Source organism: Mustela lutreola, chromosome 9, assembly GCF_030435805.1.
Source record: "Mustela lutreola isolate mMusLut2 chromosome 9, mMusLut2.pri, whole genome shotgun sequence".
NCBI lineage: Eukaryota > Metazoa > Chordata > Mammalia > Carnivora > Mustelidae > Mustela > Mustela lutreola.
Window position 1 is genome coordinate 121780926 of NC_081298.1, and position 286632 is coordinate 122067557.

General features: G+C 46.9%; 4 protein-coding genes, 3 long non-coding RNA genes and 3 pseudogenes across 14 annotated transcripts in view; 4 read left to right on the top strand and 6 right to left on the bottom strand.

The window, feature by feature from the left end:
- Nucleotides 1-482: 482 nt before the first annotated feature.
- Nucleotides 483-18767, bottom strand: LOC131840576 (uncharacterized). Of its 2 annotated transcripts, XR_009357406.1 has the most exons (5): nt 18635-18767; nt 11038-11145; nt 6626-6770; nt 3402-3555; nt 483-2823 (listed from the first exon to the last, which is right to left on the bottom strand). It is a non-coding gene; the product is annotated as an uncharacterized LOC131840576 (long non-coding RNA). The 2 variants fall into 2 exon arrangements; XR_009357405.1 differs by having other exon boundaries at nt 483-3555.
- A 1889-nt stretch (nt 18768-20656) lies between these two features.
- LOC131840574 (uncharacterized) lies at nt 20657-84126 on the bottom strand. 4 transcript variants are annotated; one of them, XR_009357403.1, is made up of 6 exons: nt 81273-84126; nt 52229-52327; nt 41864-41970; nt 22558-23275; nt 22123-22230; nt 20726-21613 (listed from the first exon to the last, which is right to left on the bottom strand). It is a non-coding gene; the product is annotated as an uncharacterized LOC131840574 (long non-coding RNA). The 4 variants fall into 4 exon arrangements; XR_009357402.1 differs by having other exon boundaries at nt 20724-22230; XR_009357401.1 differs by having other exon boundaries at nt 20724-21613; nt 22123-23275.
- On the top strand, nt 78974-84207 carry LOC131840575 (uncharacterized). Its single transcript, XR_009357404.1, has 4 exons — nt 78974-79226; nt 81175-81229; nt 82487-82600; nt 84121-84207. It is a non-coding gene; the product is annotated as an uncharacterized LOC131840575 (long non-coding RNA).
- A 2773-nt stretch (nt 84208-86980) lies between these two features.
- On the bottom strand, nt 86981-118410 carry LBH (LBH regulator of WNT signaling pathway). Of its 2 annotated transcripts, XM_059188704.1 has the most exons (5): nt 118284-118410; nt 118003-118156; nt 117532-117582; nt 109832-109934; nt 86981-88872 (listed from the first exon to the last, which is right to left on the bottom strand). In XM_059188704.1, the coding sequence occupies exons 4-5, from the start codon at nt 109907-109909 to the stop codon at nt 88684-88686; spliced, it is 267 nt and encodes an 88-aa protein (XP_059044687.1). In that variant the 5' UTR covers nt 109910-109934; nt 117532-117582; nt 118003-118156; nt 118284-118410; the 3' UTR covers nt 86981-88683. The 2 variants fall into 2 exon arrangements, with proteins under 2 accessions (XP_059044687.1, XP_059044686.1); XM_059188703.1 differs by lacking the exons at nt 117532-117582; nt 118003-118156; nt 118284-118410 and adding an exon at nt 112551-112798.
- A 3826-nt stretch (nt 118411-122236) lies between these two features.
- Nucleotides 122237-179630, top strand: LOC131840580 (glucokinase regulatory protein-like). Of its 2 annotated transcripts, none has more exons than XM_059188707.1 (5): nt 122237-122644; nt 170829-170925; nt 171108-171205; nt 171303-171385; nt 179391-179630. In XM_059188707.1, exons 1-5 carry the CDS (start codon nt 122618-122620, stop codon nt 179455-179457), a joined length of 372 nt encoding a protein of 123 aa, XP_059044690.1. In that variant the 5' UTR covers nt 122237-122617; the 3' UTR covers nt 179458-179630. The 2 variants fall into 2 exon arrangements, with proteins under 2 accessions (XP_059044690.1, XP_059044691.1); XM_059188708.1 differs by lacking the exon at nt 179391-179630 and adding an exon at nt 176957-177083.
- Nucleotides 179631-195975: 16345 nt separating this feature from the next.
- Nucleotides 195976-223647, bottom strand: LOC131840581 (intraflagellar transport protein 172 homolog; annotated as a pseudogene).
- Nucleotides 223648-234598: 10951 nt separating this feature from the next.
- Nucleotides 234599-252893, top strand: LOC131840578 (glucokinase regulatory protein-like; annotated as a pseudogene).
- Nucleotides 252740-268654, top strand: LOC131840577 (uncharacterized). Its single transcript, XM_059188706.1, has one exon. The coding sequence runs from the start codon at nt 253057-253059 to the stop codon at nt 268447-268449; it is 15393 nt and encodes a 5130-aa protein (XP_059044689.1). The 5' UTR covers nt 252740-253056; the 3' UTR covers nt 268450-268654.
- A 7713-nt stretch (nt 268655-276367) lies between these two features.
- On the bottom strand, nt 276368-284392 carry LOC131840579 (intraflagellar transport protein 172 homolog; annotated as a pseudogene).
- Nucleotides 284393-286286: 1894 nt separating this feature from the next.
- LOC131840582 (fibronectin type III domain-containing protein 4-like) overlaps nt 286287-286632 on the bottom strand; it is a 3139-nt gene continuing 2793 nt past the window's right edge. For both annotated transcript variants that reach the window (XR_009357407.1, XM_059188710.1), the window contains one exon: nt 286287-286632. This exon is cut by the window's right edge. The gene's annotated coding sequence lies outside the window, so the exon portion shown is untranslated.

Consider the following 286632-nt stretch of genomic DNA (forward strand, 5'->3'; position numbering starts at 1 on the left):
AGCTGTCACTCATCAGTTATGTGGCTTTGGGCAGATGGCCTCAACTTTACAGAACTTTGGTTTTTGGTTTTTGGTTTTTTTCATCGATGCAGAGAGGGTTGGTCAAGTCACATCGATTCCCTAAACTTGGGTGGATTTGTTCCATTCTTTGTTTAAAGGGAATCAATCACCTGTGGCATATTCTGGGCAGGCCCAGTTTGGAGCTTAAAGCGTCAAGTTTGAAAGGAAGGGGGTTGGACGTCCTTCCTCCATCAGTTTAGTCCTGGTTTTGTGAGGTCTTGAGCTCTGGAAGTGGAAAGATCCATCCCCAGCTCCCCAGGGGTCAGTGGTATAGCTGCCTGAACCTCTCTGTGTCTCAGTTTCCTCCTCTGTAGACAAGGATGACACTATCTCACGGGGCTATTTGGGGGTTAATAGGATGACAGTGAAATGCTCTCCCTTCCTCCCCTTCCTCCCTCCCGCTCCTCCCCTCCCCGCTCAGATTTACTAAACTTCCTTGTGGAGCTCCTTCATCAACACCACTTCCTGCCCCCAGAGCTGCAGAGAGGTGCCCCGCACTGTCCCCTTGGTCCTCCCAAGAACCTTGTGGCTTGGTTGGGTAGGGATATTGCCCATTTTATTGATCAGAAAAAGATTGTAAAGTGACCTGCTCAAGGTCACTCAAATAGTAGAGGCCATAGGCTCAGGGCTTCTTCTGGCTGATCAAGGTGTGCCCAGCAAATCTGTTAATTTCATGTAGCTGTGGGGAGAGCCCTTGACCTGGGAAAGGGCCACAGGCGTGATTCCATGGGCAACTAGATACGATCACAGGTACTTGATTTTACACACAGATGTTAGTTGTTTTTGTGGACAAGCACCCTAAATCGCTGACAATAAGCATAGAAAAAGTTTGACTCATTTTGACCTTTACTATTGTTTCGAATCATCATATCTGTTCATTCACTTGTTTTTCTCTTTTTCCCTTTCCCGAACGTACAATCCATCTAGACAAGGACCATGTTTGCTTAGTCATCATTGTATCCCCAACACCCAGCATGGTGTCTGGCAAAATAAACATTTATTGCTTGAAAAATATTTGTTGAGTAAATGACTAAACATGCCACTTGTGGAGAGACTGGGCTGGGGACCTCTATGTTTACACAGCTTATTTCATATCTGTGCTCTTTGACCTGGATGATATTAATGTTATGTCTTAGACACACAACAGGAGCAGGGAAACGGAAGTGACGACGTGGGTCATTGGAGCAAGATGGGCCATCCACCTGAACCTTGACGACCTGGTTATTCCAGGTATGTAGAAGGAGTCTCAAACCCAAAGAACTGAAATAATGGCCTAATTTCTCCATTGCACTTAATTCTTGCAGTCCTACTGCAGACAGATGTGGAATGGCTTCCTCATTAAGAATGACCCAACGGCAGGCACAGAACATGAGGCGTGCGCTCACACACGGGAGTGGGAAGGGGAACAGGAGTTTGAGAGAGAGATGGGAAAGGGAATCTAGGAAGCTCGCCTTCCGGCAGGAGAAAGCCTCCATGCCCGGCCCTCCTGCACAGCTCAGTTTCCTCCCCCAAGTGTGCATTGCGGGATCCCAGGTAAAGACTCCTTGACCTTGGCAAACGAGACTAGCTCCAAGCCGGACCCTCATGGACAGAAAGGACCGGGCTGACAGGCAGAGTTCTAAGGAGATATATTTTTCAACTTTGGATTTAAAAAAAGAACAGAAAAAATTCAAGCCTAAGCCAAGAAGTTTGGCTTTGTCACGTCAATAGTATTTAAAGATGTTATTTGGCCGGACCTGGAAACTGCAAATGAAAAACAACTTGGCCTCCTCTCTCCTCTCCCGTCCTGCCCTCTCCCTGTTGGTTCCCAGCTGTCCTAGCTCCCCACTGAAGCCCCATCGCCTGAAGTAGTCTAAAGGTGCTTGGAAAAGGAACAGGAGGAGACAGAGTTGTCACTGCCTACTGTGCACGAGGTCAGTCCCAGCCCGTTGCTTTAGGGGATGACGGACTTGAAGCTCAGATGAGGCTGGGAGATGGCTATTGTGGGTGGGGCCATCCCCATTTTACTATCGAGAACACTGAAGCTCAGTGGTTAAGAGATTTACCGAAGGTCACAATGTTTAGTTCGTGGCCACATCTTTGGAATTCCAAAACCCACGCTCTTTCCAGCAATTACAAGGAAGGGACTGGCGCTAAGTCACTTTTTGAGGAAAGTAACAAAACGTAATCCCGCCTCCCTTCGCCCCTGCCTGCCAGCCTTTGCCTTCCATCAACCCTCCACACGTCTCTCAGGCCGAGTTCATGTCTTCCTGCCTTCGCAAAGCTTCCCTCGCTTCTCCAAGCCAGAATTAATCTCTTGCTCTGTCCACACAGGGGGTCTGTTTAATGACTCCTGTGCCAAAGCGTCTGTGTGGATCTGCCTGGTGCTGTGGTTGCTGGGGATGGAGGGTGCTGCTTCGCGACGCGTGGACATCCTAACCAAGCCTGGCGTCAGCTTGAGAAGGCACAGGATGGAGACAAGGTGTGGAGCACAGGAGGCAAAGGAGACTCTTCTCAGTTCCCAGGCTGCAAACCCGCCCTCCGCTGGAATTTGCCACACTCCCATCACGCTCAGATTTCCCGAGAAGGCCTCCTCCATCTTGCTGAGAAATGCGGAGTACAAGAAACATTCGGGGGAAGACTGGGATATAAGCTCTGAGCACCCCCAAAGCAGGATACAGTAGATCTGCTTCAGGAATGGTTGTTAGGTGAATGAATGACTCACTTAATGAGTCAATGTTGCTACCCTCAGGAGCCACCCAGCTTGGTCCTCGGTCAAGACAGCTGGGGGAAGAGAATGGTAAGTATCACTCCCAAGTGCTTCTGGTTTTAGCCCAACCATGCAGATATGACCTGGGTACTGGCTGGTCTTCCAGCTTCTTCCCAGGCTGAGCCTGGCATTTTGCTCTCTTGGGAGCTTCTTGGGGTGTGGAAAGCCAAGGCTCCACACCCCTGCCTCCTGCCATGCCTCAGGGCAGGTCCCCACCCTCCTCCTCTCTGCTGTACCCTCCGTGGTCCCACTCTCCACCTCACCACTGGAATGGTGCAGAGACCCGACCAGAGAGTGGCCCTGGGCCTCAGTCCTTCTCTCAACCTAATGGAAGTGGCCAAGAGGTGCCCAAGCCTGGAGCCCAAGTCCGTGGCTTCCCACAAAGACCAGCTCCTTCTAACCAGGGCTCCGGGAAGAAAATGTGTGTGAGCCATTGTGCACACATGGGAGTGGGCACATGTGTGTGTGTGCAGAGGTGGTTTCTCAGCCTCAGGAGATCTAGAGACACTGGGTTGTTCTTGGAATTTGAAGTTTAGCCCATCCAATCCCTTCATTGTATAAATAGCTTATTTGGGTTAATAGGAGTTTTTACCTGAAATGTGGGCCATCAGACGTATGTGGGCAGAACTCATGGCCACCCAGGAAGAGGGACAGATACCTGCTCATTCTGACCGCCCTCTTCCACCACCCTGTGTTCTAGACCCTTCTTCTTATAGGGAGCTCCTCTCTTTTCCTCAGGCTCTTTACTGGAAACAAAACAAGCAGAAGACATTGTTGAGGAAGCCAGGATCCTTTTCATTGTCTGGGGCCCCCACCTGTCCTTCCCTGCCCTGCCCCCTGTAGCTCAGGCTCCCCAGCACAGGCCACCCTCCAGGACACACGTTTGTACCTTTTGTCCCTTTTTTCTTGTAACCTTGCAACAACCTTGCGAGCACGGTGTTAATATCCTACTTGACAGGTGAGAAGACGAAGCCTGGAGAAGTCCATGGGCTCGTCCGTAGCACTCCGCTGTCACCCGGCTAGGAGAGGGACGGGAACCTCCGCCTTCAGGCCCCCAAGTTTGTTCTCTCCACCGGCAGACCCCGAGACGGCTCCACCGGCAGACCCCGAGACGGCTCTGGGGCGCGTGCCCAGTGTCCCATGACTCTCAGGGGCCTCTGGGCCGCAGAACTGCCTGGGAGGAAGCCTGCTTCTCTCCCTCCACCCTCTTGCCACACTCGGGAAGCACTCAGTCTCAGCTGCTGTGTGTGGCAGGTGCCTGCGAAGTGGCTCTGACACTGTGGGAGTCCTCAGTGAGGACAGCCGCTTGGTGTCTGCAGAGTCTGGAACAACCCTCCCCCATCACTGTATCCCCCGAAGCGCCCCTCTTGTGCTAGGACCACTGGTTCCCCACACAGAGAACGGCCTCAGAGGCCTGCCTCCCAGCAGTCAGCAGCGGCCCTCCTCAGGAGCTAAGCCCTGGCACTTCCCAGGCCTGCACTAAGCCAAGATTCCCTCCCAGAGAAATACTTCATCTGCCTTCCAGCCTTGTCCCCTGTCCAGTGTCTTCATAGTTCGGATTCCTGTGACGATGAAGAGGCTGGCACCCACGAGCCGGCCTCCTTCCAGCTGAGCTCCATGAGACAGGTGATGTCTTGTCCATGAAATGCCAGGCTCTCTACCCCTTTTGGCCATTAAGGGATTAGAAGACCCCCCGCCAAATTCTGGTGGCCTCTGACCCAACCCAGATACTCCAGGGGTCCCCTGTGATGGAACATTTGGCTTACTGTCACAGGCAAGTCCTGGGGTTGGGTCACGACTTGGGGACGAGGGTCTGGAGTTGGATAGAGGACAAAGGTTGGCAGCAAATGCAGCAGAAGTTGGGGGAGGGGGCCCTGCAACTTCCGGGGCGTCACATTTTAGGGTTCCTCTCGAAAATCGGTGCACAAGGAGAGACCATGCGTGGCCAAAAGCCCCTTGAGGCCTCCTTTTGAAGGCACCAGGTCGGAGACTGTCAAATTGTCTTCCATTTGGTTTGCCAGCTGCTGTTTCCGTCAGCATGGGACCAGATGGGACTTTGGCTGAGCACGCACCGAGGTGGCTGGCTTACATTTGGGGACCGCATCGTATGCAAAGTGTGTACTTGGAGCACTAGACCCATGCTCTCAAGGGACTCAGGCAGACTCACACCTTCTGGCGCCCGGGGTGTACGCTCCTGACATGGACAGCCGGCCCAGTGCCCCCTCAACTGCCCCCAAACTAACACGATGTGATCTCACAGCGCTCCACGCATCTCCACGCAGGGCTGTGTCTGGTTGGGCAAAGCAGCAGGACCAGGGTAAACAACACTGAGAAGCCAGGAGACCCTCCCCCCACCCCCCAGAGGCTTGAACCCTGTGCACCAAGCCTGCCTTCACTTTGCTTTTCAGGAAGTTGCTATTTTGAAGTGTTCCCTACTGCTGTCTCCTCATGACATCACCCGTCGGGACAGCCAGGCTCGGGGCCACGCTGGGGTACAGAACAGTAATGTTTCTCTAGCACAGTCATATTTTTGGAGCCTCTTCCTCCTTCCCCCTCCTGCCCTGAGAACTATCATTTGGTGGAGGGGTGATCCGTCCTACACACTGGAGGCAGGAGTCTTCTCGCCACTGAGGCACGAGAAGGGACAAGTGTGAGTCTCCAATGTGACTGTTGCCAACAGAGCACCAAGCGTAGGATGGATAGAAAGGCAGGGGGTGGTTTGGACAGCAGAGCAATAGTAGGGACAGAAGCTGATCAGGTCTGAAATGCTTCCTGCCCAGGAAGCTAAGGAAACTGGCCTTGAAAACAGCTAGGGTAAGGGAGAGGACACCAATCATGCCTCGGTTGCATTAATTTAAAAAATCTTCCTCCAAAGGGCTGTTGTTCCCCAAAAGTCCATTTGAAAGCGCGGGTAGCCGGTTATCTGCAAATATTGATGCAGGATCCCCCCCCCACCCCCCGTTGTCTGACAGCAGAACCTTCGTATGAAACCTTTCTACGATGCGCTGGTAGGAGAGCAAAGAAACCACGACCATTCTGTAAAAGCGAAAACCCTCTTCGCAGTTCTTTCAGTTAGGAAAAACAGGTACCAGCACAGCTCTTTCGTAAAGTGGAGTGGCGTAACGTGGGCTTTCGAAAAGCGGGGGGTTCTTATACCAGCGTTTAAAACTTCGTTATTTATTGTAACAGAGGTAGTGCCATGGTCGTTGCAGGAAAGCTAAATGCCAGAGAAACGGATGACCAGGAAAGTGAAAGCCCCCATCAGTGCCCTGTACTGGAGATCAACACCGCGAACGGTTTAGGATATCGACTCTCGGGTTTTAGTCAACCAGTATTCAGAGAGCTAAGGCGCCTACAGGAGGAGAAGCACGTGTTTTACATTGCCTTTCAGCTGTCCCCAGCCTGAGAGCACCTAAGACCAAGCCCCTTTGTCCACCTGGTGGCACCACCTGCATTTCCTGGTAGGAGGAGAGGGCTCTGGGCAGACTTTCCAGCCAGGTGGCAGCCACCTCGTCCGGCTGCCTCCTCCCTCTCCCTTCCCTGCTGATCCGTCTGGCATCTGGGTCCCTCCCCAGGACTCCTGGGCGCAGGCAACACCTCCACAGCCGGCACCCGAAGTCCTGCCCTGTCCTCAAGGCTCAAGGATGGTCAGATTCTCGACGCTACCTTTGCGCACCTATTTCTCTGTCCTTTGTTCTACAGTAGAAGGTAGGATTGGAGGTTAGGGCTGGGGCGGGAGAACACTTGAGCTCCCTGAACACTCGTTGCACCTAAAGCATTTAAGTCTTTCATCATGAGGATAAATGACTGACTTACGGTTACGCAGCTAGTCGTTGGGAAAGGTGGCTGGAAAAGCCCGTCCTGGCTGGTGGAGAAAGAGAAGACCTTGCTTGGGGTCCTTGCTGGTGTGATGGGCTGCACAAGCATGGGAAAGCTGCTTCACCGGACTCAGTGTCCCCATCTGCAGAACAAGGAGACTGGTGTTTTGACTGTGCATTGGAAGCACCTGGGAATCTTTAACAAACGGATTCCTGGGCTCCATCTGGGGATGCAGAGGTCACCCATACAGTATGGGTCTGAGTATCTCGCTTTCTGTGGGTCCTTGGGGCCCTGGTGTGGCAGGGCCAGAGCTGGACCGCCCTTCACAGGTGATGGGTATTGCTTACCCCCACTTTATTTTTCTCTGCCTATGTCTGCTTCCCCAGACTCAAAGTGCTCCCGCCTGAGACAGTGTCAGAGTCCAAAAGCTGCGGGTTCATGTCCCAGTTCTCTCCTGGGTGGTAGTGGTCTTTCCTGACCTGTAAAATGAGGAAGAAAATAGTGCTTGCCTCTCGGGACTTCTGGGAAGATGGGATGAAATGGGCCAAGCCCCTTCAGCCGGCCCAGAGCCTCAGCTCAACAGGATGACCCCCATTCTACAAGTTAACTATAAGGTCTGAGTTCGAAGGAGCACACTGAAGAGTCTTGAATGTCCCAAAGAAGGGAAAGCAGGAGAAGGTCCAGAGGGAAGGCAGGTAGAAGTCCCCGAGGGAGATGAACCTATTCTTCGGGGGCTCGGGGTGGGGGAGGGGGAGTTGCTTTTGTGACCTTCCTCATCCTCGGGGGACCGCTCCCTGCTGCGTTCAGCCTTTGGCAAAAGCTGGAGGAGTCACTTCTTCAAGATCCAAGGAAGCCCCTTAGCGTCTGAGCTCTTTTGCCAGGCAGCAGGCAGCTCCTCAGTGTCTGCCTCCCAGAGAGGCCGTCCTGGCCACCCCCTCACCCCCACACCCTGCCCTTTTTTCCTCTCAAGTGTTGGCTTCCGACTCACTGTTTTTTTGTGACCCTGTGGTTGGGTTTTCCAAAGTTTGTCTGCGGGGAGGCCTGGGTCCTCCCTCAGGACTCACCCTTCGGAAAATCTCCGGACTCATCCCTGCTTGGTGTAGCAGGAGCTCCGCCTCCAGAGAGGGAGGGAGCCCCGCGCTGCAGCTGGACCCACCTGTGTTCCCTCCTCCCCTCACCCCTTGTCAGCTCTGTGATCTCAGGCCTCTCGAGAGGGGTCTGAACACGAGTTAGCCTGTGTGATTCCATCTCCTCCTGTCGTGCTTGATCCTGGAGCACAGTGACTGACTTTTCCCACAGGGGAAAGAGAGCTGAGGAGGCAAAAGGGTCACAACTGGAGTTTCATCTGCGACCCTCCCAGCCCAGGACCTTGGAAACAGCTGCCCAGGAGCTCAGACTGTGAGCCTGACGGTGGCCCCGCCCAGCCACCAGCGGACTGCCACCTCCTGCAAATCGAAGGCTTCTCCTCACCGCATGCACACAGCTGTGGTAGAAAGCCGTTGCTTTACATCAGTCATTCCCAAAGTGAATTACACTAGTTTTTCAAGCTGTCTCTCCAAAAAAACAAAACAAAACAAAACAAAAAAAAACTCAAGGTCAAATAAACTTGAGGACTACTGTAAACTCTGCTTCCCAATTAGAACATCGTAAGACACACATCAACCTGTTAAAGACACTAAGAGAACCAACAACAAAGAGGCAGGTTTGGCTTGATTCGACTCACGTTTTCCTAAACTCCTTTGACCACGAAACTTTCACATTCCTGTGAACACCTTGGAGCACTAGTGGTTGGAGAAGACCACGTGAGAAAGGATGGTCTCAGCAGGAGCCGGAGCCGGGCAGCTCCAACCGGAAGGTGCAGACAGAACCCCAGAGGCTCGTGTTGAAAGGCAGATTTTAACTCAGTGGGTGTGGTGGGGCTTTAAGCCTGCAAGCTCCCAGGTGACGCACATCACCTCTCGAGCCCCTGAGGACAGATTCCCAAGGAGTTTTCAGCTCCGTATTGGAAGTGATGCAGACATGGTGACTGAGGGACCCTAGGCTCAGTCTAGAGACCTGGGTTAGGGTCCTGGGGCCATGACTTTGCAGCAATGTGACCTTGAACAGGACTCTTTCCCACACTGAGCATTAGTTTTCTCATCTGTGAAGCTTCGATATAAATAGCACCGGCTCCATAGGATTGTTTGAGGATTAAATAAGACTGTTCAAATAGAACACGTTCGCCAGACCGAACCAGTGATAGGAGCAAACTGCATACTGGCTGTCATTAATTCAGTAGCGTCTGCGAGGGTTGCCTGGGTGGCGCGGTCAGTTGGGCATCCGACTCTTGGTCCAGTTGTGATCTCAGGGTTGTGAGACCAAGCCCTGTGTCTCGCTCTTTGATCAGTGGAAAATGCTTAAGACTCTCTCTCTCTCTCCCCCTCTTCTTTCCCCTCCCCCCTCAAATAAATAAATAAATCTTAATTTTAAAAAAAGTCCACGAGACTGTCCTGACCCATAGGCTATTACCATTTTGACTTGCACAGCTTGCTATTGCCCCCAGACCGCTCTTCTCCCAGCATAATGGCACTGCTATCTGCCTATGGACCTTTGCATGACCTCTCTTCTCTAGCACATTCTAGTAACTTCTCTGGCTTTCAGGGCATCAGATGAGCAGAGAGACAGTGGCTCTCCTCAGGGGACTATAGGCAAACTGTGCCAACAGGCCACTAGGAACAGCACAACACACTCCAGCAAAAGCAGAAGCAGGGTGACAGGTTTTTCATGACCCTGTCCAAAAGGGTCCTCATTGATGGGAGAAGCATTGTCCCTTCCCGCTATCCTGGGCCTGGCCCCTGCTGACTGTCTGGAATTTGTGTGTCACATGGACAGCTGTGCGAGAACAACCCTCCTCATACTCATTGTATTCACGTCCGTGTTCCTTGATAGGCGCTTTTGCAACTGAATCACATGAAAACCTCTCTATAAATATGTCCTCATGCACTAGCAAGGCCAGTGTTTGGGCTCTATGCAACTGCTTTCTTGTGTGTAGACAGTGCCTTAGGACCCCATTACCCTGGCTGCCCAGATCTTTCCCCGTCTTGGAAGCTAAGGAAGGAAGAGGCAAGAAGGATCACCACTGAATGATCACCTTTCCGTAATGGGATCCTGGTGTACATCCTCATTTAAGCCTTGCAGCAACTCTACATGGTAGGTATCATTGTTCTTATCGGGCTCAGAGAGGCTAAGTAATTTGCTCAAAGACACACAGCCAGTAAGTAATGGAGCAGGGATTACAGTTCAGGATGATCTGACTTCATTCTCACGTTGCTTTCTCTGCTCCCAATCCTCATGGCTGAGGATGACTACCCATGTCTTCCAAGTTTTACCTGTATGGGAACATCTGGAAAGGAAGTAAGTCCTCTCACAATTTGATCCCTGTCTGAGGTCAAGTTCTGTATCCGGATCACCAGAGGGACAGTGCCACACTGTGCAGACATGGCAGCTTCTGTTCTGACCAGGTGGGCAGGAGTAGGGGTAGAGGAGAGAGGGTTGGTCCGTGCCTAGAACAGGGTGCTAGGCAGGGTCCACTCTAGTGTGCCAGTCTATGAAATACCTCTTATTAAGGGTAGTCACTGGAAACAGTAGCATTTAAAAGGCAGATGAAAGGGAAATCTCACCTTGAGCAGATCCAGGCATCATGCTGGTCATCGTCTGACATTGATGTGGGTCAACATGGCCAGCCACGTCCCCTGCAGCGGCTTTGTCCCCAGAGGGCCCCAGGGGGAGAAGTAAATCACATCCTCATGCCCGACCTCCGGCACACTCCTAAGTCATGCCTCTACCTGGTCACAGAGACTGGTGTGTAAAGAGGTGTGCCAGGCTGGCCACACACAGTTGCACACATCTGGGAGGTTCTGGACCTCAGGATCCCTGTCACACTGTGTCCCATGCTTTGTTTCTCTGGCTCTCAATGTATCTAGTGATGGAACGGGGAGTGAGCACCTCGATGTGTCCGGTGATGGAAGGAGGAGTGAGCATACGACCCATGTCACGGGCTCAGGGGAGAAACCAGCGATGCCAAGACTTTCTGGAATCTCCCTGGAGTTGCAGGGTAAAACCAGGTAAATCACAAGTTGTTTGCCAACCCCTCCTCCAGACTCTAGAAAACGGACTTTGGAGAGCCTCTCTGACCCCCATGGCCAACAAGTCATAGAGATGCACAAACACTATTCAAAGCTGACAGCTACCAACTTGACAATTGTCCTTGACCCCACGCAAATGTGAGTGCGCGTAATTAATAACCTGGATGCCCTGTCTGCTCTGTGCTCAGGAAGCTCAGTGCCTTTTTCTCGGTAACCGCTGCCAGCTGATTTTTCATTATCTTTTGGGACTGTCACCTCTTGGGACTCTGGGAGGGAAATGCTAACCCCAGCTGGGTGGGGGCCAGGCCTGTTGGAGAACACTGTCCTCCTCCACGTCCGTTCTGTTTAGCTCTGGGCTGGAACGCCAGCCCTCAGAAGGAGAGGAGTGCGGTCCTGCAAACCAAGAGGGAGAAGCAGTCTGGTGCCTGGCCCGGTGCTTCTGTGGGCTGCCAAGCTAGCAGGATGCAAGATTCCAATCTCTTTTTAACCAGTTAAAACTGGGCCTCTAGGAGTGCGCCCTTGACCAAGGCAGCTGGGGTCTTTTATTTATTTATTTATTTATTTATTTATTAAGATTTATTTATTTATTTATTTGTCATAGAGAGAGAAGCGAGAGCAAGCACAGGCAGAGTGGCAGGCAGAGGCAGAGGGAGAAGGAGAAGCAGGCTCCCTGCCAAGCAAGGAGCCCGATGTGGGACTCGATCCCAGGACGCTGGGATCATGACCTGAGCCGAAGGCAGCCGCTTAACCAACTGAGCCACCCAGGTGTCCCAAGGGGTCTTTTATTACTTTTGTTAATCACCACCGATTTGATTGGGTTTTCTTTCCCAAGAGTGGTCAGTGTTCACTGAGCGCCCACCCTGCGACAGGCACCGTGTTTCATGTGCATTGCCTTAGTGAAGACTTGCAACTGGGTGAGGAGGGTGCATTTGCTACCCCCACTTTAGAGAGGAGGGAACAGAGGCTCAGAGAGGGTGAGCCCCGCCCTCCCCGTCCCGGGATTGCACACAGTGGCAAGAAGATAGTACTGGGATGGGAGCCCAGGTAGTCAGGCTCCAGAGCTGACCCTTTAGCTTGGAATTGGGTATATGCTCAGCACTGTGGACCTGGAAACAGATGATGGGAAAACACCTCAAACACCCCAAGCTTCTGCTTGATAACTTCAACCTAGTCCATCCCAGCAGCCTGCACACACGTGCTGCTCAGTAACGGAAGGGCTGTATAAGGTCAAGGTGCCATTTTCTCCCCAGAGCAGTGAGGGCTGAGGTTCAAGGTCTCAGGAGACAGACACAGAGACAGATGTCTGTTTCCAGGACAAGGTGGCCAAGGTCCTGGGCTTCTAGGCTCCTGGATGTTCTCCAGCCAGCTGCATGGGGTGTCTTAGGAAAGAGATGGTTCCTTTTGTCTTCATCCAGAGCATAAGAGTCTGGGATACTGCAAAGAGGGAAGGAGTGAGACGTTGGGTGGGTGGGGGGGTGAGGGACTCCGGATGGAAGGCTTTTCTGCCTTCTGCTCTTTGTTGTTTTTCCACTACACTGACCCTGGGGTCTGCAACCCTGCCCCTTACCTTCTCTTTGACCTTCGTCTCTAGCATGTTGAAAGTCACAAAGCTGACAAGCCAGAATTTTAAAAAAGTAGTCCCAGGACAAGTATAGTAGGTTGAATTGAGTCTCCTGAAAAGATATGTGCGTGTCCTAAGTCCTGTCACCAAGGAACGTGACTTGATTTGGAATTAAGGGGATTAATTAAGTTATGGATCTCAAGGGTGGGCCCTCACTCCAGTGATGGTGTCCTTATGAAAGAAAGGGGAGGAAGCTTTGAGACATAGAGACACACGAAGAGGAAGAAAGAGAGAATGTGTCACTCCTATGAAGGCAGGGAGACAGGAATTAGAGATATGTCATCATGAGCCAAGAACTGCCTGGAGGATCTGAGGAAGCGTTCTCCTCTAGAGCCTTCAGAGGGCACGTGGCCCTGCAGAACACCTTGATTTTGAACTTCTAGCCTCTAGAGCGTGAAAGAGCTCAAAATACAGTTTTGTCGTTTTTACACCAGCCAGTTTGTGGCAATTTGTTCTTGTGGCCCTAGGAAACGAACATACCAAGGCAAGAGTTTCAGTCACTGTCTGGGTTGCTGGGAGGGACCTGTAGAGCAGTGCCCACCCCCTGTGACAGAAATGGGGCTCGCTTAGCCCATAGTCAGCTGCCGGGGTATATGTGTCTGAGGACAGGGACCGGGGTCAATGGCTGGAAAGGGGCGTTTGAGCCCGCTGACCAGTCAGAACTTCCCCGGAAAACAAGGGTCTGTTCGGAAATCAACCATCTCTCCCACTTTCCCTCACCCCGACCCCCCCCCCCCCAACCCCACCCAAATCAGGCACAGCCTGTCCCCTGGCTGGGTAGAAGAAGGTTGGAGAAAAAAAATGGGCTACGTGACTCTGTATAATACCATGACAGAAATGTGTGAAGGACCCTTGGATTGTCCAAGGGAAAGAGGCTTGGGCCTCCTCTGAGAGCTGGCAGAGTCTGGAAGAGGAGAGGGAGGGGATAGTTTTTTGGCAAAACGGCATCATGGGTGGAGCCACGAGGACCCGAAGGGCTGGCTGGTGAGAAGTTCCCTGACTCCGGATTGGCCAAGGGACCTGCCTCCATCTTTTTTTTTTTTTTTTTTTTTAAAGATTATTTATTTATTTGACAGAGACAGAGGTCACAAGTAGACAGAGAGGCAGGCAGAGAGAGAGAGGAGGAAGCGGCCTCCCCGCTGAGCAGAGAGCCTGATGCGGGGCTCGATCCCAGGACTCTGAGATCATGACCTGAGCCGAAGGCAGAGGCTTTAATCCACTGAGCCACCCAGGCACCCCATCCTCCATTTTAAGCTTGTCTTTCTCCTCTGTTCTGTCGCCTTCCCCCACATTTCTACCGAACAGCAGAAGTCAGTTACGCCAGCTGTCCTGTGCTTCCTTGGCCAATGCAGGCCGAGGGATGTGAAGCCACGTGGAGAGCAGGTGGTGGCTACTGAGGACAGACCTGTGCGGGTCAAGAATCTGGAAACAAACTTCACTGAGAGACATATACTTGCAGGATCCCCAGGAACTGGACAGAGAGAATGGAGAAAGGCTTGAAATTCTGACTGCCCGTGGGATCCGAGAGGCAGGCAGGTGATCTGGACATTGGAGGGAAAGGTGAGCCACTCTTGGTCAACTCAGCTCCTCTCCCCCTACAGGACTAGCAAGGTGTGTGGCACAGCGCAGAGTCTCAATCAACCCCTCATAAATGTACCTTGCAGCGTCCATCCAGAACCAGAATACTATAGACTATGCACGGGGAGCTCCTATGCTGCAAAGCAAAATCAGACTATGCACGGGGAGCTCCCAGGGATATGGCCTTCTGTTCTGTCCCTCCTGGATCTGGAATTTCTTTCTTTTTCTCTTCCCCTAAACAAATTCTCCCCCGTGATTCAATCTGTAAACTTTCTCCTCCCCTCCCCCCACCATGATTTTTCCCTACACTCTAGAATTCTCATCCAGCAAGTCATCTGTGATTTCTTCTTTTCCTTCACAGTAAATTCTATTCCTTTCCACATCCTGGACTTGAGGCATCTCTCTCGTTCTCTTCCCCTCTCAACAGCTTTATTGAGATATGATTTACCTATCACAACATTCAGCCTTTTAAAGTGTACATTTCAGTCGTTTTCAAACAATGTAGAATTGTACAACTATCACCGCTATATAAATCCAAAATGTTTTCACTGGCCCCCAAGGAGGAGCCCACACCTACCAGCCGTCACGCCCCATCTCCTGTCCCCTGAGTCCCTACAAACCACTAATCTACTTCCTGTCTCTATGGATTTGCTAATTCGGGACATTTGACATAAACTGAACCATCCACATCGTAGCATACCCTGGTACTTTCTTTTTCTGGTGAATGAGTACTATTCCATTGTATGGATGTACCACTTCTGTTTATCCATTCATGAGTTGATGGACATGGGGTTGTTTCCATTTATTAATCATTAGGAATAATGCTGCTACAGGCATTCCCAGAAAAGTGTTCATGTGGGCACCCATTTTCATTACCTGTGGGTAGGTGCTTGGAGTGGAATTGCCGGGTCACATGTAACCTCATCTGTCGCATTTCAAAAAGCTTCTAGACTGTTTGCCCCAGTGGCTGCTCCAGCTGACATTTCTACCAGCAGCATAAGATGGTTCTGATAGCTCTGCATCTTTACGAACACTTGTCTGGCTTTTCCGTTTTAGCTCCAAACCTCCTTCAAAAGTTGCTCTCCTCTTGTTTACTCTTCCTCTCTGGCTTTTTGACCAAAGGATTGTCATACAAGCCAAGAGTTGAAACACTTCCCCTTGAAATCAATGTCAACATATCTAAGCTTTCATTTACAGTACAGGGAATCCTGTTTGCTCCAGCCATGCACAGACTCAGACCTATTTCAGAAAGGCGTTTCCCTCCACCTTGGTGGGAAAGAGAATAAGGAGCACATGCTTCTTCTCTGGGTTCCTAGAGAAGCTACACACATGAGGTGGGTGTGTTCCCTGATCCTTTAAGAAGTTGAAAAAGGACGATCACTGGTTATATGGTCCTAACTAGTGCCTTGGAGATCATGCAGAGATAGCCAGTATCGCACATCTCATGGTTCCATCATTTTATTTGCCTTCTTGTTTCTTAGAGAAACCCTGGGGCAACCATTATGAATCTGTCCATCTTCTGGATGGCCACCCAGCTAACGGATGGTGGAATGGAAGCTCCAGCTCAGGCTACGTTGTGCTCCTCTCTTACTTGAAGGCTGTTCGAAGGATCTATCCATCTTGTCATGGACTCGTTGGGAACATCTAAGGGACCCTTTCCTCTAGCTCACATTTCCTGCTGGTCAACCAGAGACCTACAACCTCAATCTTTTGCAGGACTGACCTGGGCTTCCAGGGCCTGCCCAGGCTGCATAGGGCTGGTTTGGCAACAACTGGGCTTCTGGAGTTTGCTTTAGCTGTTTTCTTTTCCACTTCATTGTTTCCATAGGATGTCTGCCTTCCCAAAATAGCACCGGGGCATTCCAGGTAAACTCAACATCCGACCAAAATCCCCTTTGAGCGGCAAGTCTGAAGGGTTCTGGCTTGCCACGGTTTTCTCGCTTCTTTTGATCACTGTGGCCCCAGAGGAGTAAGTCTGGGGCTCACCATGGGGTCTGGACAAAGAAGGAAGGGGGAGGAGGGGAGGAGGGCCTGGCCAAGCTCTCTCAGGAGCTAGTCAGCTGACACTCCAGCCTTCTGCCCCAGCACTAGAGGGTGACCATGCCCCTGGCCTGGGAAAACGGAGGAAAAAACAGGGCAGGGTCATGTGGCAGAGAAAGAAAACAACCAATGTGGACCCAGATTTCTTCTCTGATTCCTGGAGGCGCATGGCACAATGAAGAAACACTAACTTTGGATTAAGACAGAGCTGAAACCTGGAGCTAGGGCTTACCAGCTGCAAGGCATAAGGCAGCTATAAGTTACATTAGAAACTCCCTTACCACTCTGAGCCTCTCATTCCTCATCGGTAAGATGGAGATTATAGTGCTCATCATCAGCAATGAAGACTGATGGCTGCAAAGCCCCTAATGGGGGCCAGGTTTTGGTAGGTATTCAATCAATATAGATTAGTCTCTTACCAACTTCCTGGAGTTCAGTGGGGGGAAGTTACTTTTTCATTGGCTTTTTTTTTTTTAAAGCTTTTATTTATTTGTTTGTTTGAGACAGAGAGAAGGAGCATGAGTGAGGGGGGAAGGGCAGAAGGAGAGGAAGAAGCAGACTCCCTTCTCAGCGGGGAGCAGAGAGCCTGAACTAGGGCTCTGGTCAGGACCTGGGGATCATGACCTGAGTCAAAGGCAGATGCTTAACTGACTGAGCCACCCAGGCGCCCCTACATTGTTTTTTGTTTTGTTTTTTTTACCTTTTGCTTTCGCTAGTGAGAACACTAAAGCTCTCTTTTAGCAAATTTCAACGATACATAACTGTATCATTAACTACAGTCACCATCTCTATGTGAGATCCCCAGGACTTACACATAACTGAAAAATTTACCAATGTCCCCTCAACACCTGACCCACATCTTCATTGCCTTTTCATGTAATTATTACCCAAGTTTTGAGAAGGTCCTAGGGGCCAGTTTAGAGAAGTAAAAAATAGCACAAAATTTCCTCAGACTGTCAGGGGCCGCAGCCTTCAACTTTTCTTGCTCATTTAGGTACCCCCAAAATAACTTCCTAAAACCATCCACTCCCTGCCTCCAGCACATTTTAAAAATGAAATCTCAAAATTGTTTATCTAAGCTTACATAGCTGCAAAGAGTGTGATTTCTGGTGTGTTGTGAATATTGATAATTAAAACTAACTGTTACATCACACTTTTAAACTTATCCAGTGAAATAGAACATCTATGATCTCATACCATCTATGATCCATTTAAAAATGTATAAAAATGTACTTAAAAAAATCTCATTTATCATTTAGAACGTTTACATCCTTTTACCTCCTTGAACGTGTGTTACTATTCCTACTTCCTCTACAGACTTCTGTCCCGTTATATTTTTAATGCTTCAGAGTATTTTCTTGATTACATTTAAGTAGGTGGAGAAAGCCATTTTAACAATGAAGACTTTTCTCTTTCCCCCTATAGGACTCTCCCTCAGGAGTGTGCATTCTTTGATGAAAGCAGGAGGAAAGAACAAAGTTATTAAATGAAAATTGTTATTCCTCCCACCAGCAGTACAGGAGGGCAGCAGACCCTGCGGGGATGGAATTCTCCAGGCAACTCTCCGCCAGGTTGGGTCCCTCTTCTTTTGTAAATTGGAGGGGGAAGCTCTAGTGTGTGAATTCTCTTGTTCGCAAGCAACTCTATTTTAGGAAAGAGGGCTTGTGGAAGCAGAGGGTCTGGAAAGTGGTTTCCTGATTCCTATTTTTGCCTGATGACCCCCTGGAATGTCCCATGGATCCCAGTTAGCGGACAGCTCAGTTCAAATTTGAAACTCAGCTTTGCCACTTAAAAGGGTCAAGGAACCCTAGACTAATTAACAAACTTGGGTTTCCCCAGAGGATTTTTTGATTAAAACGAGATTTAAAAAAATTAGGTGACAAAGTAGGATCTCAATACATAACATAGGTTCTCAGGGGCCGACTTTTTTTTTTTTTTTTTAACCATTTAGTGTTGATGACGTTTGGATATATATTATAATCACATTGTACAGTTGATGGGATACAGTTTCCCCCAACTCAGTTATAAAATGAATGGCCATGTCTTGCAGGTGATGTCCACTCAGAAGTCAAGGTCTGGGGCAGTCTGCAAACTTTCAGCTTGTTCTCAGCCTGACTTCTTTTGGGTTGCCGATGCTTTCCCTGCTAACATTTGGATTGGGCTTTACAGGGTCCAGAACTGACTCTGCAGCAACAGTATGGGACACCTGCTGGACCCGGGCTGTCACTGTGACTCAGAGCTCATCAGCTTGGAAGTTCTGTGGGTCTATTTGTCTATTTTCTTTTGGGCCACCAGTCCCAACAATGAAGACACTGAGTTACATCTGATGTCTGTTTCTCCCTCCACAGCTTTGTACACAGTTTCGGCAATTTTCCTCGATCGGTTTGACAGATCATCGTCCTGGGAGATTTTGGGTTCCTCCAAGCCAGAGACATCACTGTGCCCTCCTGATCCTTTACAAGAAACAAATATGGGGCACCAGCATGGCTCACTCAGGGGAGCATGTGACTCCAGCTCTCGTGGTCTTAACTTCGAGCCCCACATTAGGTGTAGAGATTACTTAAAAATTTAAAAAAAAAAAATCTGTAAAAAAAATTTTAAAAATGAAAGAAAAGTCAACTAAGAAGAGATCTTAACACTGACCTCTGTGATAGGTGACTGTAAATTGCTCCCAAAGGTCCCTCTGTCCCTGCTTTTGCGGCTCCACCCTGAGGGGATCACTGCTCAGCACGAAACGTCCTCTTCGGTCACATAGTAGGCGCTTGGCAAATGTTGTCAAATGAACGAATGAATGTCACCGAAATTCATTTGAACAAAAGCATTTTATAACGGAAGGTTTCAAATGAATACAGAAGTAAACAGCATCGTGCTTCCCAAACCCCAGTCCCAGAAGATGCCCAGAAACTCATTTTCAAGAAACATCCCCAACGCCTTTGATGCACCCCGGGGAACCACACTTTGAGAAATGCCGGCTAAGCCAGTGGGAGCATCTGTCCTCTCCCCTGTCTCTTGTTTCAGCCCTTGGCCTTGCCTCTCCCCGCGCCCCACCTTGTCCTCTGACCCAGTTGCTCTGAATTGATTTCAGGTCTTTGGATGCATCCTGTTCTCTCTCAATCTCTCTCTCTCTCTCACTCTTTAGATGATGCATGGCTATTTTTCTTTTTTACTGAAGTTCAGCTGACACCCCATGTTGGATTAATTTCAGGTGTATGACAGTGAGTTGACAGCTCTACTCACAAGTGTAGCTACTACTGTCTGTCACCATGCAACACTGTCACAATCCCATTGACTCAATTCCCTAAGCTGCACCTCTCATTTCCTGACTTACTCATCCCATAACTGGAAGGCTATGCCTCCCCCTCCCCATGCCCATTTTGCCCATCCCTCCTTTCTGGCAACCACCAGTTTGTTCCCTGAATTTGTGGGTCTGTTGCTGCTTTGCTTGTCTGTTCACTTTTTTTTTTTTTTTTAAGATTTTATTTATTTCTTTGACAGACAGGGATTACAAGTAGGCAGAGAGGCAGGCAGCAAGAAATGGGGAAGCAGGCTCCCCACTGAGCAGAGAGGCTGATCCCAGAACACTGAGATCATGACCTGAGCCGAAGGCAGTGGCTTAACCCACTGAGCCACACAGGCGCCCCTGTTCACTTTGTTTTCTAATACCACATAGAAATGAAAGGTGCCATGCCCTCTTCATCTAGCCTTTGCATAGGCTTTGCTTTTGCCTACGTCATACCTGGGCTCTGTTGTGCGCCCTCACCCCTTTGTCACTTAATTTACTCTTATTCATGGTTGGGGTCCCAGTACAGCCTCTCTTCTTCCCTGCTGCATTCCCTAACCTTCAATTCCAGGGCAGGTATCCTTCCTACCTGCTCTGCCAGTGCCCCACCCTTCCCATCATACTGATTTGTCATTCCATATGAATGACTGGTCTTGTTCTCCAACCAGACTGCCGGCTCCCTGAGAGTAGACAACCATTTTGTCTACTGCTATAGTCCCAGCACTCAGCATGTGCCTGGCATGGACTTAGCAAGTCACTGAAACTAAATTCGACGAAAGTTTGTTTCAACCACACAGATGAGAGGAACAATTTTAACAGTAGAAAATACCCACATTTGATTAGTATGCAACATAGAACCTTCAGGCATTAGCATGCACTTGCAAGATACAAACTAGTTATGAATACCTATTTGTGATGTATTTTCTATAACATTTGTTTGCTACGTGCTCACTGTATTTTTGGTCAGCACTTGTTGCTAGATATATCAAAGAATTGAGATTATCAAAGAATTGGGACGAATGAGGAAATGACCACCACTTACTTAGTTCTGTCCTCTTACTGAGAAAAGATGGTCTTTATCCATATTTTTGTTCATCTTGAGGAACGCCAGCCAAGTTTTGAGGGCACTCTCTTCTTTACACTCTCATTCATTCCCAAGGCAACATACCATCCATTTCTCCACTGCCCAGTGGGGTAGCCGTTGGCCACAAGTGGCTATTAAGCACTTGAAATGTGGCTAGAGCCAATTGAGATGTGCTCTAAGTATAAAATACACGTTGTATTTCAAGGACTCAATATGAAAACAAGAATGTAAAATATGCCATGAAAATTTTTAATACAGATTACATGTTAAAATTAATACTTGTTATATCTTAAACTATATTAATTAATAAAAATATTATTAAAGTAAATTTCACCTGTTTCTTCTTGTGTTTTTAACAAGGTTGCAAGAAAATTTAAAACTACATATGTGACTTGCATTATGTTTCTCCTGGAAAGCACTCATCAACCCAGCTATTTAAACTCTAACATGGTTTTTTCATCTGTGAAACAGGAATAGCCATAATATCTTCCTCATAGGATCATTTTGAGGATAAGCTAAATTAATATCTGCAAGACACATAGAACAATATCTAGCATGTAACAAGTGCTTTGGATATGTCCATAAAATAAAGAAGTGATGCTTACCATATTTGGCATCTAAACCCCTTATGTTACCCCAGCCCCCTACAAAAGAAAATTTGAGGCAAAGCTCAGGGGCTAATGTTTTATTGGAGGATAGAATCCCAGGGAAGGTGGACTGAGGGAAAGGGGGAATGAAGCAGGGAAGGAAGGAAGTACAAGGTGGCATCTTGTATTGTGGAGATGACTACGTCTCAGAAATGTCAGAGGAGGGAAGGTAAACAGTGTATCTGCCAGTTCCTTCCCTGCTCTTTTTCACTTGGTCAAAGTTTGCCTCTTGCAGTACGAAGTCCTTTGTGCTCTCTGGTTATGTCACTGGGCCCCTCCAGGAGGACTCCAGGGGTCTAGGTGGGCTGGACCGAAACTCTGGAGCCACTGTCGTCCCTGGCATGGCAGGTGTCATGGAAGTCAGTCTTGATGGAGCCTGACCCTTATCCCTGGAGGGTCTTTGAGCAGCATCAGGTGACGCAACAACAGTGACAGCCTTTATGATGGAGTGGAGGTCATCCTGTGGTTGGGGCTGGGTCAGCTAGGAGTCAGGACAAGAACCAAAGCCCAGGGTAGAGAGGTCCAAGTGGAATGAGGGAAGGAGGCGTGTTGTCTCAACTTCTCCTCTGGGATCCTGACATACCTACTATTGGTCTTCTCACCTGGAAAGACTGACAAGCATCTCAAGTTTGCATATTTGAGATTAAACTCTTGATCTCCAGCCTTGGATGGATGCCCTGACTCCAGACCCTCCATTCCCATCTTCTACAGCCCAGTAGACTCACCCACTTGCTCCAGCCTTAAACTCGGGCCCTGTACTTGAGGTCTTCCCACTCTCCAGCCCCACATACCTCCATCTGCAAATCCTGTTGATTCTACCTCTGAATCACATCTCAAAGCCCCCCGTGTCTCCTCACCCTGACCCGGAGGCCAGGCCGCCCACACCTCTCCCGCCACCTATTGCAGTAGAGGGGAAGTGGGTCTTCCTGCTTCCTGTCTTTCCGCTGGCCAGTTCTTTCTCCTCTCTCCACACAGCAGCTAGAGTAATCTTGTGAAGGTGTGAACACAATCCTGTCCTTTGACTGCTTTAAAAACCTCCCCTGGCTTTCCACGGTGTTTAGAATCTGGCCCAAACTCCTTACACCCTCCGCACCCCACCTTTGTTTCGTCATCTCCTTACCTGGAGACACTTCCCTCCTGGTTCCTCCGAGGCTAGCCTCATTCTTTCCTGACATGCTCCCAGTGGTTTCTTGTTTTAGGGCACAAATTGGCAGAATACTTCCCGCGTCTATTTTGTAAATAAAGTTTTATTAGAACATCAACAATACAGAGACTTATGGACAGTGAAGCCTTACCTGTGTGGAATCTGACCCTTTACAGAAAAAGTATGCTGACCCCTGTTTTAAGGCCTTTGACCTTGCCTAGGGCTCTTTCCCCAGCATCTTGCCCAACTGGTTCATCGCCTTTTAACTCAAATAAAGCTTCCTTGACAATCTTGCTTTTACTAGAAGCTTCTTCCTGAAACCCACCCCCACCACACACCCCTTTATTCTCTGTCACCCCACTCTGCTTTTTGCCTTTCTAGTTCTTTCCCAAGTTGAGATTACATATTTACCAGTTTACTTGTTTATAGTCTCTTTCCTCGCCTTTCCATGCAAAGCTCCATTGGGGCAAGGGCCATGGCTGCCTCGTTTGTATGGTATCCCTCACACCTCCAAGTGCCTACTTTCATGGAAAAACTATTAGACTAAATGGCCCCTTTGGGGCGGTTCCTACCCTCCTCCTCCCCACCACCCTGATCTGCGTGGACCCAGCAACTCTGCTACTGCTGAGAACAGCTTGGGGGTGGCCGACGCTTCGAGAACACTTAAGCGTTGACTCTGAGCAGCGGTGTTGGAATTCCTGACAATTCTCACCCATCCGGGAGCTGTGATTCCACTTCACTGTGCGATTTCTTTTTTTAACAACTCTACCATTTCCACGCTGTTTCATGCACATCAGAAGATTAAAAATGAGCACAGGGCAGTGTGCATTTACCTTGTCATTAAAGCAGCCTGAGAGTTCCCTTATTGGGGGACACCTACCTGCTCGAGAGGGCAGCTGGAGGCAGTCACCAACCTCCGCCAAGGCACCAAGGCATCGGGGGTTACCTCCTCCACAGCCACCAGGGGGCTGTGCCACCTTCCAGCATCTGGATTATGTACCCAGCGCCCCAGACAGGTAGGACAGGTGCCTCTGAGCTGGGGACACTGGCAAACAGCAACAGGGCAGGGGCTGGAGGAAGCAGGCCTGGTGTCCTTCACCAGGGACAGGCCAAGCATGGGCAGGAAGAGCTGTGGACACATCGACACACCAGACTGAGACCCAGGACCAAGCACAGCTGGCTTCAGATATGCACAGGCAGTCATGGGGTGGAGGGGGCAGGGCAGGAAGTGGCTCAGGGGGCCACTCCCTCTTCTTTACACATCAGAACACCGACATCTAGAGAAAGAAGCTGCTAAAATTAGAAGCAACTAGAACTCAGATCTCCCCGTTCTCTTAAAATCTCCCTCTGTCAGCTATCTGGTGCTGCCAGGCTGTCTTACCAGGCAGTATCTAGAATGGCTGAACACAGGAACGATTTCTCTGGAAAGCTGTCATGAAGAAGGCTTGAAAGATGGACCCAGGCCCGAATCCGGGCTACCCAATAGCTATGATGCCACAGCAAAGGCCCCAGACCTCTTTGGGTCTCAGTTCCATGCCCATAAATTGGGACAAGAGTCCCTGCATGGCCGGGCAGTTTTGAGGATTCAATGGAAAACGCCCGAGGTGTGCTGAACCAGCAGCAGACACAGAGCAGACGTGTGGGCGTTCAGTCGATGCTCGTTGAATTCTGAGCAGCCCAACCTGGCAGAGGAGAGGGCAGAGGCAAGAGTTCAACTCTCCATGGCTTATAAACAGCCTTTGTAACAACTATGAACCCCCTTGCAGAAGGAAGAATCCATAGCAGAGGCACCTTCCCCAGCCCCTCCCTTCTGATCTCCCAGAAAGCCTGTATGGCGAGGGATTCTGGGCCACATTTACTAAGCGAAAGAAATGCACAAGCGTTTCACTCCTGCTAGGGCAAACCTTCCTGTTCAGCAGCTGTGGAGGTGATGCTGTCCCCTCTGCATGTCTGCCGAGTCAGGCTGTGTTCTCATCACATTTTACTTTCTGGGATCCAGGCTTCAGTATTTTCCAACCTCGCTCTAGCCTTTGGAACTGTTCTTAAGAAAGGCATTGCACCTGCTCTAGGCCATTTTATGAGTATCCAGCAAAACAATGCTATCATGAGTGTGATTTTCGACTTTCCTGGAAGTCCTGAAACAAATGTGTATCCACAAAATGTTACCATGGTCTAAAGGGATGCCTGGCTGCCTAGCCTGGGGGGTAGAGTATAGCAATGGATGCGAGGTTATGGGTTTGGTCCCTTTTATGCAGATTATGCTCTCCACCACCCCCTCATGCCCCGCGCCCTTCCTCAGCCAGGTAACCAGGTGGGAATAAGGTAAGAGGGGCTTGTGTAAATCCATTAGTCCTTCTGGGAGAAAAGCCTCAACGCATGGGCCATTGGTGGTGGGTCATTAACTCCCTCTGTGGGATGAAGGGCACCATTTGTTCTAATATGGGACATTTATTCAGAGGCCCCTGAGATCTCACAGTATCTTGCTTCTTTCGAATGGAGGAATTCTAAGGAATTCTGGGTCTTCAGCACCCACCAAACTCCCTCCAGAGAAGTCTTGCTTTTTTGCACATCTTTGTAAGATTGCATTTGAACTAAAATTTTGGCAGCTAAAAACCAGTTTGAAAACCATTGCATTAGAGTCTTAAAATTATGGGTACCAGGCTCTGTTCTGGGGGATCTACATATGTCATCTTGTGACATACACTTCTTAAAGCCATTTCAGTAGGTGGTGGCAGCCCCATTTCCTTGGCAAGGAAACCAAGGCTCAGAGAAAGCTAAGGAAGGGAGGAGCCCAGTCCCTGAACCCAGGTCTGCCTGGATAGAAGCCAATGTCTCCAGATCCTGTGGAATAGCAGTGTATGCAATGACACAGGATTTCTAGCTGGAGATCTGGATTCAAGGTTGGCTTCTGCCTCTCCTTACCCGAGAGGTCCCTGATTGGACACTTTATGTTTTCTGAGCCTCATCTTTCTCCTCCACAAAATGAGCATGAGAATAACCCCAGGGAGGAGATGCACATACCACATCAGATCCTAGGGGTGCTATTTGTGTGGAGTCTCAGGAAATAGACCAGAGCGCCTCCCCCAGGACGCCCTGCACCCCCAGTTGGAGGATTTATGGCACTATAACCAGCAGACCACATGATTCCCAAAGACCCCAGGTTTGGGGGTGCTGAGCTACAAGGTCGGGGTGTCCCTCGGGGACCAGAAGCCCGCAGTTGCCCTTGGTCTGGGGCTCTGGACCCAGGCTCAGGATCAAAGCAAGTGCTCTGTTCACCAGGGCAAGACACACACCCCTTCCCCCCGGCAGTCCTCTTTAATTAACTGGGAGCCTTGGAGCAATACCTTTTTTGGGTGCTTATCAGTGTATCCTGATAAAATAATTAATGGGTTTCTCTTCTCCGCTGAGCATCCTCCTGCCCCAAGAGGGCTGTGCTTGGAAGGAAGGTGCTAATTAGTTCCTGTGTGATTATCTGGTTGAAGACACTGCTCCAAGTCTCTGCAAATCATCCTCAGCCCTCCCCCTCCCCTGGGGGAGACTTGAGCTCTCTGTTTATTCCTTTTGCTGGGTGCCGGCTCTGCCCACAAAGCTCAGCCCCTTCCGCAGACAGCCTCTCTCTCTCTGACCTCAGTGTCTGCAGGTGGCAACCTGGTGCCCAGGGCCCCGCCTTGAGCCTGTGAGCCATCACCAGGAAGCTCTCAGGGAGGTTCCTGGAAACACTTCAGAGCAAGTCCAGACTTTCTAAGCCTGCTTCAGTGGAAAGAGCAAGAACAGCAGAGTGTCGTGGAAAGAGCCCTTTGCTAGGGCCGGAGGATGGATTCTAGACTGAGCTGTGTGGCCTGGCCTAAATTGTGCTTTCTCTCCTTGTCTCAGTTTCCTTAGCTGTACAAAAGGAGCTGGTCTACAAACAGAAGCAGCAAATGTGTGGTTTTGCCAACTGTGATGAACAGGTCACAGCTCCGCACTGCACCAAGATCGTGGAGCCACGGCCAACTTCCGTGGGATGACTGAGCTGCAGAGGTTGATCAGTGATGTTGGTCATGGTTGATGCAGGTGCTGTGGTTCCCAAAGTGGCGCTGATGGCATTCAGCTGAGGACAGTCCTCACCGTGTTTAACTGTGCTGTGCCTTTCAGGATGCTCAGTGTCCTTGTCAACACTCACTAAATGGCAAACACTCCACACATTTCCAGACATTCTGTGGGGGGCAACGCCATCCCTGGCTAAGAACCACAGGTAGGGAAGTAGAAATAACAGTTGGGATGCTTTTGGCTGCAAGAAAACAAAGGCGATTCTTAAAGTATCTTAGCTAAAATGGAAGTCTATTTGTTTATGTGACAGAGAAACAACGGGAGTGGCTTGGGCCGCCACCTTTCTCCATCCAACAAAGAGCTCCCCTCCAAGGGAATCTATAGGAGGGCAGGTTTTTCTGTGTTTGCTTCCACCAGCTCCTTTCTATTTGGGGGGAAATAATGAAACAGATGAGCAGCAAGGCCCTTTCAACTATGGAAGCCAAAGGGTGGGGGGGAGTGAGCTCTTCTTCTCACCTGTGGCATCTAGATTATTAGCAAGGGCTTAAGCACAGCCAACTGCAGGTGCCTGGCTGGGACTTAGAATCCAGAGAGGCCACACAGAGTCTCAAGGGTCCATCAGGGATAATATGTGCTAATGGTGCTGAGGCTGGGGTTTCTAGGTGTCCAGGGGGTGATGCGCGCCAGCAGGGCTGCAGGGGGTCAGTGGCAATGATGGCTCAGACATCATCCCAGGCTCACTGCTCCAGTAATGGGCTTGACTGAGCCTTTGCTATCCTCGGCTCCTGCCTCTGCTCTGTTCTTCAGCCTTCCTATAGATTCTGTGAATGACCCACTACCCTTTCAGTAAATGACTTTCCCTACTAAGTTGGCTGGAGTTGATTTCCATTGCTTACAACCCAAACTCTCACTAATATAGTTGGAATGGAGAATCTAGGTAGGATGGAAAACCAGAAAGCAAGTGGGATGCTTCGAAGTCTCAGGGCACTTGGAAAAGGCAGCTGGGAATCAAAAGCCAACAGGACCCAGGGGCCACCAAGGCAATTTTCCATGATGGTGCCCGTGCCAGTGATCTTGTTGAAGACTGCGAATTCCTTCCCACAGGGGCAGTGCTCACCACCCATGATGCCCCTTTCTTTGCCACATAGGGTTAAACAGACAGGTGACTCCAAGCTTGTCACCACCAGTTCTAGAAAACAGCACTTGTTTGAACTTGAAAAAGCAACAACACCAATGCCTGAGTCTTTCCCTCCTCCCTGATCCACAAAGACACACAAAAGAAGGGCCAGTGTTGTTGCCATGGACTCTGTGGGTAAGGAGAGCCCCCTTGGCAGCAGAGGTGATTACTATACCCTCCTCCTCTTCTTCTAGCAGGAAATGGCCAAAGGTAAAAGCTTTGATGGGGGCAGGAATCCAGTAGAAGCTGTAGGAGGAACAAGAGAAGCATCCTCTGTTGGAGCAGCAAAGGGAAGGAACCTAGCTGTGAAGCTAGTTGCTTTCCTTGGAGACCTTCTGCTTCATGGTTGGACTTGGGAGTGGCTCTTGAAGTTTCCTAGTTAGTTGTTTACCCCTCCTCCACCCCTACCTCCCTGCCCCACCTCCTAAGTGCCTGGAAGGTAGAAGCCTTCAAGAGGCAGAGACTGGGGGTGGAGGGGTGGAGATCATGAGCTCTGGACCCGGAGTCGAATTTCCTGGGTCCAAATTCCAGCTCTGTCCAAAGCTGTGTATATATATGGGCAAGTTATTAAATGACTGTTCCTCAGTTTTCTCCCTTAGAATGATAAAAATAGTGAGAGCTACCTCACAAGATTACTCTGAAGATTAAATGAGTAGGGGCGCCTGGGTGGCTCAGTTGGTTGAACGTCTGACTCTTGGTTCAGCTAAGGTCCAGATCTCAGTGTTGTGAGATTGAGTCCTGGGTTGGGCTCCATACTCAGCACAGAATCTACTTAAGACTCTTGCCCTCCAACTGGACAGCCACATTCAGAAGAATGAAACTGGACCATTTCCCTATACTATACACAAAAATAGACTCAAAATGGAAGATAAATGTGAGTTAAAAATCATCAAAATCTCAGAGGAGAACACAAACAGCAACCTCTTCAACCTCGGATTCAGCAACTTCTTGCTAGACACGTCTCCAAAGGCAAGGGAAACAAAGGCAAAAATGAACTATTGGGACTTCATCAGGATAAAAAGGTTTGCACAGCAAAGGAAGCAGTTGACAAAACCAAAAGACAACCGACAGAATGGGAGAAGATATTTGCAAATGACACATCAGAATAAGGACTAGTATGTAAAATCTATAAAGAACTTATTAAACTCAATACCCAAAGAACAAATAATCCAATTGAGAAATGGGCAGAAGACATGAACAGACATTTCTGCGAAGAAATCATCCAGATGGCCAACAGACAATGAAAAATGCTCCACATCATTCGGCATCAGGAAATACAAATCAAAACCTCAGTGAGATACCACCTCACCTACCAGTCAGAATGACTAAAATTAACAAGTCAGGAAACAACAGATGTTGGTGAGGTTGCAGAGAAAGGGGAACCCTCCTACACTGTTGTTGAGAATGCAAGCTGGTGCAGCCACTCAACACACACAACAGTGTGGCGTTTCCTCAGAAAGTTGAAAATAGAGCTACTGTATGATCCAGCAATTGTATTACTAGGTATTTACCCCAAAGATACAAATGTAGTGATCTGAAGGGGCACCTGTACCCCAATGTATATAGCAGCAATGTCCACAATAGCCCAACTACGGAAAAGGTCCAGATGTCCATTGACAGATAAATGGATAAAGAAGATGTGGCGCACACACACACACACACACAGAGGAATATTACGCAGCATCAAAAAATGAAATCTTGCCATTTGCCATGATGTGGATGGAACTTGAGGGTATTATGCTAAGTGAAATAAGTCAATCAGAGAATGACAACTATCATATAAGCTCACTGATATGCGTAATTTAAGAAACAAAACAGGATAATCAGGAAAGAGGAAAAAATAAAACAAGGTGAAACCAGAGAGGGAGACAAACCCTAAGAGACTCTAAGTCATAGGAAATAAACTGAGGGTTGCTGGAGGGGGTGTGAAGGGCTGGGGTAACTGGGTGATGGACATTAAGGAGGGCGTGTAATGTAACGAGCATTGGTGGGTGTTACATTAAGACTGATGAATCACAGACCTGTACCTCTGAAACACGAATACATTACATATTAATTAATTGAATTAAAATACTTTAAAAAATAAATCTTACCCTTTGCCGCTCTCCCCAGCGCGCGCGCTCTCTCTCTCTCTCTCTCTCTCTCTCAAATAAATAAATAACTTTTAAAAAAAGATTAAATGAATTATAAATACAATGTGCTCAGAATGGGGCCTGGCACAGAGTAGGATCTCAGTACATGTAAAGTAAAAGTCTTAGTTCCTCTGGGTGGCGCCTGGCACCAGGTTGGGTCTTCCGACCTGTTGAATAAAGGATCCAGTTCTCCAAAGAGTCCTGAACGGAACCAGGAAGTTAGGAAGAACAAGGTCATCACAGTCTGGGAGGGCCCCAGATTAATGTTTGCTCCTTAAAACCAGAGAGATAACCTATCTCTCTTATCAGAGAGATAAGTCCAGCACCGCAGGAACTCTGCAACAGGCCCGCAGCATACGCACACAGGCATGCCCGCACAAACACGCGTGCGCGCACACACACGCACAGGCTCACACACACACAGGCGCACAGCCGGCCTCATGCAGCCCAGCCTCCAGCACCCAGCACCTTCCTTACATCCCCAACAGCTCCTTGCCCCCTTTGACCTACTTTCCCAGGCATGGGATTCCACCAGTCACTTTTCTCAGCCTACAGTCCACTTCTGTACCCTCAGTGTTCAAGATCCAGGCCCTCCTGGAAGAGGGAAAGAGGACCTGGAAAACCCAGCGCTCCTAAGCTCCTCCTGCCATGAACCCTCTGGCTTTCTCTTCTCAACGTTCCTAACACAGAGTTGGAAATCTGCAGAGCTATTGACTTCTCTGTAGGTCTGGGAGCAGACAACCGCGCCCTTGACCCAACTTCTCTTTTCAGGCCAGATAATACCTTTAGTGACAATACTATGACTACTGGTACTGCTGCTAGTGACAATAGTACAACTACTGCTGCTGCTGGTACTTAAAACGTGCTAAGTACTCTTCTGTACCCCTTTTGGATAGTAACTCTTTATCATCCTCTTAACAATCTTGTGAAGAGGTAAGTACTATAATCATCATTCCATTTTACAGATGGGGAAACTGAGTAAAAAAAAAGTGGTGGCTAGCCCAAGGCCATGCAACTAGTAAGAGGCAACCAATCTGTCCCCAGTGTCTGAAGCATTAACCACTGCAAGAACTTTACTTTGAGCCCTGAAAGGCTTGTAGCACCCCCATCCCCACTCACACATGTAGTTCAAAGCAAATCTAGGACTCCATCATAAAACAACGTGAGAAGGTACAGCAGAGTTCTGACTGTTTTCCCTAGTGGCTACTTCAGCGCTTTAAAAAATAATCGTTCCAGACATACATTTTTCCCCCCTTGTCTTGTTCCCCCAGACATACATGTTTTCCCCCTGGTGCCGTAAGCATACGTTGCTCAGCCAGCCACACAGGTAATCCAAGCATTGGTTTCTCCTCCCTCTGACCAGAGCAGCCTCTACCTGAGAAGTTCAAGGTTGGTCAAGCCTGGGATGGGTTGCTGCCCCCTGGGAGGCATGGAAAGTGCTTCTCGGTTGGAAGGGGATTGACTTTGCACCCCCCTCCCCGCCCCCCCATCTGTAAATGGCTGGAGGGGCTGGCTGCCCTGGAGGACAGCCTTGTGTGAATTGAGGAGTGTCCCTTGGGAGATGAAGGGGACTGCCAGGGCTCTGTGTTTGTGTGTGTGTGTTTGTGTGTGTGTGTGTGTGTTGACGGGGGTATCTTAGAGCCGCTCCCTGGTCGCCTTGACCCACTGACTCTTCTAGTCACGGAGGAGATTTCTGGCCCCCATTCCAGTAGTGGCAAGTAGGCCGTAGTGTGTTCTTGGTCAACGGTTGTCCCTGAAAGAATGCCCCCCCCCCAAACCCTTCCTTTCATTTCAGTCAGTTCTGTGACAGAATACTAACAGAACTGCAGATTTTGCAGCCTCCAATTTACTGCCTCTCCCTCATTCAGCATGCAGCAAGGACCACCCCCACCCCCAACACATACACACCTAGTTCCAGGGCCGGGACTAGGTTGAAAAGGTGAGTAAAACTCACAGGGCCAGCGATCACACATGCTCAGAGTCGGGGGGACTTCATGCCTCATTTCCTTGCGGTACTCCCCCCCCCCCACCCATCTGTCTGCCACCACACTGCGGGACAGAGATAGGGTTTCACGTTTCTTCAAAGCCCCAACAACAATGGGACCCACAACAGTCCCATTGCCTAGCTCAAAGCCTTGAGGTCCATAGTCCCCCATACGTGTTTGACAATCTGAGTCTGGAAGCCGGGGAGACCTGAAAATTTATTTAGCCCCATGGTTCTCCAAGGGGTAATACTTCCTCCCTAAGGAGTGTTTTGAAAATTTGTGGAGCACTTTTGTTCGCTGGGAGGAGAGAGTCACAGCAGCTACATGTCTTGCAATGCAGGGGACAGTCCTATAGAATGCCCTGTCCTCCCTCCCACCTGTCTCTCCAGTGTTTCCTCCAGACATTCGTGCACTGAAAACCCGAGTCATCATTTCCAGAGCCTGGAAACTCTAATTCCATATCACCTAGAAACCACGCTTTTGCGTGGTTTTTAACGTATAGGGAATATTCTAGATATACCACTTCTCTGAACATCAAGGGAAAACTGTGCTTGATTTTAGCCTTCACTTTCCCAAGCGTTGTTGGCTGCTGTGGAAAATCACTTCACCGATGGTGGCACCTGCTCTTGGTAGTGGAATTGCCAAGAAGACAACATGTGGATATCGGTTTGCATGGGCGCTGCGGCTGTCAAGTTGAATCTACATGGGGACTCAAACATTTCTCATTGAGTCTTTCCGTGTAATGGGGGTTTGGCATTTCCATATTGAATAGGTCACTGAATGTAGGTATGGACGTGTCTGTCTATCCTCTTACTTCTCCTAGTGGTTTATTACTAGGGCATTAAATGGAATTTAAATTAAATTTTGAAATGTTGAGGGTGGTCAACATTTTTAGGAATTTCATTTCAGGATAATATAGGGGGTGTTACATTTGTTACAAAAGGGGGCCATGGAGTCTGATGAGGGGAAGGACCCTGGAGCGAGTTCAATCCCACAGCTTTGGTCTCAGCTGTCCCCAGTGGATGCAACCCTACCGAAATTTTAAAGTTTTCCAGAATACAAGTTTACGCTATCCTCCACAGCAAACCATTTATTAAATTATTCATGTTGTGAGTCTCTGAAATGATGGTGTGCTTGGGACCACAATGAATATCAGTCCCTTCTAAACTCCTTTTCTTGCCTTGAGAAGGACCTTGATCCAGGGGGAACCTTGATCCAGGCAGTGGGAAGGGAGAAGGGCTGGGAAGGCTGGAAACAGAGACACTTTGGAGATAAGAGGCTGGGTTGTAGGCACTGTGTGGACAACAATCTGGGAATGTCTCTGGGTCTCATGCGCAAAATGAGGCATCTGGGCTGGGTCGATCTAGTGCTGTGGCAAACTGTGACTCTGTCTGGTTCTTTGGTTCTGCAGGATGGCTCAGAGTGGGCGTAGCAGGTAAAGAGACGGTCTTTAAAGTCAGTCAGGTCTCTGAATCCTGCCCTTCCACTCAATAGCAGGTGACCTTCTGCAAATGACTTAACCTATCTGAGGCTCAGTGACCTCACCTATAATAAGAGGATCAAAAAGCACCCATCTGGTAGGGTGTTTGTGCACGCTAAGACAAAGGACACAGGAATCCTGGCACGTGTTAAATATGCTTGCTACCACGCCGTTGCCTTGCCCTGTGCCAAAGACTTGCCCCTTACCTGGCGGATATATTTCTGTTGTCTTCTGATGTGTGCTGTGATAGGATGTGAGGACCCCACTGATACACTGTGGTGCCACATCCCAGAGGGTTTCACCTCACCCCAATACCAAGCAGCCTAGTCTGATGTTGCTGATTTCAATAGCCAGCCCTGACCAAAGCTAAAATCTTGTGCTCCAGGCCATGGAGGCCCAAACAACACCAAGATAAAATCATCAGTTTAATAATAGGATGATATGAACTTGTTGTTTACTCACTTAACAAATAAGCAGAGCAGAAATTGTTACGCAAGTCGGTAGAGCAGTGTTACTAGTCTGCCTCACTGGCTCTCCACACTGTGTGGGGCAGTTTGGGTGGAACACAACCTCTTGCCTACACTAATAAAAGCATGCTATTCCCGAATCAAAATAACAGTAGCCTCCTCTAGGGTTCCCGACCAAGATAAACGTTGTTGGAATAGTTAGGGTGCTATGCCTCTATTCCCCTGGCAAGTTTGGCTCAGTAGATGTCAGAAGGTGAGGAGGAAAGAGCCCAAGGTGATGACACTCTCAGGAAGCAAGTGGATCTAGCAGACATGCAGACTGACCTAGCTTTGCCCCAGATGGAGGTTTCTACTGGATCAGTAGGCTCATCAAGGCAACAGGCTTGATGCTTTCTCTGCCTGAAGGCAGGGGGCTGGGTGGGAAGGCCCTCTCTGGTCACATTTCTCTCTGAGCCTCAATTATGAGTCTGTGACTCAGAGCCTCTCCATGGCTGAGAGGTGCTAATTGGTTCACATGCTGCTTTCCAAGATGTGAGCTGGGAAGGGCTAGCTGTTTTGGTGCAGCCCATTCCAGAATATTCCCTAGGGTTCTCTGTGATCCTGGGGCAGGACATGGGGGAGGGGTGGTAAAGAGGAGAGAAGTGCTGGAAAATTCGATCAAGGAGTAGAAATGATAAATCCGTTGGCTCCAGAATTATGTCGGCTGAAGGTAGCAGACGACTTCAAGGATGAAAATTCTAGGGATTTTTCCCACCAATCTGTAAGCAAGTAGATGTACCTGGTGGGATTACACACAAGTCCCTGTGGTTTAAGCTCTGAAGGGTCATAGAGGATAAATGCAAAAACATGGTTACCTCTGACCAAGTCCTCGAAAGTCTCTAAGACCATATACATAACCATTTGTTCTTGTGCTTTCTTCCCTTACTGGGACCAACAAGGAGTTAGAGGTAAGTCAGTGCCAACAAGACCTGATAGACAAAACATTGTGTGTTTGTGTGCGTGCGTGTGTAATTGTGTGTGTATGTGTGTGTGTGCTGGGAGGAGTTTGCAAAATGAATAGGGTCTGGGGCACATTTTATCGGGTAAATTGGGGACTTCCCAAGAATGAACATGCTTGGCCATGAGCTGGCCTGGCCTGCTTCTTTGGATAAGAGGGCCGAGGCACACATGGCTTTATTAATAGCCCCAGCATCCCAGAATCCTTTTTCCCTAAACTAGTTCCATTTGTGGTTCCAATGGGGTTTTGTGCTTGGTTCTCATGAGTTATTTTCTGTCCTCTGCCCTCTGCCCTCTGCCCTTCTGCAGTGGGTCAGCCAGGGGAGCTGAGCTAGGGGCCCGACTGGTGGCACGGGGGCCAGTCCTCCAAGAAGAAAGAAAGGCTATGGGGGTGGGGTGGGGCCTTCCAGAGAAAGTCCCCACCAAGTGCTTTGTGAGGACTCCAAGGTTACTGCTGCAGAGAACGGACACTGATGGGAGCAAACTAGGCATTTAGGAAAAAAAAAAAAAAATCCAAGTGGAGGTGCTTCTGAGGACTACCAAGGCCTAAGGCTCACCCCTAAAGGAAGGGATAAACATGTTCCCTGTGCACAAGGACTGAATTCTCCAAAATTTGCAGCCCAGAATTCCCTGAATAAGTGCTAAGGCCACAAATACAAGCTCGGCTCCTTGTTCCCATCTTCCTTCTTGCTGGGAGCCAGGGTTTGCAGTAGTAACAAAAGACTCCATTGCACTGACAAGACACTTCATGCCCAGCATCACAACCCAACACCTTTCCAAGTTAGGTCAATTTTGTTAAGAAAAAGAGAGCATCTTGTGGCACAATAACTGTCATTATTTGAAGACTAGTGGCGCTGTTCATCACACCTGTTCCTTACTACCCTCCAGGGATACTGGACAGATAATTAAGTTTATCATCACACTTTGGAAGAAAGAGCAGTGCAGCTGGCTGTAGGACCTCTGGGAGCGGGGGGCAGTGGCTCCAGCAACTTGGGGCTGGGGCATGGACATTTGGGAGAAAAGTCCACCCTTGATTTGCAGATTTGGGGCTGAATGACTCACTATTCATTGAAGCTTGAAGTGGTGGATGTGGGTGAGAAGAAACAGAAGAGTGAAAGTGAAAAGGAGAGTAAGGATGAAAGCCAGGGGTAGTTCACCTCGAGGGGAAGTAAAGGAGGGAAGAAAGGAGGGAAAAATCACGCTCAAGCCAACTTTGTGTTTCTTAAGTCATTCTTGTGCCTAGAACGTGCTTAAGGAAGGAAAGAGAGAAGGAGGAAGGTGGCAAGCCACCAGAATGACAAGGGAACGAATATTTATCCAGCACCTTCTCTGTGTCTCATACTTTGGTTGTTGTTGTAGAGTGTGTGTGTGTGTGTGTGTGTGTGTGTGCGTGCGTCTGGTGTACTTGGAATATATCACCACACTCGATTATTCACCTATTCTCGTGTCCCAGATGAAGGTCAGCAGTTCAGAGACAGGTACCCAAAGGCCCACAGGTAGAAAGTCATAGAGATCCGATGGGATCCCAGCCTGTTTGACTCCGCCCACACTTACCTTTCACAGTAAGGTAGGAAGAAAACCAACTACAGTCGGTCAGAGTGCAAAGGTAGAGAGAATTAGTAGTTCCAAGGGGAGGCAAGAGCAGACCAAAGTTTATTCAAGAAAGGGGAGATCTGGGGCACCTGGGTGGTTCAGTGAGTTGAGCCTCTGCCTTCGACTCAGGTCATGATCTCAGGGTCCTGGGAGGGAGCCCCGCATTGGGCTCTCTGCTCAGCAGGGAGCCTATTTCCCCCTCTCTCTGCCTGCCTCTCTGCCTGCTTGTGATCTCTCTCTGTCAAATAAATAAATAAACAAAATCTTTAAAAAAGAAGATAGGGGAGATCTGAGCGTTCCTTTAGACAAAGTGGATGGAGCACCAAGATTGGAAGAAACGAAAGATCCTGAATGGGATGTGGTGGGGTGGGGAGTGGACCTGAGGACAAATGGCCTCTACAGATAATGTGGGCAATAAAGAGAACACCCCGGAGGGGAAGGCCGGGGCTCGGGGAAGTCTGCAGAAATTGGAACCTAATGGAAAATAAGAGTTCACTAGAAGAAAAAGAGAAGGACATTTAAGGCAGGGGAAGTCAAATGGACAATGTGAGGAGGGCTACAACACATGAACTGTGTATCAGTTAAGATTGTTTGGCAGAGAGTAGCAGAAAACCCTCACCTAGTGGCTTAAATGAGTAAGGGGTTCATCTTTCTCATACAACTGGGAGACTAGAGGGAGATAGCCCAGGTCTGGTATGGCAGTTTAATGAGGCCCTTGGAGACTCAACTTCTTCTGTCCTCCTGTTCTGACATCCCCAACTCAAAGCTTCTGTCCTGTTCCTCACAAAGGGGTTGCTGCACCACCAAACATTGTGTCTGAGATCAAGGAAGGAAGAGGGAGGAAGTGATGGACTTGGTGGGAAGCTATTCTCCAGGATTTCTGCCTACCTTGGGCCAGCTAGAATGGTATCATCAACCTGGTACCTTACCTGCAAGACAGGGTGGGAATTTGAGTATTTCTCTTTCCACCCTCTGTACTATATATGGGACACAAGGTAGAAGAGTATCAGAACGGAGGTTGACCAAACCAAGCTATGGAATCTGCCACAGTGTGTTTAGCAAAATTGTGAATGGTCCAGATTAGATGAAGATGAAGGAGGGACTGCAGAGAGGGTTGGTAGGTGGAGCTGAATTGTGAGTGTCCTTTCTCACCAGGCTTGGCTATAACTACTTAGAAGAATCCAGACCCCAGGGGACTGTCAGTCCTTTAGTTGTGACCCAGGGTTTGGTCATTGGCAAGCAGGTGACTATATCTTTCCAAAATGGTCTACTCTTAGTTTTCAGAAGAATGTCATAGATAAACATGATTCCTTTTCCCATCAAATTCCTTCTTTATTCCATCCATCCATCCATCCATCCATCCATCCATCCATCTGGTGTCAAAGAAGCATTTATTATCTTCACACCAGATGTTGTGCTAAGCTTGTTCTCCCCCTGCCCTTCTCTCAGTCTCTCCTTTTTAATCTCTCCTTCTCTTCCCCAGGCTGGGCCAAGACCTTTTGCAAACGTGGGAGCCTGAGGATGAAGAGTTATCTAAGACAGTTGCTATTTCAGTCCCGAACTTGAAGCTAAAAATGTTCAAATGGAAAAAAAAAAAAGTTTAAAAATATAGATGTGTATTTTTCTAAAACCCCATTAAGCTGTCAAGGGCCCTCAGTGTGTGTTTCCTTTCCCATCGTTGCTAATCAGCAAGGTATGTGTGTGCCCCAAACAGAGGAGTAGCCAGCCAGCCTCCTCCTCCTACTTTTTCTCCCCCAACCTCTTTCTGCTGTTGCTGGCACCAGAGCTGTTCCCCAGGCTTGGGAACCTGGGAACTGGGCCTCCACTCCCCAGGGAGACTGCTGGATGGACCAGCACCCCAGCCCCTCCATAGCAGCTGGAAAACCAGCTCTGCCTTTCCCAATGGCACATTTGGACTGTCTGGGCTCAAATCCTGGCTGCACCCCTTACTAGATGTGTAACTTTAAGTGCTTTATTATTTCTGCATCTCAGCTTCCTCATCTGTAAAATGGGGATAGATAACATTAGGCATGTCTTAGTGTCACTGCGACATTAGCATTTAGAATAGGGACCGTGTTCACAGAACTCAGTGTACGCTGTCCGTTATCACTGTTACTGTTTCCAGAAATGCTATTGCCTCATTGCGCTCCATTCCTTTCCCCACCTTTAGACCGTCTTAGAACACAAGAGATGAAAAACAGACCCTGAGATCCCCTTATCCCATCACACGACACCTGTCATACCAGCCACGCAGACAGAAGCCTGAGGAGGAGGGGCTCGGAAGAGAGACTCTGACGGTGGGGAGGCACGGGCCAGTCCCAGGCAGGGGGACCGCACTCCCAGCCCAGATTCAAGGCAACCCCTTGGGACACCCCCTCACCTTCGATGTCTCTTTTGGCTCAACAGGTGACTGCCTCAAAGGAGGTATTTACAAGAGGAGGTTTGAGGAAGTCAGAAGGAGCACTTTCTAGCTCTGGAATCAATGATTCTGATACTTATTTACATAAATAGTCAGCACCATGGCCAGCCAGTGAATAAGAGGTACGGAGCCCCGGGTCTGGGGGGATTGTGAACATTCCCATCTATTGACCTGGGTGATTTAGGACTAGCCCTTCTAGAAGGAGAAGTGCGTGTGTGTGTATATATGTACATGTACATACATATACCATGTTAATGGTTTATTTGTTTCTATGTATTATTAATGTTTTAACATCTTAAAAACCTTTCTGGCTGGGGAGAAATGCTCATCCCAAGGCTAGCCAATCATTAGGCAGAGCAGAGAACTCAGCTAAGCACGTGTCTTTGCGGTACAAACTAAGCAGTCCAGAGCCACACACCTCCACTATCCTAGCCACTGCAGAAGGCAATATGCCCCTGCTTTTATCACACAGGGTCAGGTACCAGGCACTAGAGACCATTTCTACAGCCAAAGTCTATCGAAATTATTCCAACTAGTCAATCCTAAGCTGTTGACCCTGCTCTGACTTGCCTTTCCCCCAGCAACCCCAATAAAGACTGTGACCTAAACCTTCTCTTTGCTCCTGTCTTTTGCCTCCCGACCACCCTGGTGTCTTCCCATGTGACTCTGCGTGGAGCCCCTTGCCTTCTGTGTTTAGCACCCGTGAATGCAATAAATTTGGGTTTTTTTGAGCTTTTGTCTCCTCTCATGACAGCACCTGGATGACCATTACGTGAAAGATCCCAGAACCAGGTGCAAAAGTTCCCCAAATATCTCCCCGGCCGATGACATTTTTGCAGTCTTTTCACTACATCTGCTGATTAGAAATGAAGTTAACTGTTTGTTGGGTGTCCCGCATGCATAACGGGGTCCAACACAGGTATGTCAGGACCCCAGCTTTCCAGAAGCTTGCAATTTAGTTGGGAAGATAAGTTATGAACAGGTGAATTGTTCAATGACAACAGATTCAAATGACAGTTTGAGTCCGCCCGGGTTAGCTCAGGATGAGGAGCAATAAATGATAGCCCCAGGGTCCTGGGAAAGGACTCTGTGTGGGGGTCAGGAGACAAAGGCTCTGCTCCCAGCACTACCAACATCTTGCTCTTACCGGAGTCATCTTTGACCTCTTTGGAGGTGAGTGGTTGGCCTGGACCCCTAGCTCCCTGTATTCACCCCTCCGGGCCTCAGTCTCCTCATTTTATAAATATGGTGGGACTGGGTGCTCCTTCTCTAGGTTGGTGTCCCCCTCCTGTCCGTGGGTCTTAGAGTAACTGCTACCTACATTCGGGGCCGGGACCAGACTTGTGCTGGCAGACACGCAGCCTGGCCTGTCCTCACACCTTACCCTCCTGCTTCTGGGGGGAGAAGTACCCCCGATCCGCCCTGGACAGCAGGTGGGCCAGGGAGAAGCAGGGTCTGGGGGAAGCCCCACATGGGGTTTTCTGCCCCAGGAGCGCATAACCTCAGCGTCTGATTCACTGTGTAAGACACCCAGAGAGCGAGAACTAAGGTACTTTTATTTGGGGGAACAGTTATCATCGTCCCTCATTTGCTTTATATGACACAAGGGTTCAAATTCTAGCACTTTCCTGTGGACCACTGGCCTGAAGGAGACCTCGCCATGTGGCTACAGTGGTGACTTCTCAGCACAGCTTTCCCTGGCGTCCTTCTCAGATGCCTGGACCACATCCCTTATTCATGTCCAGATGCTTGCGAGCCCAGCACACTAACGTCCTCTCTGTCCTTCTTGTTCAAGCCTGCCTCCGTAAAATGTGCCATGGGGAGAAACAACTTCTTTCGTAGCAGTAGAAACCTTACTTAACAGCTAGAAGGTTTTAGGCTGCAAGGTCTACAATATCCTACTGAGAGTGGCTTCAAACATACCAACATCCACTATTGTATTTAATAGAACATCTGGAAACAGGCAGGGGTTAGGACCGTTTAATGGCCCAGTGATTTCAGCAGGGCCTAGGCTTTTCCTGTCTTTTCTCTCTACTGTTCTCACGGATAAAAGATGGCAGCCCTAGTTCCAAGTGGCAAGTTCTCACCTGGGAGACCATAACTGGAAGTGGGTAGTGACTAAAGGCCATTTCTCTTCCCATGTCTCTTTAATCAAGGAGGAAAGTCTTTCCCAAACAGGATTCCTTCATGTTTCACCTGCCAGAACTGGATCAGATGCCCACTCCAGACCAGTCACCGGCAAAAGTCCTTCTTTGTTGACTAAGACCATGCATTGTCAAAGGGGGTGATGTCACCCTCCAGGGGGTGAAAATTGGTTTCAGGGAGCAAAAATTCTTACTCTTTTTATGTATAAAGCAGAGATACACATACAGCATATAAACATACACAGTATATCTATGGTGTTAAAATTTCGTGGGAGGCTACTAGGGGGAAGAAAGTCTAAAAAGATTCCATAGGGTGATAAAAATAACAATGTTATTATTATAATAATAACAATTTTTTTTAAAAAGCTTGATCAGCACAAGTGCCCACATAGGGATGTTCATGGCAGTTTTATTCATAACAGCCCAAACTCGGAAGCAACCAAGATGTCTTTCTGTAGGTGAATGGGTAGATAAACCACGGGTCCCTCTAGACAATGGAATTTCATTCAGCGTCAAGAAGAAATGAGCTAGTCAAACCATGAAAAGACATGGAGGAAACTTAAATGCATATTACTAAAGGAAATAAGCCAATCTGAAAATGTTACACACTGTAGGATTCCAACTCTATGACATTCTAGAAAAGGTAAAACTGTAAGACAGTAAAAAGATCAGTGGTTGCCAGCAGTTAGTGGGGAGGGATGAGTAGAGCACAGGGGATTTTTAGATCAGTGAAATTGAATATCTGATATGATATATATAATATGATCGATCACAATGCTGTATGATGTTATTATGCTGGAAACACGTCATTGTATATTCATCCAAACCAGTAGAATACACACCAGCAAGAGTGAACCCTGATGTATACTCTGGGCTCTGGGTGATGATGACATGTGGGTGCAAGTTCATCCTTGGTCACATAGGCACCATTCTGGTGGGGGATGGAGATAATGGGGGGCGGAATACTATACATGTGTGGGAGCAGGGAGAATTTGGGGAAACTCTGTCTCTTCCCCATCAATGTCACTTTGAACCTAAGACTGCTCTAAAAATATAGTCTTGAACAACAACAACAACAAAGAACCATTGGCCTGGACCAGTTACAACACTTTGCCAGGCCCCGGGGATATTTCCCTTGGCCAGAAAGTCTGGGGAATGATGGCCAAATAGGCACCAACAATGTTTGCCACATCCTGCCTAGAAAGAACCGTGCTTTGTGGGGTGAATGCTCTGTGGGTGTGCGTAGGTGTGAAACTTTCAGGGCACGCCGCCTTCGGTGTGTACTCATCACTCACCTGCTTGCAAAGATGGGCAGGGTTGGTGAGCTCCACGCTTGAGTTGGGTTTGTAAGCTGAGGGCCAGAGCTGAATTTCTGGGGATAGTGATGAGACTAAGCCAAGGACTGTGGGGGAAAGAACAGAGACATTGAAAGGAGCTTTTTATGGAGTTTGGCGGCGTGGTGAGAGACTGTGTTAAATGATTCAAAATATGTATTTTTTTTTCTCTCCGTGTACGGCTCCAACAACATAAAGTCTGTAGCTCGAGATCGTTAGCATTCTATCCCAACGAGTGCAGACCACCATGACCAGTGAAAAAATCGAGGGGACCAATCTTGTTGCGCAGTTGACTAACTCCAGGCATTATGAGGAAGACAAAGGAATAAGGTGTCTTGCATTCCTCCATTCCTAGAATTCAACTCTAATCATGCAGAGAAGTTAATAAGGTTGGGATTATTCAAGTCCATTTCAGTGTAAAGAAGATCTGTGTTTTGACTAAGGAAGGACACATTGATGCCTCTGTGAAGATTAGGACACTGAGAAACACAAAGGAATGTAAAGCTGTGTAGTTTTACTTTTTTACGAAACTGCATCAGTTTAGCACTTACTGGATGACGACATCCAGTAGGGTCCCTTTTATGGGGGGGGGGGCATATGAAGACACACCCATACCATCTGCCCTCCCAGAACTCAAGGAAATCAAACACATCTGCATAGGCTGGACCAGAAAAGAGACACCTCTGGCTCACCCCATGCGTGAAAGTCATTCTTTTTTTTTTTTTTAAAGGTTTTTATTTATTTATTTATTTGACAGAGAGAGATCACAAGTAGGCAGAAAGGCAGGCAGAGAGAGAGGAGGAAGCAGGCTCCCTTCTGAGCAGAGAGTCCAACGCGGGACTCGATCCCAGGACCCTGAGATCATGACCTGAGCCGAAGGCAGCGGCTTAACCCACTGAGCCACCCAGGCGCCCGTGAAAGTCATTCTTCTCTTTCCCTTGAACTTGTTAGAAAGATCCAGTTCACAATGACCTTGGTCTTTGTCTTAGAGGAAACTGAGCAGCATTTTGGATCTAGCCTCTGGAAAGACAAGCAACTGCCTCAGTTGGGGTGCTCCCTGAAGTCAACCCCCGCCCCCATGGAGCTCTTTGCCAGAGGCTTCCACTCATTACCCACTTGCCTCTCAACCTCCCAGCTCCCTCTCTCCCCAGCTCCCCCACTTGCTTGGGCTGTCACTCTCCACCTGAGTCCTCTTTCTGCTCTTCTGTGGCCCATTGGGCCCCTGAGTTCCTTGGTTAGGGCCCACCCATCTTTTCCCTTACCCCGGTTGGCCCACCTTCACTGATGCACCCTGGTTTCCTCACCCCACTAGCCCCTGCTCAAAGCCCACCCTGCCAGCCTGGAGCAGCACTGGTGGGACATTACTCCTCACTCTTACACTCCCCACTTGGGTGACTGCAAGCACTGTCACCTTTCCTTCTCTTTTAAATCAATTTCATCGTGATAGAACTTACAAGAAATGCACCCATTTAAGGGTTCAGTGCAATGGGTTCTCAACAATGTATACACCCCTGCAGATGCCTCCCCCTCTGTAAAGCATTTTTATACCCAAGGCCCTTCCCCCAACAACTCTCAGGAAACCGCTGATCACTTTTTAGTTCTATGTCTTCTAGAATTTGATATAAAAGGAGTCAAACAGCACGTTCCTTTTTCTCAGCAGGCTTTTGAGACTGATCTGTGTCATTGCCTATAGGCATAGTTCCTGTCTTTTTACTGATGAGTCATATGTCATTGTATGCTTGTGCCACCCAACTTTTACCTGCTCACCCACTGATGGATGTTGGTTTCTTTTCCTGCCCTGCGGCTATAATAAATAAAGCTGTGATGGGTACATGTGCACTTGCTTCTGTATGGACAGATATTTTTCATGTCTCACAGGCAAATACCTAGGACTAGAATTCCTGACTCACTTGGCAAGAGTCTGTTTAACTTTATAGCTAAAAAGCCCAAACGGTAAGAACCTGCCCAGCTTCTCCAAAGTGAAGGTGCCAGCTCCCACTTCACCACTACAATATGAACATTCCAGTTGCTGTCTGCCCTCACCAACACTTGGTGCTGTCAGTCTTTTAAATTTTAGCCACTTTGGTGGGGAGTCGCAGTAGCTCACAGTGGTTATCCGTTGTATTTCTGTAATGACTAACGATGTCGAGCCTCCTTTCCTGTGCTGATCTAACCTTTCATACATCAAGGAGGTTACTTTTAACTTTTCAGGGTCTGTTTCCTTGTCTACAATGGGGATGACTCTCCCTAACCCTCTTCCATAGGGTGATCGTGGCAGAGATGAGAAGTTTTTTGTTTTTTGTTTTAAACTCTGAAGATTCACATAATGGGAAAATATTCTATTTCTTCCAAGTGAGGAACTTCTTAGGCAATAGGCTCTGGAAGTACTCACAAGATTGGTTTTTCTCAGATATCACTTTGTCATCCTCTCCAAGTCAAGAAAAGTCACTGGGTCTCTCTTTCTTATTTTAGGAGATCTAAGCTCCTCATTCCAAGTCTAAATCCCTTTAGCAGCATTGTTTCCACCCTGACCTTGGCCGAGCCTCACCCGGAAGTTTGTCTCCTTGTCTGTAATAGGTTAGTTCTCCCCAGCAGCTATGAGTCTGACCTCTGTCCCTTTCTGGCCTTTGCACCGGCATTTCCTATTCCATGTGACCCTCCTTGTTTCTCTCCATGGCATTTCCTTTTTGAAACTCTCTTTCCTGCTCACCTCTTGCAGGAAGCTCTTCATGTAGCCCATCCAGTCTTCTCTTTGGATCCCTTTAGCACTGAAGCCGCTGGACTGTAATATAGGGACTTTCTCTTGAGTCCCTCCAAGTTCCATGTTTCCAACTTGGAAGTTCCCATCTGAAAGTTCCATAGGCACCTCAAACCCATAAGACCCCAGAGCTTACCACCTATTTGCCCCCTGTGGCCCCCCTCCCATTTCTGCTTACACATCACACTATCCTAGTTGCCCTGGCTCAAAGGCCCTCTGGATGCTCTGCAGCCCCTCCCTTTCCCCAAGCCCTCGTCAGTTACCAAACCCTGCCAATTCTACCTCCACAGTACCTCTTTCACTCTCTTCCTCTTCTCCCTCCTCTTGACCATGGTCCTGGCCTTCATCTTTGGAGGTCCATACTTGGTCTATTTGTAACCAGTACTCATGGCTGGCTGCCTTACCCACGGCCCTTCCCCAGCAGCCCCCTTCCCCACAGGCAGACCCCACTCATCATTGAAAGACAGAGCAAATCCAGCTGCTTACTTTCCCAGACTTCCTTATGGCCAGGCATGGCCACGTGACCTGGTTCTGATCCATCAGGTAGCAAGGGAGGTCTTCTGGAATGATTTTCCTCCCACCTTTCAGTTGTCTTCTGCCCCTGGAGACTCCTTGCTGCTCTTAATTCCCTCCCACTTCTATCCTTCCATGCTAATTCTCTCCCTGCATGTCTGCAAGATCACCTCTCAGAAACATAGATTTTGGATCAGGTTACATACATCTCTTCTCTGAAATGTTCAACAGCTCCCCATCAGATGCTGGTGAAAGCCTAGAAGCCCATAGCCTAGCATATAAGGCCTTTCAGCATTTAGTTCTAATGTGTCTTTCTTATTTTCTGCCTGGTGATTTGCTTTCCTATCATCAAGCCTGGCCAAAAGGGGATACATGCATTCCCCTGTGAATTAGCTAGGGTTCTCCAGAGCTTAGAAGGAGAGGTGGTCAGAATGGTGAGACTGACCTTCACTGCCCTGTCCTATCACCCTGTTCAAGATGGCCTCGGAGCAGGCATGTGGCATGGCTGCCCACCATCACGGTGTGACTTGATTCAAGAAGGCCAAGGTCTCAGATAACTTGGTTCTTCCAGGTGCCATGGAGTCTGGAATACCATCATTTGCAGAACCATAAAAGCAGGGGGGCTTATTGTCTGTGCTGTCCTCTAAAGCCAGGATATGTATGATGGCATAGGCTAGAAACAAGCAAGGTTTCCCACATCCTCAAATAAAGGTCTTCCCATCTAAGATCAGGTGGATTCAGAAAAAGAGCAGGTGAATTCCAGCAATCAGTATGGGGAGAGGAGAGAAAGGTGGGAATGCCAAGGGAAATGGAGACACATGATATACCAAAGCCTACATTTCTCACTGAGCTACACACCATGCTCCAGGGTCATTGAATTTAATGTCCCCCTTGGTTCTGCTTCCTGAAAATAATCATCATAAAAACACCTAATATTTATGGGGCATTTCAGATGCCTGATCTCATTTAATCCTCATACAACCCCATGACAGGAGTACTGTTGGTACTACTGTTTTTTAGTTCCGTGCTCCAGGTTTGGAGCAGGTGACAGAGCAGAGGACAGAATTCCAAAGGTTCTGTAGGCCCTGCTGACATTTTCATTCATTCATTCATTCATTCATGCATGCATGCATGCATGCATTCCTTTACCAACCATTTTGGGAGTCAGGGATTGTACCAGGGATCCAAAGATAAATAAGGCATAACTCCTGCCCCCAAGGAACTCACCAGCTACTGAATCACTTGTAGAAGCTAATACTCATAACTGTATCAGTGTGAGTACTACAGTAGGAGTGTGGGCAACTTACTCATCTTGCCTTTGACGTGTAACAAACTCCTGAGAGTTCGCCCTTCCTCGTCCAACCTCTGTCTCTTGCCACATCTTTTGTTATCCTCCAGGATGCTGACATCTGTGTCTGTGACTTCATCTGATACCCTCTGGCATGCTTGTTCTTGTCTTTCTAGACTTGGCCGTCCTCCAGCTCCATTTAGCACTGGCTACACAACATCCTGTCAGGTCTGAGGGGGTGAAGGTAGGGGCCTAAGACCAGTCTAGGGAACCAGTTCTCCTCATGTGCCTGGAAGCAAGTCTTTGGATAAGTCACTGAAGGCTAGGGGGCCTCATTTTCCACCATTTGTAGAAGACAGTGTAGGACTAGATGCTCTTTGGTACTAACTTTAGGTAGTTATGAGCTGAGCCCAACTTTCCAGCATGGTGTCAGAATAGAAGGGGAAGGGGTGAGTGGTACCATTGCCCTGAACTTTCTAATAAGCTCACCCTCTCTTTTTCCCCCATCCTAGGCCTCACTCGTAGTAAACCTACCTGACTTCACTGATAGGCCACTCCTTTCTAACAGGCACCCCCCTCACTAGGTGAGCTGGGGCCCCTGGTTCTATCCTGGGTCATAATCCAATGACTTCTGACCCTGAATGGCTTTCAATGTCTATGGCACCCACACCTGGGTTCCAAATGACTGATCCAGACCCATGTCACCTGTGGAAGCAGAGGAAATCCAGGATTCCCAGCGGCTGGCCCGGGCTCAGAGCCACTTGAGTGAACCGGCTGCTTCCCTGTCCTGAGGTCTAAGACTTCCTTCCTTGCCAAGAGACGATCACAGGCCAACAAGGGAGGCTCTGCCAGCTGCCACCAGACTCATGCTTTCTCTCTGTTGTCAGCCCAGAGTCTACTACTGAACTATAGCACCCCAGGAAACTGCACTGTGGGCACTTTCTCTACAAAAGAACATTTCAGGCATGTTTGTGGCTCAGGTTGTTCCTTCTACCCTGCTTCTCCAAACCAGCCACATGTAGGAAACTAGTGGCCAGGCTAACCTACCAGCTCGGCACTCTCTCCCAATGGTGCCAAAATAACATAACCATAGAATCCCGAGATTTATAGAGAGGAAGTATCAGACCTCAGATGATCTCGCTCACAGTGGGCCTGGCCCAGACCAGAGCCCCCACTGCCCTCAGGCTCTCCAGTGAGCACACATGCCTTGTATCCTGGATGCACGGTCACCCTTTGCTCTTCCCCACCCAGGTCCAAGTACAAAAAGACCCACCATCCCTTCCATAGTGGACTGTCATAGCAGGAGGATTTTGAGTGGAGATCTTGGTGTGAAATGAATTGTTCTGCTCTGGAAGGTGGCATCTGAAATGCTTCAGAGACTGAGCCCTGGGCTTTGCTTCCTTTGTGTTCCTGCCATTTGCTGTTATAAACACCCTCTCTCTCAATAGAAAGACCATATAGCTGAAGGCACAGCTGTCTCCCAAATATCGATATTCCTTCTTCCCAGGACATCTGTCCCACTGAATCACCCTTCTAAAGAAGGAGCCAGTGTTGACCTTTGCAGGATTCTCAAGCATTGACTGAGCACCTGCTATGCCCCATGCTATACAGCAGGCCCCCCATAACATAAAAAGAGTTTCCTTCAGTAAATACTTATACACACTTAGCAGGTGCAGAGAATGTGGCTGTGAATAAGAGGCAAGTCCTTGACCTCTTCAGGCTTACATTCTAGCAGCATGTGAACCTATAAGGATCTGAAATATGTAAACATGAAAAGAATGTATACCTTATCCTTAAGGAGCTATAATCAACTAGAGAAAAATAAAACGTGGTGATCAGTCAGTAATACTGATCTAAAAGCCAAGGTCAATATCCAGGCCACCCACCCCTTTGCTGTTGGGAAGAGCATGGCCCCTGTTTCCATCATCCGTACTGACAAGGACTTGTGGTGGAGACAGCTCTGGGTTTGGACAGCCTACCCAGCTGGGTTCCAGACTCAGCTATGTACTGACTGAGAAGCCTAAAGCAAGTCCCTTAACTTCTCTGGGTCTTAGGCTTTTCATCTTCAAAAGGGTTTGCCTTGCTTTCTTGCTGGTTGTTTTGAGACAGGTAAGTTAATATACAAGAAAACTTTTACAAACTCTAAATTGCACCAAAACATTTTTATTTTTTAGATCAAAGGCCAGTGTTTAAAAAAAATAAAATGCTGGGCACCTGGGTGGCTCAGTTGGTTAAGCAACTACTTGACTCAAGTCATGATCCTGGAGTCCCAGGTTTGAGTCCTGTGTCAGGCTCCTCACTCTGCAGGGAGTTTGCTTCTCCCTTGACCCTCCCCCTTCTCATGCTCTCTCTCTCTCTCTCTCTCTCTCAAATAAATAAACTGAATCTAAAAATAAAATAAAATGTTCCAAGTGACATATTTGCTATCTTAGGATTCCCAAGGACTAGAGTGACAAGTGCACTCAGGTGCATCTGTGTCAAAGAGATTTTCTAGCCCTGACCTTCAACAAGACCAGGGTCAGTTCTCAATGAAATTTGCTACCACTTACGTGGGGGTGATTTCCAAGCTGGCTGCTGGCGTTTGAAATTTATAATCAGAATGTCATCATTTTAAGGTTAAGCTAAATGGGGTTTTGTCATGTGTTGAATGAAAATACTCTGCCTCAGTGAGAATGAATTTATAATCTTGGGCACAAGTTCTGATAAGGTGATTCATTCAACAAGCGTCTACTCTGTGCTGGGAAGATATTCAATCTAGGAAGACAATGGTGGTCAAGACACGCATGTCCCCTGGGCTCACAGAGCACTGTCCAGTGGAGACCTTAAGGGTAAGTACAGTGACAGGGGTGGTCAGGCGAAACATGGATGCACCAGGCAGGTACAGCTCACCCAGATTCGGGGTTGGGAGTAGGGGCTGTGAAACACTTTGGTGAAGAAATGCTGTTGAAGCTGTTAGCTGGAGGATGAGTTGGGAATAAGGTGTTCAGGGGGGGTGGGGGGGGGTGGGTAGAGAAGTTCCTGGAAGAGGAACAGCATATGCAAAGGTGTAGAGGGGAAAGAGTGGGCTGGAAAAGAAATGTGGGGCCAAGAGGGTGGAAGACAGGGCCAGTGTGTCCAGACATGAGGCCACAACGCCAGCAGGGGCTTAGCATGAGTGATCCCGTGTAACAAGGAAAGCAGCTGGGACTCTGTCCTTGGGAAAATGACCAGCTTTGCCAGGGACAGTCATGGCTCGTGCCTATTGCCTCAGGAGAGTCACACATAGGCCCATTTCCCTTCCCTCTCCAGAGATACCTCAGTTGGATGATAACTGACATGGTCACCTATCCTTAGGGAGGTGGGAAGGTAGCAGGGGGCAGTAACTGGGAAGGTGTGGGGACAGAAGACATTCAGTGCCTTTCAATGATGTGGGGGAATGTGGGCACCGACTGACATGTCTCAAAACATTAATGGGGACATTTCCTCCTTTAAGGCAACTATTTTTTTTAAAAGATTTATTTATTTATTTGAGAGAGAGAGAGAGAGTGAGGGGAGGGGCCGAGGGAGAGAATCTCAAGCAGACTCCCTACTGAGCACAGAGTCCCACACAGGGCTCCATCTAAGGACCCTGAGATCATGACCTGAGCCGAAACCAAGAGTTGGATGCTTAACCAATTGAACGACCCAGGAGTCCCTAAGGTAACCATTTCTTAAATACCAAAAGGGATGATTGAGTTCTCACTCCATCTCACAGATTTCTTTGGTCACCCAAAAAAGTTTGAGGATAGGATAGCTTGGCTCTAAAGGATCAGTGAGGAAGGACCCTGGTACCAGGAGAGGGGAACAGAACAGCACTTCCTTCTGGAGAGAATAGGGAAGCAAGCAGCTTCTTCCTTCAGCTCTCATTGGGGAAGGAAAGGGTCTAAAATCACCTAATTAGGCACCACCCAAACCCGCAGTTCCCAGCTGGTGTGGGGTGGGGACTGACTCTGCAGGGGGACACTGGGGCCTATTCTCCTGCCTCCTCACCCTAGAAACCAGCCATGCTCAGTTGCCCTGAACCAAAGGTCTCCTGGAAGACCAGCTCCCTTCCATGCTGTTCGCAGCAGAGTAGGCCTGTCATCAGAGTTAATGTGAGTTACTCATGGTTTAAGTGCCATTTCTGACCTAAAGTTGGCATTTCTTCTCTGGTTCTGCCTCTCCACCATAATTAACTAATTAACTATCAACAAGGGGTGACACAGTTATGACACAGAGAGCCTGGCTCTGTGGCGTCTCACCCAGAGAACCCCCTGTGCCCTCAAGGATCAAAAGGTACTGGCCTGATTTAAACAGGGTGCCCTGAGGCCCCAGTGTTGGTCACTCAGCCAGTGTTCAAGGCCACTCCCTTCCTGGGTTCCAGAGGCCAAGCTGGGGCTGGAGCTGCTCTGATGGTGAACACGGGACTCTCAACAAACCGAGTAGCTACCAGCCACTGTGTGCCCTTAGGAAGTGCCCACTGCTGTGGCCCAGGCATTGTCACTGAGTCTCCCTGAGCTTCTATCCCTCATCAGTCAACAGACATAACAAAAGCTTCATGTTACAGAATGTAGAAGTGCACTACGCCATCCCTCCTTGTATGGATGGACAAACTGAGACCAGGGCCTTTAAGTCTCTTGCCTGGGACCACTAGCGGGCAAGTGGCACTTGGGTCCAAATCCGGGGTCCTGCGCCCAGCCAGCCTGGCCTAGAACAGCTCTCTGAAGAGCAGCTCTCAGGGCAGCTGACCCACCAGAGGGGTGGGAGACTTTACCCCCTCTACCCCAGCTTCCAAAGATGGTGGATCAGGAGCTCCAGAAGTCAGAGTCCCCAGCAGGAGTCTGGGGGAACTCCACAAGGCACACCTGAAGGGGATTCAGTCTATCACATGGCCCCAGGAGTCTTGGAGGCCCAAAGCCATTGAACTGGGGCTGAGGCCTGAGCTGGTGGGCTTCCAGCTAGCCCAAACTTTGTTTTATCATGTGACTCCAGCATCCATGAGATGCCTGGGAGAGCTGTTCTGTAGAAGCCCCTCTCAAACCAGATTCCTGATGCTTCGACTTGGAAGCTTGAGGCGGAATAACTGTGGAAGGAGCCTCCAGTCAGAATTCACTCACAGTCTTGTGTTTGGTGATAGATTCCCAGCTCGGCTGTGAGGTCCTCCTGGGGCAAGCCTCAGGCCACAAGCTTCTCTGAATCTCCCAGAGCACTTACCACAGTGCCTCAGCCGAACAGCTGCTCAATTATACTCATATTATCAATCACAGACTGTTTGCATTACCAGTAATTTCTTTCCAAATCCTGTCAATGTAATTTCTAAACATGTTAGCATTACTGTAATGGTATGCAAGTGCTATTTGATTCCCAACATTTTTTATTTGACATTATTTTATCTATTGCACACTTCAATGCATAATCCACATACTTGTCATTGTTAATGGCTACACCAGATTCCAGGGTCCCGATGTCCCATACTTTGTTTAAGCGTTCCCTGATGGCTGGGCAGTTGGGTTGCCTCCAATGTTTGAGCACTATAAATAGTGCTGCTCAGTCACCGGGCTTTTCTCCCCATCGCCTGGACATGAGAATAGGGTGGGATGGGGGTAAGAAGCTCTTCTCTTGTGCATTCCTGGAAAGGCCTACTCTTCATGCTACTTTCCTAAACTGGGGGTAACATAAACCCACATCTGCTGCTCTGTCCCAGATGGGCTGTCACTGGGGGACTTCTTACCTGGCCTCTGGTGTTCTAGGAATGAGAAAGAGTCCTCACCTCTGAGGTCTTGAATCAGCAGGTCTCCCACATTAAATAATTTGCTTTGGAGCTGGCCTTTGGGTACAGTGGCCTTTGGATCATCTCATCAGACATGCCCTGAGGGGAGACCCAATAACATATTGCTTATGTTCTGGAAGGTCAGTTCAAGGTTACACTGGGAATCACAGAATGTCTGAACTGAAAAGGGGACTTTCAGTTGATCTAATCTAACCTTTCCATTTCATGGCTGAAGAACTCTAGAGCCAGAGAGGGGAAGTGACTTTTCCAAGATCACCCAACTTGGCAGATTTGGGTCCAGAGCCAGGATGCTCTTATAATCTTAACATTCTCCAGCCTCCTCACTGGAGCATGTCAATGGATTGGAATACTCACCATGGTTAACATGCTAATTCTCTACACATTGACCTATAGGCCTTCCCAATCAAAACCACAGCAAGAGTCTTTGGAGGTATGGACAAGAGGACTCTAAAATTTGTATGGGAAGGTAAGCCAAAGCCTTTTTGGAAAAAGAAGAACAAATTTGGAGACTCACACTACCTGGCATTAAGACATACTGTAAAGTGACAGTCCTCAAGACAGTGTGGTTTTGGTGAGAGGACGATCCAGAAATAGGCCCCCACAAGTATGGGCACTTGATTTCTGGAAAAGTTGGAAAAGGCAATTCAATAGAGAGAGGAGAGTTCTTTCAACAAATGGTGCCCAAACAAGTAGACAACCCACACAAGAACAATAAACACTGACCTATTCCTCATACCTCATACAAAGATGAACTAAAAATAGGTCATAGACTTAAACGGAAAAATGTATAACTATAAAACTCTTAGAAAGGGTACCTGGGTGGCTCAGTCGTTAAGCATGTGCCTTCGGCTGAGGTCAGGACCGCAGGGTCCTGGAATTGAGCCCTGCGTCAGGCTCACTACTCAGTGGGGAGCCTGTTTCTCCCTCTCCCTTCCCCCTTGCTTGCGTTCCCTCTCTGGCTGTCTCTCTCTCTGTCAAATAAATAAAATCTTAAAAATAAAGAAATAAAACTTTTAGAAGAAAACATAGAAATTCTTTGTGAGTTCTTAGGTACAATAACAAATGTATGATCTATAGAGGAAAAAATAATTAGATTTGATCAAAATTAAACACATTTACTCTTGTGAGAGACACTTTAAAGAGAATGAGTATAAACCTGACAGATTGGGAGAAAATATTTGTAAATCAGAGATCAGACAGCAGATTTATACCCAGAATATACCAAAAAAAAACCTCCTGAAATTCAGGAAGACTCAAATTTTTTGAGTGGGTGGGCAAAGATTTGAGAAGGTGCCTTACCAAATAAGACAGACAGGTGACAAATAAATACATGAAAAGATCTCCAGCATCATTAGTCATTGAGGAAATGCAGATTAAAACCAGAGTGAAATATCATCACATCCTATAAGAATAACTAAAAATACTGACAATACCAAATGAAGAATGAAGCAACTGGAACTCTCATCATACATTACTAATGGGAATGCAAAATGGAGCAGCCACTGTGGAAAACAATTTGGCTATTTCTTCTGAAGCTAAACATATATTTACCATATGACCTGGCAATACCACTTCTAGGTATTTATACTAGAGAAATGAAAACCTATGTTAATACAAAAACCTGTACTTGGATGTGTATAAGAGCATTATCTACAGTTGCCAAAATCTAGAAACAACTCAAATATCTCTCATTGGGTGAATGTATAAACAGACAGTGGTACAACCACGAAACAGGATATGATACTACTGGGTAATAAAGAACAGTAAACATCAATGCATACAACTTGGATGAATCTCGCACACATGCTGCTTGGTGGGAGAAGCCAGTCTCAAGGGTTACTGCACGGGAGGAAAAATTATTTTCCCTTCACCCTCCTGAGTTCTTGGCTGAGACCCCCTATCATAAAAGATTAACAAGAAAAAAATGAACAGAAGTGTATTAATATATACCTCATATATGTATGAGAGATACCCAGAAAAACTGAGTAACTCTCTGAGGTGGTCCAAGCCACCACCTTAAATACCATCTTCAGCTAAAGACATAAGAAAGAAGTTTGGGGCATGGGTGGAAGGAAGCTGGCTATGGGAAATTACTAGGAAATGCAGGGCAAATAGGGTAAGATTTTGTTATGCAGATTGAAGACTGTGCCTTCTCCCCTGATAAGTCTGGAGGTTTAGAGTCTCCCTTTTCTTCCTGGTACAAAGAAGGAGACATCTTTGCAATTGAAGACTTCCTTTTTGAATGTAAATATCCCTTACAAAAGGGTAACTTCTACTCTGTTTTTAAAACTTCTGTGTCTACTGTTTCTTAAAATAATCAGCTCAAAATGATTTTCATGCCAAAGAAGCATATTTTGGGGTGGCATACATTTCATTATATACTGTATAATTTCATTATATGGTGTTCTGGAAAAGGCAAAACTGTGGGGACAGAGAATAGATCAGAGGTTTCCAGGGTGGGGGAAGAGTCTGAGTAAAAGGGTAGATGAGGGAGTTCTTTATAGTGTTAGAATTGTTCTTTATCTTGTCTGTGGTGACACTTACATGAACTTGCATATGTTAAAACCCAGGCAACTGTATGTAAATTTAAGATACAAAGACACTTCTACTGTAAATTAAAAAATACAAAAAGCAAAAGTGACAAGGCACTTTTGTATCATTAACTCATCTGAGTCTTTTAACAGCCCAGTAGTGGATCCATGAGCACGTCTGAAGAAGGAATAGATTCTTTAAGAAATATTTAGGGGCCATTGCTATGGGAACTGTTCTAGGTACAGGCTCAAGGCAAAGTCTTGACCTCAGAGAGTCAGGTCAAATACCACCATTCCAGCAGACAATTCTGAAGAGTGCCTTGCCTGTGATGGAGTAAACTGCCATCTCAATTCTGGTTTCCCTGGGGAAAATCACCCCTCCTAGGGCAAGTGCTATGGTCTTTGTAAGGCAACCCCAGGGCCCTGGGAGGCTGCACCAGGCAGGAGGAACTTTGGCAAAAGCAGCATTCCCAGGCATCTGGGACACAGATGGCCCAGGCCACCCACTGCAGGGGCTGCATTTGGCCCAACTTTTCCAACATAGAAAAGAGACCCCTCCACCTTGGCATGGCCCACCTTCTCAGGTTCACACCAGTTCTGCTGTGAATTCCTCCTTTTCTCTCATGATTAAAATCAACCCAATATGGGTAGGGAAGGTTGAGGGGGAGGAATGTAAGAGCAAGAGAGTAGGTAAATGAGCTAGAGCAGTGGGTGGGGAAGCAACAGTAAGTCATGCCCAGTGACACTCTAGTCCACTGTTCACATGCCATTCTTTGAGTCCTCAACAGTCTGTGTGTGTGTGTGTGTGTATATAATTTATACATAAATTATATATATATATATAAAATTTATTTATTTGACAGAGAGAGAGAGATCACAAGTAGGCAGAGAGGCAGGCAGAGAGAGGGGGAAGCAAGCTTCCTGCTGAGCAGAGAGCCTGATCTGGAGCTCCATCCCAGGACCCTGAGATCATGACCTGAACTGAAGGCAGAGTCTTAACCCACTGAGCCACCAAGTCGCCCCAGAGTCCTCAACAATCTTATAAAGCAGATACTTCTCCCCTATACAGAGGTGACATAAATGAGCCCTGGGGAGATTAAATGACTTGCCTGGGTCCCACGACTAGGAAACAACTGGACCAGGCTTCTAACTCCTCTTTGGGATTCCACTAACCTTGACAGAATAAATAGGATAGACTAATGATTCTCAAACTTGACTGAGTGTCAGAGAATCATGTGGTGGGGGTTTGTCCAACCAGTTTGCTGCTTCCCACCCCTGGAATTTCTGAGTCTGTAGCTCTGGGGTGGGTTCTGAGAATTTGCATTTCCAACAAGTTCCCAGATGTTGCTGGGGCGGTTGGCCCGGAGATCTTTGAGAATCATTGATATAAACCCTGAGTTTGTGTGCTCTTGAGCTACACACTTTCGAGTGGGGGGAAATTCTGGTTTCACCACTTTTCTAGCTCTGGACTCTGAACAGGTAACACATCACAGTTCTTCACCTAGAAAGTGAGGAGAATTGTACCTTAGGATTGTTGTAGGGTGCTACAAAGATGAATGAGTTAGTAAATAAAAAAAGTTTTTATAAAACTGCCCGATCAAATGTAATCACTCAAAAATGTCAGCTCTCAGTACATGCTGGACTCTTTTAAAATACATCCTCTCATTTAGTTTCAAAAGATCTTTAGAAGTTAATAGCATCATTTCCAACATTTTCATTTTACAGTTGGTCAGGAAGATGAGGGACACCATGCAACTCATCACGACCCAAGCAAGGATCTGAATCCAGGTTTTCTGGCTCATCATTAGGGCTCATAACAAATTAGGTCTCACTGCTTCCTGGAGTCTGGTCCCCTTTCTTTAAACTCCAAGCCCTGGACTGTGGATGATTGGACCCTTAAGGCTGAGTGCACACCTAATTAGCTGAGAGTGGGTGAGACTGAGTAAGCGAGAAAGGAAGAGGGAACAGGAGGCTTCAGGAGGATGTTTGTCTGAGAACCTGGCACGGAGTCACTAGGGATGCCTGGAGTGGGCATTTTTTTGTCTTCAGAGGGCAGATAACACAGGGTGACTCAATATCTTGCCCACACATTCCCTCTTTTCTCTTGGCTGCTGTAACTGATTGAAGTCATCAGTGAATGATGTGACAGGTGCAAACGGATCACCCACTGATGGTTTACACAGCACCAGAGGACACCCCTACTCTCAGCCTAATATGGACAGAAAATCCAGCTACTGGACTCAAGCATCAGCACACACTGAAACCCTTCCCAGGATGAATCAGAGCATCCCACTCACCCACACTGAACACAATGTTCCATGAGAAGTAAGGATCAACCGCAGCAAGCCCTTCTGTGGTGGGCAGGGAGGTCTTGGTATCCCCCAGTCCTATTTGCAGTGGTTTCCCTGCATTAAATGTTTATGAACATCAGTGGTGGCATGGTCTAGGGTAAGCCCAATCACTCTTTCGCTGCAAAGGAAACTCTGACCCGTGCCTGGCACTCGAAGGGTTTATAAATGGATGACTCCCATTTTTTTTTTTTTTTGGTAGTTTATTTATTTATTTATTAAAAAATTTTTAAAAAATTTTTTTTAATTTTTTATTTTTTATAAACATATATTTTTATCTCCAGGGACTCCCATTTGAAATTGGGAAGCCTGATTTCTTCCCTGAATTCCAGACTCTTCCATCTGCTGATTTAGGAGAGATATCTACCTGGGAGCCTCCCATATTCACCATGTCCAAACCTTCTCTCAATATCTTCTTCCCCCATAAGTTTGCTCTTTCTCTTGTCTTCACTATCTCGATTGGTGATAATGGCCAAGGAGCACCTAAGCCAGAGGCTCAGAAAGGACCCGAGGTGCACATCCTGATGCAAAATCCACTCTGAAAGCTTCCAGTGGCCCTAAAGTGGGGGACACTCTGTGAAGGGCACTCAGGACATCTTTGGCAGTTGCCTTGCCATGCTTGCCCTAGGAATGTCCATCCCTTCTGGCTGGTTCCCAGTTGCCTGGGCCCTGACTTGCTTCTTCTGGAGAGGAACTCTGTATGGTGTGTAGGTTAACCCTTATCTTAAATGCCAAGCTAGAGGAATCACCTCACACACATTTGGGGGTGATCTGAGATGCAGATCAGTTACAGTAGGTTATACTGCAAGTCTTGTTTCTTGACCATGGTGCCTGCAATTCATTCTCAACTTGCTCCTTGTCAACTTCTTCTACTCACTTAGTTTCCAACAGCAGGGTCTCCATCACTGGCCCTGGATTTGGGGGAGAGAACAAAAAGTGGGGAGGCAGCAGAGACAAGGGATAGCTGGAATCCTAAACAGCAGCCTTCAGTCAGCTGTCCATTTGATCTTGAAGTCCCCTACTAGAGGGCTCCCTCCCCTCTCTCTCCTACCCTAGAGATTTCCAGAGCTGGGGGAGGGGGATGGGAAGAAAGACAAAGCACACCAGGAACTGAGGAGTTAAACCATCCTCTATTTTTCACATTCCCACAGCTGAAGACTTGGGTCAGCCTTGAGGCTCAGATGCTGAAACAGTTAACTGTAGAGGGAACAACGGAGTGATTTGGAATGTTTCCACTTATTACAGGGAAAAGGAACACATTGTTCAGATTTCTTAGCCTTTTTTTTTTAATTTAAGATGTGGGCTATTAAAATATTTCCTCCAAAAATAAAAAGCCTTTTGAAAGTTCCATGAAGGTAGCCACATTTCAGTTTCATTTATTACAACTAGATTCAGACATATACTTGGTGTACTGCTGGGTTTAATGTAAAGCCAGGGATCAACATTCTGAACTCATCCCCAGAAAAATACACTTTGATTATACATGTAAACTTTGCATGCCTGGTGGGGGTGGGGAAACTTGTCACAAACTGTAGATTGTCCATAGTCATCTAGGTAGATTCCACTAGGCTCATGAACTTTAAAGAACCAAGCTCATGGCCACGGAGAAGTTGAGAGACCTCAATCAAATCCCAGCCCAGGGTCTCAGCCTAGACCACAAGATGAAGAAGGCCTCTTCTGGCCTTCATATTCTGATTCTATACTAGAGCTAGTGTGCGTGTGTGCGTGTGTGTGCATACACGCAGATGACCAAATGTAATAAATAATAAAATTACTAGTCTGTGTCTCTTGTTTTCTGACTCAACCCTTGTTGGAGGAGTTCCTACTGACACCCCACCCTGCCTCTGTATGGGTTTAACCACTCTGTGACACCGTCCTCTCTGGGAAGGGGTGTTCCTCCCACCAAGAACCCAACTTCCCCTTAGCAGACTTTTATGAATATTGTAGAAACAATTTTTTGTTTCAGTGGAAAACTATGCATGTCTAGAACACACCCTCCCTGGTTATCAGATTCTCCTGTTGTACTGTCTTTAAGCTATTTTGCAATGCCCTGGAAATTATAACTGATTAGATATGTAAATCATAACTGATAGGTGTGTAAATTATGTCCTGATAGAGATTTAATTGACTTCCTCAACCCAGTTTTATCTCCATTTATCTCCAATTCATCTCAACATTATTTACTCAGTATCCACTTGAATGTTTCTGACTTTTCCTTTGAATATCTGCCTGGTTCCCTCATTTCATGAGGAAAATAAATACCTGAACATGCACATTTTTAAATCTGTGTGCCAGTCAGGATTTTACCTTTTTGTGAAAATTATCTTTTAATAATATGTTGTTTCTTCCTTCCCTTTTAGGAGACTGTTTCTATTTTTAGCCCATTATTTGAATTCAGGTTCACTTCACGGCTCTCCTGTCCTCACCAATTACCCGCTCACCTCCTCCTTACCCCACTCCGTGCATTCCACCTTCTAGAGTCTTCTATTCTTTTACCCTGGACTTGTACAGAATCAGGCTTGAACATATCCAGGCACTGCTGGAAACCAAATGTTTTGGGGGTTTGTTATGTGGGAAATTTCAACTTCAGTGCTTTAGAAACACAGCCTGGGCATGTTTTGGTATTTGGGATCATTTAAGAGCTGCCTGTTTGGTGCCAGGAGACAGACACCATAGTTAGCCTTTTCTTAGCTTTGGAAGACAGAGCTGGGGCCTGCGTCTTTTCAGACAATTTGTATGACATTAACTATGCAAATAATTTAACCCTTCATTCCAGATTTTTTTTTTCCCTTTGCAATAGAAGGGGTATAATACTGAGGGCGAGTTCTGTTACCTTTGGTTAATGTTTTTGTTTTCTTAATGGCTTCAGTTAACAGTTGGGGGGTTTTTGTTTGTTTGTTTGTTTGTTTTTAATGGCTTTAAGAACTACAACAGACCCTGAATGCGACTTTGCCTATACGTTTAGCTGGCTTATTTGGGTGTGCACATATGTGTGAAACACAGGAGAGGGAGGAAATGAGAGAATGCCCCAACAATTTGCGAAGTGTATGAACTGCGATACTTACGTTTATAATTTCCGTTTTCTTCAGCTGTCAGGTTGGGGCCCCAAACAATGATTATCCTGGGGGAAACAAGAGCCTTTGCAGGCAGCCCAAGTTCATGGCTTTTCTGGGCCCTTAACAGGGTGGGGGGTACTTTGTTCCTTGGACAAGCTAATTAGAGACACTTCATTTACTCTTGGTCAAATTTACAGCCAGGGAGGAAGGAGAGAGAGGAAGTGAATGGGTCTCACTTCTTAACTTTTTTTTTTTTTAACCTTAACTCTTCCTTTACCCCGGTGTAGACAAAGTACATTTTAATCCCCAAAGTCATGGTTCCCAGCACATACTTGATTAATGCTCTCAGATGTCTTGCCAGAAAACATGTTGCTGCATCAAAGAAAGGGGGAAATTTATACATGTGGTACGTAGCTTATGGAGGAACATTTTCTGAAAATAGGCATAGAGGATGGATCACAGATTGGGACTAAACATAGACTCTGTGGGCCTTGAGGAAATTTCTCTGAATAGTTCAGTGAGAACAGGGGAGCCCATTTCAACATTTTATGAATGAAATTCTTCATTAACATTTTTTCATTAGAGAGTGGCAGACTTAATCCTAGGCTAATATAATTGTCGCACCAGAGATATTAATGTAATTTAAATATCACATTATAAAAAGTCAGTACTATAAAAGCCTCTAATTTGCCAAGCTCCTCTGGTACCAGATGGTACACTTACACAGAAAAATCTTCTCTTTAAACAGGAGAAAGTCTGTGAGGTTATAGGCAGAGAAGTCATGGATGCTTAGGATCTTAATTTGGATACTGGTATTCTTTGGAGCCTCCAGAGGAAAAGGCCCATCAGATACCCAGAGCAGGGGTCTAGGTTGTTTGGGTCCTAACTCTGCCTCCTTCTTGGAATTGGATTTCTGCTTGTAGACAAAGAAATTCAACACAGAGTGATTGGAAATTCTTGGCCTCTGGAAACCCCACTAAGGGCTTCACATGGATCTCATTTCCTCTGAATCCACCAGAAGCCCAAATGAGAAACCTTGGATCATTTCAGACTCAGTCTTCTTCCTCTTGCTTGGCCCACACAAAGCACCACTGACTCCAACCCTATTTCCAACCCCTGCACTGGCTATTGCCTGAACAGTCTTCTCCATTCCCTTGTCTGGATAAGCAGTAGGTGCTGCTTGGGGTCTCTCTGCTGTCCCATCCTTTCCCTTCTATCTTCTTCATTCTGCCAGAGTGGTTTCATTAATTGCAAATCCTATTGTGACCCTCTCTTACTTACAAATCACTACCTGCCCCAGTAATGGGAAAATTGGGTCCTTAACTACAGGTTATGTGGGTCCTATCTAAGAAACTTGAAAGCAAGTCTCAAAAGATCAAATTGCGGGGCGCCTGGGTGGCTCAGTGGGTTAAAGCCTCTGCCTTCAGCTCAGGTCATGATCCCAGGGTGCTGGGATTGAGCCCCGCATCGGGCTCTCTGCTCAGCATGGAGCCTGCTTCCCTTCCTCTCTCTCTGCCTGCCTCTCTGCCGACTTGTGATCTCTGTCTGTCAAATAAATGAATAAAATATTTTTTTAAAAAAGATCAAATTGCTTCCAGGTAACTTAACTGAGTTTCAGAATAAAACTCAAAAATATTTAAATTTAAAAATATCCCACATTTAACAATGTAAAATTCATATTACCTGTCATTCAATTAAAAATTATCAAGCACAGGGGTACATGGGTGGTTCATTTGGTTAAGCATCTACCTTCTGGCTCAGGTCATGATCTCAGGGTCCTGAGATCAAGCCCTCCATCAGGCTTCCTGCTCAATGGGGACCCTGCATCTCCCTCTCCTCCACCTGCCATTCCTACTATTTGTGCTCTGTCTCTCTTTAATAAAAAATTTTTAAAAAATTATCAGGCATCAAAGAACAAGGAAATAAAATCCATAATGGGAAAAAAAATCAATTGATAGAGATAGATATAGAAATGACACCAATGATAGAAATAGCAGACAAGAACATTTTTTTAAAAAGTTATTATAAATACATTCCACATGTTCAAGAAGATAGAGGAAAGCATGGACATGCTAGGAAAAATATAAAAGATTTTTTTTTTTTTTCAAAAGAACCAAATCAAATTTCTAGGGATAAGAAAACTAAATGTCTAAGATGGAAAACATATCAGATGGGACTAACCATAGATTAAACACTGACTTAAGGATAAAAACAGAGCATGTAGGACAATGAGCTGTAGGACAACTTCAAGCACATAATAGAGGAATAATTGCAGCCCCAAAGGAGAGTAGAGAGATAAAGAAAAGGAAGAGCTGAAAATTTTCCCTATTTTGATAAAAGGAACCAAGAAACTCAACTGACTCCCAAACACAAGAAACATGAAGAAAATGACACCAATACATATAGTCAAATTGCTTAAGAAGTAATAAAGAAAGGGGCGCCTGGGTGGCTCAGTCAGTTAAGTGTCTGCCTTCCACTTGCGTCATGGTCCCTGGGCCCTGGGATCAAGCCCCACATCAGGCTCCCTGTTCAATAGAAAACCTGCTTCTCCCTCTCCTCCCCACTCATGCTTTCTCAGGCTATCTCTGTCTCTCTCAAATAAATAAATAAAATATATATATTTTTTAAAGTAATAAAGAGAAAAATCTTGAAGGCAGCCAGAGAACAGCCAGGAAGAACAAAGAACAGGAAGAACAGCCAGGAAGAACAAAGAGAAGAATGACAGCAGACCCATGGTTGGAGGCAATGCCATCCAGAGGACAGTTGAGCAACTTCTTTTAAGTTGTATGAAAATGTATAGAGTGGTATACAAAGCAAAAAAAAAATCTTGCAAAACTGAAATGAAATGAAGATTTGTTTCAGACATCCACCAGCCAAAAGAACTGATCACAAGTCCTATGAGAAAGTTAAAGGAGGAACTTTGTGCTGAAGGAAAATGAAATCAAATAGGAATCTGATTCCACACAAAGGAATGAAGAGATGGTAAGTGCTAAATATGTGGGAAAATATAAAAAAAAAAAAAAAAAACTTTTGAATTTAAGATTTTGAATTTAAGATATTTAAGATATCTTTAAAAGATAATTGATTGTTTAGAGTAAAAATAATAACAATATATTATGGGATTTATATTATATGTACAAACAAAATATTTGACAAGAGTAACACAAAAGTTTGGGGAGAGGAATGAAGAGGGAGTATACTATAAAGTTCTATGTTATATGTGAGTTGGCATAATATTACTTGAAGGTAAACTGTGACAAATTAAAGATGAATGTATATTATAAGCAGTAAGGAAACAATCCAAACCAAACCAAACCAAAAAGGTATCAGTAATAAGCCAATATGAGAAAGAAAATAGAATTATAAAAAATATAATCTAATGTAAAAATGAAAACAAAGAAGGTAGGGAAAAAACAGATGGGACTAATGGGAAATAGAGGAAAAGACCATATAAATTTAGAGTTAATTATAGCAATAATGACATTAAATGTAAATTATATATATAGTTCCATTTAAAAGGCAGAAATTGTCAGACTAGATTTTTTAAAAGGTAAATTCTAATCACATTTTGTCTATCAGAAACCAAACTGAAATATGAAGACACATATAGGTTTAAAAAAAAAAAAAGGGATGGAGGGGGCCCCTGGGTGGCTCAGTTGGTTAAGTGTCTGCCTTCAGCTCAGGTCATGATCTCGGGGCCCTGGGACTGAGCCCTGCATTGGGCATTGGGCTTTCTGCTTGGCAGGGAACCTACTCCCCCCTTCCCCCCCTACCCCGCCTGCCCCTCTGCCTACTTGTGATCTCTGTCAAATAAATAAAATATTTTCTTTTAAAAAAGATGGAAAAAGACATGTCATGATCACATCAATCAGAAAATCTCTCCTCTAACCATGGAGATTAGAAGCCTGAGGGTTGGGAAGGGATGTACAGAAAAAAAGGCATCAGTAGTGTTCCTCCCACACCTTCCCTTGCTGGGAAAACTGAATATCCTCTTCTATGAACTGCTATCAAGTGGGCATCAGTAGCCTCAGTGGTCATTGTGCACAGACAATGGGGAAAGGGGAGGAGAGAAGGAATCTGGGTGAGAGACTGGTTTTGTCTTCGTGTCCAGGCAGGAGCAGCTGCTAGAAAAGTGCCCATAGGAAGAGCTATGGGTGGAGTGACCAGAAAATGTGCCAAGTCATCATGGCTCCCAAGCCAGGGGCAGACGTGAGAGCTGAGTACAGGGTAGGGCCCCCTTAAGTGACAAGGATGTTGGTATTATTATTATTATTATTATTATTTATTGAACCTTTTTTATGCTGCTGGGTGAAGGATGCTAGCCAAGTTGGGAGTGCTGGGGCATCCTCAGGTCCTGGTGTGAATTCAGCCCCAGTGGAGTGCAATTCTGCCTACTTCATTCAAACTGAGTTAACCCTTCCTCCAACGTGATTTGGCTATCCACGCAAAATCAAAACCTACTCCCTGGAACTTCCTGCCATAGCTGCTGGCAATTACCTTTGCATCAGTGGAAACCACCATGATTATGAGGGAGCATCCATGGTGCTTGCGGATGAGTACCTGAGTAGAGTCAGACAGATAGGGAAGCAGGACAGCTAAATACCTAAGGGATGAGGTCAAGGTCAATGGTATAGGGCTGAACCAAGGAAGCTCTACCAGGCTCAAACTATTAGGTAGTCGCATGGGACAGTCCTTTCTATGGGGAGGAACAAAGAGCTAAGACTGTTCCGTTCTGGGGGCAAAGAGCTCTGGTCTCAGAGCAGAACTTCTGAAGCATTTAGCCATTTTAGGCAATGTTTTCCCAGAATTGAATTTCAGAGTCGCACATCAGAGACACCAGTCTCTAACGCCCTGCCCTTGACAAAGCATGGAACTCTCCATGGAGGTGACTGATAATGGCGTTCAAGGGGCTCAGAGACACTCTCTCAAGGGATAAGTGAGGCTCCACAGCAGGGGCTCATCTCTTTCCCTCACCCACTGTTTCTTCCAAAGAAAGGGTGGTCACCCACAGGCCACCAGACAAGTAAGCACACAAGTAAGAGTTGCCTGAGTTCAGCCCAGCACCTCCCAGACCTGTGTGCCTGCCGCCACCCAGAGTATATCTGAGCCTGCATTTTTTCACCATTCCCCCCATCCCCCACCAGGCTGCAAAAGTTATCTTCCTGCAAATTACAGCTCCCTCTTATCACAGAAAAAAATCCACATCCTCCAGCCTGGAACTCTCCACAACCTCTATTCCGTCCTTAGCATAAATGATGTGCATTCATGTCTGTTTTCCCAGAAGCTTGCCTTAGCCTGGGTACCCCAGAAAGCAGAGCTCAAGGCACAAGAAGATACGCTATTGCCTTATTATGGTGTGCAGTTCTTGAGAAACAAGAACAAATGAAAAGGGGGCGAGGCAGGAAGCCAGGGGAGCCAACATGCCGTGTGCTACTGAGCTGGCTCTCACTTACGTGAAATCAACTGATTGTTTGGTATCATGGGGCCATCTTCCAAGAAGCTGTATGAAACTCTGAGTCTCAGCACGGCCCAGCCAAAGCGAAGGATGCAGAAAGAATGTGTGTACTGTCTCCATTGGCCAAAGATCTGCCCAACCTCCTGCTTTGGGGTTGTGTGTATGAGACCTGAAAGTGGCACCTCCTATCTCAGAGGCAACATGGAAGCCCAGAGGTAGGAAGAAGAGGTGTACAGTGTGCAGATGAGCTGAGGGGCTGGCAAGATGGTGCCCCTGGGTGTTGGCTGGAGCTGAGGCACAGAAGCAGCTGAAGTACCAGCAGCAGCCAGGGACCCAGAAACGGTGAGGCCGAGGGTGAAGGTGCTTTAGAAGAGTGTCTCATGGACACATGAGTCTTGTATCTGCCACTTGCAGAGGGTTCTTGAAGAACATTTGAAAAGGAGAGGTGCTTCAATAGAACAACTCTAACAATCTGTGTCAGGTGTTTACTTGGCCTGGTGATTTGGAAGTGCTCAGTAAACAAGAGCCACTATTATTACTATCATCGTCCATGATATCAGCCCTGCTCCACCTCTCTGACCCGGAAAAAGTGTTTCTTGCCCACCCCACTGGCAGTGTTGCTAACACACAGCAGGGGGATCTTTCCCAAAGGCCATTCCCAGACATCGCACAGCTCATTCTGGCAGCTGGTGGAGCTGAGCTGCGCAAGAGAAGAGCAAGTGGGCCTGAGGGCAGACAGGGTGGGGCTGTGCTGGGAGGGGTCCCTCAGCTGCATCTCCCCAGATGACTTCTGCCCAGCCCCGCTTCTGCTTCTCTCCACTTGGTCAGCAGACATGAACCAACACAGCAGGCCTCCTACCCAGCTGCCCAGGGCCGGGACCCAGGGATGTACTGGAGCAGTTCTGCAGGGGCAAGGGCTCTTTCCTAGGCTGAGCACCTTGGGAAGGAGGGAGCAGCTGTTGGAAAATACCAGGAACTCCCATTTGAAGGTGGTGAGAGGCTGGGCCATGAAGCATTTCTTCCTCATTCCCTCATCCTGATGCAGACCTTATCCTCGCTCCATCGTCATGGTCATGGTCTCTCCTTATCACTCTTAGTCTGGAACTAAGGCCTATTGGCTTTGAGCAATTCAGTGGTTCCATGTGACACCAAAAGCAGAGTCAGGCTCCCCCAGGAAAACAGCTCAGTGGTAATGGGGAAAGGGGCCCGAGCTGGGACTCTATCTCACCCTCTAGAAGCAGAATCCCAAGTCCCTCCCCGTTATAGGAACTCACCCAGTAGCTTGCATCAAAGAAGTCCTCTGGACCCAGCTGGAGAGACCCAAGAGGAACATCAGGAAAGCTCTGCTAGAGGGATGCAGCACCAGAGCTCGACACGTGACCCAAGAGTTTAGCATATATGGTGGGGGCTAAGTCATACCTATGTTCCTCAGTTTAAAGTTACGATTAAGTGATGTGATCTCATTAGCTTATTTTTTCATTCATCCAGCAAATGAGTTATTAGCATGAGAATGAGGGACATGATCATGAAGTCCAGCCACAGCTGGAAGAAGGTTCACAAGCAAGTTAATGAAATTATGACAGAGGGAAAGAAAAGGCTATTAGCTTACACAGAAGGAGAAACTAACTTTGCCTTAAGGAACCAGGAAGGAATTGCCAAGAAGGATTTTTAAAACCAGGTCAGGAAGGAAGAATAGGAGTCTTCCAGGAGGAAAAGTGAGGAGGCGTTGGACAGGGCTGGTGCATTCCAGAGAGTCAGAAAACTGTACTAAATTATGGGGATATGAAGAAACATGTATTTATTATCATTCTGTGAATTTTTACCTAAACTTTACTAGGTTCTAGGTAAATGGGTTCCGTGTCAGGAGAGCAGAAAATAATAAGGCAGAAATGACCCTTCTCTCTTTCTAGTGGAAAAACAGGAATTAAACAAACAAAATTCACACAGATAAGTATACAGTTGTGCCAAGTTTGTGAAGGGGAAGAGGAGCTATGGGAACATGAATGGGGTGAGAGGGGCCCTCTTGATCTGGGAACCAGGAAATGCTTCCCTGCGGAAGACAAGTTGAGCTGATCAGTCAGACAAAACATTCCCAGGAAAACGGAACAGTATGCATGACAGTTCTGGAGTAGAAAAAGCATAGGTTCAAGAACATCTGAAGGTAGTACTGAATGGAAGACTGGACAGTAGAGCACCCTGGCTTATGGGATGAAGGCAAAGTGAGATGACACAGGGCCAGAAGGCTTCATCCTTTATCTTAAGAGCAAGAGGGGTGACATAATGAGATTTGTCTGCCCCTGACCACCCCCACAGAAAACAGAGTGGAGAAGTAATGGATGTGGGGAAACCAGTTAAACCAGTGTGTCTTGATCATAAGTATAAGTTAGAGCTCACTGTGAAAGTTGTAATAAGGAAAGTAATCTCCCACTACCAGAGATTTTTTTTTTTTTTAATTGGTCTGGGATGTAGTTTTGGCATTAGTGCATTTTTAAAGTCCTGCTTGCATATCTAGGGGTGACAAGCCTGGAGTATGAGGATATCTCTTTGAAGAAGAGGAAGAGGAACAGGGTGTCATCTCTCCACTGCAGGTGACCGAATGGTAGCTCGGCGTAATGGTGATGGAAGGCAAACAATGGGTACTTTTAGGAGGTAGAAGAGAGAAGTAACCAAGAAGTACTACCTTCCAGAGTTTGGGTTATTGCAATTCACTGAGAACTGAAACACTGGGGAAGTGCCAATCGTGGGGTCATGACATAAATTCCAGTCTGGATTTGTTGGATGTAAGAGCTGCAGCCATCTGAGTGGATGGCAGGCAGTTGGTTCCATAGACCTGGAGCTCAGAGAAGCCTGGGCTGGGTGCAAATTTGAGAGTCATGAATGTAGAGGTGGTATTTGAGATGCAGCTGGGATGGCCTAGTAAAAGGAAAATATTGGGGCTGAGAGGAGAGAAGAGGACCTGGGATGAAGGTTGAGGGACTCCTAAGCTGGAGGTTGAGGAGTGACAACAAAATCTATAAATAAGAGGCCGGAGACAGTTGAAGCCCAAAGTCAACATTTCAGGGTTCCCGAAGTTCAAAAAACTTTGATTGGATTTGGCAACCTCTGGGTCATGGATGACTTTGGAGAGAGATGTTTTGGTAGAGCAATGAGGGGAAAAGCCAGACTGGAGAGAATGAGAAGGAAGGAAATGTAGAAGACACCACAAGAGTTTGGTTGTAGAAGGAAGAAGGAGAGGGTGGAAGTTGCTGGAGAGTGTTTTGGAATCAAGGAAATATTTGCTAAAATGGAAGAGAACTGAGTGATCTGGAATATTATTGGGAAGGAGAGGGAGGGAGTCCAGATACCAGAGAAAGATGGGATCATTGCAAATGTAGAGGGGTGCAGTGGGACTGAGAGCCCTGGCAGAGGAATTGGGATCAGTGATACGGAGTCACCCTCTATCGTAGGAAGACTGAGCAATGAATGGTTGGTCACTGAAGTGAACAGCTTTGTCCCTTTAGGGTGGAAAGGGAAGAGACACCCCATCTAATAGCTTTCATACTCTCCATAAATATGTGTACTGGGAGCAAGGGGTGTGTGTATTGGGAAGGACTCTTCAAAGGTGGGTGTTAGGAGGCCAAGAAATCTGAAGAGAGTTGGTATTGTGGAGAGACAATGGTTGAGGTGACCAGAGAAACATTAGAATGTGGGGCTGTAGGACAGATCTGTGGAAATGCCAATTAAGAATTTATAGTAGTATGAAATTCTAGAGTGGCTTTCTAAAACCGGGCGGGACTGTATTATGTTGATTATTTATTACTGTTCATCAAGTTATCTCAAAACTTGTTAAAGTTTTGTTTACTATCTCAGTTTTGGGTTAGGAATTTGAGTACAGCTTAGCTGGGTGATCTGTTTCAAAGCCTCTCACACAGTTCCAGAGTGCAGCCCAGGGCTGGGGTCTCCTTGGAAGACTCCACTTGGGAAAGATCAGCGTCAAGCTGTTGGTGAGATTCCAGTTTCTCACAGGTTACTGGGCTGAGGGCTTCAGCTTCTCCCTGGCACTTGACCTATAGCTTCCTTCAGTTCTTTACCTTGTGGGTTTCTCTGGAGAGCAGCTCACAACATGGCAGTTGGCCTCCCTCAGGGCAAGTGGGAGTGAGGAAGGTTGTGCAAGAGAGAAGCCATTGTCTTTTGGGACTTAATCTCAGAACTGATAGCCCATTGTTCCTGCCTTACTCTGACGGTAAAAGCAAACCACCATGGCCTGCAACTCTCAAGAGAAGGGGATTACACACAAGTCAGGAGATTGGGTTGACTGGGGGCTGCCTGCCACATTGCACGGAGCAGGCCGAATGGGAGAGGCCAGGGAAGGGATATGGTCAAGTTGTGTAGGGCCATGGATGCCAGAGAAGAGATTAGAGTTTCATTCCCATAGACTACTATCAGTCAGGAGCAATTCTGAGGCAGAACGGGGTTAGATGAGTTTTTTAAAGTTTTACTCTGAGGACAAGGAGATGTCAGAAGAGGTTCAGGAAGAGCCAGGAGCCCATGGCAATCATCTCCTGAGTGACTGGGGACTTCAGTTGGAGCCTGAGAGTGGTTATGGGGAAGAAAAAATGGATTCCAGGGATAGCTGAGCAATATTACATGGTTCTCAGCCAGCCCATTGTCTGTCACCCCAATGAGGAGTCAAGGGGTTCTTTAAATGTTGGGACGAAGGACAATGTAGAAACTTCCAGCATGAAGCAGTATCTGTTTTTGTCTTGGTGACACCAACAGGCCCAGGGTTGGGGTAGCCTCCAAGGGCTATAGATGAGCCACATCATTCAGGGAAGGTGGGGACTTTCATAAAGCAAAGGAGCTTTAGGAAAAATGCAGATTTTTGAGAAGCTAGTGGAGGATGGGCTGATTCAGAGTCACCAACTCAATAGGAAAACACATGGGGTAAGAGAAGGAGGAAACAGGAAGGAGCGCTGCTAGGTGGAACCCGGCTGGGTGGACTGAGGTGGGGGCTGAGCCACCCAGCTGAGGCATGGCACCAGGCCAGGAAAGCCAGCCACGTGGCTCCGCAACAACACAGTGGGTTCTAACCACATGCCCTTCCACAGCATTTGATAGCCCACAGGACCCTTCCATGTGGGTTCCACTGTACTTTCACAACAGTGTAGAGAGGTGAGAAGGGCAGGGTGGATAGTGTCCACAGGAGAGGTGGAGAGAGAGAGCCTTTGGGCCCTCGGATGATTTGTTCAAGGTCATGTGGCTAGTACTTGGCTGAGCTGGAGGGTAAACCCGAGCCCTGGAGTTCACGCCCAGAGCTCTCTGCCTCACAGCACTACCTGAAACAATCAGTACTCCCCCAACCCTGCCACCCCTCCATCGATGCCCCCCCCACCCTGCACAGAAGTTGCCACTCCTCTAGGGATGCAGATGGCAAAAGGCAGGGCAATAGAGCAACACAAAGAATCCCAGAGTTTGGGCTCTGGGGCTCACTTAGGAGAAAGGGAGGAAGAGGTGGGAGTAATGGCAGAGATACAGGTAGATTCCCTTGGTAGAACCTGGGGAGCCTCTCCAGGAGGTATGGGAATCAGGAACCCACAGCTGTTAGGAACCCTAAAAACAGTCTGTCTCCCTCTCTCCCAGTCTCCAGCTTCCCACTTTCTATCTTTGTGTCCATTTCTCTGGTCTCTCCCTCTGTCCATGTGCACCCCTGTCTCTGGGCCTTCCTCTTTCCTCCTGCCCGCGCATCTGCTTTACCATCTCATCACCAACAGTTTTCTCTGCTTCTGTGCATGAATGTGATGCTGAGGGAGGAGGGTACAAATGGGCTCACCCCATGGCTCTTGAGGCCATGGCACAGCTCCACAACCAGACCACTAACAGAACCTCCTGGAACACAGGATCTAATACGGCCAGCCTGGTGACTCTTAGAAAAATGGGTCCCTGTGAGCTGGGACCTGAGCATGGGGGTCCTCAGGAGGGACCCTGGTTTGATGCTGTACCAAAGAAACAACCCCTGGGGCCATGATAGTGACTGCCATCAACCAGGTATCCTCCAACCCCAGGGCCTTTGTACATCCAGTTTTTTGCTTCCTGGAATGCATTTCCTAGATATTCATATAGTGGGGTCCCTCATATTGCCCCAGTCTTTGCTAACATGGAAGTTGCCAATGAGATCTCTTCTGATCACGTGATCTACAACCACGCTGCCTTTCCCTCCCCGTATTCCTTACTCCCGGCTTCCTCTCCCTCCATTATACATCACCATCAGGCTCACTATAGGTTTGTCATTTATTTTTTTGTTTCCTCTATCCTCCTCTTGCAATGTAAGCACCACAGAGGCCAGGAGTTTTTACTGTCTTGTTCACTTTCCTGTCCCCAGGGCTGAAGCACAGAGTGGGTGCTCAGTGAAGATTTGCCAAATGTCCTCTGCCCACAACAGTGGATGTGAAGCAATGGTCTTGTGAAGTGGGGGTTGCGTGGGCTCCCTCGAATGGATGAGAAAATGATTACGAATCCAGAGGTAGACCTTTACAAAAGATATCTTTCCTTCTCTAGTGCTTATGGGTTGGCAGAATGAGCTAATGGTTTGGGAATTAACACAAATACAGACTCTCTAGGTAAGATAACTACAGAAGTGACAAACCCTACGAAATGGAGTGAATGTTGTAAACGTTAGTGAAGGGCGCCATGGTGTGGGGTTCCTCGTGGCCGGACACCTAGCCTTTAAATGACTAAGGCTGGCTTCCCTGGCCTTGTTCCTGCCCTAAGTAACACAAGTGTGCTACCAAGTGAGGAAGCCTTGGCCAGAGATGTTGTTGCCCAGAGTGCCAGGAGCAACCATCCAGTTTGGTGTAGACCCAGGTGGGGCAAGGCTTCTGATGAGGCAAGCCAAGTGCTTAAGGTGCAAAATTTAAGGAGGTATACACTCTGGGGTTAGTGACGGATAGGATTGGTCCTTGCATGATACTAAAGCTAAGAGCCTCCTTAAATTCTGTGTCCTTCATAGGACCCTTCATAGCTCTCAGAATGGGAACCATGAAGACTTACAGGGCCCTATGCACTGTTGCCTTTGTGGACCCCTTCCTTCCTAAAAAATATGTATCAAAACTTATATTTTCAAACTGTGCTAATAAAAAGACTAATGTAATCCAAGCTGGATTCTATTCACATTTTTCTTCTGATTTTAAAGATTTTCATTTATTTATTTGAGAGGGAGAGAGGGTTTGAGAGAATGGGTGGGAGGAGGGGCAGAGGGAGAAGCAGAGTCCCCAAAGAGTGGGGAGCCCGATGCGGGACTCAATCCCAGGACCCTGGGATCATGACCTGAGACTAAGGCAGATGGTTAATCAACTAATCCACCCAAGTGCCCTCTTCTGATTTTAAAATAAAACATTGTAATGGCCCCTAAAATTATCCTGGGCCCTAGGCACTGTGTTTGGTGACAAAGCTGCCCATGGCAAAGGGTTGTGTTGCTTAGGACTGAGTTCTTCTGAATTCTGCACCTTAGATGGCTTATTTGCCTCCCCCTAGTCACAACCCCAGACACAAGAGTATTTACCATCCCGAAGTTAAAACCTCTTTCAAGTGATTTTATCTCCTTCCCTTCTCTGAGCTTCAGTACCCTCATGTCTCAAACAGTTATAATCAAGTAAGAGATGTTCATTGCAATATAAATAGGAGAATCTACTAAAATCACCACGTGACCCAGCAATTCCGCTCCTATGTAACACCCACAAGAACTGAAAGCAGCCACCCAGATACTCCTTCACCTATGTTCACAGTGTCCCTGGGGGAAACAGAGGGAGACACAAAATTTGATGCACACACACTGTGGAATATTATTCATCCAGAAAATGGAGGGAAGTGCTGATGCAGGCTGCAGGGATGAATCTGAAAACATCCGGCTAAGCGAAATAAACCAGACACAAAAGGACAAATGCTGGAGGATCCCACTCATATGAAATTATCTAGAATAGGCAGATCCATAGAGACTGAAAATGGTACGGAATTTCTGTTTGTGACGATGAAGTAGTTCTGGAAATAGATAGTAGGGATGGTTGCTCAATACAACGAAAGTACTTAGAGCCATTGACTGAGATATTTAAAAATGATTAAGATGGCACATTTTATGTCTATTTTACCACAATAAAAGAATATATACCCAAGTGCTTCACACAGGGTAAAAAGTGTCACACAAAAGTAAGACATCGTTATATTATTGTTATTGATAATTACTACAGCGCTGTGGTTGAGGAGCGTTCCAAAGTTCACAGACAGACAGGCAGACATAAAACTGCTTTGTAAACACAACCTTCTCCAGCCCAGACCTGTTGCTCCCCGCCCACTGTAGCCACAGATTTAATGCCCAAGTCAAATAATGCATGGATGGTAGCCAAGATTCTAGAAGCCTTGGGTATGGCAGAGTGTACACTTTCACTCGTGAGACTTGCCATTCCCTGCCTTCCAATAGCATTTCCTTGGGGGGTGGGGGACATGGGCTTGGCTAAGGGTTCGAAGACAGTCTTGGTGTTGGTGGTGTGAGGAGTGACCCATGAGAGGTCAGGTTGCCCACAGGGCCCAGATGGTGGGTGCTTTGTGCTGAGCTTGGCCTGACCCTGTCTCCTCATTTGGAAAGAAGGTCTTGGTATCTGAGCTGAAAAAAGAGCTCTGGGGACATTCCAGAACTTCTCCAGAACCTGGGAGGGGGGGGGCCCATGGGCCTCCGTGTGGGAGCCACTTCTCCTTCCATGAGCAAACCCTATTTGCCAAGATGAATCTTCCAAAACACACGAAAGGGGGTGAGGTGGGATGAGGGAGCTCAATACAGAAGGACACTTTGCAAAGAGATTCCCCACACAGTTTCTTCAGATAACAAGTCTATCCAGGGGCAGCTGGGTGGCTCAGTTGGTTTAGCATCTGCCTTTATTCAGCTCAGGTCATGATCCCAGGGTCCTGGGATCAAGCCCTGCATGGGGCTCCCTGCTCAGTGGGAAGCCGGCTTCTCCCTCTCCCTCTCCCTCTCCTATTTCCCCTGCTTGTGTTCTCTCTCTCTCTCCCTCCCACATAAATAAATAAAATCTTAAAACAAACAAAAAAAAACCCACAAAAACCTAAGTCTATCCTATCCTGTACAATTTTGGTTCCCAGGACACCCTGCCTCTTAGGGAAGCCTGTGAATTCCCTAGAATTGGCAAGCAGTATGCTGATGTTTGTGGGGGAAAAGCTTAGAGGTCCCATCAGATTTCCAAAGAAGTGCATGAGCCCCCCAAAATGCTTTTAAAACCACTGTTCCTGTGAATCTAAGGACCAGTATTTGACCTACACTCAGTTTCCAGCAAACATACAGATGGCTTCCAACTGTGTGTTGGGCTGCACGCCTCTGGCAGGAGAGAGACGAAACTTTGGGAAGGGACACTGTACAATCCTCCTACCTTCTCAAGTGAAGCATTTGCTTTTCTAAACATGCAAGCTTTACATCTGGACATGAAGCCTGGCACCAGGTGACAGCACATCAACCTGTGGGCTGTGGTCCCTCCTCCTTCCTTTCAGCTTCAATGAGACGCCCAAGTCACCAGTGAGCCCAGAGCACTGAGCCCATAGAAGAATGACCCCCACAAGCCTGACTGATCCCAGTCTGTTTTAAGCCCCACACAGAGCCCTAGACAATCTGCAGGGACTTCAGGCCAGCTGGCCTGGCCCCGTGCTTCCCTGCACAGAAGACAGCAAGAAGAAGGGTCATAACGCATGGGTGATTTAAAGGCTCTGAAGAGTGACTCAGACATTCCAATGGGGCTTTTCTTTTTCCTTTTTGTTGATGTGTAAAATGTAATTGTAGTCATTTTTTCCGATGAGTTGATAAATGGTGATTGTCCGTGTCAGCTTGCAAGTTAGGGCCATCGGGAACAACTCCAGATGCCAACGTTTTTCTCTCTCCCACCCCCAACACCTAAGATAAACTCCCCAAGGCCAAGGGTAGAGGCTTCTTGGTCCTAGAAATCGCATCAAAGGAACAGGTGCAAATGGTCCCAGGAGGTTGTCCAGGAAGGGGGGTCCCACGGAGGGGTGGGAAGCCTGTGAGGTCAGGCCGACCACGGCCCGTCCCACCCCCAACTCCTCCGTTCCCTGGCATGAAGGAAGAGCAGAGAAATGGCTCATTACACCTCAGAGAAATGCTCATCGAGAACGGGAAAGACCCATCATATGGGGTGAGCACCGTCTCGGGGCCAGGAGCCGAGGTAACTGCGCCCTTCTTTCCATGGGTAACATTTCATGTCGCCCTCATAACAGTAAGGACTGTTTGAGCCTGAACGTGTACTTAGTGTCAGCGACGGCACATACCCCATCTTTAGGGCAATTGCTCTGGTTCGTTATGGCCTTCTTCCAGTTCACCAAGGAGAAAACCGAAGCTCGACTTCAGTCCCATGGTCAGCTATGGTGTGGTGGGAGGATAGGAGTATTGAACCCGGTGTGACTTTGAAATTCCATCTGTCGCCGCCACACAGGGGTGCCTCCCATCAGAGAGCTGTCCGTGCAGGACCCCACTGGGGCCACGGAGTTGAGCTTTCCACGGATTTCACAGGCTCACCAGCCATAGAGATCCAAGCTCCCGAAGAGAACTGCTCTGCGCATCAGCTCGTTCCTCACTAACAGACACGCCAGGGAAGGACAGTGGACAAGAGGAGCTGGGGCCGTGGGTCCTGCTGGGTATCATTGCTGTTCGCTGTAAAATCTGCCTTCCTCCAGGCAAGGGGACAGGAGGACAGACCCTTCGATCGGCATTGCGCTATAGCATAGCCCTCACCTCTGTGGGGAGACTCTCTTTGGTGGCAGGACTGTTGGGGGACCTCCCCACAACCTGCCACCCAGGACTCCAGAGCCTAAACCTAGCTAGTAGTATTGGGTAAAGGACAGAAAAACAGGGCAGGACTGGGTGGCTCTTTTGTGCACTGCTTAAGGACATTCTAGCCGGGCTGCACCTCTCACATTTGGGGAGAAGCCCCCCCATAGTGCGGGGCCATGGCGGTGGGGTCGGGCCAGGGTGGAGTAGTGACAGAGGTGAGAGAGCAAAGGGGTGTTTGGGAAGGAAGTTCTGGTGTCTGACTGGGCAGGGCAGAATCTGAGGACTCAGATGTGAACAAGAGATAGGAAGTGAGATTTTCAAAATGGACCTTTCTCTGGTTCAGTTTGTACTAGACACTGGGTGAGGTTTGCAACCCCTAAGATCAGTTTTCTTCAGACCCAAAAGTTTAGAAGTCACAATTTTAAAAGGAAGTGGTGAGAGAGGGATGGATGCCTTACCCCAAAGAGCCTTGGTGTCTCAGAATTAAAACAGCCACTAAGAGTACGGGACTCGGAGCTACTCTCTCCTTAAGGTGGGGGCTACCCCTCTTCGGAGTTGGTTTTGTTTTGAGTACGGGGAGGGAGTTTGGAGCCACTTGAATATTAAATTCCCTGAAGTTAATCATCTTTTTCTTTCTGGCTGCTTTTAGGATTTCCTTCTTGTCTCAGTTGTTCTAGATGTTAATTTGTTGCATTTAGCTGTGTATCTCCATCTTTTGAAGGGGGCATTTCTGTGGCCTTCTCAAATCCATGGGATGTTGTAGCTAATCTCTTATGACAAATTCTCATCCATTTCTTTGTTCATTTTTTTCCCATCTGCTTCCGAAGCCCCAACTGGATGCGTACTAGATATTCATCTCTGCTCTGTCTCTACTGGGTGTTTTCATATTTTTCACCTGTGTATCCCCAAAGTTCTTAAGGAAGATGTTTGGCACGTGAGAAATCATTGCAGCCTTTTCTGGTAAAGGTAGGTAAACATAGTTATATGGCAGGGGGATAGGGGAGTAAGTCTTCTATTTAAAAGACAAACTGAAAAACGCATTGCTACAAAATAGATTTATATGCAGAAGAGCTAAGATGCAGAATGGCCCTCTCTGTCTTTGCTACTCAAGGCCTTTTTTCTGGACTGGTAGCCCTGGTCCTACTCAGCAGCTTGTTAGAAATGAAGAGGCTGGGGCACCTGGGTGGCTCAGTGGGTTAAAGCCTCTGCCTTCAGCTCGGGTCATGATCTCAGGATGCTGGGATTGAGCCCCACATCAGGCTCTCTGCTCGGCAGTGAGCCTGCTTCCCTTCCTCTCTCTCTGCTTGCCTCTTTGCCTACTTGTGATCTCTGTCTGTCAAATAAATAATAAATAAAATCTTAAAAAGAAGAAGAAGAAGAAGAAGAAGAAATGCAGAGGCTTAGGGCACTCCAGCCCTCTTGAATTAGAATCTGCATTTTAACAAGAGCTCCAGAAAGTTCATACACACTGTAAAGTCTGAGAAGAGCTTCTTCCTCACAAACCTGCCTGAGAATATTAGCATTGCCTGAGGAATTTCTAAAAATACTGGCACCTGGGTGTTCATTCCCAGCGACACTGAGTTCATGGGTCTGGGGTGAGGCCTGGGCATCCAAAGGGTTTTGTGGGGTTTTTTTAAGCTCCCCTGGAGATTCTAACATGCAGCGAGCACGGAGGCAGTCAGGTGGGACGGGTGTCTGGGCAGGGGGAGAAACAGAAGAAACAGAGGAGGCAGGCTCAGCCAGTGGGAGCCAGTCCTGGCTTTTTCCCAAAGGCGGCCATCGGGCTTACAGGAAGAAAGTTACTCTCAGATCCTTGGTCCTTACCCTCGTTCTGCCTCCCCTCCACGGGCTGTGATCCTGATCCCAGTCACTGCCCATCAGGTGAAGGGCTAAGTGAACCATCCCTCTTTGATTCCTGGTGTCCTTCCTGGAAAACAAGGTTACTTATTCCCTCTAGCCATAAGGCCTGATATTTTCCCTACAGGCTCTCTACCGCCCCACCTTGCTTTGTGGTCCTTCCGAAAGGGGGGCTCTCCCAGCACTGGTCCCCTGAGCAGTTTCAATAGGGCAGGTGTGTCCCTAATGTGTACAGAGTGCAAGATTCCCTTGAAAGTGGCAGTGGTCAGAACAACAGTTACCCTTTAGAGTAAGGCACAGCAAAGGGACACTCAGAAGCCTTCTGGGGCGTGCTAGCACTCTAGATCTAGACCTGGCGGCTGGTTTTGTGGGTGTATACCTCACTGAGCTATTCACCTGGGAATTGAGCACTTTATGTAAATTATACCCCAATTAAAAACAAAGAGCCAGTGGTGCTCGCAGCAGGCCCCAGGGGAATGAGACGTTCAGCAGGAGCTGGGGGAGCACGGAGGGTGCTAAAGGAAAAATGGGGTGGAGGGGGAGAGAAGGAGAGCCGGAAACCCAGATAGACACACGCAGATTAAGGTGGTCAGAGAAGGTGTTTACGGGAAAAAGTCGACCCGAATTCCAGGCAGTTGAATTAGTCCTAGGAGGAAAGGGTGGGGTTTGGCTTCCAAGTAGGGTAACCAGTTTGCCCAGGACTCTTGCTTTGGGCACCAAAGGTTCTGTATTCTGGGAAACGTCTCAGGCCAAGGCAGTGGGACAGCTCAGCTTTCTGCTCCCAAGGCCTGGCGCTGGGCAGGGGTGGGGAGGAATGGAGTGGACCCAGGAAGTAATAGCCACCACCTTTGAGACCCTCCTGTTTCTCCAACAGCCTTCTGTCCAGTCTCCACCTTCACAGCGCCCATCAGGTTAGTGCACAGTTGTTGATTTGCTTATTGGTATTTTCTTGGCTCTGAGCCCCTGGGGGTATGAGCGAGGCTTCCTTGCCTTTGCACACTATTTTAGCTTTGCTCCGTGCCCCTGCACCAGTGCTGGGGGGTGGGCGCGGGTTTCTTGATCTTTTTGTGCCACAGAGCCTCCCGGCAGCCTGAAGACGCCTCAGAAGAATGCTTTCCATGCACAGGATCAGATGGGGAGGGTCACACAGAACATCTATGACGCGGAGAGACTGCTGGCAAAAGATTTTTGTATGGGCATTTGCTATCAAATCACAAACGTCCTCCTCCACGAATGCTTTACCTACTGGAACCCAGCAGCGTGAAGGGTGCCAGAGTGCTCAGGACGATGAATGGCCGTTCGTGACCCCGCAGCAACCGCACCACGGAAGGGGGACTGCCTGCGATATCCGCTGGTGGCCGTCCCAGGTGCCACTGAGTTTGCTGTGGCGGGCGGCCCCCACTCCCACCAGGAGGGAATGCTGAGTTTCACTTAGTAGTTCATGAAAATAGAGGGGTAATTTCTGACCCATCCAAGTTCACCCATACGCGTGAATTCTACCCATGTACTGCAGGCGGAAAAGCACTGTGTAAGTGTAGGAAAGGCGGGGGCAAACTGTAGAGTGCAGGGCCCTGGGAGTGCTCTGAGCCCTTGAGGGACATGGGTGCTTCTGGGATGGGCACAGGAGGCTGAGAAGCAGGCTCAAACCGGATTATTAGCCGGCAAACCTTGAGGCCAGAAGCAAACAGGGGAGCCCAGTCTCTGTATCTCAGAGCTGGCTGCCGGTTCTCAATAACAGGCTTCATGCTAATAAAAATAACATTTGGCGTGACCCTGGCCTCCTTCCTCCATTGCCGTGTGTGGGAGGATAGACGGCTGGCAGAGTGCAGGCCCAGGGCAGCCGGGGAGCCAGGGCTCTGCAGCCTGGAGAGAGTTCTTTGGGGACCAGGGGGAGGAGCCTTGGGGTCAGCCCACCAGCTGGCCAAGGGAGAGGCTTTGAGGGCCGCTTGGCAACCTCATCCCTGAGGCCTCCCTGAAGAGACCCCGTGGAAGACCAGCTTCAGGGAAGCCCCCCTAAGAGAGACTCCCCCTGGGAGAGGTGGTACAGTCAGGCCTCCACATCTTAGCAGGAGGTGATTATTTTTTATATATCTCACCCTGTGCACGAGTACAGGAGACCAGAGACCCTGGGGGAGGGAGGGGTTTGCTGGCCCAGCCCAAGTGACCTCCAGCTGGAGAACTGCCTTCTAATTAGCAATCAGGAAATCAAGGCCTAGCACGGCGCCAAGCAGCGTGACCCCAGCCGTAGCCTGGTGACATCTCCACCCTCTAGACAGCATGCCCTGCGCTGCACATCAGGGCTGCAGACCCCACGGGTTATTTTTATCTAATGGTGCTATTGTTGGTCGTTGAGTAGCTGCTGCGGTGGGTTCCAGCAGCCGTGAGCTCGCAGGGACGGTTTCCTGCGTCGCTTCCTCTCGCAAGGTTCCCTCCCTCCACCAGGGCTCACAGGCAGGCCACCCCCAAGGGCTTCTGGAGCCTGGCCCTGGCCTCGGAGGCAGCCAAGGGCCTTCCCTGGCTCGTGCCCCCTCCTCCCCACCACAAGAGTACCCCAGCCTCTCTCCCTGTGCAGAGAATGGGGGCAAAGCTAGTTCTTTTAGGTGCCTCTCTCACACACCAAGGCTCTAGGAGATAAAAGCACTGCTTTCTAGCAAGCTAGCTACACCAAGCCAGTGGCTCTCCCACTGTTTAGACTGTGACTGGCAGCAAGAAAAAGGTCTTTGTTTTTCCTAACCGGGGACACACATCATACCTCCGTAGGAATGAAAGGTTCCAAGGAAGAACCATCTTCCCGTGTCTGGGAAAAAACAACTCTGATTTTTTTTTTTTTTTTTTTTTTACCCCTCTGTTCTATTCTAGTTTTTCCTGTTTGAAGATTCTGGTTGCAACCCAACTAAGTCAATTTCACAACCCAGTAAGGATTCATGATTCAGTTTGAAAAATATGGTACAAGATACCTCTTTCTGGAGCTGGTTCTCTTTTCTGAATGAAGGGCGCTGGGGGTTCTGGAGGTCCTCTGAACCAGGCACTGCCCTGGTTTGGAGTTCTGTTCGTTTTGCAGAAAAGGAAGTTGAGACTCCCCAAGCCTGAGTGGCTTGCCCATGAATCAGCCCCCGGGGGGGGGGGGGACATTTACAGCATGGAAGACAGCAAATGCTGCAAATCAGGGCTTCCCCCCGTCTCCGCCCTTGGAAAACCAGCCCTTAACACACTTACTGTGCACTGGTGCTTCCCACCCTGCTCTTTCTGGTTCCACAGTCAGTATATCTTGAAGCCTTCTGACCTCAGCTTCCTCATCTGTAAATAACATTAAAAAATGCCCACTTCATGGGAAAAATTCTATTCACTGAAGACAGTCTGGTAAGAGGGACAATGACTGGAAGGAAACAAAAATGCAAATAATTATTTGCCTCTGTGATGGGGTTTGAAATGGGGTCCCAAACGCCACTATCTTGTGTTATTTCCATCACTGCTAAATGGAATTTGTGCAGGGGGGAAAAAAAAAACACACAAATACAAAAAACAAAAAACACTTTGCAAAACTATTGAGAATTAGAATAAAGGCAGCCTATAGCCCAGCTATGAGCGGTGTAAACGGAAGAGGGAATTCGTGTTTTTTCTAATTGGAAATAGCAAAGAAAGTATTGCAAATGGATTGCATTTCAAAGCATGACTGTCTATGCAGACAGAAGAGAGAAAGGAGTATTTTGATAAATATTCTGATTCCTAGACTATACTGACAAATATATCCTACACTAATCACTAATTTTCAAAATTCTAGAATAAGGGCTTTACAGCTTCAAATTTATCCAGTCCAGTGCAATGGTTGCCCCCCTCCCCGTCTGACGGATTCCTCAGCCTGGGGACCCCCCGGAGTAGAGTCTGACTGGAACCTTCTCCCGTTCGTGGCCGCCCTGCTCTCTGAGGCCACACAGGAGTCTGTATCCTCATCCTCGCCATATTTATAATAATAATGGCTGTATTCATTTCCCACGGTGGCTGTCACAAATTACTACTAATTTTATGACTTACCACAAACTTAGTATTTTCTCGCGTTAGAAGTCAGAAGTCTGGAATGGGTGTTGCTCAGCTAATATCAAGGTGCTGGCAGGGCTATGTGCTTTCTGGAAGCTTCAGGGAGAATCTTTTCCTGGTCTTTCCCATTTTCCAGGGGCACCCACATTTCGTGGTTAGTTGACTTTCCTCCATCCTCAAAGCCAGCAGCATTTCACGGAGGAACCTCTCTCTGACTGGGACACTCACGCTTCTGCTTCCCTGTTTTGTGGTAAGGACCGTTGCAATTCGATTGGGCTCAATTGGATAATCCAAGCCAGTCAGCTGATTAGCAGCCTTAATTCCACCTGCAACCTTAATTACCACTTTTACCATGAAACACAGCACATTCGCAGGTTCCTGAGATTAGGATGTGGGCATCTTTATTCTGCCTACCACAATGGTTAACATTTTGAGTGCTTCCTATGTACCTGGTAGAGTTCTAGGCATGTTACTTATAAAGATGTGTTTAAATCTCACCACAGCTCTGTGAAGTAGGAATTGATTTCATAGAGGAGGAAAGTGAGGCCCGGAGAGGAAAACCAAATTGCCCAAGGTCACACAGCTAGTAAGAGGCAGGGCTGAGCTACAGATTCAGGAATCCAATCTCCAAGCCCATTCTCTGAAGCCATAATCACATTTTAGTAACTGAAGGATAGATGTACAAATAAAATTCTACTTAGCTTAATCCTCACTTGATGATCTAGAAACCCCTACAGGATGTGACAATGCCTCAGGTCAATTAATAATAACTGTAATTTGCCACTGATCAGACAACTTTGGATGGGCTGACCGGTAGATTTCCAGGAGCTAGGATGTCCTATAAGTCTGCTTCCTTCCCCAGTGGGCTTCTCACAATGGGCAATAGTGATTCTCCACTCTGCTCTGTGGTATCTGACCTCAGCTACTTCTCTTTCCCTCTATTCCAGCCATGCTAGCTTCACAGACATCCCTCAAAAAATCAATTTAATTTCTACCACAGGACCTTTGCACTCACTATCACCCCCACCTGGAATCTCTCCCCAGTGTACATAAAGCTCAACCATCACTTCAAATAGGTCTCTGACCAAGAATCACCTCTTTAAAAAGGAGCTAGAAAACAGGCCCATCTTGGTGGGCGGTGTCTCCCTCTTCCCTCTCCAATATTTTGGTGGAAAGAAGACAAGACATTAACATTCTCTTCTTTTTCCTGCTTTCTCTCCCTCATGGTGATGAACATGGAATTGCATTTGCAGGAAAGGAGGGGTCTTCACCTTGAGGTTTTCCTTGACTGTATGTGTACAAATGATCCTGAGCAAATAGCAGGGGACAGAAGGCAGGGACTAGTTTCTTAACTGCCAGATCTTTAAAGGGAAGAGAAAAAAAATCTTGACTTATGGAGCACCTACTGAGTGCTCAAAATTTCCTAGTACTAGGAAAAGAATGCTGTGGTTGCTAGATGTTAAGAAATTGGTCCAGGGGCGCCTGGGTGGCTCAGTGGGTTAAAGCCTCTGCCTTCGGCTCAGGTCGTGATCCCAGGGTCCTGGGATCGAGCCCCGCATCGGGCTCTCTGCTCCGCAGGGAGCCTGCTTCCTCCCCTCTCTCTCTGCCTGCCTCTCTGCCTGCTTGTGATCTCTGTCTGTCAAATAAATAAATAAAATCTTTAAAAAAAAAAAAAAAAAGAAATTGGTCCAGATTACATGTGGAGGGACTGAGTAAACCTTGAATGCAAGTCAGCCTGAATAACACATCAAGGTTCCTCTTCCTTTACAGAGAGAAGAAGTGAACTGGGATAAAGCAGGGACTGCATTGAAGCAATTGGCCATAGGGGAGGAAATTTTTTTTTTCTCTAAATGAGTAATTATTCTATTTAGAAACTCACATGGAGACAATGGGAAACAGAAGTGAAGACTTTGTTTCTATCCCCAGGAGATATTTGCATATGATACACAACTGTTTTAGCACCACATGTAGAAAAGACTTCTTTCTCCACTGAGTTGCCTTGGCACTTTTTGTCAAAATCAATGCACTATATTTGTGTCTATTTCTGGACTGTCTGGTCTGTTCCACAGATCAATTTGTCTGTCTTGATGCAAGTACCAAACTGTTTTGATTACCGTAGCTTCATAATAGGTTTGACAATGAGATTTGGGTCCTCTAACTTTGTTCTTTTTCAAAGTTGTTGTTTTGGCTATTCTAAGTCTTTTGTGTTTCCATATGAATTTCGGAATCAGATTCTCAATTTCTGCCAAAAAAAAAAAAAAAAAAAAAAAAGCTAGCTGGATTTTGACTTGAATTTATAGATCAATTTGGAGACAACTGCCATCTTAACAACAGCTAATCTTCAGATTCATGAACATGGTATACCTGTTTATGTAAGTTTAATTTTTCTCAACAGTGTTTTGTAGTTTTCACTGAACAGATTATGCACATCTTTTGTCAGATTTATCCCTATACCTCATATTTTTTATGCTCATGTAAGTGATAATTTAAATTTCAATTTTTAACTGTCCATTGCTAGTATATAGAAGATAGCTGAGTTTTGTACATTGATCTTGGATCCTACAACCATGCTGAACTCATTTTGTCAGTTCTGGTAGGTTTTTTGGGTTTTTTTGTTTGTTTTGGGGAGGGTTTTTTGGTGGATTTTTGGTGGGGTTTTGGTGGATTTATTTTCCTATATAGATGATGTTATCTGTGAATAAAGACCATTTTATGAGGGGCTATCTCTAAGAAGGCTGTGTTCTAATAAACTCCATCCTCAAGCTGTTGGAAGGAAATAGAGGGACAATCCAGGATGAGAATGACACAAGGCTGCAAGTTATTCTTAGGGCAGCAGATCTGTAAATCTGATAGTTTTATTTAAGCTAATGTTAAAATGGACTCATATTCTATTAATCCTGGGAGATATCCTCAGCACAGATCACTTGATTATCTATACTCACTAGTTATGAACCCAGATATGGGCTAAGTAAAGGCAAAAATATCCAGCCTTCGGTTGGAAAATGTTAGAAAACCCTTTCCACAAAGCACCATCTCTTTTACTCCCACCTTCATGAGGCCTCCTTCTTGAACTCTGGGCCTTCCATCTTGTCCCCTCCAATCCCATCTCCACAGAGATGGCATTAAAAAAAAAAAAAAAATGTAAATGATACCATTCTATGCCCTGCACCTAGAATAAAATCCAAACTCTTCACCCAGGCATTAGCAGCCCTCCTGCCACTCCTTCCCCACCCCCACTAGCTAAGCTCATCCCCAGCCTCTCTGCTATTAGCGCTCTCTCTGTGCACCTCACCCCCTTCTTCAGAGGTCCATCTTGGCCCTTCCAACAGATACTCTCAGGGCATTCTATTTTTCCTGTGTGGCCCTTACCATCCTTGTCATTTACACTAAAGCAACACAGTGAGGGCTGGGACCACGGTTAATGGTGTTTATCTCAATCTGTGAATGATGCCTGACAAATCATAGGCACTCAGTAAATGTTCTGAGTGGCTACGAGAGCTCTTGTTAGCTGTATACAAGCCCATCCACTACTCCCCAAGAGTCTTGGTGAATGACCTTTTAAGATATCATGGGTGTTTGTCTTCCCTAAGAAAGGTGACTTAAAACTATGGCTGGGTGTTGAAAGCTTCCCATGATTCTAAAGAAAAAATAATAATAATTAGTGCTCAGCCCATATCCTAGCCCATTGAAATCCAAGTCTCTGGGGGTAGAATCCAGATAGCTGTACTTCTTAAAAAGCTTTCCTGGTGATTCTGATGTACATCTAGGGTTGAAAAGTGCTGGCACAGAAGGGAAGTCTGCTTTCATTCAGCCAAGTAACTAAAACCCATGGATGGACTCACCCCGGAAGGGCCAACAGGCAAGATACATCCAGAACCTCACTTGGATCTTCTCCTGACTCAGCCTCCATGAACAAGGCATCTCAGGGCTGTGCTCTGCCACTTCCAGCAGAGGTGGAAGAAAGAAGGGAACTAGACCAGAATGGAAAGCATTTTCAAACTTTATTTACAACTGTCACAGTGACAAAAAGTAGTTTGGAAAAAAAAAAAAAAATGCTAGTTTCTCCCTGAGCCTCAAAAAAGAACAGATAGAAGTTACAGGAGGTTCATCTTACAACAGGCATTTTTACTGAAATACTATTTTTTTTATATGATCAGTTAGAAATACACACAAGTTACTTAAAAAAAAAGAGGCCAGACAGGAGCTCAGCCACTTGTCCAGGAGTGGCTGGGTCCCTCCCACAGGCTCGCTGCTGCAGGTCCGGACTCGAGCTGTCAGCCCCCCGCCTGCTCGGACTCCAAAGGGTCATACGAAGGTGTCTAGCGACCGACAAAATAACAAGTCACCCCCATAAACACACATATACACGAAGTAGATTTGTTATGCAGTTTACAAGCACGTTCCCATCACACGGCAAGACCAGGACAGATGAAAGGGACACAGAAACACAGGATTTTAAAAGGCAAGAGTCCATCCACGAAGGGAGGCAGGTGCAGAAGAAATGCTGCTGCGAGGGCATGAGCAAGGAGGGAGGAGTCTGCGCAGCCAGAACAGGACCAGCGGGAGCAGGGAGAGACACCCAGGCGGAGCAGGCTGCAGGCCTCTCCCAGCCCCAAGGAGCTGGAAGAAGTTATTGCCATCGGTGTGTGTAACACAAGCAAACAACACGGGTGGGAGGGGGGCGGGGAGGGGCGAGCGTCAGCTTCCCAGAACCAAATCCTGCCGCGATGTCAATCACACACCCTCCTCCTGCCCCAGATCCCCCCAACCACACCAACCTTGAGGTATTAAATACAGCTCTATACACAAGTCCCAAACTGGGGTCAACCCAGACCCACGGGAGAGCTGCCAGCGTGCCTCCGTGGGCCCAGTTCAGCCTCCGGGAGGCTCTGGAGCTCAGCTCTCAGCTGCACACTCGTGCTGAAAGCTAGAGAAGGTTCCAAGAGTGTGTCCTGCAACCGGCTGCTCCAGATGGTTCTTAACTATAAGAAGCTATAAGTCCAAGGCTAGCTTTCTCGTGCAGCTGTGCCCTTGCAGGGGACAAGTGAGGGGCGGAGAGGGATGCGGACCAATGCTCAGTGCTCCCTGACCATGCTGTCCATCTACCTACGTCCAGAGCACAAGGAGAAACCAGGGGGATCTCATGACCCCTTCAGTTTCACACTCAGTCCCCAGGCTGCTGCATGAGAGCCCTGTTACCCCCATCAGATAATTCCCAGATCTAGGACCTCCCTTAAAGCTCAGCTTCCCAACAAGAAACAGAAAGAGTCTCCACTTCTCTCCCCTCAGCTCCCACCAGAAAAAGGGACCGGGAGCCCATGCGGGGGTAGGCACCACCGCAGGGCAGGCTGGGAGTCGCCTCCGCCTGACTGCTCGGCCCAGGGGCTACAGAGATGGTGCTAAGGAGAAGGAGGGCCGGCCTGGTAGAGCCAGGGCTCTGTGCCTCTGCTCGGAACAGAGCAAGCCTGGGGGAGCAGGGGGGAGGGGTCTTCGTGTCCAGCGTCCACCTCGGTGTCCCGACCAGAGTGGGAAGTGCTCCCGTTCCTCCTAAAGGGCTGGGGGAGGGCGAAAGAATAAATCAGGAGAGAGAAGCTCAAGAGTGCTGCCTCTTAAGAAACCTCCAGAACCTGCCACAGCTGGAGCAGAGGCTGGAGGAGGAGCAGGGAGTCCCCCTTTCCCACGCTTGCCTCCGGCCGGCTTTGCAGACACCGGTTTCTGCGGCTCTTCTTTCCCAGCCTCCCGTGAACAGACCAACATAGCTGACATAAAAGCAAAGGCTGGTGGTGGGCAGAGCTGGAGAGAGTGAGGAACGCGTTGTTTTCGGATACCCCAGCAGCCGCTGGCGGGCAACTTCCCAGAGGCCCTCCTCTGCTCAAGGCTTCCTTTCAAACGGGTATTTTATCTTCCGTCTCCTGTCTCCCATGGGTTCTCTTAACCTGAATGTTTCTTACGGGCGATGCACAACTCCCTACCCCCCTCCCCAGCCCCCCAGGGCCCCCTGGAATCCCGCGCTGCTAGCCTGCGCCGGTTCAGATACCCATCTCAAAGACGCACCACCTCCCACCCCCACCCACCCACCCCTGCTCTAAGCGGCTTCCTTTCTCAGAAGGCCTTGCAAATGGTCGCAGAGGGCTCCACTGCCCAGCACGTTTCAAAAAAAGAAAAGAAAAGAAAAGAAAACCAACTCGGTGATTTGCAGGTGCAAAACGGAAGCCATCATTTGACATTTTCAGAACGACTGTGGCTCACTCCCTTCTTCCATCACAATGGGAAAGAACACAGTTCAGGGACAGATGCCGTCTGGTGTGGCCCCCGAGGGAGTCGACAGGGACTCTATTGCTCCTTGTTGTCTTTCTCTGTCTCTTCACAGTTGTCCGGCTCATCCTCCTGGACCAAGAACTCCTCGGGGGGCCACCGGAGCTCCCCGCTCTCCACCTCGCCCTCCGTGGGCTCCACCACGATGGACGGCAGACGGTCCTTGAGCTTGCAGCAGCGGTCAAAGTCCGACGGGTCGGGGAAGATCTAAAAGAAAAGCAGAGCGAGTCCCCATCACCTACAGTCCCCGAAAAGAGAAATCCCGTTCCTCTGTTGCACACACACGGGGAGGACTGAGCGGGAGCCAGGGAACACACACTTTCTGGGGCCCAGGAAACCATCCCCCAGCAGACTTTAATCCTGAAGCTGCAAGTTTCCAGAGCAGTGCCCCCAAATCTGTGGGGTGGCTCTGTTCGTAGCTTTTCTTGTCTTTTACTTGCAGATAAAAGAACTTAAAATCACGTCAACCATAGTACGCCGCACCTGCCTGCAGCCAGCACGTGACCCTGGCAGCCAAAAGCATGGCCACAAGTACCTTAGCACTGGCGCCCCCCACTCCCCAGGGTGACCATCAGTGACTAGGAGGAGCCAGTTTCCAGGTGCTCTACATACATCGTTGTGAACCAGTACAGTCGTGCTGAAAACACCTGTTCCTAATACTCTCTTAAAGACTCTCGGGTTTGAAGAAGGAGGTGGCCCAAACCATACAGCCTGGAAATGAGTGGTAGAGGAATGGATTCAAACCCAGGTCCGTCGGAGCCCCGTGCACATGGCCTGCTAACACCCCGCCCCTCACACAGATGGGTCCTGATCTTGCTGCAACTCTTAAGTCAAGGCCAAATCAGGGTTGATCAGGGACATGTGCTTGCATAGCCGCAGTCACAGTGAAGCCATGAACAGAATTTTTCAGCTGTGAACAGCTCTTGGCTCCTTGGCAGTTCTACCCCTGGAAGTCTTTTCAGAGTCCCGTCAGCGAGACTGTTTTTGTTTTTTTTTTTTTTAACACCTACTGTGTGTCCCGCCCAGCGCTGGGAGAAACCCCGCACCAGGCCATAAAATCAAGGGCCATGAGGGGCTCTGCGGATTCCCTGCATACACACTGCCCTGTGACTGCAGCTGACCCAATTCTTGGCCCAGCAGCTTAAATACTTAATCCGATGGGCTGCTGGTCCCTTGCCATCCACAGCCCTCGGTGACAGACCCAAGAGCGGGAGAGAGGAGCCTCTGTCTGTCTGTCTGGGACACTGAGGCTCACAGGACACAGACATTGAGAGCCACGTGGCACCTTCAAGGCCATCTCTTCCAATGTCTCCATTTGGTAGATGAGGAAACCAATGGCCAGAGGGGACAGGAGGTTTGCTCAAGGTCACACAGCCTGTTAATGTCAAAAGAAAGGAAAGCAAAGTCGGGAGTGGGGGGAGACAACATTTGCAAGTGAGCCTGGGCATTGCCTGAACAAGGCCACGATCAAGACAGGCCCCCAGCAATGGGCAAGTGTCCTGTATTCTCAGGAGGGAGAAGGAATGTCTCCTACAAACTCAGGCCTTCGCAGCTCCTGTGGTGCCCGATCTCCCTGCACCCCAGCCCCGAGCAGTGCTGGCTCAGCCACAGACCACGTCACAGGCCATGTCACAGGCCACATGGGGCTTTCGGGAGTCACGGGCCTCAACAAACCTCCCCAATCCCTGTGGACAAGTGATTATTAACCATTTATCCAATAAAGCCCTATTGCTGGGATTAAGCCTTAAGCCAGCTGCACAACCCAGCATCATTAAAGACTTAACAGGCTCATAAAAAGTATGGTAATGGCAGCCGGGAGGAAAATGAACCAGAGGAGGGGCTAGACGAGTTGGGGCAAAAGTAGACCCCCACTCCAACCTTTCTCTTCCTGATGCAGCCGACCTCCTGGTTCTGCCCTGGATCTATGCTGGGCACACATATCTGATGCGCTGAGCAGGGAGAGGGTCAAGTCGTCTATTTGGCCTGTCCTCACTGCTCCTCACTGGACCTGGAGCCCCTCCATGGGGGTGAAACACAGGTACCCTCCACGCACGAGCTTTGGGAGTGAGGAAGGGGAAACCCAGCAAGGGGAAAGCACACTACAGTTTGCAAAGCTCTTTCAGACCTCACCTCACATAGGCCTGACCACACCTGAGAAGCAGTGAGATCCTGGGCTCTGAGGGAAACATGGAAGGGCCAGGATTCAAACCTAGATCTGCTGTTTTCAGGGCCTCGGCCTTTTGAAAAGTGAATGGATGCCCATTTTACAGATTGAAAACTGACCAGGGAGAGTGGGCAAGACTTGGCGTCAACTGCCGTCCAGCTCAGGTGCCAGGATGACCTCTGGGCAGCTCAGCCTAAAAGATGTGCTTCCTGGTCTAGAAGATAAGATTCCTGGTCTAGAGAGTTGTTCTAAATCTTCCAGACCTGCAAAAGAGCTATGAAATGTCAAAAGGAGTTGGGACACCTGGCTCAGCGCAGACCTTGGCCCCTGCCTCTACCCTCTGACCTACCTGCCTCTACCCTCTGACCCACCTGTGACGTCCCAACAACCGGATTCTAACTATGATCACCCGAGCCAAGGAAGAGCAAAAGGGACAAGACACAGGGAGACCAGCTGTAGGAAGATGAGAAGCATGGTGGGAGTGGAGAGCGTGTAATTTTGTTTCAGGCTGGGAATAGGTCTTTAACTAAAATTAGGGGGTTAGAATGTTAAAAAGATGATGGTGCTGACAGAAGAGAAGCCAGGCACATTTGTTGGGCAGAAGCTCAACCTTCACAATAATCCTATTAAGTATTTAGTAGTGTGAGCCCTATTCTACAGAAGGGAAAACTGAAGCACAGAGAAAGCAAGCAACTTATTCAAGGCCACACAGCTAGGAAGTGGCTGAATGGGGACCTGCCCTCAGACCTGCAGGACTTCAGATGAGGTGCTCATTGGATAACACACTGCGTAGAGCCACAGACCCCAGGTCCTCACTGTGTCCTTGACATCACTTCCATAACCCCAGTCAAGTCCTCTCAACCGCCCGTGACTCAGTTTCTCCTTTTGAAAAGCAAAGCGACCTTCGCGTCTCACCAGATGGGTACAAATTCTTGGCAGACACAGAGATGAGAAAATGCTTTGAGGACATATGCTGAATTAAAATCGGAATGTCCTCTTTGGAGCTGTATCAACAAGATGACAGTAAGTATGCATTCAGTAAGCAAGAGGTGGCAATTCTCACATGGTAATTAAAATAACTCCAAACAATGCCTTCCCTACCAGGAGCTGCACAATTAAGTCTCTTAAGTCCTTGGGGGGAAGGCTGGGCATTGAATTTCTGATACTGCTCAGTTGCCAGAGAACTTTGCTCCCTGAATTGCTCAAAGCAGGTGCCGTTAAAAAACAAACAAACAAACAAACAACTCTTTTTTTTCTTGACAAAGTCTGCTCCCTGAATTTTAAAAAAAGCACTCTAATATTCTCACCTTTCCATCAACGATTTTAATTTTGTATCCAATAATACCAATTGATGCCTCTGAAAACTGGAGCTCTCTCCCAAGACAAACAACACGCACCCGGAACCGATCAGCTTCTCATTTCCTCCCGTGCAGACAGAAAGCCTTGCAAAGTGTGGCTGAGTATTCTGCCGGCACAATCTTATCTCCAACAGCTGCTTAAGAGGCTGACCCTAAGGAGGTTGAGATTTTTCCACTAAGTCATGCTTTTTAATCATCTAGGCAGCAGAAAAATGAGAGGTTGCAACTGCAGTGTGACGGGGTGGAAAAAAGGACTCAAGTCAGACTTGCCAAGCACATGACAGGTAGGGCTGGGGCGCCAGGCCAGCCTGGCGTGCTTTCTGCCTGCAGGAGCTGGCAGGGAGTAACGAACTGCCCCCGGTCCAAAGAGACACTGCTTCTGGTTAAACCTCTCACTCCAATGTGCCCCTTCTCTCTACAGTGGGGAAGGGCAAGCAAAAAATAAATAAATAAATAAAAGAAGAAGAAGGAAAAAAAAAAGAATCCTTTTCCCCTCCCTCTGCAGCCAAGACTCCCCTCCAAGAGGTCCAGAAAGGAAGTGGAGAGGCTCTGAGAAGCATTTTCCACCCTAACCCCCACCGAGGGCAGGGCAGGTCTGGAAGCATCCATCCCCAGCTGTGGTTTTCTCAGCCTACCCTGCCCTCCTTCTGCCAACACTGGATTCCACATCCAGCCACCCAGCTGTCCTATGCGGCTGCCAGGGCTGAGGGCTTGGATGAAACTCATGGACGCCCAGTTCCTTCCTTTACAAAGGGAGTGAAGTCTCAAAGATCCTACACACCGTTCTGGCTGGGTCCTGCGTGACCCACTGCGTGGAGACGGCAGGCACGCAAACATGGCGCTCGGGAATCTTACAGAGGACATGTCTTCGGAGGCATCCTTGGCCAGGGGGGCCTCTAACCCCAACAGGCCCTGACATTTTGGGAACTCACATGGGTTCATTTGAAAGGTCAAGGGAGCTTTAGGACCTTCCATGAGAGAGAGATGGTCCATGAGATGGAACTGCGGCTGCCAATATACTGGCATTTCTGGCTGTGTGGGTTAGAGCCGTCCACTAGAACTTTCTATGACAGTGGAAATGTTCTTTAGCTGCACAAGCAGTAGCCAGTGGCCACAGATGGCTACTGAGCACTTGAAACAACAAGATAAACTGTTAATTTTTTCTCTAACTTGTATTAATATAAATTTATCTGATATACGTAAATACAAAATAAATTTAAGTGTAAATAGTTGCGTGTGGCCAGTGGCCGCTGCATTGGTCGGTGCAAACATAAACAGTTAAATATGAGGACCATGAAAAGAGAGTTGTCCAGAAAAACCGTCAGGAGGTTTGGTCAATGGGCCCTCATGGGCAGAGCCTCATGGCAGAAAAAAGTCGAGCTGGGGGGGGTGGTGAGGAATTAGTCAGAAACCTTTTTGCTTAAGTGTAAGAGCTGCTGGTCAGTCAGCTCCTATTTCACCCGTGGAGGGGGAATTGAAAGGTAATAGCAGATCTTCAAAGGCCTGAAATTTGGGGGCCTAGCTATCAACTGTCTGCCTCTAAGCCAGGTGACCTAACCCTCACTGCTTCTGCGGTGGGGAGAGAAGAGAGATGTCTGGCACCTGGGATGGAAAATGTGAGCAATTCTGGTTGAAGCGGCCCTCCCCTGAGTGCACATATCCCTCAGCCATCATCCCTGACAAACAACTCGAGCTGGCCACAAACTGGGCGGAGTGCTCAGCAAAGAGCTGAGAGATGCTAATAGGGAAAGCGGACACCAGCGGGAGCAGGAGATGAAAGGTGGCAAACTGGACACACAAAGGGCTCATTACCAGCTCTGCAAGCTGAGACCTCTGGAGCGTGGGCAGCTCGCTCCTCTTTGCCGGGCTCCAACAGAGGGATGAGGTGTACTGGGGTAGGGTAGAGAGAGGAGATGGGGCAGAGGGCCTGAGGTGGATAACCAGGCAGTCCCCAAGGCACTGGGAGGGACCTGCCTCGAACACAAAACCATGCAGTGAGCCTCTCCCCTCTCTGATCCCAGAGGGGGAATAATCAACCTCAAGCCTGTGATGGAAACTTGCCACGCCCACTGGTGGTAGACCAGGAGTCTGAAAGATTGGGCTTTAACTTTGCCCCCATGTCTTCTTTATTATCTCTGTGACCTTGGTCCAGTTATTGTAACTTCTCTGAGCTTCAGTAGCCTCCTGAGTGAAACAAGGAAGGGATTTCTACTTTATAGGATTGATTACACGTTCCTGCATGTTGAGTCCCAGCATAGGACCCAAAGGCTCGAAGCTGCGGTGGCCCATTTCCCTCCTGTCTTCATCTACAGGTTGGGATTAATGTTAATTCCCAACTCATAGGGCTTCGGAGAGGATCCAACATAGGTATGTGTGAACATGTTCTGTAAACTTTAAATTCTTAATGATGGCTCTCATTAAGTAACACTGGGGTCCCCAAGGAGAGTTAGAGTGAGGTCCCAATGGCTTGGACCAGGAGCAAGTAAGCAGCACTCCTGGGCTTGGGGTCAACAATTCTAGATCAGGTCCTTTGGAGAAATGTATTAGACTTCATTCACTTCTCTCCTGGTGTTTCTGTTTTTCCAGGGCATGGGTTAGGCCAAGCGGAACAAAAAGCACTGTCTTGTCCAGATCCTGGTCTTCCGTAGAAGCCCCTGTGGCTAGCAATCTTTCCCTTGTGCACCTCCACACCCCCGCCCCCCTCTCAGCCCACTCCAGCAGTCGACTGCCCGGGCCATCAGACCCCTCCTGCCGCTCAGCTTCCCAAAGTCTGGGTTTCTTATTTTTCCTGCAGAACAACAATGGATTGGCCATGTGTGTTTATTCCTTCCTAGGAGTGGCTGGTTTCTAACAATGGGCAGATCTCCACCAGCATCCTGCTCTGCCAAGGGAGCAGTGAATCCAAACAAAAGTCACCCTGCTGTTTGTCCCCTAACAACATGTGAAGGCAAGGAATATATGTATGTTCTTCGAAATACTTGCCTCCTGCTATTTTACCATCATCACCACCATCATCACTATTTGCATTTTACTGACTTTTCAAAGTGCAATGTGGTTAGTAAGAACAGAAAGAACCAGAGAAAACAGCAGAGGGGCTCCTAACTGGATTCAGGGAGGAAGAACAGTCTCATCTCCAGTCGGATGCAAGTCACCTCATTTCCCATCCCTGATGCTCTCGCTCTGCTCAAATCCCTCTGGTCTGGGGCTTTGGAACATCCACCCTACTCTCTCCTACCCTTCTCTGGTGTCTCTAATCCTATGAGGAGACTTGAGGAAAGATTTCAGGCTTTGTAACAACTGTGGGTTCTCCTTCCTTTGGATTAGAGATGCTTAAGCCTCCAGCCCTGAAACTTAAAAGAAAAGGAAATCCTCCAGATAAACACCATCCTTCATAAACATCTCTCAAACACACACCCATCCTGCAGGTCAAGAGTTCCAAATTCCAATTAATTAGCACTAATTGCTACTGATAACTCTGGGCCCAGTGAGCTGATGGGGATTTTGGAAGGTTAAAGAACATTTCTCAAAGCTCTCCAGAGCAGCAAGAGAAAGAGCGCCATTATCCGGCATAGATGATTTCAAATACCCACATCCTATTGACTATATTATCATTGCCCTTTAGAAAAAGACATGCCTCCCAATCACCTCTGGGCCCCTAGGGATGACAGATCCCTTTCTCCATCCTCCTCCATTAATACTGGCCAAATGTCCCAAAGCATACCTCCTCTCATTCAGAAAGCCCAAAATGGCAAAGCTACCATTTCCAACCATTCTCTCATTCTTGGTTTTGGAGACAAAAATCTTGAATGTTTGGCCTAGTCCCACAGACCTCCCGTCATTGTCTGGATTCCCCTTCCTGACCCCTAACCACTTGACTTCCAAACACGTCCCTGCATGGAAACAGCCCCTTCAAGTCTCTGAGGACTTCTTTACAGTCCTGCCCCATGGCCTTTGCCTGGCTTTCACTCAACACCACCTCTGCAGCACCCCACCAGGCCATTCAGCCTGCTTCAGGCTTCACGGTCTCTCCTGATTCATATGCCCCTGCCCTGGCTCATCTACCTTTATCTTACCTAGACAAATGCCCTCCCTAGACTAGGTGTCATCCTAGGCTTCTCTTCAGACTCTGCTTCCTGGCTTCACCTGTCCATCACAGGCAGAGGATTTCCCAATCTACAGCTGCACTTCCCTCCTCCCACCTTCCATGAAACATCTCCACTTAGATAACATACATCATCTCCAACTCACTTGTCCCAAAGTGGGGTCATCAGCTAATGGACCCATCTTCCTTTAAGTTAAAAACTTTTTTTTTTTCTTCCCAAACAGGAAGCCTTGCTTGATAGTAGGCGCTATAAGAGAGGTCTGGAGATTTTACTTGGTCAGAACTGCAGTACTGATGCTACAACACTGAAACGAACAAGGCTGTACTCCTAGAAGCTGTCTATACTAGCAAGGAGGCAATGGCCCTGTTGTCCTCTGATCAGACCTATTCTTTCTGTTCAGTCTAGAGCAGTGGTTCTCAAAGCTCAGATCCCAAGCTCCTTTCCTGGAAGGAGTGTCCACAGAGTTAAAATACTTTCTTTCTTTCTTTTTTTTTTTTAGATTTTATTTATTTATTTGATAGAGATCACAAGTAGGCAGAAAGGCAGGCAGAGAGGGAGAAAGGAGGAAGCAGGCTCGCCGCTGAGCAGAGAGCCTAATGCGGGGCTCGATCCCAGGACCCTGAGATCATGACCTGAGCTGAAGGCAGAGGCTTTAACCCACTGAGCCACCCAGGCACCCCTAAAATACTTTCTTAATAGTACAAAGATGTCATTTGCCTTTCTCCCTGTGTTGACCCTGGCACTAATGGCATACAAAACACTGGGGGGTGAAATTGCTGACACCTTGGCAGAATTAATGAATGCAGCAGCAGCAAACTGTACCTGTAGTCATTATAGTCTTTACCACCTCCAACTCACAATAAAAAAAAAAAAAAAAGAAAAAAAGAAAAGAGAAAAGGAAAAAAGAAAAGAAAAAAAGACCTAATATCCTTGATAAAGCAGTCAAAATGAATTTTCATTAAATAATGCCTCTTAAGTACATGTTATTTTAGTACTGTATGTGATAAAATGGAAAGCCAGCAGCAGACAGCACTCTGCTGCATCCCAAAGTACAACAGTCATCTCAAGAAAAAGCACTCATGTGATGCAGTTACCAGCTCAACTAGCCACTTCCCCCATGGAACACTGTGTCTACTTGAAAACATGACTGCCCAATAAACCATGGTTGTTTTGACTTGGGTATTCGGGGGACATGTCCTCAAAAGTGAGCAAAATAAGCACATCACTTTGTGGAAAATGACTAACAATATTTGGTCCCAATGATAAAAAATCAAGCTTTCAAGCATAAATCGTATCAGCCACTGTAAACATGTCTGTTCCCTAATACTTGAAGGTTTTTTGATGAGACCGGTAAAGACATGCATAAATGTGACTTTCTGATGTTTTAGGATGCAATGTGTCCATATTTGGAAGCTCTGTCTTACTCATCGAACAGGTATTTTCCAAATGATCAACACATCACATTACAAAACCAAAAGTGGAGAAAGGACCCATTCAAAGTGTCAGACAGACTGCTGCTGGATTTGAATGGAAGAGTACAAAAACCTCACTGATAAGGTTTCAGATTCCACGTTGCTGCTAGCCTTTCAGAAACCACCACTTGTTGAATTTTCATGAAACAGCAAAGAAAAAATACCTGAATAAGGCTATGAAGATATTTCTTCCTTTTCTTAACTTTTCTAACAGATCTTGCATGGCCCAGATTGTCTTCATTTACTTCAACCAACACGTATGGCAACAAATTGAATGCAGAAGCAGGTATGAGAGTCTAGCCATTTTCTATTAAGCCAGACATTAAACAGATTTGCCAAAAAAAATATGTGAAACAATGCCTTTCTTCTCACTAAACTTTGGTCTGGGTTTGGTTTTTAAAAACATAATTATCTTTATTAAAAACCGTTATTTATATTAACATGTAATGGTTTTACTGCTATTTTAAAGGGATTAAAACATGAAAATTTTAAACATTCTGTTTTAATATCAAAAGACAGAGCCCACATAAACAAAGAACTCTGGGGGTCCTAAATAATTTTTAAGAATGTGAAAGGGGCTGAGATCAAAACATTTGAGAACTGCTGGCCTAGAGAAAAAAACACCCTCCAGAGGATGACCACATTAAGTCAAGGTTGAAGGAAGAAGGTATGTTTTAAAACTGGAGAAGACTGGAGAGGAACACAAAGTTGCCTTCAAACAGCTAGAAGGCTGACATGAAGAAAAGAGCAGATTTCTTTCTAACTCCAGTGGGTGGAGCTAGGATCAGGACGGAGGATTTCACCTCATTACACAACCTTCTAACAAAGGTGAGAGAATCCACTCTGTCCCGTAGAGTTGGGGAAATCAAGGCCAAAAGAAGTGATGTGAGTTTCCTCCTGAGATGACAGAGTTCTGTAGGAGCAAAGCCAAGATTAGAAACCAGTTATCCAGATTTGTAGCCCATCATCCCCTGTGCTGAGATGTTCTGAAATGCCATCGCTGGTTATGTCCAAAGAACACCTAAGTGACCCAAGACCACACTGCAGTCACGTGTACTCCCCCGTCTGAGTGGCTCTAGTGCCAGTTTGAGTCCACCTGCTTATCTACTCTCTGAAAGAATTTGGAAAAACTCTGTGTCCTTCCACATGTTCTTAAACTGACATCTAAAACTCCTGATATATTACAAACATGAACATTTTCTTTTCTTTTTTTCTTTTAAGATTTTATTTATTTATTTGACAGAGAGAGATCACAAGTAGGCAGAGAGGCAGGCAGAGAGAAAGAGGGAAGCAGGCTCCTTGCTGAGCGGAGAGCCCGATGCGGGGCTCCATCCCAGGACCCTGAGATCATGACCTGAGCCGAAGGCAGAGGCTTTAACCCACTGAGCCACCCAGGCGCCCACAAACATTAACATTTGAAAATGGAATTTTTATACCACTCTTTTAAATGTACCCAATGTCTCATAAATTCCAAAGTAACTTGGTATCAACTATCACCCATGAAAAAACTCATGAACAGGACACCTGGGTGGCTCAGTCGCTTAAGCATCTGCCATCACTTCAGGTCATGATCCCAGGGTCCTGGGATAGAGCCCCATGTCTGGCTCCCTGTTCCACAGGGAGTCTGCTTTTGCCTCTGCCCTTCCCTCCCCAACCCCCCTAACTCATGCACTCTCTCTCAAATAAATAAAATATTTAAATATTTAAATAAAATATTTAAAAAGATAAAAAACAAACTCATAAACAAGCTCTAAAATCTTATTCTTTTCTCTGCTTGAAACTGTATCTCCATCCTACTGTTCATTGGAATTTTAATATAAGTTTTTAGTCATTAGCTTTTTTCATACTTCTCTGCAATAGACAGTCACATATACAAATGGACAGTTAATATTTTTATGTCAAATGACCCTAAGGCCTGTTAGCAACAACAAATCTGGACTGGCTCATGGCAGCTATGTAACTGATCAATAAACATACCGCAAGTAATTGTTCCACACAAAGGTAATCTTTTTTATTGGTTTCTTCATGTGATAGATCGGCGGGATTTTATGGAACTTCCTAGGCAGTAGCATTTTGAATGGCCCATTTGTCTGATGACCTTCTGGTTTCTACACCCTAGGGAAAGTCACCTTAAAAGACTCAGGAGCAAGAAGCAGTTCCTTCTCTTATAAAGGGGGTGGGGGGGACGGAAGGGCAAGCTTGACAAGAAAGTAGGCAAAGAACCTGGGGAAGCCCGGGTTCAGGAAACGGGATTTTCAAACAGCAACACAGGGAGGCTAAAGATGTGGGACTAGGTTTCGCGAAAATACTCTCTGCTGTCACATCCCTTCGAAAATTTCCGTGAACCCCAGGGGCAGCTGTCCTCTGGTTTTAACACTTTGTTAAAACATCAAGTAGTATATACACGGAGCATTATTAACAAGTAATTTGGCCTGAGAACCTCTGATCTCAGGCTGCCGAGGAAAACAGCCAGAAAAGATACTAAGGCTTCAACTGCCACATGTGAGGGGCAAATGACCAAAGAATCACAGGAATCATGATTGAGTGTTAGCTGATCTTTAGGAATGCTTTCATCTAGAGGATACGAGAGTCGGAGAGAAGAAATTCCTTCATGATAACAATAGTGATGCCAGTCTCCGGAAGTTGGACACCATGGTAATTAACGCCTACTTGTCCACATACACAGGATGGCTCAATTATCTTACTTACTTGTTTAAACACATAAAAATAAAACTCTGTATCACTACATAGATGGAAAACTAGTATTACTTGTCATAAGCAGTAACCATAAAAATATACTGCCATTTCTAAAGTTTGTGTTAACACCTGAACGCACTTTGTAAACCACCAGGAATCTGCGGACCCTACTGGAACACTGGCTTGGGCTGCTTACTTGTTGCAAAGAACCTGAGGTTTGCATAGTTGTTAGGTAAAAGGCACCTGAGTTCTGGGCCCAAAACTTCTATAATGCTCAGATCTGCTTCTAAGAGCCCAGTCCATCCTGGATTCCAGAGAAGCCATATTTCTAAACCATGACCATTCCATGAGCCACACGTGGCACCCCAAGAGAGCATGATGGCTTAGGGGACCATATTTGCATCTGTCCAAACGTCATGGGTCTCCAGGCAGAGATGATATCACTGGTCTTCCTCAAGGTCACTTGGTGTTCCATTGTCATTAACAGAATAAAGGAGACAAGTAGGACAGTTGCCGACCCACATGCATCTGTAATCCAGAGTGTGTCATTATACCCAGGAAGGGACAAAAATATGATCACCAGCTATTTTGCAAGGCTGGCTAAGTGCTGCCTAACCATCATTAGTTGTTATCGTCTCTGCTCAAAATACACAAGGAACAAACTACAAGAAGATGTACAACATCGCCTAAACACTCTGAAATAAACCAAACACCTTTCTGACTTTTGCCACAGAGCGCTTTCATGATCTCATCTCTATAGCTTTTATACCCCTGAAGTTCTAGGTGCTAGAGCTTTCCAGGTGAGAAGATTCTCTTCTAATAAACCCTTCTATTTGTTTTCTGTCTTTAAAGTAATATATAATCAAGAAGCTTAATGATGTTGAATCTCTTTGAATTAGTACTTCCAAGAATTTATTCCAAGGAAAGAAATCAAGTCTATGCAGAGATTCATGTAAAATAATGTTCAGAGCAGTGTTCTTTGCAGGAACAAAATATGGCATAACCTAAAAAGATTTGGCAGTAAGAAGTAACATGTAACAAAACGAAAGGCCTTTTTCCAAAGAAAAACAAATGGACAGAGTCACAAAATTATAGTAAGTGAAAAAAAATTTACTAGAGCATACACATATTTATCCCAATTTTATTTTTTTAAACATAAATGTATAAAAAATACTAGAAGTTGGGTGCCTGGGTGGCTCAGTGGGTTAAAGCCTCTGCCTTCAGCTCAGGTCATGATCTCAGGGTCCTGGGATCAAGACCCGCATAGGGCTCTCTGCTCAGCGGGGAGCCTGCTTCCTCCTCTCTCTGCTTGCCTCTCTGCCTACTTGTAATCTCTGTTCTGCCTACTTGTAATCTGTCACATAAATAAATAAAATCTTTTAAAAAAAATACTAGAAGTAAACATACCAAAATATTTCAGTGACAGAAATATGGGTGGGTTTTTGTATTTTAAATTCTTCTAAATTTCTAAAAGAAACCAGTATTATCTTTATAGTTATAACACACACCACTCACACACACAACTTTTGACTTAGAAACTGTCCTAAGACTCTACTCTGAGAAAAATGTATCAACTATGGACAGACTGATATATAAAGTTATATATAAATCATCACATAATTTGTAAGAGGAAAAATAGAGATAATCTAAAAGTTTTCAACAACTGGAGAATGGGAAAAAGAATCATGTTTTAGGGGCGCCTGGGTGGCTCAGTGGATTAAGCCGCTGCCTTTGGCTCAGGTCATGATCTCAGGGTCCTGAGATTGAGTCCCGCATCGGGCTCTCTGCTCAGCGGGGAGCCTGCTTCCCTCTCTTTCTCTCTGCTTGCCTCTCTACCTACTTGTGATCTCTCTCTGTCAAATAAATAAATAAAAATCTTAAAAAGAAAAAAAAAAGAATCGTGTTTTTTTTTTTTTTTAAGATTTTATTTATTTATTTGACAGAGAGAGATGAAAAGCAGGCAGAGAGGCAGGCAGAGAGAGAGGAGGAAGCAGGCTCCCCGCTGAGCAGAGAGCCCCATGCGGGGCTCGATCCCAGGACCCTGAGATCATGACCTGAGCCGAAGGCAGCGGCCCAACCCACTGAGCCACCCAGGCGCCCCAAGAATCGTGTTTTAACTTTAGGATCTAATACTGTACACTTATTAAAAATTCTGGCTTTGAAGCATTTTTAAGATAAGTTGAAATGATGAGATGCTGACGACTTCCACACTGGTAAGTAAAAAAAAAAAAAAAGCAGAACGCAGCTCTGCAATTTTGGCTATGTGAAAATATTAAGGGCGCTGGAAAAGATGCTAAAATGTGAACAGCTGTGATTTGGGCAAGGTGAGATCACGGTGATTTAGAAAACAAAAAGGTTAAAGAAAATTAAAATTCCATCCTGGGCAGAGGTTATGAAGACATGGCCAGTGTCTTCACAGTTTGGGAAGTAACTTTGAGAAGTAAGCAAGAGGACAATAAAATACATACTCTTCAATGAAAATGTGAAATTACTGGGAAAAGGAAGAGAAAATTTTCCTATCATCTCAGCACTCCATTCTAAAACAACCCCTATTAACATTCCACCAGCGGCCCTTTGGTCATAAGTGAGTGGGTGTGTATACATGTGTGCACGTGTGTGCATGCGTGGGTGTTCGTGTGAGTGTCTACAAGTGTGTGTGTATGAGTCTGAGTCTTCAGCAGGCACCTGGGGCTCTGTCCACAGACATCAGTGGCTGAGCTCAGTGCTGCCCACACACTTTGGGCTAATAGTGACCTACTAAATCAGAGCTTGTATGCAGGTGTATGTCTGGAAAAAAACATTCGGGAATTTGGAAAGTCAAGGATGCTTCTGAAATCCACAGGGTGGACCAGTGTTCTACAAAGTAAAGGCAGGACCCAAGATCAAGGTATATTATTAATTCCGTCTGAGAACCACCTTCAGATTCAAGTTAGGTTAAGGTCAGACCTAGAAGTCAACCACCTCTGAACTTAGATTTGTGAATGCCCTTCAGGCTCAGGCCAATTCTACTTCGGGTGAGAGATCCAGAACCTTCCTTCCTGTTGGTTCCAATAATATCTGTGGCTGAGAAGCAAGCAGTCAATGCTGCTTCAGCTAAATGCTTGGGTGCCTCTTCTCTATAGTTTGCCTAAAAAAGGAGTTTCTGACAGTGCAGGCACCTAATGCTAGCAGTCAGGGGGCCAAAGGAGCTCCCAAACTTCCTTTAAATATAAAATGCTAGCTGAACAGTAGTCTGGAGAAACTTCTGGCAAATTAATTTTCTTCTAAGAAGATCTGTGCAATAAGGGACCTCCCCCAGCCAAGGAATGAAGCAGCAGACACGAGATCTGATTTGCTGATCAAGAATCCCCCTGGGGTGGGCAGGCCACAGGTGGCAGAGGCAGTCCAGCGTCTCTGAACTGGAAAGGAGTGAAGGCTTGGCAACGCTGAGCCCCATGTGAATGAGGGCCTGTCTTCATATGCTCCCAAGATTATTTCAGGACTTGGACCTGAAAGATCATTTCAGGACATTCACTAGACACCCAGGAATAGCTCTTGGCTCCGGTCACAAGATTCGCCACCCAAACTCATCCCTTTCCCCAATGGTACAATCCTCCTTTCTATTCAACTTCGAAGTCTGGGCCGATGTCAAGAAGACGCTGATGCTTTAAAAATCTCTGCCGTGGCATGGCTGTGGGATGGCCTCGGTAGAGGGATAGCTCTGTGTGCGGGAAACGGACAGGGGAAGGGTCCAGTGGACCCCTGCGAGCTCAGGACACAGGGGCGCAGGAACAGAGCAGTCTCAGACACAGCCCCTGGCTCCGGGCAGTGAGGATCGCGCCACCACTGGACAGGCGTCAGGCCTAACACAGGCCCTTTGAGAGAAGGCTGGGCTGCTCGGTTCTAGCGTGCAACACGTTGGCCGGGGAAGTGAAGAAAGCTTGTTCTCTCCCTGGCCATGCGACAGACTGTTGTGACCACAACGTGTGAGCTGTTGGGGGGGCTGGGGGCTCCCCAGGGGGCTGATTCCAGCCTCCTGCAGGCCCTCACCCCCTGGGGCACTCTAAAACAGTGAACAAGATGTTTGTGTCAAGGCTTTGGGCCTAAGAAGGAAGGCACTGGGTCTCTCAAAGGAGAGCTGATCTGAACGAGGTAGGCACGGACTTAGAGGCCACGTGTGTAGACACATGCCCACTCAGAAACGAGGCGCTCCTTGGGCTTTGGCCCCAGGTGACCCGAACTGCCTGTTTTGCCTCACCTCGTTATGAGCTGTACCAGGGAGGGAGCGGAGCGGAGGGGGTGGGGAGAGGAGAAACAAAACTTGCTGCAATTCCAGTAACACGTCGTGGCCACAGCTGGACGTGTCCTGCCAAGTGCTCGGCAATTTTAGCTTTATTTCCCTCCAGGGACAACAGAGGCTTTTCAAGTCTGATGTTGTAGAAGATGATTTCCTAGTGACCGTGGGACTTCCGTGAGGCCACGCGGCAGAGCCTCCCAAATTCTTGAGAACATGTGGGGTACCACCCCTGGGCCTCACCAGGCAGTGGATGGGTCCCCCCCGGGAATGGCCTCCTGAGCAGGGCTTGTCGGGGAGGGAGCTCAAACCTCTCTGAGCGCTGAACCCTGGCCGGAAGCTCGACCTGTCATGTATTTCAGCACATGCATTTGCACCGGTGGGAGCATCCAGGGGGAGCCAGACTCGGGGGTCTTCCTAAAGAAAGGCTCCACACAGAGGGGTTTCCAAACCGAGGCCTAACTTTAGAGATTAACCCGAGCCTGTTCGCTGAGACAGGACTTGCGCTTCTGATAAAGGGAGGCAGCAAGAGGGGGACGGGGGATCCCACTGCTGTCGGGCCTTGCAGAGAGAGGAGACTGAGAGATCCCATCGGGGTGGGGGACAGCTCTCAGCCGGCCTAGTGCTCTACCCCGGTCCTGAACGCCCAGCTCCGACTCAGGCTCTCAGACTGCAAGAAGCAAAGGACAGAACTGTGGCAAGAGGTCAGCCCCCACCCCCCACTCTCCCTCCTCCCTCTGGTGCAAAAGCCAGGCTATCCCTCCTCCAGTCTTAGGAAGAAGGGGAGGAGGCAGGGAAGTCCTGAGCTCTGCAGATCAAAGGCAAGGCACAGGACACAGAAGGCTGCGAAGAGCAGAGCGAGCTCCTTCTCCGGTGCCTCCTCCCTGCCTTCCCCCGCTGCCTGTCGGACTGCCGAAGGGATGTCAGGGGGCAGGAGTACGTGACCAAGAACAGCAGAGGGGATAAGGAACAGCCAGAGATGCGCCAGCTGATCAGAGAGGAATTTAAAGAGCCTAGAGAAGGACAGAGCTATCAGATCTCCATCCAGATGCTAGAGAAGGGACAATTTTAAATGCAAACCTAGAAGCCATACCTCTCTCTAGAACTTAGTGAGAATGGTAAGACTGCTGAAGGCTCACTGTGCTGTGCCGGGGGCAAGTCAGGGAGCAAGGCCAGATTGCCGAGAGCCCTTGGGTCCGGGCCATGCTGGCATCTACAGACAAACGCTCAGGATCCTTCCCCACGCAGGACCCAGGCCAGGTCAGCTGCAGCAGGAAAAGAGACCCCATCAGAGAGGCGAGGCACTCCAAAATGCTTCCCTCTTAGATCCTCCGGAGCCAATGGAGGGCCCCACAAGGCAGCCGCTGACCAGTGCTTCCTTAAGTTGGAGCCAAGGAAGAAGGTGTCAGCAGGAGATGCTTTGGTGCCACGAGTGGGGGTACCATGGGAGGCCCACAGACTCCATGAGGGGAGGGAGCTGCCACCATCGGGGATCTGAATGTCCTCATGGGGACCCTCCCACTCAGTCCAAGTGACCCGGCGACTCCCCACAGCCCACCCAGAATGTCCTCAAACTTTCATGTAACTGTTTACTCACACCCTCAGCAAGGTGCCATAATTCATGCCTAGCAGGTGTGCAGACATGGAGTTCCCATACCGAGCTGACTCTCCAAATAAATGCTAAGATGAAACCAGGCACTGGCTCTGTTGACTTTTATAGATGCTCACAAAACAACACTAACTCCCAAGCACGAAAGGTAGGGCTGACCCAAATTTTCCAGGGGATAAAGATATTTATCCAAAGCCTTGGTAGGCCTGAGCTGGAAAGACCCTTTAAAAATCCTAAAGCAGAGGGGTGCCTGGGTGGCTCAGTGGGTTGGGCCTCTGCCTTCGGCTCAGGTCATGATCTTGGGGTCCTGGGATCAAGCCCTGCATCGGGCTCCTTGCTCAGCGGGGAGCCTGCATCTCCCTCTCTCTCTCTGCCTACCTCTCTGCCTACTTGTGATCTCTCTGTCAAACAAATAAATAAATTCGTTTTAAAAAAGAAAACGAAACAAAACCCTAAAGCAGAAGCAAAGATGGCCAGCTTTCAGATCATCAAACTCAACCTCACCAAAACAACCACCATTCACTTGGCACCTGTCTGGAAAGGCCTGGAACCAGCAAGCATCTTGGGCTGGGGAGGCTGATGGGCACAAAGAAGGAAAGAAGGCCTCCCCTGCCCTCAGAGCCTTGGGCAGGACCCGCAACCACAAAGGGCAGGGCGGCATTACTTCAGAACACAAATGCCACAGGTGTTGAAAGAAGAAAGAGGTCACATCTGGGGCAGAGAAATGAGGAAAGCTTCCTTCTTGGGTATATCTGGAAGGTGGGGGAATGACTGACAAAGTCCAGGGTGCCTATCCATTTTACAACCTTGTCTCAAGGTCAAATCACAAGCCTGAGGTTCTTTTTTATCTGCCAAGTTGGGATTGATGTCTCCTTCCCACTTTCAGTTCCTTGGAAAAGCAGGGCCTGGTGAAAGCCATGTACTATTATTACTGTCTCGGGAAGGATGCCAAGAGCAGAGTTCTGAGATGTCCCGCCCCAGATCTGAGCCCAGCCCGAGCATGCACTGGGGATGGGCTTGGGCCCGCGTAGTCCCGGCCAGTCCCCAGAGCTCCAGCGGGAATGTGTTTAATTGCATGACACGAGCTCTGAGTGGGCCCAGAGGATATTGGTCATATAACAATTGTTGGATCAGCCGGCTGCAGAGCCCAGCAGCTGGCATAAACCGGGGCAAGCCAAGGGGTATCTGGGTGTGCAAGAAAATTAGATTACAGATGGAGTTGCTCTCTCCCGGTCCTAATATTCTCTCAGGGCCCAGCCCCAGTCTGACTGGCCAAGCCTTCTCACGGCCGTCTGTACCTGGACTGACCATGGCCTTGCGCCGCTGCCCCAGACGGCCTGTGTTCTGGGTATTATGCCCATGTTGCTCTCCCCGGGAGCCCTGGGCCCTCCACCAAGCGCCCACCGCAGCATAGTGCAGACAGCAAGCACCCAGGACAAATGATGCTCTCCCCCTTCCTCTTCAGCAGGCAACCAGAAGACCTTCCTGAAATCTGGTGACAAGAGCGCTTTGAAGCTCCAGGTAAGGTATTTTGGAAGTGGACAGTAGCCCTCGCCCGGGCAGCAGGAACGGATTTCCCAAGGGGCCAGACTCTTAGGCCAGCTCCACTAGGAAGAGTTAGGGCCCTTTCTCAGGTGGCATCATGACATCTGGGGAGCCCGGAGGCGATCGGATGGTCGCTGCTGCGACCACAAGTCAGCCTCCCCCCACCAATGGCGGTACGTTCCACGCCCTTCACCTGTCCCGGCCCTCACTCCCGCAGGGTGGCCCGAAGGTGGAGACAATGGCGCGGCAGGATGTGGCACCTTGATCCCGGAAAATGTTCAAAAGGAGAACACAGAAAGCACACACAAGCTATACTGAGACTGTGTTTGGAAGCGTTCTGTGATGGAACGCTAAAACCCAGAACTGAGAGAAAACCTCACCTGTAACCACAAAGAGATTCGGTCTGATTCAGAGGCTTGGAAACTGGTATCCAAAAACACCCTCACTGGTGGGCCAGGAAACTTCTACCCTCCCACAGGCTTTGGGGCCTTCGATGGTCTCTCTCAGACCCACTCTGGGGGCAGAGGGTAGAAAACCAATCAGGAAAGGGTATTCCCCCCCACTTCCCTCATCTCCTCAGGCCACATGAATACTTCTTTCCAGCCAGCCAAAGGGGCTCGGCCAGACCCTGACACCGAACAGAGGTGCCTTCCTGAGCCTCCCCGTCTGAGGTGACCCTGCTGTCAACTACCAAGTTACCTCACACGAACTCAGCTTTCACCTCAGCTCTCTGATCAACCTTCCCTGAGTCACACACCCACAGCTCTCTGTTTCTTCCTTTACAAAATAAATGCCCTGGAATGGTTCTACAGAACGACTAGCCAGAGCCAGTCTAGATTCTAAGCAAGAACCAGCTCGAGGTCCGGACCCATGACACACCGGAAGAGCGAGGCTTTGCAGTTTGGGACTACAACAGTGTGAGCCTGTTTCTTCATCTGTTATACAGAGCAAGAGCTCCCGCCTCAGAGCTCTGGTTGAGAGTAAATGAGCACCATCTGGAAAGCGCCCGGCTCACCGCAGACATTTAGTTAGTATCTGCTGAATGGGCCCACGAGCCCATTCATCTTCCTTCCCCAAGCCAAGCACCGTTTGCACACAATTTCCCTAGCTCCAAGGTCTTCCCTTAAAAATAGACTCCTTCCCCTCCCACATGTAAGAACCTCGGGACTCTCCTTGGAAATATGAGCAGTTCACGTCTCCAGAGACAGTAAGGTGTCGTGTAGCTAGCTGGGGGGCAGCAGACGAGCGCACTGCAGGTGAGGAAGAGCACTGTTTCAAGAGTCTGAAGGTCACATTGAGGGCACTTTTTGAGGTCCTCCTGTATTTTGGATCCATCACATAGGACAATGTCTAATCTAGACGCCAGAAATCACACCCCTGAGACAGCTTGCCTCTGGGGAAAGGGCTCCTCAATTCTACGTACTCTGAACATTAACTCTGTGGGCCTCAGTGGGTCAACCATCACCTGAGGAAGAAAGCAGCATTCCACTCCACCAAATAACCTCTCCCCATAAGCTACCCTTCGAGGTGATGTTTCTAGTGCCCAAGGCATGGCTGTGAAGGGAAGCGCTGGTCTGGACTGACTGCTCAAATCACATCTGCCCCCCTTGCTGCTGCCAGTGTGAGAGGCCACAGCAGCCAGGATGACTAATGAGTGACATCGGTTCACGCCTGCCGAACCCTGACTGTGTCCCAGGCACCGTGAATGCCTTCCACACAGCATCTCCTCAGGTTGAATCTTTACCACAGTCTCCTGAGGTAATGACTATTGTTGCCCCATTTTACAGACAAAGAAACTGAGGCTCACTGGCATGAAGGGAGTTTCCCAAGGTCGCACAGCTGTTCCAGGTGGCACTGGGATGCAGAACCACATCTGCCTCCAGCCCCAGCGAAAGTCACCAGGCTCTGAAGTGCCGGAAGGACCCCGGGATAGGAAAGGACTCACCTGATAGGAAAGGCCGTCCTTTCGGGGGCTGAGGCCAATCTCCTCCATGGATGGGGTGTTCATCATCACTTCAGTCATCTCGGCGGATCTCAGATAGTCGGGGCTGCCAAGAAACCCAGACCAAAAGTCAACAAACATGCGCGCTTTCACATTCCTATCCTTGGTGCTTTCTGCTGTTAGATCAGGGGACTGTCTGGAGGCAGGATGAGAGGTGTTCAAAACAGAACTCACAGAAAAACAAGCTCACACCCTGAGGAAGTGCCTGGTAAGCCACGGCATCAGGGCTCTCAGCCTCCCCCAACAAAGCCCTGAAACTGCTTGGAAACCTCTCTGGCAAACCTCTCTTCCCTCCTCTCCTGTGCAAGTCCCCACTGGCACAGAGAGACTCTGGATTTTCTTTTAAGTGACAGAACTAGAAAAAACCGAAACAGTAGGTAGCTGAGTCCATCTGTCTATATTAAAACCAATTCAACCCGTCTCTAGGGGAACTGCATATTATTATTACATAATGATAACAAGTCCGTCTCAGGGAAACCAAGTCCAATAATGCTGCCTTCCCAAATTCCTCTCTCTCTTTCTCTCTCTCTCTGGTGTTCGTTTTTGCAAAATGTCCCACTTAAAGCCCCAAGGGGTCAGCTTTCTGCAAGCTTCACATCTGCCATCCAACCCCCTTCTCTAGGCTGGCCACAGCAGCTGCAAGCTCGAAGCCTGAAAAACATCCCCTGGATTAAAAGCCTTAAGGATGCCCAGACTCTGATTGCAAAGGAAATTTCCAGAGGGGCCAAGCTGGCCCACCAATGGCTGACATGTGAAAGTGCTTTGTACTCTGTAAGCAGGATACAAATGTTCCATTATCCTCACACAAACCACGGGCACATACAGGGTCCGGAATGCATAATGCCAAATAGTACATACCAAAGTCAGTGTACTCCCTACACAACACCCAATATTTTCACCATCATGCCTTTACACACAGTTACAAAAAAAGAAGAAAAATGTGGGCAAGGCTTTAGGCAGACTGCATCTAAGGAAACAGGGGTTTCCTTGGATTCTTCTTCATTTCATGCTTACTACAACGAGTAGAAACAGCACTGGATTTGGAAACAGAAGCATTAGGTCTGGTGCAAGCTCTGCCATTCAAGAGCTGTGTGATCTTGAACAAGCAATACAACCTCTCTGAGCCACAGGTGCCCTGTTTCTTACCATAACGCTAATAATGCATATATCAGTTATGCTAAATGGCTAATCTCGGGTGGAAAAACCATGGCAAGCTATTAAGTACTAACCAACTATAAAATAATTCCCAATTATTTTCTTCCCCTTACTTTCTCAAGGGATAGTAACTCTGATGGGCCCTAACACCCACCTTGGCAAATCTGGGGTGGCCACTAGCACAAATCTTCCAGTAGCCTTCCAAGTCTTACCCCACATGGCACCTGGCTGCTCACTCGCCAGGGAGGTGGGAGGGGAGGGGCGCCCCCAAGGAGGGGGTACGCAAGCCTCACGGGTAGGGGAATTTTTACTTTGTTCTGAGAGTTCATTTCTCTAAACAGAGCCAAGGTGGGGGAGGAGAGACAGATGCTGGGCTTCCGGCAAGGGTTAGCGTCAGGAAGGGGGGGGGGGCGGTGGGAAGGGGACTCCAAAGGGATCCCGGGTCATGGAAAGGCTGCCCAACCGACCCGCAAAGAAACGGGCCAGAAGAGCGCCTAGAGGCTCTCGCCCGGTTCTTCGCCTGGTGTAGGGGCGCTCGCTCCTCGCTCCGGGCTGTGGCGCGGGCCCCAAAAGTTGAAGCGAGACGCATGAACTTTCCGGTTCCTGGGCTGAGCAGGACAGCGCGGAGCTGGAACCTGCGGGTCCCGCCCGCCCTGCCAGCACCTGAGGGCGCCCTCCTGCGCCGCCAATGCTCCCCCCGGCCGCTCCTCCTCTTCCCGGGCGCAGGAAGGAAGCGGCAGCCGGCGCGGCCCCGGGCCTCGCTCCGCAACGAGCGCGGCGTCCGCGGCGCATCCCTCCCGGCCCGGATCCCGGGTCCGCACGAACCTCCTCCGCCTCTGGCCCGGCCCGGGATTCTTCCACCCCGGCCGGCGAGGGCGGCTCCCCGGCCCCAGCCCGGGCCCCCACAAAGGCGCATCGGGTTTTTGAAGAGGAATGAAATCGAGAGGGTGCGGCGTGTGCTTCTGCTGCTGCTTGTGGCTTTAACCGGGTTCCGTGTGGGGAGAGCGTTTTTCCCCACCCCTGGACGCTCTGCAAAAGCCTCCTTTGCATCAGCTCAGCCCCGCTGCCGCCGGCCTCGACGCCGAGACTTGCATGCAAACAAAAAGAAAAAGGGGAGGGGGCGGGGGAGAGCTGGATCCCCCTGCGCCAGCCGGGGCGCGTGCCTCCCGCAGCCCTCCGCATTGGGGGTTTTATTAGCGGGATTCGGGCTTGATCCCAGGTTCTCCCCCCGCCTCCCCACCTCACCACCAGCACATACACACCCTCCCAGCCGTCACTTAAGTGAGGGCTTTGAGTTCACTCCCTTTGTCTGGATGCTCTCGGCACCACCTCCCCCCACCCCCACCTTTGCAACCTTGACGTTGACTCCTGCACGGGCTGGGGCGGCGGGTGAGTGCCGGCGTCCGCGCCGCCTGCTGCCCTCGCACCCGAGCCCGCAGGAGCGGGCGCCCGGGCCCCGCAGCCATGGCCGCGAGACGGATGCCCGCCGAGGGCGCAGGGTACTCACCAGTGAATGGGGAAATATACAGACATGAAGTCCTAGGGGAGGCTGACCCACGCCCTTGTGATTTAAAAACGGTCACCGCGTCCCGAGTAAGGATGTCAGGGGCGCAGACAGAAGCGGCAGGCGGCGGGGTGCGGGCACTAGGCGTTCGCCGGTCCGCCTTCCGGAGACAACCCCACTGCCAGGGCGTCTGCAGCACACACGGAGCTCGCGGTTCTCCACCGAGCTCGCGGCCCCACAAAGAGCCGGGGAAGCTGTATTTATAGGGGCGGGGGCGGGGCTCGGCCCCGGGAGGCCCCGCCCCCCTCTCGCCCACTCCTGGAATAACGTCACCAAAATCATGAATGGCTTCAGCGCTCGCAGCTCCTGCAGGCGGCGGCTCGGGGGCGCGCTCGGCTCAGCTCCCCGAAGGCCGTGGTTTGCTTCCAGCCGGGCTCCCTCCCCAAGACTCACACACGCAGACACGCGCGTGGATACACGCGAGCGCGCGCACACACACGCACGCACCAGTTCAATGTCAACGCCGCTTCCTGGTGACAAACCCTCCCGCGCCCGCGGCCTCCTCCTTCCACACACCCCCTGGGCACCCGGGGCGGAGGATCGTAGGCTTGAGAAGGGCACGGGACCCGCTCCGGACGTGACCGCTCGGCCGCCGCGCTGCGCGGTAGGAGGGCGCTATCCCTCGACCCCGAATGCCAGACGCCGGCGCCCTCTCGCCGTCCCCGACTCATAACTCGGGGCCCCTCTTCAGAGTTCATCCCCCAAACCAGGCCCGAGGCGCGTCCCTTCCATCTCCAGCAAGCTGTGTGAGAACCGGAGCATCGCTAAAAAAGAGGCAGTGGGAGGGAGGGAGGGAGCGCGAAGCCGGGGAGACCGAGTACCCGTGGGGATCGCGTTAGCTTGCAAGGGACTGGTCTGCAGCCCGCGGATCCGTGGAGGGTTTTATTTGTGTGTGAAAGGATGTGGTATCGTCGAAGGGTTTTTCCACTGGACACCTACACAACGGCGGCACGGGGCAGGGGGTGCAGGTGGGCACCCCAACCAGCCTTGACTCGGGATCTGAAACAAAGAGCTTGGGCCAAACCCCTCCCACACCGCCCGGGAATTACAACTCCAGGGTCTGTCCTGGTGGTCAGGCTTCGCAGCCCCCAGAGCCAGGCTGGGAGTCTGCCCCTCTGTGGCGGGAGCGCGTTGCTTCACACCTCTGCTTCAAAAACTCCTGTAAAATGGCTTTATAACCCTGATCTATGTGTGTACTGGGGATTGAGGAAGTGTGTGTGTGTGCAGGAGAGGAAGGGGGAGCTTTCAAAAACTTGGCAAAATTAAATGGGCTTTGAAGTCAATCAGCTCTTTGAAAGGTAGTGAATGTCTTGAATCCATATATAGGCTTAAAAGAGGAAATACCTAAGCGGAACTGGGGTGAGGAGCTATAGGATTCATGGTAATGTCGGTTGAACTGGGGCAGGACCATGAGGAGGCCCTCATAATTTTCATGAGCCCTCCCAAGCTAACCCAAATAAAAATAACGACAAGGATTAAATAAAAACAACCTTGCTATTTTTGGTCATTCATACATGTCCCGCCTGAGTAATAAACAGTGTACTTCCTATGAAAACACCGCTCCAAGACAACCCCTCACTCCCTGATCGCCACCCCCAAGTTGATCCTTCCAACTAGAGAAATTCAGGAGCTTCTGCTCACCCCCACCCCACCGCATACCATAAATGAGAAATTGATTCATGCTTCCAAGTGCCACTCTGTGGTGTTCCTTGGGGAGATGGCGAACTGATGGGGGCACCAGAGCTCCTGTGGACCCATGCTAAGGGGATTACTTAGCAGTACGGGATTACTGCTAACAGGGTTGTTTGTGCCTTTTGCAAGGGGGGGAGAAGTTCTCAAAAGGTTGGTTGGGACATGTAGTCATCTAGGGAGTCAAAGGAGATGCCCATGCTCGGAAAGCTGGATTACACACTGTGGCTTTCCAGGGACTAACGCCGGCCCTGGGAGAGCAGGGCTCGTGTCTTCTGCCATTTCTCCCCAGTAGCAATCCCTGGCAAGGCCTGGGATGAAAGACTGACTCACCATTTTCATATACCAATACCGCCCCCCAGTTACATATTGATGATTACTACTTGCAAAACTTTCTAGACTCAGAAAGCTATCCCCTACTCCTGCAACACACACACCCTTAAAATGGCCTCATTTTGAAGAGGATGGGATGTAAGGTCTCCACCCGCAGATGTCTGGGCTCCTGAAAAATCCCCTGCATTGGAGAACCTTGGGGTAACTCCCTGATGCCTGCTTTTTTTTTTTTTTTTTTTTTTAAGATTTTATATATTTACTTGACAGAGAGAGACAGCAAGAGAGGGAATACAAGCAGGGAGACTGGGAGAGGCAGAAGCAGGCTATCTGCTGAGCAGGCAGCCCGATGCGGGACTCCATCCATGGACCCTGAGGTCATGACCTGAGCTAAAAGCAGACACTTAACAACTGAATCACCCAGGTGCCCCCAGATGCCTGCTCTTGAGGAAACTTTATATTAATGCCCATTTTAACTGAAATTTACTTCTTGTCAATAAGTTGGAGTGGAAAGCAAGCCTTAGGTTAGAACCCAAATGTACACTTTGTTTTCTGAAACCATGGCGACACATTCATTCATATGAAAATAGGGGAGGCACGGGGCTACACTTTGATGTCACTATAACAACTATGCCATTTCACAATCATAATACTTGATGTAGTGCCTTGCCGTTTTCAAAGCATTTTCATGATCTCAGCTTTCCTAAGAATGTAATAAGAGTCCCATAGCACAATATGTGGTCCCTGGCCCAGAGTGTGCAAACAGAGTCTGAAATAAATTAGGGCACTTGCCGGAGATCATGCAGCTACTCTGCTACATGGCTGTGATCATACCTGTAAAGACACAGGGTATTTAAACATGCAGACTGACCACGGCTTCCCAAATATCCTATGAGATAGGTTTCTATCCCTATTGCTTTCAAATAAAGAAACAGAAACACCACTGAGTGAAGTGAACATAGAGCCCCAGAACCTTAGAGCTGAAAAAGACTTTCCAAATCACCGAATCCAGTCTCCTCATTTTACAGGTGAGAAGACATCTAAGAGATTAAATGGCACATCCAAGGTCACCAGGCTATTAAATGGTGTAGATGGAACCTGAACGCAGGCCTTCAGACCACTGGTCAAATGTTCTTTCCACTACAGTGCTATGCCTCTGCCAAGAAGTCAGCAGCGAAAGTCAAACTCGTGATCTGGACTCTCCGAACCCTATCAGCCCACCACTGGGATTTCCTGAGCACCTACTGTGTACCGCTCAGGGATCTAAACAGCCCTCTGCACCTCTCCCTCTGCCGCCTTTGCTTCAGGGACTCAAGAGTCGAGTTGCAATTCTGCTTCAACAAAAATCCAAGTGTAATCAGAACTGCCTTGCTTTCCAACATCGCCTAAATCCAGTTTCCCAGCTCCTTTTCTCTTGCACCTAAAATAAGAATTAAAAAAAATAATAAAAGGTACTCAGTTACCCGTGGCATCCCTGTGCAGGTATGCAGGCCGTGTAGCTAATTATTCATTGAGTAAAAAAGTCTCCATCTAAATTCCTTTGCAGTGTATTTCCATGCTTTATCTCCCTCCAGCCTTGCAAAAAGACAGCATTCCTTTTAACCTGCCTAGCAGTGGTGACGTCGGTGCTGTGTTCAGCTCCAAGGGACTTCACAAAGTAGCTGTTGCCTAAGGTGCGCTTGCATCTGCTAGCATGTTTACCCCTCATGATGACTTTAAGACATAGGCACTATTGTCCCATTTGTCAGATGGAGAGAGAGAGGTTCTGAGAGGTTGAGTAACTGGGCCAGGGCCACATAGTTCTCAAATGGCTGAACTAGAATTTGACTCTGGGTCTTTGTTCTAAAGCCTCTGTTTTCCCCACAGTCCTAGGCTTATCCTAGCCCTTGTGCCTTTATTTGTTTTAACAGATCAACTACAAGCTGAATATAAAATGTTAGCTCCAGGGACAGCTGGGTGGCTCTGTGTCAGGTAAGCATCCAACTCTTGATTTGGCTCAGGTCATGATCTCAGGATTGTGAGATGGAGCCCCTTCCCATCCCCCCCATGCCATCATCACTGTCGCTGTCGGCATTGTCATCGTCACTATCATCATCATCATCATCATCATCATCATCGTGGGGCGGTGTCCGTGCTCAGAAGGGAGCCTGCTCCTCTCCCTCTCCCTGCTCACTCTCTCTCTTTCAAACAAATAAGTGTTTTGTTTTTTAATGTTAGTTCCAATAGCAAAGACCAGAACTACTGGACACCACCCAGTCGGCTAGGGCTGGCAGAATAAATAAGTTTCCCACCCTGGGAATCTGGGAGCTTCTTAAAGATATCAGTCAAAGTCTTGGGGTTTAAAAAAAAAAAATGAGTAGAAGAAGGGGAGTTTCTAGCCAATTTTTTTCAAGGAAACTCATTTGAGTACATAAGAAATCTGAAAGGCAAGAATGTGTGTGGGTTGATGTGAGGATGAAATGAGAGAGTGTTATGAAAACACTTGGTAAGCTGGAAAGCACTGAGCAGATGCGGGGCTTGTTTTTAAGGTGTTTTGGGGGAAAAGATGGGGTTCAGCAGAGCTGATTGTATCTGCTTTGGTTTTTCACTCAGTTCAGCCACAGACCGCCCCATTTTCCCCTGGAGTCCCTTGACTGAAGTTTCCAGTGCTGGGTGGGGGAGGGGGAGTGCCAGACATGAGAGGCAAGTAGCAGAGCTCTGCCCAGTGGGTGCTCCCAGTGTCCCCACATCACCCCTCACCCTCTACGAGTTCGTCTTTGGTGCCTCACAGCAAGTGTCCACCTGGGTTCTGGACACATGGCCAATGCCTGTTTGTGGGCTGCTTTCCCACGTAAGCCATCAGGTGACTAGTCCTCACACAAAACCACCAAACCTACCAGACAAAATCCTCTAGCCTTTGACTTACTTTGCTGTGAGTTCTCAGGCCTGTGGCATGGCTTCTCTGTGCTGCAGACTCCTAAAGCAATAAAGGAGGCAAGAGGAATCTTTTGAGTTCTCAGAACACTCAGAAGGCTAAGAGAAATTTCTTCTATCAATGCTCGAGGGGAGAGTGCTTTGCATCCTCCCATCCAGGCTCTGAGACCCGACAGACAGCCTGTGGGCACTCTTGCCCTGTACCGTCTTAGGAGGGGTCTCCTTCTCTCCACCCAATACCTCCTCACCCCGCAAAGAAGCCTGCGATCTGGAATCTTGCCTTCCCAAATATCAAAGAGATTCAGCCCTGGCTTTTTCTTTATTTCTATCAAGGGGCCTTTGAACCAAAGGGATTTTGTGAGAAAGAAAACTCTACGGAATCTTTGGGGTCCAGGCTCTTGAAAGAAAACACCCAAACTGGAACCAGTTCAAGGCTCTCGTGTCCAATTAAGGAAATACTCACATTCCTATCCTAGCTCCGGCTCCGGCATGCTTTCTCTCTTTCCACATCTACACAGGAATGCACGTTAACAGCCAGAAGAGAGGTTCCTATCACCAGGACCCTATCATATAGCGCGGGGCTCCTCGGGGTGGGCTCCAGCTGGCTGACACCTTCCCTGAGTTAGACAAAGAACACGCACCACGGAACAATCCAAATTCCCTTCATACCTCTCTGGCTCCCCCTCCCCCTACCACCCCCCGCCCCCGCCCCCTCAGCCTGGGACCAGAGGAACTCTGTCATACCTGTGGGTTATGAAAAAAGAGGAAAACACAATAGTTTCTTGTGAAGAAAGGCACTTTCAGTTTTCTTTTCAAGTATACAGGATGTCGCCCTGCTTCCTCCAGGGGCAGCTGCGTCCCTCCTGGCTTCATCCCCAGGGCTCCGAGGAGGAGGAGTGAGCCGGGGAGCAGCTCCTTCAGAGGGCCTCTGCCAATGGTAACCTGAGCTCACACCAGCTCGCTGGAGTCCCAAGTGTGCTTCACACCCACACAGTGCCCGGCCCTGGGATCAGATGGCCGGGTCCATGTTACACTTTCCTGCCTGTTCAGCAACAGTCCCACCGGGTCCTGGGCAGCTACAATGGACCTGACTGGGGTGGCTCCCAAGAAATCACCTGAGGGGAACTTAAGCTCTCCTAAATCCATCACCCCCAATCCATCCCAAATAAACACACCCCGAGGGATATAACCCTGTGTCTACCGGGATAACACGGCTTTAGGATAGATTCCCCAAACTGCTTTAGTGATCCCTTATGCAATACTAAGGCCGAGTAAAAATAGCACACGTGCTGTGCGTACAAGTTTTGCATATGAGTTTGCATGTAAGATCTCTCACCTCTGGGCGCCTGGGTGGTTCAGTCTTTAAGCATCTGCCTTTGGCTCAGGTTATGATCCCACGGTCCTGGGATCCAGCCTGGCATCAGTCTCTCTGCTCCGTGGGAGGCCAACTTCTCCCTCTCCCACTCCCCCTGCTTGTGTTCTCTCTGTGTGTGTCTCTCTCTGTCAAATAAATAAAATCTTAAAAAAAAAAAAAAAAAAAAAAAAGACCGCTTGCCTCTAGGATGCCTGGGTGGCTAGGTGGGTTAAGTCTTTGACTCAGATAATGATCCCGGGATCCTGGGATAGAGCCCCTCACTGGGCTCCTTGCTCAGTGGGGACCCTGCTTCTCCTTCCGCTTGCTGCTCCCCCTGATTTTGCTCTCTGTCTCTCTTTCTCTCTGACAAATAAATAAATAAAATCGTAAAAAAAAAAAAAAAAAAAAAAAGAAAAAACAAAACAAAAAAACCCCCTTACCTCTCCCTTTCCTACCAGATGTGCTCTCCTTAATTCCTTGTATAATGAAATCAAGGGGTGCCTGGGTGGCTCAGTGGGTTAAGCCTCTGCCTTCAGTTCAGGTCATGATTCCTAGGATCCAGCCCCATTGGCTCTCTGCTTAGCAGGGGGCCTGCTTCCCCCTTCCCCTCTGTCTGCCTCTCTGCTTACTTGTGATCTCTCTCTGTCAAATAAATAAATAAAATCTTTAAAAAAAAAAAAAATAAAGAAATCAAGGGCTGCTTCCGGTGCTTGGCATGGGGTACATCACAGAGGAGACTGGGAGGACCAGATGCCAGCCCCTTCTAAGACCATAGGATAACTACTGCAGTTCGGACATGTGACCTTGGGGGGTGGCGTGATTATTTTTGTCTTGGGAAGAAGGGTGCTGACTACCAGAATACAAGCTCCATAAGGGTAAGGGCTGAGTCTCTCTGTTTTGTTTACTGCTGGACTTCATCAGCTGGAAGACTGCCTCGTACTTAGTGGGCACTCGGGAAACATTTGCTGAAGGACTGAATGAATGAATGAATGGATGGTATCAAGAAAAGCTAAAGAGAAAAGACACCATCGAGCGGGCCTCAAAGGATGGGTAGAAGCCAGAGAAAGCCAGTCCTTAGGACAAGAACAGCAAAAGCAAAGGCGCAGGGGTGAGAAAGTGCCAGGGGTGTGCTGGGAATGACGAGTGAGCAGAAGAATCTTGATCCTGGGAGGGAGCGCGGGAGGCCCCCACCCCCTGGCAAGTCCAAGTTTGCATGCTGAACAGAATGCCTGTTTGTTAGCAAAGGTCCTTGAACTCTGCAGAACGGATTGTGCACAGAATTTCTAGCAGAAAAAAAAAAGTCGGTCAGTTCTGTCCGCCAAAGCCATCCAGTCACCCTCACCTCTTCATTATTTGAGTGAATATCAGCATTTCTTTTCCAGTTAGGTGGCGCCCAAGCAGAAATGTGAAGTAGGTCAGATGGAGTTGATGTGAACTGCGTCTTCTGAGACTTCCCCTTTCCACTCCTCCCGTTTCACACCTCTCTCTGGCCTGCCCACTGATCTGAAGAAACCCGGGCTCCCTTCATCACAGCCTTGCAAGTTCCAAAGCCACGCTTTGCTTTCCCACGCGAGAGTCCATGCTTCCTCTTCCCGATCCCACGCAGCTGCTAGACAAGCACACTTGATCGGATGCATAAATTCACACTATGGTGAGAGAGACACGCTTGTGATACACCCGTGGCCTCCGTCGAACGATGGCATTTCAGGCCGGGTAAGTGGGTGAGAAGAACGAGCTCTGTGGTCACAGGGGTGATGATGGTTGGTGGCAGAAATCTGAGGGGAAACCAGGCCATGGTAAGACAGAGCAAGAAGTGAACCCCCCGGAAGGGCTGGGGTAGCTGCAACCAGTGGGCCTGCCTTCTGGAGGGATCTGATTAGAATCCTTGTCCCCAACTGCGATCTGGCCACAGCCCTCGAGTGGATTAAGTCCACTGATCAGTGGTGGGGGAGAGTCTCAGCAGACCCTTTTTACTAAGAAGGTACAGAGTTTTAGGGGTGCCTGCTTGGCTCAGTGGGTTACAGCCTCTGCCTTCGGCTCAGGTCGTGATCCCAGGGTGCTGGGATCGAGCCCTGCATTGGGCTCTCTGCTCAGTGGGAAGCCTGCTTCCTCCTCTCTCTCTCTCTGCCTGCTTCTCTGCCTCCTTGCGCTCTCTCTCAGTCAAATAAGTAAATAAACTCTAAAAAAAACCAAAAAACAAAAAATAAAGAAACAAACAAAAAGAAGGTATAGAGTTTCAGACTGAAGGGGACTCCTCTGAGTGGGCCCAGGGCCTGGGTGCACCTGTCCAGGCCCAGGCCAGGCCCAGCAGCCCAGGTGCACCCCGGGAGAGAGGTCTTGCCCCCGCCTGAGCCTTGGACAAGCCCAGACAGTGAGAAAGACCATATGCCTTTTCACAGGCTTAATGAGGCCCTCAGGGCACAGAGGCTCCCACCCAGGGCTTCTAAGGCTCTTGAGCAGATGGAGTGGTACAATCTAGCTTCAGGCAGGAGCGTGGCCAGCTCCTGGGGGCAGTGGGGTGGCTGGAGCCTGCAGCACCGCAGAACCTTGCCCTGTCCTCCCCACCTGCCCTCTGAGTGGGCCCCTGTCTTCTACCTTTTCATCCAGGCCTCCTCTTACAAACAAAACCCAGACCAGTGGAAGGAGTTTCACCTGAGGCTGCCATCTAGCTTTATGCTTTAGTGTCTCTGATGCTACTGATGAGAAAAGCTAGCATCCTGTGCGCTTGAGTCTTTCTGGAGGTTGGGGGTGTTCCTTGCTCTGGCCACCTGCTCATTGGAATTTCGGAATTTCAGAGTGGTTGGGGAGGGTGCCGATGGGAACTTCGGCTCACTTTCCTTCCAGTTCCACCCCAGCGAGGGTCCCCTTCACACATACTCCCCAGGGTCATTCTCATTTTTATTCCCTTCATGTGCAGGACATAATCTTCCACAATGCTTATCCATTTCTCGATTTGTAAAGAAGAAAATATAGGGGTGCCTGGGTGGCTCTGCTGGTTAAGAAGAAGAAAATATAAAGATTAACGAATTACACCCCAGATTATGATTTTGTCTGACATCCTTAGCAAGAGAATGGACAGGTCTCTTGGCCTCACTCTACTCATCTGTAAAATGGGCCTGATGTTCCTTGGCCTCAGCTCACGGCACAGTAAGGATGCAAGAGGGGCAAGCACTCAGCTTCCTTGGCAGACAAGGGCGGTATTAAATTATCCTCCACGGGATCTGCTTGAAAATGAATAGCTCAAAGAAGGGAAAGTGAAACTCACAGCAATTACTTTGTTTTGTTGCTTATTAACAGGAAAATACAGCAAGAGTAGCAAGCCTCTCTTGGTTTCTGAGAAAGCCAGGCCAAGCCAGTTCTCTTAGAAGAGAAGGATAACATCCCATCTCTCGCTTTTTCCAGCACTTTCTCGAAGTATCTGCACTGACTCTCGCACCTGCCGACACCCTAGCTAGAAGCACACAGGTGTGCAGCTACGGCTTAGCGGCGGCAGCCCAGGGAGGTTATACCAGACTTCTCCGGGCAGGTCTAGGTCTCCCACACGCACAGCTGCCCGTCTACACATGGGGGCGCGGGCATTTTAAAGCTATTTGTATTACAGAGTATTTCTCAATCCCCTGGTGTCGAGTGCCAGCAAATCGCCCAGCGCTTCTGTTCTTGGGACTCTACACGCCCGCACAGGCAGGCACAGGTGCTTAGCAGCAAGCGACGTCTCCGCCGCTGAATGAGCGCTCAGTCTTCGGAGTCCGAGGTAAGGGAATAACGCGGAATCCATATGGAAGCAGAAACTTCTCATCCGATTCACCTTGTTTTACCACCTTTGTTTTTATTGGGGCATTTGTCTCAAGCAGCAACGAACACCCCCCACCCAGTGCCGGGGGGCGGGGGGAGCAGGTGTAGGGGACTGGGGTGATTCCTGCACGTCCAGCATTCCCTTCCTCCTTCAGAGCAATGAGGGGGAGCAGAGGGGGGCATCCCAGGGGTAGGAGCCTGCACTGGGATAGCCATCTGACAATCAGAAAGGAGGGGCGAAAAGGAGAGGGAGGTCTGCAGGGGGCTGTGGCAGTGGCCCAAGCGGGAGGCCGCACTGAGCCCAGAGGCAGGTGGTGGCAGGAGGCGGGGCAGAGGCAGAGCCTCCCGAACCCAGTACTTGCTTGGCTGTGGGAGCAGAGGAGAAAGGCAACTGGAGAAGCCTTGGATGTCTTGAGCCAGAACTGCAAAACTGGCACCACCTACTGGAAAAGCCAAGTGCAGAGGAGCTGGTCTGAGGGGAAGGGAGTCCTGCCTTTTAGGGATCTGGGCTCGCATGGGAGGACAACCCCAAGTTGTAGCTTTGGCCACACGTGCTGTCCTAGCCACTACGCCGGTTGTTTCTCTCACTCTTGGGTCCGTGGTGGCCGGGTTTCAGATCTGAAGGTGAGGTGCCTGGCCACTCTGGGGGTGCCTGGATGCTGTGGCGGATGGGTTCTTCAGAGGCAGATGTGGCAACAGGGTTTGGGACCAATACCCAGGAATGGCAGGAGAAGCGGGAGTGGGCCCAGAAGGAAGTCTCATGGAGAGGCGGGCTCCGCCTATCTTGGCCAGTCCTACGGGGAGCTGGGGAGCAAATCCTACCTGTTGGAGTGGACAAAATTCCAGGGCCTGCCTTTCCTGGCTCTGCTAGGCCCACAGTGTGAGCTGTCCTGGGGTAGGACACGGTCTTGGAAGAGGTGGCTCTCTTTGGCTTGTGCCAACCCGAAAGGAGTTGATGGCTAGAGGCCATCTTCCGACCCCACTACCACAGCTGGGCAGTGGGTCCTCCTGTGACAGGGGATCCAGGTGGCACATTTCTCTCTCTACCACAGACCCAAAGCTTGCAACTCTGCGTTATGGCCTCTCTTCACGTTGTCATGCACAGCAGAGGGTGGCAGCTTGGGGAATCCTCAGGGAGGGACGCATGGAACACTAGCCCATGCCCCCCATTTTGCAGGCAACAGAACTGAGGCGCTGAGAGAGGAATTGCCTTTCCTTAGCTCTGACAGTCCGTGAGTAAACTCAGGACGAGCACTTGGTCTGGTCCTCCAGTCCCTTGACTTGTGCTTATCCCAAGAAAGGAGACCGCTCTGTGCCCAGAGGCTCAGGGCAGGAAGACCATTGCTCCCAGTCTGTGGATGGTCTGCACGTTGTGATCCCAGTTTGCCCATCCGTGTCCGCAGGTTGGCTGGGAGCACAAGGGGCTCACTCCCCAAAGCCCTGAGTGAGGACGGCACCAGGCCCGGGGGAAGGAATGAATTCAGATTTCCAGAGAGGCCGGGCCCAGAAGGCCTATGAAGACGGCCCTTCAGGGTCCCAAAGCAGTGCCCATAGAGTAGCGTGGGGGACGAGCTTTAGGACTTCCCCCTTAAGGTATCAGGACTTCTGATTCTCCCCTATGGGGAGCCTCAGTACCAGGAATGGACTGGATATGCACATGTCCCTGAAGCTTCTGCTTCTTTCTTGTACCTCGTGGGTGCAGGGAGCACCGGGTGGATTTAGGTCCCAAGTATATGGGACCAAGTATATGGGAAAGTGTTACCCCCATTAGATCCTCTTTTCTCTTAATCTTCCTCCCCCTCGTATTCTCTCATATATTTTTTTTTTAACTTTGCTCTATTTTATGTAGTGTCTGTAAACTCCCTCAGATGCCTCCTAGAATGATCTTATAGGTAAACAACTGGGATGTATAAGCCGGGATGGCTCCCTGGGAGGGTCTGAACCTGGCCCTCCCCACTCCTCAGTGCACATCGCGGTCCCATCTCTGAACCGCTCTGGGTGAGGTTCAAATGCTGATGGTGTCCCCACCTGTTGCGGGACCACCCTCCACCCCCGGACTCCAGTCTCCCACAGGTCCGCAGGGGGGCGTCTCTCGTTCCCCAGGCCGCACCCCAGTGTGGGGTGGCTGCTGCGCTTGGTGAGATCTGGACATGATGCAAGTTCATGGCTGGAGGCAGTCTGGGTTTTGCAAGAGCACATCACAGTTCTTCGAGGCATTTAAAGATCTCCGGGTCAGTCGGTCCAGTTATAATTGCCTTCGCTTTGGTGTTCCCACAAGCTGGGGCGGTTTTGTCTTCCGAATGGCCCTAAGAGGCATTCTTTCCGAGCTGACGCATCAAAGCATCTGCTCTAGGTATGAAGAGTTTCAGATGGTATGTCCTGTGGGCGAAGATGTCAGCGCCAGAGGGATGGAAAATGGGGCTTGTCCACCTTTCTGAAGAGCTGCCTCGATCGAGGCCAGGAATTACGGGGCCCCAGGTTGATTCTAGGGTTCCTGAATTCCTATGCTTGGCCCTGATGATTCCATACAAAAGACATTGCTCATTCTCGGCGATCAAGAGGGCAAATGGGCAGGGGCACAGTCACCGCCCCCGCCTCGACTGCAGGCTGCTTATCATCCGTTGGCCTTGGTTTATTTCAGTTCAAGGAAGATCAGGAAGGTAGGAATGAAATCTCTTGGCAATGATACGTACATCACATGAATTAACCTCTCCTAGCCTCTAGTTCCTTGCCCATCAAGGAGAGGGCAGGCGTAATAACCCCCACCTTGCAGAGCTGGTATATTGAGTAAGAGCTAGATGGCAGAAAACACCTGTACAGCACCTGACAGAGTCAAGACACAGCTCCTCAAATGGCTACTATTTCGACTGTGTAGCAGGCCCACAGTCATCTGAACGTGGAGCCTGTTCACTCAGTGTGGTCGGTGGGCCAGCACCGACAGGCAGCACCCCTTGCCCCTCAAGCTTGTTAGAAATGCGATTTCTAATGAGACCTCCCAGGTGACGACATATGCATTACAGTTGGAGAATCATGGAATTCAGGGACATCAATGCTACCTTTTAATCTGGTGGCTTTGATGGCATTTCTCTTGGCAACCGTCGGAGTCCGTAATGAGTCCGTCAATCAAATCGAGGCAATAATTACCTACTGTGGTCTGCACCCCCACCCCCACTCACCCCTGCCCCCCACCCCGGGCCAGTCTGGCTCTGGGGCTCTGGCCAGGCCGCTGCTCTGCTCACCCCATTCACCTGCCTCCTGCGGTCACCTGTGCGGTGGCCAAGGCTCCGGGGAGATGAGGGCTCCTTGTTTACCGGGCAAGCTCAGATAAGGTTTCTCACAGCCCCACCTGAGCGCCAGTGCCAAGGTAAACTTGCTCTCCACAACTGCTCCCTGACTGGAAAATGTGTCAGTCTATTTACTTCTCACTCCCACTGGAAAAAAAGGTGGGGGGGGGGGCAGGGAGTGGTTGGCCATGATATCATTCTTTCCACGGAACTTCTCAAAGGCATCGCCTTTCACGGTGACTTCCAGGCCGCGCTTGCCTTTCGCTGCGCCTCGAGGAACAGAGCTGGCCAGGGGCACAAGCTTCTCTTCCTTCTCCACTGCCCTCTGCCCTCTCTCCTCCCCCACCTCTCTCTGGAGTCTTGCAGGCAGCCCTGGAAAGGAACCTGGAAGCCAGCAGGTGGGGGAGAGAGTTTTCCTAGCATTTCTAGCAGAGGTGACCGGCCTCTGGGGACAGGGTGGAGGGCTGCTTGGGATGGAGGGCAGGTGCTGACTCAAAGGGGCCAGGAAAGGGACTTCCTGGGGGCAAGGCTGGTGTTTTCCGACACATCAGAGAACTGGAAACGAAGAGCAAAACCAGTTTTCTCAAAGCCCTACAAAGAGTCAGCAACAGTTGGGGGCCACTGCATTCATCACAGTTCTTGTTTCTGCTTCTCTGGAGAAGAGCTAAGACTTTCTGACTGGGTTTCAGGTGCCCCCCAGCCGCCGAGAGACACTGCAGGCTAGCGTACAGCAGCTGGACTCAGGCAGGGAGGGCTAGCCCATCACTCACTCCTCTTAGCAAGATCTCCTGCAGGTCAACATTGCTTCCATCTTGGGTCTGAGGTACTTATAAGAAAATAAGAATTAGGGGCACCTGGGTAGCTCAGTGGGTTAAAGCCTCTGCCTTCGGCTCAGATCATGATCCCAGGGTCCTGGGATGGAGCCCCGCATCGGGTTCTCTCTCAGCAGGGAGCCCCCCCCTCCCCGCCTGCCTCTCTGCCTACTTGTGAATCTCTGTCTGTCAAATAAATAAATAAAATCTTTTTAAAAAAATTAATAAAACGAGAGTAGGGCCTTGCACAGACCAGTACGGATAATGTGCTACAGACTGAGGAATAGGATTAACCCAGTCAAAATGAAGAACTTTTAAATTTTTATTTGTAATTTTTTAATATGCAGATAAGATCAGAGACTAATAATACAGGGAACCCCTGTGGACTAACTTTCCAGCTGTATCCATCAGGAAAGACTTGGCTGTGCTGTGCTGTGCTGTGCTAACGAACATCCCCAAATCTCCATGACTGAGAGCAACAAAGTTCATGTGTTACCCATCCACCTGCCCCCCACTGGCTGCCTGGAGACGTTGTGTCTGCTCAGGGACTGGGGAAGAGAGAAGGTTTGACTCGGCATGGCCATGTTGGCCAAAGCTTTGGTCAGAACCAGAAGTCACGGGACACCTGGGTGGCTCAGTTGGTTAAGCAGCTGCCTTCGGCTCAGGTCATGATCCCAGCGTCCTGGGATCGAGTCCCACATCGGGCTCCTTGCTCCGCAGGGAGCCTGCTTCTCCCTCTGACTCTGCCTTCCACTGTGTCTGCCTATGCTCGCTCTCGCTCGCTCTCTCTCTGACAAATAAATAAATAAAATCTTTAAAAAAAAAAAAAAAAAAAAAAAGAACCAGAAGTCACTTCCACTCCAGCCCACTGGCCAGAATAAGTCTGTAGGCCACCCCTAACTTCAGAGTGGAAAATGCAATCCTACCATGGGCCTGGGAGGCAGAGAGCCAGATACATTCGGTGGGCAGTGCTAATGATGACCGCATCAGCTTCAGCAAATATTAGTATATTGTCTTATTTGCTTCAGGTCTTTCTACTTCAAAGAAAGTAAATATTAGAGATACAATGGATTTCCCCTCTGTACTCCTCTCCAGCCCATCTCCTCCCTCACTTCCCAGAGCTAAGCACTGTGTTGAATTCAGTGTTAGTCCTCTTCATGCATGTTTTTATATTTTTTATGATTTTTATTGCATTTTTATGTATCCATAGCATTATAAAGTATTACTTATTACTCCCTGCCAGCTTTTAAGCTACATATGTGTCTATATACAGTATCAGAATCTTCTGCTGTGTTCATTTCTCCCTTAGCATTATAACTGTGAGATTTTTATCTATGTCAATACATGCTGTACTGTACTCCTTTGTAGAACTATACTACGACTCAGCTATCCATTTTCTTGTTGATGGACATTTAGGTGGTTTCCAAGCTACAGCAAACATCTTAGTACACGTCTCCTTGTGCCCACATACAAGACTAGATGCCTAGGAGCAGAACTTCTGGACATGACCACCTACGACTTTACTAGCTATTGCCAAATTGCTCTCCAAAGTACTTGTACCAACTTACAATCCCACTAGGAGGGAGTGTGTTTCCATGATTTAACAGCTCTGCCAACACTTGGCATTGGCTGGCTTAAATTTTTGCTGATTTAATAGGTGTGAATGATATTTTACTGTTGCTTTGTTTGTATTTCTTTGCTTAATAGTGGAAGCAAGCATCTTTTTGTATTTCTATTGACCTTCTGGGGTTCCTCTTCTACAAATTATCTACAAATTGATAGTTGATATTCTTTGCCCATTTCTTCCCAAGTGCTGTTTATCTTTTTCTAATTAATTTGAGGGATTTCTTTATGTGTTACACTCATTGCATGTATCTTCTCTCAGGCTATCGCTTGTTTTTCACTTTGTCATTATGGCCTTTGGTTATGGAGAAGTTAATTTTTATGAAGTCAAAATTATCGATTTTTCTATGTTCTCTTTTTTGTTGGTTTGCTTTCTTAAAGAGAAATTATTCTTTATGTTAGGATCACAAAGAATTTTTCTGGGGGCTCCTGGGAGGCTCAGTCATTGGGTGTCTGCCTTCGGCTTGGGTCATGATCCCAGGGTCTTGGAATCGAGCCCCGCATCTGACTCTCTGCTCCGAGGGAAGCCTGCTTCTCCCTCTCCCACTCCCCCTGCTTGTGTTCCCTCTCTTGATGTCTCTCTCTCTGTCAAATAAATAAATAAAATCTTTAAAGAAAAGAAAAAAATTTTTCTGTATTTTCACTCTGTGCTTTAAAATTTTGCTTTTTATTTTTAGTTCTTCAATCTACGAAAAGTTGATCTAAGGGAGAAGTCTAATTCTGTATTTTCCATATGGATAGTCATTTCTAGGATTCATTTATTAAATAGATTACCCTCTCCCCACGCATTGTAATATCATCTCTGCTTGGTATTGTTTCCAAACATGGGTGGGCCCGTGGCTAGGCTTTCCATTCTGTTCTAAGGTTTATCCTTTTGCCCAAACTCTGTTGTCTTCATTACGAAATATTTTGATAATAAATCTTGATATCTGGTAGGGCAAGTTCTTCCATGTTCTCCTTTTTCAAAATTGTTTCTCAGTTATTCTTGGCCCTTTGCTCTTCCAAATCCATTTTGAGAAATCAATTTCTTCCAAATCAGATTGTCTAGTTCCAAACAAAACAAAACAAAACACCCTGTTAGGCTTCAAATAAAATTCTGTTGATGAATTTGACAACTTTATGATTTGGAGTGTTCCTCTTCATATTCTTTTATATGGCATGTGCTTATGATTTCGCAGCCCTCAGTAGACCCTCATTTCCTCCTCTGCTCCCCTCTCCAACCCTTCTGACCTTGACCTTCAAACTTTGCTTACTTCCTCTTTCTTATTGTGGCTTCAGTATCTTTACTTCCAATACTTGCCTCTTTCAAAGGTCTCCTAATTCTTCTTTTCCGTGTGCAACAGGTAACACCCAGACACACAGTACAATGATAAGGGGCTAGAGGAGAGGTTCTCATAGTCTCCTGGGATGAGATGTGACAGCATAATTACCTATGAAGGGGTGCACGGTAATCTTTTCTGAGCTTCAGGAGGTAGCATGCATAGTCGTTAAGAGGCCAGACTGCTAAGTTTGAATCCTAGCTCTATCATTTACTGACTCTGATCTTGGGCAAATTGCTTAGTATCTCTGTGCCTCAGTTGTCCCTTCTGTCATGTAGGAGTAAAAGTATTAATTATGTCATAATATCATTATGGGAAATAAACAAGTTAATGTATTTAAAGAGCTTGGGACAATACTTGTATACTGTGTGTCATCTATTACTGTCATTACTAAGATAGGATTTCCCAAACACATTGGAAAAATATGACTAGATGGAATGTTCAAACTAGATGATGTTGTAATTCATTAATCTTAACACGGAAGGAAGAAGTTGCTGGTTAGCACTGTATCTTCTCAGTAAGCTGAGAAACCTTAACTGAAGGTTTAATCATTAGTGATCCTCAGTAGTGCTAGTTCAGTGTTAACTACATTATAAATTTCATGGAATTAAATGAGTTGAGAGTTGGATGGTGTCCAAGATAATCCAATCCAATTTCCCACCTCATACCTGAAGCTGCTCCAAATAAAGCTATACAAAAGGAAGACTTTTATGAAAGATCAGAAAAGCGGGAATATTGAAAGGACATCAACCCTACTTAAAAAGTAAAAAAGAGGAGATGGTAGAAAATCTCATGAATCGATAAAGGTTCAAAGGTTGATCAGAGTGGCCATTAAGAGAAGCCAAAAGTGAAATGGTATTGTCTAAGAGCTGATAGCCTAGGTAGAGGAGAGCCAATCTTATCCAGAAAAATGTCTGTGCCTTGGAAACCAATGGGGCCTTTTTCTATATTACTGCCTATGTGGGCTATTTGAGGGGTTTGGAAGATGTCCTTCCCCTGCCCTGACACCAGGGTCCAGGGGACCTGACATTTCCCACCACTGGTACACATTTTGGGTTAAGACTTTGGGTACTCTATTGAAAGTATATATTTCTTCTAATGTGTATATAGTGAGAGCACTCATGAGAAGTAAACTCTTATCAGCTAGGAGACCCTTAGACTGAATTCCTTAGCACAGGCCTAGCTGAGAACAGGGTCATAAGGTTCAAATGCAGTGAAGGAAGTTCTGCTGGGCAGAGAGGAAGGGAAAAGCTCAGAGTGTGGGGCCCTCTTACAAGCAGGGGAGACCAGAATGGGAACTCAATGAAACCAAAGAAGGGGAGGGTGAAGGGGGAAGAGTGGGGAAATACAGTACGAAGTTGTGGTTGAGCATGTGGGAGGGGAGAGCAAGGAATTACCAGCCTAGAACTGCTGCTCCATCTGGAAGCTGGCTCTGGCTCCTGGAAGTCTCTTCCCAATGATCTGGAGAGACACAGACCTGTGGGGCGTCATGGCCATCTCTAAGGAAGCAGGATTTAAATCTAGGACTCCACATTACCATGGGGTAACCTCCCTTCAGAACTCAGACCCAAGGGCTAGATGTTCTTAGGTACACTGTGATGTGTCCGTGATGAGAGTGGCACCCTGTACAAAGCACTTAAACATCTCTTTTGCTGCTCTATACACCCTTACAAGCTGGACAAGGCAATGTCATCATCCCCACATTATAAAAGAGAAAACCGAGGGTCAAAGAGCAGGACAACTTGCCATACATCTCATAGCTGGACAGAAAAATGTCAGGCCAGCTTCACCTTGGGATCCCCACCACTGCCAGAACAGAGCTTGAGGCCAGAACCGTTTGTGGATATGGCAGTCACTATCTCAGAGCATGGCTGGGCCAGGCTGGCTGTCCCAGCTGCTTATTCCCACAGGGTTGGATCTGCTAAAGGGGCTGCTTCCCTCCATAGAGGTCATGCATCTCAGTGTGGGCACACAGTATTGTCATGAAGCTTGGTTGCTGCCCTGACCCAATAGCACAGCATGTTCTGAATGTATGGTCTCTCCACTCCTCCATTATCTTCATTCATTCATTCATTCATTTGCCACACAGTGTGCACTGATGCACTAGGAATACAAAAATTGGACTCTGTCATTGCCTTTCACAGTATGGGGGAGGGAGGCAGAACCTGAATAGACAAGGGCAACAGAATGTTGACTCTTTTCAGAGAGGGAGGGTACTGTAGTGATTAGGATCACAGACTTTGGAGCCAGAATGGGAAAATAAATTATGGAGTGTGGATATACTTGAAGACATAATGACAGAGACTTTCTTAGAAATAAAGAAAATATAAAACTTCAGACTGAAATGATATAGTGTTAAACAAGATAAATGAAAAACGAGCTCATGCCTGGATATGTTGTAGTGAAATTTAAGAACATTAAATTTCAGAGAGAAATTCTCAAAATTTCTCTGACAGAGAGAAAATTCTCAAAACATCTATAAAGAAAAAAAGTAGATCAGCTAAGAAGGAAAAAGAATTGGATTACCTGGATGATTCAGGTGGTTGAGCATCTGACTCTTGCCTATGGCTCAGGTTACAATCTCAGGGTGGTGGGATCGAGCCCCAAGTGAGGCTCTCTGCTCAGTGCGGAGTCTGCTTGGGACTCTCTCTCCCTCTCCCTCTGCCCCCCACCCAAAGTGAACAAATAAATCTGTAAAATAATAATAATATTAATATTAATAATAAATAAAAAGGAAAAAGAATCAGCATGACATGAAACCCCAATAACAGAACTGGACACAAGACAATGAAGTAATATTTTAAAGTGCTGATGGAAAAAGATTTCAAATCTAGAATTTTATAGCCAGCTAAAATACCACTTAAATGTAAGTAGAACAAAAATAGTATTAGTTACATAAGCCCTTTTTATTAGTTATATAAACCCCCTTTTCAAAAATTCTTGGAGCTAATTTTTTAGTGCAGGAAGGGAGCTAGAAAAAAGCTCCAGAATAAACCTGAAGAAGGAGAAGGAGAGAAGAAGTAGAGGAGGAGGAGAGGAAGAAGAACAAGAAAAAGAAGAAGATGGAGGAGGAAGAGGAGAATAGGAAGGAAGAGAGAAGGAAGAGAGAGAGAGGGGGAGGGAGGGCGGGAAGCAATCATATAGGTAAGGTCAAAAAGCAGAGAAAAGGACTGCAGCAACAAGAAGACAATAAACCAGCTAGTGTTTTGAAAAGATTATAAAATACACAAATACATGAAAAAATTAATGAGGGAAAGAAAGAGAAAATGTAAACATGAGTGGGGCACCTGGGTGGCTCAGTGGGTTAACGCCTCTGCCTTCAGCTTGGTTCATGATCCCAGGGTCCTGGGATCAAGCCCCACATCTGGCTCTCTGCTCAGCAGGGAGCCTGCTTCCTCCTCACTCTCTCACTGCCTGCCTCTCTGCCTACTTGTGATCTCTGTCTGTCAAATAAATAAATAAAATCTTTTAAAAAAGCATTGCTTTAAAAAAAAGAATTGCTTTAAAAAAAATGTAAACACGGAATAAACATTGAAAAAACCACAAACACAACAGAAAACTTTAGACTAACAATATTACGAGAAATTGTAATTAGGAGACAACAAAATTGATGTAATTTTGGCAAAATGTGATTTCTAAAATTAGAATAAGAATAAATAGCACACAGAGTTGAAAGGACTCAGTTAAGAATTACAACACAAAGACCTCCCTCTTCCTGAAAAGCCCTAGGCACAGATGGTTTTACAAAGATGTTCCACCCACTTCGAAGGAAGAGATAATCACATGAGATATATAAATTGTTCTAGAAACTAGAAATTGGTTTCTCCTTTGTTATAAGACTGGTGTAACCTTTATTACAAAGTCAGGTAAGGATTATAAAAACACACACAAAAAACTACCAGACTATTTCATACTTGAATATAGATATGAAAACTATAAATAAAATATTAGTTAACTGTATCCCACAATGTATTTAAAGAGTTATGACCAATTAAGTTTTATTTGAGAATACAGGAGACTTTAATATGAGGAAAAAACTATTAAGGTAGTCTTTATCATTAATGAACTAAAGAAGAAAAATTTCATGCATTTTATGCATTTAAAGTATTTGATGAACACCCTTGAATTAAAAAAAAACTCACAGAGCTAGAGTAAATGTATATTTTCTCAACTTGACGAAGGCTCTTTACTGAGTATCTATAGCAAAGGAAGTTTAGATGGAAAAAGTTTAGATGCACCTCTGCCAGACCAGGTGCCTGCTCTCACTGGTATGGACCAGCCCAGTACCGGAGGCTTAGCCACAGCCACATAATCAGAACAAAGAAGAACCAGAGGAAGGAAAGGGAATGATGACCACACTGAAAACAGAATATAATCAACAAATTATTAGTACTAATACAAAAGCTCAGCCTTTGGCTGAATAGTTTGCTGAATAAAGACAATATTATAAAAATGAATATCTTCCCTCTACATCAGCAGTGGAAAGTAAGTTAAAATAGAAAATATTTTTAAAGTGTACAATTTTGGGGTATGTGGATAAAGAAGATGTCACACACACACACACACACTGGAATATTACTCAGCCATGAGAAGGAAGGACATTCTGCCATTTGTGACAACATGGATGGAACTTGGGCTCATTATGCTAAGAGAAACAAGTCAGAGAGGGAAGGACAAACACTGTATGATACCACTTATATGCGAAATCTACCAAAGCTGACTCATGGAAATAGACTAATGGTGTTTACCAGGGGCTGGAGGGTGCGAGGAAATGGGTAAATGCTGGTAAAAGAGTAGAAACTTCCAGTTACAAGATGAATAAGCCCTGGCGGATCTGCAGTATGGTGATTATAGTTAGTAATACTGTATCATACATTCAAAAATTGCTGAGAGTAAAACTTAAATGTTTTCCCCACCAAAAAAAAAAAAGAGATGGCCATTATGCAGTATGAAGGAGCTTTTAGCTATCACTATGGTGATAATCGTTTGGCAATGTACAAGTTTATCAAATCAATACTCCTGTACCCCTTAAACTTATACAATGTTATTATCTGATTTACTGTTAGCCTTATGAGAAATTAACTTAGACTTTTAGGTGATGACTGAGGACTGATCTAAAGTGACTGATTCTGAACATCACCGTTACTGCGTTGGACACAGGAGTCGAAAGCATGTACAGGGACGCCTGGGTGGCTCAGTGGGTTAAAGCCTCTGCCTTCAGCTCAGGTCATGATCCCAGGGTCCTGGGATAAAACCCCGCATCCGGCTCTCTGCTCAGCAGGGAGCCTGCTTCCCTCTCTCTCTGCCTGCCTCTCTGCCTACTTGTGATCTCTGTCTGTCAAATAAATAAATTAAGTCTTTTTTTTTTTTTAAATGAGCCCAGAAACACCTTCAAGGTGTTTTAGAATTAAAGTCCAGAGTAATATATAACATATCAGAGCCAATAAGAATATGAAGCAAATGAAATAGGTACAAGCCGCAAGTTATATATTTCAGGATGGCTGGAGTAGGGAATGAGGAAAGCTTATAAGACACTAGGAGTATAGCAGAAGAAGCACCAGAGATTAGGGTTCATGAGTTGAAAACAACAATACCAAAAACTTTGCATATGACTTTGCATCTGAGGCTTTTATAGTATGATATCATAATAACACTCGTTGAACACACACACTTGTTGAAAGCATCACAAAACAGTCATGGCCAGAAACATATCTGGCTCCAGCTTGCAAATGAATGAATAAATGAACTAATCACCTGATCAACCAACTTGGAAGGAGCACCGATTTGGGGGCTGAGAAGGAAGTGTGGAGGAGTGGGAGTACAAACTGGGGTGATGGGAAGACAAAATGGAAGAAATTGAACAGGCCAGAGAAGGTCTTCACACAGCTTGATAACGGTGATGCGTCATAGGTTGAGAACGATGACCCGACGTTTCCACGCCAGAAATTTAAAAAGAGATTAAGGTCAGATGGAGAGGGATGGGAGATCTCTGTCAGTGGAAACATTAGGGCAGGGTGGTGTCTTTAGGGTCCCAAGACCAGATTCTGAGCTTGTTTTTAACCACCATCAGACTTTAAGCAAATCAGTTAAACTGGCAACATTTCTTCATCTTAGAAAATGGGGTTAAAGGCAAATCTGTCCTCCCGGCCTCTCAGGGTCGTCAGCTGATGAATAAAACCATGAATGTGACCTGAAGTCATGCCCCTGGGCAGAAGCAAGAAGGACTGTTCCTGGGTTTGGAGCGACATGGCCTGGAAGGGACTCTGCCCTTGGTCCCTGGGGCAGAGGGAACTGGCTCACATCTCCGACTCTCATACTTCTCAGCTGTTGCCCAAAGAGGTTGAGGGCGTTCCTCTGAGGACAAAAGACCCCAAGGGAACAGAGAGTCCGTTAGAGGCACACCACACTGGGCACACATCCTAAGCTCAGGATGACCCCTACCAAAGACTGGGGGCAGTGGCATCCCTTTCTCCCTCTGCTTATCCCCTCAAGGCCAGCTAGAGCCACCCCCCCCAGCACAAGCGTCATAAAGTCACCTTGTCACCAGCTCACATGCTACTGGGGACAATGTCAGGGGAGTAGCCCATGAACGGACCTCCACTAACCTGTGTGCAACGTGTGAGTACACGTTACGGTTTGCAAAGTGCTTTTGCCAGATAGTTCTGACAGTCCTATGACGGGGCTGTTACGATCTTCGTTTCCTCGCCGTGGGAGCCGGCAGACAGAAGAGATGACACCGGAAAGATGACAAGGCAGACAGATGGCCCAAGTTCTAGATCATTTATATTCAAATCCTGTGCCACTAAAGGTCCTCTGGGGGCATCCTCCTACTTTCTGGGGGCAGCCACAGAGGGGAGAGTTTTTCCTTCCATGCCTCTGGCTCTGATGCACACTGCCTGAAACCGGCTTTTCTAGCAGTCCACGTGGGCATTCCTGCGTTTTCACTGGGTTCTCTCTCTGTGAAAAGGTCTTACTCTACTTAACTCCTGGGGCCGACGGGGCTTCTCAAGGATGGAAGCACTGAGAATGGCAGGCTTCTGCCGCCTCCTGGTGACCCATGAGCATTGCCTTGGCAGCAAACCCAGTGCTGAATTCCACCAAATCCACTTCTTTGAGATCATTTTCTTTCTGGAAGATAAATACTCTGGGGAGCTTTTCCGTTTTTTGCTGTGTCTGAACAGATTACAAATCATGATATCATACTATAAAGACTCAGATGCAAAGTCAGGAAACCTGGACTCAAACCACTTGTCTTTTGTGGGATATTGGGCAAATCTTTGAGCCTCAGTTTTCCTTGTTTGTAAAGTGGGAGTGCTGTCTCCACGCTGGAGGGGTTGTGAGGGTTGAGCCCTGGGACACATCTGAGGGTCCTAGAGCGGGGGTTGAGGAAAGTCCCAGTCCCCCTGGCTCATTGTCATTGCTCTGCGGGACCGTGGCCACCTCACATGCACACTGAACTCAATTCAGTATTTCAGAGACCTATGGAATTGGAAGGCAGTGAAAGGCAGGCCACAGCATGGTTTTCAGAGGATCCTATAAGGCTCATTAGAAGTAGCCAACACCCCAAGCATTGCCCAAATACTCCTGTTCCAAAACCTCACCTCACATCCACTGGGGAAATGTTTCCAGTGTAAAGCTCGCCTCCCACGAAGCAGACCGTTTCCTCTCTGAGCAGCTCGGCTTGGGAGCAGGTGCGTTCTCCCTGCTGGGTAAGGACCCCACTTGACCACTTGCTGAGACCCAGAAGTGAGGTCAAAGCGCAGTCTTGGGGCCTATGCTGTATTCTGCCAAAAATCCATTTGCTTTATTCTTTGGTGGCTTAAATTGGGGGCTACCTGGCTTTGCCTTTATTAAAATGACTCATTCACGAATTTCCCCTCTGGGGAATGGCTTTTGGAGTAATAGACTCCTGCCTTATGAAGCCGGAGTTCTTGAACGGGTCTCTCAGCCGTTTCTAGCTCAGTGTGGAGTCCAGACCTTGGGGCCCACCATTGCTGAGAGGTAAACTAGGGACAGGCAAGCCCAGGCGTGAGGGATGGAAAGCAGTGAGGGGACCAGTTGAAGCCATCTGGGAAGAAGAGCACCCAAAGCCAGAGGTTGGAGAAGCATCCAGAAAAGAAGTAAGAGGACAGTGGAGAAGGCGGCAGCAGTTGCTTGACCATTTGGCAGAGGAGATGCTGAAAATCATCTCATACTCAGCCTTGGCCACTTACAGAAAACCATAAGAAGTCACCCAGTCCGGAAAGCTACATAGTTCCTCGAGTTAATATTGAGTCTGAGTTCACACCCTCTGGGAGGAAGGGAAAGGGACAGGAATGACCATGGAGGGCCCCGTCCCCCATTCCTGCCTCTCCTTTTATTGGTGCAGCACAGCACCGTTTCCCTGTTTCACGACTTGTGGGGCGCCTGGATGAAATTAATTCTGTGTGTTTTATCTCCTCTGCTGGATAGTGGATGCCTTCAGGGTGGGACCTGGGGCTGATTCCCTCACGTCTTGGGAGCCTCATAGAGTGCCTGGCATACAGCAGGTGCACAAAAATGTCTGCTGCATTTAAATGTCCGGCAAGTCGTGGGAGTCATTTAAAGTTGAAAACCCGGCATCATTCAGTCTGGTAGTCCCCCTGCCCACCTCCTCGCACGTGCATTAGAATTATCTTGGGAATTTTAAAACAAAATACCATTGCCCTGGTCCCTCCTCGGAACAATTAAATCAGAATCTTGACAGCAAGATTCTCATAGTTTAAATGCCCAACAAGAGCTCATTACCTGAAGGCAGGACGCAGCGAATCCTTTTATAAAGCTGAGACTCACTTTCTAATGCATGGTAAGAATCCACTATATTATGTTTGAGTTATCTCGTAACGCATTTTCTTAAAGTTGAGCCCGTGTACACAAAATCTACAGAACTTGAAATTTTTTAAAAGGAACTAGGAAATAGAAAAGGGAAAAAGGTCATTTTCACGGGGGTATTCAGGAACTTGCCCGTTCATGGAATGGCAAAAGATTCAGTATAATATAATGCTTGAGCTGAATATTTTTTTAAAGGAGGACAAATAAGGCTAGGGATGGAATAGAGTGAGAGGAAGAAGACCTCCACCTTCCAGTAAGAGTCTCTGTGTGACCAGTTGGGGCAGATCCTGGTCCGCAGACACCTTCCTTGGAAATCTGTGTGTATCTGAATGTCCTTATGTTTGCATGGGGTAGAAGTAATATAGACCTAAGTGAGGGTTTTAGTTATATTGAAGTATCTGCTAAGAGAAGCTCGTGAGACCCGCATCTGCATAGACCTGGCTGCGTGAAGCTGGCAGAGAGATCTGCTGATCATGGCATTTCAGGACTAGAGCAAGGAGCGACAGGAAGCCCCTTGACAACTGTTTCTCTAAGTGTGGTCCTGAACCATTAGTGTGGACCTCATCTGCTCATCCCTAGAACTACTGATCTCAGTCTCCATCATAACGAGATTCCTGGGTGATTCACAAACACGTGAAAGGTGGGGAAACACTGCCTTGAAGGGTGCCCCCTCCCCATCTTCTAAAGACAGCCCGGCCTCACATGGAAAGGCTTGGTCTTTTCTTACTCACCCCAGTAGCCAATATGTAACTCTTCCAATATCTGAACCCCCTTTCTGAGCCCTCCTGGTTTTTTCTGTCTGTAGGGAACAGAAACAAAGAAAGGAAATAGCTGTCCTCATGGATCTGAGGCCCAGAGGGAGAGAGAGAGATATCAAAAGTCAACATCTGTGATTCTGCAAATAGAAAACGAGATGTTTCCCAGGAGGGCTCGGAGGAGCTCTCAGGTGCGCGGCTGGTCCTCTGTGGTCCCATCTGACGTGGCTGGGCTCTACCCAGAACTTTTAGAGGGAACCCCAGGGCTGCCCGTGCTGGGGCAGTGGGAATGCTCAGCTAAGCTGCTGGGGAAACCTGGGGCAGACTTGCCAAGGCCCGGGTCCCAGCAGGGCAGGTCTCTGGCAGCTCCCCTGCTCACTGGAGACCTTTGAGAAGGAGTAGGATGACAGAGCCCCTGGATATAGGACACTCTGTACAGGTAACAGGCTGCTTACCTCCTCCTTGCCCACAGCTCTGAGCCAGTGCCTGTCCTTTCTCTGTCTGGGGACCAGATCTATCTAGAAAATGATGGAAAGTCCCAAGCTTCTTTCTGGTGTTCTTGTCAGGCTATTTCTCTTAGAGAAAAGCCAGAGTGTTCCAGAGTAGCAGAGCAGCCGGCATGCCTAGTTGGAGTCAGACACAGGAGTTTGGAGGAGTGAGGAAATTAGCTTCTCTCCCAGAAACCCCTGAGCTGTATCTGGAAAGGGTCCCCATGAGGGCTCCCCCACACTCTCCCAGTGTGCCCCCCCTTTTCCTTTGACCCTCAGGGTAATTGGTTCTATAGGATGAGATGCCCATGAACCTTTGTTCTCCTTCCCCACCATACTTGGCTCCCGGATGTGCCTGCCCTTCCTTCCCATAGCCGGGGACCCCCCTCCAGACAGGCTCACCTGGGCACAGATGCGGTTTCCCTTTCCTTGTTCTAGATTCTGGCCAAGAGTGAGCCTCGGATGCATGGGCCTTGGGAACATCGATTCCCTCTGGAGGGCTCCTACGGGGAGGCGATTGGGGAGCCAGGGTTAGAACAGTGGCTGTGCTCCGCCATGAGTGGTCCCCACCCCCACCCCCAGCCCCAGCATCTCCCCTCCACAGAAGTCAAGGAGGCTGAGAGCAATTCAGTGCTGAGAGGCCCTGAGTGGGATGCTCATCACTGCCTGGGTTCGTGTCTTAATTACTTAAGAAGCAGAGCTGGGTATTACGGAGCAACTATGCGTTTCTGACCCAGTACCAGCCAAACCAGCAAAATTGGATGCATTCCTGGCTTGCAGGTTCCGAGTGGAAAAGAAATACTCCCTTTCTCTGGATCTATTTTTTCTAGATGTTCAAGTCATGGTTTGTTTGGGGATAAAACTTGCCATGTCGGTGCTCTTTAACCAGGAACTCCGTCCTCCTGAGGACATGAACACTGGGCCACACAGACGTCCCCGGCATTGCCCCTTAAGACTGCGTAATTTTCAACAAAGTAGCATAAATGTTTCGTGGAAGTAGCATAAATGCTCAACAGCAAGGACACGGTTAAATAAATTCTGATACAGCTTTATGGGGGATGATGACATCCAATGAAAGTAATGCCGTCCAAGAATTTTAATGACTGGGAATATACAAGAATCATGTGAACAGAAAAAAATGGGATTCGGAACCATATAAGGAATTAACTGCAACTGTGAAATAGATATAACGTGAATGTGTGTGTGTGTGTGTGTGTGTGTGTGAGAGAGAGAGAGAGATAAGAGAAAAAAGACCAAACCCTAACCATGAGTAGTACCTATCTGTGGATTATTTCATTATGGTTTTATTTGTCTACAAATTTGTTTACAAATAGGAGCCAACGTGAGCTCCATTTTCTCTCCGAGGGTCCCCACCTGTCTTTGTGAGTCCTGGTTTGTCCTTCTCCCCCGCTCCGGTCTATCTTCCCTCCCCACCTGCCAGCCCGAGGGACTTCAGACCCAACACTTGATGTAGGAATAACCCCTTCTTATAGACGGCTCAACCGGCATCCACAACTGCACGGGATCTAATCCCCCCAGATACCTCTATTAGACACCACTCATAAAGGTTTGGCCTCACTGATCAGACCCATGGGATAGAGTGAGGGGCCCAAAGACACACAGACGAATCCCAGGTCCCGATGTTGATACCTAGACACGCTACAAAGGCCAAACTTCTTCTGTAACACATTTATATGACTATAGCAGCGTGTTCCCCCTCTTTCAGTCTCCCAATACCCCGGGTAATCTGTTCTATGGGACAATCAGCCCAGCACCTGCAGCAAGTCAATAACATGGAGAAAACACAGGAGTGAAGAAAAGGGGCGAGTGGATCGCCAGGTTACAAGAGAATGAAGCATCAGAGTATCCCAGGCAAGGTGGGGAGACATCCTGATTAAAATAAACTGCCTTCAAAGAGACACCTTTTAGCTAAATGGGGCAATCTGGTTAGACCTAGATATTAGATCATCAGGGAATCACAGCTCATTGAGGCAAATGTGACAGTGACATTGGAGTTCTCTACGAAAATTTCTCATGTTTCAGATACATTCCAAAATAACACAGTGCTGGGGATTTCTGTTAAAATATTTTAGCAAAGAGGGAAAAAAAAAAAGGAAAAAGGGATAAATGAAGCAGGGTAGAACATTTTGGTGGTGGAACATATCTATTGGGTGATGGATAATGGAGGGTTTTTTGGGTTTTGTTTAACCTTTTGCTCTCTTTTTCGGGTATGTTTAAATTAGCCCTTTTGGGCACCTGGGTGGCTCAGCCGGTTAAGCATCCGCCTTTGGCTCAGGTCATGATCCCAGGGTCCTGGGACCAACCCCACATCGGGCTCCCTGCTCAACGGGGAGTCTGCTTCTCCCTCTGGCCCTCCCCCTTCTTATGTTTTTTTTTTCTCTCTCTCTTTCTCTCTCTCAAATAAATTAAAAAGTAGTTTTTAAAAACTATATCAGTCTTGTGTTCTCGGGCACACAGTGGGGTTTGGGCCTCCAGCTGACTTCCTGCCTGAGAACCGAGTGGGGAACCACGCTAGACTCTTGAGGCTCAGGATGGCGCTTCTCCAGTAGCACAGTGCTCCATATGTCCTTTCCCAAAGCTCCCGGGTCAGAGGAGTGCAGTTACTGTGTGTCCCTTGTCCTGCGGCCTCAATGGCTGTTGAATGTGCTGCTCCTCGCCAAGCTGGACGGGACGAGCGTCCAGAACCTTTCGGTGGTCCACAGACAGCTGCTGACTCCTTTTCTCCATCCAGGCTTGACATACAAATCCGGCTTTGCTTGGGTTTACGTGGGTAAAGACCCAGGTTTGTGCAAACCAGGAGTCTACCTACGAAGTCTCTTCCTGTTGCGGCGAGGGCCAGTGCAAGCCGGCGGGCGCCCTGTACCAGGATGAGGAGGGGGCTCTTATGCCACATCTCATGGCAATAAATGAAAGGTTCCATTCCACCCCTGGCCAGCCTCCCCGCACCTCACCAAGTAACAAACATGTATTCGGTGCAAGACCTGGAAGTGAACTTGGGAAATGGCCACTCTCCACCTTGAAGTCATAACACACGAAGGCCCAGAGAAGTGTGCTGAGCAGCCCCAAGCCGCTGGGGTGGGAATTTGTCCTTCTGGCCAGCAGCCACCTGAACACTTTCCTCTGGGGGCATTTCCCGAGATAGCCAGGAGGCAGGGCCCCCCACCCCGCACCTTGGAGACTGGAGGCTGAGGGAGGTCAGGTTCTCCACAGTTACCATAAACACTGTGACTTCAAACAGCCTAGACTGACAATCTCACAACTCTGGAGGTCTGAAATCTGAAACAAGTCTAAGAGGGACACACTCGGTGCTGGCTGGACCGGTTCCTTCTGGAGACTCTGGGGAGAATCCATTTCCTGTCGTTCCCAGCGGCCGAACAGGGCCTTCTCCTGCAGTCCTTGACTCATGGCCCCTTCATCTGTCTTTAAAGACAGCGGCAGAGCAACTTCCAATCTCTTTCTGACCTCTCCTACCAAGGTCACATCTCTTCCTCTGACTCTGACCTGCTTCCCTCCTCGAAGGACCCAGAATAATCTCCCCATCACAAGATCCTTGATTTAATCATATCTGCAAAGCCCATTTTTCCCTGCAAGGTGATACATTCACAGGCTGCAGGAAACAGGAACTGGCCATCTTCCAAGTACCATTATGCAGCTGACCATGACCTCCAATAAATCCTCATCCTGTTTCAGAAAACCAAGAACTGTTCCAATTACTCTTGACCCTGGAATAACATGGGGTTGGGGTGCTAACTTCCTGTGCTGCTGAAAATCCACAGAGAACTTTTGATTCCTTAAAAACTGAACTACGGAGAGCCCACTGATGACCAGAAGCCTTACCAGGAACAGTCGATTCACACTGTTGTATTACTTACTGTATGCTATATTCTTGTGTATTATATACTATATTCTTACAGTAAAGTAAGCTAGAGAAAAGGAAATGCTATTAAGAAAATTATAAGGAGGGGCGCCTGGGTGGCTCAGTGGGTTAAAGACTCTGCTTTCGACTCAGGTCATGATCCCAGGGTCTTGGAAGTGTGCCCTGCATTGGGCTCTCTGCTCAACAGGGGACCTGCTTCCACCTCCCCCTCTGCCTGCTTCTCTGCCTACTTGTGATCGATCTCTCTCTGTATCAAATAAATGAATAAAATCTTATTTAAAAAAAGAAAGAAAGAAGATCATAAGGAAATGAAAATACATTTGCGGTACCATACTGTATTTACCGAAAAAATCCACATGTCAGCGGACCTGCGCTGTTCAAGCCCACGTTGCTTAGGGGTCAGCTGCATTGGCAACTGCACGCCCAACTAGCATTGCTACAACACTTAGAATTGTTAGAGCTCCCGCTGGGCTCTGCTTTCTTTGAAGAAAACAGAGCCCCCCCAGAGCTGGACCCTGAAGAGAGGCATCCCCAGTACCTCACGAACCTGCTTGACTCCCCATCCCCTGCATTCTTGTGAGCCGGGAAGAGCCTTCCCTGGCCCAGTGCCTTGCCCTAAAGCAGGCACTCCACTGGGGGTGAGGGATAGTAGGTGGGCAACGTGCAAGAAAGCCTGGAACAAGGCCACACCCTCAGACTCAGTAATCCCTTTTCCAGAGAGCTACTTGAGGAAATGCGGACAGAGAATGCAGCAATGCAGTGGGCCCGGCTGCCGGAGGCACCAGGGCCCGCAGGCTGAGGAGGGCAGGTGCTCTCCAGCACCACTGCCTGCTGTCGGGGAGTGCTTGCCGTGTGCTACAGGCCTCTGCTGGCAAAACAGAGTCACCCCAGGAGCAGAGCTCCGGGCCTACTCCAACTAGCAAGTTCCTTTTCTGTCTGGTATTTTGCCTCAGTGGCTTGCTCAAGCTTCCCCACTCAGAGGTCTGTGTGTGGGCGGCCCACCGATCACTGGCCGCGGTCTGTGCGGCGCGTCGTGCTGCTCACGGAGCACTGGACTTGCTCTCCGTGGGTGGGGGAGGGGGCTGCCACAGCTGCTGGTTACAAATTCAGACTCCAGGGCCCCACCTCCCCAGCCACCAAGTTGTCCCTGCTGGAGAGTGAGGTTTGGAGAAGCAGATGACAAAGAATCTTCCTAAAAGTTTCTTCTGCACTCGAAAGTTTGAGAAACCCACGGAGGAGAGGGGGTCTTTGTTTCCCCCGGTATGTGTTCAAACCTGGGCTGTCTCGGGCATCCACACTCCTTGGAGGAGGTGTTCATCTCTTGCTGTTTCCCCAGCGTCATGGCCCCGGGCTGCTCCCCCTCGAATGGGTTGACATCTGAAGGCTGGACCTCCAAGCTGCTGCCCTCACGCTCTCAGTGTCTGGCCAAGTGGCTACCTGTTGGCCTCCTGGGGGCAAAGGGCATCTGAATCAGGCTGGAGAAAAAAGATCAAGTGAGAGCCCTAATCGAGTAGGAGGCTCTCAGTGCATGTGGGAGCTGTCAGGGGCCCCCATGTCAGGACAGCAGTGGCCTCCATGGGACACACGCCAGAAGAGGTCACTTCTGGGTTGAGCCAGGATTCCATAGTGATAGCCTCAGTCCCCTGGGAACAGGAGGAAGAACCGGGAGAGGCACGATGGATGTGCCCGAAGCCCGAAGCCCGAAGCTGCATGGAGCTACACAGATGTAGAGATCCCCCGCAGGAGTGTGAACGGGCTAAGAAATCAGCTGTTTTGCAGATTCTCACACCCAATTCCATCCATGGGGATCAGATGTCGGCAACGTGCTGGGCACAGATGAGAGGGACTCCAGGCCTCATCCTCTGAGGGGTGACCCCCACATGTGCAACCACAGACTCGCCAACTCATTCTGCCCCCATTATACAGAGGAAACAGGCCCAACAGAGGAGTTGGAAGTACAAGCTCAAAAGTCAGAGGCGGTGGGCCAGGAAAGGGCCACCCGTGAGCACTAGCGTGGGCCCAGCCCAGAAGGGGCATCTAAATGGCGCTCTGAAGAGACAGGAGGTGGCAAAGAAGGACACTGGGAGGGGCATGCAGGAGGCAGGGCAAGAATGACAGGCCACCTGGGGACCCTGGTGTTCACTGAAGGACAGTTAGAGAGAGGCCGGGGGAAGGGCCTGCTACGTCATTTGTGAGCTCCACGCCAAATAAAGTTGCAGGGCCCCTGTTGGGTCAGAGAAGTCATGCTCCCCTTCCCATGGTCTGCTGGCTCTCACCTCCTACCAGGGACCCTGTGCCCGCAGGGATTTCAGTCTGTGCACCAGAATGCACTTGTCCCTCCAACAAAAAGGGGCAGAACGTTCTGGCCAAGGTGTCAATGCCAGCCCTGAAGGGGGACAGTTACTGACCCCACCCTGAGATGTCATGAGAAGGGGTCCCCATCCTGACCCTCCCCATGCCTGTATCTAGGTTCCTGAGTCTGTTTCAAGCGACCTAGGAGCCACCCTGGGCAGAGGACAGCAGTGGCTGCAGGACAGGGGTGGGGAGGGTCAGGCCACACAAGGACTAGAGCCCCAGGGCTCAGAGAAGAGAGTGAGATAAAGCTCCACTGTCCTGTCAGACCTCACTTACGAAAGACAAAACAGCTAAGAATTTCAGGCAGAAACTCCGTGAGCATCGAATCTCAGAACAGGGCCCTTGGGAGCCATGGAGGCCTGTAGTGCTGGCAGGGCTCACAGGTGCATGAAGCCAGCCCTGCCCACGGGGCCTCACCTGCAGCCCTCTCCTCCATCCTACAGACCTTCCTCCCCAGCTTCTGGAAGGTACCACCGAATAGCATCAACATCCACTGGAGAGGAAACTGAAGAAATGAAATCAGACACCATTGCAGATGTGCACAGAGGAGGCAGAGTGGTGGGGGGCGGGGGGTGCGCAGGACAGAGAACACAGGCCACAGGTGACTGCCGCCGAAATGAGAAAAGTGTTCTTTGTATTTTTTATTCAATACCTTCTGCACGGACGAAATGATGTCCTGTTGCTCTTGTTGTTGTTTTTCCAACAAAACTCTATTTTGATTTTCTGCAGACTGTCCTCTGACATTCAAAATGGCACCAGTCACATAAAAAACAAATTTGAGGATGCTTGTAAGTAAACGATTTTGGGGAACTGCACTAATGTTTTTGTTGGTGAATTTTTTTTTTTATCATCCTAAACAAGACTACAGACGAGAATATAAAACTTGAGATGCTTTCTTACTTCTAAACATCAACTTAAAAAATAAAGGCACTTTTTTTTTCTAAAGCTGCCTACATTGACAAAGTCCTATTTTCATTTTGTTGTTTAGAAAAGCCTGGTCAGGGGCGCCTGGGTAGCTCAGTCGGTTGGGCAACTGCCTTTGGCTCGGGTCATGATCCTGGAGTCCCGGGATCGAGTCCCACATCTGGCTCCCTGCTCAGCAGGGAGTCTGCTTCTCCCGCTGACTTCTCTCCTCTCATGCTCTCTCTCTCTCATTCTCTCTCTCTCTCTCTCTCAAATAAACAATAAAAAAAAAAAAAAGAAGAAAAGCCTGGTCATTGGTTCTTACAGCAGCCCTGTGAGCTTTGGGGCAGGGAACCAAGGGTATGAGAGCCCGTGATACTGTGGTCATTGATCCTAAAAGTGCACCCACAGGCCTCGTTCTGGGACCTAACCTCTCTGATCCTCAGTTTCCTTGTCTGTGAAATGGGAAAGCTGAGTATCTCATATGTCATTGGGCATCTCATTCCATGGGATGATGTGAGCTCTAGTATAATGGCTGGCGCAGAGCAATGTTCAGATAGTGGGTCTTTGTTTCTTAGTTTCAGGGGTAGAATTTAATGCTTCATCAGTCACATGTAACACCCAGTACTCATTCCATCAGGTGCCCTCCTGAATGCCCATCCCCCAATGACCTCTTCCCCTGCCCCACCCACAACCCCTCCAGCAGCCCTGTTTGTTTCCTAGAGTTGACTGTCTCTTAGGGTTTGCCTCACTGTTTTTATCTTATTTTTCCTTCCCTTCCCCTTCATCTGTTTTGTTTCTTAAATTCCACATATGGGTGAAATCATATGGTATTTGTCTTTTATCTGATTGACTTGTTTTGCTCAGCATAATATCCCCATTCCATCCACATCATTGCAAATGGGAAGATTTCATTCTTTTTGATGGCTGAGTAATATTCCATTATATATATACTGTACCACATCTTCCTTATCTATTCATCTGCTGATGGGCATCTGGGCTCTTTCCATAGTTTGGCCCTTGTGGACATTGCTGCTATAAACACTGGGGGGGGCAGGTCACCATGTTTGTATCCTTGAGAAATACCTACTAGTGCAATTGCTGGGCGATAGGGAGTGAGCTCTATTTTTTATTTTTTGAGGAACCTCCACACTGTTTTCCAGAGTGGCTGTACCAGTTCACATTCCCACCAACAGTGTTAAGAGAGTTCCCCTTTCTCCACAACCTCACCAATATCTGTTGTTTCCTGAGTTGTTCATTTTAGCCATTCTGACTGGTGTGAGGTGGTATTTCACTGGGGCGAAGACATGAACAGACATTTCCCATAGAAGACACCCAAGTGGCCGACAGACACAGGAAAAAAAATGCTCAACATCACTCATCTCTCAGGAAAATACAAAATGGTGGGTCTTTCAGTTCTCATTAAGTTCTTTAAATTCTCCCCTAAAGGCCACACAAGTGGTATGCCCATCCCTGTGCTACCATAGGGCAATGGGAGATGGTGAGTAGAAGTGTCAGGAGTCCCAGAAGGCTGCCCCATGAGGAACCAGGCTGCCTGCACTTGGCCATGCCCTCAGTCACTGGCACCACTGGCCTCAACTTGCCTATTTAGGCCACCAGCTGCCTTAAAAATTCACACCACCTCTGAATACCTTAGTCCACAGTGTGGTATTTTTTTTCCTGTCACCTCTTTAACACTCTGATAATTATGTGCCTGCTTCACCTAAACTCTGCCGACTCCACAAAAAGCCCGTGCAGTCTTCTGAGATAGAAGGTGCCGTGCTGAGAAATAACGTCACTCTCACCTTAAAATCTGTGGATTTGAAGGTGTCTCCCACCTATACCCAACATGGGAATCAACCAAATACCTAAAAACTGTCACAAGACACTGAGACTCCAGGGGGGTGATCAACCAGAGGACAGGTTCACAGAGGGAACATCTGTCCCCACAGAATTACACAAAAGTAATTTTTCAGGATGAATTTCTTGATCCCCGCCCTCCTTTGGAATATGTTACTCTTCTGCTTTCTATGGAAAATAACATTTAAATTAAATTCAATTAAAAAGGAAAGACGGTGGTCTGGGGCAGGTGCTAATGTCCCCATTTCACACGTGGGGACAGAGAGAGGTTTAGGATCCCACAGCTCATAAGAGTGGGTTCATCTTCAGATTCTAAGCTGACGATTAAGAAACCCATGTGAAGTGTTTAGCCCAACAGCTCCATTACTGATAAGGAGGAGGGAAAGATGGGGGGGAAGAACCGGACAACTCCCTTCGGCCCCAGCTGCCTCCTTCCTTCCATCGGGCTTCACCGTCTTCAAGACAGGGGCCCCTGGGACATTTCCCCTTCCTCATCTCTGGGTCCCTCTTCGCCGTGCAGCCCACAGCCCTGACCCTCTTACCTCGGTAGGGTATTCTGCCACCATCCGGGCACTTTGATTGCAGGATATTGACACACAGATCCGAGCTCCTGTTCCTGGGGAAGTATACAGTGGTAAGTGCTCGTGCTACCGAGAGCGCCCCCTGCTGACCCTTCCTCAAACAAGATTCCTGAAACGCACCTTCCTGTTTCCAAGTTAAGGAGCTCCAGATTGCGGCCAGCATTTCTTCTTCCTTTGCATATGGACATCTCTTTCCCTGCACCTGGCACTCAGGGTAATCCCACCCAATGGCCACTGTTCACAGGAGACAGTTTGGTGAAGAAAAGGGAGAGTAAGAGAGGCATTCTTCGCTTTACCAAGAGATGACCAAGAGCATCTCTCTCCTTTATTTAAAATAGACTCTAAGTTTGCAGTTTTGACTTTGCAGCAAAACTGAGCGGAAAGTACAGAGTTCCTGTATATCCCTACCTGCACTCACAAATAACTTGCCCCATATTAACACGCGCTCCAGATGGGACGTTCATTAAAATCAGTGAGGCTACAGGAGGCATCATAATCACACAAGGTCCATGGTTGACTTCAGGGTTCACGCTTAGTGTTGGATATTCTGTGGGTTTGGACAAATGTGTGATTACGTATTTCCAGCCTTGTGGTATCACACAGAGTATTTCCACTACCCTAAAGATCTTCTGTGCTCTGCCTACTCAGCCTCCCCTCCCCTCCAGTCCCTGACACCGCTGATCTTTTTACTGTCTCTTTAAGTTTGCCTTTTCCAGAATATCGCGCAGTCGGAGTCACACAATATACTTTTCAGATTGGCTTCTTTCACTCAGTAATATGCATTTAAATTTCCTTCATGTCTTTTCAAGGTTTGATAGCTCATTTCTTTTTTTGTTTTAAGATTTTATTTGAGAGAGAGAGAGTGAGAGAGAGTGAGCACAAGGCGGGGGGGGGGGGTGGCGGGGGGAGAGGGAGAAGCAGGCTTCCCACAGAGCAGGCAGCCCCATGTGGAGCTCAATCCCCAGACCCTGGGATCATGACCTGAGCAGAAGGCAGCCGCTCAACCGACTGGGCCACCCAAGTGCCTCCACTAGCTCATTTCTTTTTATCAGTGAAAAATGTTCCATTGTCCAGATATACCACAGTTCCCTGATCCAGTCACCCACTGAAGGGCATCATTTTGGCAATTATAGACAAAGCTGCTGCACACATCCTTAAATAGGAAAAACCCAGCTTTTCTCTCATTTCCTCCCCCCCCCACACACACACTGTGTCTTTATATTGTGTCTCCTTCGCCTTCAAGGAGGACACTTCACTTCTGACGCTTGTCGTCATGAAGAGTAGGGAAGGTTTTCCCCACATGAAGCCACCATGCACGACACCAGGCAGGTGTCCTACAATTTAACTCCTTTCTAACACCATCTACCTCGGATAGTGTCCGATCCCACAGGGCTCAGTCCCACAAGACTGTTTCCATCTCACTTTGAATACTGATTAAAAAGAGTAGGTCCCCAGTTACTCACAGCTTCTGTCCAGTTTGGCTACACAGCTGAGATTTGCATGACTTCCTCTTCAGGTCTGAGTAATTTGCTAGCGCGGCTACAGAGCCCATGGAAACACTTGACACTGATCAGTTTCTCAGAAGATGTGATGAACAGCCAGATGAAGAGATGGGTAGGGCAAAATCTGGGAGCATCCCAAACACAGGAGCTCCTGTCCCTGTGGAGCTGGAGTGTGTTATTCCTCCAGCGGATGTGTATTCACTTATCTTGAAGCTCTTCAACCCTAAAACATATTGGGATCATACGTAGGTGTGATGGATCAATAACTCCATTCTCTGCCCTCTCCCTTCTCAAGGGCTGTGAATTCCAGGCTTCTAATCATGGCTTGTGACCCACCCTCTCCAGGAGCCATCCAGGACCCTCAAGAGAACAGAAACACTCCTATCATCCAGGGATCTATCAGGTTTTCAGAAGCCCAGTGTCAGGAACCTGGATCAAAGACCAAATGTTATATTGAACAAAAGATGTTACTCATGCCGTTATCATCCAGAGAATTTCAAGGGTTCTAGGAGTTCTAGGTCAGGAATGCAGGGGGTGGGAGGCAGAGACCAATATGCATTTCTGTGCAGGTTTTTCTTTGGCCCTAAGTTTTCTAGGCACCTCATTTTTAAGAAGGTATAAAACAGAGGGAGAAAAAGGGTGTTTCCGATATTGTGGATGAATTGGAGGTGATTTCATAACTTGTGATACCTCTTTTTCTTCTTTTTTTTTAAAAGATTTTATTTGTCAGAGAGAGAGAGAGAACACATGTAGGGGAAGTGGCAGGCAGAGAGAGAAGGCTTCCTGAGCAAGGAGCCCGATGGAGAGCTCGATGCCACTGGGATCATGACACAAGCTGAAGGCAGACTTACCCGACTGAGCCATCCAGGCGTCCCTGTGATACTTGAGACCAGAATCACCTTTTACAACCAGCAACTGGGAAAGATGACATAGGATTTCCTCCTCTAAAAGGCTTTCCCTGAACTTCCCTCTTGCTACCTTCAGAAGCTCTAGAAACCTCCCGCTTTTTTCAGCAGGATCACAGCTTCTGAAGCTCTCATGAGCTATGAACTTACAACATTCTGTCTTCCACCTGCACATGGTGAGGGCTTGGGCACAGAGGACTGTGCCTTATTCATCTTTGGGTCCTTGGATCCTAGCGATTACTCAAAAAACATTTCATAGGCGGCATACAGAAAGGAAGGAATTCTGTCTTCCTTCTCCTCTAGAAGCTGAATGAATCCAAATTTTCATCTATATCTACAGCTGAACCAGTTTGTTTTTTTAAATTTTTTTTTTAAGTTTTATTTATTTGACACAGAGAGAGATCACAGTAGGCACAGTAGGCAGAGAGACAGGCAGAGAGAGAGAGGGGGAAGCAGGCTCCTTGCTGAGCAGAGAGCCTGATGCGGTGCTCTGTCCCAGGAGCCTGGGATCATGATCTGAGCCAGAGGCAGAGGCCCAGCCCACTGAACCATCCTGGGGTCCCTGGATCCTTGGATTTTTTAATCTGTAAACTAGCAGCCTCTTACCTGCTGTAAGGATTAAACCAGGTAATTCAGGGAAGGCACCCAGCTTTCTGATCCCTTGGCTGAACTCTGAGAAAGAGAATGGACCAGGCTGGGCAGCAGGCTTGAAGCTCCTCACCCCTCTTCACCTCACAGCGTCATGCGCAGTGAGGCTGTCCAATCCTCCATCTTTTCAGCTGCAGTGAACTGACAGTAGTGGCTGGCGTGTTGGAGAATGCTGCTGCTGCTGGCTAAGGTTTGTCCCTCTCTGACGTCAGTAACAGTGTCACTCTTCCCCTAAAGAGTGATGCGCTAGAAAGACTGGGCTCAAGCTGATGAGAGAGGAGATAGGTTTGAGATACAAGACCCCGGTTCTATTCCTGAGTTGGGGATGTGCTCTGTGACTTTGGAAATTGCATATCCCAATGGAAAAAAAATACCACCGTCTATGAAGCAAGTCATTAATAAAAAGGAGTGAGCTTTTTTGTTTGTTTTTGTTTTTACAAGCCCTTTGAATAATGGGCCAAAAGAGTTAATTAAACACATACTGATTCAGAGGTGCCTGTGAGCACCTCTTTTAAAAAAAAAAAAAAACTAGGATCCAGTGTGTTGACTTGCCCAAGATCATCCAACTTGTAAGTAACAAAAAGCAGATTTTACCCCAAATTGAACAAATTCCAACCCATGTGTGTTGCGTCCTGTGGGTCTTAACAACATCGTAGCACAAACGTATATCCTTCTGCAGCTCTGGAAGGTGTAAGTCTGAAATTAAGCAGGGCCATCCCCCTCTGAGGCTCTGAGGAAGAATCCTTCCCTGCCTCTTCTAGCTTCTGGTGGTTGCCAGTAAACCTTGGTGTTCCTTGGTTTACTGATACATCAATCTAGTCCCTGCCTCCGTCTTCCCTTGGCCTTCTCCCCTGTGTCTGTATCTCGGTGCCCAAATGACCCTCTTCTTACAAGGACACCAGTCACGTAGGGTTTGGAGACCACCCATCCTGTATGACCTCATCTTGACTTGGTTACATCTGCCAAGACTCTGTGGCTAAATAAGGTCACATTCGCAGGTTCCAGAGGCTGAGATTTGGACCTAACTTTGGAGGGATACAAATCAACCCATAGTGCCACGTCTCCTGCATTATATCAGCTGCCTCATACAAAAGATGACTAAAATGGCAAGTGCTTCGCTTTCAGGTGTCATTTGCTCTCAGTTCTTCTTGAAGACTTCCTAGGACAGTGGAAAGAAACAAACTGGTTCCTGAGCTGGGGGCTGGAATCCCAATTCTGCCCTACCCTGGGCCTCTGCTTCTTCAGATCTAGAAGATGGAAGTTAGACTAGCTAAGGAGTAAGGTCTCATCAGAGTCTGCTGGAATGGGCTGCCAAGACAATAATGACAAAATCTTACGTAGCACCTCTTTCTGTCCCAATTATCGCTAGTTTCAACCCATTCAATAAATATCTTCTTAGCATCTCTATGTACCCATCTCTAATTCTATGATATTTTCCATAATTAGAAACGTTCCTTTGAGCAGTGATTGTGCCTAGAACCTAGTATGAGCTCAGGAAATGCTTGTTAAATAAACAGTGCGACAGAATGGTAGGAAAGCAGGAGAGAGAGCATGAGAATGTTGGGTGACGTGGACAGGCTCCCCGAGAGTGTATAGGTTTATGCCCTGTTTCCCCGAAAGGAGATTAAGCCTCTGGTGCAGAGTCTTTGTCTGTTCTTTGTGGGGCTGGGCTCAGGGCTAGTGACTGCGGAGATGTAATACACAACTGAATTCCTGCCTCCTTATTCATTTTCACATAAACACACGCACGTGATCACATTGTCCTTGTTGGTGGTTTGTTGCAATTTGCTTTTCCTCCACCCTCTTCAGGCCCCGCTACCGCTCCAAATCCTTCCGGGGGGGACGATACTAACAACCTGGTGTGTTTCTTTCCATACATGTGGACTCACATACAGGCACAAGGACATAAGTACTCGTGTACAGAAATGGGGAAGTTGTCTATATGATAGGATCGTATTTTAGATACTTGAAGAGCTAAAGCATCCGCCCAGGTGCCCTGCTGTAACTCAAACTGATACTTTTCATGGGATGCACATAGTTTCGTGGTGTAGGGGTACAACAAGTTATTTAGCCCTTCCCCAGCAGACGGACAGTATTTAACTTCCTGATCCCTTGTTATTCAGAAAGAGAGCTGCTGAGCATGCTCTGATCTTACTGCCAAATTACACTGTCTCATTTACCGCATTCCTCCTCCCACCCCGCCAGGAGTCCGCAGGAGCCGGCCGGGTACTCGGAGTTCTGCCTTCTCCCACTGAATCTGAATCCACATAGCTCTATTTCATCTTAATGGGATCTGAGGCTTTTTAAAAATGGAATCCAGACATTCTGGGCTGTTTCCAAAAGAGATGCCTTTTTGCTTAATGGCATCCACCCCACTAATCCTGTCTGAAATGTAATCAACACATCAGACCAGAGAAGAAAATGCTGCTTCTTGAAGGGAAATGGAATGATCTGCGTACAATCAAACACACCTCCTGTTGGTCGGGTGCCCTGAAGTAAGGGAGGGGGGCAGCAGAACCAGACCGGGAGCTGGCCTTCTGAGCTGCAGCCACTCTGCCTGGGAGTCCTTCCCAGAACCTCCAATCTTTAGCTGCATCAAGAGAGTAACAACTGGGGCACGTGGGTGGCTCAGTGGGTTAAGCGTCTGCCTTAGGCTCAGGTCATGATCCCAGGGCCTGAGATCAAGCCCTACATCAGGCTTCCTGCTCACCTGGGGGTCTGCTTCTCCCTTTCCCCCTGCCCCTGACCCTGCTCTTGCTCTCTCTCTTAAATAAATAAAATCTTTTTTTAAAAAAGAGATCACAAGTAGGCAGAGAGGCAGGCAGAGAGAGAGGAAGAGAAGCAGGCTCCCCGCTGAGCAGAAAGCCCCATGAGGGACTCCATCCCATGGCCCTGGGACCATGACCCGAGCCGAAGGCAGAGGCCTTAACCCACTGAGCCACCCAGGTGCCCCTAAATAAAATCTTTAAAAAAAAAAAGGAGAGAGAATAACAACCAAGTTGCTTGATTGTTGAAAACTTTAAATTGCAAAACATAGCCATATGAATAAAAGTGTATAAAACGGGGATGCCTGAGTGGCTCAGTGAGTTAAGCCGATGCCTTCAGCTCAGGTCATGATCCCAGGGTGCTGGAATCGAGTCCTGCATCAGGGTCCTTGCTCGGCAGGGAGCCTGCTTCTCTCTCTGCCTCTGCCTGCCACTCTGCCTACTTATATGTGCGCTCTCTCTCTCTGACAAATAAATTAATTAATTTTTTTTAAAGTGTGCAAGACATAAATGTTATAATGAGCTTAATAAATTATTTTTTAAAGGATTTTATTTATTTATTTGACAGAGAGAGAGATCACAAGTAGACAGAGAGGCAGGCAGAGAGAGAGAGGGAAGCAGGCTTCCTGCTGAGCAGAGAGCCCAATGCAAGGCTCCATTCCAGGACTCTGAGATCATGACCTGAGCCGAAGGCAGCGGCTTAACCCACTGAGCCACCCAGGCGCCCCGAGCTTAATAAATTATTATGTGGTCATCTGTGTGACTACTTCCAGGTCAAGAAACAGAATATTACCTGCGTTCCAGGAGCCTCCCCCTGCCCTTCCCTGATTACAACCTCTTACTACCTCCCCAGAATCACCTCCTTGCATTAAAATAATAATAACCTTTTGCTCAATAATCTTTTTTTAATTTGACCCTTTCTTACCAAGTTATAACATACATATAGTAAAATGCACAAATATATGTATATATATGTATAACATACATATAGTAAAATGCACAAAGCTTGCTGAACTGTTGCACATGAATAAACCTGTGTAATCACTACCTAACTGAAGAGCATTTCCAGCGTCCCAGCAGACTCCTTTATGCCCATTGTCAGCCAATACTCACCAAGGGCTGCCACCATTCTTGCCTCTACCACTTCACGTAAGTTTTACCTGTTCTTTAACTTGGCATACATGGAAGCCTGTTTTAGAGTCTGTTTTCTCTCCTACAGTCAATAATACCTGAGATTTACCCATGTTGTTGCATGTAACAGTAGTTGGTTTGTTTTATTGTGATGTAATATTTCATTGTATAAATATGTCCCCTAATATTTCTCCGTTCTACTGATAAACAGTGCGTTGTTTCCAGTTTTTAAGGATAAATATATGAGTAAATCTTCTATGCACATTCCTTTTCCCTTCCTCCCCCTCCCCCCCTCCTCTCCCTCCCCACCTCCTCCTCCTCCAGTTTAAATAACAGAATTAATATTTTCTCACAGCTCTGTAGGCTGAGTGCAAGATCAAGGTGTCATCAGGATTGGTTTCTGATAAGCGTTCTCTTCCGGGTTTACAGATGGCTCGTTGTCTCTTCACTAAGTCCTTACATGGTCTTTCCTGTGTGTGTGCCGGGTCTCTTCCCCTTCTTGTAAGAACATTAGTCCTATCGAATTAGGTTCCGCCCCTAAGACTTCATGTAACCTTTATTACCCTCCACCCACTTTTTCTTCTTCTTCTTTTTTTTTTTTCCTATGCTCATTCTTATGCATGTCTTTTTGGGACGAATGTAGTTGTTTCTCTTGGGTCTGGGGTACCCAGTAATGTAACTGCTGGGTGACAGAGTCGGAATATAGCTGGCTCTTGTAGAACTTCCAGATGATGTCCAAGTAGTTATACCAACGTGTACTCCCACTGCTGATTTAGGAGAGTTCCAGTTGTTCCAATTCTTTCCAGCACTTGGTATTTTCAGTCTTGCTAAGTTTTGCCATTCTGGTGGGTATGTAGTGATACCTTGTTATAATATAAATTTTCCTTTATAATATATAATAATATATATAGATAATTAATATATATTAATATATGATATATCATAATATAATATGTATATTAAGCCGATGCCTTCGGCTCTGGTCATGATCCCAGGGTGCTGGAATCGAGTCCTGCATCAGGCTCCTTGCTTGGCAGGGAGCCTGCTTCTCTCTCTGCCTCTGCCTGCCACTCTGCCTGCTTATATGCACGCTCTTTCTCTCTGACAAATAAATTAATTAATTAATTTTTTAAAAAGTGTGTAAGATCTAAATGGTCTAATGAGATTAATAAATTATTATGTATAAATATATTATTTATAATATATAATATATATGTATTTATATATACACAATATACACAATATATTATTATATGTTAATATTATAATAATATACATTATATTATATATACATATTATGTTTATATATCATATATTAATAAATGATTATGATATACATATTATATGATTATAATATACATATTGTATATTATATTATATATTATATAACCTTAGAGATATTATATTATATAATATATAAATATTATATAATATATATAAATATATATTATAAAGGCAAATTTATAAATTTATATTACATATAATATATAAACATATATATTATATAAATATAATATGTATATTATGATATATCATATATAAATATAATATGTATAATATAATGTATATTATTATAATATTAACATATTATAACAATATATTATAATATATAATATATAATAATATGTTTTGGTAATATAATATGTAATAATATATGTATGAATTTGCATTTTCTCTTTGTAGCATTGAATATTACCATGTATTGCTTGAAAGAACCTAAAAAACCATCTACTCCAATCCCTCCCTTTAGAAGAGAAATAAATGAAATGGACACAAAGAGGTGTGACTTGCCTAGTATCCCATAGTTAGTTGGCACTGGAACTTAGTCTAGAAGTTTAGAAGAGCTCATCTGGCCCAGAGACGACCTCTAGGGAGTGCTACTTTACCACTCATTGGCCGACCCCTATCCAAGACAGCCAGCCATCTGGCTGTGTAGGGTTTTCTCTCGGCATACTGTGTATGGTTTGCTCTTCTGGCCTTTGACCCTAAAAATATCTAGCATTGTGGCTTATCTATTTATTAGCTGTGAAATTTTGTCCAACTCACTGTAATGGTTAATTTCGCATCAACTTGGAGAGGCTAGGATGTCCAGTTGTTTGGTCAACCCCATTCTAGACGTTGTAGTGAGACATTTTTAGATGTGATTAACATTTACAATCAACACGTCTTTAGATGTGTTCAACATTTACAAGCAGATAGTACTCCATAATGTGCACAGGCATCGTCCCATCAGCTGACGGCCTTAAGAGCCAAGACTGAGGTTTCCAGAAGAAATTCTTCTCAGTGGGACATCTGGGTGGCTCAGTGGGTTAAGTGTCTGCCTTCAGCTCAGGTCATGATCCCAGGGTCCTGGGATCGAGTTCCACATCAGGCTCCCTGCTTGGTGGGGAGTCTGCTTTTCCCTCTCCCTCTGCCTGCCACTCTGCTTACTTGTGCTCTCTCTCTGTCAAATAAATAAATAAAATCTTTTCAAAAAAAATTCTTCTTAGGACTGCAGCGTAGAAATCTTGACTGAGTTTCTAGCCTACTGCTATGCTGAATTAGGCTGAAGACTGCAACATGAGCTCTTACCCCAATTTCCAACCTGCTGTCCTACCATAGGGATTTCAGATTTACTAGTTTCCACAATCACATAAGCCAATTCGTTAAAATACCTTTTCTCTTTTAAAATCTCTCTATATAGAATTTGCTTATCTATAAAATAGGATGTAATGAAACCAATCTTGAAAAGTTGACAGAAAGATCAGATACAATGCATCCAAAATCCCCAACACAGGTAGACCTGGGTGGTTCAGTCGGTCAAGTATCCGGTTCTTGATCTCAGTTCAAGTCTCTGTCTCAGTGCTTTGAATTCAAGCCCCACGTTGGGCTCCACCCTGGGCGTGGAGTCTACTTAAAAAAAAAATTCCTAACATGGATTATTAAATGGTTATTTAATAAATAGCTATTTAAATCATAAACCACCTAATTTATGTTAAATAGGTTGAAAAAGTGGTACATACTCAGGCTGAAGAAAAATTTAGTAGAACCAAAGGATATAAAATGAAAAATCTCTCTCTCTCTCTCTCAACCCAGAGAAAACTACTGGCAATGGTTACTTATATTTCTTCTAGAAATTTTCTATGCAAAAACCTGCACCAATGTAAGAATGCTATACCAACAGCCTTAGTTTTAGTTAAAAATATGTAACGTATGTAAAATATGTAACACGTATAAGACTGTCTCCAGATGGTCCAGACACTAAGCAGTGGCCTGACCAAATAAATAAATAAATAAATAAATAAATAAATAAAAATAAAAATCCCCAACTGAAAGTTAAAAATAAACTCAAGCTCATAATTGCATTGTTTAACCAGATGCAAGGTTTGTCTTAGAAAATCTTCCTTTTGGGGTGCCTGGGTGGCTCAGTGGGTTAAAGCCTCTGCCTTGGGCTCAGGTCATGGTCCCAGGGTCCTGGGATCAAGCCCCGCATCGGGCTCTCTGCTCAGTGTGAGCCTGCTTCCCCCACTCTCTCTGCCTGCCTCTCTGTCTCCTTGTGATTTCTATCTCTCAAATAAATAAATAAATCTTTAGAAAAAAAAAAAAAGAAAGAAAATATTCCTTTTCTCTCACCTTTACTGGGCTCTCAGACCTGAGCTATTCTGCATTTAAAAACTCCCAATGTGAGTCCAGGTCTCTTCTCTCACATGAGAAAAGCTGTATCATCTAAGTTAATTCTCATGCAAACCCTACCAGATGGGTGTCCTCATTCACATTTTATAGATGAGAGAAATAAAGCTTAAACAGGCTAAGAAGCTGTGCGGGTTAAGGCACTTCCAATTTAAATAGCTAGTATATTCCAGAGGCCAGGATCAGATGCTAATAGGTTTTGTTCAGTCCCCCTTCCCCTCCGTGGACTTTAGGGACCTTCTCAAAGAAACAGCCAATGTCTAATGATGAAGTGTCCCCATTTACAGGCTAAAACTTCCCTTCCTCATATCATGATCTTCTTAGGACCATATTCAATTTCTCTATGGGAATTCTGTGGGTACGACAAGCTGGAACCCAAGTGAGTCCCTCTTACCTCCTTCCCACTTCCTAGTGTTCCTTCAGTGCCCACAGTTCTGGGTCATGCCACTTCAGAGAATGAAGAGGTAGACCAGACAAAGTGTGGTGGGCAGCAAAGCAAAGTTTACGTAGCACTCGTACAGAGCTCCCGAAGAGGAAGGAGACATTGCTGTGGGCATTTCTAAGTTTAGGGTTTTTTATGAGATTGTTGGTGGCTATTTTAATCTGATTAGCCCTCTCTGTGCCTGTCACCCAATCAGGTTTTTATTCACGTGCTCTTCTCCCTATCAGGTAGGTGCTCACATGGGAAAAGATGGAGGGCTCCTTCCAGATTGGTGTCAAATCCTTTTTGGGGTGGTTTCCTCTTAGGGCGGGAGCGCCCCTTGTCTCTGCCAGCCTGTCTCCCAACTACCCTTCATTACCAGGCCGGGGATGGAATGGCACCATGAGAGCCAAACTTAATGACATTTTCAACCCCTACCCCCTGTACATGTCAACATCTTAGTTATGGTGAAGAAAATGGAATGTGGGGAGAAACAGCTTTTAAATGTTTCTATTTGTCATCACCCATGTAACTGTGAGGCCTACGATAGGTTTTGTTTTGTTTTTTAAGATTCATTCATTCGAGGGGTGCCTGGGTGGCTCAGTGGTTTGAGCCGCTGCCTTCGGCTCAGGTCATGATCTCAGGGTCCTGGGATTGGGTTCCGCATCGGGCTCTCTGCTCGGCGGGGAGCCTGCTTCCCTCTCTCTCTCTGCCTGCCTCTCCATCTACTTGTGATTTCTCTCTGTCAAATAAATAAATAAAATCTTAAAAAAAAAAAAAAAAAAGATTCATTCATTCAAGAGAGAGAGTAAAAGCATGCAGAGAGGGGCAATGGAAAGAGAGAGAGAGAGAGGATCCCAAGCAGACTGCACCGAGCACAGAGCCCAATGTAGGGCCCGATCTCACAACCATGAGACCATGATCCCAGCCAAAACCAGGAGCTGGGATGCCTAACCAACTGCACCACCCAGGTGCCCTGCCGAGGCCCACGGTAGTTTTTAAATAGGTCCACAGCAAATGGAGCCTAATCCTTCCTTCACATATGGGTTAGTGACTTGCTTCTAATCAATGCAATATGGTGACTTCTGAAGATATAAAGGATACCATGTCTGCTTGGCTCTCTCTCTTTCTCAGGACCCTTGTCCTTGGTACTAGCCGCCATATTGTGAGGAAGCCCAGGCCACGTGGAGAGGCCATGTGTCAGTTTTCTGGCCTTTGGCTATAGTCAGCATCAAGAGTTAGCAGCTACCCACACGAGGGGAGGAGCCTCCTGATATGAGCCATCCCCACAGTACCCAGTCTGAACTTTGGAGCCACAGAAACAGTGAGAGATAATAAATTATTATTGTCTGAAGCTCCTAGTTATTGGGCTAATCTGTTACTCAGCCATTGATACCTAATACAAAGGCATTGCCAATACCCTGGGTTTGGGGGGTTACCTCATTCACACGAACACGTCAGAGGGTGAACGGCTAGAATACAGCGCCCTCATTTATTGACTCTCCTGCCACATGGGAAGCAAATTAGAGACTCCTACCTGTTGCCGGAGAGTCCTGAGCCTGGGAACCTGCTTGTCTACACCCAGGAGACCTGGAAAAGCAGAGATCTGTCCTTAGAGGGTGGGTCCTGGCTCAGACGGAGGCCTGCCTGGACTTCTCAGATCGGAGCTCCACTGGTCAGTGCATTTCTTTCTTCTCCGCCCACTGGCACTCACATCCAAAGGTACCCCAGGGAAAGGAAACAGTAAGGGCCGATGCACTGTGGTTTACTAATTTTTAGCTGCATGTCACTGCAGCAGGAACTCAGTGAGACCATGCATGGATCCCCATGCCTTGTTCTTTGGGTAGGAGGCAGAAAGCACACTGCAATGATTTCGGGAATCATCAACATTCCCCCAGGCCCTGCTGTAAGGTTATAAATTCAACATATCCATCCCCAGCTGCTATCCGCCATGCTGTATGCTCATTTCAGAGCACCGAGGGCAAGCTGCCCAGAAATGCCCTCCTGCCAAGTCCCCTTTGGGTGGGGCCTTGAAAATGCTCACACAGGCGCATCTCCGTGTTCACCCTTGGGCTGTTTCTGCAGCCTGCTCCAAGCCCTTCCAGAACCTTTTCCCTGCCCCCCAGCACAGAGCTCGCTGCAGATCTTTCCAGGGGAAAATAGTCTGCTCTGGTGTTTCCCAGATGTTCAGGCCCCAAGGCAGCACTTGGGGGGGGGGGGGGGCCGCAGCAGCTTGCTGGTCCTGAACCAGCCTTGCTCTGATTCCGAAAGGGAGTCTCAGAGACTTCCTCAATTTAGTGACTCACACGATCGCTCTCCACTCGGAACACGCAGTTCTGAACCGTGCCGTCTCCCAGAAATTGTAACTCTAGCCTCAGCCTAGTCTCTACAGTATCCTTTTGGCTTTGCCGTGGTGTTCCAGGAAACCTGCTCCGGCCGGAAGTTTACCCCTCCCCAGGAGAGGTGTGGCGGGTATGAAAATGCATTTCGGACTCCATCCAGGGGCATGCTTTTAATTCCAGATGCAACTGGGCACTGCCCTCCAGTTCCAAAATCTAGCCTGGCAAGCCCCACCCCGACCTACACCACTCGCAACCCCCCTCCCCCGACGCAGGGTGCGGGATGAGAGCCACCGACCCATTAAAGACATACAGGTATCCCCGCTTGTTGAAAGTCCGCCCTCCGCCGCTTTACGTTTACGAAGGACCTACACTGGCACCTGTTTTCGCTAACCGAAAGAAATCAGAAGTGAATTTTCACTTTTAAGGAAAAAACAGGCGAAAAGCGAGAGCCTTTAGGGTTGGGTGGCGCCCCCAAGCGCCATCTCTGGGAACTGCACTCAGCATCGCGGCCTCAAACCACTACAGCTTTGACTTACTGTGTGCTTCCATGAGCATGAGCCAGATGTGTCCTAAGATATCAGAAGAGCCTGAAAGAGGTTATTTTGGGGAGTGTGGGAATGATCAAAAATTTTTCTATATAGATTAATGGGGATTGCTTCTTTGCTCAATGTCATTTCAGGTTTCATAGAAACACTCTACTTTCAGAGAGCGAGAAACAGGTCCAGTGTATTGTTCTGTTTCATTTAATTTAATGGCTGCATCATGTACCAAGGATGTACCATAATTTGTTTAACTAACCCCCTATTAAAGAACATTAAGGTAATTATTATTGTTATTAGACGAGCAGCTGAACCTTGGAAACACACTCTTAAATGCTTTCCCTCTGAGGAAAATGAAGAAGCTGTTTCTTCTCAAGCTGGCTGTGCCCTTGGAGATAATTATGCCCCAGCCTGAGACTCCTGCCGCCCTCAGAGGCTGTTCCTGATGGGAGTGGGCCACTCAAGGGTGCCGGGGTGGGAAAAGGTGGACGACCAGCATAGCCTCTGAGGAATGAATTTTTAAATCAAGGAGAGTACAGGACAAACTTCTGAAACACCCACGGATGAGAGAGGAACCAAACGTCCTTGTGTTTTCCTCTGATTATAATCCTCAGAACCCTTCCTTACCCAGCCGTGGAATATGTTCTGCTGGAGGCGGGCTTGTGGCTGACATTGTCTCCTCTGCTAGGTTCAGGAGGGACTGCTTGCTATCAAGGAGGAAGCCCAGAGACTCAGCGTCTGCACAGCCACACCCCTCCTCACAGGAAGAGGGATCCTCACCATAATGTCCCCCGCTTTGGGTCTTGCGAGAGTGCCTCATAGCCAAAGACGGCCACGTTTAGGCAGACAAGAAGGAGGCCAGAGGCCCACGAAAACTGTCCATCCAGGAGGGAAACACTGTGCCAGACAGTGACAAAGAGAGGTCATCAGAGCCCAGGCTGGATGGAGAGGTCACAGAGAGATGGCACGGGAGCCGGACAGCTGTCAGCAATAGCCGTTAGGTGACAGACACTCTCTTGAACACTTTACATGCTCTCTTTTCATCCCATAGCAACCCTCTGAGAAGTGCCAGTGGGCCCATTCTATAGATGACGAGAAGGAAGCGCAGGAAATGTAATCTAGTAGCCTGAAGTAAGCGCCTGGTGGCACCGAGGTCCGAACCCTGAAGTCTGATGCAGGCTGCTGGCCTGACCCTGGCTGTGTTCAGCATGGCAGCAGCAGAAACAGCACGGAGCCGAGAGTTCTGTGACCCCGCAAGGAAGGCTGAAACAGGAGAGCGAGTTACTGTCTCACGGAGCCAAAGACTGAATCTCCAGACCAAAGGAGAGTGAGTAAAGCAATGGAGTTTTGTTAGATGAGGAGACAGAAAAAGCTCTCAGGAGTGAGAGGGGATCCCCATAGGGTTACCACTGGGGGCTTTTCAGAGTTTGGTCTTTTATTGGAAGCTCACAGGGGAACTTAATCTTTTTAACATCTCTATTGAGATCACCACTGAGCAAGGATTAGAGATAACACCTTTAACAGCTTCCTTCCTTTCTGGGATCCATTCTACAGGGAGGAAGGGGGTGGGGGCAGAACAGCATGGAAAATAGATTGAGGAAGTGGGTACTAGAAAACAGAAAGGGTTCACACAAGGAATTTTGATTTTACTCTCACTAATTGAGACCCAGCTGCATGAGTGTGGAATGACAGAATACCTGTGTGTCAGTCCATTCAACAAGCAAGGTAGATGGACTAGTCCCAGGGTCAGCAAACCACACTGGCCAATCCCGCCACTGCCTATTTATGTAAATAAAGTTTTATTGAGACAAAGCCATTTGTGTTTACATAAGATCTATGGCCACTTCATGCTACAGTGATAGGGTTGAGTATTGCATAGAGTTCACAGGGGCCCCAAAGCCTAAAATATTTACTCTCTTGCTCTTTACAGAAGAAGCTGACCCCTGGACCAGCCCTTTGCTACTTAAGCATGGTCCTTGCTTAGCAACATCATTATCTCCTAGGACTTGCTAGTAATGTAGAATCTCGCCCCCCACCAAGACCTACTGAGTCTGAATCTGCATTTTAACAAGATTCCAAGCACTGGATTTGGTGACCCCAATTTTCTCTCACCACTGCAGTATACTGATTCTAACAATTCACTAAGAGAAACAGGTCGAGCAATGCTAGATGCGGAAGGAGACACACAAGGAGGGCAGGACACCGACCTTAAGGAGCATACAATTTAGTCCAGTAGTTTTGAAACTTTACCATACAGAGGATTTCCTTGGGGGACCATGTTAAAAATACAGGCCTGGGGCTGTCCCCTTCCAAGGCAGATCCAGTAGATCTTACCTGGGTCTGGGACTGTGCATTTCTAACAAGGACCCAGGGGAATCTGATGCTCCTGGACCTCAGGAAACACTAGAGTAACCCCTCTGCTCTCATCATGCCCTTTTTCTCCCCCTGCCATCAGGCTTCCTTTGTGGCAGGCCAGATGGACTCCGGCATGGACAGCCCAGGCACCTTCTTACCAGTCCTGGTTGGTTTCAGCCCCGTGAACATGGCCAGGTGAGCCCACTGTAATGAAAGGCAGTGACAGGCCAGGCCCCTGGGGGAGGCTGAGAGGAAACCTGTCAAAATCTTCAGTTTAGCCACAAAGAGGAGGGCATGGTGGCTATGGTCATATTCACCGCATCTCAGAACATTCAAGTAAATACGGACTGTCCCTGAGCTTATGAGGTTTTTGTTTTTGGTGAGTTTTTGTTTTGTTTTGTTTCTGTTTTTGTTTCGTTTTTTTTGTCCACTGGTTGATGTAGTCTCTTGTTTCGGGAAGGACTGAAGGCAGCTTACAGAGGCCACATCAAATACCAGAAAGCAGACATTCAAAACAGGAATGAAGAGACAAGGAAAACAAGGCCCAGGAGATAGAATAGGGTCGGGACGATGCAGACCCCAAAGAGAAGCATCTGTTCAAAGGAGCCGTGGGTGCTGAGTGGCCTCTGATTCCCCTTTGCCCAGCTCCCTTATTGTAGCAACCATTCTCCTTTGTCATCCTAGGCTCCCCTTGGGTCCCCCTCTGGCTACTCAACCCCCCACCCTGTCCCCCTTTCCTGAGGACTCTGTGCCACCCAATCACCTCCGCCTTATTCTGTATGTAGATGGCCGCTTTGATCCCAGAGGTCAGCATGTGAAACCGATAGTGCTCAGGTGTGGTTCCCTGGATGTTCAGCCTCAGGAGTGTTAAAGCAAGAAGAAAGTAGATTCGTAGGCCCTTGTGCAAGAGCTCAGATGTTGTCACTTTGGGGTGAGGCCCTGAAATCCCTTATTTTTTAAGACCATCCCTGGAGATGCTGGTGCCCGGCCAGGTGCGGGGAGCTCTGCTGACTTCACCATTGGCGTGGGCCTCTTGATGAAGCTGAAGGCTTCCTGTCGCTAGAATATTCTAGGGAAGGCTTGTGGATTCCTCAAGAGCGGCTCTGCACATGCAGTGGTGGTCGTGGGGGGCGGGGCGGCCGGGTGCTTTCTGAGGTCCTTTTCTCAACTCCCAGATTCCAGGCTTGTAGCGTAATTCATGTGAAGATATAAATGAGTCTGAGATACTGTTAACCCTGCTCCTTTTAATGGAGGACTCTCCTTCACCAAAAATGTATGTGCCGCAGTGGATGCTCATTTCAGGCCCTGTGACCAAGTGAAATGACAGATTCAAACCATGTGGGCGTGGAGCTCTTCCAGTTGTTCCTTAAAGCAGCGGCTCCCAAACTTGGCTGATCTTCAGAGTCGTCTGGGAAGCATGTTAAAAATACAAATTTGGGGGCGCCTGGGTGGCTCAGTGGGTTAAGCCGCTGCCTTCGGCTCAGGTCATGATCTCAGAGTCCTGGGATCGAGTCCCACATCGGGCTCCCTGCTCAGCAGAGAGCCTGCTTCCCTCTCTCTCTCTCTGCCTGCCTCTCCATCTACTTGTGATCTCTCTCTGTCAAATAAATAAATAAAATCTTTAAAAAAAAAAAAATACAAATTTGGGGGCTCTACTCCCAAACTCCTGAAACTGACTCTCGGGGTGGGCGCGGTACCCAGAAATGGGTAGTTTAAAAAAACAAAAAAACAAACAAACGAAAAAACACCAACCCAAACTCCCCAGGTGATGTTGGTGACTAGCAAGTTTGGGGATCTCCGTGTTAAACTGCACAATGAACCCTGGCTCCAGGCTCTGCTTAGGTCTCTAGGGACTTTCCGAAGTAGTTGGAGGACAAATGACAGGAAACACTTTTACAAAATGGGCGTGCAATATGTGAAATTTGCTTGCCCTCGAGGAAATACAAATGAGAAAATACAAACGTAGTTAGAGAAGGGACATTTTGCAGGGATGGGATGATGAGGGGAGGCTCGGGAGGCCTTATACAGAGGTAACTGTCTGAGCTCCTGCCACAGTGGGTCAGTGGCCGGGTATCCCCTAGCAGGGTTGACCAGTAGAGGTCAACTACAGAAGATCCCCATTCTTTGAGAGTCCATGGTTGCACCTAAGCAGGTAACAAGCCTGATGTTCTCTCGTCCCCTTAACACATTGTTTTGTTCGTGGTTAATTTATTCAAGAAATGTTTGCCAACTGTTGGATGCTACGCGTCATGCCTTGTAGCTGTGCTCCTTCGGCAGGAGCGGTTGTCCCTCCCTCAGGTAGTGAGGGGTTCACTCTTTGGGGAGATGGCCAGAATATATTTCCAGGAATGGGAAGGGCTTCTGATGGACCTTAAGATTGAAGATCAAGTGGCAGTTTTGACATTCTGATGATAGGCACTCCTCCAGGGGCCTACAGAGAGTTGTGGGTATTGTGGCCATGGCCACAGGACATGGGCAAGGACCAGGACATGAGAAAGTTCTGGTATCAGGCTGGAGCTTTAAACTTGAGTGTTGGCTTTGCTCTGGGATTAAATTGCTGAATATTTTACTAACCCTTTTCCTTGTGGTTCAGAGACACGGTGCCTCTATGAGCTCCAAAGCACATGTCTAGGAGAATGTTGATGTTAGATCCCAATCCCAATGTGGTCTTTGATCCCGACTCTCATCTGAGGCCCTTCCTTTAGATTCTCACCATCTCCCCACATCTTTCTCTCTGTGGGCCCCAGAAATGACCCATAGAAGACTGGAGTTCCGCATTCCGACAAATAGCGGAGCGCATGCAGAAGCTGCCGGGAAACAGGAAGCTTTCGGGCTCAGTCCTGCTGTTGAGGTAGGATCCTCCCCACCCTCACCTAGGGAATGCTTGCCGCCTCCTGGATGCCTCCGATCTTGTTATGTCTTGTCTGAATTCCTGGCGTAGTGTGTCAACTAAAATGTCGTAAAGCAAATCCTATTTTCCCATTTCCTCCTTCACCTTAAGATGTTGTATTTCCGTCCTGACCCTGTGGGCTAAATCCGTCATCATTAAACAGCTAACCCATCTAGGGCAGGTTTCCGGATTGAAGAACCTCTTTTGCATCTGTGAGTAGAGAGGATTGAATGGAAGGGTGAATTGCTTTCTGTTTCTCTTACATTTTCGTTTCAAAGGTGGGCTTTAAAACAATGGGAAGCAGTTTCATTCTTCTGCCTTCCTAATCACTCTCCAAAAACAGGGTGGACCTTCCAAGCCTCTGTGCTCCTCTTTCTCTCTCGAGTGTGGTCTACCCTCACTTTGACTGGACAAGGCCCTGAGCCGAGTGCCTGCCCCTGGGCCTCTCTGCCAGGGATGGACCCATGTGTGACATTTTCCTTGCTCTTCCTTCTGTGAGAGCGGAAGGCAGCCTCCCCGTGTGAGGTCCGAATCTTTCAGCTCTCAGGCGCTCATCTCTCCTCCCATCTGCAGTTGTTTACTTTTAATCTCTTTTCTCAGTCACCAATTTGATCATTCTCTTTGCAATAATCTCTTTATGCTTGGTGTGTCGTGTTACATGCCTGTCCATTACAATGGCTGCTTCATTGGTCCGTCCAAAGGACCTGAAATGTGATGTTTGCATTGACGAACTGCTATTGAAAAAGTGGAGGGTTGGGTTGGAAGAAACTTCTTGAAAAAACAAAACAAACCAAACAAAATCCTCTCCAAAAAACACTTATTTCCTGCTAACGGGACACTCAGTCACTATGGCCTCAGTGAAGCCCACAATCCAGCCTTCCTCATAGCGCACTGGACACCCCCAGTCCTGCTGAATGCAGGCCCAGTGGCCTCTAACCAGAGCGCATGCCCAGGAATCACTAACCAGGCTCTGTGCCAGGGGCCTCTAGCCAGAGCGCATGCCCAGCAGCCACTAATTCGTGAACAGGATCCTCCTTCCTCTCCCAACCTCTCCCTGGTGTCATCACCTCCTTAGCCTGAGGGCCTCAGTGGCTCCTCACGGATGAAAGGTGGAAGCACCACCAAGATCCTGCTGAAAGCCTTGCTACTGGCCGCCCATAAGACTGTGGACCGAGGCATCACAGCCTCTCAGAGGTAGGAGAGCACAGTCAGAGTCAGGCAGGGAGAGGGTCAATACGGGCTGGGGGATGGCAAGTGCAGATGCAGAGACAGACGGGTTAATGGCAGCAAGATGGAGGCCCAGTACCACCACCCCCACCACACCCTGGGCCGTGGGAAAAGAGCTGGCCTGGGTTTCTTAGCACACAAAGTCTCACTTGTTTCCAGCAGACTCTGGGCTCCTCAGGTCCCACTGATCTCTGAGCCCACCTGGGACACCGAAAGCTCACCTCGTTTCAGAGTCTTTGGCTTGGGGAGGGCCCAGGTCGTGCAGGAAGAACTCCTTCTGCGGGGGCCTGTGTCTCTGGCCTGGCTCCCAGAATCCCCGCTGACCTCCCCGTCCGCTCCGAGCCCGTCCTCCTCGCCCCGCTCTCTTCATGTCCTTCGGCCTCGGTTGGGTCTTGTGTTCTGCTCACGGAAGTCCTTTCTGTCCTCTGCCCTGCGTTCTGACAGGACTCCCCGCACCTCCGCTAGGGACCAGCAGAACTTAGTTGTCAGGGAATTGTGCCTTCCCCTGGGCAGGGCTGGGTACCCATGCTGTCTAGAGGGGGCCCTGGGCCCGCCCCGGGAGCTGGTGGCCTTTCTCCAAGGTGCCTCCGGCTTTCTCACTGGTGATCCCAGTGACATGTTTAACCAGAGGACTGAGCTCCTCCGCCAGGGGTGGGGGATGACAGGACATGGGGCAGGTTGTGAAGGTGACAGGTGTGCAGGGAGTGGGAGGTGAGGGGCGCTGGGGACAGGTGGGGGAGGAGAGCAGGCAGACAGTCCAGGAAGGGAATATGGGTTAGAGGTCGGGAAGCACAGGGAGGGTGGAAGGCTCTGGATTCTCCCTCTAAAGCTGGCTCTAGTCCAGGGCTCTTCCCTCAACTTGCTGCATCATCTTGGGCAAAACACTTGACCTCGTTGAACCTCGGTTCTTCCATCTGTGTACAAACACGCTGTGTGAGAGGTCCTGTGAGGCCCTCTGTGGTCCCCAGGCCTGTGGGTGGGAGTTTTTCATGGGAGGGGCCCCCCATCTTCTCGTGCCCAGGGTCCCCAGTTCTCCTTCTCCCAAGAGGACCTCCTGACGTGCATCTTGCCATCCCTCACAGAAATCGGCACCGTGGTCTTCATTTTCACCCTGGATGGTGAGAGGGAAGGCAGGAGCGGTGGGGTGAGCAGAGGGAGGCAGGGGAGTGACTCAGGGGAGCTGCCATTTTTCTGGGTCTTAAAGCACCTGCTCCGAGGGAGGGAGAGGGGCGCGTGTCCTGACAGGACCACAGGGAACAGGAAGAACAGCTTTCCTCTCTGGCGCCCTCCCCTCTCCTAGACAACCTCACGGAGGTGCAGGCGCTGGTGGAGCAGGTGAAGGAGAAGACGGCCCACATCCAGGCCCTGGCGCATAGCACCGTGGGGCAGACCCTGCCGGTGAGGGTCCAGCCTTGGGGACGGAACCTGGGGTGGCAGTTACAGCAAGGCCTTCCTGGGGATGCTGCTCTGGCTCATTCTCTCTCTGTTTCTCCAGACCCCTCTGAGGAAGCTCTTCCCTCCATCATCAGCATCACGTGGCCACTGCTTTTCTTCGAATACGAAGGGAACTTCATCCAGGTATGGGGAATGAGAGGGTGTTCTCTGTGCTGAGGGATTCAGAGGGGCAAGGGTTCCAGAAATTAGAAAACTCAAGGCTGGGGTGCCTGGGTAGCTCCGTGGGTTAAGCCTCTGCCTTCAGCTCAGGTCATGATCTCAGGGTCCTGGGATAGAGTTCTGTATCAGGCTCTCTGCTCAGCAGGGAGCCTCCCCCCACCACTTGTGATCTCTGTTTGGCAAATAAATAAATAAAATCTTAAAACACACACACACACACGGGGCACCTGGGTGGCTCAGTGGGTTAAAGCCTCTGCCTTTGCCTCAGGTCATGATCCCAGGGTCCTGGGATTGAGCCCCGCATGGGGCTCTCTGCTCAGCAGGGAGCCTGCTTCCTCCTCTCTCTCTCTCTCTCTGCCTGCCTCTCTGCCTACTTGTAATCTCTGTTTGTCAAATAAAATAAATAAAATCTTTAAAACACACACACACACACACACAGCCCCTCAAGGCTAGAGGGTGGAAAGCTTTGCTGGACTCCCAGAAAGCCAGCTGGGCAAGTTCTTGTGTTACCAGGTCACTGGTCAGTGTTTCCAAGGTAATGGCTCAGTTCTCTCCGGGAATATGTGAAAAAGACAGGCCAGGCCACCAGTCACCTGACACCTTGTTTCAGGTTCATTGTTGATGTTATACTCATCCTGACTATACAAAAGTCTTTAAGGTATATCCTTGCAAGTTCACTATGCTGAATTCACTGCAGACAAAATTATTGATATTATCTGTAATTTAATGAAATTATAATTTCACTACTTTTCATTAATTATAATTTATTATAATATTTTCACCAATTAATATTTATTATAATATTTTTAATTATAATTTTACTAATTATAATTTCACTACTGAAGCACTGATAATGCTTTAGCAAGACATTATCAGTACAAGCACAGAAAATAATCATAGAAATAATTATCAGTTTGATACACTTTGCAGTTTAGTCTGGAGAGGGCATTGGGACATCTGAGTGTTAGTTCAGCTGTGCTTTGGGGCCCAAGAAAGAAGGCAGTTTTGCATTTGTGGTTCCTCCGTTTTCCCACTTGACTCCTGCCCACCATCCACAGGGCACAACCAGGGCCCTGAAGGGTTGCGCTGGAGAGATGTGGTCTCATCCATTATTCAGATCACCTCTTCCAGGAAGCTTCCTGACTTGACCAAATAGCTGCCATGCTTTCTTACCTGCACTCAGAACTCAAAGGAAGCCCTTCCCCCTGAGCCAGGGGGTCCATGCTCCTTCCAGTGGGTACCTTTGTCTTCCCTTCCAAATGGTGTTCATTGGTCACAGCTCTACTTTTTTGGCATACTTTCCACATTCGTTGTCTCCTTTGACATCTTGCATCTTCTGAGAAGTCCTCTCCGATGAAACCCACATTGTCTAGAACCCTCCTTGATGTGAGATGCCTCTTCCAGCTTCCACTGTGCCGTCATCATACCTAATACACACGTAGGACTCTGTACCTTACAAACTATTTCATTTATAAGATCATTATAAGATGGGCAGGTGTCAAGGAGATAAGATGACATTTGACGCAAATTACTGTGTCCCCTAAGAACAAGGACATTTGTCTACATAACCACAATATAATTTTCATACTCAGGAAGAAGGACCGTGAGTACGATTATTGAATATGCAGACTGTATTCAAATTTCCCCAATTATCTCTGCATTATTTTTATTTCCAGGTCCAGGATCCAATCAGAGATAAACCGTTGCACTTTGTTATTACGTATCCTTAGTTTTCTTTAATCTAGATGAATTCTTTAGCTGTTTTTTGTGTCTTTTATGACATTGATAGTACAGGAGTCTGACCAATTATTTTCCAGAATGTGCTTCACCTTGGATTTGCCTGATTGTTTCTTCATTATATTCAGGTGAAGCGTTTTGGCAGGTTTGCCGCAGAGATGAGGCTCACAGATGAGGGTATCACATCGGGAGATGCCTGATGTCAGTTTATTCCTTTACTGGTGATGTTATGTTTTATCACTTACTCAAAGTAGTGCCAGATTTCTTTTCTTTTTCTTTTTTAAGCTTTTATTTATTTGAGAGAGGCAGAGAGAGAATACAAGTGGCAGGGGGGCAGCAGGAGAGGGACAAGCACACTCCCCACTGAGCAGGGAGTCCATCGCAGGAGCCCAAGATCATGACACGAGCTGAAGGCAGAAGATTAACCAACTGAGCCACCCAGCTCAATCCCATGACCCCGAGATCAGGACCTGAGCCAAAACCAAGAGTTGGATGCTTCACCAACTGAGCCACCGAGGCACGCTTTCCCCATAGCCTCTTTAAAAGCATTCAAAAGCTTTTGAATTTTTGCCAATATGGTAGATGAGAAATTCTATTTCTGTGTGGTTTTCATTTCTATTTTACTGATTATGTGTTTGGTTGAGCATTCTTTCACATTATTAAAGGTCTTTAGTAAACCTTTTTCGTGGTGAACTGTGTGTTCATGTAAATACATGAAATACACTCATTTTCTAATAGTATTGGGGTCTGGATGCTCCCTTGATTTTTAGTACTTTATTTCTATTTAAAAATATATTTATTTGAGAGACAGAGAGTGAGAGAGCACAAGCAGGGGGAGCAACATGCAGAGGGAGAGAGAGAGAAGCAGGCTCCCCGCTAAGCAATGACCTCCATGCTGGCCTTGATCGTGACCTGAGCTGAAGGCAGAAGCTTAACTGACCAAGCCCCTGATTTTTAGTACTTTATAAATCAGGGGCATTAGTTCTTTATTTCTGATATGCATTGTAAATATTTCATTTGGGATTTAACCATGCAAATGTCTTTGTTTTAATTCTACTGGAGTAGAACTTATTAATCCATTTTTTGTTGAATCTGGACCGTGAGGCACAAAAAGCTCTCTGCTACCCCCAGGTTATAAAGGGACTCCACCTGTGTTTTCTTCTAGTACATGTTTCTTCTGGTAAAAATGATTTCTTTTTTCATTTCCTTTTTTTTTTTTTTTTTAAACACTTAGACCTGCAATTCATTAGTTTATTCTCTGTGGGTTAAGGTATGAACCCAATTTAATTTTTTTCTATGTGACTATCTGATTGTCTCTCTCCATATATATATATAATTTATTTGAGAGAGAGAGAGCGAGGGAGAGAGAAGGTGCTGGGGGAGGGGCAGAAGCAGGCTACCCGTTGAGCCAGGAGCCCCATGGGGAGCTCCATCCCTGGACCCTGAGATCACAACCTGAGCTGAAGGCAGATGTTAACCAACTGAGCCCCCAAACGCCCCACCTCAATACATTTTTAAAATTCATCTTTTCCTGAGTGAATTGAGGTGCAACCTCTATCAGATACTTAGTTCCCATGTGCACTGGTTTATTTCTGGACTTTCTGTTCTGTTCTACCAGTCTGTCTATTGATGTGATGATGCCACTCAGTTTAAATACAGAGGCTTATTATGGGCTTAATATTTGAAAGGTTAATGCTTCTCTCACTCTTCTTCTTAAGGATTTTTCTAGGTACAGTTGCTGCCTTTTTTCTATGTGGACTTTAAAATGAATGTGTCTGGATTCAGATTATGTACACTTGAAAATATTTTTGTGTTAATGATAGTTCATGGTACAAATGGTTATTTGATGGTCAGTGACATAAATGATATAACCCAGATTTGACTGATCTCTTTCCCACAGGGCAGTCTGTGTACTGCATACTAGCTAGCTTCATTCCGATTGGTCAGATTTCTGCGTGCACTCTTTTTTTTTTTTTTTTGACAAATGAGCCTTAATATGTTTTTCTTGTTTTTTTTTTTTTTCAGTTTTTATCTAAATTCCTGTGTAATTTAATTCCATACATTACTGTAATGTAATGTAATTCCATACAGTGTAATGTTAGTTTCAGGTGTATAATATCATGATTCAACACTTCCATACAACACCCGGTGCCCATCACAAGCGCACTCGCACTCCTTAATCCCCATCGCCTGCTTCACCCACCCCCGCCCCCACCTACTACCCTCTGGTAACCATTGTTCTCTATGGCTAACAGTCTGTTTCCTGGTTTGCCTCTCTCTCTCTCATTTTCCTCTTTGTTTGTTTTGTTTCTTAAATTCCACACACGAGTGAAATCCTACGGTGTGCATCTTCCTCAGACTGACTTAGTTCACTTATCCTCATAGTCTTTAGCTGCATCCACATCCTTGCAAATGTTCCTCTTCAGTACTCATGTCCTTGTCAATCGCTTGTTAAGTATTTTCAATATACCCTCTGCAAGGGGTGTGTGACCTGCTCCTTCTAGGATGCCAGAATAAGGAGGCAGAAGTAGTGGTAGCTTGTTCCCTAGCCTGGCAAGGACCCAGTAATGAATCCCCTCAGTTTGTTTTCTGGACTCTTGTTACAGTAATAGATGCAAAGTGTAGTAATAGAAGGTTATATAAGGGCAAGAGATGAGGGCCAAGGACAGGTGGGCTTTCACTCACAGTACTGTGTGTTTGCACAGTGTTTTAGTATTCAGTGTGCTTTCATATACATTACCTTATTCCCCCAAGGAGATGATTGTGGCCAAGTAGGGAATGGTTTCATCACAGATCAGAAGACCTGGATTTAGGTCCTGATTCTACATGTCACTATCATATAAACTTATTCAAGTGGCTTCTTTTTTTTTTTTTAAGATTTTATTTATTTGTTAGATAGAGAGAGACATAGCGAGAGAGGGAACACAAGCAGGGGAGTGGGAGAGGGAGAAGCAGACTCCCCACTGAGCAGGGAGCAGGGTGCAGGGCTTGATCCCAGGACCCTGGGATCATGACCTGAGCTGAAATGAAGGCAGACGCTTAACGAATGAGCCACCACGGGCCCCTTAAGTTACTTCTTTTTATTTTTTAAGATTTATTTATTTATTTGAGAGAGAAAGAGAGAGTACAAGTGGTGGGAGGGGCAGAGGGAGAAGGAGAGAAAGAATCTCCCGTGGGATCCCAAAGCAGGGCTCGATCTCCTGACCCTGAGATCGTGATCTGAGCCAAACTCAAGAGTTGGCTTAACTGACTGAGCCACCCAGGTGCCCCTCAAGTTACTTTACTTTTGACCTCTAGTTTCCACAGATGTAGAAATGGGGATAAAAAAGCCTAGGTCATTGGGTTGTTATAGGGGTTAAATTAAACTAATTTTCAACAAATGTATATTGATCAATAACCATGTATCAGCCATTATCAAAAAGATTGGGGCTCTGGAGCAGAGTAAGACACCATCTCTGCTCCAGGAGCCTTTAGTTGAGTGGAATGAGTCCCAGGACCTTCACTCCTCCCCTGCCGGGCTCCTGGGGGGCAAAAGGAACATTCTGATAAGTGCAAAACCCTTCTGTGCAAGAACTCAGAGATGAGATGTGTGTCCTGGGGGGTCAAAACCACAAATGTGTGACAGCAGCAGTTTTGCCAGGGAGAGTCCTGGTTTACAACTACCGTCTTAACATCTAAACTCGGGGCTGGTCAAACAAATTCCATCTGTATTGAGGTCCTTGGTTTTTGATCCCTGGGTTCCTGTCTGACAATAGGGCCCTCTGCACCCTGCTGCTCTCCCATCCTCTCATTTCCCAGACCCCTGTGTGTGTGCGCCCTGTTCAGAAGTTCCAGCATGAGCTAAGCACCAAGTGGGTGCTGATTACCGTGAGTACGGGGACCCATGTGCTTCTTGGGAAGAACCTCCAAAACCACATGTTAGACTTGCACATTCGCAACTCCAAGCTTTTCTGGAGGGCACTGGCCATGCTGCAGGTAGGTGGCGATGGGATGTGGCTGGCTGGGGCCTGGCCTCCTGCCTGGGCTGCTGCAGAGCTATGGACGTGGGTGGGGCTAAGGGCTGACTTTCCTCCTGCTGTTGTCTTATTGTGCTCATCCTCTCCTCTAAGGAACGCATGTGCATGCTTGGGGCATGCCTGTGAGATTATAACTATCAGACAATTCTTTCAGTTACAAGTATGGGACAGACACCTAGTTCATTCTGGTTTAAGCTAAACAAGGCACATGACTAGTTCACGTAACTGGGGTCCCAGGATAGCCAGATCCCAGTACTCTAAACAATGTACTCCAGAGAATGTCAGCCTTGAACTTTCTCCTAGGTTGTTCTCCTTCTCAGGCAGCTTTTCTCCAACAGGTGGCAAACGGGGCCCCAGCAGTGCCGGCCCTGCATCCTACCAATGTAGCAACCCGGATGGACGGAGAGTTTATCTGTGCCCGTGATTCCCATGCATGCCTGGGAGGAAGGTGGCTTGTCTTGGGTCACATGCCATCCCTGAGCTGGTCACCGTTCTCCAGGGGAAAGCCGCCCTCTGCCCAGGCCTGGCTCATGTGCTCTCCCTGTGGGATGGCCCTGGAGCAAAGAGTGGGAAGTGAGTCTCAGTCAAACAGCCTGGCCTGAGAACGGAGGGACGATAGTTTTCTGAGGAAGGTCAAGGCGCTGGTACTAGGAGGAGGAGGAACTGCTGCTGAGCACATAGCGCAACCGCTGGTCGTGAAAGGAGGGGTGCTAGGTTTAGGAAATAGAAATACAGGACACATTTGAATTTCAGATACATAAAGGTTTGGGGGGGTATAAGTGTATTTCATACAATATTTGAGGCATACTTATAGTATTCTTTTCATTATTCACTTGAAATTCCTATTCCTGGGTATCCTGTATTTTTATTTGCTAAATCTGACAACCCTGTGGAAAGGGAATCAATCAAAGAGCTTTAGTGAGGACCCACCAGGTCCCTAAAACCTTCTCAAATCAATAGAAACAACCAACCAGAAAAAGAAAAGTGCATTATGCTCTTTAAGATCCTGGAGTTGGGGTGGGTAGGGGGAATCAGAGATCTGTCTGATCCAGGCCTTGCCATCGCAGAGTGGCCCATCTGAGGATTACGTGGAAGACTGAAAGCCAGACCAGAATTCGAGCTTGCCAAATCTAGCTAGACCCAAGTCATCCAAAATGGCAGCAACCACCCATATGTGGCTGCTGAGCCCTTGAAATGTGACTAGTGTGTCCGAGGAGCTGAACTTGAAGTTTTGCTTAAAAACTGAAGCAGGGTAGGGGCGCCTGGGTGGCTCAGTGGGTTAAGCCTCTGCCTTCGGCTCAGATCATGATCCCAGGGTCCTGGGATCAAGCCCCGCATCGGGCTCTCTGCTCAGCAGGAAGCCTGCTTCCCCCTCTCTGCCTGCCTCTCCGCCTACTTGTGATCTCTCTCTCTCTCTGTTAAATAAACAAATAAAATCTTAAAAAAAAAAAAAAACTGAAGCAGGTAATTTTCTTCATTAAATGCAACTTTATTGTTTTGGTAGAACTAGATTTTACTTTTACATAGAAATTCAGTACCTGAACTGAGATGAGCTGGGATTATAAACTAGACACTGGATTTCAAAGACATGATACAAAAATATTGTAGAATATCCTACCGATGATTTTTAATATTATTTACATGTTGAAATAATATTTTAGATATATTGGATGAGATAAAACATTTAAAATTAATTTTCTGTTTCTTTTGCATTAATTTTTGCATTAATTTTTCAGTTTCTCTTTTAATGGAGTACTAGGAAATCCTAAATTACATTTGTGGCTCGCATTATATTACTCTTGGGCAGTGCTGAGCTAGCGGAGGGGAGGGGAGGGTGACAAAAAGGAACAGCTTGGCCAATGAGCCACCTTGGCAGGGTATAAAAGAAGGATAGGGTTAAGGAGGAAACCAGAAGAGTGAGTTGAGTTTAAGATACCAGCCTATGGGGTTGGAGGCACACGGCTGAAAGTGTGACCAGTTTGCCATTAATCCTCCAGTTTAACCCAGCCAATCAAAGCCCACCACTAACCCTTTTTCTTCACACCTGGGGATTGTGAGTTTGGGATTACCTATGGGGACCACTTCTCTGCAGCCTCTGTGGCCAGCCTTCAGGATCTCAGGCGCCTGCCTGCAACTCTCCCACTTCTTTCTCCTCCTCCACCCCCACTCCTGCCTTTACCTTCTAGCGGACACTGACCTTACTGCTTCTTCCACAGCGGTTCTCTGGACAGCTCAAGGCTCCATGCCCCAAGGCTCGATGCATCGCGACCCTCCTGCAGGTGATCCACTTCCCCCAGCCACTATTGGATGACATTTGGGCTGCTCCCATCTCCTTCCACATCCAGCTCGCACACGAGAAGGAACAGGCATCCTGCCGGCAGCGAGTCAATCAGCAAACATTTACTGAGTCCTCAGGACTCAGTGTATCAGGAATCTTGCTTGGTACTGGGTTTACAAAGTTAGAGACGTTCTGCCAATGAGTTCCCTGTTCCTCCGGGCGTTGCGACCGTGACAAGGAGGCACAGAGGTGCAGAAAGGCTGCTGCAGGAGTGCAGAAAAGGGGTCTGTTGAGGAGGGGAGCCAGAAAAGAGGGGGAAGAGCCTTTGAACTGGGTCTTAAAGGATGAATGAGAGTTTTCTGGGCCTGGGGGAAGGCGTCTTTCTGTTCTTAACACACCTGACTACAATTTCTGGTCTTGATAACTCCCTTCAGTGCTTGCATCTAATCTAGTGGCTTCTGACACCCACACTGAATGCTCTGGCTCTTCCGGGGCTCTTCGCAGATGGCCTCACTCTCTCTGGCTTCAGTTCTCCCTGCCTCTTCCCCACAGGTGATCCCGGTAACCCTGCTGAGCCTCCTATGTCCGTGCTCCCTTCCTGAGGCGCAGGCGCGGCTGGCTGCCGCTCGGTCCGGTCAGAAGCGCAGCGCGGACCCCCTGGAAGCCCCAGAGCCTACCCCGCTGTGAACTGGTATTTCTAGGCGCGTGAAGCCCTTAAAGGCATGGTGGGCTCACAGCACGGGAGTAGGAGGAGAGGCCCAGTTCCCGGGGCCACCCGCAGCAGAGGGTGAGGGAAAAGAGGCTCTGTACTTTGGTGGTGGTGGTGGTCGTGGTGGTGGTGGTGGTGGTGGTGGTGGTGGTGGTGGTGTGGGTGGTTCTTGCCCTTGACCCACTGGCATATTCTGATTTCAGAAATAAAATGAAATGCCTTGTTTTGAAAAGTTAACCTTCCGATCTCGTAGATCAGAGTCAATAAATTAAAGGTGGGACACGACGGGTGGCATGGGTTGGTCCCAACAACCGGTTTATTTCTTTACATCCGCCCTGCCCCTCAAACCCATTTCCTTGTCCACTGATTCAGACCTTATCCCAGCACCTCTGTATCCCTCATCGCCAACATGTGGATTTGTGTGTGCGCGCACCTGCGCATACCTTTGGCTCCTGCACGGACTCACCCACGCAGGGAGAAGCGGGAACCTAGGTGATTCCAGAGGAGGGGGAAACGTTGTATCCCCAACATAGGACGCCCAGAGAAAGGATCCCAATTAGGCAGGACAGCAGGCTCCTCATCCCTAGAATTGAAAGCTGCATCCACAGAGTAGACCCTGAAGTGAGAGCTGCTTCCCCTGCCCTAGTTTGTAAGGGGGACATCCAGAACTCTGGGGGTGTTGAACAGCCTCTGGTGGTGGGGTGCGACGAACGCTAGAACCCGGGTCCGTCCATTTTAGACCTCAGCTCCGACTGTTTGGACATGGGGAAGGCAAAGCAGACCCATTCCAGACCTCCAGTGCCTAGGGCGTAGGACTCTGATAAAAGAGCGCTGGCTCCCCCTTGTGCCCGAGAAGTACACAAGGAAAAGCTCTGGAGCTCCCTGGAACCTTCAGGCAGTAGGGTGACCGCTAAGGAGCCAAAGAGATTTTGGTTTTATGAGGTAGAGTCACCAGCCTTGTAAAGTCAGTCGTAAGTGCCCCTAAAATGTCTGGGGGCCTCCAGCCTCGATCGGAGCACTCCTTCCCTGTCATATATTGGCACTGACGTCATACATTGGCACTGACCTGAGATCCTTTACCAGGGCCATTTTCTTCAACCACCACTCCCCTGACTTTTCAGTTTCATCCCTTTGGTTTTCATCCTCCACAAATGCATTTCCTAACTCCATAGCTCAAGATGGGTAAAGTGAGGAAAGGGTCCTGCAAAAGATTTCTGCTTCTCTTTACCTAGAACTCTCCTGCTTGTCTTCATTGGGTCAATTCCTCTTTCTTCTAGGCATTGTGAGCAGGGTCCTCAGAAGAGGTACCCAGCTCTCTAGCAAGGGAGAGGGCAGAGTACCCCGTTGATGCTGTTGATGATGCCGGCCTGCCGTAGCCTTGCTCCCAGATGTGGGATGGATATGGTTCAGGGTCCGATTTCCCCAGTGCTGGATGCAGGAGGACTCTAGAAGTCCAGAGGGTGTTTTGTTGTGTTCTGTTGCCAAGTACCTGGATGGTGCAGTAGTACCAAGTCAGTTCAAGTCTGGTTCAGTTGTGTGTGATGTTCAGGTATAATGAACTTGATGGAGTCGCAGCTGGAGGAGACAAAGATGGCTAAGGTCTGATCCCCACCACCTAGGAATTCACAAGCACAAAAGAACAATTCCAATACATGACAGAGAGAGTTGAGATAGATTAAAAAAGTAGGCTTATTTGGGGAGATTACGGGGAAGGTCAAGATTCAAGGAAAAGTTTGGAAGAGAGGAGGTTGGGGGTGCCTGGGTGGCTCAGTTGGTTAAGCGACTGCCTTCAGCTCAGGACTCGATCCTGGAGTCCCAGGATTGAGTCCCAGGATCGAGTCCCACATTGGGCTCTTTGCTCAGTGGGGAGTCTGCTTCTCCCCCTGACTCTATTCCCTCTCATGTTCTCTCTCATTTTCTCTCTCAAATAAATAAATAAAATTTAAAAAAAGAAAGAAAGAAAGAAAGAAAACAAAGAAAGAAGGTTGGGGTGGGGTGAGGGAACACCCAAAGAAAACCTGGGAATGTTTGGACACTTGTACTGATGTGTGGTTCCAATATCAGAGAGTCAGGTCATCGTCAATGGAACCTGTCCTCTGGGCAGAGCTAAAGAGGTTCAAAGACTTTTTAAAATTATCCAGAGACAAATGGTAGGGTGACAAGATTTACCATTATTTTGAATAAAGCAAACTTCTGAGGTTGAGAAAGCTGTAATCTATTATCAACACAAGGCAGTAATTCTGCTGAAGCGATGAAAGGCTCTATCCCAGAAGACTGGGTTGGATTGTGGAAAATGAAGGAAACAATTTCCTGCTATATTTATTTGCTCAATCAAAAGTAAGAGGTGAGGGTAGGAGATATTTAGATATTGCATATACTTCAAACTTAATATATTAAAAACTGGAGCCCAGGATCTGTCCTCTCAATCAGTCATTCTTTTCATAACATGGGTGGTCTTGAATATTAGGCTAGGGCCAGGCACATGGGACAGTAAGACTGAAAGAAGACACTGGGACCAGGTAGGAGATCATGGGGTCTCGATATGACTTCAGTGATGGGCCCTAAAGCACAGCAAAATGTCTAAGATCCAATCCAAATTCAGCTATGGTTTGGACAGGGAGGGGGTCAAATCCTAGGCACTGAGTCTAGGAGGTGTGAAATGCTTCCATCCTGGAGGAGAGAAGATTTGGGCTCACCTATAAACTAGAGGCTGGTGTGCTCTGTCATGGGAGGAAGAGACAAAAAGGGGAGCCAGGAGCATCTTGTAATGCCAGAAAGTAAAGAAGCGCCCATAAAAACAAAAGAATCAGATCATATCAAAGGGACATAGGAATCAACCTGAGAGAGCTCCCAGTGGCCAACGTTGGAACAATTTGAGCAACAAACAAAATAATGTTGGACTGGACTATAACACAGAGTTCAAAATAAGTATGCATAAGTTCATACTGATATAACAAAATAATTGAATAAATAAATTAGAGGAGGAAATAAATCTTCCCTACACAAGAATTCCAAATAATATAGGTAGATATACCCCACTGCAAGAGATGGAGCTTAACAACCCCTTTCTCCTTCCAACGTAGGCTATACATAGGGGCTCGCTTCCAAAGAACAGAGTACAGAAAGAGAAAAATGATAGCTTCACTGGGGAGAAACCTGGCAAGCACTCACTACCTTGGCCAAGTAATGAAGATTCAAAACACCAGCTGCTATCAGGTACTACCTGAGATGATGTAATGAGAAGGTCATGTGGCCTCTGTGGTATTTTTCCCAAAGTGCATAACCTCGGTCTAAGCCTCTAGAAAACAGAGAAACCCAAATGTAAGAACCTGCCTGCCAGTACTCCTATAAACTGTCAAGGTCAGAGAAACTGTCACAGACCAGAGGTGACTAGAGAAGCATGACAGCTACATCCAGTGTGGGCCCTAGGTTGGATGCTGGACAGGAAAAGGACTTTCGTGGAAAACCTGGTGAAATCGGAATGAAGTTTGGCACTCAGTTAAAAGTAAATGTGCCAGTGTTAATCACATGTACCAAAGTCTATAAGATGTTAGCATTGGGTGAAACTGGGTGAAGGGCGTATGGGAACTCACTGGGCTCCCTCTGCAACTTTTCTGTAAATCTAAAATTATTCCAAAATAGAGTTTATTAAGAAAATAAAATTCCTGATCATAGTAACCTATATGTGGAAAGGGGTAAATATAATTAAAATATTCAGAGGGTCTTGACAGAGGTTTTAATTTAAGAATTTGAAATGTTAAGTGTGTATATTGCATTTTAAAGAGGTTGCATTAAAAAATGGTGTTGGCGGGGTGCCTGGGTGGCTCAGTGGGTTAAAGCCTCTGCCTTTGACTCAGGTCATGATCCCAGGGTCCTGGGATCAAGCCCCACATTGGGTTCTCTGCTCAGAGGGGAGTCTGCTTTCCCCTCTCTCTCTCTGCCTGCCTCTCTGCCTACTTGTGATCTCTGTCAAATAAATAAAATCTTTTTAAAAATGGGGTTGGCTAGATAGTAAAGATTTTAGTCATTGCAGACCCCCTATGGTTGTCATTGTAACTGCTTGCTGTTGTAGCAGAGCAGAGACAGGAAGTAAAATGAGTGTGGCTGGGCTCCAGTAAATCTTTATCTACAAAACAGGCATGAGGCTAGCCTTGATCCACAGAACAGTTTGTCAACCCTTGTACCGAAAGAACAAAAACAGAATTGAACTTCTACATAGTAAAGGAACAAATGGAGTAATTAATTAAAAATACTGTTATCCAACTAAAAGGCAAGAAATGAGAGAAAAAGAAATACAAAACAGGATGAAATAGAAAGTGCCTCGTAAAAGGGTAATTTTTTTTTTTTTAAAGATTTTATTTATTTATTTGACAGAGAGAGATCACAAGTAGGCAGAGAGGCAGGCAGAGAGAGGAGGAAGCAGGCTCCCTGCCGAGCAGAGAGCCCGATGCGGGACTCGATCCCAGGACCCTGAGATCATGACCTGAGCCGAAGGCAGCGGCTTAACCCACTGAGCCACCCAGGCGCCCCCGTAAAAGGGTAATTTTGATCCCAATGTTTTAGTAACTGCGTTAAATAGAATGGGATGTGTAACGGAACTGGAAATGGAGGGCGTGCCGTTTGGGGTGGGACAGTCTGTGCTGTGTGAGTGGAGGTCTTGGCTCTGGATTCCCCACAAAAGATTTCCGTGCGGAGCCGCGCTCTCACAAAGACAGCTGGGGTTGGGGCGGGGGGATGGGCATTAAGGAGGACAGTGATGTAATGAGCGCTGGGTGTTATATGGGACTGATGAATCACTAAACTCTACCCTGAAACTAATAATACAGTGTATGTTAACCAACTTGAGTTTAAATAAGGAGAGAAGAAAGCAGCAAGCACAAACCAGTTTATTGAGGACGGTACACTCTCAAGGCGGGAGAAGGGGGAAGGCTCAGAGAAGGCAACTGGCCTGAGGCTGCAGGAGTGTGTGTGTGTGTGTGTGTGTGTGTGTGTGTGTGTGTGTGTTGGGTGGGGGATGGAGGGGGTCTTGCGGCATACATTGGTCAGCCTCTAATGGAGGCTGCGTCCAATCCTTTGAGCAAGTCCTCCCACAGGTTGAGAGAGGTTAGGTTTTTGTTTGTTTGTTTGTTTGTTTTTTAAGATTTTTATTTATTGATTTGACAGAGAGAAAGAGCACAAGTAGGCAGAGAGGCAGGCAGAGAGAGAGAGGGGGAAGCAGGCTCCCTGCTGAGCAGAGAGATGTGGGGCTTCATCCCAGGACCCTGGGATCATGACCTGAGCTGAAGGCAGAGGCTTTAACCCACTGAGTCACCCAGGCTCCCAGGGAGGTTAGTTTTTGATCCTACAAAGTTTGTCCCTGAACCATCAGGGCAGGTTTCCCCCATGAGAAGTGGGGGGCTAAAACCCCATCACAAATATATTGTAATGAGTCCAGGGGTTACCCTGGGGCAGAGCTGGAAGAGGAGAGTGGCTTGTTCTGCACCTGTGGCTCTTGGTCTGTTAGCCCAGGGGACTTGGAAGCCACAAAGTCAGGGTGTCTTGCCCCCAGGCTTCTAATGTGTAACCTACTTACCACCATCCCTGCCTCCAGCCCCAGTCCAGCTCATTGCCTACTCTTGTCAGTGCTCCAATAAAATCTGTTTGTTTTAGACGTGTCTCTTGCCAATAGCATATATTTAGATTTTTTAATTTATCCAATATTAAAAAGGTATAGAAAGGTTGAAAGAATGGGAAAAGATACACTATACAAGTACCAATCAAAAGAAAATCGCTATAGCAATACTAGTATCAGACAAAAGAACTAAAGGCCAAAAGTATTGTTAGAGATAAAGAGGGTCTTTAGTAATACCAGACTTAATTCACCAGGAATAAATGATGATTTTAAATAAAACTTACAAATACATAAAGCAAATATTCTCACTATTCAAAGGAGAAATAAGCAAATCCACAATCATGATGAGAAATTTTACATACTTGTCTTAGTAATTGGTGGACAAAAAGCAGACAAAAGTTTAGGAATAGTATAGATTTGAACATGGAGATGAACAGAATTGACCAAATGGTCATAGAGACATCCCCCCAACCCCAGGCAGAAGAGGAAACTCTGAAGAGACTTTTTTTTTTTAAGTTTTATTTCCTTGAGAGCGGAGAGAGAGAGAGAGCGTGCACGCACACACACGCATGTGCAGGGGGAGGGGCAGAAGCAAAGGGAGAGACTCCCAAGCAGACTCCCCACCCAGGACCCTGAGATCCTGACCTGAGCCAAAATCGGAGTCCAGCGCTTAACTGACTGATCTACCAGCTGCCCCCTGATACCTGCAGAATTTTTAAGCACACAGAGAATTTTTTTTAACTGACCATAAATGGGGAATAAAGTCTTAGAACAACTTAAAGGAGTGAAATTAAAGTATATATTCTGGCCACAGTCCAACTTTGTTAGATAACTGAAAAATCCCCATATGTCTAGAAACTTAAAATGAATTACTGAATAATGCATGGATCAAAGAAATCACCATAGAAATTAGAAAATAGTTGGAACAGAATGATAAAAATTCTATGTGTCCTAACTTACAGAACAAAACTAAAGTAGTATTTAGGAGAAAATGTATACTCTCAAATGCCTATATTAGGGAAAAAGGATTAAAAGTGAATGATCTTGGCATTAATCTCAAAAAGTTAGGAAAAAAACCCCAGCCAAATAAATCCAAAGAAAGTAGAATTGTCGATTATATCTCAATAAAACTGGGGCAAAAAAGAAAGGAGAAGTGAGGAAATAAGAAAGACGAAGGGAGAAATGGTTGAAATTGAAAGCAAACATACAGAAAGTTGGCTCTTTGAAATTATTGATTAAAATCGACAAAACATGGGGCGCCTGGGTGGTTCCGTTGATTAAACACATGCCTCAGGCTCAGGTCCTGATCCTGGGGTCCAGGGGTGGAGCCCCACAGCGGGCGGGGGGGGGGGGGGTCTCTGCTCAGCAGGGAGTCTGCTTCTTTCTCTCCCTAAGCCCCTCCCCCCCCATACTCACTCTTTCTCTCAAATAAATACAATCCTTAAAAAAATAAAATCAAATCAACAAATTTCTAACAAGATCAAAGATAACAGAAAAAAGAATCTCATAAAAACAAGAAGATAGTACTGCATTTGAATAATTTTATGTTAATATATTTGCAAATGTAGATTAAACAGAAAAAATTACTAGGAAATATAACTCACCAAAGAAGATTCAAAAAAATTTACAAACTCTTGGGATGCCTGGGTGGTTGAGCTGGTTAAGCTGCTGTCTTCCGCTCAGGTCATGATCTCAGGGTCCTGGGATCAAGTCCCACATGGGCCTCCTTGCTCAGTGGGGAGCCTGCTTCTCCCTCTGACTGCAGCTCCCCTGCTTGTGATCACTCTCTCTCTGATTTAAAAATAAATAATAAAGTATTTAAAAATATGTATAAATTCTCGATAACACTATAACCTTCAAATAAATGAAATCTTTGGTCAAAAATCTTCACTCGGGGTGCCTGGGTGGTTCAGTGGGTTAAGGCCTCTGCCTTCAGCTGGGGTCATGATCTCAGGGTCCTGGGATCGAGTCCCACATGGGCCTCCTTGCTCAGTGGGGAGCCTGCTTCTCCTTCTGCCTGCAGCTCCCCTGCTTGTGATCACTCTCTCTCTGATTTAAAAATAAATAATAAAGTATTTAAAAATATGTATAAATTCTCGATAACACTATAACCTTCAAATAAATGAAATCTTTGGTCAAAAATCTTCACTCGGGGTGCCTGGGTGGTTCAGTGGGTTAAGGCCTCTGCCTTCAGCTGGGGTCATGATCTCAGGGTCCTGGGATCAAGTCCCACATGGGCCTCCTTGCTCAGCGGGGAGCCTGCTTCTCCCTTTCTTTCTCTGTCTGCCTCTCTGCCTACTTGTGATCTCTGTCAAGTAAATAAATAAAATCTTTTAAAAAAAATTGTCACTCAAAACTCCAAGCTTTGTTGACAAATTGTACCAAATGTTGAAGAATCAAATAGTTTCAATATTTTATTTTTTAAAGATTTTATTTATTTATTTGACAGACAGAGATCCCAAGTGGGCAGAGAGGCAGGCAGAGAGAGAGGGGAGGGAGGCTCCCTGCCAAGCAGAGAGCCTGACATGGGGCTCGATCCCAGGACCTGAGATCATGACCTGAGCCGAAAGCTTTAACCCACTGAGTCACCTAGGCGCCCCTCAAATAGTTTCAATCTTGTGCAAACTTTTTCAGGCATTAAAAATAAGAGGAAATATTCCCCAACTCAGGAGTCTAGCCTGACCTAGATACCAAAAGCCTGACAAAGACAGAACAAGAGAGAACAATCACAGGATGGCCTCATTCATGAAAGTAGGGAACAAAAATCCTAAACAAAATATTAGCAGCTGGAATGCAGCAATTAACTCATGAAATGAGTTAATGCCCAATGAGAAAAATGCCCAATTAACTCATGAAAATGTGTTCACAAGTTAGTAATTATTAGTAACCGGAGAGATTTAAGTTAAGGAATGGAATACTGTTACCACATACACCAGATTGGCTAAACGGAAACAGCCTGCCGAAACCACACGTTGGCAGGAAAATGGAGCAGGAAGAACTGCCATTCACCACTGGGGGAGCTATTGACACGGCCACTCCGGAGAAAACAGTTTGGCACTCTCTCCTAAAGTTTAAGTTACACATACTCTAGAACCCAACCATTCCACTCCTTGTTGATACTATAGAGCAGGCGTCCTTAAAGTGTGGTCCTTGGTCCAAAAGTACCAGCAACAGCTAGAAACGTCTTAGAAATGCCAAATTCCTGAGCTTTACTCCAAACTTAATCCATCAGCAACTCTAGGGGTTGGGCCCAGCAGTCTGTGTTTTTACAAACTGTCCAGGTGATTCTGATGTATGTTAAAGCTTAAGAGCCATGGCCATAGAGAAACAAGAATATATATCCATGGAGCTACAAGGACATGGATGTTTTTAATATCATTGTTTATAACAGCCAAACATAGAAAACAAATGTCCATCAATATCATAATAGATAAATGAGTTAGGCAATGACTGATAAACACTACATCTGAAACTTTTGATGTACTATATGTTGGCTAATTGAGTTTAAATCGAAAAAGAAAAAAGTGAGTTATGCAATGGTTATACTATGCAATGAAGTAATAAAAATGAATCCCCGAGGTACAGAGTAGCGTGGATAACTCAAACATAATGGTGAGTGAATATTCAAGACACGAAGAATACATTTTTTAAAAGATTTTATTTATTTGGCAGAAATCGCAAGTAGGCAGAGAGGGGTAGGGAAGCAGGCTCCCCAGTGAGCAGAGAGACCAACGCAGGGCTCGATCCACGGACCCTGAGATCATGACCTGAGCTGAAGGCAGAGGCTTAATCCACTGAGCCACCCAGATACCCTCAAAGAATACATTTTTAAACACATAGAGAAAACAGTGGGGCGCCTGGGTGGCTCAGTTGCTTAAGGGTCTGACTTTGGCTCAGGTCACCATCCTGGAATCCTGGGATTAAGCCCTGTGTCTGGCTCTCTGCTCAGTGGGAAGCCTGCTTCTCCTTCTCCCTTTGCCCCTCCCCCTGCTCAGAGACTCCTCCCTCTCTCACTCTCTCTCAAATAAATAAATAAAATCCTTTTTAAAAAGTGTTTGTCAAATTGTACACACATGTTCTAAGAACCAAAACTGTACCTCCACCCCTAACCTTAGAACTCTAGGCTGGCATATACTAGTAACCTGCCACGGAAGGTGTGCTCAGCCTATCAAGTATCATTCTTTATAATCTTTATAGTGACTGCAAAGTCTTTCATAATATGGACACATCATGTGTTTTTTAACCACTTCCTTGATGATGGGCTTACTGAGAATATTACTTTGGCTGCCCCAGTGGGTTGAAAATTCTGTAAGGTAAGATACCATCATTGTCTTTTTCAAAAACAGTGCCTGCTATTCAATAGTTATTTAACTGAATTGATCTTCCAAATTAACATTCCTACAAGAAAAAAAATACCCTGGCCAGTTTTATTCATCTTTAGTATAGCATAAGTTGATTCTTTGTAAATTTTGTTTACAGTGAATTAACCATAGAGAATCCAGTTAATTCTGGGTGTAATGACATAATAAATCTTCTAGAAAATAAGACTATGGATTTTGGAGTTGAGTGATCCTCTAAGATCATTTAATTTCCCTAAGTGACATCTCATCTCTGTTTCAATGCTATAGCAACTAAGAAATGTGTCAAACTTTGTGGAGTTAGGAAACCATATATAATCACATTTCCTGAGAGTATCTGTACTTAAAATAGCCTAGCTTTCCTAAATGTACTTGCCTCAGTATTCTAATTCGTGATTGGGAACATATGACAGCAGACCTAGACCTCTAGGGAGTGAATGGTTCCAGAGAAGATGCTTATAGGACAAGACAAGCCCTTTGGAGGGGCTGCTCCTTTGAAATCTTGCCTCCATACTCTCTATGCCAACTTGTCCAACCCAATCCTAGTAGAATGCTAAAAGAGGTCTTCCCTGAGCATTGGCTGCCAAGGCAGAGTCCATGGGCAGCTGCAGAAAGGGGCCTCTGATGGACACATCTTTGAGAAGAGACCCAAGCAGCTTGCACAATGGCTGGGCCCTGCCAGGTTGACCTTGCAATGACCATTGTGATTTCATATGGAGTCACAACCCTGAGGGGTAATATTATTTGGCTGAGAGGGGCATGGGGTTGAGAAATGGCACCGATTTGGGGGCTGGCCATACCGCCTCCGTCATATGTCAGCCTTCTACTACTATGTGGTTTCCTCGTTTGGGGGCTTTGGCTGCTCTTCTCTGGAAGACAGAGCAGGGAGCAGGTGGCAGCCAAGAGAGCCTCAGAGGTATGTGATGCAACCTTCCCTGGAAATCCACTGCTCCCCGTCCCTGCCTCTGAAGCACTGGAAATGCCTACCTCTTGGACCAGGGGAGGAACTGGGTGGAAGAAGAGGGGAGTTGAGACAGTGCCTATGGATGTCTTCCTAGAAGTGTCAATCATGCTCAGTTTATTTCAGCAAACCTTGAGCTCTTATTATATATGGTGGTGTACTAGACATTGAGGAAAAATAAAACCCCAACCCCACCCTCTAGGAACTCTAGGCAAACCTGGGGAGATAGATGGATATATACATAATGAAAGAGAAAATGATAAGAGTTAGTAGAAGTATAAATATTGCTGAAGAGGTTGGAGGCAGTCTTTTGAAGCAGGGGGATCTAGAAAATGCCTCTGGGGGAGCTCAGGATTGAATTGTGCTTCAGAAGAAGGGAAGGGCTTTGGACATGGATAGGGTGGATGGAAGACAGTAGGGACGACTTTCCAGTTGGAAGGAATGGATTGGGGAAAGCAGGGGAAACTGAAGAGTGTTGGATATGTTTGAAGAGAAGACACCTATGTGGTTGGAATGTAGAAGTATAGGGAGGTCAGTGAGAGAAAAAATCTGGAAAATTGACAGAGGTGACATTGTAGAGGGCTTTCAATGCCAGGCTGAAGAATTCGTATCTATACATACATATATATACACATATGTGTGTATATATATTCATTCTATATGCAATGGAAAGATGTCAGGGGGCTCCTGGGTGGCTCAGTTGGTCTGTGATTCTTTATTTAGGCTCAGGTCATAATCTCAGGATTGTGAGATCAAGCCCTATGTCCTGCCTTGCGCTCAGCAGGGAGTCTGGATCTCTCCCTCCTCCTTTCTCCCTCCCCTCCCCCTGCTCCATGCTCTCTCTCTCTCTCAAATATATAAGTAAATCTTAAAAAAAAAAAAAAAAAAAAAAAAAAAAAAGATGTCTAAGGTCTTCTTTTTTTTTTTTTTTAAGATTTTATTTATTTTTTTGACAGAGAGATCACAAGCAGGCAAAGAGGCAGGCAGAGATAGAGGGGAAAGCAGGCTCCCTGCTGAACAGAGAGCCCAAGTGGGGCTCGATCCCACGACCCTGGGATCATGACCTGAGCTGAAGGCAGAGGCTTTAACCCACTGAGCCACACAGGTGCCCCGTCACATTTTTTTTTTAATGAAAGGAAATTTTTATATTATTTTATTATTTTAAAATTTTAATTGCAGTATAGTTAACATACAGTGTTATATTAGTTGCAGGTGTACAATATAGTAATTCAACAATTCCGTACATCACTCAGTGCTTATCAAGATAAGTGTACTCTTAATCCCTTTCACCCATCCCCCACCTCTGGTAACCATGTTTGTTCTCTGTAGTTAAGAGTCTATCTTTTGGTTTCTGTCTTTATTTTTCCTTTGTTCATTTGTTTTGCTTCTTAAATTCCACATGTGAGTGAAATCACATGGAATTTGTCTTTCTCTGACCAGTTTGTTTCACTTCACGTTATACTCTCTAGATCCATGCACGTTGTTGCAAATGACAAGGTTTCATTCATTTTTTTCAAGATTTCATTCATTTTTATGACTGAATAATATTCCATTGTGTGTATGTATGTGTGTATATATATATATATGTACGTATATACGTGTGTATACATATATATACATACATATATACATGTATATATATATATATACCACATATTCTTTATTTATTCATCTATCAATGGAGTGCTTCCATAATTTGGCTATTGTAAATAATGCTACTCTAGGGACACCTGGGTGGCTTAGTTTGTTAAGTGTCTGCCTTCAGCTCAGGTTATGAATCTGGGGTCCTGGATCAAGCCTGGCAGGCTCCCTGCTCAGGGGGAGCCTGCTTCTCTCTCTCCCTCTGTCCCTCCACCTTACTCATGCATGCTCTCTCCCTCAAGTGAATAGATAAAATCTTTTAAAAAAATAATGCTGCTATATACATAGTGGTACATATATCCTTTTAAATTGGCATTTTCAAAGTTTCTGGGTAAATACCTAATAATGCAACTACTGGATAACATAATTCTATTTTAAATTTTTAAAAAGATTTTATTTATTTGAGAGAGAGAGAGAACATGAGTGTGGGGGAGGGGCAGACGGAGAGGGAGAGAATCTCAAGCAGACTTAGCCCTGAGTGTGGAGCCCGGCGTGGGGTTTGATCTAATGACTCTGAGATCACAACCTGAGCTGAAATAAAAAGTTGGGACACTTAGCTGACTGAGCCACCCAGGCACCTCTCTTCGGCCCATTTCTAATTGGATTATTTGGTCTTTGGGGTGATGAATTGTGTAATTTCTCTGTATATTTTGGATACTAACCCTTTATCGGATATGTCATTTGCAAATATCTTCTCCCATTCAGTAAGTTGCTGTTTAGTTTTGTTGGTTGCTTCCTGTGCTGTGCAGAAGCTTTTTGTTTTGGTGTAGTCCTAACAGTTTATTTCTGCTTTGCTTTCCCTTGCCTCAGGAGACATATCTAGAAAAATGTTGCTGTGGCCAATGTCAGAGATCTTACTCCCTACGCTCTCTTCCAGGATTTTTATGGGTTCATGTCTCCATACAGGTCCTTTACCCATTTTGAGTTTATTTTTGTGTATGTTGTAAGAAAATGGTCCAATCTCATCCTTTTGCATGTAGCTATTCAGTTTTCTCAACACCATTTGTTGAAGAGACTTTTCCCCATCACATATTCTTTCCTCCTTCGTCGAAGATTAATTGACCATATCATCATGGGTTTATTTCTGAACTTTCTATTCTGTTCCATTGACCTGTGTGTCTGTTTTTGTGCCAGTACCATACTATTTTGATTGTTATAGCTTTGTAGTAGTATACCTTGAAATCTGGGATTGTGACACCTCCAGATGTGTTGTTTTACTCCCCTAAGATTGTTTCAGCAGTTTGGGATCTTTTGTGGTTCTGTACAAATTTTATGATTGTTCTAGTTCTGTGAAAAATGCCGATGATTTTTTTGGAAGGGATCACATCAAATCTGTAGATTGCTTTGGGTAACATGAGTATTTTAACAATATCTGTTGTTCCAAGCCAGGAGCAAGGACTCTCTTTCCATTTGTGCCATCTTCAGTTTTTTTCATCAGTCTTTTCTAGTTTTCTGAGTACAGGTCTTCTACCTCCTTGTTTACTCTTAGGTTAAGTTTATTTCTAGGTCTTTTATTATTTTTGACGAAGTTGTAAATGGAATTGTTTTCTTAATTTCTCTTTCTATGGCTTCATTATTAGTGTATAGAAATGCAATGAATTTCTGTGTATCGATTTTATATACTTTTACCTTACTGACCCAGGACCACAGTTTGAAAGTGAAACTTTAAAATCACGCCAGTACATGTCTGTGGCAGTTGTCTGGGTAGCTAAGCCAGTTGGAGACTGTTAACGAGGTAGTGGGAAGGAGGGAAAGGGAATTCAATCCGGATGGTAGGAGAGGCGCGGATTCGGTCATCGGATGAATGTTGACCAGCCGCAACCACCACCCTGTACAAGGCACTCCTTTAGGCTCTATGGATACAGCGGTAAATGGAAGGGACGAAAGTCTTTGCCCTCAGGGGGCTATTGTGACAAAAGTTTGGATGTGAAAAGTAAAGCAGCAAGAGAGAAGGGACTGAGTCTGGTTTTTTCCCTGATCAGACCTCAAATACAAGAGTTAATTATAAATATTATCACTGTTTTCCTACAAGGACTATATTCATCTTTGTATTCCCTACGCCTAGTATCCTGCTTGACATTTAGTAAGTGCTCCCTGGGTGTTTGTGAAATGAATAAAGGACTTTTCAATTTTAAACCTGGATGACTGACAAGATGATGGCATTATGAACAAAATAGGAAACATTAGGCAGAAGTTGTGTGGTAGCAGGCTGAAATTAGCTATGCCATTTGAAGTGCTTGTAAAATCTATGCGGACACGTTCACCTTGCCGCTCAAATTAATTGTCTAGACCTGTGCTACCCAGTCCGGTATCCACTGGCCATGTGGGGCCATTCAAATTTAAATTAACCAAAATTACATACAATTTAAAATTCAGTTCCTTACTCGCACTGTGGACGTTTCAAGTATCACATGTGGCTAGAGGCTATCACACTGGACAGAGCAGATCTTGGATATTTCCGTCATCGTAGAAAATTCTATTGGACAGCTTTAGCCTATACCCTAGATCTTGGAGGTAGATCTAGTTAGCAATATATTTGGCCACAAAGTTCCTTTCAATGTTTTTTCTTCTCAGAAACATCTCTCAAACAGCAATCCCACTGGAGTATTACTGTCCTCACTAGGACTTCATCTATTTATGGTATGCTGGCTGGTCTCCTACCAACTTTTTTCAGGCTAGAGCATAGAACACAGCCCTGGCTTTATGGAAGAGAAACCACACGCACAGAGCTTCCCACGGCTGACTGTGTCACTCCGCCAAAACTGACTGAACCAACAAACAAAATCTCTCAGCACCCCACCACCTGCAGCAGCTTTTCCCAGCCTGTTTGGACCCTCAAAACTTTCGTTGTCAAAATTTGTCAACCCCTTGGGAATTTATACATCGCTTTATCTCTTTTTCATAATACATGATAAGTGACATTAGGTATATAATATTTTCATTTTAAAGCAGCATGTTTTTTAAAGTTGCAAAGTTCATTTTAACATCTTTAAGAGGAAAAGACAAATGTCCACTTTTCCCCATGTAACAGGTGAGGCATGAAAGTTAATTGACTTTAACAGGTGTGAATTGTTCCAGAACACTTAGGTATAAGAAAGGGCAAATATAGTTTCTTGTCTACATCGAGTATAATCTGCTTTAGGTTGTCTAAAAAGCCCAGGGTCAGTTTTTCCTCCCCCAACCTTTGTATTGTATGGGAATTCTGGAGCTTTTGAAGTTTATCCCAAATGGTGGAAGCTCAGGTCCTTTTTTTAAAAACAGATTTTATTTTTATTTATTTAGAGAGAGCGTGTACACAAGCATGGGGGAGGGGCAGTGAGGGGGAGAGAGAGAAACCTCAAGTCGGTTTCCCACTGAGTATGGAGCCCAATGTGGGGCTTGATCCCATGACTCTCAGATCAGGACATGAGCCCAAATCAAGAGACATTCAACCAACTGACCCACCCAGGTGCCCAGAGGGTTAGGTCCTTAAAACCATAGGAGTAACTGTTGCTTTTCATCTTTGCCATCTGAAGGCAAAAACTGTGGCTCAGTTCCAATGTGCCAAGCTTGGTCACAGAGACCTTTGTCAAGACTCCCAGTCTACTATCTCTGAGGTCCTAGGACCAGGAGGACCTAAATCCCACGAGGCTTAGGGCCTCATTATTCCAGTGTAGCTGCAGCTGCAGCATTGTTTCCGTACCAGGAAGCCGGCTGCCTGCTCTTCTCCACCCTGGAAACACCAAATAGTAGGCCTCCGGCACAACTCAGCTTAAAATCCTCCACAGGTTTAGTCTTACATGAGGGGTGTCTTTTAGGTTCTTGCCAATTTTTTCAGCAGGCGAAACTTAACTCCTTGCTGTGGATTGGGAAAACTAAGTCCTTAAGAACCAAGGCCTGGCTCCCCTCTTTGGGGAGGGCAAACGTTCGTTGCTTTCCCGGAAGGATATATAGTGTAAATTCCTCAGTGTCACCTTGATACATAATTAATAAAATTTCTTAGTACATATATATGTAAAAATAGCTTTTTTGTCAAATACACTTTTCATTCAGGCATAACTATAAACAGCAAAATGCATACATCTTAAATGTACAGTTTGATGAGTTTTGATAAATTTATACACCTATTAACTAGCATCCCCAGTCAAGCTTATAATACTGCCATAGTCCTAGAGAGTTCCTTCATGATCCTTTCCAGTCTGTTCTCCTCCCACCCAGAGGCAATCTCTATTCTGATGTCCACAGTCATGGATTAATTTTGCCTCGTTTGAACCTTATAAAAATAGAATTATACATCCATTGGGAGATGAATGGAAAAAAATATGATGTGATATACATCTCCAATGGAATATTATTCGGCCATAAAAAAGATTGAAATCTTGCCATTTGCAACAGCACAGGTGGATCAGGAGAGTATAATGCTAAGCAAAATAAGCCAGTCAGAGAACGACAAATTCCATACGATTTCACTCATATGTGCCATTTAAGAAACAAAACAAAGGAACAAAAGAAAAAAATGAGAAAGACAAACCAAAATACAGACTCTTAGCTAGAGAAAACAGATGGTTACCAGAAGGGAGGTGGGTGGGAGGAAGAATGAAATAGGTGAAGGAGATTAAGAGTATACTATCTTTATTCTTTTGAAGATTTTTTTAAAAGATTTTATTTATTTATTTGACAGAGAGAGATCACAAGTAGGCAGAGAAGCAGGAAGAGAGAGAGGAGGAAGCTGGCTCTCTGCTGAGCAAAGAGCCCGATGCGGGGCTTGATCCCAGGACCCTGGGATCACGACCTGAGCAGAAGGCAGAGGCTTCAACCCACTGAGCCACCCAGGCGCCCCTGAAGATTATTTTTTTAAAGTAATCTTTATACCCAACATGGCAGTCAAACCTATAATCCCAAGATCAAGTGTGGCACACTCTACCAACTGAGCCAGCCAGGCACCATAAGAGTATCTTGATGAGCTCCGAGTAATCTATAGAACTGTTGAGTCACTGTATTATATACCTGAAACTGAACATAACACTGTATGTTAACTATGCAGGAGTTAAAATTTAAGAAATAAAAAAAAATTTTCCTTTTTGCATATTGCATTTCAAAAAGTCAGTTATTTTTTATAGTTAAAATGTATATAAAGTGTCTATAAAATGTAAGATAAAGTTTCAAGATGTTAATTGTAAATGATACGTTGTTGATGTGGAACCCTGTTTCCATTGGAAATATGCCTGGCCATGTGCTATGTATGTTTAATTTTAGTAGATGATACCAAACATACTCTAAAGTAATTCTACCAATTCATACTTCCATTAGTAGAGTATGAGAATTCTAGTTTCTCCACATTCTTCTTAACACTTGACAATGACCATCTTTTTAATTTTAGCTACTCTAGGTAGTATGTTTGGCATTACGTTGTGGTTTTTAATGTGCATTTCCATGTTTACTAATGATATCGAGAAACTTCTTATGTTTCTTGGTCATTTGAAAATCCTCTTTTGTGACCTTCCTGTTCAATGTTTGGGCCTATTTTTAACGGTTGCATTGTCAATCTTTTACTTACTAATTTGTAGGAACTCTTTGTGTGTGTGTGTGTGTGTAGGCACTCTTTAAATATTATGGACATGAATTGTGTGTCAGATATAGGTACTAAAAATAAATTTTCCCACTGTGGCTTATCTTTTCACTCACAGTGGTGTGCTAATGAACAGAAGTTCTTAATTTTAATGAAATCCAATGTATCAGTTTTTGCTTTTATGCTCAGGGCTTTTTTTGTCGTTTCTAATGTAAGAATTTTTTTCCTGCCCCCAGGCTGTGATAATAGTCTTCTATGTTTCTTCTAGAAGCCCACCCACCACCTTTTTTTTCATTTACATTAAAGCCTTTGATCCATCTCAAATTACTTTTTTCTGTATGGTATAAGGTAGGGATCAAAGTTCTTTTTTCCTCCCATAGAATTATCCAATCCCTCCAGGAAGGCAGGGATTGGGTAAAATTAGAGAGCCATTCAACTTGGACACAAAATTTAAGGGGCATCAAAAAGCTTAGTAAACAAGGTAATATTTAATACAATATTATTTAAAATAAAATTAATGTGGAAAATATACGATGAAAAAAATACCAAAATCTTAAAGGAATTTTGAATTTTTGAGATGGCTCATCTCAAAGGGACTGTGATGGCTCTTTATGGAAGGACTTTGAAGGCTCCTCTCAGAAAGACGGTGATGGGTTTTAGGGAAGGACTTTGATGGCTCCTCTCAATGGGGCATTGATGGCTCTTTAGAGAAGGACTTCAATGGCTCCCGTCAGAGGGACTGTGATGCCTCTTCTGAAGAAGGCTTCGGTGGCTCTTATCAGAGGACTCTGATGTCTCTTTAGAGGAAGACTTTGATGGCTTCTCTCAGAGTAACGTGATGGTTCGTCTGAGAAAGACTTTGGTGGGTCCTCTCAGAGGGACTATGATGGCTCTTTAGAGAAGGACTTTGAAAGCTCCTCTCACAGTGTCTGTGACGGCTCTTTAAGGAAGGAATTTGATGGCTCCTCTCAGAGGGACTGTGATGGATCTTCAGAGAAGGACTTTGATTGCTCCTTTCAGAGGGACTCTGATGGCTTTTTAGGGAAGGACTTTGAAGGGTCCTTTCAGAGAGACGATAATGGCTTTTTAGGGAAGGACTTCGGTGGCTCCTCTCAGAGGGACTGTGAAGGCTTTATAGGGAAGTACTTCGATGGCTCCTCTCAGAGGGACTGTGATGGCTCTTTAGGTAAGGATTTTGAAGGCTCCTCTCAGAGAGATGGTGATGGGTTTTTAGTGAAGGCCTTCAATGGCTCCTCTCAGAGGGACTGTGATGTCTCTTCTGAAGAAGGCTTCAGTGGCTCCCCTTAGAGGGACTGTGATGGCTCTTTGGAGAAGGACTTTGATGGCTCCTCTCAGAGGGCCTGTGCTGTCTTCCCTCAAAAGGGCTATGTCCTCTCAGCTCGAAAGGACTGTGATGAGTTTTCTGAAAGAGACTGCGACTGCTCCTCTCAAGGGGACTGCGACATCTCCTCTTAAAGGAACTGCGAAATATCCTCTCAGAGGGAATGTGACTTCTCCTCTCACAGGGACTCTGACGGCTCCTTTCAGAGGGACTATGATGGCTCCTCTGAGGAGGACGTTGATGGCTCCTCTCAGAGGGACTGTGATGTCTCTTCTGAAGAAGGGTTCAGTGGCTCTGCTTAGAGGGACTATGTTGTCTCTTCCAAGAAAGACTTCGATGGCTCCTCTCACAGGGACTCTAATGGCTCTTTGGAGAAGGACTTCATGGCTGCTCTCAGATAGACTGTGATGGCTCTTCTGAGGAAGATTTTGGTGACACCTCTCAGAAGAACTGTAAGGGCTTTTCGGAAGAAGGCTTCGGTGGCTCCCCTTAGAGGGTCTGTAATGTCTCATCCGAGGAAGACTTCGATGGCTCCTCTCAGAAGGACTATGATGGCTCTTGTGAAAAAGGCTTTGGTGGTTCCCCTTAAAGGGACTGTGATGTCCAAGGAAGACTTCAATGGCTCCTCTCAAGAGGGACTGTGATGTCTTCTCTGAAGAAGGCTTCAGTGGCTCCTCTTCTAAGGACTGTGATATCTCCTCCGAGGAAGATTTCAATTGCTCCTCTCAGAGGGACTGTGATGGATCTTCTGAGAAAGACTTTGGTGGCTCCTCTCAGAGGGACTGTGATGTCTCTTCTGAAGAAGGTTTCGGTGGCTCTTCTTAGAGCGACTGTGAGGAAGACTTCAGTGGCTCCTCTCACAGAAACTCTGAAGGCTCTTTAAAGGACTTCGATGGCTCCTCTCAGAGGGATTGCGATGGCTCTTCTGAGGAACACTTCAGTGGTTCCGCTCAGAGAGACTGTGATGTCTCTTCTGAGAACGACATCAGGGGCTCCTCTCAGAAGGACTCTGAGGACTCTTTAGAGGAGGACTTTGATGGCTACTCTCAGAGAGACTGTGATGGCTCTTCTGTGGAAGGATTTGGTGGCTCCTCTCAGAGAGACTGTGATGTCTCTTCTGAGAATGACGTCGGGGGCTCCTCTCAGAGGGACTCGGAGGACTCTTTAGAGAAGGACTTCGATGGCTACTCTCAGAGAGGCTGTGATGGCTCTTCTGTGGAAGGTTTTGGTGGCTCCTCTCAGAGGGACTGTGATGTTTCCTCTGAGGAAGGCTTCAATAGCTCCCCTTAGAGGGACTGTGATGTTTCTTCCAAGGAAGACTTCAATGGCTTCTCTCAGAGGGCCTGTGCTGTCTTCCCTCAAAAGGGCTATGTCCTCTCACCTCAAAAGGACTGTGATGAGTTTCCTGAAAGAGACTGCGACTGCTCCTTTCAAGGGGACTGTGACATCTGCTCTCACAGGGCGTGTGACATCTCCTCTCACAAGGACTGCAACATCATCTTTCACAGGGACTCTGACAGCTCCTTTCAGAGGGACTGTGATGGCTCCTCTGAGAAGCACTTCGATGGCTCCTCTCAGAGGGACTGTGGTGGCTCTTCTGAAGAAGGCTTCAGTGGCTCCTCTTAGAACGACTGTGATGTCTCTGCCGCAGAAGACTTCGATGGCTCCTCTCAGAGGGACTGTGATGGCTCTTCCGAGGAAGACTTCGATGGCTCCTCTCAGAGGGACTGTGATGGCTCTTCTGAGGAAGACTTCGATGGCTCCTCTCAGAGTTACTGTATGGCTCTTCCAAGGAAGACTTCAATGGCTCCTATCAGAGGGACTGTGATGGCTCTTCTGAAGAAGGTTTCATTGGTTCCGCTTAGAGGGCCTGAGATGTGTCATCCTAGGAAAAATTTAGTAGCTCCTCTCAGAGGGAAAGTGACGGCTCTCTGAAGGCAGCTTCGGTGGCTCCGCTTAGACGGACTGTGATGGCTCTTTAGAGATCGACTTCTAAGGCTCCTCTCAGAGGGACTGTGGTGGCTCCTTTCAGAGGAATTACAGGGGTTTCTCTCCCTTATGAAGTTATGGTGGTTTTGCTTCTGGGTGTGAGTTTCTCTTTAATGTGACTGTGTGAAGTTCTCTTAAGCAACCATTTAGATTTCCCCCTTGGCTTGAACTCTGGTTCCTATTTTGGAGCTCTTGGACTCCTGGCTAGAGATGTTCTTTCTGTAGGAGTTTCTCTTACCTGCTATTGTCTTTTTGAACAATAACCACAGGCTGTCCGACTGAAGTGGTTATGACAATAGCACTGCTTTAGGAAACTATGGGCTTGGGTAGTTGGGAATGTCTAAGTTGGAAAGAGCTAACTCTTTTTGGTTGTTGTGCTGATCTGTATTGCTGTATTTATATCGGAGATGCATCTTAGGGGTTTTGTGCTTGAGGGCCAGCCGGGAGAGTTCAAAAGCAAATTCAAATGAGCTGAAATGGAAGGTGTAGGTAAGGTCTGCCTACTCAGTACCTTCATTTTATAAGAGGGGGAACAGGGCAAGAGAAAACCAAAGGGTAGAGACAGGGCCAGGGGATGGAAAGGACAGATTGAGAAGACAATCCATGTGAAGTGACACAGAAGCACAGAGACATGTAAAGGAGGACGTGGGTCAGGGGACACTTGGAAAAGCCTGTGCTTCCTGCGACCAGTGGGCATAAAGGAATGGGATGGGCGCGAGGCAGGGGACCGCAGTGAGCCTCATAGCACTACTCTGCCTCAGGAGTGAGGGCTCCGGGTTCTCCACCACTTCCTCCTGAGCCTCATTTATACTAGCAGAAAAACAGTCTCTCTAAAACATTAAGACTATCCTCAGCCATCTGAGTCAATGCAGGATTACTACTGATCTTTACAACATTTGCTTAAGAAAAGCTCTTTTTGCATTTAACAGAAGCCCACTTCCGTTACTCAGAAGTCAATTACTGGCTTAGTGCACCTTAGCTTTAAAAGCTCTTCTCTCTGGGGCACCTGCCTGGTTCAGTCTGTAGAATGAATGACCCTTGATCTTGGGTTGAGTTCAAGTCGCACACTGGGTATAGTAATTACTTAAAAGGTCTTTTTAAAAAAGAAGAAAAAAAGCTGATCACTTTCCATCTTCTTAGAACAGCTAAACACTGTTCTGAGGAACAGGGGAACAGGGGCAGAGCTACTGATTCATTCCTTGCCTCTCCATCACGTTCTTCCAAGGATTTCTTCACTCCTGCCTCCATTTTCAGAAACACTTCTCAGCTATACAGCCATTTTCCTTGTCTATGTAGAGTCTCTGTCTCAAAAGGGGCCAGTGGAGAGAAGCCGTGGGGCCTCACCAGTTGTCGATGGCGTGGTCCACGGCAGCTTCCAGGAGTCCGAGCTTAGTGAGCAGTCTCACTGCGGACGCTCCTCCCAGGCTCTTTGCCCACAGATAGGCCACGTGCTTGTGGGCATCAGCTCCTCCGTGACCCTGGGCCACCTGTGAAGCAAAGCCATTTGGCAATTCTCCCACACAGGGCCACAGGGCTGCTCCCTTCCCCCGCTGACCGGACTGCAGCTTTGACAAGGGTCAGGTCTTTCTACTAGAACAGGGAGAGGGCTCAGTTTTGGGGTCTGTTAGCCTGCTCAGGGTCCAAGGATGAACTTCAGGTAGTCCACAGACCCCTCCTACCGCATGTGAAATTTTGCCTGTTGGTATGGACATTTTTCAAAGAGACCCACGACCAGTTCAGAATGCGTCACTTGAGAGTGGGGAAGAGGGACGGGCGTGTCCCCAGAGTGACCTGGACTCCTTACCCGGTAGGCCTCCTCCCAAAGCCCATTGGACCGGTCCATGTTCACTGTTGCCGTCCACTCCTGAGCCTCGAGGTAGTGATACTCGGCCTCCTGCAGTCGGCCTTCAGCCTCCAGCTCCTGGCGAAAGGAGGGTCAGGATGGGGCGAGGGGGACGTGGGGCCTGTTCGGGGAAGAGATGGCCGAGACCGGAGAAGGGCTCACCTTGCCCAGGCGTAGGTGTGTGTCACTGAGGAGATCTGGGTGGTGCTTCCCTACCAGGTGGATCATATCATCATATAGCTTGTGCTTTTTGAACATGGTGATGGCAAGATCAGGCTCTTCTACTGTCACGTAGAGCCTGGGGAGGGGAGAGACACCAGGGGTCTCCTCGACACAGATTCCCGCATCACTGCACTCTAGGCAGACGGCGCGCATCCTCAGACGCACCTCTCTCCCTGCATGCCTCCTCTGGGGCCGCGGCTCACCTTTCCGCCTCCAGGTACTTGCCCTGCTTCTTCGTCTCCTAAGCCTGGCTGATGTACAGCACCGACATGTCTTCCGGCTCATGCACTTCATCGCCAGTTGTGCAGACACACAGAGCCCCAGTAGCCTCGGGCGCGCTTCCGAGGGAAGCAGGGGGGCTGCGGAGTGGCCAGGGAAGCGCGACTCGGGGGTGACCTGTGTTCCCAGCAACTCTGAACCTTCCCAACAACCACAGGGGTTTGTGTACGGATGCTTTCCTGGTCAGTCCCTGGAATTCCAAGACCATAAGGAGCAGAGTCAGGACTATATTCTGCTCAGGCAGAAAGGCCAGAGACGCCCTGTGCTGGGGCACGTGTTCCCACTCCCGTGCTCCCGCCGTGCCCACCGGGTTCTGGGCGCAGGCAGGGAACTAAGTTGCCGCTGTGACTACAGCTTGGGGAGGGGCATTTGGGGCTCCCCAGCTCCCAAACCCTTTTGCTCGCTTCGGAATTACGGGTTTGGAACAAGGGCCTCTTCATCCTTGCCTTTCCCTGTGGCTAGGTATCCAAGCGCTCCAGACTTTTCTATTTTGGTGCTCTTTCTCAGCTTTCAAGGAGGCCGGTGAAGAGGGGACATCAGAGCCCAAGGAAAGTGGGGATGGCCCCAGAGAGGTGGAGCCCTCGGAGAACCAGGCCCCGCTCTCTACCTTGTGGGCTTGCTCCCAGCTGCCGGCCCGAGTGTACATGTCTACTGCATCTTCTGTTCGGTCTCCCTTAATGTAGAGCTCCTCCGCAATCTGTGCTCGAGACAGCAGATACAAAAGGCCGGGAGCAAGAGCGTTAGAGCAAGAGCGTTAGAGCAGCCTGCAGGGGGCAGAGCAAACCTCAGCTGGGGTGGCGGGGAGGGGACGGGTCCTTAGTCCACAACACAGAACACAACACAGAAGACAAGAGGGCTATGGTGTCTCACACCCTCTACTGTTTTGAAAACAAAAACAAAAACAAAAACAAAAAAACAGCCAAAACCAGAATGGGGACAATACAGCCAAAACCAGAATGGGGACAATACAACAGGCAGTTTAAAAGGACCGAAAAGGACCTCGTACTTTGCAACACAGGGCAATTCCACATTGGAACAGCTCCATAGGAAGAGAGCTGGAAACTCGCTTTATAGGTCTGGGAGAGGGCTCTATGTTATGTTGGAATAAAATAAGGGAAGTAAACTGCTTTCTTCTTGCTCAGGGTGGCTGGTGCTGCTGGACTCAGAAAGAAGGATTTGGTGAGGGGCCCCCACTTCCGGTTCTGGGTTCTCTTCTCATTCGGTACTGCGTTGCCTCCAGCTCCAGCAAGGGACTTTCCTCACCTCATACTCCTGCAGAGACGCATAGTGTTGGGCCCCGCGGGGATAGTATATGGTGTTCCAATAGTATTCAGGTCCGGTAGATCTAATACATAAATGGCCTTCTTCCAGGGCAGCAAGAGGCACCTTGCATCCCTGCTGCACCAAGGGATCCCCCCAGGCCTCTTCCAGTCTCATCACCTCCACTGGGAATGCCAACCGAGCCAGCTCCACCGCTGCCAGGGACAGAGAGGGCACTCAGCTAAGCCTTCCAGGGATGGGACTCCGGGAAATGGGCGACAAGTGGAGGGATGGAGAACTGAGCCGATCCACCAGAACAGGTGCACAAAATTGGTGCAGGGGGACTATTCGGGCAAGACTCTAACAGGGAAGGCTGGGTTGTCCGGGGCAGTACCTTTCATGAATGCACTGCCTTTACAGTAGCACTCCAGGGCCCGCTCTGGGTTTCGAATCTTCTCAAAGAGATCACCTGCCTGTTGACACATACCACGTGACTACAACAACAACCCTACTACACTAAGAATCAAGTAGCAACCCCCAAAGGTGGAGACTCAGCCACCAGTTCTGGGGGGCTATGCACTCCAGGACTCCCCTGGGTAGGAGGGAGCGCTGAGTCCTGGAGAGGAGGGACAGGAACAGGAAGCCAGCCATACCCTTTCATACAGCTCCCCCTTGATTAGGGCTGCAGTGATGTTTTCTACCAGCTCGGTGTTAGCTAGCAGTTCCTCCCGGGCCAGCACCAGTCGGGCAGCTTTGGCAGGGAGCCCGGCTTTGAGGTAGAGGCTGATGGCTGCTAGTCCATCCCCCTGGCTCTCCTGTAGCTCACTGGCTCGCTCCTCTTGCTATGTGTCCATCAGCCACTGGTAGTAACTCCGGCGCAGCTTCTCCAGGGCTGGGTGGCCCTGGACATGAAAGAGAGGCAAGACAAGTCACCTCCCTCCTTCCTGTGCTGCTTCCCAAGCTTCTCCAATCCCACTGTAACAACAGAAAGCCTCCTGGTCACCAACGTGCCAACTCCCAGCCCAACCCTGTTCCAGTTCCTATAGCCTCGTTGGTAAGAAGAGGCTTCGGATATTGGTGGAACTGAGCTGCGAGCACCATGGAGAAGACAGAACTGCTAGTACCTTGGCCTGAGGCACAGCGATACACTCATCCCAACGGTGCAGCTCATGCTACATATCTATAGCCTCCTCAACGGCACTCTAGGGGAACCAGGGCAGAGGAGAGAGGGACACCAAGAAGTGAGAGGAGCATCAGGGATCAGCAGGCTGTCCTCAGCCCTGGTATGATGCCAGCCCTGGGGGACTGAAAGCCTCACCCTTGACCTATGAACAAAAAACAAGCAGTGGATTTATCATGAAAGCAGAAGGAGGTTAAGCCCCAGGGCACCTCATTTGCATAGGCCCCTTCCAAGGCATTATTTCTTAAGGAGGGCTCCTCAAATTCTATCCGCTTCGGGCCCCACAAACCCTGGATTTGCCTGTGTGCACAAGCACGGCCAGGGCAGGCTCTGGGGTAGGGGGAGGCGGCAGATGGGGAGGCAGCAGACAGCTTATAAAGACATAGCTGTAAGGACTAACGCAGAGTAGAGCCAGAAGGAAGGAGTGACATTTTAGCTGCATCAACCTTTCTAGAAGCTCTCCCCCGGAGCTCTCTCCTCCCCTCAGGCTGCCTCACTCCCCCTCCCGCCCAGCTCCCCTCTTGAATCTGGCCCCTCTGCTCCCATCACCTGCTCCAAGAAGATCATCTCAGCCAGCTTGTAGTTCTTCTCCAGCACGGTTAGGCATGCTCAGACCTGGTAAAAGTCCATTCCTTCTCCACCCTGTGGGAGAGGAAGAAGGCTCTGGTTATCCTGTCAGCACTGCAGGAGCCATTCTGACTATGTGAGCTTATTAGACAGGAAGGCCACAGAGACGAGGAAGCTAAAAAACCAGAAAGCTGAAAACCTTCATGGGGCTTAAAGGATGAGGTCTGGCAAGCCATTCCAGAGCGGTCTGACTCGAAGATGGAGGTGCGCGAGCCATGGCTGGAAAGCCAGGGGTCGTGGGGCTGCGCATGAAGAGAAATCTCAGCTTGAGAGACTGAATAATTCAGGAGGATAATACTTGCATATTCCTGAGACACTTGGTCTGCAATCTCACTGGTCTCATGCAGGAATTGCTCTATGGCCCAAAGCAGAAAAGCACCTACAGGGCGGAAGCAATCATAGTAACAGCAGCATCACTGCAGGATCAGTGTGGACGCGCCGGCCCAGCAGCCGAACACTGAGCCTCGGTGAAGTGCCGTGCGCCATTTCTGCCCCTAGAGACACAAGGGGATACGGCAGCGGATGAGGGCCTCACTCTCAGGGAACTTACTTTCTGGGGGACACAAGTAGTTAGTACGCAAACAAAGATATTCCAGAGAAAGAAGAGTGAAATGGAATAGCGTGATAGTACATATAAACTGTAACGGAGGGGGCTAGTTCAGCTGGAACTCAGAGAAGGCCTATCTGAGGAGATGACATTTGTGCCAAGACCTAAGTACAAGAAAAAGTCAGTCGCGCAAGATGGGGAAAAATTATTCCAGGCTGAGATACTCAAAGGGCCCAAGGGGTGCCAGTGTGGCTGGAGACTAACGGGCACATGGGTACCTGGAAGATGAAGGGGGCAGAGGCCAAATATTGTAAGGAGTTAGGACATGCCATGGGCTGTGGATCATATACTAAGTAGAACAGTAAGCTACTGGAAGGTTTGAGCAAATAAAGGACACAATCTGATTTATGGTGTAACACATGATTTCAGCTATTGTGGGATGAATGGATGGTTGGTGTGTAAGAACAGGATCCGTGAGACTAAGAGGCTTTTGTGACACTGCAGGTAGAAGTGTGGTCTGTTCTGGGCTGGACAGTAAGAGCTTCAGGATGTGTTCTGAAGACACTGGGTCAGGGCCCTATGACGAGCTGGTCGTCTAGCTGTAGGGCCATGGGAAAGGAAGCATCCAAGAGGACTCCTGGCAAAACAGTAGCAGCTGACATTTACTGAGCACTGAGAATTCTCCTACTTTCTTCACTGCCCCTATGATTCTTCTTTACCACCCCAAGAGGTAAATGCTATCATTCCTCCCATTTACAGAGAGGAAATTGAGAAACGAAGGTTTGGAAAGGTTTACTTAACCCACGGTTATACAAGCTGTTAAATGGAGCCAGGAAACTCGAAGGAGTCTAAAATCCCAAGACTGTCCTACTAACTACACCCCATGCCGCATTCGGAAATACACTTCAACACCTGGACTGGAGGGCATGGGGGTTAAAACTCTGAAGGGGGACCTACATAGGGGAAGCAAAAGCAAAAAAAAATCTTATAAACTGGGATGGAAGAATGTTTGGAATAACTACCTGGAAGGTATTACTGGTTGTAAGGGCAGGGGACTGGTGCCTCAGCACTGGGAGGAGCCTCTCACACACACACAACCCCCACCCACCGAAAATGGCCTCTGGCCATCCTTCCTAGCTGCCCGCACCTCACTTCTGGTCTGCCTCACCTCTCCGCGATGTGGAGCTGCCTTGCCTCGAGTGCCAGTTTGCTCAAGGTTTTCCACATTGCCTCTGTTTCTGGGGTCATTTCCAGAGTCTCCAAGAAGGCTGTAGCCCTGAAGAGAGAAGGAAGGAAAGCAACAGTGCAGGCACAGCAGGGCGCAGAGGAGTACTGGCGATGGGCAGGGGTGGCGGGGCCAGTTGTCTGGCCCATCCCAGCTCCTCCAGCCTCAGAACCAGCCTCTCCCACCACCTCCCGGGGCTGTCAGCCCAGCCCCTCACCGGGTGTAGTTGCTGTCATCAATGGCCGTTCCAAACTGGATCAGGCCCTCATCCAGCATGTAGGCAACAGTCGTCACACCTTCGGTCACCATCACCTCGGTCTTCCCACCGCCCCGCTCCAGACCTACCCCATCACCCTGTAAAATTTCAGTCCCCCCACCCCACCCGAATTCCAGGTTAGTGTCTCCACCAACTCCACTGCAGAACGGACAGGCCTTACCCCCCCCAGCGCGTACACGCTGAGGGAATCCCAGTGGCCCTTGTTTGCCCGGCGTTTCGTTTCCTTCAAGCAGGTAAGAAGCCCTTATCTACACGGACGCCCTCAGCTTCCGGGACACTCAGAGCTGTGCCCGCACTAATGCCTGCAGGTAAACTGACAAAGTGGGCAACCACTTCTGCTTCCGGCTTGAGTCCTGTTAAAATACAACTTTAACCTGGGCCGTACTTTTGCATACCTTCGTTGCTTAGGTCACCTGAAGAAATCGCTAGGCTTGCTTCCTAGTCTCCCGCGGGGAGGAAAGGAAAGGAAAAGCAGGAGGGAGGGAAGAAAAGGAAGGAAGGGAAGAAGAGAAAGAAAAGGAGAAAAACAGAAAAGGGAAGGAAAACATAAAAAGGAAAAGGCCGGTAAGCTAAAACCCGAGCAGGAAAAAACAGGGGAGCAAGCGGAAAGGGTACAGTTGCCCTGATGCAAACACAGCAGCGGGTGAATAAAGCAGGGGTCCTCCAGCAGGATGAGGGGGCAATTCTGAGAATCTGTTAGTGATGAAATCTGGGATACCCTCTTCAGGAAAGGGAACTAAAGTCATTAGTCTGCCCGATTCCTGCAAAAGCAAACACTGATCATCTCTAGAGGAAAACATGCCCATGTTAGGCCCTTGGGATTCTAAAAATTATATCCAATGTAACGTCAGCCCCCCAATAAAAAAAGGTACCAACATAGAAGTTAACCACCATAAAGGAGTAAACAATAACAAGAACTACAGCACTTGTGGCCCTCCAAGGATTTCCAATATTAAAAGTAACAGTTACGGAAGAGGGGCATCTGGGTGGCTTAGTGGGTTAAGCCTCTGCCTTCGGCTCAAGTCATGATCTCAGGGTCCTGGGTTCGAGCCCCACATCGGGCTCTCTGCTTGGCAGGGAGCCTGCTTCTCCCTCTCTCTCTGCCTGCCTCTCTGCCTACAAGTGATCTCTCTCTCTCTCTCTCTCTCTCTGTCAAATAAATAAATAAAATCTTAAAAAAAATAATTACGGAAGAAACCAGTTATGGAATATGAAAGAACTGTAAAATGTTTAAAGACCTAAGAGATGGAATGAAAAATTAAGCAAGAGACAAGAGACTATAAAAAATGGCCAGGTTGTTTCGCTTCAGCAGCAAATATACTAGAAAAAATGACCAGGCAGACTAGAGAAAGAACCAAATAAAACCGTATGAAAAATTCAGTATTTGAAGTAAGAAAACTCAGTTGGTGATTTCAATAGCAGATGAGACAATGGTGAAAGTGAAACCCTGACTTGCAAGATGTTTCTTTTTTTTTCAATAATTTTTTAAAAATTGTATTTATTTATTTGACAAAGAGAGACAGAAACAGGCAAGGGGATGGGAGAGTGGGAGAGGGAGAAGCAGGCTTCCTGCTGAGCAAGGAGCCCCATGCAGGGGCTCGATCCCAGGACCCCAAGATCATGACCTGAGCCAAAGGCAGATACTTAAGGGCCAAGCCACCCAGGCACCCCTTGCAAGATGTTTCTTAAGGAATTATCCAGAATGTAGCACAGAGCGAGGAGGAAGGAAGAATAAGAGGTTATAGAAGCACAAAGACAGGACAAGAAAGGGAACACATACTAATTAGAGTTCTGAGGATGAGAAAGAGAGTTTGAAGGGCACCTGTGTGGCTCAGTGGGTTAAAGCCTCTGCCTTCGGCTCAGGTCATGATCTCAGGGTCCTGGAATCGAGCCCCACATCAGACTCTCTGCTCAGCAGGGAGCCTGCTTCCTCCTCTCTCTCTGCCTGCCTCTCTGCCTACTTGTGATCTCTCTCTGTCAAATAAATAAATAAAAATCTTTAAAAAAAAAAAAAAAGCAACAAGACAACACAAGGAGCTGTGAATAAACTTCTCAGAACTAAGAGGGTCAGTCAATGGGACGACAGTATTTGCAAAAGACTAAGAAAAACTGTCAAACTGTTCTTTCAAGAACACACCAAATAAAAACATTTTCAGATCATTCCATTTCGGTAATTTTCAGAAACGGAGTGTTCATCTTCGAAACACTTTCTCTCAAGGAGGAAACTCCAGAGCAGAGGTCAGCAATGCAAAAAGAGTGAGCAGAGAAACTGGCACCATGATGGCAAATGTAACCATATTCCAGCTGTGTAAAAGAATAACGTCTCACTTTGGGGATAAAAAAATACTGGGCAATAATGGCATAGGGGAGGTAATCAAAGTTCAGGTCCTTGTATCACTTGCCAGGGGTCAGATGCTAAATAAGTTGAAACTATTCAGAATAATTTAAGGGTATGGTAAACTTCCAAGGGAAACCACTATAGGAATCAAATGTATGACCTCCAAAGCAAAAATGTGAAAAATGTGTTTAAAAAAGGACAAAACAACCCCCAAGTGCCAAACTTAATTTCTAAAATGAGGAAAGAAAGGAGGGAAAGAAGAGATATAGAAAAAAGGCAAAAAGAACTATCACATGCTCGCTCTGTACCCACACCAGTCATCCTAGCCTAGCACAGGGGCCTCTCTTGTTTTCCCTCCCAGATTCTGGAAGGTCACTGGAATGTACGTGATGCTGGTGGGACAGGTGACTGATCTTCAGTCTGATTTTAAAAAAAGGGCTCTGAACAGCTTACAACAGAGAATCCTCACCCAGGAACTGACAGAACTGCCTCCACTATGGGGGCTCTTCCAGCCCAAGAGAACTCATTATGACCTGGTGAATTCCCAGGGCCACTGTAATAGAGAGGACAGGACACAATGTCAGGAATCTGAACAAGGACGGTTCTGGGGCCTCGCGCACTGTAGGGAAGGATGTAAGTTTTACTTGCCTACTCTAACACAGAGATGATGCGTGGTGAGCCAGAGAAAACCAAATAACCTTTGGACCTTCCTCAGGGTCCTAACTGAGTGGTGGGACACTATGTCTGAGGTCCCCTGGCACCGACGTACCCTAAGAGAGGATGTGGTGACCCTCTTGGGTGCCTCAATGTTGTACCACACACACAGGCTGTTTCGGTTCTGAGCCACCAGCACATTACCTCCTGGGACCCACTGCACGCAGGAGCAGAAGCTGAGGATCATCGTCTTAGAGCAGCTTTCGATATCGTATAGATGCAACTGTGGAAGGAAGAGGTGGACAGCGCAATCAGAGGGGGCTATGGGGTGATTTCTGATATCAACCATTTCTCTAACGAAATGTGGTGAGCTGACCAACCAGTCAGGCAGATGCTGAATTTCAAAGCTCACCAGCCTGCAATGCTCGATGTTTATGCTGACTTGGTACATCCTGACTCTGGCCTTAAGAGATGACCAAGTAAACCCAGAGCTACACCCAGAAATTTAAGTTAGGTGAAGGTCAGACTTTCGTTCTTCGAGTTTAACTCAGGGCCAGAGTTGCCAGACTGGATCACAAAAGTAAGGCCACCACGCACATTAAATGGTCTGGAAATCGGCGATGTGGCTTTCACATCACAATGAATATGAAATGAAAAATCACCAGTCTCTTTGCCCTGGAGGTGGAGCTCTTTGGTGATACCATATTGAGATCAGAGTCAATAAAGAGTTTGGGGGAGACTGTCCAGCCAGCCGTAATGCTGTGGGGTACGTGTAGCTGACGAATGCTGCAACAGGTGTGGGTAAAGTTCAGCCAGGCAAGCGGGGGTGAGGCAGTCTCACAAGGGCACAGACTTGTGAACAGTAACAGAGAAACCAGCTCCCAAATTTCCCTCTCAGCTTTGGTGCCATCACAATACCATCTTCTTAAGGTATGGGCTACAGTAACAGATGGGCTGTGATTATCAGACACAATGTTGATTCTTCTGTGCCTTTTGCTATGTTAATGGCATACTGAACCAAGAAATTATGCCCATCCTGCCCCCGCAATCCCTGGCAGCAGGTAGTACCAGATCCTCTAGGGACTACTCAATGGCTAAGGCCTTAGTAACCCTTCTTACACGAAGTTTCCGGTCCCTGAAGAGAAGCTTGGCCCCGTTTCATTAAGTTCCAGCCAATCCACATGGCTCTTGTGGCTGATGGTGCCAGTGTTGTAGCCATCAGTCAGATCCACGACAGAGTAAAGGAGACAGGGTTAAGAGGACAGATTCCACATAATCATATACAGGACACAAAGAAGCCTGCAAAAGTCTTGTCTTTGATGATTACGTTGGGCTTTAAGAATGTTATTACATCATGGGACGCCTGGGTGGCTCAGTTGGTTAAGCAGCTGCCTTCGGCTCAGGTCATGATCCCAAGTGTCCTGGGATCGAGTCCTGCATTGGGCTCCTTGCTCCGCAGGGAGTCTGCTTCTCCCTCTGACTCTGCCTTCCACTCTGTCTGCCTATGCTCGCTCTCGCTCGCTCTCTCTCTGACAAATAAATAAAAATCTTTAAAAAAAAAAGAATGTTATTACATCAGTGTAGAGTATGAGGAATATGACATAATTTTGCTAAGATGCTTACAATACTATATCTCTACTAAAATTGTAGAGATTTGTTTAACTCTGTAGCTAACTCAAAAGGTCCAGATCCATCAAAAAATGAGATTCCTGGGGCGCCTGGGTGGCTCAGTGGGTTAAGCCGCTGCCTTCGGCTCAGGTCATGATCTCAGGGTCCTGGGATCGAGTCCCGCATCGGGCTTTCTGCTCAGCAGGGAGCCTGCTTCCCTCTCTCTCTCTCTGCCTGCCTCTCCATCTACTTGTGATTTCTCTCTGTCAAATAAAAAAAAAAAATTAAAAAAAAAATGAGATTCCTCTCTGGGATCTTGGGAGTTGTCTCATAGCAGATCAGAACACATCAGAGCAATGGGCATCAGTTACTCAAGAAATCCTTTGGAAGGCAGCACTGAGCACTTTAAGGAAGAGCCCCAGTTCTAGCACAACCACGAAGAGAAAGCTGATGGATGAAATGACCTCGATGAATGTGCAAGGAGCTCCCTGCACTTTGAGTGTCAATGCTGTAAGAGCCTTGAGGGGCAAACAAATGACCTCAATGAATGTGCAAGGAGCTCCCTGCACTTTGAGTGTCAATGCTGTAAGAGCCTTGAGGGACAAAACAGAAGGAACCTCTGATTAAAGTCAGGCTGAGAGTACTGAGGATAAGTCTTTTAGTTTGGTGTGAATTTTGCAGACAATGTAAGATAGGATCACACTTAAGAACTGGCTAGGATGCTTTCAGGGAGTCTCCTGAACACGGCGCATTCACAGCTCTTATTTGTATATGTTACCGATGCGCAATGTCCCGCCGTGATCCGTGCTGAAGCTCAAGACCAAATGCCAGCTGATGTCTACAACTGGGAAGACCAACTTAAAAATAAAACTTCCTTTAATTAAAAGCCAACTTGATAAAGCCATGTTTCAATGTCTCAATTTATAAGTAGAATCACAGAATACTAGAGCTGTGGGACCCTATCTCTGTGGAAACCTTGAAATTATACACAAAATTATATGTTTATGTATATTCTTCTGGGAAAGGATCTATGATTTTTTAAAAAAGATTTTATTTATTTATTTGAGATGAAGAGAGAGAGAGACAGAGCATGAGAGGGGGGAGGGTCAGAGGGAGAAGGAGACTCCCTGTCAGGCAGGTAGCCCAAAGTGGGACTCGAGGATTACAACCGGAGTTGAAGGCAGTTGCCTAACTAACTGAGCCACCCAGGTGTCCCAGGATCTATCATTTTATTTAGATACTCAAAGGGGTCACTAACGGAAAAAGGTTAAGAGAAGAACTCTGTCATTTTATATACTATTGAAGATGAGCTCTGCGTAGTGGGATGACTTGTCCAAAGTCTCACAGCTCATTACTGCTGCTGGAACATGGGCCGCCACACTACACCATTTCCATTACAACTCAACAATTGGTTGTGAAACGTATAAATATCTTAAGAACAGACCCATATGTATTTGGAAACTTGATTTATAAGATGTGACATTATGAATCAGTGAGTACAGAACGAATTTCCAATAAACGGTTAAACATGGAAAAAGTAAAATTTGAGCCACAACCACATAATGCACAAAAATTAATTCAGGTGACAAGCAAAATCTAAAAATATTAAAATATTGGAGGGAGTAGGAAACTTTTTCTTTTTTAAAAATTTTCTTTCTGGGCGCCTGGGTGGCTCAGTGGGTTAAGCCGCTGCCTTCGGCTCAGGTCGTGATCCCAGGGTCCTGGGATCGAGTCCCGCGTCGGGCTCTCTGCTCAGCGGGGAGCCTGCTTCCTCCTCTCTCTCTCTCTGCCTGCCTCTCTGCCTACTTGTGATCTCTGTCTGTCAAATAAATAAATAAAAATTAAAAAAAAAATTTCTTTCTTTCTTTCTTTAACTCTACACCCAGCTTGGGGCTCAAACTCATGATCCTGAGATCAAGAGTCACGTGCTCCTCTGGCTCAGTCATTCAGGTGTCCCAGGGAAACTTTTTTTTTTGAAAGATTTTATTTTTTTATTTCTTTGACAGACAGAAATCACAAGTAGGCAGAGAGGCAGGCAGAGAGAGAGGGGGAAGCAGGCCCCCTGCTGAATATAGAGAGCCCAATGCGGGGCTTGATCCCAGGACCCTGGGACCATGACCTGAACCAAAGGCAGAGGCTTTAACCCACTGAGCCACCCAGGCGCCCCACCCCAGGGAAACTTCTTAACGAGACCTCAAAAATCACAAACTAGGGACACCTGGGTGGCTCAGTGGGTTAAAGCCTCTGCCTTCGGCTCAGGTCATGATCTCAGGGTCCTGAAATCGAGCCCTGCATCAGGCTCTCTATTCAGCGGGGAACCTGCTTCCTCCTCTCTCTGCCTGCCTTTCAGCCTACTTGATATCTTCATCTGTCAAATAAATGAATAAAATCTTAAAAAAAAAAAAAACTAAAAATGGGTACACAAGTAATAATAATATTATTAATAGCTAACATTTATTAAGTGCTTATTATTTGCCAGACATTAGTCTAAGTGCTTTTCATATAAGGTAGGTACGATTTTTATCCCCATTTTGTGGATGAGGAAATTGAGATACAGAAAGGTTAAGAAACTGACCTAAGATCGCACAGGTATAATTGCAGAAGTGAGGAAGTTTGACTCTAGACCCTTGTTCTTAACGACGCTATATGGATATGCTATTCTCTATACATCATAGGGAATACTGTGCTGCTCTAAATACAGTTTTCTATGCTTGAAACATTTCATGATACAGTTAATTTTTTTTTAAAGATTTTACTTATTTATTTGTCAGAGAGAGTGAGTGCACAAGCAGGAAGAGCAGAAAGCAGAGGGACAAGCAGGCTCCCTGCTGAGCAAGAAGCCTGATGTGGGACTTGATCCCAGGACTCTGGGATCATGACCTGAGCCAGAGGCAGGCTCTTAACTGACTGAGCCACCCAGGTGTCCCCAGAGTTAATTTTTTTTTTTTTTTAAAGATTTTATTTATTTATTTTACAGAGAGAGATCACAGTAGGAGAGAGGAAGGGAAGCAGGCCCCCTGCTGAGCAGAGTGCCCGATGTGGGACTCGATCCCAGGACCCTGAGATCATGACCTGAGCCGAAGGCAGCGGCTTAACCCACTGAGCCACCCAGGCGCCCCCCCAGAGTTAATTATTAATATGTAAAATAAAATCTATTTATTTATGTGAACACTTGTGAAATTCAAATAAATTTTGTCCTCACTGGCTACCAATGTCAAACTCTACAGAAAATAAGTCCCCTTCCGGTTCAAACAGTCCATTATCCTATGTCCTAAGTCTAAACAGGAAAGTTCAAAAATTTACTGATGGTTCTGCTCTACAGTTCACAATTCCTAGCCCTAAGATACATGTCTAAAGAACATGAATAATTACAGGGACAAGCTGATATGCCTAACAGTGTATCTGTATCTCTACAGCTAGACACAGACTAGCACATGTGGATTAGAACACTTCCCACATCCTCTGTGAGAGCAGGGCCATACATTTACCTGGTGCCTCTCAGATTCCTGCATTCTCCACTCTACACACCCCTGTGATATAGAAGCATCTATAAATATCTGTTTTCTTATCAAAATTATAAGAGGCTTACCTATAGCAATAGTCTTAACATCAACAAGGTAAGCCAATTTCTTATTGTCTTCCATGCCTCCTTGATGCTGCTCATTAATACGGACACTGAAACACGAAGGGTGAGGTAAGGCAGAATAACTTGGGTCATCGGGATGTTGAGCAAGGGCCCAAAGTACCATAGGGGATGAAGTTTTTAGATTAGTCTTGAGGATACAGGAGTTAGAGGTTAGAAGGGACTTCTTTGGGTTTCAAAAATTTAGAGAACCTTGTGGGGTTACCTGATGAGGTGGGGGTTCATGAATTCAGTACGCACAGAACCCAGGGTATCATGACGCCCATATTCCACCGGGGTTAGCTCTCCAGCATTGAAGATCATGCACACCTGGGGATGAAGGGACTGTCACATGGGGGGAAGTTTGCATGAGGAAGTCTGCACGGTCAACAGTAGTAGAGGGAGATGTCTCGTCAGTGCAAAGTGACCCCCACTTTTCTCTTTATTCTGTTCCTCTGCCTATCTCGCCCTCCTTTCTTTCTCTGCTCTCTCTTAGTTAGAAGGTTGACTGAGATGTGATGGTCAGTCAATCAAGCTCTACTCACATTTTCATTTCCAAAGAAATACTTCTCATTGCCACCAGATCCCTGCCAAGCCACCCGTAAAAGAGGGAGAGGACATAAGAACAATGTGGGTAAGTATCCAAGACAACTCTGAGAGAAGGACAGGGTAGGGGGCAGAGAGAAGGAGTGTAGGAAGGCCCTTATGTTCCACAAGTGGGGTGCTGTGTCACATTCTGCCCTAGGCTTCTAGGCTTCTGAGAGATGCCGTAAAAACAGTCCAACAGTGGGAATTCCCATTCCAGGATTCTAAATCTCCAGGGTCTCACTCCCAGGTCCACCAGGGCCCCAACACCAGCATCTTAGAGCTTTTCCTTAGAGACCTTCCCCCTTAGGGACCCAGGCTCCCCGGAAGTAGCAGCTCACGATGCTCCATTCCCCGCCCCTTCACCTGGGGTTCCTACCTCACTAAGGCGATTAGTGTTCAGGTCCCCCAGCAGGAGCGTGTCTGACGTGTGGGCCACCAGGTAACGTTCCTTTCCAAGGATTTTCACCTCTTCCACCTCGTAGCCATAGTGTGACTTGAGTACCACCCGGGTCCCCGATGACAGGTTCTTCACAATCACCTTGGTAAGGTACAAGTCTGAGCTCCCTGAGGCTTCCCTCAACCCCAAAGAGGGGTGAACCTGCTGTGCCCACCTCTACAGGGTTAAGCAAAGCTAGTCTCTTGTTTCCTCACCTAGCCTAGGCTATTGTTGGTAAAAATGACACCTCTCATTCACACAGTGCTTTATGATATACAAAATGTTTTCAGAGATTATCTCCTTCAATGCTAATACATAATACATACTGGGTAAAACTAATCACTCTCCTTACCTTCCAGTACCTCTTGTGAAAATCTTTGTGATTACTTTAATCGTGGTATATACTGATCATACTGTCATTTCATATACCTCTTTGCTAAAATGATCCTGATTAAGGAACAACAGAATACAGACAATTATCTTTGTATTCTCGGTCCTAACAGTGCTCATGTATAGAGAATGGACAGAAAATGAAAGAACTGGGGTGCCTGGCATGCTCAGTCGAGGAGCATGCGACTCTTGATCTCAGTTGTGGGTTTGAGCCCCATGTGGGGTGTACAGTTATTTTAAAAATAAAATCTTAAAAAAAAAAAAGAGGGGGTGCCTGGGTAGCTCAGCTAATTAAGCATCTGCCTTCGGTTCACATCATGATCTTGGGGTCTTGGGATCAGCCCCATATTCAGCCCCACGTCCGAGTGCTCCCTTTCCCTCTGGAGTTCCCCTGATCCTGTGCGGACACTCTGTCAAATAAGTGAACAAAATTATAAAAAAGAGAAAATGAAGGAACCAATGAATAATAAATGGAAGGAAAAGAGGACAGAGGGAGAGAAAACAGAAAAGTGGGCTCAGGAACTAAGAAATTACCTTGCAATGTCATACACGGTGAGTTCAGAGGCCCTAAAGCAATGTCATGCACCTGCGTAATTCTAAACTCCCCAGTTAACAACATACAGGTAATAAAGCTTTTTCTGTTTTGTTTTAGAGAGGGATGGAGACACGGGTGGGGCAGAGGGAGCGGGAAAGAGAGAATCTTCAACAGACTCCATGCCCAGCGTGGAGCCCCTCGTGGTGCTTGATCTCACAAGCCTGAGATCATGACGTGAGCTGAAATCAAGAGTCCGACACTTAAGACTGAGCCATCCAGGCGCCCCAGGTAGTAAAGTTTTAAATCAGGAAGATGGAAGTGGCGATCTCTGTACCCCTTCAATTTGGTGTTTAAATCTTTTCTTACAATAAGCTGGAAGGGCTACAGCAGGAAAGTTGCCAAAGAGTTGCGTGATACACTCTGTTCTCCAGAGCAGCTCTGCCAGGGGTTCAATTTGGCACTGTGGCAGTGTCCAGAAGGAGATTTTGGTGCAGTAGGCTATCAGCTGCTTACCTGGCTAGGTCCCACACATGTCAACTCAAACTTATTCTTGTAAATGCTTCTCCGGAGGCAGCAGTCAAACTGTTCCACTCCACCACAGAGTGTGCCCTAGAAGGGAAAGCGACAACATAAATGGTAACAGGCATCGGAAGGATATCTGGAGACACCCTTGAAACCCAAGCTCTAGAATCTAGGAAAGAGTTAGCAGTAAAAGGGCTGGCAGTTTGGGGAAGTACCAGATGGAAAGAGGTGGCACTCACAGGACGCCAGGATAGTGATGGGAGGAAACGGAGAAATCAGCCCCGCCTACAGAATTCTTTGTCTCTTTTGGCTTCCCATAAAGTGTGAATTTCTCTTTCCTGCCGTTAATGTCCTATTTTTAGGTTGAAGTCAAAAGGGAAGAAGAGAGTCTCTAGTTTCAGGGAGAGTGCTTTAGGCGAAGGCCGGATTTTTCCTAGTTTGGAGAAAGTCACCCAGGCAGAAAGGGATTACTAGTAAAATGCACCGCACAGAGTCGAGAGCCATCCCGTTTCCAGGCCAGGCAGTGACGTATATACGTTGGCAATCTCCTTGCGCTTTCCTCTTCCCAGATGCTTCTTCGAGGGCTCCAGTTGAGTACCCGAGGTCTGAAATTAAGGAGGTGGATTTCAGAAGAGATGGAGACTGAGCAAAAGGGTGGAAATGGGTGCGTAACAGAAGGCAATGAGTCTCGCTGTATTAGAGAAGAGAGGAAGTGAGAGAGAACACACATGCTAGGGAATCTCATAGGAGAGGACACAAAGGTTCAAAGGAAGGAACCTGGCCCCCAGGGCTTGCAGCAGCGGTGGTGAACTCCCACTCCTGAGGGTCAGGGCTGTAATCAAAAGTTTGTAACACGCGGGCGTTTCCATAGGCTACAATTCTGCAATCACAGCCTGCAGCCACGATGCTGTTGGTTGCCCAAGCCAAGGCATAGGGCGGGCATGGGTGGCTAACTGACTTCCCCTAAGACAGAAGTAAAGAGTTCCAGTCGCTCTGACTCTGACAGCCTCAGTCAGGGATTCTTCCTTTCTAGGAAAAATTTATACCCTGTATAAATCTTCCAACATTTTCCTACCCCAACATATCCTAATCTGTAGAACTTCACAAACTGTCTTTAGGTTTTATACTCTTACATACATATGTATGGCATACACACACACGTCTGACATTGTCTGCAAGAGGAAACCTCAAAAGGCTTGTATGTTGAGTTCTTTAGTAAACACCTATAAGGCCCCCAAAAGGGACATGTCCTACACACGGAACATACAAGTCTTTCTTCACACAAGAAATAAATTCAATTATTACATGAGTAATTTTTTTTCTTAATCTCTTTTGGATCCCAATAAAGTATGAATTTCTCTTTCCTGCCTTTAATGTCATATTTTTAGGTTGGAGTCAAAAGGGAAGAAGAGATTCTCTAGATTCAGATTCTCTAGGCTAAGTCTGGATTTCTCCTAGTTTGGAGAAAGTCACTCAGGAGAAAGGGGTTACTTTTTTTTTTTTTTTTTAAGTTTTAGTTATTTAAGTAATTTCTACACCTAATGTGGCACTCAAACTCACAACCCTGAGATCATGAGTCACATGATCCACCAACTGAGCCAGCCAGGCACCCCTCTACAAGTAATTTTTAAGGTAAGTTATTCAGATAATAGAGAATTACATCAAGTAAAACATAAACATTCCTTTTATCCCCCACCCTTTCCCTTTTCTCTCTTGAGAATGACTTTTTTAAATGATTTATACACATAAATACACTTTTTACATAGATAAGAATAATTTTCACTTTCCCCTACTCTCAGAATCCTATCCCCTCCATAACTCCTTGCCCACAAATATTAAGCTGTGGCCTCCTGAATAAAAATTCTCTCTGTGGCTGCATCCAAATGTGCACCCGGCCAGCCACCTCTATCTTAATGTTCAACCTCCCCTAAAAACGATCTTGTGTTTCTTTACCCCCAACTCACAGCATCCTTTAGTCATACCCGTGACTCTCCAGAGCCTTCATCTTCGAGGAAATACCTAACAATGGTGCCATCTGCATGACCAGAGAGAATTCCTTTCCCAGAGGAACGAAAAAAGTGAGTGAATTAAAAGGAAGAGGAAGAGGAAGAAAGAGATTACTCTGTCTCACCAAGAAATCACACTTCTATGTCAAACATTACCCTACCTGGGCTCCCTGCTACCAGTCCTCCCCATCTTCCATATTATGGTCTCCCAGTCCCGACATCCCCATCGCTTCTTCCTATGTCTCTAAGCTTGGGATACTGCTCTTCCTTACTCACTTTGTTGTCAGTGATACCACGTAAGAATCTGTCCCATAGATGGTAGATGATTTATTAGTTTTAGTGTTTGCTAAAGAAACCTGAAAATGGGAAAATGGATACAAGTCTGGTTCAGTTCCTTTCAATCCCACCCAGATCCTAAGGAAAGAAAAAGAAATAACAAAAAACCGGTCCTTCCATTTTCTCCCCCAATATATAACTTGACCCTAAGGGAGACATTTAACTGTATTTCTCTCTCCAGAACCGTTATCCCCACCCACAGCCTCTCCTGTGTTTCTCTTCCTCCTTTACCTTCCCTTCAGCCAGTCCAAAAACAATGATGTGCCGCTCTGCTGGCCACTGCAGACAGGTGACAGCACTCTGCAAGGAGGAAATCATGAAAAGGATAACCCTGTCCATGTCGCCCAGCGCACTTATAACAAACTGAACCCCCGCCACATGCCACCGCCCCAGTCGCCTACAGCGGAGAAGAGGACACAGCCAGGCTCACGGGGGAAAGCAAGGAGGAGGGGCAGCCACGCAGCACCATCCTCCATCCTCTCAGCTGGAAAGGTCAGATGGACAAGTGAAAAATGCAACTTCCGGTTACATTTACAGGTAGCCATATTGATATAGGTTTGCTCATCCAAATCTCCCCGAGACAGGTCTGAACTTTACCGTCTGGATGAATTTGTTACAGATGACTTTCTTGTCACCCCTGCCAAATAAAAAGGGAAAACACATTAAAAACACTTTCATAAAGAAAGTGCCACACGTGATGCTGGGAGAAGGGAAGAAAGACCTGATACGTTCCCTGCTCCCCCTAATGTTGCCTACCCTGCCATAAGAGCCTTGAAAGGAGGCATAAAATGGAGCCCGAGCAGTTTTAGAACAGGAACAAAGATGCTGTGTCACCAAGGGCTCCCATCACAGGTCCTCATGCTGACCTTAGGCTGATTTCCCCAGGGATGGGATCTCACAACACGAGGCAGGCACAGATAGGGAAGCAGCAACAGACTCGGGAAGGCCTTTGCTCTCCACGTCCCAGCCTGGACCATCATCTTCTCTTCTCCCCTTTCCCCAGTGAGACATTTCTTCCTGCCTTCCCCTTCTTTTCCAGGTCACCCCCACCTCCCAGTCTCTATCCTCACCAATCTTCGCCTATCTTGTACACATAGATGATGCTGTCGGTCTGTCCTATGGCAATTTTAGTGGAATCGGGAGAAAAAGCCATGGCCTTCACCATATAGCTCTTCCTGCCATACTAAGAGATAAAAAAGGAAATAAAAAAAAAAGTCATGAGCACACATGGTAGAGAAAAGAGAAGAAAAGGTGTTTGTGTGACTGTATTGAGCGTGAGAGATTTATCCTGAGAAAAGATGGGGCAGGCCATTTCCTAGGCAGATGGCTGGGGAAGTTAGTTAGGAAGTTTTCCAGATTCCTAAGACCCCATGAACAGTTTGACACACAGAGTACTCTCTTCACCTTCAAGTTAGCTGGTTTGGTGGAGAATTTCTCTCTCCGCTCCCCATGTCATCGTATAGCAACACCACTGGGTCCATTGTGCCGACCGCAAACTTGGCATTGTTCTGGGACCAAGCCATGCAGGTCAACTTTGCAGCTCCATCCTGCAGAGGCAGAGGGGGTAAAAATAAGCCCAGCTGTTCTTCTAGAGTGACAAAAGAATTTTGGTTCCTTTAGCTCTACTGTGACTTTGGTCAATTCTCCACATCATAGTCCTTAAAACAAAAGATGCATCCTGGTCTCCAAGGCTATAAAACTCTGGCCCAGGAGAACAAGGTGCTTTAGAAACCCATAATGCAAATACACTTGGAGGTGACATGCAGAATCAAGCGTACCGATGTGCCCTTGCAATGGCCTTGCTCCCTCATAGCTCAACTGAAATAAAATCAATTGGTCTGATAAGTTTGTTTTTTTTTTAATAGGTTCTGGTCTTCGGCCATTCATTCAATATATACATTTTTTTTCATTCAATATTATTTTTAAAAGGTTTTATTTATTTATTTGACAGAGAGACAGCGAGAAAGGGAACACAAGCAGGGGAGCAAGAGGGAGAAGCAGGCTTCCCAGTGAGCAGGAAGCCCAATGTGGGACTCAATCCCATGACCCTGGATCATGACCTAGCTGAAGACACTTCATGAGTTAGCCACCCAGGCACTCCTCATTCAATATTTTTTGAATACCACACTGAGAAAAGAATGTAGTCAGGGGCTGAGAGGAAGACAAAGAGCAAAATACGGTCCCTGCCCCCAGGCTAATAACATGTGCAAACAGGAAAAATCCCATTAGAGAGGCCTGTACAAAGCACGATGATAGTTTGGAGAAGCCTGAAATCTGAAATCGTTTTATGTTTAAATGACCAACTTTAAGGTTTGAAGAATTGGATGTAGTTAAATGGGGGAAGTTATCTGAAGTAGAAGGAATGATAGGAGCAAAGGGAAATCTCATTAAGAGACAGTAATTTAATACAGCTGAAACTATCTGGCACATAGAACAGAAGAAGTAAGGCAGGAAAAACAGGGAGGCCAGTGCAAAAATACTTTGACATTTGGCCAAGGGGGTTAGGCTTATTTGGTAGCAAAAAGACAGTGAAAGTTCTGGAATGGGGAGTAAAACAATCAGAGTTGAGATTTAAGATGAAATTGCCACCAGCTTATTTTTTTTTAATCACCCCCCCCCCAAACTACGCACTGCTCAGAAGTCCAATTTTGAAGTGATCATCTCCCAGTCGATTATTCTCTTCCATGTCTGTCCACCACCTGGTCCTCAACGGTTTTGCACTAGGGACTTCCCTCCTTGAAATAAAACATTTAGCCTCTGCTCCAATTGTGTGATTAATTACTTGGGCTCCAGAGCTCTGGTTTGAAACTTTGTTACTTGTCACTCCTAACCCAGGTACCTCCAAAGTCCCAGGTTTAAAAGGCCTTTATTTTTTTCCCCCTCCCCCATCAAAATCCTCAGAGTCACAAAACAGCCTCACCACCACCTTTACCCCCCCATCCACGGCTTGATTAAATTAGGTTTGAAGGGCTGAGGGTTCCTCGTTTTCCTAGCTCATCATCTTCCTTCATCATTTTGCCAATCCTGGGCCTTTGCCCTACCCTGCATCATGACATCTTATTTTGAAAGACTGAAGGGGATTTTCACTTCCAATTATTCCATTAGGGTAAAGGAATTTTTAAATTACAATTTCAGGGGCAGTTTCCTGAGCAATGAGCACTTCTCTCTTTTGTTCTAATTTCCCTCTATTCTCCTAATACCACATTCGCTGTGAAGTCTTCCTCATCCCTCATAGCACTGCATGAGGATTCAATGGGGACCGGGAGTAGAATAATAACTAACCTTTAACAAGATCTTTCCATAGACTAGGCAGTTTGATAGATGCTCAATATGCATTGTCCTTTTACTTCACAACGCTGAGACAGAGATGATTATGCATATTTTACAGATGGGGAACCTGAGGTTCAGAAAAGTTAAGTAATTGGCTCAAATTTACATACACAGTTCATGGGCATCTCCCATGAAGAACTGATTTCCACAACCACAGCAAAGACCCACTGAGAGCCGCCCTGCTTGTGTGGCTCGTGTGGCTGCCCCGCAGCGGGGGGAACAGACGGGTGTGTCAGCGCCTAAAAGTGTCCGTATCCAGAGCCCTGCCGTGATTTTATTTCTAAATTCATGTACTGTACATCCTTAAGTGAAAATAAATGTCATACTCTTTTCTAACCACAAAAAAATAAAAGATTTATATCCCCGTATGTCTGACTCCACAAACCACAATCCTAACTCTTTAAATGATGCTGTCTGGCTACATAGCAAACATTCACTAATGGCAGATACTATCCTTAGCTTTGTCTGAGTCTATCCTTTTTATTTTGAATGTTCTCTCTCGTCTATCAGATTCTACGGGGCTTTTTGGTTCGCGAAGGCTTTTGCGAACTCTTCCCCCAAAGCCCTCAGGTTGCTATTATTGTTACTCCATTTTCCCAATGAAGCCGCTGGGTGGGCGCTCAGAAACTGTGTGCCGAGGGCTTCAGGTCAGCGGGATTGGACCATTTATTGAAAGTGCAGCTGGCACTATGGCTTGAGTGCTGGTCTCCTAGCTCCGAAACCCAGCCTCTCTTCAGCATGGTTCCTCTCCCGGTGCCCAGCCTTTTCCGAAACTGAGATCTCCATCATCAGAACGAACGGGAGGTCTTCCGCACTCCGTCTTTGGGGCTTTTACCTAAAGCGCTCGTTTATCCGGGCGCAGACTTAGGTTCGCTGGTTCCATGTGCGCCCAGCACGGGGCCTCGTACACAACTGATGTCAAAGGAAACGGACGAAAGCTACCGCGGTTAGCGGTCCGTCCTGCTACTGCACACTACCGACCGAGCAGAGATTCCGCATACAGTAGGCGCTCACCATCGTGAGATTTCAGTTCCCCCCACTTCTCTGGGAACGTTAAGGCTGGCGGGGGAGGGAAGAGGCACGCAACTCCTCACCTGAGGGCTCAGCAGCGTCCTCAGGTGCTTCAACTGCCAGAGGAACACCTGTCTCTCGGATGCCACCAATCAGCGACAACTCCCGTGGTTACCTGGACAACCCGCCACGCTGCCGCAGCGACTGCCGCTGACGCGCTGTCGCTGACGCTAACGCTGACGCGAGTACAGCGAGACACACTTCGCAAAGTCACCACAGAGCTTCGCTGTGAAGCAGAGAGAACGTGCGCAGGCGCAGTGAGGTCTAGGGCGGGACCGAGAGGACGCGAATCCTCTCTTCAACCAATCCTGTCGCGCTTGCAAACTCAAGCTCAAGCCACGCCCACGAGCCCTCCGCAAACTCGAGGTCCTATGGCATCGCGGTCTTCCTCCTGCCTGGATTGTGAGTAAAGTGTGGCTGAACACTTCTTTTAATCCTTACAACCCTGGAGGAAGGCAGGGCGGTTGCTTTCATACGTTTTGCAGCAGCCCGGGTTGAACCCAGATAGGCTCTATGATGTGCACGGGGTATCACAAGACTAGTAATGATAGCTAACCGAATACTCAGGATGCGTCTGCCAGGTACCGTGCAAAAGGTTGTAGATGCATTATCTCATTTAATCTCAAAGAAAGCTTTTGAAGGGGATGGCATTATTAGTTCCATTTCTCATGACAGGAGACTCGGGATTAGAGGGGTCCCTTAACAAATGAACAGTAAACGATGTAACTGGGATTCAACCCAGAGCTGATGCATTGAAACAGGTTTTATATTCTGAACTCGTAGCTCCCTATATCTATGCCATGCTTCTATACCCCGTGCCACTTCCATCCCAAGAGATGAGGTGTCCAGAGTCCGAGATGTGAGTGTTTCCGTGCCAGTGGCCAGTGAGAGGTACTACTTAAGAACTGGGTAGCAGTGGATCAAAGGCTGCTGCCCAGATCTGGATGCTTTTGTGGTTCAAGGCAGAGGGCAAATGAGAACTGGGCTTATCTGATAGGATGAAGTTAAGTCTTGTGATACGTGGGGTTGGAGCTTGGTGAGGTAGAAAGGATGATGACTTCTTGATCTGTTTGGATTGGGGTCCCTTTCAGAATTACTGGTCTAAATTCTTGAAACATGCCAGAGACACTGAGATGCAAAAAAGGAGCGTTCATACACCTCCTCTGGAAAGATCCAAAGTTGAGAAGACCTGTAATTCTCCAGAGAGTATAGCATATGATATCTAGATTCTGGGTTCTGCAGCTTTTCCCGCACAGTGGCTTTTCTCTCACTGGCACCATCCCCCCACCCTTGGAATTTAGGAAACAGTAAAGGAAAGCCTCTACTTTCACAGGAAGGAAGTAGCCCCAGAGCCCAAAGTATAAGTCTTTCGACAGGGGAGTTCCAACCCTTCAGTTTTATTTCCATCCTCCTCCTCTGGATATAGTGGCAGAGAGTGAATATAAAGTCATTTACACGTTACAGTTATTATTGACTTTGACCGAATCAGCGAGACAGAGGCAGACAGAAAGAAAAGGAAAAGTGAGTGCGGGGAAGACTAGGAGTACAGGAGTGCACAGGATAGGAGCACATGGCACTGAAGGATCCATTAGCGGAGCTTCTCTTTCATTTGTCTCAAAACACCCTTCAGCCCCTTTCTGGAAATTAACTCGAAGTTGATGGAGGAGTCAGAGGAATCAATGGTGAAAAGCGTGGGTGTCAATGTGGGCAGTGAACTTAAAAAGGTTACCGGCCCCTCTCATGTGGTATGACCTTCGTTTCCACGGATGCAGGAGAATTTATATACCTCCCCTTCTTTTCCTTCTCCCCCGTTCCCACTGAACAAAACAGAAGGAACTAGGGCTGTAGTTCTAGGCACTGATTCCTAGAATCTTTTATCTTCTGGACTTCCCTCCACCCTGGGTTTCTGTTTTCCCTCTCCTCCTTCCCATCTTCCTTCCTGACCTTACCCTATTAGGCCCAGAGTATCAAGTTCAGGCTAAATCCCTGGATGCTCTGTGTGTGTGTGTGTGTGTGTGTGTCCCCAAACCTTGTGCCTGCTGCCGCTCCCACCTCCAGATCCAGAGGCGTGAGCGAGGCCTGGGCTTCCTGTCTGCATCCTTGTGCCCCTTCCCTCTAGAGGTCTGGGTATGAGGCAGCCCTGCCAATCACAGAGGAGTCAAACGCACTGAACCAGGACCTCGACAAAGCAGATGCCGAGGAAATTGTTCTATTGCTGGGACAATGTGATGCTGAGATCTTCCAGGAGGAGGGGCAAGTCATGCCCACAGACTAGGTAACCTAGACCCATCCCCTGGATACTGAAAATAAAGACGCCAGCTCCATGCCAATGGTCCTTCGTGTTTGAGACCTGAGAGCCCCTCCACCACACCATTCATTCCTCCCCCTCCCCCAAATCCACTGCCCTTTTCTTGGCTTCTGATTCCCACCTGCTCCCTACAGAGACTGTATAGTGAATCAGTTCTGACCACCGTGGTCCAAGTGGCTGGCAAAGTGCAGGAAGTGCTGAAGGTACAGTCTCTCTGTCTCCTCCCCTCCTAACTTCTCTCCCTCCCCCCTTTCTCTTTTCTTGGCTTCCACTTCTCATTTTACTCCATCTCCATTCTCCCAGTTCTCCCTCTGGTGTCTTTATTGTCATCTTATTAATCAACAGTAATTATAATAACTATTATCTACATCACACTCTGTAATTGACATTGTGCTTTCACACTCATTACCTTTGCAAAAACCTGTGAAATGAGTGTCATTGTCTCCATTTTTTTTTTTTTTCAGATAGGAAAACAAAGGACAATCACAGTAGCTTGCCCAAATATATCCAGCTAATAATTGCTGGGTAGCTCTGCTTTTTATTGAGTGATTGCTGGATGACAAAGCTGCTCTCCGTCCTTTCCGGAATGAGTAAGGTTGGAGTAAGTAGCTAAGCCAGATTTAGGAGTCAGAATGAAGTTTCGTTCTCAAATCCAGGCATCTTTCTGTTCCCTTTTGTGGTTAAGGAGGGTTAAGGAGTCTCCCCAGGAGTTCTTCTGCTGCTGACAAAGAAGGAATGTGCTTCCCCCAAGCTGAGCTAGGAGCTAGGCCTTGGCGACACTGGGAATTTTTTTCAGGCGACACCTGAGGGGGAGCTGGTGGTGCTGAGTGGAGGGGGCAACTCTGGCAGGATGGTGTTTCTCATGTCGGTGAGTACCCTGATCCCCGATTTTCCTTCCTCTGCCTTCTCAGGGTAACCCTCAGGACCATAAAGCTCATCATAGCTAAGCTCCTAGGTGGCCCTCTTTAGGCCTGGCTCCCTCTCTTCTCAAAGACAGATCTGACCGTGGAACCCCGTATCTTCAGATCCCATGTGGGCCCCACTCCGTCTATTGAGCGTGTCTCTACATCCCATGCACCCCAAGCTGTCATCTGCAAGTAGCTTTCGATGTGCCAAATTCCAAGTTGGACTGGCTTAAGCGCTGGCCTGAGGGAATCCTCACACTAGTTGACAAAATCCAAGGTTACCGCTCCCTTCATTTTCATCACTAACCCATGTCCTTCACCACTGACAGGTCTCCTTCAACCAGCTGATGAAAGGTCTAGGACAGAAACCTCTACACCTACCTCATTGCAAGCAGTGACAGGTAAGCCCCGTTGGCCTGTGAATATTTTCTTTGGCCTGGATAGTGTTTTCTAGAAATAGAATTTTAAGGCTTTCAGGTGGAGATTGTGCCCAGTTTGCTTTGGTCGCCATTATTTCTTATTGCCTTATCCTCGGCCCATTTCACATACTCATGTCACCTGTCTGGCCCTTGTTGGAATTGGAGTTTCCAGCCCTAGAAAGCATCTATCATGGTGTTCAGCAAATAGTAGGTGTTTCAGTCAATGATATCTTTCCATCATTCCCTTCTCTTAAAGCATTCCCTTTTCTTCCCTAGTATACCATGATCTTCTGCTTTCCAACCAGTGCCACTGACTTTGAGTCTGTCCTCTTAGGTCTGTGGTGGCATCTAGGGAGGGGACAGAAGATAGTGCCCTGCATGGGATTGAAGAACTGAAGAAGGTCTGTGTTTTCCCCTGATAGTCAACCAGATGTCTCTGTCTGTTCCTTCTCACGAAGACACTAGAGTCCCCATCCAGCCAAAGCCCGTTCTCTTCCCCAGTCCTGACCCTGACATCTCCATGCAATAGGTTTGTATCCTAGAATCCTCCTGGTGACACTGTCTCACCCACCCTCCTCTCCTAGGTGGTCGCTGGGAAGAAGAGGGTGATTGTCATTGGCATTTCGGTGGGACTCTCTGTGAGTGTGAAGACAGCCTGGGGGAATCCATTCTACAGGGAGGAAGGGGGTAGGGGCAGAACAGCATGGAAAATAGATTGCGGAAGTGGGTACTAGAAAACAGAAAGGTTTCACACAAGGAATTTTGATTTTACTCTCACTAATTGAGACCCAGCTGCATGAATGTGGAATGACAGGGAAAGGATCCGATTCCAGAATACCTGTGTATCAGTCCATTCAACAAGCAAGGTAGATGGACTAGTCCCAGGGTCAGCAAACCACAGTGGCCAATCATGCTGCTGCCTGTTTATGTAAATAAAGTTTTATTGAGATACAGCCATTTGTGTTTACATAAGATCTATGGCCACTTCATGCTACAACGATAGGGTTGAGTATTGCATAGAGTTCACAGGGGCCCCAAAGCCTAAAATACTTACTCTCTTGCTCTTTACAGAAGAAGCTGACCCCTGGACCAGCCCTTTGCTACTTAAGCATGGTCCTTGCTTAGCAACATCATTATCTCCTAGGACTTGCTAGTAATGTAGAATCTCGCCCCCCACCAAGACCTACTGAGTCTGAATCTGCATTTTAACAAGATTCCAAGCACTGGATTTGGTGACCCCAATTTTCTCTCACCACTGCAGTATACTGATTCTAACAATTCACTAAGAGAAACAGGTCGAGCAATGCTAGATGCGGAAGGAGACACACAAGGAGGGCAGGACACCGACCTTAAGGAGCATACAATTTAGTCCAGTAGTTTTGAAACTTTACCATACAGAGGATTTCCTTGGGGGACCATGTTAAAAATACAGGCCTGGGGCTGTCCCCTTCCAAGGCAGATCCAGTAGATCTTACCTGGGTCTGGGACTGTGCATTTCTAACAAGGACCCAGGGGAATCTGATGCTCCTGGACCTCAGGAAACACTAGAGTAACCCCTCTGCTCTCATCATGCCCTTTTTCTCCCCCTGCCATCAGGCTTCCTTTGTGGCAGGCCAGATGGACTCCGGCATGGACAGCCCAGGCACCTTCTTACCAGTCCTGGTTGGTTTCAGCCCCGTGAACATGGCCAGGTGAGCCCACTGTAATGAAAGGCAGTGACGGGCCAGGCCCCTGGGGGAGGCTGAGAGGAAACCTGTCAAAATCTACAGTACAGGGGCCCCTGGGTGGCTCAGTGGGTTAAAGCCTCTGCCTTTGGCTCAGGTCATGATCCCAGGGTCCTCGGATCAAACCCCGCATCGGGCTCTCTGCTCTGCAGAGAGCCTGCTTTCCCTCTCTCTACCTGCCTCTCTGCCTGCTTGTGATCTCTGTCTGTCAAATAAATAAATAAAAATATTTAAAACAAAACAAAACAAACAAACAAAACCAAAATCTACATTACAGCCACGAAGAGGAGGGCATGGTGGCTATGGTCTTACTCCCCACATCTCAGAACATTAGAGTAAATGCGGACTGTCCCTGAACTTATGAGGATTTTGTTTTTGGTGGGTTTTTGTTTTATTCTGTTTTGTTTCTGTTTTTGTTTCGTTTTTTTGGTCCACTGGTTGATGTAGTCTCTTGTTTCGGGAAGGACTGAAGGCAGCTTACAGAGGCCACATCAAATACCAGAAAGCAGACATTCAAAACAGGAATGGAGAGACAAGGAAAACAAGGCCCAGGAGATAGAATAGGGTCGGAACGATGCGGACCCCAAAGAGAAGCATCTGTTCAAAGGAGCCGTGGGTGCGGAGTGGCCTCTGATTCCCCTTTGCCCAGCTCCCTTATTGTAGCCATTCTCCTTTGTCATCCTAGCCTCCCCTTGGGTCCCCATCTGGCTACTCAAACCCCACCCTGTCCCCCTTTCCTGAGGACTCTGTGCCACCCAATCACCTCCGCCTTATTCTCTATGTAGATGGCCGCTTTGATCCCAGAGGTCAGCGTGTGAAACCGATAGTGCTCAGGTGTGGTTCCCTGGATGTTCAGCCTCAGGAGTGTTAAAGCAAGAAGAAAGTCGATTCGTAGGCCCTTGTACGAGAACTCGGATGTTGTCACTTTGGGGTGAGGCCCTGAAATACCTTATTTTTTGAGACCATCCCTGGAGATGCTGGTGCCCGGCCAGGTGCGGGGAGCTCTGCTGACTTCACCATTGGTGTGGGCCTCTTGATGAAGCTGAAGGCTTCTGTCGCTGGAATGTTCCAAGGAAGGCTTGTGGATTCCTCAAGAGCGGCTCTGCACATGCAGTGGTGGTCCTGGGGCGCGGGGCGGCCGGGTGCTTTCTGAGGTCCTTTTCTCAACTCCCAGATTCCAGGCTTGTAGCGTAATTCAAGTGACGATATAAATGAGTCTGAGATACTGTTAGTCCTGCTCCTTTTAATGGAGGACTCTCCTTCACCAAAAATGTATGTGCCGCAGTGGATGCTCATTTCAGGGCCAGTCCCACCCCCACCGCACCCTGGGCCGTGGGAAAAGAGCTGGCCTGGGTTTCTTAGCACACAAAGTCTCACTTGTTTCCTGGGGACCCTGGGCTCCTCAGGTCCCACTGATCTCTGTGCCCACCTGGGACACCTAATCCCTGAGCCCACCTGGGACACCGAAAGCTCACCTCGTTTCAGAGAGTCTTTGGCTGGGGGAGGGCCCAGGTCGTGCAGGAAGAACTCCTTCTGCGGGGGCCTGTGTCTCTGGCCTGGCTCCCAGAATCCCCGCTGACCTCCCCGTCCGCTCCGAGCCCGTCCTCCTCGCCCCGCTCTCTTCATGTCCTTCGGCCTCGGTTGGGTCTTGTGTTCTGCTCACGGAAGTCCTTTCTGTCCTCTGCCCTGCGTTCTGACAGGACTCCCCGCACCTCCGCTAGGGCCCAGCAGAACTTAGTTGTCAGGGAATTGTGCCTTCCCCTGGGCAGGGCTAAGTACCCATGCTGTCTAGAGGGGGCCCTGGGCCCGCCCCGGGAGCTGGTGGCCTTTCTCCCAGGTGCCTTCTGGAAATCCTGCGGACATTAGAGCGGGTTCATCAGGTGACCTAGAGTCAAAGCCCGAAGATCGCTGCCCTGACGATGCAAGCCAGCACCAGGTGTGTGGAAACGTGTGAGGAGTGGGGAGGTTGCGTGGATGGGGGACTGTCCTGAGAACAGCGGAGACCCTCAGGACTCCTTAACGCGGTGAGGAGAGCAGGTCTGCGTGGTGGAGGGCGCGGTAACCTTTCTGTTGGTTTGCACCTGTGCTTGGCCGTGTGCATCTTTCTCTGATCCCTGATCTTTTCTCACTGCCGTGTCTCCTCTCGTGTCCTGATTTCTGGCCCGTGCTCAGCCTGGAGGAAAAAGGCCGCGTGTACCTGGTTGGCTGGCAGACCCTGGGCATCATGGCCATCATGGATGGAGTGGAGTATATCCACAGCTTTGGTGCCGGTGGGACCCCAGTCTAGACTTTCTTCCTGGCTCCTCCTGAATGCAAACCAATTTCCTACCCCCATCCCCAGCCCATGGGGGTTCCTCATTCGATGTCCAGACTGTCCTGTTTGAATAGGCATTTCAGGGCGCCTGGGTGGCTCAGTGGGTTAAGCCGCTGCCTTCGGCTAAGGTCATGATCTCAGGGTCCTGGGATCGAGTCCCGCATTGGGCTCTCTGCTCAGCAGGGAGTCTGCTTCCTCCTCTCTCTCTCTCTGCCTGTCTTTCTGCCTACTTGTGATCTCTCTCTGTCCAATAAATAATTAAAATCTTAAAAAAAAAAAGAATAGACATTTCAGTCAAATGCTCCTTGCTGTGAACCCCTACTCAGGCCTTGGTCCCTCCACTCCCAGCCCCGCTTAGTTGTGGCCTCCCGTGTGTGTGACACCTCACCCTACACCCCTCTTGGCACATTCTTCCAAGACCATGAACGTTCCCCCAAGCCTAGATTCAGTCTTTCCTATAAAGCCCATGACACCTTTCTCCCTGTCCTTAAACGTTCCAGACTACCGAGATGTCCGCGGCTTTCTCACTGCTGATCACAGTGACATGTTTAACCAGAGGACTGAGCTCCTCCACTAGGTGGGGGGATGACGGGACATGGGGCAGGTTGTGAAGGTGACAGGTGTGCAGGGAGTGGGAGGTGAGGGGCGCTGGGGACAGGTTGGGGAGGAGAGCAGGCAGACAGTCCAGGGAAGGGAATATGGGTTAGAGGTTGGGAGGCTTTGGGGAAGCACAGAGAGGGCAGAAGGCTCTGGATTCTCCCTCTAAAGCTGGCTCTAGTCCAGGGCTCTTCCCTCAACTTGCTGCATCATCTTGAGCAAAACACTTGACCTCGTTGAACCTCGGTTCTTCCATCTGTGTACAAACACGCTGCGTGAGAGGTCCTGTGAGGCCCTCTGTGGTCCCCAGGCCTGTGGGTGGGAGTTTTTCATGGGAGGGGCCCCCCATCTTCTCGTGCCCAGGGTCCCCAGTTCTCCTTCTCCCAAGAGGACCTCCTGACGTGCATCTTGCCATCCCTCACAGAAATCGGCACCGTGGTCTTCATTTTCACCCTGGATGGTGAGAGGGAAGGCAGGAGCGGTGGGGTGAGCAGAGGGAGGCAGGGGAGTGATTCAGGGGAGCTGCCATTTTTCTGGGTCTCAAACCACCTGCTCCGAGGGAGGGAGAGGGGCGCGTGTCCTGACAGGACCACAGGGAACAGGAAGAACAGCTTTCATCTCTGGCGCCCTCCCCTCTCCTAGACAACCTCACGGAGGCGCAGGCGCTGGTGGAGCAGGTGAAGGAGAAGACGGCCCACATCCAGGCCCTGGCGCATAGCACCGTGGGGCAGACCCTGCCGGTGAGGGTCCAGCCTTGGGGATGGAACCTGGGGTGGCAGTTAGAGCAAGGCCTTCCTGGGGATGCTGCTCTGGCTCATTCTCTCTCTGTTTCTCCAGACCCCTCTGAGGAAGCTCTTCCTTCCATCATCCGCATCACGTGGCCACTGCTTTTCTTCGAATACGAAGGGAACTTCATCCAGGTATGGGGAATGAAAGGGTGTTCTCTGTGCTGAGGGACTCAGAGGGGGAAGGGTTCCAGAAATTAGAAAACTCAAGGCTGGGATGCCTGGGTGGCTCGGTGGGTTAAGCCTCTGCCTTTGGCTCAGGTCATGATCTTAGGCTCCTGGGATTGAGTTCTGTATCAGGCTCTCTCCTCAGCAGAGAGCCTGCTGCCCCCTACCGCTACCTACTTGTGATCTCTGTCTGACAAATAAATAAATAAAATCTAAAAACAAAACAAAACAACAACAAAATACAACCAAACAAACCTCAAGGCTGGAGGGTGGAAAGCTTTGTTGGACTCCCAGAAAGCCAGCTGGGCAAGTTCTTGTGTTACTGGGTCACTGGTCAGTGTTTCCAAGGAAGTGCTCAGTTCTCCCCATGAATATATGAAAAAGACAGGCCAGGCCACCAGTCACCAGACAGATACTCATTTGTCCCTTGTTTCAGGTTCATTGTTGATGTTATAGTCACCCTCACCATACAAAAGTCTTTAAGGTATATCCTTGCAAGGTCACTATGCTGAATTCACTGCAGAAAAAATACAGATATTCTCTGCAATATAATGAAATGATAATTTCACTAGTTTTCACTAATTATAATTGATTATATTTGTAATTATAATTTTACTAATTATAATTTCACTACTGAAGCACTGATAATGCTTTAGCAAGACATTATCAGTACAAGCACTGAAAATAATCATAGAAATAATTATCAATTTGGATATACTTTGCATTTTGGTCTGGAGAGGGCACTGGGACATCTGAATATTAGTTCAGCTGTGCTTTGTGGCCCAAGAAAGAAAGCAGTTTTGCATTTGTGGTTCCTCGGTTTTCTCACCTAACTCCTGCCCACCATCCACAGGGCACCGTCAGGGCCCTGAAGGGTTGCGCTGGAGAGATGTGGTCTCATCCATTATTCAGATCACCTCTTCCAGGAAGCTTCCTGACTTGACCAAACAGCTGCCATGCTTTCTTACCTGCACTCAGAACTCAAAGGAAGCCCTTCCCCCTGAGCCACGGGGTCCATGCTCCTTCCAGTGCGTACCTTTGTCTTCCCTTCCAAATGGTGTTCATTGGTCACAGCTCTACTTTTTTGGCATACTTTCCACATTCGTTGTCTCCTTTGACATCTTGCATCTTCTGAGAAGTCCTCTCCGATGAAACCCACATTGTCTAGAACCCTCCTTGATGTGAGATGCCTCTTCCAGCTTCCACTGTGCCGTCATCATACCTAATACACATGTAGGACTCTGTACTTTACAAACTATTTCATTTATAATATCATTTCTCATAATGGGTTCATAAGGGATGTAGGATGTAGGTTATTCCCCCCATCTCAGATAAAGAAGCTGAAACTTAATGATTAAAGCATTGTAATCACAGCCACGTGGCTAAAGCAGGAGCCAGGACTCGAACCCTCGCCTGGTGACTCTACGTCCGCGGTTTATTTCACTTTACAGTACAAATTTCAACCATATCCATGAATTGAGCCAGATTCTTTTACTCATTCATTCATTATGTACCTATCACGTGCCTGGTCCTATTCCAGGGATAGGGGATATAGTAGGGAATGTTAACCTGTGATCTTTGAAAAAGATCTATGTTTTTAAAGAAAATTATAATTATAGTAGCAATATTTTTATTGTAAACACTTTGGAAAATACAGAAATCAAAAGGAGAAAAGCATCCATAATAACCTTCTTCTAGGGGCGTCTGGGTGGCTCAGTGGGCTCACTGAGCCCCAGTGTTTTCAGGAGACTAAAAGATCTAAGGGATCGCTTATATTCCTTAAATTCGACCTTGACTGTGCCAAGGAAAAGAATAAATCTCAGATACAAATGCTTTTTTTTTTTTTTGTAGTGTTATGAAAACAAAACACCCAGTTTCCCATTTTAAAAACATATCCTTAGAATGGGGTGCCTGGATGGCTGAGTGGGTTAAAGGCTCTGCCTTTGGCTCAGGTCATGATCTCAGGGTCCCGGGATAGAATCCCGCATCTGGCTCTCTGCTCCACAGGGAGCCTGCTTCCTCCTCTCTCTCTCTGCCTGCCTCCCTGCATACCTGTGATCTCTCTGTCAAATAAATAAATAAAATCTGTTTAAAACAAAAAACAAAAAAACCCACCCTTCTTCCAAAAAGCCACTTAGACAAATTTTGGAGAATGTCCCTCTAGGCTTTTTTATGCATGTGTAAGTGTGTAAATATACTTATACAAAAATAGGACCATCCTTGCCATGCTGTTTGTAACTTGCTTCTCTTCACTGAAAAATAAGAACACTTTTCAGTATAAATATATCCATATCATCATTTTTAAAAAATATTTTATTTATTTATTTGACAGAGATCACAAAACTCAAACATAATGGTGAGTGAATATTCAAGACACAAGGAATATATTTTTTAAAAAGATTTTATTTCTTTATTTGAAAGAGATCGCAAGTAGGCAGAGAGGCAGGGAGAGGGGGGGGGAAGCAGGCTCCCCAGTGAGCAGGGAGCTTGGTGCGGGGCTCGATCCCCGGACCCTGAGATCATGACCTGAACTGAAGGCAGAGGCTTAATGCACTGAGCCACCCAGATACCCTGAAAGAATACATTTTTAAACACATAGAGAAAAAAGTGGGGCACCTGGGTGGCTCAGTTCCTTAAGCATCTGACTTTGAGTCAGGTCACCATCCTGGGGTCCTGGGATTAAGCCCTGTGTCTGGCTCTCTGCTCAGTGGGAAGCCTGCTTCTCCCTCTCCCTTTGCCCCTGCCCCGCTTAGAGATTCCTCTCTCTCTCACTCTGTCAATAAATAAATAAAATCCTTTTTATAAGTGTTTGTCAAATTGTACACACGTGTTCTAAGAACCAAAACTGTACCTCGACCCTTAACCTTAGAACATCAGGCTGGCATATACTAGTAACGTGCCATGGAAGTTGTGCTCAGCCTATCAAGTATCATTCTTTATAATCTTTATATGACTGCAAAGTCTTTCATAATATGGACATATGTGTTTTTTAACCACTTCCTTGATGATGCGCTTCCTGAGAATATTACTTTGGCTTCCCCAGTGGGTTGAAAATTCTGTGAGGTGAGATACCATCATTGTCTTTTTCAAAAACAGTGCCTGCTATTCAATAGCTATTTAATTGAATTGATCTTCCAATTAGCATTCCTACAAGAAAAAAAAAAAAACCTGGCCAGTTTTATAGTATAGCACAAGTTGATTCTTTGTAAATGTTGTTTACAGGGAATTAACCATAGAGAATCCAGTTAGCTCTGGGTGTAATGACATAATAAATCTTCTAGAAAATGAGACTATGGATTTTAGAGCTGAGTGTTCCTCTAAGATCATTTAATTTCCCTAAGTGACATCTCATCTCTGTTTCAATACTATAGCAACTAAGAAATGTGTCAATCTTTGGAGTTAGGAAACCATGTATAATCACATTTCCTGAGAGTATCTGTACTTACGATAGCCTAGCTTTCCTAAATGTACTTGCCTCAGTATTCTAATTTGTGGTTGGGAACATAGGACAGCAGACCTGGACCTCTAGGGAGTGAAAGGTTCCAGAGAAGATGCTTATAGGACAAGATAAGCCCTTTGGAGGGGCTGCTCCTTTGAAATCTTCCCTTCATACTCTCTGTGCCAACTTGGCCAACCCAATCCTAGTAGAATGCTAAAGGAGGTCTTCCCTGAGCATTGGCTGCCAAGGCAGAGCCCATGGGCAGCTGCAGGAAGGGGCCTCTGATGGACACATCTCAGAGAAGAGACCCAAGCAGCTCGCACATTGGCTGGGCCCTGTCAGGTTGACATTGCAATGACCATTGTGCTGTCATATGGAGTCACAGCCTTGAGGGGTAATATTGTTTGGCTGAGAGAGGCAGGGGGTTGAGAAATGGCACCGATTTGGCGGCTGGCCATACCTCCTCCGTCATGTGTCAGCCTTCTACTACTACTTGGTTTATTCCTTTGGAGGCTTTGGCTGCTCTTCTCTGGAAGACAGAGCAGGGAGCAGGTGGCAGCCAAGAGAGCCTCAGAGGTATGTGATGCAACCTTCCCTGGAAATCCACTGCTCCCCGTCCCTGCCTCTGAAGCACTGGAAATGCCTACCTCTTGGGCCAGGGGAGGAACTGGGTGGGGGAAGAGGGGAGTTGAGACAGTGCCTATGGATGTCTTCCTAGAAGTGTCAATCATGCTCAGTCCTGTTCCTTTCAGTTTATTTCAGCAAACCTTGAGCTCCTATTATGTATGGTGGCGCACTAGACATTGAGGAAAAATAAAACCCCAACCCCACCCTCTAGGAACTCTAGGCAAACCTGGGGAGACAGATGGATATATACATAATGAAAGAGAAATTGATAAGAGTTAGTAGACGTATAAATATTGCTGAAGAGGTTGGAAGCAGTCTTTTGAAGTAGGGGGATCTAGAAAATGCCTCTGGGGGAGCTCAGGATTGAATTGTGCTTCAGAAGAAGGGAAGGGCTTTGGACATGGATAGGGTGGATGGAAGACAGTAGGGACGACTTTCCAGTTGGAAGGAATGGATTGGGGGAAAGCAGGGGAAACTGAATAGTGCTGGATATGTTTGAAGAGAGGACACCTATGTGGTTGGAATGTAGAAGTATAGGGAGGTCAGTGAGAGAAAAAATCTGGAAAATTGACAGAGGTGACATTGTAGAGGGCTTTCAATGCCAGGCTGAAGAGTTCATACATACATAAATATATGTATGTATATATACATATATATATATATATATATATATTCATTCTATATGCAATGAGAAGATGTCAGGGGGCTCCTGGGTGGCTCAGTTGGTCTGTGACTCTTGATTTAGGCTCAGGTCATAATCTCAGGATTATGAGATCAAGCCCTGTGACCTGCCTTGCGCTCAGCAGGGAGTCTGGCTCTCTCCCTTCCTCCTTTCTCCCTCCCCTCCCCCTGCTCCACGCTCTCTCTCTCTCAAATATAAATAAATCTTAAAAAGAAAAAAAAAAAAGATGTCCAAGGTGTTTTTTGGTTTTTTTTTTAAGATTTTATTTATTTATTTCACAGACAGAGATCATAAGCAGGCAGAGAGACAGGCAGAGATAGAGGGGGAAGCATGCTTCCTGCTGAGCAGAGAGCCCAATGCGGGGCTCGATCCCCGGACCCTGAGATCATGACCTGAACTGAAGGCAGAGGCTTAATGCACTGAGCCACCCAGATACCCTGAAAGAATACATTTTTAAACACATAGAGAAAAAAGTGGGGCACCTGGGTGGCTCAGTTCCTTAAGCATCTGACTTTGAGTCAGGTCACCATCCTGGGGTCCTGGGATTAAGCCCTGTGTCTGGCTCTCTGCTCAGTGGGAAGCCTGCTTCTCCCTCTCCCTTTGCCCCTGCCCCGCTTAGAGATTCCTCTCTCTCTCACTCTGTCAATAAATAAATAAAATCCTTTTTATAAGTGTTTGTCAAATTGTACACACGTGTTCTAAGAACCAAAACTGTACCTCGACCCTTAACCTTAGAACATCAGGCTGGCATATACTAGTAACGTGCCATGGAAGTTGTGCTCAGCCTATCAAGTATCATTCTTTATAATCTTTATATGACTGCAAAGTCTTTCATAATATGGACATATGTGTTTTTTAACCACTTCCTTGATGATGCGCTTCCTGAGAATATTACTTTGGCTTCCCCAGTGGGTTGAAAATTCTGTGAGGTGAGATACCATCATTGTCTTTTTCAAAAACAGTGCCTGCTATTCAATAGCTATTTAATTGAATTGATCTTCCAATTAGCATTCCTACAAGAAAAAAAAAAAAACCTGGCCAGTTTTATAGTATAGCACAAGTTGATTCTTTGTAAATGTTGTTTACAGGGAATTAACCATAGAGAATCCAGTTAGCTCTGGGTGTAATGACATAATAAATCTTCTAGAAAATGAGACTATGGATTTTAGAGCTGAGTGTTCCTCTAAGATCATTTAATTTCCCTAAGTGACATCTCATCTCTGTTTCAATACTATAGCAACTAAGAAATGTGTCAATCTTTGGAGTTAGGAAACCATGTATAATCACATTTCCTGAGAGTATCTGTACTTACGATAGCCTAGCTTTCCTAAATGTACTTGCCTCAGTATTCTAATTTGTGGTTGGGAACATAGGACAGCAGACCTGGACCTCTAGGGAGTGAAAGGTTCCAGAGAAGATGCTTATAGGACAAGATAAGCCCTTTGGAGGGGCTGCTCCTTTGAAATCTTCCCTTCATACTCTCTGTGCCAACTTGGCCAACCCAATCCTAGTAGAATGCTAAAGGAGGTCTTCCCTGAGCATTGGCTGCCAAGGCAGAGCCCATGGGCAGCTGCAGGAAGGGGCCTCTGATGGACACATCTCAGAGAAGAGACCCAAGCAGCTCGCACATTGGCTGGGCCCTGTCAGGTTGACATTGCAATGACCATTGTGCTGTCATATGGAGTCACAGCCTTGAGGGGTAATATTGTTTGGCTGAGAGAGGCAGGGGGTTGAGAAATGGCACCGATTTGGCGGCTGGCCATACCTCCTCCGTCATGTGTCAGCCTTCTACTACTACTTGGTTTATTCCTTTGGAGGCTTTGGCTGCTCTTCTCTGGAAGACAGAGCAGGGAGCAGGTGGCAGCCAAGAGAGCCTCAGAGGTATGTGATGCAACCTTCCCTGGAAATCCACTGCTCCCCGTCCCTGCCTCTGAAGCACTGGAAATGCCTACCTCTTGGGCCAGGGGAGGAACTGGGTGGGGGAAGAGGGGAGTTGAGACAGTGCCTATGGATGTCTTCCTAGAAGTGTCAATCATGCTCAGTCCTGTTCCTTTCAGTTTATTTCAGCAAACCTTGAGCTCCTATTATGTATGGTGGCGCACTAGACATTGAGGAAAAATAAAACCCCAACCCCACCCTCTAGGAACTCTAGGCAAACCTGGGGAGACAGATGGATATATACATAATGAAAGAGAAATTGATAAGAGTTAGTAGACGTATAAATATTGCTGAAGAGGTTGGAAGCAGTCTTTTGAAGTAGGGGGATCTAGAAAATGCCTCTGGGGGAGCTCAGGATTGAATTGTGCTTCAGAAGAAGGGAAGGGCTTTGGACATGGATAGGGTGGATGGAAGACAGTAGGGACGACTTTCCAGTTGGAAGGAATGGATTGGGGGAAAGCAGGGGAAACTGAATAGTGCTGGATATGTTTGAAGAGAGGACACCTATGTGGTTGGAATGTAGAAGTATAGGGAGGTCAGTGAGAGAAAAAATCTGGAAAATTGACAGAGGTGACATTGTAGAGGGCTTTCAATGCCAGGCTGAAGAGTTCATACATACATAAATATATGTATGTATATATACATATATATATATATATATATATATATATATTCATTCTATATGCAATAGGAAGATGTCAGGGGGCTCCTGGGTGGCTCAGTTGGTCTGACTCTTGATTTAGGCTCAGGTCATAATCTCAGGATTGTGAGATCAAGCCCTGTGTCCTGCCTAGTGCTCAGCAGGGAGTCTGGCTCTCTCCCTTCCTCCTTTCTCCCTCCCCTCCCCCTGCTCCACGCTCTCTCTCTCTCAAATATAAATAAATCTTAAAAAAGAAAAAAAAAAAAAAAGATGTCTTAGGTTTGGTTTTTTTTTTTACGATTTTATTTATTTATTTGACAGAGATCACAAGCAGGCAGAGAGGCAGGCAGAGATAGAGGAGGAATCATGCTTGCTGCTGAGCAGAGAGACCCATGCAGGGCTTGATCCCCTGACCCTGGGATCATGCCCTGAGGTGAAGGCAGAGGCTTTATCCCACTGAGCCACCCAGGTGCCCCGTCACTTTTTTTTTTAAGAAAGGAAATTTTTATATTATTTTATTATTTTAAAATTTTAATTGCCGTATTGTTAACATACAGTGTTATATTAGTTGCAGGTGTACAATATAGTAACAATTCCATACATCACTCAGTGCTTATCCAGATTAGTGTACTCTTAATCCCGTGCACCCATCCCCCACCCCCCACCTCTGGGAACCATGTTTGTTCTCTGTACTTGAGTCTCTCTTTTGATTTCTCTCTTTGTTTTTCCTTTGTTTATTTGTTTTGTTTCTTAAATTCCGCATGTGAGTGAAATCACGAGGAATTTGTCTTCCTCTGACCAGCTTATTTCACCTCGCGTTATATTCTCTAGATCCATGCACGATGTTGCAAATGACAAGGTTTCGTTCATTTTTTTCAAGATTTCATTCATTTTTATGACTGAACAATATTCCATTGTGTGTGTGTGTGTGTGTGTGTATCACATATTCTTTATTTATTCATCTATCAGTGGACACTTGGAGTCCTTCCATAATTTAGCTACTGTAAATAATGCTACTCTGGGGACACCTGGGTGGCTTAGTTGGTTAAGTGTCTGCCTTCGGCTCAGATTATGAATCTGGGGTCCTGGATCAAGCCCCGTGTCAGGCTCCCTGCTCAGGGGGAGCCTGCTTCTCTCCCTCCCTCTGTCCCTCCACCTCACTCATCCATTCTCTCTCTGTCAATTGAATAAATAAAATCTTTTAAAAAAATAATGCTGCTATATACATAGTGGTACTATATCCTTTTGAATTAGTGTTTTCAACGTTTCTGGGTAAATATCCAATAATGCAATTACTGGATAATATAATTCTATTTTAAATTTTTAAAACTATTTTACTTATTTATTTTAGAGAGAGAGAGAGAACACGAGTGTGGGGGAGGGGCAGAAGGCGAGGGAGAGAATCTCAAGGAGACTCAGCCCTGAGTGTGGAGCCCAACGTGGGGTTTGATCTCATGATTCTGAGATCACGACCTGAGCTGAAATAGAGAGTCGGACACTTCGCTGACTGAGCCACCCAGGCACCTCTCTTCGGCCCATTTCTAATTGGATTACTTGGTTTTGGGGGTGTTGAATTGTGTAATTTCTCTCTCTCTATTGGATAGTAACCCTTTATCGGATATGTAATTAGCAAATATCTTCTCCCACTCAGTAAGTTGTTGTTTGGTTTTGTTGGTTGCTTCCTGTGCTGTGCAGAAGCTTTTTGTTTTGGTGTAGTCCTAACAGTTTATTTCTGCTTTGCTTTCCCTTACCTCAGGAGACATATCTAGAAATATGTTACTGTGGCCAATGTCAGAGATCTTACTCCCTGTGCTCTCTTCCAGGATTTTTATGGTTTCAGGTCACACATAGAGGTCCTTTACCTGTTTTGAGTTTATTTTTGTGTATTTTGTAAGAAAATGGTCCAATCTCATCCTTTTGCATGTAGCTAGTCAGTGTTCTCAACACCATTTGTTGAAGAGACTTTTTCCCATCACATATTTCCTCCTTTGTCAAAGATTAATTGACCATATCATCATGGGTTTATTTCTGACTTTCTATTCTGTTCCATTGATCTGTGTGCCTGTTTTTGTGCCAGTACCATACTATTTTGATTGTTATAGATTTGTAGTAGTATACCTTGAAATCTGGGATTGTGACCCCTCCAGATGTGTTGTTTTCCTCCCCCAAGATTGTTTTGGCACTTTGGGATCTTTTGTGATTCTGTACAAATTTTATGATTGTTCTAGTTCCGTGAAAAATGTTCCCTGACATTTAGTAAGTGCTCCCTGGGTGTTTGTGAAATGAATAAATGACTTTTCAATTTTAACCCTGGGTGACTGACAAGATGATGGCATTTTGAACAACATAGGAAACATTAAGCAGAAGTGTGTGGTCGGAGGCTGAAATTGAACTATGCCATTTGAAGTGCTTATAAAATCTATACGGAGATGTTCACCTTGCCGCTCAAATTAATTGTCTAGACCTGTGCTACCCAGTCCGGTATCCACTGGCCACGTGGGGCCATTCAAATTTAAATTAACCAAAATTACATACAATTTAAAATTCAGTTCCTTACTCGCACTGTGGACATTTCAAGTATCACATGTGGCTAGAGGCTATCACACTGGACAGAGCAGATCTTGGATATTTCCATCATCATAGAAAATTCTATTGGACAGCATTAGCCTATACTCTAGATCTTGGAGGTAGATCTAGTTATCAACATATTTGGCCACAAAGTTCCTTTCAGTGTTTTTTCTTCTCATAAACATCTCTCAAACACAGCAATCCCACTTGAGTATTACTGTCCTCACTAGGACTTCATCTATTTATGGTATGCTGGCTGGTCTCCTACCAACTTTTTCCAGCCTAGAGCGTAGAACATAGCCCTGGCTTTATGGAAGAGAAACCACACGCACAGAGCTTCCCGCGGCTGACTGTGTCACTCCGCCAAAACTGACTGAGCCAACAAACAAAATCTCTCAGCACCCCACCACCTGCAGCAGCTTTTCCCAGCCTGTTTGGACCCTCAAAACTTTCGTTGTCAAAATTTGTCAACCCCTTGGGAGTTTATACATCGCTTTATCTCTTTTTCATAATACATGATAAGTGACATTAGGTATATAATATTTTCATTTTAAAGCAGCATGTTTTTTAAAGTTGCAAAGTTCATTTTAACATTTTTAAGAGGAAAAGACGAATGCCCACTTTCCCCCATGTAACAGGTGAGGCATGAAAGTTCATTGATTTTAACAGGTGTGCATTGTTCCAGAACACTTAGATATAAGAAAGGGCAAATATAGTTCCTTGTCTACATTGAGTATAACCTGCTTTAAGCCTTTTAGGTTGGCTAAAAAGCCCAGGGTCCGTTTTTCCTCCCCCAACCTTTGTACTGTATGGGAATTCTGGAGCTTTTGCAGTTTTTTCAAAATGGTGGAAGGTCATGTCCTTTTTTAAAAAACAAAAGATTTTATTTTTATTTATTTAGGGAGAGCGTGTGCGCAAGCAGTGAGGAGGGGCAGTGAGGGGGAGAGAGAGAGAGAAACCTCAAGTCGGTTTCCCACTGAGCATGGAGCCCAATGTGGGGCTTGATCCCATGACTCTCAGATCAGGACACGAGCCCAAATCAAGAGACACTCAACCAACTGACCCACCCAAGTGCCCAGATGGTTAGGTTCTTAAACCATGGGAGTAACTGTTGCTTTTCATCTTGGGCATCTGAAGGCAAAAACGGTGGCTCAGGGGCACCTGGGTAGCTCAGTGGGTTAAAGCCTCTGCCTTTGGCTCAGGTCATGATCTCAGGGTCCTGGGATCGAACCTTGCATCGGGCTGTCTGCTCAGCAGTGAGCCTGCTCCCCACCCCCCTGACCCCCGCCTGCCTCTCTGCCTACTTGTGATCTCTGTCTGTGAAATAAATAAAAAAATAAATCTTTAAAAAAAGTGCATAATGAATCTTCATGATTCCATAACCCACCTTCAACTCTGATATTGTTTTGACAAGGCAAATGTCAGGTAACATAATTTCATTCCTAATTAAATATGTGTTTCTAAAAGGTAAAGACTCTTTTAAGAGAAAATACTTAATCACAGTATCATTATATGCCTAAAAATTTAACAATAATCTTTGAGTACCATCAAATATCCATCAGTATTCAAATACCAAATGTATCATAAATGATAAAAATCATTTTTTACAGTCTGTTTGACTCAAGATCTAAATAAGGTTCGCATATTGAGATTGGATGGTGTGTTTAATTTCCTTATAATTTGTAGATTCCCTACCTCCATATCTTTCTTTTATCCTTTCCATTTATATGTTAAAGAAATGGATCATTTGTCCTCTAGAGTTTTGCAGGCAAGATTTTACTGATTAAATACCCATGTTGTTATTTAATATGTTCCATTTTTCTTCTCTATTTATTTAAATGGGGAAGTTGGATCTAAGACATCAGAATTACTTTGGAGGGATGGGAGACAATTTCAAAGGTCATGATGATTATTAGGAGGGACACAATTCTGGTATTTTATTTTATTATTATTATTACTTTTTAAAAGATTTTATTTATTTATTTGGCAGACAGAGATCACAAGTAGGCAGAGAGGCAGACAGAGAGAGAGGGGGAAGCAGGGTCCCCGCTGAGCAGAGAGCCCAATGCGGGGCTCGATCCCAGGACCCTGGGATCATGACCTGAGCCGAAGGCAGAGGCTTTAACACACTGAGCCACCCAGGTGCAGAGGCTTTAACACACTGAGCCACCCAGGTCTGGTCTTTTAAATGCCATTTTCTAGGGGCATCTGCCTGGCTCAGTCAGTAGAGCATGTGACTCTTGATCTAGGGATAGTAAGTTTGAGCCCCACACTGGGTGTAGAGATTATTTCAAAAAAAATCTTAAAAAAAAAAAAAAGGCATTTTCTAAATTATGTCAACACTTCAAAATAGAGTGCCTGGGTGGCTCAGTTGGTTAAGCAACTGCATTTGGCTCAAGTCATGATCCTGGAGTTCTGGAATTGAGTCCCGCATCAGGCTACCAGTTCCATGGGGAGTCTGCTTCTCCCTCTGATCTTCTCTCCTCTCATGTTCTCTCTCACTGTCTCTATCTCAAATAAATAAATAAAATCTTTAAAGATTTCTTTTTATTCATTTATTTGACAGACAGAGATCACAAGTAGGCAGAGAGGCAGGCAGAGGGAGAGAAAGAGGAGAAGCAGGCTCCCTGCCGAGCAGAGAGCCCGACGTGGGCCACCATCCCAGGATCCTGAGATCATGACCTGAGCTGAAGGCAGAGGCTTAACCCACTGAGCCACCCAGGCACCCATAAATAAAATCTTTAAAAAATAATAATAAATACCTCAAAATAAAATGGACTTTTCAAAAAAAGGGGGGGGTTCCTATATTGACCTTTTATCTAAAAATCTTGCTTAATTTGCTTATCAATCCTGAAAATGGATCGGTAGATGCTTTTCCAAAGGCATTTTGTGATTCCCTACACAGTCCCATTGTCTGCATATGATAACTTTATTTCTTCTTTTCTAATCCTATGACTTCTATTTCTTTTCCTTGCTTTATTGCATGGAGTAAGATTCCCAGTACTGTGTTGAGAAGATAGTGGGGATTTTTATCTTCTTTCTTTATGTAGAGGAAGGTTTTCTTTAACTTACCATTTATGCATAATGTTTGCTGTGTGGCTTTTGTAAATATTATTTAGCAGATGAAGAAAGCTCCCTTTTACTTCTGGTTGCTAAGAATTTTAGCATGAATGGGTGTTGAATTTTATCAAGCACTTTTTCTGCCTCTATTGAGATGTTCATATGATTTTTCTTGTTTGTTCTATTAAAGTGCTGAAAGACAATGAATTTTTAAAGTATTAAACCAACTGTGAATTCCTGAAACAGATATAACATGTTTGTGACACTATTCATGATCCTTTTTATATATTGTTGGATCAAGTTTGCCGATACTAAGTTTAGGAATTTTGCGTCTGTTTCCATGAAAGAGACTGACCTGTGAGTTTTCCTTTCTAATAATGTCTTGATCAGATTCTAGAATCAAGGTTAATTCAGCCTCCCAAAGTAAAGGGAGAAGTAACGTTTCTTTTCTACCTCATTAGCATAACCAAGACATTCCTATCACTCAGGACATTCCCAGTGGTTTTTTTTTTTTAAACAAAGCACCAGACAAGTGTCTGACCAGGCTGCTTTTTTTGTTTTTAATAGATTTTATTTATTTACTTGACAGAGATAGACAGATCAAAAGCAGGCAGAGAGGCAGGCAGAGAGAGAGGAGGAACCTGCTGAGCAGAGCGCTGATGCGGGGCTCGATCCCAGGACCCCCGAGATCATGACCTGAGCCGAAGGCAGAGGCTTTAACCCACTGAGTCACCCAGGTGCCCCCCCCAGTGTTTTTGAAGCTATGTATCAGGAGTCTGGGACAAACACCAGATGTGTTATTATAACACCACATAGACACACACATATGTAGACACACACACACACACAGAGTTGGGGGGGGAGATTGAAAAATTAGCTGATATTAATATATTTCTGGAGGCTGATAAACCCCAACTTCTTCTTTTTTTTTTTTTTTTTTAAACCCCAACTTCTTGAGGCAGGCTGGAAACTTAGGCAGGGTTTCTATTTTCAATCTTTTTTTAAAAAAATTAAATTCAATTATTTATTTTTAAAAATATTTTATTTATTTGACAGAGAGAGAGACAGTGAGAGAGGGAACACAAGCAGGGGGAGTGGGAGAGGGAGAAGCAGGCTTCCAGCTGAGCAGGGAGCCAGATGTGGGGCTTGATCCCAGGACCCTGGGATCATGACCTGAGTAGAAGGCAGACGCTTGATGACTGAACCACCTAGGTATCCCTAAGCATCCAACTCTTGATCTCAGCTTAGGTCTTGATATTGATCTTTATCTTGATCTTAGGTCATGAGGTCAAGCTCTCCATTGGGCCCAGTATGGAGCCAACTAAAAAAAAACAACTGATTTTTGTGTGTTGATACTGCATTCTGTAACTTTGCTAAATTCATTTATTAGTTCTAATTGGGTTTGTGTGTGTGTGTGTGTGTGTGCGTGTGTATTCTTTATGATATCCTGTAAATAAGATTATGTCGTCTGTGAATAGAGATAGAGATTGTTTAACTTTTCCTCTTCAAAGGAAAGGATGGTTTTACTTTTCTTACCTAATTGCTCTGGTTGGAGTTTCTAGCACAATGTTAAAGAAAAGTAGTGAAGGGGCACCTGGGTGGCTCAGTGGTTTCAAGCCTCTGCCTTCGGCTCAGGTCATGATCCCAGGGTCCTGGGATCGAGCCCCACATCGGGCTCTCTGCTCAGCGGGGAGACTGCTTCCTCCCCTCTCTCTGCCTGCCTCTCTGCCTACTTGTGATCTGTTAAATAAATAAATAAATAATCTTTTAAAAATATAAAAAAAATAAATAAATAAAAAATAAAGTGACTTGGAACGTGCTTGCAAAAAACTCAGGAATTTACATTACTGATCGGGAAATTCTGCCCTAAAGGATAAAATTAAAATTCCATCATTTGGCAAAATCTGGCTTCCACTTCTATTTTCAGCTTTTGTCTTAGCAAATGTGCACCTGACACTCATGACTTTATAATCTTCTTGGGCATGTTGCCTTGGACTTGCCTGGAATGCTCCTTTTTCACCTAAAAACTTTCTGCTGATTCTTCAGACTCCAGTACAAATGGCCACTTCTTGAGTAACTTTTCCCATCTCTCCCAGGCAGTGAATCCCTGTCCTTTTATTCTCTGACGCTTGTATTTCTGTTATATATTTATTTATTAATATACCTATAAATTTAAATTTATTTATTAATATATTTAGATGTTTCTGTTCTATATTTATTTGCATGTGGTTTATGTGCTCTATATTTACCACACTGTATTATAACTTAGGTGTTTAGACATCTGTTTTCCCTATTAATGTGAATTCCCAGAATACAGGGGTCATATTTACCTTCGTAGTCCTAGCACCCAAGCTACTGCCTAGAACTTAGTAAGCACTCATTAAATGATCAATGAATACATGAATGGGGTGCCAGTTGTGCTGTGGTTATGGACACCAACTGGATCAATATTTGTGTCTGTAAGAGGAAATGTGCTCTTGATTCTCTAACCTAGAACATTTTCTGATTTTATTCTTTTCTCTTTGTGCCTCTCTAGACTTCAAAGAAGCATAAATTCAAAAAGATGCAGAAACTCACAGGTCAGAAAGATCCTATCCTTGATTCTTCAGCTCAAGGCTACTGACAAATCAACTGTGGGTCTGCTTTAAGACTCCAGACTTTAATAACAGGTTGAGGGAGGGAATTGGAAAAAGATTATGTAAATGAAAGAAATGTGCTTATTCTTTCTAGCATCTCCAAAGATGCCAGATTCTTTTGAGCAACTTCCAAAGAGATGTAAACGGATTGATAATTCTTCCTATGCTTCCTTTCCCCATGCTTTCTTGCCTAATTTTCCTTTTGTGTAGAACTCAAAGTATCAGGAAAGAAATTGGGTGAGATTAATGTTTGGTGCAGGAAGTTCCAATAACTTTTTCCCCTGTCATAGGCACTGGATAGAATCCTTTGGGGGAAAAAATATGTGTTATGAACTTTGGTTCCCCTACTCCAACTCCCTACTCGCATGATTGTTCCTGCTCTTTCCAACAGCTTCATCTACTCCACGGTGAAGGCAGCATAGTAGAGTTCAAAATATAAAAACTTGAGCCGTGGGTTAAGTCTGAGCTCTACCACTAATTAACTTAATGATCCTAGGCATGGTTTCACCTTTGTTTTCTTATGTGTACAACAAGGGGGTGGAACAAGGTAGAGGTGGTATCAACAATTAGGGTGCTAAAAGCTTCTTTATCTCTGCTCCCAGCTTCCCAGTGGGAAGAAAATCTTAGGATGAGCTGCTCCGAAGCTAATGAGACACAGTGAGTAGAGTTGACCTTCACTATCTATTCCTCCTCTCTTCAGCTTACTCTACTGATAAACTCTGTAGTAATTAAGAGAAAGGTACCTAGTACTGTTTTACTTCCTTCAGAATAATAGCTGTTCCTTTTCTAAGTTAAGTCACTATTCTTACTGGTTTCCTTACTAGTACTTTAATATCACTTCAGTGACATTGACCTACTCTTGTATCCAGATTTTCAGGTCTCCCTATGGGATGGGCCCAGGAGTACGCATTCTGGTCAATGGAGAGAAGTCTTCAACAGATCTTCCAACATCTGGAATGTGCAAGGTCAGGGAAGGTCGTTTCTGGGAGGAGGTTGGGTGGTGGAAGTTTTTGTTTTTGTCTTAAGTAAACTCTACTTGAATTGAATTGAATTCTCGAGATCAAGAATTGCACGCTCTACCAACCGAGCTAGCCAGATGCCCCAAAGGTGGTAGAACTTTTAAGAAGGAGGGAGGAAGAGACCGAAGAAGGGAGGTGGGAAAGAGGGAAAGAGGGAGGGAAAAAGAGAGGGAAAAGAGAGATTGTTAGTTGGTTGCTTATTTACTTAGTTTGGGCAGTGGGCATAAATTCTGGGTCCAAAGGTTTAGTCCATGGATCATTTCTGATTGGAATGGAGACCCATACCTTCCTCTCCTCATAGAGGAATTCTTTACATAAGTAATTGAGATTGGGGAAGACAACCTCTTTTGTTGTTATTGTTCTCCCTCAGGACAAAATATTTCACATATGAAATAGCCATTACCTTTCCTTTTTCCTACTTTTTCCTGCCCCAAAGCAAATGGAAACTTTTCTTTATTTCCTAGATCAGCTCTTAAGGAATTCTGTTTGCCTGAATCACAGGACACGATTTCTTCCTCCACCTCCTCTGTGCTTGTGCCTCAGGAGCCTGTTTTACCCTGTTGTGGCTGTAAGAAAGCAAAACTTTCTCCTAAGGACAGCAGCTCCTCCGGATCATTATGCAGCAACTCCAGACTGTCCCACCTTCCCGTCTTTTCTAAAGGAACAACCCGGCAAATCCAGAGCCATAGTTTACCTATTTTACCCAAAAACCAGTCTTCCATGTTCAGGAACCAGGGCACAGCCCAGCCTCCTTTTCAGCTCTCAGAGTTTGGGAAATCAAAACTTTTACAGAATTTGGCAGCTCTTTCGCCCTTAAGATCCCAAAACTCTTTGATCAACTCTGTGTTCGAATCCCCAGATCTCTGCCAACAAGAAAAAACAAAGAGTGGGGGAGAGAGCAAGAGTCATTTGACATTGGATCATGGGCCAGATTTTATTTTCACCAAGGCAAGACCACGATTCTCGGGGTGGGCTCCAATCCTGCTCTCTCCTTTGGCTAGGTGGGAGTTAGAGGGACATATGGCTTGGAAGGTTTATACTTTGAGGGAACAAACAGTGCCTCTGCCGGTGAGGGAGTCATGGGCAATGCTGAATTATTTAACTGAGGCACAAGGAGGAGTTCCCGAACCACAGAAACCTCAAATCCAGGTATCTATGCCCATTCATCAAAGCACTGAACAAAGTCTCTACAATAAATTCCCAAACTGTCCATCATTTCAGCTCCATTTGAATATTGGAGTGGAATCTGGATTAAATCGAACAGAAACAAAAATTTCACAGTCACTTATCCCAGGTAAGCAGTCACAACTTGGGGATGGCCCGCAAATCCTTGAATCCAGGCCCTTAGCTACATCATTGGGCACTCCGCTTCCCAAAAGTTTTGGAGCTGACGTAATTCCAGAGAAGACCACTGGACTGCAGGAGCAGCCAAAACATGTTCTAGAACTTAATATAGAACAGAGGGTCCTAGGTCTTCTGGAAAAAGGGATTCAGCAGCATAAGTCCCACATGACTAATGTGGAATTGACCCCAGGGCTACCATGTCAAGTTACAGAGAGCATCAAGGTAACTCCTTTAGCATTACTTCAAGTCATGGATGCAATGGGGATGATCCCAGAATCACATTCAGAAGTGATAGAATCTGTGGGCTTGTTCACACAGCCACCAGACAAAGTTGGGAAACCAATGGAAATGACAAAAAAAGTGAGTGTAAGCACTAAACCATCATATCAAGTCACTAAACCAAGTGCTCAGCATCAAGTTATGGGATCCAGGATGACCGCCAGTCCACTGAATCAAGTCACAGATAATGTGACGGTAAATCCTGCAACATTGCTTCAAGTCATGGATTCAAGTCATAGTCCAGTGGCACTATTACAAGCTATGGATTTCGTGGGAATAATTCCACCAGCACGGTCACATGTTATAGAATCTGGAGATTCACAGTCTGAAATTGCAACTTTGGCCCCAGGAGCAGCTCGATCAGTTGGTTTGACATCTTCTAGCTCTCCTCCTACTATTGATCCACCTGGAGTTGTAGGATCTGTGGGTTTACCTCCAAAGCGACCACTTAAAGTCACAGAATCAGTAGGGACGATTCCAATGTCATCACATCAATCCATACGTTCTTTAAAGGTAAGTCCAGTAGCACTGGGGTCATCCATGGGAATGATCATAAGACCACAATCACAAGTTGCAGAAACTCAGGATTTGACCTCGAGGCCAGTATCTCAAGTCAGGAAACCTCTGGAGTTGACTCCTGGGTCATGGATTCAAGTGCGAGACTCTGTGGAGTTGACTCCAGAACCATATGTTCAAGGCACAAAGACTACAGCATTAACCCCAGGGCTACCTCATCAAGTCATGGAATCTCCAAGTTTGACCCCATGGCATCAGATCTTAGAATCTTCCGAGACGAGTCCAAGGCAAAGCCATCAAATGATGGAAACTATGGGGTCGGCTTCTGACCCCATAACCAGAAATCTGACTGATTCAAAATTGTCACATCATCAAATAATGGAACATTTAGGGACAGTCCCAAGATCACTGGGTCAAAGAAAAGCATCTAAGGAAATGAGCCAAAAGTCACTGCATCAAGTCACAAAATCTGCAGTAATGACCACCATATCTCTACTTCCAGGTGCAGAATATTTGGGGGAGAAGCCAATGCCACAACTTACGACTGTGGATTCTATGACGTTACCCCCAGCACTGCACAATGTAACATCTGTAGACATGACTCCAGGTTCGGTCCCACAGATGGTGAAATATGGACAGCTGATCCCAATTGTGAGCCCTAGAGAATTGGCCCCAGAACTTCAACTGCAGATTGTAACATCTAATGAGTTGGCTCCTATTTCACAGCTGGAAAGTGGGAATTCTGTACAGTTAGCACCAAGGTCTCAGCTTCAAGGTGTGAAATCTATTCATTTTACCCTAGGAACACAACAACAAAGTCGAAAATCTGCTGAGTTAGCCCAGGCACCACAGTTTCAAAATAGGAAATCGCTAGATTTGACCCACAATCCACAGTTGCAAGGTCTGGAATATGTTCATTTGGCCCTACCGCTGAAGTTTTCAGATACAAAAGCTGTGGAGCTGATCCTAAGACCAACCCAGGAAGAGAAGAAATCCATGGAGTTTGCCCCAAAGCCATGGTTACAAGATGAAAGATCTCAGGAAACAGCCCCAGTACTATTGCTTAAAGATGTGAAATTTCCTCAAATGGTAGAATGTAGAAATGTGATTCCTGAAACACAGGTGGAAAGTATGAAATATGAGGAGCCGATCTCAAGGGCACACATTCAAGCAGTAAAATCTGCAGAGCTGAACCTCAAGTCAAATCATCAAGCCACAGGACCTGAAGGATTAACCCCATGGCATCAAGCTTTGGAATCTTCAGGAATGATCCCAGAGCCAGGATATCAAGGAGCAGAAGTAGAGTTGACTTCCGACCCTTGTCACCACAGGAAAGAATCTCTGGAGTTGACACAATCATCTTTAAGTACTCCAGGGCCATTGAACCAGACTTCAGAATCTATGCAGGCGAACTCAGTGCCATTCCAAGGTGCTCTTGAGACAATGCTCCAAGGCGTAAAGGCCTTGGAGACTCGAATGCCTCAACACATAATAAAAGAATCTCCAGAGTTAGTACCAGGATCAGAGATGCAAGGAATGAATCCAGACGTGTTGAACCCAGAGTCCCAAAGTATGAAGTTTGTTCATCTGGATCTAGGGCCGTATTCAGAATTTATGAACTATAAGAAGTTGGCCCCAGAACCTCAATTTCAAGGTGTGAAATCTGGGTCGCTGACCCCAGAACCACAGCCCCAAAGTACAAAACCTGAGGAGTTAACTCTAGGTCCGTTAATGCATGGCAATAAAGTTGTGGATTTAAGTGTACCACTGGAAGTATCTAAGAGGTTGGTTCCTGAAACACACATACATGTTGAATCGAGGAAACTAAGCTTGGAACCACATTTACAAGCAACGGCGTCTTTGGGTCCAACTTCTAGACCACGGCGTCAAGACACAGCATCCATAAAGTTAACTTCTGAGACCTGGCCACAAGAGGAGGAATTTGTGAAATTAATCCCAGAGCAAGTCACAAGAACTACTGGGATGATGCCCAGGCCATGTTTTCAGAATATTTCAGAGATGACTCTGGGGCCAGGCCATCAAGACACAGAAACTGCACGGCTCTTTTCTGGGGCTTTGCTCCAAGTGGCATTAACACCAAAACCAACAGGTCAAGTTACAGAATCTACAGAAATGACTCTAAAGCCACACCTTCAAGTTACTGAGCCTTCAGAGATACCCCTAAAGTCAGAATACAAAAACACAGAACCTTTTGGGTTGGCATTGTCTCAAGTGGAAAATATCCAGGAGACGATGCCAGTACCACCATATTCAGTAAGAGGATCCCTGGAGTTGACTTTAGGACCACGAATGCAATATGAGAAATCAGTGTCACTAATGCAAAATTTGAAATCTGTCAAGTTAACCCCTGAGTCATCCCCAGTAGTGGTGGGACCTAAACAACTTATCACAGGACCAAAAGAACATGTTCCGGCATTGACCCCAGAGCCACAGTTCCAGGGAGTAAAGTCTATGCTGCTGCATCCAGAGCCACAATTACAAGATGTGGAATATGTGAACTTAATCCAACAGCCAGCTACTACTGGAATGGTAGAATCTGAGAAGCTGGTACAAGAGCCAATACTACAATGTATAATATCAGAGGAATTGACTAAGGGGGCACAGCTTCAGGGTGTGAAACTGATCCCAGGGCCACATTTGCAAAGTGTCCGATTTTCACATTTACCGCCAGGGCCAGGTGTGGTGGGTATGAAACCAATGGAGCTGACCCCAGACTCAAAACTTCAAGGTGTCAAATCTGAGTTGTTGACCTCGGAGCCGAAAGATGTGAAACCCGTGGTCTTAACTACAGGACAGGGTCTAAAAGGTATGGAATCTACTTTGCTAACCCCTAGTCCACAGCTGGAAGGTGAGAAATCTATGGAGATAACCACAGTGCCATGGGTAGAATATGCCAAACCTGTGAAAAGCACCCACGATACCAAGCTTCAAGGTACAACTTCTGACAGGATTCTGCATGCAAGAATTCAAGACTCCAAAGCTGTGGAGTTGGTCCAAAGAACCCAACTGCAAGATGTGCAAACTGTGGAATTGAAATTTGAGCCCAAGATGGAAGGTGAGAAAGCTGTGCCTTTTGCACCAGGGCCATTGCTCCAAGGGTCTGAACTGCAAGGTGTGAAACCCAAGGAACCGACTTTAGAGCCACAAACCCAAGATAGTAAATTGGTTGACAGTACCCCGTGTTTAAAGCATCAAAGTTTACAATCTGTAGAGGAAACTCGAGATTCAGAGCCGCAATGTGCAAAATCTGTAAAGTTGACCCCGAGGCTAAACAAGCAGGAAGTAAAATCTGTGAAAGCGACCAGAAGATCAAAGTTTGAAGGAGTAAAAACTGTGGATTTAGCCCCAAGGCAACAGTTTCCAGAGACAGCACTCATGAATTTAACGTCTGGGCCAGAACAGGATGGCACGCTATCTGTAATCTCTCCAGAGCATCAATGTGTGAATTCAGAGCAGTTGCAGAGAGGGGCTAAGTCGGACGATGGGCTGTCTTTGGAGTTAACTCCAGAGCTAAAATTTAAAGGTAAAAAATTAGTAGGTCTCAATTTTGAGTCACAGTTGGAAAGTATGAGATCAGACTTGACTCCAGAATCAAATATTCAAGGTTTAAAACCTAAAGAATTCAAGCCTGAACCACTTGAACCTCAGCTGCAAAGCACAAAGTCTCCTAAGTTGACCCCAGGGGCACCACTGCACCAGATTGAAGGCTCAGAGTTAGCTTCAGAGCCACAGCTTTGTGTAAAAACCATTGAGTTGAAACAAGAGCCACTGCTTGAAAGTACGAGATGCATTCAGTGGATCCCAGGACCTAAGTTCCAAGCTGTGAAATCTGTAGAGTTCAATCTCAGGTCACAGTCTCCAGGTGTTAAATTTGTAGGGTTGAAATCTTCGACACAGTTAAGAGATGTGAAGTCATCTGAATTGACTCTCGGGTCCAAATCTCAAGGTGTGATATATACAGAGTTCAACCTTGTGCCACGGTTGCAGAACATGAAAACCTCTGGGGTGCACGCAGGAACACAGCTGCAAAAAGGGAAGGTTTTCGCATCAACCTCAGAGCCACAGCTTCAAGACGTCAAGACTACTGAGTTCAAAAAAGAGCCACAGCTGGAAAGAGTGAGGTGTATCCAGTGGATACCAGGACCTGATTTCCAAGGTGTGAAGTCTATAGGGTTACAGTCTCAAGGTGTTAAGTCTCTAGGGTTGAAACCTTTGATACAGTTCAGAGATAGAAAGTCATCTACATTAACTCCAAGGCCAAAGCTCCAAGATAAACAATCTTCGGCATCACTCCAGGAACATGAGCTTCAAGACTGTGATTTGAAACCTTGTCGACAGGTTAGAAGTGTGAAATCATGTGAGCTGACTTCAAGGTCAAAGCTCTGGGATATAAAATTTATACCACTGGAATCTAGGCTTTGCATGCATGATAGGAAATCTACTAAACTGCCTGCAAAACCAAAGCTTCAAGAAGTGAGACCCTTACAGTCATCCCCAGGAGCACAGCTTCAGGGTGTGAAGTCTCTGGTGCTTATGGAAGGTCCACAGTTTCCTGGTGTGAAATCTGGGCTATTAAGCCAAGGGTCACAATTACAAAGCAATACAAGTAGAGAATTGAACTCGCCACTACACTTGGCAAGCACAAAGTCTTCTGAATTGACTCTTCAGACAAAGTCTCAAGGTATGAAATCTGAGAATTTCAACTCTGGGTCACAGTGGCATGATCTAAAACCTTCTAAGTTGTCACCTGAGATAAAGTCCCAAGATAAGACATTTACTGAGTTAAATCCAAGTTCACAGTTGAATGGTATAACATTTTCTACACTGATCACAGGAACAAAGATTCAAGGTACCAAATGTACAGATTTCAACCTTGGGCCATTGTTACAACATGTGAATTCTTCCAAAAGGACCTCAAAGACAAAGCTTCAAAATGTAAAACATAAAGAAAGCTGTCCCAGTCCCCAGGTGCAAGTTGTGAAATCTTCTGACCTGCCCCTTGGATCAAAGCTTCAAAATGTGCAGGTGGTGTTCAACCCTGACTCACAGTTTCAAGGAGAGAAATGTTCTAAATTAATCTCAAAAACAAAGTTTCAAGATGTGGAATCTGTGAATGTCAAACCTGGGCCACAGCTGAGAGGTGTGAAATCTTCTGAATTGATACAGGGGACAAAGCTTCAAAAAGTGAAGTCCATGGACTTCAAGTCAGGCCCCCAGTTGGAAGATGTGACATCTTCTATGTTGATCATGGGTATAAAGCTTCGAGATATAAAATCTATGAATTTCAAGTCTGGACCACACTTGAAGGATGGGAAATCTTCACAAGTGATCCCAAGGGAAAAGCTTGGAGGTGTGAAATCTGCAGAACTGAAAGCTAATCCAAAGTTACAAGGGGAGAAATCTTCTGATCTGACCCTGGAGAGGAAGTTCTCAGGTATGAAAGCAGGCCCACAGTTACAAGACGTGCAATGTTCTGAATTGATCATGGGTATAAAACTTCAAGATAAAAAATCGGCAGGATTTGGTTCTAGATCGCACTTGCGAGGTATGAGATCTTCTGAAGTGATCCCAGGGTCAAAACTTCAACAAGTGAAACCCTCTGAGTTCAACCACGGTCCAAAGCTACAAGGTGGGAAATCTGATTTAATTCAGAGGAGGAAGCTTCAAGGTGTGAAATCTGTGGAGTTCAACCCCGGACCACAGAGACAAGGTGAGAAATCTGATTTGATGCTAGAGTGCAGGCTCCAAGATTTGAAATCTGTTGACTTAAAACCGGTTCTGCAGTTACAAGGTGTGCCATCTTCGGAGTTAACACCAAAAACAAAGCTTCAAAGTGGAGAATCTGTGGAGTTCCTTATCAGACCCACGTGGCAAGACATGAAACCTCTTGAATTGACTCTAGGTGCAAAGACCCAAGATGTGAAATCTTTGGGGTTTGAGTCAGTCCCACGGTTACAAAATAGGAAACTGCCTATGTTGACACCAGGATCACACATTCAAGGCATGAAATCTCTGAAATTCAGCCCTGGGGCAACGTTGCAAGGTGCAAAATCTCCTGAGTCTGTAAAGCTTCAAATAATGAAAACCACAGAGGTCAACCAAGACCTAGAGTTCCAGGTCGCAAAACCCTATGAGTTAGCCTTGGAATCAAAGATTGGCAATGTGAGATCTTCCGAGTTCAATGCTGGGAAGCAGCGGCAAGAAGAGAAGTCTTTTACGTTGAAACCATGGCCAGAGCTTCAAAGTGTGAAATTTGTGCTACACAACCCTGGACCACATTGGCAACATATAAAATCTTCAGAATTGTGCAAAGAGACAAATCTCCAAGATGTGAAATCTGAGGAATCCAATCTTGAGCAACAGTGGCAAGATGTTAAATCCTCTGAGTTATGCCAGGGATCAAGGCTTCAAGGTATGCCATCCTTCAAGTTCAATCCAGGGCAACAGTTACAAGAGATAAAACCTGAGTTGTGCACAGACAGGAAGCTTCCATATGAGCCAGTTCTGGAAACGAAGCATCATCCTAAATTACAAGGTAGGAAATCCTCTGAATTTAATCTAGCCCCACAGCTTCAGTGTAGAAATGTTAGGGCATTCAGTACCGGACCACCATTGAATGGTGTAAAATCTGAGTTGAATTCTGGATCCGAGCCTCGAGGTATAAAACCCCAGGTGTTCTGCCCTGGGCCACCTTTGCAGGATGTGAATTCTTCTGCATTTATTTCAAAACCAAAACTTCAGTGTGTAAATTCTGTTAAATGCAAATCTGAGCCACCCTTGCAAGGTATAAACCCTTCTGAATTAACTTCAGTTTCCAAACTTCAAGGTACAAAGTCTTCTGAGTTGAGGTCAGAGACCCCTAGGGAGACAACTATGGTGTTCAACTCTGATCCACATTTGCAAGATTTGAAATCTGAATTGATTCCAGGGTCAAAGTTTCTTGCTATAGCACTCATGGAATGCAACCCTGAGCCACAGAGGAAGTGTGTAAATTCTTCTAAGTTGAATCCAGAGCCAAAATTACAATGTGCAAATTCTATGGGGTGCAAACCTGGGCCACCTTTGCAAGGTGTACAGTCCTTTGAATTGACTTCAGGGACAAAAGGTCAAGGTCCAGGATCTCAGGGGAATCCGGGGTCCAAGAATCAAAGTGAGACGTCTATGGTGTTCAGCGCTGAACCACATTTACAAGATTTGAAATCCGAATTGATTCCAGGGTCAAAGTTTCTTGCTGTAGCACCTATGGAATGCAACCCCAGGCCACAGACGAAGTGTGTAAATTCTTTGGAGTTGGATCCAGAGCCGAAAGTACAATGTGCTAATACTATGGGGTATGAACTTGGGCCACCTTTGCAAGGTATACAGTCTTTTGAGTTGACTTCAGGGGGTCAAGGTATAGGATCTTTTGATTTGAATCTGGGGTCAGAAGTTCTAGGTATAAAATCTCTTATGTTCGACCCTGTGCAACATTTACAAAATGTGAAATGCGAATTGAGTCCAGGGACAAAGTTTCAAGGTATAACATCACAAGAATTAAACTGTGGCCCACAGCTGCAAGGTGTGAATTCTTCTGATTTGAATTTTGGGTCAGAACTTCAATGCATAAATGCTATAAAGTTTAATCCAGACCCAGAGATGCAAGGCATGAAACCCTCTGACTTGGATCCTACGTCACAATATCAAGGTACAAAATCTATTCTGTTCAACCCTGGACCACATTTGCAAGGTGTAAAATCTTCTGAGTTAATTCCAGGGACAAAGTTTCCAGAAATCCAGTTTTTGGAGAATCACTGTGGGTCCCAGCAACAAGTTGTGCACTCAGTGTTCACTTTAGGCTCTTCACTGAATGGTATGAAATCTGTGTTATTTGTACCAAAGCCACTGCTTGAAGATGTAAAGTCTGTGAAGACCAACAAAGAGCCAGTGTCTTGTGGTGGAAATTCTGTGAAACTGGCTTCAGGCTCTGAGCTGCAGGACTTGAAATGTGAGATGTTTGCACTAGAGCCAGGTTTTACAAAAGTGAAACCTGTGGCGTTAAATCCAGGGCCACATGCTCAAGGTATGAATTCTGGGGAGTTGCCCTCACACCTCAGGCAGCACAGTGAGAGATCTGTGGTGTTTGCACCAAAGGTGTGTTTTCAAGATGTGAAATCTCTGGCGTTGAAGCCAGGGCCACAACCTCAAGATGTGAATTCTAAGGATTTGATTTCTTGCCTCAGGCAGAAATCTATGGTGTTTGAATCAGAGCCATGTTCTCAAGATGTGACATCTTTGAAGTCAAAGCTACAGCTACAGCCTCCGAGTTCTAATTCTTCAGGGTTTCCCTCATGCCTAAGGTCACCAAGTGTTAATTCTGAGGTCTTTGCACCGGAACTATGTTTTCAAGATGTGAAATCGGTGGGGTTGACACCAGGGTCCCCACAGCAAGGTATGAATTGCCAAGAGTTGACTTCAGGATGGCAAAGTATGAAACCAACAGTGTTGGCACCAGAGCCAACTAAGAAGTTCATACCAGGACCCATGGTGCGTAGTGTTAAATTTTCAAGTGTGTCTCCAGAATCACAGCGACAAGGTGAGAAACCTTTGGAGTTTACTCCAGAAGCAAAGTTGCAAAGTATAAAACATGTGGCATTGTCTTCAGCATCTCTGCAACAAGATATGAAATCTGTAGAGTTACTACCGGGGTCACTGCTTCCAAGAACAAAATCTGAGGGACTAACTCCAAGGAGGAGCTATCAAATCACAGATTCCTCGGAGATAATCCCTAGGCCGGGGCATCAATTTGTAGAAGGTGCAGAGATGATCCCAACACCAAAGCCTCAAGTCCCTAAATCTGTGAATTTGGTGATCCCAACACCAAAGCATCAAGTCTCCAAATCTGTAAATGTGATTTCAGTACCAATTTATCATACCACAGAAAGGTTGGCCTATCAAGGCAATGAAACTGTAGAAAAATCTGTGGAGTTGGCCCCAAAGTCAACAAGTAAAACCATGGAATCTTCAGGAGTGCCTTTAAGGCTAGATCTTCAAGTCCCAGAATCTGTTGATCTGACTCATGTGCTAAGGAATCAAGGCTCTGAAACCTTAGAATTAACCTTAAAGAAAATCCCAGAAACTCTCGAGTTGCTCTCTCAGTCATGGCCTCAAGTTAAGGACTCTGGGGAATCCTATATAAGGCCAGTGCAGGAAGTTACAGGATCTGAAGAGATGACACTAGAGCCCAAGCATCACACTACAGAAACTATAGGGTTGACCTCCAAAGCAAGGCCAACAGAGAAGGAATTCCTTGGCATGACCCCAAAGCCAATAAGTAAAACCACTGGATATACAGAGAGTGCTCCAAGGCCCTATCCTCAAGCACTAGAATTTGTGGAGGCGATCTCCAAGAAAAGACTGCAAAGGGAAGGATCAGAAGCACTGACTACAGAGTCATTACATCATGTCCCAGAATCTTCAGAGATGACACCAAGGCTAAGATATCCAGTTCCTGAATCTGTGGGTTCAACCTTTAAGCAGTGGCTTCAATGGGAGGAATCTTTAGATTTGTTCCCAAGGCAGACAGATCAAGCTACAGGACATGCAGAATCTGTAGAGCTCACATCTGACACACGGCAGCAAGGGGATGGACCAATGGGGCTGACACAGTCACAGAATCAAAGTATGAAATATTCACAGATAGCTCCAGGACTACAGGGTCAAATTACAGAGCTTATGAGGATTAGTCCAAAGCTGCTCCATCAAGTCACAGGATGTACAAAGACACAGCTTCAAGCTGCTCAACCAATAGGAATAACCTCAAGAAGCCCCCCAAAAGTTGTTGAATATGTGAAAGTGTCTCCTGGGCCACCACTTCATGCTGTAAAGTCTGTACCATTAACACCAGGGGGAACCTCTCAAATGGTAGACTATGTTAAACTGACTCCAAAAGTACAAGATGTGAGGCCTTCTGAGTTTACCTCAGGGCTATGGTTGCAAAGTGTAAAATCAAAGGAATTAACCACAGAGCCAACACACCATATTTTGGATAGAATGAAGCTGACAGGCTTTCAAATTGTAAAGACTCTTTTAATCCCACGGCCACCACTTCAAATTGTAAAATCTGAGGAATTAGCACCACCACCAATTCCTCAGATTGTAGAACCAATAGGAGTCTCCTTAGGATCAGCTACTGAAGTAATGGATTGTTTGGATTTCTTCCCAAGGCCACATCTTCAAGAAATAGTAGAACTAATGGTGAGGCCAAATATCGAAGAGAAATCTTCAGAATCACTCTCACAGCCAGCATTTTCTTTGGAAGAATCGACAGTGTTCACTCATGAACAAGGGCTTCAGGCTGTGAAAGGAATGGGGGTAAAAATAGGGCCTCCTCAAATCATGGAATGTGAGGATTTGAATCTAGTACAGATATATCAGAATAGGGAATCTGAGGATTTTATGTCAAGAGAGGAGTTACAAATAGGGAATTATTTCTCTAGATGTCTACAGAACTCTTCAAACTCGCTCATCTCAAGTTCTGTCGAAGCATCTAAACTAGGAAGCCTTTGTGATCTGGAGATGCCAGAAGTGTCAAGGGCCTTGGATATAAAAAACTTTGGGAAAGATATTTTGCAGTCTGAAGAATACTTTATAGACCCTACTATGATACAAACTTCAACCTTTCCCTTGTCCCTTCACAATCAACCCTCTGATGTGATAGGTCACATTGTAGAAATGCCACATTTTGAGATCCTAGGAGTGGGTGTCGTATCTAAGAGGACTGATAAGAAGCAGGTGGAGAAGCTAGAGAATTCACTCCAGCGCCTATCCCAACATCCACTGCAAAGCTGGAGATCACCATCTAGGACCTTCCAGTCAGGATCAGGAACTCAAAGAGGCCTGAACGGGTCTGTCTTGAGCAGACAACAGAATGTCTGGGAGAATCACTCCTGGAGACAGCGATTACCCAGAAAATACCTCTCCAAGATGCTAGTGTTAGGGAATGTCTTGGGAACCACCATGGAAAGGAACCTTTGTTCTCAAACATCTTTAACGGAAAGAGCCACTGCAGATATCTGTCAATCTATTCAGAATTTATTTGGGGTTCCTGCGGAACTGATGGAACTTTCCAAGAGTCTACTAGAGAAGAGTCGAAGTAGTATTTCTCAGACTTCAGTGCCCGAAAACTACATTCAGAGACACACTTCCTATCATGGTCACGAACAAAGAAGAGCCTTAAGGATGTGGACACGTAGCTCCATGTCCTCCATAATACAGCAACACTCTGGGGCTAGTGCAAAAATAAAGAAAAGTTCGAAGCTTAGTGATATATCCCAGGAAGTCATTCAGCACATGCCTGTTTCATGTACAGAGGGCCAGCCTCCTGTCCCAGTAAATTTAGAGTCTTCCTTCAATATACTTTTTACTAGGAAAGATTCTGTTCCAATGGAAGAGAGTGAGAACTCACAGAGTTCACAGACAAGGATTTTTGAGTCCCAACACTGTCTCAAGCCAAGTTATCTTCCCCAGGCCAAGACTGACTTGTCAGAACAGTTCCAGTTGCTACAAGATCTGCGGCTAAAAATAGCAGCAAAACTGTTAAGGAGTCAGATACCCCCCAATGTACCTCCACTTTTAACTTCAGGTGTGGTTTTAAAATACCCTATCTGCCTACAGTGTGGCCTATGTGCAGGACTTAATTGCCGTCATCAATTACAGGGCACTTTGGGGTCTTACCTTCTTATCTACCCACAGCTCCACCTTGTAAGTACTCCCGAAAACCATGGAGAGATTAAGGTGAGTTTTGGCTTTAGGTTGCAAACTAGGAAAAGATCCCAAGTCCCAAAGTACCACAGAAGAGACAGATCCATCACACCAAGGAGTTCTATATCACTACCACTAAGGAAAGCTAAAGCCTATACTCGAGCTTCCAAGAGTCCTACTTCTACAATGGATTTCCGATCTGTATCTTCCCAGTCTCCTGCTCCTGTACAAGTCCACATCAGGCAAAGACAGTCTAGAAGCCCTGCCCTAGCAGGAAAGATGATAATTGGAGGGCCAGGGCACTATGAGTTTACTCCAGTTCACTCTCTACCAGAGAGTGACTCTGAAACCGATCAGGATGAAACATGGGCTAAAAGGAGAACCAAAAAGACCCATAGTTCAAAATACCCAAAGAAAAGAATCACTACGGGAAGCAGAACACAAAACACAAAGTTCTACAGAAATGGTAGAACCACAATACGGAGTTCTTCTCGGGATTTACCAGACCAGTTAAGAAGGAAGAGGAATGGAGCATCTCAGACAACTACTACCTCTTCAAAAAGACAACCTAAGAAATCCTCCCAACCCAAATTCATTCAACGGCTTTTTCAAGGTCTAAAGCAAGCATTCCAGAGAGCACGCAGAACTATGGCTTTTGCTGGACAGAAGCCTGAGGACAGGTCAAGGCCAAACCATTTGTGTTCAAGCAAAAACCACCATCCAAAACGAAAAGCCAGAGATTATTCCTCATCAAGAGATATCAAAAGAGATAGGATGTCAGTTGGTAAGCTAAACCGAACAGACATAACCACTAAGCAGGAGAAGATGTTATCGGAAGAAATACAGCAATTCACATCAGCTCATCAACCAAAAAGAGGTAGCTCTTTCCAACATAGACATACCCAACGACCCAAGCCCATAGTTTCCCAAAGAAGTGCTATTTTCAAAACCACTTCAGTTGGACAGGCTGTGGTCATTGTTCAAAACGACAACAGCAGCAAAGGTAACAAAAACTCTTCCAGATGTGAAATCTCTAGCCAGGAGTCCAAGAGCTCCAAAACAGGATCCAGAGTTCAGGCCAGAGGGAGAAATCTACACGGTTCCCTTAAGAGAACCTCACACAGTCACCTTACAGAGAAACTCACACCCACGAAGCAAAACCACCATAGCGTCGTAAAGGAGAGAATCCCATGTAATTCCTTGGAAAGGAGCCATCGCAGTCCCTCTGAGAGGCACCATCGAAGTCGTCCTCGGAGGAGACATCACAGTTCCTCTGAAAAGAGCCATCAGAGTCCCTGTGAGAGGAGATGTCGCAGTCCTTGTGAGAGGAGATGTCGCAGTCTCTTTCAGAAAACACATCACAGTCCCTTAGAGGTGAGAGGATACAGCCCTTCTGAGAGAAGACAGCACAGGCCCTCTGAGAGGAGTGGTCACAGTTCCTCAGATAGAACTCACTATAGTCCCTCTGAAAGACATGGACACAGTCCCTCTGAGAGGAACAGACACAGTCATTCTGAGCAGAGCCAACAGAACCAGTCTGAAAGGGGCCAGTACGGTTGGTGTGGGAAAACCCATATCCGTGTCTTGGAGGTGAGAGGACACAGCCCTATTGAGAGAAGACAGCACAGGCCCTCTGAGAGGAGTGGTCGCAGTTCCTCAGAGAGAACTCACTGTAGTCCCTCTGAAAGAAATGGGTGCAGTCCCTCTGAGAGGAACAGATACAGACATTCTGAGCAGAGCCAACAGAACCAGTTTGAAAGGGGCCAGTATAGTTGGTGTGGGAAAACCCATCTTAGTCCCTTGGAGGTGAAAAGACACAGCCTTATTGAAAGAAGACAGCACAGGCCCTCTGAGAGGAGTGGTCGCAGTTCCTCAGAGAGAACTCACTGTAGTCCCTCTGAAAGAAATGGACGCAGTCCCTCTGAGAGGAACAGACACAGTCATTCTGAGCAGAGCCAACAGAACCAGTTTGAAAGGGGCCAGTACAGTTGGTGTGGGAAAACACATCTCTCTGCCAGAACCCATCACAGTCCCGCTAAGGAGAGACTCCAACACAGCTGCCCCAGGGAGAGGCTCAGACATGGTCTGTCTGAAGATTGCAAGGGCTCCTCAAACACGTCTCCTAGGGACCACACACAAAATACTCCAAAACAGGCCAAGTTTAGAGGCCTGCAGCTAACAGATGAGAAGAGATCCGTCCCCATTATTCACTGACTGGCTCAAGCCTTCACCGACCTACCCCTTTTGTGGCTTCTTTCCTGCTTGGCCACTGCCTTTGATACCAGCACCCTCAGCAATCAAAGAGCCTCTATGCCGCTCTACCTGGGGGAAGGGAGGTGGGAATGGGTCTGTAATTTCTCTAAGTAAATAAAGGGCCGATAATTGATCTCCACCTAGAAAGCCCACTCGTCGTGCTGGAGGGGGGAACGGAGGGTGAAGGGATATTGGGTGTCGTGCAAAGGGATGGAACGGGAGGAAGGGGCCCTGAAGCCATGTTTGGGGCTCTAAACCCCACCTACAGCTTCCCCGGGGCGGGGTCTCAGAGGAGGGAGTCTTGTCACGTGACTCACTCCAGCCTCAGCCCCCTCGGAAGCTGCCAGGCAGATGCAGACCTTGAGACCTAGGATCTGCAGCTCTGACTCCACATCCCCCTCAAACTCCTAATACGTATTTCTCTGAATCAAAGATGCATCATTTACTTTGTTTTAGATAGCACGAGTGGGGTGGGGCAGAGGGAGAAGAAGAGCGAATCTAAGGCAGATCCGCACCCAGTGCAGAGCCCAATGCAGAACTTGATCTCACAATCCTAGATCATGTGCTGAGCCGAAAATTAATAAGAGTCAGATGCTTTACCCACCAAGTCACCCAGGTACCCCAGATACATCATTTAAAACTTCACATGCAGGGGCGCCTGAATGGCTCAGCGAGTTAACCCTCTGCCTTCAGCTTGGGTCATGATCTCAGGGTCCTGGGATGGAGCCCTGCATCAGGCTCTCTGCTCAGCAGGGAGCCTGCTTCCCCCTCTCTCTCTGCCTGCCTCTCTGCCTACTTGTGATCTCTCTCTCTGTGTCAAATAAATATATAAAACTTTATATGCAACCCAAATTCTAAGATAATAAAATGTGATTATATATATGTTTAGGAATTGATGAAACCTACTGACTTGGCTTAGCCGGCTAGATTCTTCTCTTTAGGAGCTTTCATGTAGAGGAGGAGACTCTGCTTTCTTCCTGGCTTCCTTCTGGCCCCAGCTCCGGCCTCTGGATTTGCCCTTCCAGCTCTGGTCCCAGGTCTGCCCCCTCCCTCACAAAGCCTCCCTCCCTCTCAGTCGAGACCTCACCCGCCTCTGAACTCCACTTCAAATCACATCCTTTATCTTCACCGAGGTACTCAATTAGCTGAGCCACAGTGGTGTCCAACTTCCCCCAATTTCAGGCTGTTAGGCGTTCTGCCTCAGATCCCCTTTTATAGTTTTCATAGTTCTGGCTCTAGCATCTAGCAAGCACTCAGCAGGTACCTGCCGCCTGAACAAAAATGAGAGGCCCAGGAGGAAAAAGCAATGTCTGAGGAGGAATGCTGGCTGTGAGGGCGGTCCGGGAAGTGGGCGGCCAGGAAGGGTGGAGCCCGCCTCACCTTCATCCAGCACTTTTCCACCAGGCTGCTGCTGCCTGAGCCCCACACCTTGAGGTAGCAGTCGACGGCACGGCTATACTCTCCAGCCTGCTCCCACTGGCGAGCTTGGTCCACGAACCCCTCCATGCCCCTGAGATGAGAGTACACGTGACCAGGACAGGCTGGGCAGCGTGGCCTATCCCGTGCACACCTTGTGACCCAACCTCCAGCCCTGCAGGCAGGGCGGACGGGCGTAAGGAATTGACGGGTAACTCACATGAGGGCTGCTTCCTTGGGCTTACCAGCCCTGATGAATTCAGCTTCGGCCTCTTCAAATTTACCCTGTAGGGACAGAAGGGCAGCCGCACACGATCAGAAGCAGATTGCCATCATGGCAGCCGGGAGACAGGAGGAGGTCCAGGTTAAAAGCAAGGGAGGAGGAGCACATCCATACCTCATCCTCCAGGTACAGAGCATGTCAGAGATGCAGCTCAGGGGTTTTGTGCTTGAGGGCCAGCCGGGAGAGTTCAAAAGCAAATTCAAATGAGCTGAAATGGAAGGTGTAGGGAAGGTCTGCCTACTCAGTACTTTCATTTTATGAGAGGGGGAGCAGGGCAAGAGAAAACAAATCGGGTAGAGACGGGGCCAGGGGAGGGAAAGGACAGACTGAGAAGACAACCCATGTGAAGTGACACAGAAGCACACAGACACGTAAAGGAGGACGGGGGTCAGGGGACACTTGGAAAAGCCTGTGCTTCCTGCGACCAGTGGGCATAAAGGAATGGGATGGGCGCAAGGCAGGGGACCGCAGTGAGCCTCACAGCACTACTCTGCCTCGGGAGCGAGGGCTCCTCCTGAGCCACATTTGTACTAGCAGAAAAACTGTCTCTCTGAAACATTGACTACCCTCAGCCATCTGACTCCATGCAGGATTATTACTAGTCTTTGTAACATTTGCTTAAGAAAAGCTCTTTTTGCATTTAACAGAAGCCCACTTCTCTTACTCAGAAGTCAATTACTGGCTTAGTGCACCTTAGCTTTAAAAGCTCTTCTCTCTGGGGCACCTGCCTGGCTCAGTCTGTAGAATGAGGGACCCTTGATCTGGGGTTGAGTTCAAGCCTCACACTGGCTATAGTAATTGCTTAAAAAGGTCTTTTTGAAAAAGAAGGAAAAACGCGGATCACTTTCCATCTTCTTAGAACAGCTAAACACTGTTCTGAGCCCCCGGGGAACAGGGGCAGAGCTACTGATTCATTCCTTGCCTCTCCATCACGTTCTTCCAAGGATTTCTTCACTCCTGCCTCCATTTTCAGAAACACTTCTCAGCTATACAGCCGTTTTCCTTGTCTATGTAGAAGCTCTGTCTCGTAAGGGGCCAGTGGAGAGAAGCCGTGGGGCCTCACCAGTTGTCGGCGGCGTGGTCCACGGCAGCTGCCTGGAGTCCGAGCTTAGTGAGCAGTCTCACTGAGGATGCTCCTCCCAGGCTCTTTGCCCACAGATAGGCCACGTGCTTGTGGGCATCAGCTCCTCCGTGAGCCTGGGCCACCTGTGAAGCAAAGCCATTTGGCAATCCTCCCACGCAGGGCCACAGGGCTGCTCCCTTCCCCCGCTGACCGGACTGCAGCTTTGACAAGGGTCAGGTCTTTCTACTAGAACAGGGAGACGGCTCAGTTTTGGGGTCTGTTAGCCTGCTCAGGGTCCAAGGATGGACTTCAGGTAGTCCACAGACCCCTCCTACCGCATGTGAAATTTTGCCTGTTGGTATGGACATTTTTCTTTTTATTTTCTTTTTTTTTTTTTTAGATTTTATTTATTTATTTGACAGAGAGAGATCACAGTAGACAGAGAGGCAGGCAGAGAGAGGGGGAAGCAGGCTCCCCGCTGAGCAGAGAGCCTGATGCGGGACTCGATCCCAGACCCTGAGATCATGACCCGAGCCGAAGGCAGCGGCTTAACCCACTGAGCCACCCAGGTGCCCCAGTATGGACATTTTTCAAAGAGACCCATGACCAATTCAGAATGTGTCACTTGAGAGTGGGAAAGAGGCACAGGCGTGTCCCCAGAGTGACCTGGACTCCTTACCCGGTAGGCCTCCTCCCAAAGCCCATTGGACTGGTCCATGTTCACTGTTGCCTTCCACTCCTAAGCCTCGAGGTAGTGATACTCGGCCTCCTGCAGTCGGCCTTCAGCCTCCAGCTCCTGGCGAAAGGAGGGTCAGGATGGGGCGAGGGGGACGTGGGGCCTGTTCGGGGAAGAGATGGCCGAGACCGGAGAAGGGCTCACCTTGCCCAGGCGTAGGTGTGTGTCACTGAGGAGATCTGGGTGGTGCTTCCCTACCAGGCGGATCATATCATCATCCAGCTTGTGCTTTTTGAACATGGTGATGGCAAGATCAGGCTCTTCTACTGTCACGTAGAGCCTGGGGAGGGGAGAGACACCCGGGGCCTCTTGACCCAGATTCCTGCATCACTGCACTCTAGGCAGACGGCGTGCATCCTCAGACGCACCCCTCTCCCCACACGCTGCCTCTGGGGCCAGGGCTCACCTTTCCACCTCCTGGTACTTGCCCCGCTTGTCACCTAACCAACTGAGCCACCCAGGCACCGCTGGATCTATGATTTTAATTAGATCCTCATAGGGGTCACTAATGAAAAAAGGTAAGAGAAGAACTCTGTTATTTTATATACTATTGAAGACGAGCCCTGTGTAGTGGGATGACTTGTCCAAAGTCTCACAGCTCATTACTGCCCCTGGAACATGGGCCGCCACACTACACCATTTCCATTACAACTCAACAGTTGGAAGTGAAACATAAAGCTCATGAACTGTAAAAGTATCTTAAGAACAGACCCATATGTATTTGGAAACTTGATTTATAAGAGGGGACATTACGAATCTGTGAGTACAGAACGTATTTCCAATAAACGGTTCAACATGGAAAAAGTAAAATATGAGCCACACCCACATTATGCACAAAAATTAATTCCAAGTGAAAAACAAAATCTAAAAATATTAAAATATAGGAGGGAGTAGGAAACCCTTTCTGTTTTAAAAATTTTCTTTCTTTCTTTCTTTCTTTAACTCTACACCCATCATGGGGCTCAAACTCACGATCCTGAGATCAAGAGTCCCATGCTCCTCTGGCTCAGTCAGTCAGGTGCCCCAGGGAAACTTCTTAAACGAGACCTCAAAAATCACAAACTAGGAGCGCCTGGGTGGCTCAGTGGGTTTAAGCCTCTGCTTTCGGCTAAGGTCATGATCTCAGGGTCCTGAGATCAGGCCCCGAATCGGGCTCTCTGCTCAGTGGGGAGCCTGCTTCCTCCTCTCTCTGCCTGCCTTTCTGCCTACTTGATATCTTCATCTGTCAAATAAATGAATAAAATCTTAAGAAAAAAAAAAAACTAGGAATGGGTACACAAGTAATAATAATATTATTAATAGCTAACATTTATTAAGTGCTTATTATTTGCCAGACATTAGTCTAAGTGCTTTTCATATAAGGTAGGTACGATTTTTATCCCCATTTTGTGGATGAGGAAATTGAGATACAGAAAGGTTAAGAAACTGACCTAAGATCGCACAGGTATAATTGCAGAAGTGAGGAAGTTTGACTCTAGACCCTTGTTCTTAACGACGCTATATGGATATGCTATTCTCTATACATCATAGGGAATACTGTGCTGCTCTAAATACAGTTTTCTATGCTTGAAACATTTCATGATACAGTTAATTTTTTTTAAAGATTTTACTTATTTATTTGTCAGGGAGAGTGAGTGCACAAGCAGGAAGAGCAGAAAGCAGAGGGACAAGCAGGCTCCCTGCTGAGCAAGAAGCCTGATGTGGGACTTGATCCCAGGACTCTGGGATCATGACCTGAGCCAGAGGCAGGCTCTTAACTGACTGAGCCACCCAGGTGTCCCCAGAGTTAATTATTAATATGTAAAATAAAATCTATTTATTTATGTGAACACTTGTGAAATTCAAATAAATTTTGTCCTCACTGGCTACCAATGTCAAACTCTACAGAAAATAAGTCCCCTTCCGGTTCAAACAGTCCATTATCCTATGTCCTAAGTCTAAACAGGAAAGTTCAAAAATTTACTGATGGTTCTGCTCTACAGTTCACAATTCCTAGCCCTAAGATACATGTCTAAAGAACATGAATAATTACAGGGACAAGCTGATATGCCTAACAGTGTATCTGTATCTCTACAGCTAGAAACAGACTCGCACACGTGTATTAGAACACTTCCCACATCCTCTGTGAGAGCAGGGCCATACATTTACCTGGTGCCTCTCAGATTCCTGCATTCTCCACTCTACACACCCCTGTGATATGGAAGCATCTATAAACCTCTGTTTTGTTATCAGAATTATGAGAGAGCTGTTTAGGGACCTGTGTTTGACCACCAAGCCTCCTTCACCCATTCTTCCTTCCTTTTTTTCCTGAATGTACTTTTTGTTTTTTAAACTAAGGTTGTAGAATTACAAAATTCCTTCAACCTTGGAACCTTAAATAGGATTCCCTCAAATGGACTGCGTTTAGTCCGAAGGGACTCGATGTGTGTTGCTGCTTATTTAAGTACAGTTCAGTTAGAGCCCCAAGAGTGCCAATGTACTGCCTTGCTTTCCAGATGCCTCCTTCCTGAGCCACCAGGAGAGGTGGGCAGCTGAGCAGGGACCCTCCAGTGACTTCTTTTGGTTCGCCAGTGCCTACTCGATTGAAGAACTTGGGTTTTCGTTCTAGAAGAAAGTCACAGAAGGGCATGTTCCTCATAGGTTCTCATACTAATGTGTACAAAAATGTCCTTGGTGCATCTTAATGCCAAGTTACTATGAGTGTTGCATGAAGGCTACGAAGTTGGAACAGGCAAGTCATGGGTGTAAAAGCTTTATCTACCTCATTTATTTTTTCATTTTTGTAGCCATAGCGTCTATTTTCCTATTTTCTGACCCCTGAAGTGTTCTCATGCCCTGTCTTAAACCTTGATTGATTAATGTGGTGAGAGCCGCCATACATTTAAGATATTTTTTTGTTTCTTTGGTTTTCTGTTTTTTTTTGTTTTTGTTTTTGTTTTCTAACTCCCTCCCCTTTTTGTATATGGAATGATGAAACGTGCTTTCCTGGTTCAAAAAGGAAGGAGAAAGACCATTATGTCTGAGTGGAGAAATCTCCTGCTTTGTGGGGAAGTAGATCAAGACTGTTACCAAAAGTTTGTCTGTGTTATTGCACCTGTCTTTTAGGATCCAAAAAAATTTTGTTTGACACGTTGTGCCTTTCCTTCTGGAATTGGACGTTGAACACAATGCTAGTAACCTGTTTACACTGTGAAGTAGATATTGTTACAGAGAACACGCCAGAGCCTTTCTTACAGATAAGTAATGCCCTTGTGAATGTATAATCTTTGGAGAAACCCTGTAGTTTTACCTGCTGATGCTGTCTTCTTGGAGAATAAATTTTGGATGGTTAAAAAAAAAAAAAGAATTATGAGAGAGGCTTACCTATAGCAATAGTCTTAACATCGACAAGATAAGCCAATTTCTTATTGTCTTCCATCCCTCGACGCCGCTCATTAATACGGACACTGAAACATGAAGGGTGAGGTAAGGCAGAATGGACTTGGGTCATCGGGATGTTGAGCAAGGGCCCAAAGTACCATAGGGGATGAAGTTTTTAGATTAGTCTTGAGGATACAGGAGTTAGAGGTTAGAAGGGACTTCTTTTGGGTTTCAAAAATTTAGAGAACCTTGTGGGGTTACCTGATGAGGTGGGGGTTCATGAATTCAGTACGCACAGAACCCAGGGTATCATGACGCCCATATTCCACCGGGGTTAGCTCTCCAGCATTGAAGATCATGCACACCTGGGGATGAAGGGACTGTCACATGGTGGGAAGTTTGCATGAGGAAGTCTGCACGGTCAACAGTAGTAGAGGGAGATGTCTCGTCAGTGCAAAGTGACCCCCACTTTTCTCTTTATTCTGTTCCTCTGCCTATCTCGCCCTCCTTTCTTTCTCTGCTCTCTCTTAGTTAGAAGGTTGACTGAGATGTGATGGTCAGTCAATCAAGCTCTACTCACATTTTCATTTCCAAAGAAATACTTCTCATTGCCACCAGATCCCTGCCAAGCCACCCGTAAAAGAGGGAGAGGACATAAGAACAATGTGGGTAAGTATCCAAGACAACTCTGAGAGAAGGACAGGGTAGGGGGCAGAGAGAAGGAGTGTAGGAAGGCCCTTATGTTCCACAAGTGGGGTGCTGTGTCACATTCTGCCCTAGGCTTCTAGGCTTCTGAGAGATGCCGTAAAAACAGTCCAACAGTGGGAATTCCCATTCCAGGATTCTAAATCTCCAGGGTCTCACTCCCAGGTCCACCAGGGCCCCAACACCAGCATCTTAGAGCTTTTCCTTAGAGACCTTCCCCCTTAGGGACCCAGGCTCCCCGGAAGTAGCAGCTCACGATGCTCCATTCCCCGCCCCTTCACCTGGGGTTCCTACCTCACTAAGGCGATTAGTGTTCAGGTCCCCCAGCAGGAGCGTGTCTGACGTGTGGGCCACCAGGTAACGTTCCTTTCCAAGGATTTTCACCTCTTCCACCTCGTAGCCATAGTGTGACTTGAGTACCACCCGGGTCCCCGATGACAGGTTCTTCACAATCACCTTGGTAAGGTACAAGTCTGAGCTCCCTGAGGCTTCCCTCAACCCCAAAGAGGGGTGAACCTGCTGTGCCCACCTCTACAGGGTTAAGCAAAGCTAGTCTCTTGTTTCCTCACCTAGCCTAGGCTATTGTTGGTAAAAATGACACCTCTCATTCACACAGTGCTTTATGATATACAAAATGTTTTCAGAGATTATCTCCTTCAATGCTAATACATAATACATACTGGGTAAAACTAATCACTCTCCTTACCTTCCAGTACCTCTTGTGAAAATCTTTGTGATTACTTTAATCGTGGTATATACTGATCATACTGTCATTTCATATACCTCTTTGCTAAAATGATCCTGATTAAGGAACAACAGAATACAGACAATTATCTTTGTATTCTCGGTCCTAACAGTGCTCATGTATAGAGAATGGACAGAAAATGAAAGAACTGGGGTGCCTGGCATGCTCAGTCGAGGAGCATGCGACTCTTGATCTCAGTTGTGGGTTTGAGCCCCATGTGGGGTGTACAGTTATTTTAAAAATAAAATCTTAAAAAAAAAAAAGAGGGGGTGCCTGGGTAGCTCAGCTAATTAAGCATCTGCCTTCGGTTCACATCATGATCTTGGGGTCTTGGGATCAGCCCCATATTCAGCCCCACGTCCGAGTGCTCCCTTTCCCTCTGGAGTTCCCCTGATCCTGTGCGGACACTCTGTCAAATAAGTGAACAAAATTATAAAAAAGAGAAAATGAAGGAACCAATGAATAATAAATGGAAGGAAAAGAGGACAGAGGGAGAGAAAACAGAAAAGTGGGCTCAGGAACTAAGAAATTACCTTGCAATGTCATACACGGTGAGTTCAGAGGCCCTAAAGCAATGTCATGCACCTGCGTAATTCTAAACTCCCCAGTTAACAACATACAGGTAATAAAGCTTTTTCTGTTTTGTTTTAGAGAGGGATGGAGACACGGGTGGGGCAGAGGGAGCGGGAAAGAGAGAATCTTCAACAGACTCCATGCCCAGCGTGGAGCCCCTCGTGGTGCTTGATCTCACAAGCCTGAGATCATGACGTGAGCTGAAATCAAGAGTCCGACACTTAAGACTGAGCCATCCAGGCGCCCCAGGTAGTAAAGTTTTAAATCAGGAAGATGGAAGTGGCGATCTCTGTACCCCTTCAATTTGGTGTTTAAATCTTTTCTTACAATAAGCTGGAAGGGCTACAGCAGGAAAGTTGCCAAAGAGTTGCGTGATACACTCTGTTCTCCAGAGCAGCTCTGCCAGGGGTTCAATTTGGCACTGTGGCAGTGTCCAGAAGGAGATTTTGGTGCAGTAGGCTATCAGCTGCTTACCTGGCTAGGTCCCACACATGTCAACTCAAACTTATTCTTGTAAATGCTTCTCCGGAGGCAGCAGTCAAACTGTTCCACTCCACCACAGAGTGTGCCCTAGAAGGGAAAGCGACAACATAAATGGTAACAGGCATCGGAAGGATATCTGGAGACACCCTTGAAACCCAAGCTCTAGAATCTAGGAAAGAGTTAGCAGTAAAAGGGCTGGCAGTTTGGGGAAGTACCAGATGGAAAGAGGTGGCACTCACAGGACGCCAGGATAGTGATGGGAGGAAACGGAGAAATCAGCCCCGCCTACAGAATTCTTTGTCTCTTTTGGCTTCCCATAAAGTGTGAATTTCTCTTTCCTGCCGTTAATGTCCTATTTTTAGGTTGAAGTCAAAAGGGAAGAAGAGAGTCTCTAGTTTCAGGGAGAGTGCTTTAGGCGAAGGCCGGATTTTTCCTAGTTTGGAGAAAGTCACCCAGGCAGAAAGGGATTACTAGTAAAATGCACCGCACAGAGTCGAGAGCCATCCCGTTTCCAGGCCAGGCAGTGACGTATATACGTTGGCAATCTCCTTGCGCTTTCCTCTTCCCAGATGCTTCTTCGAGGGCTCCAGTTGAGTACCCGAGGTCTGAAATTAAGGAGGTGGATTTCAGAAGAGATGGAGACTGAGCAAAAGGGTGGAAATGGGTGCGTAACAGAAGGCAATGAGTCTCGCTGTATTAGAGAAGAGAGGAAGTGAGAGAGAACACACATGCTAGGGAATCTCATAGGAGAGGACACAAAGGTTCAAAGGAAGGAACCTGGCCCCCAGGGCTTGCAGCAGCGGTGGTGAACTCCCACTCCTGAGGGTCAGGGCTGTAATCAAAAGTTTGTAACACGCGGGCGTTTCCATAGGCTACAATTCTGCAATCACAGCCTGCAGCCACGATGCTGTTGGTTGCCCAAGCCAAGGCATAGGGCGGGCATGGGTGGCTAACTGACTTCCCCTAAGACAGAAGTAAAGAGTTCCAGTCGCTCTGACTCTGACAGCCTCAGTCAGGGATTCTTCCTTTCTAGGAAAAATTTATACCCTGTATAAATCTTCCAACATTTTCCTACCCCAACATATCCTAATCTGTAGAACTTCACAAACTGTCTTTAGGTTTTATACTCTTACATACATATGTATGGCATACACACACACGTCTGACATTGTCTGCAAGAGGAAACCTCAAAAGGCTTGTATGTTGAGTTCTTTAGTAAACACCTATAAGGCCCCCAAAAGGGACATGTCCTACACACGGAACATACAAGTCTTTCTTCACACAAGAAATAAATTCAATTATTACATGAGTAATTTTTTTTCTTAATCTCTTTTGGATCCCAATAAAGTATGAATTTCTCTTTCCTGCCTTTAATGTCATATTTTTAGGTTGGAGTCAAAAGGGAAGAAGAGATTCTCTAGATTCAGATTCTCTAGGCTAAGTCTGGATTTCTCCTAGTTTGGAGAAAGTCACTCAGGAGAAAGGGGTTACTTTTTTTTTTTTTTTTTAAGTTTTAGTTATTTAAGTAATTTCTACACCTAATGTGGCACTCAAACTCACAACCCTGAGATCATGAGTCACATGATCCACCAACTGAGCCAGCCAGGCACCCCTCTACAAGTAATTTTTAAGGTAAGTTATTCAGATAATAGAGAATTACATCAAGTAAAACATAAACATTCCTTTTATCCCCCACCCTTTCCCTTTTCTCTCTTGAGAATGACTTTTTTAAATGATTTATACACATAAATACACTTTTTACATAGATAAGAATAATTTTCACTTTCCCCTACTCTCAGAATCCTATCCCCTCCATAACTCCTTGCCCACAAATATTAAGCTGTGGCCTCCTGAATAAAAATTCTCTCTGTGGCTGCATCCAAATGTGCACCCGGCCAGCCACCTCTATCTTAATGTTCAACCTCCCCTAAAAACGATCTTGTGTTTCTTTACCCCCAACTCACAGCATCCTTTAGTCATACCCGTGACTCTCCAGAGCCTTCATCTTCGAGGAAATACCTAACAATGGTGCCATCTGCATGACCAGAGAGAATTCCTTTCCCAGAGGAACGAAAAAAGTGAGTGAATTAAAAGGAAGAGGAAGAGGAAGAAAGAGATTACTCTGTCTCACCAAGAAATCACACTTCTATGTCAAACATTACCCTACCTGGGCTCCCTGCTACCAGTCCTCCCCATCTTCCATATTATGGTCTCCCAGTCCCGACATCCCCATCGCTTCTTCCTATGTCTCTAAGCTTGGGATACTGCTCTTCCTTACTCACTTTGTTGTCAGTGATACCACGTAAGAATCTGTCCCATAGATGGTAGATGATTTATTAGTTTTAGTGTTTGCTAAAGAAACCTGAAAATGGGAAAATGGATACAAGTCTGGTTCAGTTCCTTTCAATCCCACCCAGATCCTAAGGAAAGAAAAAGAAATAACAAAAAACCGGTCCTTCCATTTTCTCCCCCAATATATAACTTGACCCTAAGGGAGACATTTAACTGTATTTCTCTCTCCAGAACCGTTATCCCCACCCACAGCCTCTCCTGTGTTTCTCTTCCTCCTTTACCTTCCCTTCAGCCAGTCCAAAAACAATGATGTGCCGCTCTGCTGGCCACTGCAGACAGGTGACAGCACTCTGCAAGGAGGAAATCATGAAAAGGATAACCCTGTCCATGTCGCCCAGCGCACTTATAACAAACTGAACCCCCGCCACATGCCACCGCCCCAGTCGCCTACAGCGGAGAAGAGGACACAGCCAGGCTCACGGGGGAAAGCAAGGAGGAGGGGCAGCCACGCAGCACCATCCTCCATCCTCTCAGCTGGAAAGGTCAGATGGACAAGTGAAAAATGCAACTTCCGGTTACATTTACAGGTAGCCATATTGATATAGGTTTGCTCATCCAAATCTCCCCGAGACAGGTCTGAACTTTACCGTCTGGATGAATTTGTTACAGATGACTTTCTTGTCACCCCTGCCAAATAAAAAGGGAAAACACATTAAAAACACTTTCATAAAGAAAGTGCCACACGTGATGCTGGGAGAAGGGAAGAAAGACCTGATACGTTCCCTGCTCCCCCTAATGTTGCCTACCCTGCCATAAGAGCCTTGAAAGGAGGCATAAAATGGAGCCCGAGCAGTTTTAGAACAGGAACAAAGATGCTGTGTCACCAAGGGCTCCCATCACAGGTCCTCATGCTGACCTTAGGCTGATTTCCCCAGGGATGGGATCTCACAACACGAGGCAGGCACAGATAGGGAAGCAGCAACAGACTCGGGAAGGCCTTTGCTCTCCACGTCCCAGCCTGGACCATCACCTTCTCTTCTCCCCTTTCCCCAGTGAGACATTTCTTCCTGCCTTCCCCTTCTTTTCCAGGTCACCCCCACCTCCCAGTCTCTATCCTCACCAATCTTCGCCTATCTTGTACACATAGATGATGCTGTCGGTCTGTCCTATGGCAATTTTAGTGGAATCGGGAGAAAAAGCCATGGCCTTCACCATATAGCTCTTCCTGCCATACTAAGAGATAAAAAAGGAAATAAAAAAAAAAGTCATGAGCACACATGGTAGAGAAAAGAGAAGAAAAGGTGTTTGTGTGACTGTATTGAGCGTGAGAGATTTATCCTGAGAAAAGATGGGGCAGGCCATTTCCTAGGCAGATGGCTGGGGAAGTTAGTTAGGAAGTTTTCCAGATTCCTAAGACCCCATGAACAGTTTGACACACAGAGTACTCTCTTCACCTTCAAGTTAGCTGGTTTGGTGGAGAATTTCTCTCTCCGCTCCCCATGTCATCGTATAGCAACACCACTGGGTCCATTGTGCCGACCGCAAACTTGGCATTGTTCTGGGACCAAGCCATGCAGGTCACCTTTGCAGCTCCATCCTGCAGAGGCAGAGGGGGTAAAAATAAGCCCAGCTGTTCGTCTAGAGTGACAAAAGAATTTTGGTTCCTTTAGCTCTACTGTGACTTTGGTCAATTCTCCACATCATAGTCCTTAAAACAAAAGATGCATCCTGGTCTCCAAGGCTATAAAACTCTGGCCCAGGAGAACAAGGTGCTTTAGAAACCCATAATGCAAATACACTTGGAGGTGACATGCAGAATCAAGCGTACCGATGTGCCCTTGCAATGGCCTTGCTCCCTCATAGCTCAACTGAAATAAAATCAATTGGTCTGATAAGTTTGTTTTTTTTTTAATAGGTTCTGGTCTTCGGCCATTCATTCAATATATACATTTTTTTTCATTCAATATTATTTTTAAAAGGTTTTATTTATTTATTTGACAGAGAGACAGCGAGAAAGGGAACACAAGCAGGGGAGCAAGAGGGAGAAGCAGGCTTCCCAGTGAGCAGGAAGCCCAATGTGGGACTCAATCCCATGACCCTGGATCATGACCTAGCTGAAGACACTTCATGAGTTAGCCACCCAGGCACTCCTCATTCAATATTTTTTGAATACCACACTGAGAAAAGAATGTAGTCAGGGGCTGAGAGGAAGACAAAGAGCAAAATACGGTCCCTGCCCCCAGGCTAATAACATGTGCAAACAGGAAAAATCCCATTAGAGAGGCCTGTACAAAGCACGATGATAGTTTGGAGAAGCCTGAAATCTGAAATCGTTTTATGTTTAAATGACCAACTTTAAGGTTTGAAGAATTGGATGTAGTTAAATGGGGGAAGTTATCTGAAGTAGAAGGAATGATAGGAGCAAAGGGAAATCTCATTAAGAGACAGTAATTTAATACAGCTGAAACTATCTGGCACATAGAACAGAAGAAGTAAGGCAGGAAAAACAGGGAGGCCAGTGCAAAAATACTTTGACATTTGGCCAAGGGGGTTAGGCTTATTTGGTAGCAAAAAGACAGTGAAAGTTCTGGAATGGGGAGTAAAACAATCAGAGTTGAGATTTAAGATGAAATTGCCACCAGCTTATTTTTTTTTAATCACCCCCCCCCAAACTACGCACTGCTCAGAAGTCCAATTTTGAAGTGATCATCTCCCAGTCGATTATTCTCTTCCATGTCTGTCCACCACCTGGTCCTCAACGGTTTTGCACTAGGGACTTCCCTCCTTGAAATAAAACATTTAGCCTCTGCTCCAATTGTGTGATTAATTACTTGGGCTCCAGAGCTCTGGTTTGAAACTTTGTTACTTGTCACTCCTAACCCAGGTACCTCCAAAGTCCCAGGTTTAAAAGGCCTTTATTTTTTCCCCCTCCCCCCATCAAAATCCTCAGAGTCACAAAACAGCCTCACCACCACCTTTACCCCCCCATCCACCGCTTGATTAAATTAGGTTTGAAGGGCTGAGGGTTCCTCGTTTTCCTAGCTCATCATCTTCCTTCATCATTTTGCCAATCCTGGGCCTTTGCCCTACCCTGCATCATGACATCTTATTTTGAAAGACTGAAGGGGATTTTCACTTCCAATTATTCCATTAGGGTAAAGGAATTTTTAAATTACAATTTCGGGGGCAGTTTCCTGAGCAATGAGCACTTCTCTCTTTTGTTCTAATTTCCCTCTATTCTCCTAATACCACATTCGCTGTGAAGCCTTCCTCATTCCTCATAGCACTGCCTGAGGATTCAATGGGGACCGGGAGTAGAATAATAAAAACTAACCCTTAACAAGGTCTATCCATAGACTAGGCAGTTTGATAGATGCTCAATATGCATTGTCCTTTTACTTCATAACGCTGAGACAGAGATGATTATGCATATTTTACAGATGGGGAACCTGAGGTTCAGAAAAGTTAAGTAATTGGCTCAAATTTACATACACATTCGTAAGGGGGTGGAACCAAGATTTATATCCCCGTATGTCTGACTCCACAAACCACAATCCTAACTCTTTAAATGATGCTGTCTGGCTACATAGCAAACATTCACTAATGGCAGATACTATCATTAGCTTTGTCTGAGTCTATCCTTTGAATTTTGGATGTTCTCTCTCGTCTATCAGATTCTACAGGGCTTTTTAGTCCGCGAAGGCTTTTGCGAACTTTCCCCCCAAACCCCATCAGGTTGCTATTATTGTTACTCCCATTTTCCCAATGAAGCCGCTGGGTGGGCGCTCAGAGACTGTGTGCCGAGGGCTTCAGGTCAGCGGGATTGGACCATTTATTGAAAGTGCAGCTGGCACTAGCACTTGAGTGCTGGTCTCCTAGCTCCAAAACCCAGCCTCTCTTCAGCATGGTTCCTCTCCCGGTGCCCAGCCTTTTCCGAATCTGAGATCTCCATCATCAGAACGAACGTAAGGTCTTCCGCACTCCGTCTTTGGGGCTTTTACCTAAAGCGCTCGTTTATCCGGGCGCAGACTTAGGTTCGCTGTTTCCAATGTGCGCCCAGCAAGGGGCCTCCTACACAACTGATGTCAAACGAAACGGAACAAAAGCTACCGCATACAGTAGGCGCTCACCATCGTGAGATTTCAGTTCCCCCACTTCTCTGGGAACGTTAAGGCTGGCGGGGGAGGGAAGAGCCACGCAACTCCTCACCTGAGGGCTCAGCAGGGTCCTCAGGTGCTTCAACTGCATGAGGAACAACTGTCTCTCGGATGCCACCAGTCAGCGACAGCTCCCGTCGTTAACTGGACAACCCGCCCTGCAATGGCAGCAACTGCAGCTGACGCAGAGGCGACTACAGCGCGACACACTTCGCAAGGTCACCACTTAGCTTGACAGTGAGGCAAACAGAATGTGAGCAGGGGCAGTGAGGCCTAGTGCGGGACCGAGAGGACTGGAATCCTCTCTTCAACCAATCCTGTCGTCTCTTGCAAACCCAAGCTCAAGCCACGCCCACAAGCCCTCTGCAAACTGGAGGCCCTATGTAATCGCGGTCTTACTCCCGCCTGAATTGTGAGTAAAGTGTGGCTGAACACTTCTTTTAATCCTTACAACCCTGGAGGAAGGCGGGGCGGTTGCTTTCATACGTTTTGCAGCAGCCCGGGTTGAACCCAGATAGGCTCTATGATGTGCACGGGGTATCACAAGGCTAGTAATGATAGCTAACCGAATACTCAGGATGCGTCTGCCAGGTACCGTGCAAAAGGTTGTAGATGCATTATCTCATTTAATCTCAAAGACAGCTTTTGAAGGGGATGGCACTATGAGTTCCATTTCACATGCCAGGAGACTCGGGATTAGAGGGGCCCCTTAACAAATGAACAGTAAACGATGTAACTGGGAATCAACCCAGAGCTGATGCATTGAAACAGCCTTTATATTCTGAACTCGTAGCTCCCTATATCTATGCCATGCTTCTATACCCCGTGCCACTTCCATCCCAAGAGATGAGGTGTCCAGAGTCCGAGATGTGAGTGTTTCCGCGCCAGTGGCCAGTGAGAGGTACTACTGCAGAACTGGGTAGCAGTGGATCAAAGACTGCTGCCCAGATCTGGATGCTTTTGTGGTTCAAGGCAGAGGGCAAATGAGAACTGGGCTTATCTGATAGGATGAAGTTAAGTCTTGTGATACGTGGGGTTGGAGCTTGGTGAAGTAGAAAGGATGATGACTTCTTGATCTGTTTGGATTGGGGTCCCTTTCAGAATTACTGGTCTAAATTCTTGGAACATGCCAGAGAGACTGAGATGCAGAAAAGGAGCGTTCATACACCTCCTCTGGAAAGATCCAAAGTTGAGAAGACCTGTAATTCTTCAGAGAGTATAGCATATGATGTCCAGATTCTGGGTTCTGCAGCGTTCCCCCCACAGTGGTTGCAGACGTCAACAGGTATTTCTCTCACTGGCACCATCTTCCCACCCTTGGAATTTAGGAAACAGTAGAGGAAAGCCTCTATTTTCACAGGAAGGAAGTAGCCCCAGAGCCCAAAGTATAAGTCTTTTGACAGGGGAGTTCCAACCCTTCAGTTTTATTTCCATCCTCCTCCTCTGGATATAGTGGCAGAGAGTGAATATAAAGTCATTTACACTTTACAGTTATTATTGACTTTGACCGAATCAGCGAGACAGAGGCAGACAGAAAGAAAAGGAAAAGTGAGTTCGGGAAAGACTAGGAGTACAGGAGTGCACAGGATAGGAGCACGTGGCACTGAAGGATCTATTAGCGGAGCTTCTCTTTCATTTGTCTCAAAACACCGTTCAGTCCCTTTCTGGAAATTAACTCGAGGTTGATGGAGGAGTCAGAGGAATCAATGGTGAAAAGCTTGGGTGTCAATGTGGGCAGTGAAGTTAAAAAGGTTACCGGCCCCTCTCCTGTGGTATGACCTTCGTTTCCACGGATGCAGGAGAATTTATATACCTCCCCTTCTTTTCCTTCTCCCCCTTTCTCACTGAACAAAACAAAAGGAACGAGGGCTCTAGTTTTCTACACCCATTTCTGTCCTCTCCCCCCCCCCCCATTCAAGGCTACAGAATCAAAACAAACACCTTAAAACAATGTTAGTGCTCCTGTCGAGTTGGTGGTGGTGAGAGGCCCTTGTGGTCAGGGGAGAGACAGTGGGGAAGTGTCTTCAGCTTACTGTACAGTATCCCAAACAGTCATCTCCAGTTTGTCCAAGAACATTTATTGGAAAAATGTCCAAGGGGTGAGGTCACCAGCAGCTGGGGGGCCACCAGGTGACAGGGGGAGCCCCTGAGACTCCGTGGAAGACATTGGAGTAGTGCAGTGCAGCATCTGCCTCCAGACCCAGACAATTCCTTTGAGTTGCTGGGGGAGGGGGAGTACCCAAAGAACCCTCCCCCTCTGAGACCCAGAGGCAAGATGTGAGGGCAGCTGGGGATGCCGAGAGTCCTGATGCAGGTGCAATGGGGGCCCAT

What these genes read in the sequence shown, in the direction of transcription:
- LBH (XM_059188703.1), bottom strand. Translation starts at nt 112,576, where the DNA reads ATGTCTGTATATTTCCCCATTCACTG. An exon ending in GTATATTTCCCCATTCACTG is followed by an intron (nt 109,935 to 112,550) that starts GTGAGTACCCTG and finishes GTTTCTTGGCAG; the next exon opens with CCCCGACTATCTGAGATCCG. An exon ending in AGGACGGCCTTTCCTATCAG is followed by an intron (nt 88,873 to 109,831) that starts GTGAGTCCTTTC and finishes CTTTTCTTTTAG; the next exon opens with ATCTTCCCCGACCCGTCGGA.
- LOC131840580 (XM_059188707.1), top strand. Translation starts at nt 122,618, where the DNA reads ATGAGCGCTCAGTCTTCGGAGTCCGAG. An exon ending in CTTCATTTTCACCCTGGATG is followed by an intron (nt 170,926 to 171,107) that starts GTGAGAGGGAAG and finishes CCCCTCTCCTAG; the next exon opens with ACAACCTCACGGAGGTGCAG. An exon ending in ACGAAGGGAACTTCATCCAG is followed by an intron (nt 171,386 to 179,390) that starts GTATGGGGAATG and finishes CTTCTTCCACAG; the next exon opens with CGGTTCTCTGGACAGCTCAA.
- LOC131840577 (XM_059188706.1), top strand. Translation starts at nt 253,057, where the DNA reads ATGTTCAGGAACCAGGGCACAGCCCAGCCTCCTTTTCAGCTCTCAGAG.